Consider the following 249,161-nt stretch of genomic DNA (forward strand, 5'->3'; position numbering starts at 1 on the left):
ACATTTATCTGTTGTTAATACAAACTGAGTTAAATATCCACAAACGACTATGTCATATTAGACACTCGAAAAACAAATAAAATTCTCATTGTTGTCAAATAGAATACGTGCCTTTACATAACAAAAGACAAAAAGTATGTTAATCTAAATATGGTCAAGTACTATAGTGCTTAAATATTAATAAGAATTTCTCTATTAACAACGTTATCTTCTTCCCGGGTTTGTCAAGATTGAAAAGAAACGAGAATAGTTTAACGTCCGGAAGGTTGCGATTTTATGGTAGAAATATCGTCAAAGTTTCTATTTGATCGTCAATAAGATGGAACAATAATTCTGATGAGCTTGTAGCCCAGGAATTGCTACTTTTATGACTGGAAAAAAGTTGGAATATCTTCCCCCTCTATTTACGCTGGAGAAGTTTTAAGCACGGGCTATAGGAAGTTTTGAAAGACTCTGGCAGCCACTTTAACTTTTTCCACTTCCGCTCTGAGCAACGATAAACATTTATCTTCTTCGAAAATTCGCGAACACGAGCGTTTTAACTTGGCTAACAGTCATGGAAGAACAGTTATTCGCCAAATTCCTAGAATATTGTCGACGAAACACACGAACGAGTTAAAATAGGACTTTGGTCTTCATTTATTACGTAAACTCTATTCCATTTTTATTTCGCTCCGCTTTATATTCGAGCATTCGGTCCCTCCATTATCTTTGATTGGTTGTATGAATGTAAATTGATTGAAATAATTAGAAAATTGAGTGTTATGGTTGTATATATTTGTTTAATGATTGTGTCAATTTACAGATACACGATTGTTTGCAAGTGCGTGATAAACTTTGATAATATCAGTTAATTTGCCAAGATATACACGATATTCTTCTTTGGCTTTTACGATCATCTGCCTCATAAATCATTGAGCAAAACGGAGCTGTTTACTAAATAGTATTCAGAATTATAGTATTAAGAATTATGAGGTTTAATTTAAATCTATCAACGTTTTAAAAGTACTTTTGCTTTGGATTTAGTGAATTTTGTAAAACCACGTAACCCAAAAGGTAACAGTATAAAATCAATTTATAATAACTACGAAAAGTATTTTCATCTATACTTATTTTCAAATAGAACGTCTCTTATTTATCAAGTAATATCTATTATTACTTATGTACTTCATTTTTACAGTACCAAACTTTTATAGGCACGTATACGAAATTTAATAAACTTGTAGTTAATCACTTGCTGTAATAAATGTTATAATATATACAGTGCAAATATTTTTTCTAGCCACTGTGCAATTATAGGAAAGTAGTTTAAAAAGACTTGTAAGACTAATTATTTATCGAGATTTCATAACAGAACGATAAAACCCTATTTCTTTCGTAGACGATATTTCCAGTGTCGTTTCCCGACGCCTTCGTAGCACAGTCTTAAACTTTCGAGCAGCAATTAACAAGTTTAATTAGCGCTAATTGCGCTATCGAGAGTGAAAAACCTCGATAAACCGCCTAACGGCTAGCAATTAAGCTTTGAACTATACCGACTCTTGATGGAGGATCTCTGCACGTTGGAGCGTATTCTTATCTTTAATACCGACAGCAAAAACATCGATCGAATCGGCCGACCTAGCAGGAAATTAAACGTTCAGATTTAATTGAAGCCTCGCTGAAACAACTACCAATTATCCAACTTCTACGTTCACTTGAGTATAAGATATATTAACATGGAAACTGTCAAGTAACTATTAATTAAATTTCAGAGTTTGACTCAGAGTAAATAGCGGATCGGAGAGCGAAGCTCTGCATTGAATGGCGTCGTCGAGATTTCATCGAACTCACCTCGATTATATCGGCGTCCTGCGCTGCTGCTGCTGCTGCTGCTGCTCTGTCTCGTCTTTCCTCTCGTGGATTCAGTTAGGGAACGGGTTAAGGTCGTTTCTCACGGTGATACTTGCTGCAATTTATCGTGGAAATCGGAGACGGTTGGATGGAACGCCGCGAAAGCGGATTCGGAGCACAGCACGGTCCAAGAGTAACTGAAGAAGGCCAACAAACGGCGACCATCAGCTGGTTTCCCGATTACTTTGCCCCCTCCGTAGCCCATGGGGAACCCACATGTGCCGACCATATGGGGGGAAAAAGTTAGTGGAGGGCTCGAGAGACAAACGTGGAGTCCACCTCTTTCGTTCGCACCCTCGGTTTCGAGCCCCCGCTTCCGGTCTCTACGCGCGTGCCAACAATTTTTTAAACTTGCAAAGATTTCCTCGGTGCCTCGTGTTACAATGAAATTTATCACTTACCTGTCCATGGAGATGCAAACAATCGATGTATCGTGTTTCGTAACCAGATTGCGAATGCCTATGCTAATTCATATTTTTATCAATGCGATTAAATGATATTTAAGTAGAAATTTGTTTTACGTATTAAATATTATACCGCGTTGCATTAAATCTTTAATGTGTATTAGCATTACATGTTTAATACTGTTTGAAATTTCGCTTTAGATATTTTATGCATTTTTTCTTTAATAATTATAAAATTTCACTTGAATTTTCAATTCTTACACGGGGTATAAGATAATAGAAAAAGTATATGATACGATACAATAATGTTTGATTAAAGGTATGCAAAATCAATTAGTTACGCTTAGAATATAAAGGAACCACGTTTAAGTTATTTTTTTACATTTATAGTCTAGTGACTTCGTAAAAGCCTAGTAAGTGTTCTAATTACTGATTCGTCATTGATTCGTATATTTTATTACATTTACTGAAAAAATTGGTCAAAGTCACTTCGGACGAGCAATACCATGATAGAGGTCACAAAAGTGGATTTAATCATTGCATTAATTAAAATTTAAGGAACAAGCAGGGAAACAACGAATAAAAGTTACATAAACATTACTGAAAGGCATAAATGAATTGCATGTTACTTCACCAAGTTACAGAGAATTTATTAGAACGATAAATAACAGATATAAAATCTCATTTGACAAATCAGAAAAGATATCATACATTAATCGTGCTCGAAGATTCCAACTATTGCGTGTCTTGTCACTGAGTTAAGCCAAATGGCAATTAACGTCGATTTGCCGATAACTCGCTTGCATAAGTATATCTATGCGCATCTACGATGCAAACACAGGAACGACGAGGTTTACAGACAGTTTAATTAAAGGCTCCGATATCCAGTATAACAAAGCAGCTCCAAATGGCAGTTTAAACAAACAGAAGTTATCTGCACACAAGGTTATTCTGAATCGGACATCGACCCAGGCTCATCTCTAAATGTTATTACGTAACAAGCAAGCTAATCTTTTAATCAAGAATTACCATCAATCAAAACTCTGAAAGAGAATTACGTTTACCGACGAACGTGACAAACGTTTGGACAAATTTTTTGTTCTCTATATACGGTGGTTACAAAAAAGTATTTTTATTTAAACAAGTATTTTATACTTTGTTGTATCTATTATAACATTTATATATTAATTAATTAGATTCAAATATATTAAATTTCGTGTCGTTTAGTACCTCCGTATGACTAGAGAAAATTGAAATGCTGTCAAAAATGGGATGTAATACCTGTTTTAAAATGTCACTTTCTTGGAGAACAAACGTATATGCTAATATTTTATATAGCCACTATAATATAATACAATTTGGACGATGGGATATGTTGCTTAATTCTATGGTTCCAGGGCAACCAGCGTCTATTCGAGACACGTACCGTGCATTAATTCCACGTGACAAGCATCCGCAAATGCAAAGCAGAATCAATGCATAATGAAAATTTGGATCATTAGATCAAAGTCATAGTCACGGTAGACAGTCGTTTTCAAATCATAATAACTTCTTTAGTGGTTATTTAGTGGTTATAACCAGAAATATATTTAAAAGTATTCTGATGGATATTTTACAAACATTTCTTTAATTTACAACTTGTCGTAAAATCACTGTCTCATCTCCAAGATCTGGATCATCAAACATTCAAATATTAATTATCTCGTCTATGAAAAATTAGAAAAATATTCGAGGAATTCTATCGATATCTCATAAATATTTGCTACATTTATAATACTACGTACTTTGTGCAGCCATAATTTTTCTATTACTGTCCAAGCGGACCGCAAAGTGATATATTGCGACAAAAGGCAGTGAATTCGCATGGAGAACGTGTCGGTTCAGCTCGATCTGTCTGCATTCCACGATGTCCACGATATTGTCATGGGGACTTCTGGCAAGCCATTGTGGAACGTCGGGGGAATCGAGTAAATTGGCTGAATTGCCACGTCCGAGAATCGTAACACGTCGATGCAGACACGAGATAAAATCACTCGAATTACAGCGTAGAATAGTTTGGACAGAGATGCTGCTGTTTCCATGCACAATATGCCCGGATCTTCCGGGATCTTTCAGCCATTTCTCTGTGAGAGAAACCGTCCAAATTAATTGTCTGGATTTTTTGAAAGCGAATCAAATTGCTTCTGAAGCCTATTCCAACAGAGTTAAAATTTATATGTCCCTATATCTACAGGAATTTAATAACGATCTTAACTCGCACCTCCATATTCATCTATATGAATTTATATTAGTCGTCTCAACCGATTTTATACAAGCAGAATTTAACACTAAGACTACTGATTTACAACACGTGCATCTAAATGTATATATTAACATATCATAATTATCTATCATAAAAGTAAGTAATATGTTAAGAATAAATAATTACACTTTCGTAATTTTTTCTTACAAAATTTCTTTCTCTTTCTTGTTTTAATTTCTAATCTTTCGTAGAAACGTTGTAGAGTTACGAGATTTTTCTTTGCAAAACGTTTAAACAGATATACATGTTCTTTCGTGTATTTCCGTTTTAATTCCTCTGGTGCAAGTTTTAATACTTTGCTTGTAATCTCAAATAATTGAATGTTCTAGTATCGACGAATCGACATTTCGACGAAGGATGACATTAATCACCTGTCAGTAATCATCAATTAACATTAAACAACTGCGTATTTGTAGCAATTACAAGAACAACAAATGTCAGAATCACAATTGTACCGAGTTTGATAATTCCTACCAAGAAAGCAACTAAAAGTTTCTATATCCAGTAAAAATTCTCTGATTCGCTACTACAATCATTTTCCAGCTTAATATGCAGTTCAGGCATATTTCTGCAGGTCTTGAATATAACGCGAAAGCTATTTCCCTCGCAGCTCGAGAAAAGAGGCAAAGCATGAAGATGTTAAAACACAAAATGCGATGCGTACGCCGACAATAAAAGTCTCGCGACCGTAACTACGAAAGTGAAAAGTTTTGTTCAACGACAGATGGTTCCAGCATGTGCAGCGAGTTGCAAGATATTAAAAAAAAAAGTTGGACGTTCCCATTGGCACGATAAAAACCCGGTATAAATTATCACGTGTGTCTCTGTACAAACTTCCATCCGTATATTGTATTATCTCTCTCTCTCTCTCTCTCTCTCTCTCTCTCTCGCTCTCTTCCCCTGTAGCATCCTCACGCTAAATTATTTCGTCTGAAATTTAATTATGGAAACTTGAGAAGTTAATTTATACCGACATACTTCTCATCGCGAGCGTGTATAATTTCGGGACGAATGTTTGTAATAATTTAAACAAAATTACAGACGAAGGACGATACATCGATCAGTTGGGTCAGAAAATTGATTCCATTCGAAATCATCAAATCCCCCAGCTGCGCCTATTCTTTAATGGCCAATCGGCGCGTGCAACATAAAGGCACACGACACCACTCTTACAGCTGCCGGAAGTATACATCTGCTGCCAGTTTCTACTAACCGTGCCGTGAAGCTTGGCCCACCTTTCCACCGCAACGCGGCATTTTTCAACATTGTTTCCTGGTTGCTACGTTTATTTCTCGATATTATTATTCGAAATATTCATTGCCATAGTAGTCTATAGACTGTGGATTCTTATGCACTTGTGGGAGATACACATAACACGTGAAAATACAGGAAGCATCCAAAGTACAGTACTCATTATGGTATTTAGCAGGTGAGCAAACTTCTGCTTAGATTCTATGTTTCAAATTGTGTTTGTAGAAATATAAAATTGCATAGGTATCTGCGGTCTATGGACAGCATTTTTCGGTGATCGATATATTTTGAAATTCATATTACACAAAAATAGGCGGTCAGATTTTATTGAAAGTGTATCTTTATACAGTATGAAAGGTCGTAGGCTATCAGACTATTATAAATAAAAGGAAATCATCGCTGAAAAGAGAAAACGCTATATATATATATATAAGCCATCAAAAGAGACGGTGTATATATTATTCAACAGCGTCTTTAAATATTTTCAAAATTCCACTGCTAATTTATGCCCAATATTTCCAGGAAAAGCGATAAGATGATCACCATTGAAAATATCAAGAAAGAAGAAAGGTGATTCCCCCCTCACATTTTGAAAAATCAGAAACATCTGCCAGGAAACAGTGATCTCTGATTAGGGCCTGGCTCGTGCCACACACCTAGGCTTCTCGATCCTTGGCCGACGAAGCTCGAAACGTTCGGTGAAAGGCAACAAAAATTCCACACAAAGGATCTGTCAAGTTCCGTAACATTAAACGAAATAACTTGGAATTTAAAAAATTGGAAAAATTCGAGAAGCGAGATAACGCATTCAATTACTCTGGCTATCAGCGTGTCCGCTATCAAATATTGAACTAATTAACTTTATGTAGCCGAAGACACGCACGCTTCGTCAAATGCGATACGAACAAGGAAACCAACTCGGTATCGACAGTCCTGATACTGCAATTGGTCTTGGAAAGAATGTTGGTAACCGGTTCCCAAGTTTAATTAGCACATTACAAGGGTAAATGCATCAGCAGATCTGCCTTCGATCTTTTAAACAAACTTCCTTACCAAGCTTCTGATGGAATTTACCTTTAGTTAACGACGAGGAGTTTATCGTTTGCTTCTTCGTGTTTCATAGCGATAGTATTTACCTTCTTTTTCCAGAAGCCAGCAACATCTTCGTCCCTCCATGGAAGATAAATGAACGCAATTGTCGAGACAACTGCTCAAGATGGGAGAAAAAATGTTCAAGTATGTGCTGCACCTGTAAAACAGTGTATACAATTCTTCAACATCTTAGGTTCATCAGCAGAAACAATTTATCTCTCGTTACATTGGTCGGTTTGCACTCCCGAAAATCTTTTCTTGGTTATTTGAATGTAAATTGATTGAAATAATTACGGGATTGTACATCGTAACTGTTGTTCATATATTCCTGTTCGATGGCCTTTGAATCTATTTTTCTTCTTGTCTGTTCGAATATTTTTGTAAAAAGTGTTAATTTGATATAAATGAATTGATACAAATTTATCAAATATACATAGTTGATCCAATAGAATCCTTTTATAATTTCAATCTTCTAATCGTTTCGACCAATGTAGTATGCAAAATTATTCAATGAATCAAAGTTTGTAGTATTTCGCTTATTAACTCATGGACCCTGGTATTTCCATAATGTCTTTATCGTCGTTCAAATAATCGATCTAACAGAATCAATCCCCCAACTATTTCAACCAACAAATAGTATCCAAGAATATTTAAAGAATTTAAACGTTCACACTCCGTTTCATTCATCAGCCCATGGAACTCTATATTTTCAGGTCCCAAGCATCTGCCACCAGCTACTTTACACCGCTGTCGATATAAAAAAAGATATTTAAAAAAAACAAACGAAGGAATCCTGATCCCACGAATATTCGTGTCTCAAGTTTTCCAATCGACCTATTCCGGGGAATTCGGTGACCGATCGGCAGAAACAAGTCTGCTCGCAACCCTTTCTCGTATTTTCACCCCCGCAGCTGACGAACACGGGGATACCACCTGACGGTTCAACCAGGAACAGCTGTTCACTCCCCTCTCGGCCACCCTCTGCCTTCTCGTCCACGGCCACACTGTAGCCAGTGGAAAAAATCGAAATGATTTCGTGTGGAAAAAAAGGCATCAGCCAGCTCGAACACCCGGCAGGATGTTCCCGGGGATGATTAGAGATCGTCGGAATTAAGAGGGGGCGAATTAAATTCGCGAGAAGCGTAGACCGACGATCAGCACCCTTTTGGATAATTCGATTTTGGATTTTCGACTATAGCGAGGTACGCTATAGAATGAATTATGCAATTGGTTCGTAAATCCTCGTTCAAGGTATTATAGCGTTAGCTACAGCGTTTTACAGTACATGGGGACACGTAGATTTATATTTATTTATAGATAATCGAATCAAATTAGTTAGTAAATGATCGTGCAGAAGGTCTCGGAGTAAAATTTATGAAACAGACTATTTGAACATTGAATGTCAGATGAGTGGAAAAAGTGATGTTATCGGACTTCGTAAGTTTCGATAGAGATTGCCACGTTCGAACGATAGCAGAAAGTTTTAGAAGCAGTTGTTCGTAACTTTCAATGAAGATTGCAAAGTGGAATGGCAATTCCGAGAACTTGGACGTTGGATTTATTGTCCCCTCTGGGAATTTAAATCCTCTAGATACGTAAGTTTGCGTCTTCTCCAGGAAAATGAAGAAACATGTCCAATTATATTCCAAGGAAGAACTTAAAACTCTCGCAAAGCGTACCCGTAAGATTTATAAATTTTTGAAACGGAAATCGCCAGACGAAGATTTTCCAACGATAATAAAAAGTTTCGGAATAGCGATATCAAAAAATCGAACGTCCTCTGAGAATTTCAATCTTCGAGATAGGAGATACGATGTCCTTCGAGAGAATCAAGAAACGTGTCCAATTAGGAGAGCTTAAACTCTTATCTTCGTATATATCCCCAAGATCTTCCAATTTTCAACGAGAAATTACTAGATATGATCTTTCCTTGCCGCCCTACAAAATTAGTCTCGTTTATCTGGTAACCGTTGCTGCTCGAAAATGCTACGAAGGTGGTCATCGATTAGAAATGGCGGGAGATTCGAATCGAGGCTGACGGTTTCTTTAATCGATCGCTAATTAAAACCTCGAATAAAGATAAATCAGCATCGGTAAATCTTTGATGGAAGAACGATTCGGTGTGAGAAAGAGCATAGATTCCCTTGGTAACAGCAGCTTGGACTTATTTTCGCCGAACGAACGTCGAAGACAACAAAAGTACCTCGACGGAGCAGATGCATGGCATGTGCTACGAACCGACACCAGATGCCCCATTGGCGTAGAGAGATCCCCGAGGCAAGCTGCCACGATAAACCTGCCCATGGGATCCTTTTCAACCTGGTCGCGTGCCAGATAGAGCCTTCCTATGGATTCTTCTAGTGTCCACAGCCCACAGCCACCGTGATGCTTCCTGGATTTCTCTGTTCTCTTGGATCCCTTCGAAATCTCGATAATGTACAGTATACATGTTCCTCGACTTCTTCGAGCTGGACAGGCTGAAAGGACCTTCTCTTCGTCTGTTCCTTTGTGACAGATGAAAAGACAAATTATCTGGAAAATTGTTTTTCGATGACGGGCGATCGTTGCTTACAATGTCATTTCTGGAGGTACTGTGCTTGAGAAAAGTATGATATTTCAATACTTACCGTGGAAACCTTTTGTATACACTGACGGCCATAAGAATTAGGTCAGTTGATGATATTTGATACAAATACATATATGCCTTTCACTTTTATTTTCTACTTATTTTATTATGGATCTGTAGTTTTATTCGTGCCACGCGTATTGCAACGTAGAACACTACATGAAATAAAATTCATTTAATTTTTCCAATAAATATAACGAATAAATGTTCTAATACTTATGGTCAGCAGTGTATGTATTAGACGTTCTATATAAAATAGTTTGAGGTTTCATTAGCACTGTAGAAAACAAACCGCGGATTTTTGTGCGTTTATAGAAAATTTGAGTATACAAAGATGCATAGAGTACACGTAATATGAAAAAATGTAGAAAACATTGAAACTCTTTTCGATATTCGATACAGCACACTTTGCGATATCTAGTAAATTAGACAACCTTCTACGTAAGTTCCATTTTGTAAATTATGTGTATAAAAATGCAAATTTTCATAAATATCTAATAGTCTAATAATGATGCATGATTAATCATCGTGGAATGGAGTTATGAAAAAAGAGTTTAATTAACTTAGCGTTCGTTTATTTACTGGTCAATGTTATCTACAATGATTTATTGTAAAAGTAACAATAGTCGTATATAAGTTAAAACGATATATTACACATATGTACAAGTAGTGAGTCGATCCTGACTCGATCTCGTAGAAACGCGTTCATGGCAAATATTTGGAGGAAGTTGTCGTTCAGAGGAGGCACGCGATTTTATCTTCACGCTGCGTGATTCATTTTTCCAGCCATTTTTGAATAATCTCGATTATTAAAGAAAAAAACAGATTCCTTAATATTCGCACAATGTTCCAAATTATCAAAGATAGGGAAAAATGTTCGATGAAAGTGAAAGTTGTTTGATTTCATAAAGGTAATTTAATTAAAGATCTGAATTTCTCTCTTAATTGCCATCTTTAATGGTTTCAATGCTGCATTACACATATTGTTAAACTCGTATTGGAATGTGCAACTAGCTATTAATAATTTTATTCTAAAAAATGGTAATTAAGAACTTGGAAAGCATTCAAGTATTTCATTAAATTCCCCATTATGGAATCAAACTACTTGTACATGAAATATTCGTTCGAAATTTTATTAGTTACAAAAATAATAGTGCGTCCAGTCGTCCTTGATCTTTACGTTAAAAAATATAAATTATAGGTAGACGTATATATAAAAGATTTAACTGTGCACGAGTCCATAGAATACACATAGTATTTAAAAATACATAAAATGTACGGTAAATACCTAAAAATACATAAAGAGTATAAATATTTGTTTCAATATTTAATAAGTAGAAAAGATCTCTTCTCTTCGATTTCATTTTTTATATCACGTGTGTGAAAGTATAAATCTGCACGAGTATTCTAGCAGTCTATTTATAACGGATTGTAATAGATTGAAATCGAATTTTTCAATGATATTGCGTGCACAGTAATTATTTAATTATAGTCAAACGTAAAGATTAAAGCTTAAAAATAAACGAAATGGAACGTCGTCTCCACGAGATCGATGGTCGTGGCAGAAAATTCTCTCTGATTCTTCGAGCGAGTGATTCGTGATCAAAGGTTCGATCGTCGATCGAAAATCACTCGCCACAATTTATACTCCGATTTACGACTTTTTCATCGATCCAATGTCGACGTTGAACAATTGTCCTCGTACACCAGGAACGATTCGTCGCTGACTTAATCACCTAGAAATATTCTATAAACCTATCTAATCGATGAACTGTCTTTTTAGAATTCGATATTAGCTAGCGTTAAATATTTTCGTCGCTCCATCGACGACACTGGATCCCCCAATCGTATACGAATTTTTTGTCGGAATCGATCGAACATTGCATTGCACTGTTTTTCCTTTCCTTTTTCTTTTATAAGTTCTTGAGCGTTTCTGTTTCGAAATTAGGGTTTACAGTAAGTTTTACGAGTATAGCTTACGCAGATTTTTATACGTTTATATGGAAACTGCACAGAGTGCATGTAATATGAAAAAATGTATAAAATGTTCAACGTATACTGCTTCCTATAATATTTGGCAGGCAAAACAATTTTCTACCGAGAGTTCTACTTGCTTCATGTTTATCTTCAAAAATAAGAATTTGCATAAAAATCCACCGTCTATTTATGGGGTCAAGATTTACGAGCCTGACTTAAACAGAGGCACTTGGTAAACTTTTGGTGAAAATGTTGAGAAAACGGGCACAAATGCGATGCAATATTCGAACGATTAAAAAACTTGATAATTTCGAATTATCACACGGTTACGGTAAAATAATCTACAAGTTTGTTCTAGGAGTATTTAGTTCTGATTTCAACGGACGTCTCTCCTCGCTTTTCAACCCTTCAAATGTGCAAAATCAGTCGATATCGATAAAACTGACGCACTAGACTGCAGATGTGTAGTTTATTGTATAGTTTATATGTTTTTGAACATTATGTACATACTTGAACACTAAGATTTCCCATATGCGTATAAATATTCGCGGTAATAAAAATAACGTAACACGATGACTATGTTGTTTAAAAAAATTGAAATGTGCAGGACACTGTGTGAATTGTATCTGTTCACTTTTCCGGAAAAAGGCAAATTCGATCGATCGAATTATTTTCGTATCCTCGAAAATAATTTAACTCTTTAATATCTTGTTTAACATGATATTTCATTCTTTGCAATTTTGAAGGGTTAAAAAGTCGAAAGCGATACACGATAAAAATCTACAGGTTTCTCTTTGTCGACATTAATTAAGAAATTCTGCCCCATGGGATGTTCAGCCCTTTTTTTCTCTCGTTCATATCGATCCAGCGTATGAACCCCTTCGTATTGACATCGTTTATTGACATTCGTTTTCCGTGGAGTGAATCTAACGTCCAATGGATCGAAAGCGTGCGAGAAGAGAGAACTTTATTTCCTTAGCCTAACACGATAAGGGTACAATAAATAATATAAAAAAATAATAAAAAAAAAATAATAGTAAAAAATGGAAAAGAAAAATAATCGATAATGCTAGTAAGAATGGCGATTATAATATTATTAACGACGATACATGAAAACCAGTACAAAATTGTGCTACTAAAGAAAAAAAAATGATAAAAAAAAGTGGCTCGCTTTATGGTTGGACGAATTAATAAAAAAGAAAAGTATGCTGATTTGGTAATTGAATGCAAACACGTGAATCTGTACGCGCCATTGGATGTTAAGTTCATCCTCCTTCTGCTGTATCATCGATGTAGGAACCTGAGGAGTCGCAGATCTATCGATCCACGATCGTCTTTTAGCCAAAAACGGAATATATCAGTGACTGTACAATGCCTAGTAAAAAACGGAATCGTTTTGTCGCTGGAAGCCTTCGTCAAACGTGAATCTCAACTCTTCGAAGAGTATAGTACTTAGTATTAATTAGCCTAGAGTTTTTAGAATTTTTGGCTGATTATTTATTAAATCGTGTAACAAGTTCATCTGTCTTCTGATGAATATTCTCAGGAATTTTATATAAACGTTATCTATATTAGCTGGTCGATATATGACAAGTGATATAATATACATATTGCTTATAATTCTATTATCTAACGATAGTAACGAAGGAAGAACAACGTTCTTGGATCTTCGTGAAATTATTCCTGTTTCCTTCTATTATTTCGATGCTCGAAAAATTTTGTTCACGGCTAATCGTTAAATAACATCAAGAATGTGAGTAGAATATCAATTATTAAATAACCACATGAATGTGATAAGTTGCTCGATTCAATTGCAAAGGATAGATCGGCGATTAAATAGCTCTTATATGAAAGTAATGTTACATAAAAGTTTGGTGCTCTGTCAAGGAAATGCGAACGAACTTATTACACGATCTAACACTTAATTTTTAATTTTCAGGTGAGGAGAAAGGTCGTAGAAAGGGATTGACGAGCGGGCGTTCACTTTCGACGTGCGACAAAGCTATGAAGAAATCAGTCGCGCGACATTCTCACGGTAATTGCTCGACGAGAAAACTTGTCTTGAAAAAAAGTTGCCCGGAACGAAGCCACAGCCACATCCTCCAGAAAAATCTATGGAGAAGTTCGAATCTACTTGACGAGCACAGTGTCTCTCTCACGGTGCGCCGTATGAAAGCGTCGTTCACTTTACAAACACACGGTGAATGCATTTTATTCTGAATGGAAAGAGATTCTCCTTCTTCGTTTCGTCATGTTTCCTTCTTTTTATTGTGACAGGAACTTCTCTGCTCGAGCAAAATCGCCAAGGTGCGGACGATCACGAAGCTTCCACTCGAGATGATTGAAAAGTGAATGTGGGACACGAGGCTTCCAGTGTATAACCATTGAAATTCGCTGCTGAAGTCCAAACTTTAAGATATCTCAGAAGTCGAATATCAACGTTTTAACCTTTTCTAGATTTTTCTTGAAAAGGTTTTCTTGAAAAGTAGGTAAATACAGTCCTGTTCATAAACCAGCCTCTTGAAAGCCAAACTGATCAACTCCGGCTTTTATTTAAATTATTTAAATCGAGTAATTTAAATTTCTCAATTTTGTCACACAGATACGCGACTAGTATTTGATTTTCGAAAAATAAACTACATATTTCCATTAGTTATTTATTACAAGGTGATATAATAATAATATGACTTAAAAGACATTAACGATTGTAACGTCATTATTTTTTTGTAGTTCTCATTTTATGGAGTTGATCAATGTATTAGGACACTTTATGGTTCGATATAAGATGCGATAGCTGGTTCAAATTATCAAGGAAATTACTAATTGATCATGATTTCGTACTTGAGAATTTATAAGAAATATTCGTACAAAGTACAGAAAGACTCGTAATATTTTAAGGACATGTTTAATACGTTATTAAGAAAAAAGTTATATATAAAACGAACTTGAGATAATTCTGCACCTTAGAAAAATATCTCATATGTCTACGTAGGTTCGAAACCAAGTAACAATCTTCGAGGCTAATCGCTTTACTAATCACTTGTTAACAATCTCATCGTTTAATAATCTTTCAATTAATTTTCAAATACGCTCAGTAAGTGGCCTAATACTTCCCAACCGATAATGTACGTAGTTATTAATCCTCTTATAAATTCCTCCACCCCGGACCCATAACTACACCTATTACCAAAGACTCCCTTAATTCCACAAGAATCTGGCCACCTCCGATCATCCATCCCCACATTCATCTTTCAACCTCCTCTTCCGAACAGGAAATACCCCCTCGTTTCCATTCTGTTCGGCTCGCGATTGCTCTCCATCACTGAGATCGTTCCTATCGGTAAAAGCCAGACGGGCTTCCCTTTAAGAATAAACAAAAAAGAAAAAAAAGAAGTACCTCGTCCGATAAAAATCAGAGCGACCCGTTTACGTGGTGTATCGAGCAAAGGCGCGTTCCCTTTGGAGTTCCAGATGATCCTTCATCGCCAAGACCGTAGGATGATGAGGCGGCAGTCCCTCGTCCTCCACGAGATATCTGAGGGCTTCCGTGGCACAGGCATCCCAGCCGGCATTCCATGACGCTGGAACTTGCTCAACGTCGCTGTTGCCTTCATCTCTCTCCTGGACCATCCTCAAACGGCCCTCCAAACATTGATAAGGCTCGAAGATCGCGTGTTGTTTGCCAAACGAACGAGACGAATCTTGTCTGTGACACTTATCGGCCACGCTGTCTCGATAACAGCTGCTTCCTTTCGGGTCTTCGACCTCATCAAGGCAACTGTGTTCCAGGTAACTCGTCCCAATCAGCTCCATTCGATCCCTATCGAAGGGATCACCTCTGGCCAGGAGCCTGTTCGAAGTCTGTTTCTGATGAGATTGCTTCAATTCCTCAGCCAAAGAAGCGGCCAGCTGATGCAACAGCCTGGCGTTCTCGCGCTGGTCTTCCTCCTCGTCCTCGTCGAGATCGTCCAGTTCGACACCTTCGTCCTCGGAGGACGACACCAGGTCCTCGAGATCCTCGTCCACGCCCAGTAACGTCAGCAACCTCTCCGCGGCATCTGCGCAGAGACCCAGCAATGCATTTGCGTGTGTATGTATGTATAAAGGTTCGTACGGGGCCGAGTAGTGACGAAGTATGGGATTTTGAAAGTTTAGCAATCCAGTTTGCAGTTTGTCTTTCGAGAGTGGTTCGTGAAACTATTACACTAGTAGAACTTTCTTAGATTTTGAAGTTTCAGGATAGTTATTAGATGACGGGTTTGTGGTTCTTCGTTGTACTGCAATGTTTACGAAATGTTTGTTCTCAAGGAATCGCAACCAGTCATTAAAAATGCGATCTTGAAGAATCACAAACAATGTCGTTTGCAGGAAAGTTCTATGTAGTTCTGTATGAGATTCGCAGGGGAAACTGACTTTGGTCTTACGTTATGATTAAACAGAAAGATTTTAATTTGTAGATGTTTATGTGAAGAGGACGTTGGTCGGTGAAGTTTAATGACGAAATTACTCGTTGTTGAAACTGTCGAATATATTTAACATAATAAATTAATGTACAACCTGTATACTTGAGTCGTTAGTACAAAGTATAAATCGCAAAATAAAATCGCGGATAAATACTCGTAAATGCTCGTCGCGTAACTTGGTAGATACTCGAAGATATTGTAGATACTGTTAGATACTCGTGATACTCGGAAATACTGTCCGCTCGCAATCACTCATCGATCATTCAATGGTTGCATGTAGCGGCGACATTGTTTTGCCCGGAGTTTATTTGTCGTTATGTTTCATGCGTCAAGGCTGTGTCAATGCCCCGAGGTAAAACAACAACATGAATCGCTCTCGATTCGCGTCGTCCTTTGACTCCTGCGCCGCTACAAATTGATATGGTAATCGAGAACGAAAACAATCTGTTGAATTAAAAGATGAGTCCGTTGAAAACGAAACTGATAAGTTTGAAGGATACCAAAGGTGTAATTATTATGACTAGCAATAACTTGAAAATTTTGAAACGCGTGAAATAAAAAAAGATAATTTGGAAATCCCCTTAAGAAGGGATTGATTGACTGCTTCCTCGTAGAAGATATGAAATTTGACTTATCGTGTCTTTTACTGCAGTCTATTAGCTGCCGATTGCAGTGGAATTAGCTGTGACATCTATGGTGATCATATTGATAAAATTTGTAACCAATCTATAAATATATATGAAAACTACTGGTGAAGAAATTTCAATACGTCGAAATGAAACTTCAAAACGTTTTACGTAACACATACGATATACGGGTAAAAACTTTCTACGTTAAATGTTCGAATGCTTTCACGAGCGACTGTACGTCGTTCCTCTGGCAAATTCGCAAATTTCCACGAATTATCGTTCATACAGAGAAGAGAATTTTTCCCCAGTTCGCAAACGCTGATTTTGAAAAAGCAAGGAAAAAGAGGGGAAGGTAAAAAGAGAACGATCGCTTAAATGATTTATGCAAAACCAGAACAAACTTCCTGAGGGACAGTTAAACATTGGTGATGAGTATACTGCGAACGTTTATGCAAATTAAATGTTTTCTCAACGCAACTAAGGAAATAGAACTTAATCAGAGATTTGTTTCGCTCGATAAATGCTACAACGAGCAAGTATACTTAAGATATTTTATATGTCCTTTCACGTTATACGATTCTATTCATCTTCGCAGTTTTAAGTTTCCCATAAATGCATAAGAATCCTTAGTTTACCGACGAATTTTTGTCAGGGATCGAAAGAGAGAGAGAGAGAGAGAGAGAAAACACATTAATGAAGCCGAATACGTGAAAAGCCATAGAACTCGATTCTCGACTCGATTCTCGATAAAAGCGAGCCTCGCGAAAGAATCAAAGAGAATCTCCGACCGGAATTCGCCTCGAGTCTCGTGGCCCGGTTTCGCGTCTCGTTCCTGTGGGAATCCTCCGCCATGAACCTCCCATGGGAACTACCTGTCGCTACACACCCCGTCATCCGTTCCTGCGAATCATCGAATTTCGCACGAGCCTCCTTTACTCTCTCTCCCCTTCTCTCTTATTCGTTGTAATAGTGCCCAACCATACTCTGTACGTATATATACATATATATATACACACACACGCCCCTGTACGAGTACACCCTTCTGAGAACCCTCGACGAGACGTCAGGTAGGGCCAGTTCGTTGCTCACCTATTCCTGGGAACGTGGATACCATGGACATCCGGAATATGGTGTTCGATTAAACGATATTTCGGTATACGATACCTTTTGGGAAACTGATGGGAGAGTTGGTAGATGTTTCGAGGAGAATGGGATGGTGAAAAAAATGAAATTAGGTTTCGCAGTGGATATTTAATATGAGATTCTTGACTCTTAAGAAATCACGTTCAAGCGAATTCTAAAACAGATGCGTTTACATAGGTGAATAGTCGGATCACAAAATTGTTGGGTCTAAGTTGAAAATTGAATAATTTGTCAATCTAAATCGATATTTTAAAACACTCTTAGGGATAAGTATCGTTCGTGATTAAACGATCTTGGTGATAGTCCCTGGGAATTTGTGGGAGAATTGGTGTTTGGAGGAGGACGAGGTGGTAGAAAGGAGATCAAATCTGATAGTGAACATCGGGTAAGGAGTATCGAATGTTTGAAAAGTCACGTTTAGGAGTGTGTAACGATAGAGTATAAGTAAAATTTTATTTAAATTAGATATAAATATTTACGCAGAGTTCGTAGAATTAAAAAGATAGTCTACAAAGTGTATTATATCTGAATAAGGGAGATTAAATAAGTTGAGAATTATTACTTTCCAAGGGATGAGAAGCGAGAGGATTGAACAAGAAAGTCTGTTCTTGTTATGAATTATGTAACAACGTGTTGGGGTTGGGAGGATAGTTGGAAAGCAGAATTTGCGTTCGTTTAGGGAAATGGTGTTTGTATGGATATATCGTATTTTCCTGCACGGTAAAGGATGTTGCTTTTGATAAACGAGAGGGTGGAGGGAATATCCTTGGCGAATGTTGGAAATTGCACTTGTATCATTTCCAGCAAAACATAGTCAAATCTGATAAACAAAATTGATCAAATCACAGAAGCCAAGGGTTTTAATAATCTACTTGAACTAGAATTTGCTGTCCTTTAATTTAAAAATTGAAGGAAAGTTTTATTATTATTTAATGAAATACACACTGAAAGGTAATTAGTTAAATTCAGATTCGGTAAACATGATGAAATTAAATTATGGGACTGTAACAACGTACAACTACAATAAATACAAAATGTAGACAATAACTACAAAAGGTTATATCACTTTACTACTAAAAAATGTAATGATAAAAATTTAAAATTAAAATTATATTTTTATATATGTAAATAATACTCTTAATTATAATTTAGACGAACATTAATTAGGCAAGCCGATACAACGGTCAAACGAGTCCCGATTAAAATCTCGATTCGCGTACGTAGATTAACAAGAAAATTGTTCGAGAGGAACCAGTTGAGATCATGTCTCACGAACCAAACGATTTTTTCTCGATACGTAAATCGTTCCCTTTTTTTCCTTTTGGTTTTTTAAAAAGCCTCGAACGTTAGTCGCTCTCTTCTTTTTTCCTTTCATACGATCGACACCAGAGCGGAGTCTGGACCAGTCAGAAACGAGTTCATTGTTTTTTTCCCACCGGACGACAAACCCCCGGAACGTGGACGCCGGACGTTCCCACAGGGATAGCCAGATTTAAATGTCTCCTTTCTATGGTCTCTGAGACGAGGAAAAGTTGTATGGATTGAGTTAGGTTAGTCAGAGATTTAAAGGGCTCCGAAGGGTAAACAACGTGTCCATGTCCCACGGATATGATCTATGCTGTTTAAAACAATTACAGAATCACCTCCTTGAACGGTTCTATTACCAACTGAGTCTATCAAACGTTCTATTGTTGAACAGGCGAACAAGAACGAAACTATTCTATAGATTCGGTAAATCGATACGTTTCAGGCAAATCAAATTACATCATCATTGAAACAATTCAACTTTCGCGTGATATATTTTTCACTGAAATCGTTATTAGACTGCGAATATTTGGAATTTATACTTTTGTTTCATCTATTAGATATTATCATAAGGGTTATGTGCATTCTTGCACCTTTAAATTTCTCGTAAACAATACATCAAAATTCCTTTGACGCTTCCATACATACATAAACAATCAAATTCAAAATTTCCCTGAGTACTATCGAACGTTTAAAAAATGACTGTAATTGACTTTGAAACTGACGAGTTGTTCCCTTTTGAACTCTATTGATTCGAGTCAAGGGACATTAAAATAGAAAGATCAATTAGATTTTCATGAATAAACACTTCCCAAATCACCGCACATAATAAAAATATAAAAGTTACCTCGAGTTATATGTATAGCAAACTTGAATAATAAGAGGAACGATCTCCCTTTTCGCGAAGAAGGAAGGTATACCATGGATAAAAGTTTCATAAGGTCCATGTAAAATGTTCTTCCACTCATCGTTAGGAAGTCAAGAAGACGGATGATGATAGCCTGATGGAAAAAAGAATAAGCCCGGACGTCTTCTGTCAACTTATGACACCCCTTAAAGATTCTTCGACTATCGAAGATTACGTAAAGACCGTTGGAACAAATTCTCCTAGGGTGAGAGAAAACGTTCTTCTGGAAATATTAGCGGTTCCATTGGGAAAAGCAAGAAGTACAGATGGGTTGAAACTTGATTTTTCGATTAATAAAACTTCAATCTCCCTGCTCGTTCGTAAAATGAAATTAAGATCAGGGAATGAACGAAAATGTGCTTTTAAAGTCTTAAGATCGTAGCAATTAAAACGATCAACCTAGCAAATGTAAAAGCAAACTCAATCGTATAGTCGCTGTTATTAAAATAAAGACAAATTCATATCGTGGCAGTACTCTGGAAAATCAATCGCACGAATCGTTATTTACCAGAGTTTCGAGGGATTCGGATGACAAAAATGGAACGGGGGTTTGACTTTCCCGCGCTCTTTTCGGTTTCACGGGCTTTTCATCTTTCCAACGTCTCGCCTCTATCAAAAAAACTTTCATCGCAAACAAATTTCGACGCGGATTACAAATAAGCGAGAGAGAAAGAGAGAAACGAAATTTATTGATCGTAAATCGCGGCGAATTCGATCCGTACGGCTCTTTCTATTATTCAGCCACCCCTTGGAACAGAAATTGCTCGGCTGCCGGAATTTTCGTCGGAAGATTGAAACGCCTACGGTTGTAAGCGGCCGAAGTAACTCGCCGAAGCGAGCCGCCATTAGCATATAAAATTCATATTTCAAAAAGGGGTCAGTAGATTCGTACGCCCGTAAGCGGAAAGTTATTTTCCCCGTGTATAGCGCACGAACAGGCATCCCACCGCTTTGTGATTAATGGTAACGACCGGCAAAACTTTAATGAATCTTATAAATGGACTTTGAAACAGTCGAAAAGAGAGAGAAAGATGATGTCGTTATCTGGTGTCCTGATGTTGTCCCGGAAACTGGGAGCCGCTTTAACTCTCGATACCGAGATGGTAACGAGACCAAGAAGCCCGATCGAGCCAGTTGAAAATTTATTTCAGACGGTTAAGGGGCAACGATTAATGGCGGAGATGCGTTAGAATCAGGTCGATCGATTCTGTGTTGCAGGCTATCGAGATCTTGATAAATTAATATACGGTGGCCTTGGTGTATAATGATCTTGATTTAGATTAGTCAAGTTGTTTAGGTTCGACTAGCTGAATGAAAAATAGAATATTAATAATTCTAGTGAAGTATATGAATTAGACGATAGATTAAACTTCCAAATAAAATCAGAATATATTTCATTTTATTTTTACTAAATATAAATTTTATGAAATGACGTCCTAGATCCAGATTAATCAAATTGCGATTGTTTGATTAATTTCAGTAAAACAGATGAGCTTCGATAATTCTAACGAAGCGTAAGAAATCTGAATTTCAATTTATCAAACTCAACTCACCTAAACGAATCGAAAATTTTATTTTTGAGAGAAGCTCTACTAATCTTACTCTACTTATCGAAATTAGTTATAAAAAATTCATTTCTTTTTTTTTATATTACCTAATGTATATGGAAATAGTAAGCCGTCCACAGAACACACGGAGAAAGATCATCGAAATTCCCAGGCAGATTGATGATAGGGGAAAAATTGTTGGCAGAAAAGGCACGACCCTTCCCCATGGCCCTTGGAATAAAAATTTTCTAGGATTTCTGCGCATCCTACGAAAGCAGGTACGGTTCGAAAAGGGATCGAGAAACATTTCTGTCTCGCGTGAGACTGCTGGAGAGTAACAAATTTCCCATATTCCTGGGGAAACTCGATTACCTTTGTTCTTTGACAAAAGAGCCGAGACGACGAACCGTGAGCTCACGAACAGCAAACCTACAGACGCATCGATAAGTTATTTACGCGACAAGGCGAAGCCCAGAGGAACGAAATTCACGAGGACGTTCGTAAATTGGCAGAGAATCGAGAATCGTATAAATAAATTTGATTTGATAGAGTTGATATGGAAGATGATTGCTAATAATCATTTCATGCTGAAGGAAGCGACGCAAAAATAATTTTAAACTGGTTATATCACGTGAAAAGTAAAAGTTGCAGTTCTCCCGAGACCGAGCTTTCGAACATTTTCGGACAAAGCTTTCTTTTTATCAATTTCTTTTATTAACGGTAGAAACATATCGCGCTTGATCATTTTAGAGATCAGTTTTAACTAAAACTAAAATTAATCCGTAGAATATAGTAATCTTTAATTAGATCATACCTTGTTAAGGTGCAATTTTTTTTGTATATGCAAAACAGGGCATAAAAGCAGCTTGTCGCGGTAGGTTGAAATGAGAAGCTCGAAATGATTACCGTTTGAGCCAATTAAAGACGATTGGAAGAAACCAAGGAAGAAATTTCGATCGCAATCCCTGTCGACCCTACAAATTATCGATCGAAGACGATGGACCGGAGAGACCGGTAGAAGCAATTAAAAGCAACCAGAAAGAATCTAAAAAAAACAGAAGTTTTTGGTAGCTCGTCGTGAAATCGAACGAAGTTGGAACTAGTGATGGGAGTGATACGATACATGTTGATACTCAACCAATTTATCAGTATTAAAACACTTGCAAAAAATTAAATAAGTTTGTAAAATCATTGGGGTCTTCTTAAAATCTTTACGACGAATATCGTACTATATAATGGCCCATCAAAAATTCACATATTCTTTGTTACAATAACAATTTTGACATCTCTATTAAATATTCTACTAAATTCTTCATCGTGTTTTGTATTCGTTTAAAATTGTCTCAATGAAGTTTAATTCTTACGTAATACCTTTTTGTGAACTCAAATGATCCTACCATAGGGTTATTCAAGTCATTCGCTCAATTTTGATTATTTTCTCTTGCCGGACGTATGATAAACGACCCTTTCTCATTCTTTCGTTATTACATCTAAGACTAACGGCGTGTCTCGGAATACCCAACGAATGCAATGTTGAAGATCGAATTTTAAGACGTTGAAGCCTAGCACGTTCTGTTGCGAAAGGATTTCCACGATTCCTATCTTCAGGACAAACATTGGGAATAATTCTTTTCACTTGGTTTTACTTGAAAAATTTCCAGAACATTCGTTACGTCGTTGAGAAATACTTTTTAAAAGCTGATGTCGATACATGTACCGAATCGAATATGTTTAGCGATATTCAATCAGCACTATTTTGCTATGTCAATGCGGTATCAGTTCCGACGTTATGTAGTCGCGATCGATACGATCGTGGATCGTTTCGGGAAGATCGCGTGACCGAATGTTCCACGTTGCCTCGAGGAATCCACCAGCCACCATTCGAAAGTGAAAGACAGGCCGTGCAGGAGGACCGGGTAATTAGGAGCGATTACCGAACGCGTTTAAGTGGACAGCTCAAATCGCGGAAGGGGAACAGGCGAGGTTGCTTGATTATAAAGTGGTAAACCAAAGGTATACTTTGTCGTAAAGTCATCGCGCGAGAACCAAGGACGTAATTACACGAATCCTGGGATCCGGACAATTTTGCCTGCTCGAAATAATCGCGCGAGAAAATCTCTTCTTCGCCAAAAAGGGAATCGCCTCGTTCCTTTTTCCTTCGCCCCTTAACCGTTCGACTGGAGGACTTTGACTCTTTCTGACCGAGAACACGGAAGCTTGGCTCCACTTTTGACAATCTCGATGTTATTGCATCTTCTGCGTCCCTTCTGACCGGTCCAGAACGGATTCCTTTGAGTTTCTTTCTTTGTAGAATCGTGGAAGATTGCCATTCTCGTTCGAGGAGCCTCGTTTCTAGCGAGCTTTAGAATAGTTTCATCACCTTTTTTGGGATTTGTTTTATGGCTGAAATTGTTGGAGTTAATAGTAATTAACTGCTATTAAAAAACCGTGACTGACACATAGGTCGTGCTTTGTTGAATCCCCCAATGAAATGGGATTCTTATATGGGAAAGTTAAGACATTGAAATCACGTATGAAAGGGAAGATTCTCAATTTTGGAAAGATATATGTAAAATAGGATTTGTAAAAGGATAGAAATATTTGTAGACAATGAAAAATTTCGACCATTGATACACGAGATTGATGAACTATACGCAATATGTCGGAAGAAGAACAAGGGTTATATGTTTTTGAGTTGTTGCAATTATAGCCGCTGTTTTGAAGTAGTCGTTACAAAGATATTCAAAAAGATATTTCCAAAAATCATTTATCGTTCGATCCTAATGTTACATATATTTATGTTGAAGAGATATTACTGTGATGACTTTTAAATTTTGTAAATTGAAGAAGAATTTACTTACAAGCCGAGGGGTTGGAAAGATTCCTCGATCTTTCATTCCTCGACCGACACTAACGGAAGTAATTAACCATAACCGTCGCATTCTTTCTTGCATCACAGTCCTCCACGCAAGAACACTTGTCCTCTTCCTAACCATTTTCGTCTCTTGGAAGGAACCCATCCGATCAAGGGTCTGACACGAAACGTTTTAACGATACGCTTACAAGGCGCTATCTGGAAGTGGTTTTCTCTATGACTAAGCCAGCACAAAGTGAAAGACCGTGACAAACAGTTTTCTCTTGCGGCTGTAAATAATTATTCTGTCTCGGGAATATTAGGGTGAAAATATTCCCCTTTTGTGCAGGATAGCACAGTAATTGCGTTTCTACCAATTTTCCCCGCAGCTGAACGTTTATTTAGCTTAACAATTTTCGAGAGCCACCCCTTACGCCCGCGAGCACCCATCCACCCTCTTCCCCCAGCCTATCCACCGCACAGGTCTCGGCGTTATTCCGCCTCGTTACACGCGAACCTACTCTCTTAATGCCGTTTTCTCTACCCCGCTATTCTACGACAATCTAATTAACGAGCAAATAAACTGCACGAATGCACTGGTTTCACCGGGACGGAAAGGGGGTGTAAAACAAGAGGGTAGTTAGGAATAGAAATGGAAACGAGGATATTCGAAGGAGCATTTGAATTGCAAGGAACTTGTTTGCAAGCTTTATGAATGCCTCGAGGGATAATAACGTTAGCTAAAGTGAAGAGAACTCTCGAACGAAACATACACAGGCTCGTACAGGTATTTGAACAATAGAAGACACCTTTTATGAATATATTATGCGCGTTGTATGAAACATTTTGAAACTTCAATCGTTGAGTGATATAAAGGAGATAAAACAATGGAATGTATTGTAGCTTTATACAATGGTACAAGATAAGGTTCGTAAAATAAGAAGACAATAGAGAGACACGATAATTTTACAAAATGGATTTATATTTGATAAAAGCAATGTATATATATATGTATGATACATAGAATGGATCACTGTTATCAATATGGCAAAGAATTTTCACTACAGAAGCTACCAAAATTCATAATGTTTTTATTATTTTAAACTTTCTTTTATCCGTCACTGTATTTACTCGAAGGAGTTTTTAAGGGAACTTGAGGATTTCACCTCGAGGGAACAAAGATGCAATTTGGGACTTCAGGTATGAAATGAAAAGTTTATTCACAACTTAGCTAGAGTTGTGAATATTCCAAAATCAACCGTTTACTTGAAGAAAATGGAAGCTCTTAAAGAACCAGAGCAATAGACGTCGTGAACTTCATGAACAATTTACTATACAATTTACTATACTTGAACAATTTATTATAAGTTTATTTCATGAAAGATCATTATTATCAGAGTGGCTTTTCAGTCGTTGTTAATTAATTGGATCGTTAGTGCCACGATTGTTGGAGGAAAATTCAGATTCGTGTACATTTTACTCAATTGCATCCCTAATTGCGACCCTTTGGAAAGCTTCCCTATTTAAACGAAAACATCCTGTTCATTGAACCGCGGTCTCTTCTTTATCTATAGGGAAGAGAGAGGGGCAGAGGGAAACGTGGGGTGAAGAATGAAAGTTTAATTACCTCGAATTGTCGGGGATGAATCCGCTACGTCGGTTGCCAGATCAACGAGCTCTTCCAACTCCCCTCCGTCACCCTCGTAGTCCATCATCGTCTCCTGAAATCAAAAGTTTCTTTTTACCGTTCGTCGATTCCATTCTATTTAACATCTAAATTTTCAATGCTAGACCTCAAAATCCTTTTAGGATTAACTTTAACGTTCGATGATATACTTTTACGAATACAATTTAAAAAATGAAACCACCAAGCAAGTATTATAACGTGTACTATACTTTGGGTGTTTTATATGTAGACTTTTATAGGGACCACAAGATGTACTTGCACGTTATTGTATTTCTAATTACATCTATATACTAATTAAGTCCAAGCACATTAAGTTTCATGCGACTTGATAGTACACTTTCACGTGACAACAAAAATTTAATGTATTTAAATATTTCAGGAATCACTATATATACTATGCATTCTGTGCATTTTTACAATTTCAAATTTCATATAAATCCATGAACATTCTAATTTACCAATGTTCACGTACGTTATTTACGTACGTACGTTACCTAATAGAAAAGAAGAAAAAATAAATAAATAAATAGGAAAAAGTCATTTCCCTTTGAGTCCTTAATAAAAATTCGCTTCTGAATAGCTTAAAATAATCAACTATAACATCCACTTCGTAATATAAATATTTCACGTTCAAAACGCGATAATATAGGAAGAATTTAACGTTATACGCAAAAGTGTTAAACTCGGACGAGACTGCTGTTTAATACGGGCATAAAATAAATGATGCGATGAACCGTCCCCGAGGGAATGCAACAGAGACGTGAAACGCACGAAAATTGACCACGTTTGTACCAAACCAAGAAAAAAAGGACATCCTCGTTATGAAAGGGAAGAAGACAGTTGCAAAAAAAAAAGTAATATCCGTCAGGGGGTTTAACGAGATTGCGCGCGGTTGTCGGCGCTTCCTGTCTTCCAGAACGTTGATAATTTTTAAAAATTGAAACGTGCAATAGCGCAGAGAAACCGGTCGACCGGTGTGGCGGTCTCGTTAATGTAGTACTTCGTAATCGACGACCGTACCTTGTCACTATCGCTGCGGAAATAACGCTTATTTAGAAGAAAATTCCACGATGCCGATTGACTCGGCGGTAAACGCTTAATTATCCACTCCATTTACCATAAAATCCTTCGCTCTGCATGAAGAGCCGCCGATACGTGGGAGCGTCCGTTCGTTAGGCGGCACAAGTTAAACGTAGCTCGTGAAATCTCTTAAGCTGACCAAAAACGCAAAAAGAGAGGGTACGAAGAGAGAGAAAGCCGAATAAAACCAAACAGACCGCCTGCAAGAACAAGACTAACCGAGTGGCGACATTCTGAGGGAAATTGTCGTGTTACTTTTATAAAATTACGAGCACATCTGTGGATGGATTAACCGGAACGGGTCTAGTCACGACATTTGAAACGCTTTCAACAACTTCGAGTATGTTCACAATCGTATGTACCATAAACGTTTGAACACACGATGCATATTTGCCACGAGTTCTCAGAGCTAGATACTAGGTGAGAAGTTAGATTAGAGAAACGATTAATGGATCGGAATTTTCGGAGTGGTGTAAAATAATGATCGAAATAAACGTTTGCAAGAGTTATACAAAAATAATGAATTGACAATTATGCGTTGACCCCATAGTATTCTATTAGGACCTCTAATGTATATGTCGATTTCTTTGGGTATTCGTCTGAATAACATTGATGGATACAAGTAACTATGAATATAGATAGAAAATAGACAGATAAATAGGTATATATAGATTATACCAGACTCAATCTATTTGTTGCATAAGTAGAAGAGAAGTTTTATTCAATTACACAAAATTGATGAACCTATTATACCACTGAATACGTAAATTCTATATAATATAGAATTTCAAACGAGGCAGTAGTTCTTAAAAATATCGATAATTTTTTAACAATTGTTCAATTCTATATAATGTTTTATTTTATATACAAGTAATAAAAATAGCTGTTAGTGTGTACGTTCGAAACGTGTTGACCCAGTCCAATATATTTTCAGGAAGGTACTTTGCCTTGATGACTAAGGATAGCCATATTGTGCTAACAAAATTGGCGAAGGTTATCAGTAGAAAGGAAAAGTCATTTGGTGCCAACGATGCAACATAGTAACCCACTACTGTCGACTATTTTCTCCTTTATTGTCCGGTTTCTCTGGGTCACTGGGTATGAACGCGTTTTCCCAGATACGCGCACCCTCGTTGTGTTCGCAATAAATTTCCCAAATTTAGGGTCCAAGGTCAGCCATAAAGTGGTCACTCGGTAACTGAAAAATAGCTTCCTGAAAATTTTCAAGGACAAAAACGGAAAGAAATAAAACTTGAACCGTTCGACCATAGCCCTATTTAGAAATTGTCGAATATTCATTTTCAAGCAATTCCAAGCTTTCCGACATTTTTTTTTTTTTTTTTTGGTGGACATTCGAATCACAGTCTCTGGTCATTGAATTAAACCCACGAGGAAAGTTTTCAATTTTCTGCTAGGTTGTCTGTATATAAAACGATCGATGTTTAATTATTTCAACTTCACTGAATCTTAAACACAATGAAAGGAAATTCGTATATGTAGGCATTGAATCAATATCACATATGAAAGAGAAAATTCTCGGCTGTAAAATAATGTCTGATGATATACGTGCAAAGATAAAAAACATTTATTGAAAAAAGGAAAGGAAGATTGGAAAATTCACATAATATACTCGAATATTTTATTATATGCAAAATTATATAGACATTAATGGACCAACCCCAATGCTCGACGAACTGGATAATTTGCTGTCTAAGGTATACAGTAAAACATACGATATTGTAATGTTGGAATGTTTCATATTTCGCGTGCGGGAGCGTTATCTCGTTATTGCAGAAAACGAATTACGATAATTTAAGACACTCGCGGAAATGCTCGATATACGTCGTTAGATCGTTACGATCGAAGAAGTATAAACATGACTGTGATTGCGTAATACATGCACGAACTGACTACCGATGTAATAAAGAGAAATCAGAATTAATCATTACAGTATATAAGTACAACTGATTTTATCACGTTGTTTGGATTACATTTGGAAGAAACGAATTCTTCCATTTTTGTATAATTAATGTAATTTATTAGAATGAATTAATACATTCGGGAGAAGATGTGACTGGGTTCAATTTTAATTAGCGTTCGTTCAATTTCAAGCAAATTAATTTCAACGAGCAAGGCATTCGTATGTAAAATAATATTACAACAGCAAAGTATTAAAGTTTTTGTAAATTGATAATAAAAATTCTTAACCTTTGCGGTTATAAGGCGGATTTTACTCGACAAGACGCAGTTAAATTTATGAAATAACGAACGAAAAGGGTTAAAGCTTAGAAGCGTATCTTCTACATTGAAGACGCGAAGAATTTGCAAGATAATTATCCAAGAGGCAGATAAAGGGGTGGTTCCACGCGAAGCATCGTGAAGGGGATCGTTTACGAGGTTCAAAGGCAGCGCAAAAAATTTGATGATGCTCGTCATCGTCTTTTACCAACGAGGTAAAAGATCGTGCACGAAGACCGTGGAATCTCGAGGTGCATGCATTTTAATCGATCCGAGCACGTGATTTTAGGACGTCGAATTACCTGCGCCGTATATAAATCTCCATATGCAAATGTCTCGGTTTTTAATCACACAGATGAACCCTATCGGACTACAAGCGATACAAAGATATTTCTCGAACACGAAAATGAAACTAAAGAAAATGATTCTTCGCGTACGAAAGAAAAGAGGTAAAGAGGGAAAAAGGAGAAACCCATCAAGAAATACAAAAGGAATACAAAGATATTTTTTGAAAAAGGGAACAAATCATTCTTCACGTAGAAAAATGAAAAGAACGGAAAAAGAAAGCATCCCGTCGAATTACCAAAATTACCAGGGATACGCAAATGTTTTTGGAAAACGAGAATGAAAATAATTCCTCGCGTAGAAGAAGAGGAAATAAAACGATAAAAAGAAGGATCCCATCAAACTGCGAGGAGCGCAAGACTCTTTCTCGAAAACGACAATAAAAATAAGCGATTCGTCGCGTAGAGAAAAGGAGATAAAAAGGGGTAAAATCTGATTTGCGTGAAAAGCGTATGCAGCGCGTTGCCCGACCAGGAAATGCGATTTCGTCTCCTATAAAGTAGCTTCGAATATGTAAATCCTGGCGATGCGGGAACAACTTCCACGGTCCGTTCAGGCTGCAATTAAAGAGGATTGCTCAATTTATGCGCGATTAAACGCGGACGAGAATCGGATCGATCGTACGCTCTGATACACGTACACACACATACACACCTACTAAAGCCTCTGGTTCATTGTAATTTCAAAAAAGACGAGTCCCTTTGAGAATGCTCGGGACCGAAGGGAAATAAGATATAAAAAAATGTGGAAAAAGGACGACGGAAGAATATTTTCATCCACCAGCTTCGAACGAAGGGGAGATTATTCGCGGAACGAGGGTAATAAACGCCGATCAAGCAGACCGTGGATGAAATAGAAAATGGACGAAAGTAACGCCCATGGAGGCGTTTAAAAAGCAAAACTAGCGAACTTTTGTTTGCGGTGGAAACTGGAAGAAATTTATTTTCTTCGCTCTGAACACGTTTCGTCTCTCTTTATTACACGAGGGTAACAGAACAGTTCTTTGCAATCTCGCAAAGCTCCTTCGCTTTAGTCGCGGCTCTTTGTTAAGAACACAGTTTCTTCGTTTAATTTCAACTGAGTTTAGAGGCAGCTTTGCGGCAAGACCGTGTTAGCAGCTCGGAAGATTAATAGCACATCCGCAATATTGATTCGCAGAGTAAATAAAGCTCCTCTGCAAACTCTGACCCGGTTTTCACTTCAGAGCCCGTAGTTAATTGTGGCCTTGACACGGACAGAGATGCAGCTACATCAGAAATGCGATTTTAAGGAACAAAGAATACGATTGGAGAGGATACGCTCCAGATTCTTCAACTTATTACCACGAATCGACCAAACTATTCCGATTCTTGCGAACGATAATACAACCAGTGGCTTGTGATCTATTTTTAGAAAGGCAGGCAATTTGCATTACTCTGAACTATATTCCATCTCGAGACAAAATGTAGAACGAACCACTTAACTCGATAGAATCTGGAAATCTTGGAAAGTATCTGATTCGATAAAAACACGAATCACGTGAAAGTTAGGTTTAAATATCATGTTGCCGGTTACGTAATTTACTAAATATAGTATTTGCGAGCGAATCTCGTAGGAAACTTTCGCCCGATTATTGCTGCGATTATTACTACGATCGCGCGCGAGAATAAATTGAAATCACGCACCGCGAAATATGTAAGATCGTCGATAAGCACGCGAAAGAAGGCACGTCGCGGTGGTCGAATGTTTTCAAGAGCAACGTTGAAAACTCTCTGCCATATTTCACGCGATAAACCGGCACGTTTTCGCGATGAAACAACGAGACAACAAAAGGGTGAAGAGTAACAAACCGCGGCTCGTTAAATAAAAATCTGAAACGAGGTAGAAAACGAACGTACGGAAAGATAGATTAGCATAGTGGAAAAAGAAAAAGGCTAATAAGCTAACAAGCCGTTGCAGTCGCTCGCTTTTTGCGATACACCATTAGTCACGAGCGTCGATTGATCTTTTCTACATGAGCGAACAGCAATCTCGCGTGTGCCTGTAGTTTTTCTCAATTTCTTAATTGTAGACTCAGGTAATTCCTTAATTAAAGATTCCATTTGAATAACGTCGATAAGTCACAGTCTTCATCTTTTTATGAAGAAGCAGTTTTAATCTTCGGCGTGTTAATATCATGTTATTAAAATTATCCTCTTACAAAAATATCGTTTAAAACTCTTCGTTAAAACTTCGTCAAATTTGCATGTAACAGGTTCTTTTAAGCCGGTTCTTTTTCTACGTATTTTATATTACAATATCCCTTTTTTTTTCTTTTTTTTTTTTTTGGTTATAAAGCGAAAAGAAGCAACAAAACTATGCTTGTTACGTTTCTTCGCATAATTTCCAATTTTTTATCAATATCAAGATTGTTGACAATTCAAAATTATCTTTTATGTATTGTAGTCATGTTGAACGTTTAAAAAGTTAATTAATGGACTGATATTAAATTATCTTTTAGGAAACATTTTGAATTTATCGTCTAATTCTGAAAGATTTTACATCTTCGAACTTATCCTATCATTTCCCTGTTTTGTACTGAAATACTTCTCTTTAGTCATCTAGTGATATTAGAGTTAAAAAATCGACAAAAATATATATCGTAAACGTAAATGCGTAAATGTCCTTATCGTAAATTATCCCCTATTATCTTCGATAGTAATTTCGTTGGTGTTGCAAAAGCAAATATCCAGGACCATTTTCATGGAACACGCCAAAACATTCAATCTCCGTTTCCACTCTGCTCGTTACGCAGCATGGTTAATTTATCCGTGAAACGTTAATCACAAATTAGCCTCGTTATGGCCAACAACCCCTCGACAGACTTATCAATTTTAAACGCGCATAAATGCCCGATAAACGCGACTAATTTGTCCATAAAATGCTGGCGCAAATTACTTCCGGCCACCTCTCCGCCCGTCATCGATCTAAATTACAAATACAAAAGGAATTTTAATAACGCTCCGGTCGTTCACCCGACGAGCATTAATATAAATTAAACAAATTAACTCGCGTTAATACAACGTGAAATTGGATTGATACTTTCTTCGTTGACGCGAATAAATTGAAAAATTCCTGATAAATATCGCTGGAAAGCTCCAGGTTCGCCAGTTAATAAATTAGCGAGACGGAAACCCTTAACTCTTTATCTTTATTACATTAACGTAACACAATGATTTTATAATTGCAGCGAACTCTTGTTTGCCTTCTTTTACTCTCCTATTTCAATTCTCCGTTCTATTAGGAGCTCAAATTATTGAGAAACTCAAATTATATGTTTGGACGCTGAATTTTATGAAATTTCCTATACATAATAATCTTTACGGTAAAGTACAAAGTCTATTAATTTTCAGCTTTGCAGCTGACATCTCGAGCATTCTTTTAAAATTCTCTATGATTCGTTATAGGAATTAAGTTTTCACTATAGTCAGGTCACTGTAGTGCTAATGATTTAATCGATTAATCGTAAAAGAGCAACGGTTAATTAGGTTCTTTTTATTCAAAATATTCTCTCCTCATTAAAAGTCGATAATAAGTATCAAGTTGTAGATTAATAACTATTCGCACATAGGTCTGTAAGTTTAAACTGTGTGATAAAAAACCAGATAATCTTCGTCTTCGTAATAGACATGTGGTCTAGAGTACAATAAATTACTATTATATTATATTATTATATGTCAAAATGGCGAAAATAAGAAAAATATATATTATAGTAATTCTATATATCTGTTTCGCAATTTTCAAATGGCGATTTAAGGCTTCGATCGTTGAAGGGTTGCGAGCACGCGGGTGTGTGATTTTGATTTTTTATTCACGCGTTTCCGTATCGTTTAATTCTTGTAACTACAATGCTGCCAGGTCGGTGCACTGTCTGCTATCGAAAACCGATATTTTTGCTGGCAAGGTAGCGGAACGATAAGCCGGAAGAGGGGGTGGAAAAATATTGACATGATACAATAAACGATCCTATCGGCGACCACTGTATTTCCTCTTGTTGAATTATCGAATTTTATTCCCTCTGTGTGCTCGTGCTTATATTTGTGCTTACATGCGTGTCTGTATATACAAAGTTCGTCAGGAAAGTAATGAGATCGGTCCTCTAAAAATATTTGTACGTAGAGTGGCTCGTCAGAGTATTTATACGCCCAACATAGAACATTTTTATGAATTTTACTATGTATGCTTTACGAGACACTGTGAAATTTCATTAACGCAATTATATAACGTTACTCGACTGCCACTGATCAAATTTGAAACCAATCTGGAAATATATATAGAAATCATAGAACATCTATCGCGAACGTGTATATATTATAGTAAAAGATTATTAGATCGGTGCATGTTAAACGTTGAATCTAATTAAGAAATGTTTAAACGAATTCGTTAGGAAATTCAACGGAGTTCGCACAGATTCGAAAATCTGATTCTCGTGGAATCATTTATAAAACGCATCGAATTGGAGATTAATAAGAAGCGCAGTGGGAAATCTAATAACATCAATGCGAATTTTTATCTTATCATTTATGAGATTTTTATTATAGAATATATGGATTTTTCATGAAGTACGTACTATATATAGAATCATGAAGATTTAATGTAATATTCAATAAGTTCTTAATGACGTTTCAAGCTTATCTCATCTTCTCAACTGTCCTAACGCTTACGAACACCGATATGCGGGAATCATAATTAAAAGGAATACAAGACGGAAGTAGGAAACGGTCTTCGGCGATGTAGAGAAAAAATACAAATTCATGCGGATTGCGGACTTTGTAAGGCTAATTAAAAAAAGACGTGGAAAATACGTGTACGCGATAATACGAAGACGTGCTGAATTAATCGTTAGATGACTGGATGAAAATATAAATTCATAGAACACTAGGGAAAAAAAGAAAAAGAGGAGATAAAAGCAGGAATTACTGGCTACCATCGGTGTTATTGTAAAGGATTTCCTGCAGAGATAGGGAATTACGAACACGGACGAAAATTCCCCTTAACACGTTGTCCGCCACCGGTGGTCATCGATAACCCACGTTAAATTATACAGACCGATGAAGATAAAATAAATGTCTTAGGCTTCAAAATTACTAGCAATATGAACGACACAGATTTCACGCAACGAGATAGTAGCGAAGCACGCGCTTCCAAGAACTTAGATTTTAGATAATGTCGAGAGGAAAAAGCAGCGAATGCAATACGACATCTTGAAAAAGCTAAACGTTACGACGTAGTATTTTATTTTATTTATTACTATTTATTAAATCTACTGTCTATCGGCTTTCAATGACCTCCGGATTCCACTTTACCGTCGTACATCATCTTTACGCCATACACCGGTACTATTTTTCTTTTGTACTTCCAGATGGCCGTTATGGCGCAGTATTTGTAATATATTTCAATCTATTGCGGTTGCCAGGGTGCGAAAATATATAATAATATATAACGATAAAATTGGCACGATAGCCAACGTGTTAAACGATGAAATACGAATGCGCGCGTAAAATGGAACAGAACATCGTAACGCAACGTAGAATCGCTATTTGGGACTGATAATCGACTAATTGATGGAAATAAAGGCTCGAAACGTGTTTCCCTTATAGTCGTATAATTCGCTTATAACGTTTTTATGCGCTGCCCGTTTTATTGAAACGCAGTTATCGGCAGGTAGCAATATCGAATATCGATACTCTTACGCGGCGCGGATGTGCAAGGTGGCCATAAAAAGGCGAACAAAACGCGGAGGTTCGGCTCGTAAACGATATATTCATACATCGTAAATATGATACCGATACGGGCCGTCCGCGTTTTGCATGTTATAAATCGATTTTACACCGAGAACCGATAAAACGGGACGCTTAACAGGATCGTTGTTGTATCTCGAATAATGTACTCTTCACGGTAAGAGAGAAAGTTCACAAAGAGAGAGAGAGAGTGAGAGAGAGGGAGAGCAAGAGAAAATGTTAGGGGTTGGTGAAAGAGGCAGAGAAATCCATTCGACAAATAGCCGGCTTTATACGGCAGCAATTTAAAAAAAAAAGAAAAAAAAAGAGAAAGAAGAAGAGAAGGGCATTTATCGTAAAAATTTGCAGGTTTGTTGTACATCGAGCAAACTGAAACTCTGGTCGAATGGAGGTTTTATTTGACCTCGATTAAATTTAAAGGATATCTCAAATTTAGGAATTTGGTTTGCTTAACTTTTTGCGGTTCGAGCAACATTTGACATTACAACGCAATTTGTTCTCGATAAAATAAGGTGTATTTTTATATTATTGTAAGTAATTACATATCTACTTAGAAGCCAGGTCTCACATATCAAAATTATGACATTAGGATGGTCAAGGTAACAAATTCATAATTTTTCGTAGAATTTCCTGAAAAAATTAGAAAAAATTCATAGAAGTGACTACGCGTACAATACTTTTCTTCTCGCGTTATGTATCTTTCCTATATATTTTTTTCTTAAATCATCTTTCGTCTACATCAGGATATTTTTAATACAAATTTTATGCCTTTCGCTTATTTTAAGAAGGTTCACTTATTTAACATTAAATAATTCTTACCGAACTGTACGAAAAACATTGCTTAAAAAATTACAATTAAATTAAAATTAAAATTAAATGCAATTTTTGAAATGGTCTCTTTGTATTTAAGAAAGAGCAAATGGAATTAAAAGCGGTGAAAGATAGCCGTAGTACTCGGATTGAATTCACGAGACAATTCCGTGATGGAACAGAGAGCAAAGTTCAAAGGGATACTCGCGCCGTGTAAAAAGGTGGAAAGTTTTCGATCGCGAAATAAGATTCCATTTGAAATTTAGATTCCACGTCGTATCCAGGGAACCGTTAACGATTCTCAGAAAGAGAAAAGACGAAGGGGAACGTCACTAGACTTCCTTGAAATTGTAAAATATTTTACAAATTGTAACGAACCTGGACGATTTACGCAATTGATTCTAACTTGACAATTTCGACGATCTTACTAATTAACGATAGAGGTTGGACAATACACCCTATTGTTTGCAAGTGTTTGATCGCTTTAGTGGATTTACAATAACAATAATATATACATTTTATCAAAATGTACGAATTAATAACAAATTAGTAATTAAAGACAGTTTAGTTTATTTTCTTATAGAGTCAGTGGATCATAAATTTCAGTTGTTCCTAATTTGTAATTCTAATTTGTAATTGTCTCAGTTTATTGATATTACTAGTTAGTAAATTATTATACAAGAGATCACGACTGAAGTGTCCTTTAAAGTATCGTAAAAGAATGAAACGGGATTGAAATTCCAAACGAAATCGATTTTCAAAGCCAATGGAAATCAATTCATCCAATAGCTACGTTTCCACCATGAGAGCGGATGAAACGCTGGTAAAGAAACATTATTGCCCAGAGCCAGGCGCATTTAGACAATTTCTATCCCGATATCGGAAAAGAACGGTCCCGTTGCAAAGGAGACACTGGGAAAATTCGAATCGATCCAACAGTCGGAGGCATTGTGACTTTAGTTAAACTTCCAACTACGTGGAAAACCGCAATCTAACCAAAGATCGACATCGTGTATATATAGGGTGGGCCAGGAATCGTGATACAATCGGCGAGAGGGCGATCCTACGTGAAAAAATGTCAAAAATATAAAATAAAATTTGCTCGTTCGAAACGGTTCATTCTCGAGAAGATGGAATTAAAAAATTTGCTTTTTTCCATACCTAGAACTCACAGCAGAAGAACATCGTGCGTGTAATTATATAAACTCGAAACATTATCACACGTTTCATGTTTTACAGAGGCACAACTTTAAAATGCAATATCTTATCGATCGATTTTATATTACCAATTTACCTCTTCTTATTCGATCTTGGTATTAAACGTCGTATATCCTGATATTTATGAACATCTCAAAAATATTTTTGTCATAACATTAGAACACCAATTTGTTACAAAATTTCATAAATGCAACAGCTGTTTCTAGAATTGTGTTTCTTTATCTTTGCATCTAGCCTTCTGTCCAGTTACGTAAATATAATTAAAGTACTTCTTTCTAGCTTAGAACAAATTCGATCGAACAACGTCGAAATTACAAAATCAACAAATACTTACAACACGGTATATTTTTACCAATAGTCTTCGTACACTGATCTTGATACGTGAATTCGATTTCGTCGAAAATGAAGCACCGTGTGAATTTTTATTTCACGTTTTCTGCGTATTTTTTTACATAGAGAAAGATTGTACTGCGATTACTGGGACACTCTGTATAACTATATCTAGCCGGAAGAGAGAAGTTCAAAGAGCAGAGTGCGCGGCGGAAAGTAATATCTGGCAGCGCGAACTTACGCCGCAGCGGGCGTGTAATCGCGCTTTATATCTTATCAGGATTCTGATGCGACGGTGAATTATGTAATTGCAACGCGCTTTTTCCCTTCCGCCGTCGCGGACAAGCTCTTTTTGAACGTTGAAAACGTCCACGACGAAGAAAATGTTTCCCCTCCCCCCCTTTGACGCTCGCTCAAGGCTTGATATAGAAAAATTGTGGATAAAAAGCTCCCCGCTGGAAATTGCAGAATGGTGGACCAACCGCGACGACGTCGACGAGGACGACGCCGACGACGACGAGGAAGAAAATACACGTCGACCTGACTATCTTTTTTTTTCTCCCTCCCCCTCTCTCTCTCTCTCCCTCTTCCACCCCTTGACGAAAGGGTGAGTTTGGAGAAGATTGGAAGCGCTGAATGTTTCCAGGCGAAATGAGGTTTTAATTAGCGCGACCCCGTATCACGATGTTGCTCGAGGTAATCCAAAGATCCAACGAAAAGAAGAAAAGAATATCATCGCTCGCTCTGGGATTTAAATTTCCTCGCGATTTTGTCCCGTGTAATTTAACCGGGCGCAATTGTTTCGTACGAAGCGAGATAGGATAATCCTGGCATTAATTCCGCGAAAAAGTCTTCCCGCGAGCGAACGACGAAGAGGGTGGAATTTATCTCGTACACGGAGAGGGCTTATTTTGGGTAAAATGGAACAAAAAGAAATGCATTAGTTGTACTTGTTTGGCTCTAAATGAAATTTGCGCAGAAATCTATAAAGACGTAGAGACGGCTCGTGTTTGTAGGTATCGAGACACCGACAGGTTTCATACGAGATGTGAGTCTAATTTGTTCATTACCGAAGGAACGATCAATCGAAAAGGATGTTGTATTTGTAAAGAGGAAAAGCTTGTTGAAGCTATTGGACTATTGGAAGAATTAATAATATAATCAGTTACTGTAATTAATCGAAAGACGCGGTGGATATAGACAGGAAAGATTTATTAGTTATTATATCTATTGAAAGATGACAACATTTTGGCTAGGAATTGCTGGAAATTGATAAAGAAACGTCGCCCGTTCCTTCCGCTAGATTGTTTGGATCGTAACGCGATTAAAACGTAGTTAGTTAGGTTAATTGAATTGCTAATTAGAACGATGAGGCGTTTTCGAACTTTGTCACTCGCGACAACACTTGCATAATTTCTTACGTCAAATTGCGTTTGTTTGGTAATAATTGCCAACAGCGAGGAATAAGGTCTAAGTAAAAATAACAGATTCATAAAGTCTCAACTTGTCCTTGTACATCTTCGAAGATGATAATGAAGCGGTCATGAACAACGTCTAGTTTCCCATACATTCTTTAAAGAGTCGATGGTAATTCGACGATGAAATTGAAGAATTCGGCCAAGTGAAGTTAATTTGGCTTCCGGAAAACTCAACCGAGACCTCGTCTCTATTCTTTTCTCTAATCAAAACCAGCGTAGCAACGTTAATCATCTCGTAGCATCCGCGTCTCGGAAATAACTGGCAGCGAATTATTTAGCAATCCGTAGCACTCTAACAGGCCCGCGTGATTCCCATCGACTTTAATTAAAATTTCGTCTGGAGTAACGAGCTTCGCCACACTGTGAATCGCAGCACGGGGCAAGTTTCGTACAGAAGTGGAACGTTTTGGAAGCGGACAGGACGCGTTTCGAGCGACGGTGAACAGGAGAGAATTTCGAGGGAAACAGTTCTCTTGGCGGAGAGGGAGAGGGAGAGAGAGAGAGAGAGAGCGAGTAGCTTCGGGCAGAGGACGATTATTAAACGCACGAAATTACTGTTAATACAGTCGACGCGAATGCATCGACTTTAATTGGTATGCGCCGAGTACCATTAACGTTTTAATTAGCGGCGGACAAGCCCGATACACGTCGACCGACATTTCCTTTCGGCGTTCGCGATCGATGCAGTCGCATTACTCGCTAAACGTTAACATTCTATTTATGGAACAAACGCGATTTTCTACCCTTAACATGCAACTATTACGTTATCGAGCAAACAGTCTTGAAAACCGTTCCCAATGCGTGAATCGTAAAATTTTGTTCGCGATATCGGACCATTCGCACGAAAGTACGCAGATAGTACAAATAACGAAGCTAAGAAAATAACTAAATTGGAACGAGGGTTGCTTGTAGGGAACGCTGTAAGAGCAGAAATGAAAGAATTTGAAAGCAATTTTCATTTGTAAATAATTACTAATAATGTTGAAAGATGATGTGCCATGCAATGTAAGTGCCATTGAGCGACAAACATGCCCGAACACATGGACATTAAATATCACCGATTTTGTAACAATTCTTACTTGAAGCAATATAAAATATTCTTTTGAAAAAGAAACGAAAAGAATCATCTTGGAAAAATATATTTTTCGCCCTTTGTACGAGTTATTTAGAAACAAACAGGACTGCTACTTATTACAGTGCTCGCAAATTTAAATGAATGACACATTCAATTTTCTCTACAATTAAGAGGTGGCACACGCAGGCTTTTCTACAGATATTATTTCTTTTATCGATGAACTTCGACTATACTAACGTAAAAATAGAAAATTTTATGACGCGCGTAAATTACTGTACGTATAAAGTTTTATAGTAATGGAAACAAATCAAATTTCGAAAATAATTTTAAGTCGAGGAAGCTTTTTTCCTCTCTCGTAAAACATTCGATGTTTGATATTTACAGTGTTACAGCCTACAAGTCCTCGACTATAAATTAAATTTAAACGAAGATCTTAAATGAAGAGTTTCCTTCAATATTTTCCCCAGTAAATTACTTTGAATATTTTATACATATATTTCCATACTATTTATTCGTATATTTATTCTGTACCCTTTTGTAGCTTTATTATTCTCTACACATACACGTACAGTGAGGGCCAGAAACGCGTATACACGCGCAGACAGCACCACATTTATTCAACAATCTTTTGTACATGTGACATAAATGGAAAATTGAAAAATCCGTAGTCTACGTAACAACTTCCAGAAGGACAAAGTTACAGTACACGAAAATAAAGAAACTCGGGTTCGTGTTTAAAGTGCACCTTATTTGGCGAAATATTTCCTGCCGTCGTCCAAAGTGGCCCCATTTTTTTTCTGTGTTTGCATACTGTTGCATTATTCGCAGGTTCGTTGAGTACTCATGAATAATGATTCGACCGAAACGTTAGAGGGAAGAAATTATTTTTTGTGCCGTGAAGGAGCAGCAACTCGAGCATTCACAAAATACCTTTAAGCGAACGTAGGCGTTCGAAATACGAAACTAAACTTCCTACTTTGCAACTTAACTTTTCCCAATTTTGAAGGAAATCTAACAACTGTCGGGGGAGCAGGTAATACGAAAAAGTATATAAAGCATCTCTGTAGTACAGTGCTTTCTACAATGCTTGTAACTGTAGGTAAAACAATTTTCCACCAAGCTTCTGCTTTTTTTCATTACATTCCGAGATATACGAATTTGCATAAGAATCTGTCCATTACACGTTGCTTAATCTCTGCTCCGGGACTAGATTGTTGTTCCCGACTCGTCTTATCTTTCCACATTCTTCGATTGTTACTCGTGCGAGAATTGTTACTCGGTTTTCAATGGAAGCGATTGTAAACGTTCTACAGGATATTCTATGAGAAGCAAGATTGTGTTACATCGTGATTTGCTACAGCAGAGAGGTTTTGTGGGAAAAAGGAAAGTTACTCGCGTCGTCGCGTTGAAACGTTTTTTCCTTGAACGACGAGTTTTCAGCTGGGTTTTCGTCGGGAAAAAGGGAAGCTGTTTACTGCAACGTTAGAAGTTTTTTAATTGATCCAGTGCTTTCTCGCGTGGCAAGCCACGCTGGAAAGAAGTCGCCGCGAGGTTGAACTTTTTAATTAGTCGCGAGCTTTAAAAATAACGTCGCTTCTCGAACCCACTTTCTTTTTTTTCTACAACGAAACAAGTTGAAAGGAATTAACGGTACACGGTTTTCGTGAAGCAAACGAGAACCGTTTTGCTCCCGTATTTTTCGTGCATTCGATCGCAAATAAACACCACGTACGAAGAATATGCCAAGTGCATTAATATTGATTTTCTGATTTTGATGTTAACGCTTAACGAGTACACAGAACAATTTTAATGTGACAAAATAGAAGATGAAGAGATTCAATTAGGTTGTACGTACGTCTTTTAAGAACGGCTAATAAGACGAAGAAATTTTGCCGAAGCCCAATGTTGTAATTATTAAGACACATTTAATAGAATATTTTAATGCGTTCGAAATATTTCATTACTACGACGAGAATGGCTTGGAAATTTTATTTAGCTTCAAAGCCAAATAAAGAGACAATTTTGCTAGTGTAGGAAAATATGACACGCAACTTATCGTACGTAATTTGTTTTACAGTCTTCATACACATTTTTATATTGCTTTTAAATTTCACCAATACGATCATGACAGTTGAAACTCGTTACTAGACCGGGGATTTTTATGCATTTATGCAAAATCCATTTGCAATCGAAGTTGCAAAAACGTACGAGATGCCTGCAGTAAACGAAGATATATAAAATGTCCAAAGTAGAGTAATAATAAAAGCATTGGTTTTTAACGTGTGAAACGAATCTTTAAGCTGTGTCCATAAAAATATAAATTTTCATAAAAATCCACGGTGTACTCGTTACGGTGCTAATGAAACTTCCAAATATTTCCTGCAACGCACGTAACATATTCCCAAACGCGTTGAAATACCTTCGTGAGCCACTGTATATCCGGCAATCTGGCCAAAGGAAAATTTGTTCCATCTTCGACGAAGTAGAGTCGAGAAAATTGAGAGCAAATTCTATTCCCCTGGGTGGAAGGACGGCGAGAAAGAGTCCAATAAAATGCGCATATAAGGGAAGCTATAGAAAACGGGGACGAGTGTCTGAACATAAAACGAATGCAAATTTACATACGTATGGTGAGGAAGACATGAGAGAACATAACCGATAATGGCACTGGATTCATGATCCCGCGGATACATAGCAAATTTCATGGCACGATGCAGCGAGAAATTAAATCAAATTTCGACTAACTATAGACAAGCTAACTATAGACGGACGAGCTATATACAAATGCCGTAATTTACTCTGACATTTATACGCCAGAACGGGAATTTTTATGCGTTCAAGGAAAATCAAAAGACGCAGAAATATACATAATACGCGGGAAAATATAAATAAAATATCCGGTATTCTTTATATTTTATAAGTTCTTTCAGCTGTATTCATAAAAATATGAATCTCCGATGATAATCCGCTATTCATCATGCATTATACAAAACGGTGTATGTATATTAATCTTCTAATAATCCTTCACAGATGAAGGATTTCTCTTTTGTTAGATTTCTGAGAAATCATAGGTCGAATGTACATAATTACTCGTAATTATTCGACACGATGCAGATTTTATATTTTATTTCATTTGTACTGAAATAATCAAGTAAACGTTTCCTACCATTCTTTACCGAAACAATGAACGTTGGTTTTATCGCAAAGTAATTTTTAAAATGCTTGATATCATTCAAGTGCACACGTCACATTTTATTTGACGTAGCAATACAAATTTAAAAAGCCATTGTTTGTTAATTTGTGTTTGCAACAGTGCACGAAAATGTGCTTAGAAACTGTTGATGTCTTAAGCTGGTGTTTTTCGGGCCATTTTTGAATCGCACTTTCTTATCACTAGATAATTTCTTAAATTTTAGGAAAATACAAAAGGACGCTTATTCGTTAAACGTTGAAACTGCTTTTCTCTCTTGGAACTAAAGAGAGATTGAGACATAAAAAATTCGAGAACCACCAGGTCAGAGTTAAATTTCAATCATTGAAGGAATATTCATCGACTATTCGTTCTTTTCTTTTCTTCTTCTATCCACAATGAATTATCCTCGAAGAGGAAAAAAAAAACAACCAAGGAAATGTTCGCAGAATTTCGTGGAAACCGTCACGAATAAAGAAAAAAGAAGCTACGAATTTTCGTGTAAAATGCAAATAAGCATTCTCGAGGTTTCCACGATGCGGCATTAAACTCCGGATAAAGTAGAAGCACCAGTACAAACGAAATTCTGAAGCGTACAGGCCGAGCTGGAACGCGTTTCCTTTCCGGGACCCCATAAACGGGCCACTACACGGTGCACAAGGTGTTTCTAAATCGTCGCGTTACGTCCACACATTCTCGCGCGAACGTCCCGCGATCTTGGATCATTTTACCTTCTATTTTATATCCAAGACCTCTCGATCGTTATACACAATTTATGTAAGGAACCTTATCTTCTTTTCAACCTTTTCACTCCGGACAAAATCATTTAGTGGCCCGCATACGGATCGAAAGACAGAAATTGATTGGATTAGCGATGTCAAAGAATGATATCGAGTCAAGCCCTCGTGATAATTTAAATAAAACGAGTGATAGCCGAAAAACGCTGTGATTCTACATTTTATTTAGAAAGTCGGTACAATTGAAATTAGAAATCCTATGTCTTGAAAAGTTGTCAAGTATACGTATATTTGACTAATTCCGAATAGGAATGGACCATTGATGGAAGATTATTCTACATGCGAAGACAAGTGGAAAATGTAGAATAAGATCTTTTTATGCCAGGCTTCGATCTCGAGGAAATGGAATTTGAAAATTTGTCAAATAACATGTACCCGGCTATTTCTCGTTCAAACCGACTAGTTCGAACCCGGTTAAACATGTTCAAACTTTGTCTTCTCCGTAACGAAGCTTTAAACGAAAAACTATGTTCGAAATTTCTTCCAGAATTCCATGTATAACTTTTTATCCGAAAATTTGTAAAATGCACGTGTGCCAGGCTAATTCTCGGTTAAACACGTTCGAACGTTGTTTTCTCGAAAACAGGGCCTCAAACGAAAAAGCTTCGTTCTACATACCCGACTTGTTGTCGTATGTAGAACAATCTCCTTGTTAATTTTCCATTCCTGTCCAGTGAGATTAGACAAATGCACGTCCGCTTGGTAACTTTTCAAACTCGATTTCCCCGGAATTGAAACCTCCGAGGCAATTTTGTTATTCCTGATTGTGCTCTTATTTCGTGCCATAGAATCCCTCTAATTTCAATCAGCACAGCACGAGTTCAGGACCATGGTATATACCGAGGGAACCGAAAACGAAACAAGACTGATTTATCAGCTATTACATACCTCGGACAAGGAGTCCTCCATCATATCGCTGGTATCTCTCATGACTCCCAATGGAAACTAGCACCGACAACAATCACTCAACGCCCACGTTTTATCCGTTTCCTCCTCCGGGCCTGTATCTTTCACTGTCTCTGTTATACGTTCCTCTCTTCCTCCTTCTTCTCCTCCACTCTTTCTAATATTCTCAAACTTCTCTAACCGACGAACAAGCAGCGAAAAGACCCGCTGTTTCTGACTTAATTTGTAGAAAAAAAAAGAAAAAAAAAGAAAAAAGGAACACGATCGGTCACAGGAGAGACTCCAAAAAACGCTCTTGTCACGAGCACATTGTGCCGATCGTGTTTTCGGAGCGTGTTCGTTTAAAACGCACGTATAACTTGGTCGTTGGATCGATCGTATCGCAACGTGTCACTTTCCTCCCTCTTTCTCCACTACCTCTCCCTCTCTGTATTGCCCTCTATATGCTCCTCCGTGTTCACCCACTCCGTTTCCCTCGAACGTGTTCTTCTCCCGCGGCAGACACGCACAGCTTCCGTTTTCCAAGTCGATTCGACCGGGCTCCACTTGGAATTAGACGACGAACGAACGGGTCCCGGCGTCGTTGATCTTTTCGAAAAAAAAAAAAAAGGGGGTCGACGATCCGAGCGTGGCGAGCTTGACGAGCTCACGAGTGGATCGCGAGTCGACCCATCGGTGAACGCGGCTTTCGAAACACTGGCGAGCGCTGTCAGGTAAAGCAAGGGAGCAGGTCGACGGACAGCCACCAGGCAGACCTGCCTCCATGACACTGGTCCCGTCTCCCTCTACCCTCGCGCGATCTCTCCCTTGCACCGACTGCTGCTTGCAGCTGCCTTTCCTCCCCTCCGACCGACCATCCCCTCCTTTTCGCTCTCTTCTCTCTCTCTCTTCTCTCTTCTCTCTCTCTCTCTCTCTCTTCTCTCTTTCTTCTCTCTCTTTTCTTCGATGAAACCCTCTTCGTCTTTTCTCTTTTCTCGGCCCCTCCTCCGCGTTATTCCTCAAATTCACCCTCTGCGTTCCCCTTCAACTAAAGATTCTCTCGCTCATTCTCATTCTTACACGAGAGTCTTAATACTATCTTTTTCTATAGTCCCCTCTACTCGGTCGTCCAGCTTACATTTTCCTACCACTTGCCAGATACTGGTTCCGTTTCTCTCTGGTTGATAAGTAGATACATAGCTACTGGCTCCACTCCTCCTTTCTTTGGATACTCGCGCGATCCCCTCTTTGCGCCAAGCTGAGCCTAGGAGGAACTCAGCCACCGATGAATCGCGACGCGATGCAAGCAAATGGCTCGATCTGACCGCGGATTTTAAACTGACAACGTGTTTTAGCTGAGCCGCGGGATGGGATTGGTTGGCGAGCAGAGTGGATGATGGTTAGCTGGAGGTAAATGATCGGAGGGTTGCTCGGGCTCGTGCAACTCGGGCAACATTTCCAAGTTGCGAGATTTAGTTTGTTGTATTGTTCTTGTTCGTGGAAGATTGGTTTACGTATTACGATAGGATAGGATATTCGCGTGTTAGAATGGGATATTGATCAGGTCCGTAAATTGGGAGAATGGAACAAAGCAACGAGACTACAAGTAATAGTTTCTTGACGTTTATCTCGTGAATTATTGTTACGCGAATCGTATATTGGAACAGTCTTGAAATTGACTTTTATGTAATGTACAAGTGAATTATTGATACGTGTATGAACTGGCGTGATGCTATGAATTAAATGTTGGAAGCTAATAATCTTTCTCAGATTTTCGGAAACCGTGTTTGAAAACGAGAAATACTGGACTCTGAAGAAACTGTGTCACAGTAAGAGGAGAACGTGGAACGCGAATTTCGAGCGAAAAAAGAGAGTTCTCGCGGCACTACAAAGCTGTTCACGCGTGCTGGCGGAGGGCGATGCAGACGAACAGCTGCTATTTCACCTGTTCGATATATTATTTAAATGCTTCACCTGCCGCGATGTCCAGATACCGCGAGATAAGCGAGCGGACGTTTCCTGCTTTCACGACGATACCACGATATCGCGACCTCTTCGTCGTCGCTTTTTCATTAAAAGCTTTTTAGCGAATGCCTCGTTGAAATCGAACGAAATTGATCGATCTGTCGTAATTCGATTTTCTCCCGCTTTGAAAGATAGAGGGTGAGCGGCAGGACACCGGGTACTGACTAATTTTACCTCTTAAATATTCTTTGAGCATTTAATAGTGATAATCGTTATTATTATTCTATTTTTATGTGTTTTTTATTAATATCATTATTATTATTTAAAGATTTATTACCCTTTAGCGATTATTGCTCGTAAATATTAAATATCGTTCGAGTTATAGATGATAATTTATATCAGATTGTTGAAATTTAAGGTAATTTAGTTTAATTAGTAATGAAATTCGATAAAATTAAAAATTCCGAAATTAAGTAATCTAATCTTAAATCGTTATTATTCCGAAAGTTGCTTCACTACCGTGATTGCCAAGAATGTTGGACATTTTGATTCGTTTTATCATTAATTCTCTTCCTTAATGTGCTTAACGTTTCTTTCGTAACATGAAAAAGAAGCAGATTAAAGTTATCTGTTATCGTTCTCGAGTAATTAAATTTCCTTATCAGTTAGTAACTTGCTAGCCATCCTGTTTATTATCGAAGAAATGAAGCGAACGAACAAGCGAGATTATGAAATAGCATTTTTATTAAATTTACATTTATATTGCACAAGTTCATTTTAGATTAAATACACTTTACAATACTGTGATATTAACATCAGTTTGCGAAATATGATTCTAGAAAGTCTTTGAATCTTTCTTACTTATTGTTTTGCTAGCAAAATGGATATTGACCGAGCTAACTAAGAACCATTTTCATCTAAAAAGATCACTCGACGGTCTCGTCCAGTTAATATAGGGCTGATCTTCTTCATGTATTTAGACAATACTACCCAGTCCAAGTAACCGACTTCGTGATTTCTACCACAGGTTTCGAATGGGACGAATCCATCCCCGCCTTGGACTAAGAAGGTTGGAAGTACAATTCTGTACCACTGATCTAACACCAGGTCTTCGTACCTTGGTACCTCGCAAGCTCTACATCTAGAAGAATACGCGAATTGTGAAGATTTGTCGAAGTTATCGGTGAAAATGTAAGTACTCACCTTATTTTGACATCCTCCACCTTCCTGGAATTTCCTTTTATTTTATAAACCACTTTTAGCCCTGACCATATTAAAATATCTTCTTCCATTTCTAGGATCTGAAATGGTGAAATTAAATATATAACGTCACGGTATATATTAATAAAATACTTATCAGTTATCTATATATAAGTTAGGTGGCTTTAAGGAGGGCACAGAGGAAAGCAAAAGAGAACGAGAGCCTAGCGCATGGCAGCACTTGTTACACGTCGGTAGAAACGGTGCTGGTTGATAGGAGCTGGAACGCACGAGTATGTAAACATAAAAACGTAAAAGTTGATTACGCTTTCTGTAAAAAGTAAATTCATTTGTTTCGTACAATCTTCTCTAAAATAAGCCACAGCTTTTTAATATTGAACACACACAGAGTGGAGCACGTAATTGGAAGAACCTTTTCGGTGAAATTATATATTTATATAATTACAATAGAATTCCATTTAGAAAATTTAGCGAAAGATTACATACGTACGTGTATTAACAATTTATTGTATTATAATTTCAGAAACGATTTGTGATTACGGCCTCGTAAATGGACACTTCAAGTGTCTACTTGCAAAACAAATTAATTAAGTGAAATTATACTTTCTCGAAACCATTCGATTTTTATTCGAAATATTTTTCACCGAATTAATTGCTGTGTAATTGAAGCAGTTCCAGTTACGATACATGCTCCGGCCGATATTAAGTTTCTTTAAATTAATGCGAATTAAGATAAAATGTTATACCTGCAGAATGCAGCTGCCTTTTAATTCGAGGATGTCCCAAGTGTTCTCGAAAGGTTGAGCCATTATCAGATCGGCAAAAGTGATATCTTGACCTACGGAGTCTATAGGAGCACGTATTCCTCCAGGATTATAAACACCGACTGCAGCGTATGTCCACACAGTTTTATTCTCTGCTCTCTCCACATACTACGATCATTTAGCAAACACATTTCATTAGGAAATCCGTGTATAGACATCACTTTAATTTGCCTCAAAATAATTCTTTAATCGTTAATTCCAGGGGACAGACGAAATATTTGTGACATACAGCATCGACCATGGCGTCTGTGATCAAATTTCCAAGGTTGCATTCCTTTCTGCGACATTTATTGTCGAGGAAAACTCTCGTTCGAGCAATCTTCGTTCCTGCCTTCTCATCCACCCTTGCTTTCCATGGTGCCAAAGCCTTCAGCATCTCAGGATCTGGAGAAAAATTTTGATAAGTGATCGTTTCACAATTACGTTTCACAAAAGAACATATTCTCAATTAATAAAAAATTAATTTTAATTAATACCTAACAAATTAAAGAAATATCGATTCTTTCAATCGGTACAAGTACTTTCAAATAAAATACAAGTTAAGAGGTAATTGTTTAAAATTTCAAACTGGAATTTTGTATAGATAATTTATATGAATAGTACGCGAATCCATCAAGGTTACAAGATTCCTTTATTTTCATTCGCTTGATTGATACAAAAAAGGCCGTTTACAGTAACCATCCCCTAAATGTTTGGTATAATGTGTACATATAATAAAAGCAGAGATTTATTCTTACCTTCCTCGATAGAGTAATCAAGGAGAATCGGATTTCCGTCCCAATCAACCACCTCACCATCCGCATCGAACCACACCGTCAAGTTCCCCAGGTACCTGGCACAAACAGGAAACCACTTCCTCATTTTCTAGAAGAGAAGAAGACGAAACAACAAGCAGTTTCTTTTTTTATCGAGAACAAATTACCAACTTTGTGAAAGCAGCTGCCTGAACGATCAACACCGTTCTGTTGGTCTTCTCTTGAACCACCACCACAGGATATTCGTCCTCTGGCTCGTCGATGAAAGGGGCTGGTCCTAAGTGATAAGTATTTTATCATCACAAGCGCTTAACAATTGATGGAAATAAGATTTCCCACCAAATGATCGCTATGGTCTGATAAAATATACATGTAATATGCTAATAATAATAATAATATACTATAATAATATAATAATATACTATAATTATATATACTATTTAAAATTTTTTTCACAGGATAATCGCAGTAGTCGATGGTAAAATAACGATAGTAATAGTAATAAAATAATATTTTATAAACCCTCTAACAAAAAAATAAAACTCCAAGCTTCAGTTTGATATTCTTATTTTCTTTTTTAGAGTAGAACGAAGATGATCGTAACATATGAAATCTCTGATTAAGTGTTTGATATTTTCCTTCCTGATCGATCGATACGAAGAAGTATATCATTTACCTACGATATGATTCGCATAAAATTCAAAATGATTCAACTTATAATATTTTGTTTCGCGTATCTTCTGTTTGAAATACCGTTGCAAGGTTTATTCTCTTTGCGGTAGTACAATGAGTCATCTTTCTTTACGAGTTTATATTCGATTATTTTAGAGCCAGAGCTGGCCATGGCCATCGTCGAAGGTTGCATGACTGCTAACTATATATAAACTTTCAGTACTGTTCTATTTAAACATTTGGGACGATGAATACTACAGGATAATAGACATTTTAATCAATACGTTTAACTAATATTCCAAATACGGGATAACACTATTACGTATTTTAAAAAATACTTGAAAAGTTCGAGAATATCTAGATTTTGTTTTTAGAAGAGTCTTAAAAGGAAATTGAAGAGAAACGAAGAAAAAAGAGGCAGGTCTAGAAAAACTATATAAAAATTAAGACAATAATGGCAAGAGTGTATCAGTTCCATTAATACAGTACTTCGATCGACAACTTGTTTTAACGAAAAGCAAAAGTATATTTATCTTAATCGAGATAAACAGGATACTTTCGAATACTTGCAAATGTTGTAATTACCTGAATAAAGAAACGTATGAGAATGTCCACCAACGATAAGGTCGATCAGAGGACACTTGGCTGCCATTATTCTGTCCACATCCAATCCACAATGGCTTAAAACGATAATAATGTCGATCCCTTGGGACTTCAATCTCCGTGCCTCGTCATTCACCGATTCCACCTCATCCAGAAACTTTAATTTCCCGGTAATGGAAATTGTCTGGTAATTTGTAAGTTTCAATTAAGGACCAGAGTAACGTCGAATCACTCTTCCGGTTAAACCTTCGTCAACGTAATCTTCTCCCGTTTTCTGTCTCGTGTAATTATCTCCGTGCTTCTTGGAATCCGTTTAAACGTATTGATGATTAAAATATAGCTTAATAGTGACTTTTATGACCATTTTTATCTCATTCATATATAATGCCATAAAAGAAGAAAGATAAATCGAGAATATAACTAATGGTTTGTCTCGTTGAATGTGAAATAAGTTTCAGCTATTCAATTATTCAACTATTCAAATACAATACATCATATTCGATTATGTTAGACTAATCGAATAAAATATTTAGAAAATAATCATTTAACCAATATATTATTTTAACAGATGTAGTTTTGAAGATGTCGTTTGTATTAGTTTATTTAAATAAGCAAACAATTTTTCTTGCAGTTACTTCGTTATTTAATTATCAAACTTTTGTTTATCCTATTTAGCATAAAATAAAAATCGAAATGACCTGCCAGTTAACACAAAACAATCTTTCTTTTTCGTTTCTGTTAAATCTCCTACCGGAACATTTTCAAAAACGAAATCTTCAAGATATTCTTGAATTTTTTAAATAACTTTCTAAAATACATAGCGTTATCCTCTGTTTGAATTTCGATTAAATGCATCGATTAAATTTTAGTGTTATTAGTTTAGTATCGTTAAACAATAAAATACTTGGAATTATTATTTTCTATATTGATCTTAAACAAAATATCTTCGGTTAATTAGTCAATATTGGAAGATGACGAGACCTTAATGTTGCAAGTGCATCCTATCCTTTAAAAAAACTCATGATTCGCTCGATTACGTCGACGAAGGATTAATCAAACGTGAAATTAAAATTCGATACAAACGTCCGTAGTCGATATAATAACGCCGATGACTCCGATCTTCGTGCCATTCCTTTCGATGATCGTGCTGTTCTTATAGAGTCCCTAAAAATATTTCAGCAATATTCATGCTTTAGGCTTGAAATGTCAATGGATACCTTAGTTATAATATAATGTACTAACCTCCATCGTTGGCTCTTCACTTGCATCAATATTGGTGACTACTACTGGTGCCTTGACCATTTTTAAAAACGGAACTACACCCTCGATATCATCGTCAAATTCATGGTTTCCTATTGTCTGAAAAATTAATCGTCTTATAATCTTTTCTTCTAATAATTGTAAGTACCAATTCTATCTACGATTTATTTTATTATTTTATTAAATGGTTTTATCTACGAAATCTAAATAAACTGAGATAACATTGATTATCGATTACGGTGCGATTTAGAATGTCACGCTTACATACCAGATTTTGTATTATCAAATAAAGAGATATAAGTTATCAACATTTATGTAGTTATTATCACTATTTTATTATTATTTTAGTATTTTATCATTATCTATAAGTTACCATTTGCCAATTCCGCAATTATTACAATCAATCGGCATTCTTTTACAACAAAATCATGATCTTCCATGATCGTCAGGAATTTACTGACTCGGTCGCGTAGATTCTCGTACTCAATATCTGGATCAATTTAATTAACAGACTGTTACGCGATCACGAGCGAAACCATGTTTTCCAGTGGCTTCATCGACCAAATTTGACACGATAAATTCAGCTCCATCGGTTTCAAACATTAAATTTCGTTTAACGACGAGAACGAGCCACGTTCGAATGATCGATTGTTAACTTTTTGACCCAATTAAACCAGTCGACCGATCAACAGCGGGAAGAAACCCTTTTTCCTATTCTTTTTTACCAGCTTATCGTCTCTCCAGTTTCGTTCCACTTTTACATCGCTCTTCGAAAGACTCTATCTCCGTCGTCCCTAACTCCATCTCTGTCATTTATTTCCTGGGATGATTATCATTTTATTACTTTAGCTGTCTTTAGTTATCACGATGCGCTTCGAGTTTAATTTCGAATCAATAGAAAAAACCAAAATGTTTTTTCCTTATCACGTATTTAAAATCTCTTCTCTCGTGCTGATAATTGATGATAGTTCAGCCTCAACATACTTGTTTTCGCGTGATTATTTCATGAGGCCGTCTTACCATAACATCGTGCGGTAACATGTTCATGAAGGTAGCAGTCACGTTCCAACGGTGAACGTTGTACCACAGTGTCCCTTGATAGTGATCGCCAGCGTTCAAGAAAATTGGATTCGGCCTTTCATTCATTAAACGATTCACTGCCGTGGAGACTCTTGAAATTCCACCGACGCAATCCTTCTCCTCGCCTTCGTGACACGCTTCGGATCGAGGACCTGTTTGCTCGAACCTAGAAAATATTTTCCTTCGTGAATAAGTTTGAGCAATACAGTGGTTCGCAAAAGATGATGTCGATAGATAAAAATTACTTCAATAGTATTCTAATAGTTACCACAGAAAGCTTTGACGCGTATATTGCGTTACGTAAAACATTTTGAAATTTCATTAGCATTGTAATAAGACTCGACTGTCATCGTTATATCGATAAAATATCATGGCAATTTTTGTATGTACGTAAAAGTTACAAAATATGTAATGTCATGATTTATTTATTATCTTTGACAGACAATTATTCATCGTATTAGTAAATCGCTATATTCAGGACCATCCTTGAAACTAATTATACGCTTAAAATGAATATTCAGCCTGTGTACTAATTTTTTACCGTATATACGTTTGCAACGACTATCTGGTTATTTTTGTACACGTTTTCAAACTGATGCAAATTTTATGAACGTAAACAATATCGTCTCGTTATAATGGCAATGAAATTTCGTAACGTTTCATACAATAATACATACAATATGGTGATAAAAGTTCTCCATGGCGAGTGTTCAGATACTTTCGCGATACTTTCATGATACTGCAATTGAATTCCGAAAAAACGAATACAGTACAAATTTACAAATCGAGTACAAATGTTACTCGAACAGAATGTAAATGTTTCTAAATTCGCGTCGAGGGTCGATATTGAGCAAGACAAAGCTGGTTGATAGAAAAACGAGCGCGATAAAAAAGAGTTGTCATGATTAATCCGAATCATCGCGTCCCTGACCTTGAGATTTCACTTGCTAAGACCTCGAAAATCAAGCAGCTCACGCTTTTAGAATTCCGTTTCCATTGTTGAACGACCAGTCGATTATGTAACGAATTTTCATTTCCTTTTCTGCGTAGTGTCTCTCTTTTAATGCGAATCGTCATTCGATCATAAAATTGTTAATTACGTCAGTTATGGTCGTTATTTATGCATCGTGTATTAACCATCGATGTGTTTACGATCGATCAATATGATCAACTCAACAAATCATTTTGTATTGGAAACATCACTCGATGCGAATGATCGTGAATCATCTGGAATTGTTTGTGGAAGTGTAATAAAATTTCATGTCGTGTTTGTAGATATGGATGTCTATGTTTTGATGTAAAAATGCAAAGTATGCATACAGTGTAGAAAAATAGAACGTGAAATACACGGAATATAATATTCGTTATAATATTAATTTCTCTCTTCAGGGCTAATCACTAATATCGATAGTATACTTTGCAAATACCATTAAGATATAAATGATATATCAGTAATATATTACATATCTTTAAGTATAAGTTGTAACTTATAAATTGTTTAATTAGTTAGTTACTAATAACTTAATCCTAGCAGATCTGAAAAGAATTCGGCTTCCCTGTCGATACTTAATACGCTATTTCCTCTGCATCCTAACAGTACAAACAATTATCGCGAATAATAAACTTAGTATGTATACAACAGCAACATTAACATTAATTAACATGAAACTTTTCCATTGACCTAGTTTTTTCGATTCTCGATTCGCAACGTCATTCGCCTTCTCATTGAATTACCATTCACTGAATATATAATATGCATTCTGCCGTTCGGTTTTTTTGTAGTAACTATATATATGGATTTTATAAAACAATTAGAAATCAAGGTTGAATCAGTACTTAGAAGAAACGCGCACTACCTTTTTACGGAATCATCAGATTATTAAATCGAAATTACTTTTTAAAAGACATAGGAATAACGCATCTTACCGTTTACTGCATATTCTATTGTATAAACTTGCTGTTTAAATATGACGATTTTAACAAACAAATTTAAAAACAGTTTGCCATCTTATTAACCATATTTAATTTCTTTCGATGGCTTTTCGGCAGATATCCTAGAGATAGCTTGACAAAAAACGTTTCTTTATCTTTTTACCCAAGTTCCTTCAAGCTCTCCTACAGTGTTCAATCTCTCGCGATTGAAAGAATTTTATAAAATAGTCAGAAAATGAAATCACCTAAGTTTAATTCGTTTTACAATTAAAACGCGTGTTATCAAAGACAAGCACGTGGCTTACCTCGCGTGGAAATCATTTATGTGTATCACCGACAACTCGAATAAATCCGATCGTCCCGGATAATACAGTCCCCTTCCGGTGAATCCGTAACATATCTGAAGTAGGAACGGTAACAGCAAAAACGGAAGCATCGTGAATTGAATTCGTGCATCAGGAACGTCGCGGCTCTCCTCCAGGAATTACGTCTCTGGAATCTTCTTCACCGCATCCAAGTCGCTTCCCTCGAGTTTCTCTACGAGAACGAAATAACGTGTCCTGCATTCATAGTTGGAAACTAGTTCGTACCACGGTTTAGACGATATTAGGCACTACGACGAAGGCTCTCGCGATCACTGCTCGAGCTTTCAAGTTTGCACGTTGAAACGTGAAACTTCGTCGAGTCTTATTCGACGACTTTTAAGAGAAAGGAGAATCTGAAAGGAATACGTTCGAACGTAACGTTAAACAAGATTAGTCTGAACCGTCGATCTATGCGACCTTTTTACGAACGAAGATCAAAGAATACATATTCAATCTTTCTAAACGGTATGAATAGTTGTTGTTGTTACATAGTGTTTGGATAAACTTACTACAATAGAAATTGTATATATCTTGTCTTAAGCTTGCCTTTAGGTTCCTTTACGCGGACTGGAGATGCCAATTCACGTATTACATACAAAAATGTTAACTACTGTTAAATAAGACAATAAAAAGAAGCAATGGATGCTATAACCAAAGCGTTATACATGTGTTCTTTACATTACGTGCTCGAATAATACGAAACCGTTATCAATATATCAGATGTAATATTGTTTGCTTTGGAAAGTTCGTTCGGATTTTTAAGGAATTTAATAAAATAATAAATTTTGCTTAGCTTTTCGAGCATATCACACAGAAAAACATTACTAGAATTGATTTTTAATAAGATTACACGTGTTAAATGTCGCTGGGAAAGTTCGTTTCGATTTTCAACTCCTTGGTCGACATAAAAAATCATATTAGAAAGTTTTTCGCCGAAAAACCTGAGACCTTCTGGAAAGATGGAATATTGAAGTTGCGTAAAAGATGGAGAAAGCTTGTGGAACGAAATAGCATCTATATAATTCGATAAAAATATATCGGATAGAAATGTAAATCGCAACGAACTTTCCGAGCGATCTTTTGAATCTTTTCGATCACTGTGCAAAAATACGCGGCAATTCAGGTTATATGCTTGTCAGAGCATACGGTTGTCAAAGCGTTAAGTTCCTTGCAGGTTCCTCTTGGCGTGTATTGCGTTGTCAAAGCTAATAGGAGAATGAATTCGTATCGTTGGTGTAGATAGCCTAAGTAGATAGCCTAAGTAAACTAGCAAGGAGGAACACTAAATGAGATTATCGGTCTACTAAGTGGTTTGTAGATGCATATAATGTCAAAACAAATGTTTCTTGAAACACATAAATAAAAGCTACAAGCTTGATTATTGGTCACACGTGTCGTTCGGAAGCTAAATTGGATGACAAATTGAAAAATAATGATAAGAGAAACAACGATATTAGCCTCAGTGTAAACCTCGAGCGATTAGATCGTTGTGTGTCGTTAATAACTCTTCAAAAGTAACCGTTAAAATAATTGAAAATGATACCTGTTTCATGAAATCGAAGGACGTAGAAAAAGCGGTGGCGATCAATTTGGCTTCTGAAAAGATTAAACGTCGATAAAGTGGACAAGCAGCCTATTCTTTCAATCCCTTCAGATCCTCGGAAACAACAACCGCCTTTCATGTGCAATTAGGTTAAAGCAATCGTGATATCATTATCGCGTTGTTTCGTAACAGTACAACGAATTTATCATTCGCCGCTGACAGAACTAATTTGGCATTAATTAATTCGCTGGGAGAGACGATTGACGGAATGATTAATGGTCTAATTCATCGTGACATTGTATGTAAAGTGTCTCAGAAAACTGAGCCAAGCCGTAGCGTTAAAACGACAGAAAATAGAACCTGATTAGGAAAAATTAAATAACTTCGAGCGGTACATCACGTGACGCGGTTAACTTCTTCAAAAGTGAAGATCTGTCGAAGATTTTAAGGTCACTCGCGTTTTTTTTTTAAATGGAACTACGCATACATTTTTTTACCCACAAAAAATCATTTCAAAAGATATTTATATTTAAAATGATAGTCTAAAAAATATTTCGATGTTGATTTCATCAAATTGAGCGTATGCAAGACAAGGGAAACATCAACGTAAAAGCATTGCATCGGTTCTCCTTGTCTTTTATACGATAAGTTTTACAACAAGTTAAGATTAAGATATCCTTTAAACTAATTTTCCGACTCGAACGTACCTCGATGCTTTTCTGTGGAGAATTAAAAAATGCGTAGAATAGCGTATAAAAAAAATGTGCAGTTCCATATAAAAAAGTAGAGGTGGCTTTGAAATTTTTAAAACGTCTCCACTTTCGGACGAAACAATTGCGCCATTCACTCGAACCATTTAACTTTTCCTAATATCTTTTTCTATCTTTTATCGTTTGAACGCCGTGGCTTGGCCCAATTGTGTGTGACACCCTACATATTTGTAGGCAGCGTATTATTCTTCTTTTTTTTCTACATTCCACGAATTTCAACAGTTAATTTCTACCTTGAAACTGCTCGGCCATGAAACGTTCAAATTACTGAACAGCAACGTGACTTGATGACTTATCTATGAGATGTAACGATAGCTTATAAAGATCGTTACGCTATCTGTACAAGGTACTAAATATTAGGTTGTTACACAAGTATATTTTACAAATTCAATTTACATTCATCATTTTACAAGAGTTTCCGGGTCCGTTATTAAAAAAAAGGATGTACATTATATTTTTTGCAGCTTCAAAGCTACTTAATCTTCTCCACTTCATACCGTTTTGCAATGCTTAAGAAAAGCTTAAAGTCGGTTACCAGATCTATGATTATAAAATTCAGCGTTTTGAATATCTGATCGATAAACCGTGGATCTAAACAAATGTAGAACTAGACTAAACAAGAGTAAAACTAAAGTAACCAAACAAACAAACAACACCTAAATAGAAATTTCTTATCTGCATTCCGCGTTTTTTTATGTTTGAAAATTTTCCATAAATGCATAAACATCTTCAGTGTAAGATATTTCACTGTTATCTTCTGTCAGAAGCTCTAGAGAATTAGATAACAATTCCATATTTAATACTGATAACTTGCTCATGCTAGGTATCCCAAATTGAACTTGTTATTCAATTACTTTGAAGCGAAATTAACATAAATATCATCGATCGAATAAAGCATCGGTTCATTGTTATTTCAGCCACTCAGAAGCCGTACTGATTAACTCCATAAATTACGAAGCGAAGGAAATTGTTTTTAAAGTTACAATTTTTTAATACCGACGGTTCACGCTAATTTATGTATATTTTCTTGCGATAAATAAGCTCGTGGAAGCAAACAGCTCGTTTCCTCGCCAAGTCTAATATCAATCACGTGTCCAAACATGTAATGAAATCGAGAAACTTACGAGAAACGGAGTTGATCAGTTTGCCTTCCGAGAGACTCGTTTCGTACTTTTTCTCTGATCTTTAATAAAGTACTCATGAACTTGTGTTTATACGACATCCGTTTCCTAGTCTTACTCGTAGAACACGCTATACAGCTTCGTTTTGCGAAAACCACCCAGGACACACTCTGTATATAAACGAAACGACGGGCGGACTGTATGCGACAACCCAATATTAAGCACGAGTATGAGTTTCATCGTACGCGAATGTTGTAATTTGTGGCTGAACCAGCGGTCAACGATAGAAGAAAAATTCTAGATGACAAAACAGTGGGAACAGAGTTACGGAAGGGAGCGCGAAATAATTGACACGATCCACGTCGCGGAGAATCTAATTTCTCGGCGGAAATGTCGCAATTTGCCGCGTAATCGGTCGATTTGGCGAAACGCGGCCATAATTAGCCGCAAAACGCGTCGCAATTAATCGAAAATTTAACAATCACGCAACACACCTGTCGGTCGTGAACGCTCGTCCTCAACTGTCTAGCTAACGGAAGGAACCACGTTTGCATTCCTTCCACGACCAGACAAATTCACTATCAGAATAATACAATGCTGGTTATACAACAAACACGATAAAAAATTCCGTCGGGAGAAGGCAGATTGTCTCTTTTGTTGCTCGGAACGTTCGTACCGGCGTAAACACGGAAATTTTTCGGAAACTTTTACTTAAGATCGCTAATATTGTTCTTGACGATTAAAACTCTGAAGTTGAGGTCTTTGCGTGATACGCCAACGTATATATAGACTGATGTGTCTCTTTATTTCAAGGTTCTTTTTCCTTATCAATCAATAGAATCAGTAGGAGGTAGGTTAATTAAATTGCAATTGGATTTTCTTGTTTAACAAGTCACGTGGAATGCTTTGAGACACACATTATTTGTCTCGGGATCCTGGATGACAGTCTTATTCGTAGATGCTTAGCATATTGTCGTATCGTTTCGTCGAGATAAATACGCTTAATGATATTGTTTAGTGACGATTGTTAACGTCTCTGTCGATTAAATATCATCGGAACGCCGAAAATACGTGTGTTTGATATATAAGTAAGAGTCGAATAATATTTTTTAATTAATGGCTATAAAAAGGATTTGCACGTACTATTCGATAATGGTTCAGTGAAAGATTCCTTTAACAAGTTCTACGTTTCATTTTCGTAGTATCAAGTTTTTATAATATACATGAAAGTACTACTAGTTGACACAAAATTTGATTATACTTGGTATTAATTATGTAAATTCCGTAATATGTACAGCGATAGGCAGATTCTTTTTATATCCACTGTGTATTAATCTTGAAATACACTCTACTTTCTCAGAATTCTCTTGCATGGTAAGCTATTACTTAATAACATTGGTAAATTTACAAGTTACAAGTTATAGCTTGTAGAATCCTATTGTATAAACAATTTTTACCATTTTATACGTTACAAATTAATCTCTGATATCATTAATACATTTCACAAGAGTTCATGGTAAGATGATTGACTTACAGCCGACTAATAACAAATTGTGTAATAAGATGAATGAAATATGTGTAATAAAACGTATCCCATAAACATCTCGCATCGCGCATCAACTGATGATAGAATATTATTGCAAAATGGTATATTAACACTGATAATTTTTAACCTGTAAAACAACTTGTAATAATATCGTATACTTGCAAAAAGGATGCAGGAAGTATAAGCAACAAAGAGCTTCTCTAGAAAATGGGTAAAACAAAAGCCAGTAAGAGATACAGTGTACCTACTGTAGCGTAGTATCGGGTAAATTTAGATATAAATTTTTTCCCGACTATTTACAATTTATTTATAATAAGTTGACTATACAGACAGTTGTTTAACTGGAACTAAATACAAAATTCACACTCTGTCTCAAGCAACTCTCGCAACTCAACAACGCTAACAACTCTCGCAACTCGACAACGCTAGCAACTCTATCTCTCAACAACGCTAACAAATCTCGCAACTCGACAACGCTAACAACTCTACTCCTTGACTTCTAAACTAACTCTGACTCTCGATTCACACTCACTTCTCGATTCGCACCTCTCTGACCAACTCTGACCTCTCGATCAACTCTCCTTAAACCCAAAATCGTCCTTCTCCTCTAGCGTTTGTTTCCTTTTTTTCCGATCTCGCTACGCCCATGCTCCGCAAGGACTAGATGACCTTAGTCACATAGGCTTTCTTCAACGTAAACTAACAACTAAAGAGCAGACGACACTGTTTTTATGTTTTGATCGATCTCTACTTAGGCCTTTTTTTCACGATACTATAGTAGCGTTCCGAGATTAACATTATCCTAAAACTAAGAAATACAAAACATGCTGAAACTTTATCCTACAATTAACAGCGAAGTATATCAAAGAAGAATTAAGAATATAAATTTTGAAGCGGCTGTTGCACGTGAAGATCAAGGTTACACGATTACATTCTTGCCTCGATTGAAGTCTGACCAACGATTCCACGAAGGCATCGTCGAAGGTAGATTAACTAGTTTAGGGCAAAAAGAGGCTGACTTATATGGATAAATGCGGATAAAAGGAGAAGGCAGGTAAAAGAATTTCGAACTAAGAGGTCCTCGAACAATTGTCGGGCTCTCTTACCTTAGGAATCCTTTTTATCTGGCTCAGTTTGCTCTTGTTCTTCGTACGAGCAGCATCCCAAGAATTGAAATCACTCGTGGCAGAAAGCGAAGTGTCTAACAAACCGATTCTTCGTCGATCATCTCGCCGAATGGAGGCAAATGATGCCTCTTTTAATCGTTAAACGACACGAAGTTAATTAACGTTAGAAAAAATCAAAATGAGAAATTTCAACCTTTCTCGTTCTCGCAGTTACACCTATCGCCAAAGTATTCGGACACTTGTAGGAATTTTCTACGGGTTATATGTGTCGTATGAAAGATTTGAGAGAGGAGATTACGACATGATATAATGTGATCATCATCGAAATTGATAAGGTTTAATCGACAAGATATTTGTTGAAAATATACGCTTCGTAAGGGATAAAAAACTATTCGATCGGTCAATTAGCCGTTATATTAACGATTACCGCGTAAACGTGTTTTAATTACGATGCTCTTGAAGTATAAGCCTGATTACGTCAATGCGATTTTACGTGGTTACTAGTGTACTCTTTATCGCGTGTTTCCTTACTCGTGTAGGAACTGATTGCTAAGTTATTCGTACGATGTTTTTTGCGAGTTCGATAGAAAAGATAACTCCGTGTATAAAATAGATGGCGAAACAACCTCGATAAATTATATCCATGGAAAATCTCCCGATACATCAGACAGTATATTTCAAAACTCGGCCCAATTAACCAAACTAACGAACTTTGTAACATTTCGCTAAAACTCTTGCAAAATCGCTCGCTATTGCGTTTTCTCTTATCGCGATTTAAATCGATTTCTTGCTTCAGTAATATATGTATACGTAATATCTCAACTGATTTAAACAAACTAACAATTTTTAATAAGTATGTTGAGAAAGAAATTAAATTATATTGAAACAGAATATATTAAGGAAGAAGAAATTCAATTATTTAAAAAGTCTTTGATCCATTAAAGATCTACAAATTCAAAAGTATTCCAACATTTGCTTGTTTTGCAAAAAAATGTACTTAGTTTAACATTCATTACTACGCGTATATTACGTCCGTTTAATAACATACTTAAGTAATGCTGCTGATACAAATGCCATTTCAGATATTCCGATAAGATGACTAAATACATAAAACAAAAAGCTGTTCCAGAGCAAACATCGTTATTTAGAACGAAGGCATTTTCGATAAAACAGAAATACAGATGGTATTTTAATAACGATGAATGTGTTGATCATACAGTTACAAATAAATCAATTTGCAATGATCTTATTCTTCGTAATCGCCTTAGCTACATAAAGCATAATATTATAACAATTATGTTGAATTTTGAAGAACAATATACAATAATGAAACCGATGTAATTATTGTGAAACCTTGTGTAACTGTTACGTCTATCATTTCAAATTTTGTAATTTCATAAATTTTTAATCGGATCAAGAAAATTCTTTCGTGTTAACAACTACCTTAATGCACGCATCGATATTTTAATGATAAATGTATGCTTAATATCAAACGTTAACAATTCAAATTTATATTCTGCTATTTCCATAAAAACGTAATAAACGTTGGTTCGATTATTAATTTACCATTAATTCCTCAGGTAAAATTCGCATAGCGCTATGGACGATAATGTACACTGGCAAATTCAGTCAACAGAAATTCGATTAAAAGTAATGTAAAATCCGTGTTTTCGCGTATTCTTCATGCAAATATGTATGTACGTATAATGTATATCAATACGAGAACGCAAAGCTTTTTACAGTCCCGCTTTACTATCGATAAGAACGCTATCAGCAGGCTTTACAATCGTCAAAGTTATCGTTGCTATTGTATATTTACTTGTTATTTCTTCTATTATTTCTTCGTTACGCCGAAGCAATCGACGAGGTCATTTCCTTTGAACGTCACACTTTCAATTCATCGATTTTCCTATCGTACTCAACTGTCATTTTCGCGATAGTCGCATTGATGAAATATATGCATATACCCTAATGGAAGTTAGCAAATGCAGATCATACAGGAAATATATGATGCCTCCATATCTGGTGACTTGTTTATCAGTTTTATGTGATTATGTTACGTGGTTAACCATTTTGACGACCGAGAAAAAGTATCTTAATACGATATACAATTGAAAAATAATCTGACAGATTCAAACGTACCAAATTGAGCAATCAATTTATTCTTGTATTACCTTCCATGATAAAATTTATAATTTATAATCTTTAAATAACTTTCATAACGTTATATGCAATACGATACGATGAATATTTCGTTTAAAGAAATTGGGATACGTTGAACAAAGATTATGCAAACATACACGGGGAACATTTACGAAGATCGGAATATTTATGGAAAAAAATTCTCCTGCCATATATAGCTACAAGATACTGACAAAAATTATTTAGTACGATGAATATTTCGTTTCGAAAAATTATAGTGGATCGAACAAAAGTGAAAGATGCTAGAGTATTGCTTTCTTGAGGGAAGACCAGCACGCGCAAAGATGTACTTATTCTTACGAATCTTTTAATTGCCTCTTCGCAAAAGACGAGAATTGCGACTCGTCGCATCTTCAGCCGTGATCTTTAACCATCCTCTGTTTGCCTCTAAGAGGCAAAGTGAGAAGAGACGAAGTCAAAGAAAAGAAACGTCGCTAGTCGATGCCGCGCATCCTGGCGCGATGACAAAATCGTTCTATATTCGAGTTCTGACCATGTCGCTTAATAAAGCCGCGACTGTGATCGAGTAACGATCCACAAGGCGAATCTTCTACCGGAAGATGAGTGCATTGTCATCCTCGTGTACCGTAATTCACGATAAGGTGTTATTGATGCGCTTGTTTGATCACAAAGTGGCATTACGTAAACACAGAGAAGTTCTCCTTGACTCTTCGATATAATTTCGAATTTCTATTAAAATGGTAAAATTTCGAAACAGACGAATGTAAGTTGTTCGAATTCCTGTTTAACGTTGTCGAAGTGACAAGAATGTAAGAAATGCGAGGAAATACGAAAGAAAGACAGAAAATGAACCACAGCGTGACGACTCTGTGTGAAATCTATTAACAAATCATTTGGATTTTCGTTGCCTCGAGATTTATTGAATTTGATAAACGATCTGATAACGAGCTATCGGGAGATAAAACGGCCGTTATTTCTCATTTAAGCCGTACGATGAAAGAAGATGGTGTCAGAAGCTATTATTCTTTTCAAAATTGTAGCAATGAAGAAATAGTATAGAACAGAGATATTATTCTGTATCTATAGAGACGATAACACGAACAATGGGAGAGATATATCTTTAATAGAATGGAAAATTTTTAATACTCGAAATAAAAATATGCAAATTAGTGATATTATCGCAGATTTACTCTGCAACCAGAAATATTTTCGCGATCGTATCGAACGACGTGACGCTTTATCATGGATAAGATCGTATGCATACGACAATTAAGTTGAGAATAATCGGAGCAATTTTTATAAAGACCATGTGCCAACAGAATAGATACGCTCGAACGCTGGTCAATTTATTTCATCTTCTATTTTTATTCCATATATATTTCCATTGCATTTATACGTTATGCATTATGCATAGTTTATGATCACGTCGTGTTCACGGGGTAAAGTCAAATGTGAACGTATATATTTAGCTCTGAATAAAATCAAGACGATCTCAGCTACCTCTAATCGATCAAACAAACTCGTTTGCGAGTCTGCCATTGAACTTTAAAAGCACCAACCAACCAGCTTGCCAAAAACTACAACGCTAAACTGACACAATCGATCGTTCGTTCGAAAGGAAGGTATTAAGAAATTATATAGTATATATATGTCGGAGATGAAAGGACATCGGGGCCTTTCTTTTAGAATTTTTGGGAAAATCCCCAATACTTTAGTCTAGACTATTTATTATAGCTGTACTTAAATCATGAAACTTAGAAATAGTTGTTATGATTCAATCCGATTATGTTTGCCCGAGATTTGTGACAGTGAACTTGGGCTCGAGGTGACACAACTGGTCGCTGAACGTAGCCACGGTCACGGGATAGACGTTTTTACCTAACAGATAAGTGCCAATATTATGGGACAGACGTTGTATTAACAATCAAACCCCGGGCAGAAACAATGTCACCGCTACGCGGAACTGTCTAGCAACGGCGGCTGGAATTTTGTTGGTATCCCCGGCCAATATACAACAAAACGAACGCGATCGTAAGGAGAGGAAAGTTTTCATCAGTCTTTTATTCTTGCGATCACCTTGGAGAGTTTTCACATCGTCTTTACGTGTAGTATTATACCGAGCGTCACAGCAAACGTTACTTTGTACTCAAAAATATATTCTACGTTTAACGAAGAGTTACCCCGTTGACCGTGGTTTCGTTATTGAACCTAAGAACATTGTCATTAACATCTCGAGTGTTTAATCACCATGGTTATTTGTCAAACTCTGTAAAAATCATATTTATACCAGTAATTATAATCTCTATCGTACAACAACGATGGCTAGTCCGAATGAAGATTCGTTACACGCCCCTAAACCTAACGATAATCCGACATATATGTTTGCATAATTTTCAAACTTTCACAAAATCAGCACGAAAACTATTATGCTAATGATTTGTATATTTTCCAGCTCTAGCAAAGAAATTTTAACAGATCGTTTTTAAATTAAATAATGTCATATGTAATATATGTAACTTCAAAACGTTAAAGCTTTATGATATCTATCGATGAATAATGTATCGGCAATTTGTGAATTCTCTTCGTAGAATAACAATTACGATAGACGAACTTCCATCGCTACTATTCTCAGCCTCTAAACTTCTAACTGCTCTAACTTCTAACTTCTAGCTGCCTACGAGAATTGGAAAGTTAGCCTGTTAATCGAGAAGATCAAGCTAATTAAATCGCCACTCTCTTGGCCATAATAATCCTCTTATCTAATTTCACATTTTTAAGAGTCAGGATTGATCCAATCGAAAATTAATTTCTCCCTATCAAATTTGAATTCCGTGATTCTAAAAATTCCTCGCCGAAAGACAACCGCGCGCAATTTACAGATAAAAATTAAAAACTGCCAAGATACAAGAAAAATTCAAATTTCACGCACGTCCGTCGTTTATCGTTCACCGTTCGCCGCACGTCAAACAGATTTTTCCAAAAGCTGCCTTCCCATCTTCTGCGCGTCGAGGAAGAACCACGTGTACTCGACAGAATTTACCACCGTCTCAACCGGTTTGCTCTGAAATCCACGAGCCGGAGGAGCAATTCGTGGATGGATCGGGGGACAAACGGAGGCGGCTCGAGGTTTTCGGTCGACGATCGTGTTCAGTCGACGTCGGTCGCTCGGCAAAATCGGTTCGTTAGCGGAAACGCAACTTCATCGCCGTCGTGCACTCGACGTCGTACTCGAGTCAGCCGTGTGATCGTTGTGTAACCAGCGGCCAACTTTCATCGCACAGAGGAGATCCATCGGTGAGTGATTGGCATCAGGATCTCTCCTCGTTATGAGGAATGAGATATTTTTAGTTCGACAGTCGGATACATTCGAATGAGCGCGCTCCGGATGCCTGATCGTTCCTCGATAGATCGTTCTTCTCTAAATGCCTTCTACTGAGTACAGTATACGACGAAATCGAATTACGTGTTCGAAAGGGGTGAAAATTTGGAAATTTGTTGAACAATGGCGAAAGTGACAGGTGGTACATGGACATCGAGTGATTTGTGAAGATTTATTGTTGTCACAGCCATGTCGTGAGACATAGTACGTCTTCGGATCCTTTTAAAATTTCGTTCAAGTGACTCGTGATTAATGCCAATCGATCATGTGATTCAACGCGGTACGATTGGCGCGATATTTTTATTATCTTTACTTAAAATATCTAACTAGCATATTTTCACTTTTCAAGGTACAAACGGCGGCTTAGAAAAATCTTTGTGTACTTACCGTAAGAAACTTTAATAAACAGATTAACATTTGTCAGGATTAGATTATCAATCAGATCTTTGCGTCCATCGATATGATTGGCTTCAGATTTTTATCTTTCGTGATTGCTGAAAACATTCGAGGTTTCCTAACAGAATAAACGTGGAATTTTATCTAGGCAGAAATACGTTTATGTACACATATTTATTTTTATATTCTTGTATATATAATACATTTAGATAGATCTAGTATTATATGAACAGCACACGAAAGGAACATTACAAGTACATTTTCATTAATTTCTTAATTTCGAACAATATATGTTTTTTATAATTCAGAAATATAAGTTTCCTGAAAATAACTAATAAATCTATGAAATTTTATAAACAATCGGGTGAAAAATCATTTTTTAAATGTTCCTGTATCGTATATTGTTAGGACGTAAAAATACACATTAAATTCTACAATCAATTGAGATGACAGTTTTGGGAACATAGAATTGATTTTTAGATTAAAAAATTGCTTATTTCTTGTTTGCGTGATCTTTGTATGTATAGTTAGAAACGAGCCCCTTCGATCGCCACATTCACTTTGTTGCGAATTCTCAACTAAATAGCGATCGGTCAGGTTCAACCGATCGATTGATATCGCAAACCTTGAACGAGATTAACGCTCGAGGTGGAGGTAAATGAAATATATCGAGCATTAGTATGGTTTGGTGATTTATTTGCACTTTTAGTATATAGGAACAGTACGCCGCTCTGATGAAGACTATCGTAGGATGTTGTTGCTCCTCCCACCGAAAGCTTCGTCTCGTCCTTATATCCTGACTTTCCGTCCCCGGGTTTTCCATGGTTTCATTGTATTCTCGTCTTTTAGCCGCTTAACACGTTGACTGCCACGCCTGTTTTCAAAAAAATCTCCGTCAGGCCACAGGTGCAGTACCAAGCATTCTGTGCTCGGTGCTCCCATCGATATTTTCATAATGCGAGTCGCTCAACTGGTGGTCTTACCTCTCGTTTCTTTTGTTCCATTCCTTCGCATTTGTTTCTCATTTCTCCATTTTCTACAAAATCAGTTTGAATCTTGGCCGAGCAACGAACGTTATAACTTAAGATCTCTGCCCTAATTCGTTACAATGTCGAAAAGAAAAATTGGAAACTTATTTCTTAGTTTTACATTATAAATAATTTGTCTAATAAACCATTTTCGTATTACTTTTATAACAATTCAACAGTTTTATTATTATGGAATATCTTTTCAAATACCTACGACGATCCTTCGCAAGTAGTCAAATAAGCGGCACCCGAATATGGGTTTCGCGGTCCGATCAGAAACTTCGCTGACACCCGAATACGGGTGTCGTGGCAGTCAACGTGTTAATGAGGTCCGCATCGTAAAGTTTACAGCTTGGGAAGGTAGGCAATTCGGATTTTCTCAAAAAGAGGAGATGTGTTGTCCGAGTCATAAACTGACAGCGACTCCAAATCCCGGACACGTCTAACAATGATAAAGAACACCCTTTATCACTTGTCATGAGGCATCACACACGTCTTTATTACGCTTGAATATTTTAAGATCTTTAATCTAATAGTATGCTTTTTGTCGTAGACGCTTGTCGAAATTCTTATCAACCGTTGTTTTAATGGCTCGTTGTTAGTTTAAGTTGTCTCGTGATTCAGCAAAGTATAACTTGAAAACAAAAGTCGTATTATACTTTGCTCTTGAAGCGAAAATTTCTTTCCGATTTGCGTGATATTCGCTGGCTCACGAAAGTATAATACTCGAAAACAACTTGCTGTAGAAAACTTGTTTCCATATCGTGTATGTGTTATATATAAAACATCTTCAAATTTTATTAATTACCGTAATGAAATACGATTGTCACGATTATGTTGGTAAAATTTGAGACCGATATGAGAACATATATAGAAATTACAAGATAATTATTGCGATTATTAAATATGGTATTTCAATATGTTATTACAAATGTCAAATATGGTATTTAAATGTGTTATTACAAATATTAGATATGGTATTTAAATATGTTATTACAAGTGTCAAATATGTTCGCACAGAATATTGAGATCTATTAGATAATCAATTGCTCACGTACTTTTATAACTTTTATATATACTTTCAGTTTTGTTTTAAACTTTCCCAGTATTAACTATGATATTCGAGTCTCACAACGATGCCAATGAGACTTCAAAATGTTTCGTACAAAACAGATGATATATTCATGAAAATCTTCTGTAAATATTCGAATCCTTTCGTGAAACTCCTATATTTGAAAATTTAATGATAGATTCTATTCGATGATCCGACGAGAAGATAAACATAGTCACATGTAGCTATGCTATCCAGCTTTTTAATCTATAGCAATTAAATGAAATAACGGAGCCTTCGTTTGTTCGAATGGAAATCAGTTCTCATTGAACGGAACTCGATGAGGAAATAGAAAACGCGAAGTAGATAGACATCTGCGCTATTTAAATCGTATCGAGTGATACGAAGGCCATTTCATTCAGAAGTTACATTCGTTAAATTAATACAAACCGGGTATAATTGATCCATTTTTTCCAATATGAAGAAGTACAGCGTATCAATTAAACGTGAAACAAAAGAAGGCCGTGTAGATGATCTGCCATTATCATTTTTCTGATGCAACGCTAAATAACTCGTTATGTAAACATATTTATCGCAAGTGCCACCTTTCTAAGTCCTAAATGTTAAACGCTCATAGCTAATTGAGGTCAATCGTTTCCTCGTATACATTTGTAGGAAATACATTTTACATGCGCGTTTAGAGGAATTTGAAAATGCAGAATTGCATGAAATGCACATGATAAGTACGCAGAACGTATGTAAAATATTCAACATGTGGTACTTTGTACAGTGCTTGGTAGATAGAGCAATTTTCTACACAGTCTGTACTTTTTTACCACCTATAAGTATTTTCAAACGTATAAATTTGCATAAAAATCTAGCAGTCTAGTAATAACAATCGTACCAAAGCGTGCAAATTGACGTTGAATTTATAATTAGAAGCAACACTCACTACCTTTTCATGAAACTTCGAATTTACGAATCAGGCTACAGTGCTAAATTGCGTTTTCCTCTTACCTTTCACTTCACTTTTGAAATTGTCAAATTCGTTGTTTCAGTATCACCGGTTGTATTATATTTGGTAAAAAATTAAAAAACTTATTTAGTGTTTAATTATATAGTGTATGTATGTATAATTATATAGTTATATATATAGTTATATGGTGTAATGTATGTAAAAATTATATAGTATATTAATTGTATAATAATTATATAGAATAAATACTCAATAATCGTTTTAGAAAGAGAGAGAGAGGGAGGGAGATAAATTTATTCTAATCCCAGCCTCCGTGAGGCCATAAAGTGAACTTGCTTTGCAATATTCCTTATCAGCACTTCACACCATATCAGTCATTTTAGTCTTAGACCTTCTTAATCTGATGTACAATTCAGAAATTGAAGAATTTGAAGATAAACAACTTGTTGGCGGAATTCTACAAGGTTTTACTATGGCAAACATCAATAATAGTATTACATATTGGCTTTCGGAAATCAATTTAATTCGACCGTCATAAGTAATATCGTTTCTTATTTTACCTTAGATAATGCTGATGTATTTTATAAGGCCTTCTTCCTTTGTTTCTTAGAAAGCAGCAATCAAATATTTTCATATTAGTAGAATTTATAAAATGTGTGTCAGTTACAAAATTGCATACTATGTGAATTTTAAAAATCCAGTACAGCTAAGGATATTTTTAAAAACGTTCCTGAAATACAGGTCATGTTCTAAGCATGAGAAAATATCGAAGACTCATTTTTAAAAGAAAATCGTCTAGTAAAAAATTCAATGGTAGTAGGCAAATAGAATGAGCGTTGAATGAGTTGTTTGACTCAAAACTTCGAGAGAAAAATAGGGAAAGATCATAGAACCCAATGGTTGAAATTGACGATTAGAAATAAACGTCAATAGGTTTTAACTTTTTTCGCTGTAAGTTATTAATCAAAAACCGACGTTACTTATAGGATGGCCTGATACTATTACACATAGCTGCGATAATTGTAGAGGAAAGAATCATTGCAGATTGATTTGCCCGTAGTTCTGTAATCAAAATGCATCATGTCAAAAATATATCGATACCCGAATACTTTTGAGCGGTGGGGTATATTACGCATAATGCGTGTGAGTGGAATTTTTGCTTACTCGCGACAAAAAATCTCGGCATGCGTGAAATAGAAGTATAAATAATAAATACATGCCGACGAGGTACCTCAAAAAATGTCAGGTATCGTTAAACAATTTCTCGATCCGATAAAGCAATCAATACCTGCTTCGTCAGCGGCGCAATTTGCAGCTTAAACGGCTAGAAAATTTCTATCGAGCTTCGTCTAAATTCTGTATAGCAAAATTAAAAGTAGGCAAATTAGCTCTTCTGCGATCTTCGAATCTTTTTGTCTCGATCTCGCTTTCGCTTTGGTGAGAAAAAGAAATTGCCAATGTTTTAAGAAATCATTATCGTACGATTATCGAAACGGTTCTTTCGTATTTCTCTCGAACTTGGAGATCTTCGAATATGCAAGAATTTAACGAAAATGCCACGCTTTTTCTAAGATAGAAAAATATGTATCGGTTGTAAACGATTCAGTCAGAAGACAAGTAACAGAATTGGATAGTAAAGCATTCACACGGACAACCGGAATACACGTAATTGATTATCGAAAGGATATTTAAGTCATTTACCGTTGTGCAAGGAATGTTATGCAAGGAAATTATATTCACCCGTGTCGTGGATGACAGTATGGAATTATTGTCTCATCGTTCACCTCGGTAAACTACTTTTTTAAGTCCTTTACCTTCTTTTTGCGACTTTCCTCCCAAGTACCCTCGATCCAACTGATTCATCATTAACATTTTCACGCTCGATAAAACACACGATATATAGTTCGACGAGTTATTAATTATTCGTTATTATTAATTAATAACTAATATTAATAATTTACTAAACCATAAATGAATCTGTCTTCTCGCTATCTAACGCTATGTCCTCGTTACAAAACCATCCTAAAAATTGTGTCTCCACTATCAACGATTAGGCTCTAGGATTTTTTGCGTTTATGACAAAAGTACAAGTGCGCAAAATAATATTTCCAAGGAACACACGATGGATAATTTGTAACAGTCCTCAGGAGATGTAAGTTCGTTAAGATAATGTTCGTTTCTCGTTATGTGAGAATTCTGCGCAATATTCAACGAGAAGTAATTTAATGACAAAACCTCGTTTACAATAAAAATTAACGAGCTAGACGATAGCGGATAGTCACGATGCATCTTCTTCTTTTCTTGGTTTAATAGAAAATCCAGACAAAGGACCCTGGCGACTTCCTCGAAAACGAGAAACCTAATGATCCAGAAAATGAATGGATTGTCTTAAAACGAAACGGCTGATCGTTAAAACGAAGAAGAAAAACGGGACAGATAATAGAAAAGAAAGGAATATTAGTCAGCGATGAAACTACGAATCGGACAAAGTCGCAATTGGTGAACCAATTTGTCCCCTTCCTCTCCATTCTTTCTGGCTGATAGCCACCACGATACCCAAGTCGCTTGCCTTACATTTAAAACAACCGGTTAACGGAACAGTGTGAAATTGGACGAGAATGCAGCCGAAGCGTGAACAGCCGTGTGACAAAATGCTCGTCGCTTGGATCATGATTACGACCGTTCTGGCGTTCTCCAGTAAAGTCCTCGGCAACCCTGTGCCTACGGAACCCCAGGAATCTGAGGGACTCACCCTTCGAATCGTTCACACCAATGATATGCATTCGAGGTAATTGGTTTTTATATCCTTCTTCCGCTTCTCTTCCTTTTTCATTTCTTTTTTTATTTTTTTACTTTTTACAAAAGGAGAATTCGAGAGGAAAGATATCTTTGATTTTCTAAAGAATATATGGATATCATAAAAGGATACGTTTCGTATCTTTACAGGAGGAAGAAATATAGAAAAAGAAATGCGTACGTATATGCTGAATTTGTTCAAATTAATAGTTAACGTGATTATTAATTTTTATCACAATTTCTTACTTTTACCTCTTTCTTTATTTTCGTTATTTAAAAAAAAAAAAAAATGAACGAGTAAAGATAAGAAACATCTACAGTCGCGAATTGTCTAATAGTAATAATCGTCGGAAATCATTCGCTTTCGCTACAACGTTTCCCTGTTATCAGACTTATCTTCGTAAAAATCGTTCTATAAAAAAGAAAAAGAATAAGATAAGAGATTGATTTTATCGCGATTAGTCGACTTTTATATATTGATTCGAACAGCGGAGACTCTGTAGTTTTCGCAATTAAAAAAAATAAGATAAAAAAATAGATGTTGCGAAAGGTTTTCAAGATTCACAGACATCGAGTAGCATTCTTATCGCCATATTTCTCTATTGTTTCACTTTGATCGTCCCATTTTATGTTCGTCCATCTTCTAAAAATTTCCAAACGTAAAAATACGAATAAGATGCGCATTTGCGTAAATATCTCCAGCCTAACAGTCAGTTTGTTTCTCGCGGATTGTCGCTATTTATTGCGTTTAGTAAGTTTCTCAATACGCCCCATCGCAAATTATTTCAGCTAAATATTCAAATAGTAAAAAAAAAATGGCGCTACACGATCGCAACGCATCGACGCTAATTACGAACAACGCAACGATAACTAATACTCCACGTGCGATTTAAACGTTAGTTTTCACGTTAATTATCCAGTGAAATACCTTCACGTGTGAAGGCCATACGAAAGAATATCAGTTTGTTTTCGCGATGATCTTCTAATTTCGATGATACTCAATGTCTAGAAAGTAGTGTGCTTTCAAATACTTGGTATTATATTCCACTGTTTATCACACCGCTAATAACGAGTCGAGTAGCCTGTTTTCAAACGCAGATTACTTATAAATTATTCATAACTGAATCTAGCCAATTGCAAGACAAATTAGACTATCAGCTTGACTCAGATACATCCTTTTAACTCGAACAATTGACCTGTTAATTACGCTATTAATCTGTCAATTAGCCTAAAAAATTGCCCGATTAATGTTCACAGATTCGAGCAAACATCAAGATTATCAAGCGTTTGCTCGAAGAAAGAAGCAGAGGAGAAGAAATGCTATGGTGGATTCGCGAGAATAGCTACTCTGGTTCGACAAGCCAGAAACTCGTCGGTCCCATGTCTCTTCCTCAACGCTGGCGATACTTATCAAGGATCTATGTGGTTCAGCGTGTACAAGTGGGAAATTGTAGCCAAATTCTTGAATCTTCTAGCTCCAAATGTCACGGTAGAGTATCTCGTGTGAAAATACTTCCGTACTATTCATCCATGCCGTCGATCTTTTATCCTTCTCTATTTTTTTCTATCACAAAATTACAGAGTTTAGGAAACCACGAGTTCGACGATAGCGTGGAAGGTTTAATACCTTTCATCCAGAACGCCTCGTTTCCTATAGTCACTTCCAACCTGGACTTAAGCAAACAACCAGATCTGGCAGCCACAAAGTTAAAAAACAGTACAGTTTTAACCGTAAATGGAGTAAAAATCGGAGTAATCGGTTATCTAACACCAGATACCAAGATAATTGCCAGAACGGAAAACGTGATTTTCTTAGACGAAGTGGAGAGCATTCGTAGAGAAGCAAAACAATTAAAAAGCCAGGGTGTGAACATATTGATCGCTGTGGGACATTCTGGATTTGAGATGGACAAAAAGATTGGTCGAGAAGTGGAAGATATCGATATAGTGATCGGTGGACACACGAACACTTTCCTTTATAATGGCATCCAACCGGATTTGGAGGTACCAGAAGGTTTATATCCAACAGAAGTAATACAGAAAAGTGGAAGGAAGGTTTATGTGGTTCAAGCTTACGCTTATACTAAGTATCTCGGCAATCTTACGGTGACCTTCGATGATAAGGGAGAAGTGACTGATATTAATGGCAATCCTGTTCTTGTAGATAGCAGTATTGAACAGGTGAGCGTTAAATTTGTATACATATAACAGAAATAATTGTCATGTACATTAATTGATATCAAAGTCGGATCTTCTTTTGATGTGCAATTATATAAATCCATATCTCGTAATGAAATTGACAACATTGTCGATGCAAATATATATACATGGTAACATAGGTATGTAAGATTTGTAACGATAAAAAGGCAGCTCTAATATTTTAATTATATTTATTGGAAAAAGAAGGCAGGTTTCATATTCAAAAGAACAAAAGTTTATTATTATCAATTTAACCGATGGTTGACTAATTAGTTGATATTTCAAAAAGTAATTTGATTTCGGTTGACATTGAATTGATTCTTGTTAGTTTCCTCAAATTATTGATAAGTAGATCTATAGCTCCTTAATGCAGCAGTACCTTTATACACACGTCCCGATGAACTGTACAAGGATAACGATAAGAAAGAATTAGAGATCAGTGCCATCTATTGAGTGTTCGAACTTAATCCGAAAATCGAGAAATGTTAACAGGAACATAGAATACTCGAGGAAGTCGTTGAATTTCTAGTGTAATGTCACAGACAAGATTCACAATATTATATGAGAAAGATAGAAAATAGAAGTTACCAATTCAATTTAGATATGCTCCTAATATATTAGCCCTGTCCATAACAGAATATTATAGACAAGAAAAGTTCATCGCTAAATTGTTCTAAATTCCATTGCATCATACATAGAATGCAATAGTTTTTTATAAAACTATTATTGTTTCCATATGCTAAAACTTCTTTGAGAGATATTGTAGAACAATTTTTTATTAACAATTATTAAAATAAAAGATTATTTTTTAAGTTATATTTGAATATTAAATAGATGTATCATCTCTTCAATGTGATTCTAAAAGTGTAGAAATTATACTTAAAAATCAGGCAATTGGTTCATTTTCAATACCGTTTTGATTTTAATCATCTCTACTACTCCCACTTTTCGACCTCAAAAATTTTATTTTTCCTTAATCAGGCTATAGGAAGTATGTATTAGGAGTATGTAACCAGAGGAGCTGGTTTATATTCTCTGTCTCTCCCAAAACATTTACTTTCCTTGTTCCCGACTTCATTTGAAGGATTTCTATGCTTCTATTAACATATCGTGACTTTCAAAATGTACTTTTATAATAATGATTAGACTATGGATTTTTATGCAAATTCATATTCTTCAGAATATGATTAAAAGAGTAGAATCTCCTTATAGATCTATAACAAATCCGCAGATTAATAATAATTATTGCTTGTTATTATTGAAAAGTCATGTTATGAAATACATTCAACAATGTGCACTTATCAATTAAATAAAACCAGTAACATCAAACAAACTAGAAATTACATTAATTATATAATCGTTTGTTTTATTTCATAATAGGCGAAAGATATTTTAAACGAATTAGAACAGATGAGAGATGCTATCGATAATATTAGCCTAAGAATACTCGGAAAGACACGAGTCCTTCTCGAAGGAGATAGTAAAGTTTGTAGACTAAGAGAGTGTAACCTGGGCAATTTAATCACAGATAGCATGATTGATTACAATGTTGGTGAATATGCAGACCAATCCAATTGGACGGATGCTGCAATAGCTATTCATAATAGTGGCAGTATCAGAAGTTCTATCACAAGAGGCAATGAAGATAAAGTCACCATGGGTGATGTTCTTAGCGTGCTACCCTTTCATAACACTATCCTAAAAGCTTCAATGACTGGAGAATTGTTATTGTCTGTATTAGAATGGAGCGTTTACAATCTAGACAAGGATAATACTGCTAATCTCTTTGGAGCATTTTTGCAAGTTTCAGGACTTCAAGTATGAAATTAAATATACATAGCTTTATAGCTATTACTACAAACCACTAATTCAATATTGTTAAACAGTAATTAATCATATTACTTTATTTAAATGACTACAGGTGGTCTATGATTTAACTCAACCAAAAAATTCAAGAGTAGTTTCAGTAGAAGTATTGTGTGCATCCTGCGATGTTCCAACATATAACAATCTTGAAAAAAATCGAACTTATAATGTACTTCTGACCGACTTCTTGCAAAGTGGTGGTGATGGATATTCTATGCTAAAGGATCTCAAAACCACATCTCTTGGTACATTTACATAAGTTTTGTTAAATATAATTTTTTAAATGAGTTATTTATCGTTTAACAGGCTGTTTAATAAACAATGTAATGACGTGCTTTCTTTTATAGGTGTCACTACATCAAATACATTAATGATGTATTTAGAAAAACATAGTCCTGTACATCCTGCTGTTGAATGGAGAATTACTTACCTCAATAATCATTCACAAGCAGTTTGTACCACTTGCAGTGGTACAAATAGTATATACCACTCAATGGGATTAACAATTTTATTACCAATATTCAGCTGGTTGCTAGCAAGATAGATCCTAATACGTAGGATACATTTTGAGGAATTGACATTCAGTATTTTGAAAGTTTATAATTTATACCAATTTTTTATGCACCTTTTACCTTTTTCACTACCTCAAATATATGTTATAAACTGTACCCTTTGAAGCACAGTAAGAACACCACTGTAGTATCTATATAATTTTTCAGTTCCAATGAACATGCTTTAATCATTATTTTAGTTACTATCCAACCTTATCGGCAATTGAACATTATAACATTTGTATGATTTTACAGGTATTTTATTTTCTCGATCTCTGTCTATTTGTACTTAATAAAAACAATACAATACATATTTTATATGTCAATATATAAAATGTTATTGACATCAAATACACATTGATGTCGTATTCATAGCACATATATTTTTAATATATACAAATATATAATATAAATATATATTATTATAAATAAATATTATTAAATATTAAAACATTTATAGAAATATTCGATGTAATGAAGAGACAAATAGTTTAAAACGCACATTTATTTTTCATACACATTATTACACATTATTTTACACATTATTTTTATACAAAACATATTAAAATTTTGTTTTGTTTAAATTTTATCATATAAGACGTTACTTACAGTTCAGGAATTTCAAACCGATTTCCATTTAAATCGTATACACGCTTCAAAGTTTCTACTACGTTATTCATTTCTTTATTCGGCATTGGCACCAATTCATATAGTACTTCAATCATTTTTAATAAATCATCAACGATATGTTTATCTGATATATTTCCTTCTGTTGCAATATCGACATATCTATTAAATTTTCTTAACACATGTCTAATCCTGTTCTTATCTTCCTCCTTCTTAACTAAATTCTATAAAATAATAAATCGCGAAGATAAATAATAGTACAAAGTAATACTTTAAAATATACCTAATTAACTAATAACTTACTCTGAAAGATTTTAGATTATAGTATAGTGGCCAATCCTCTTGACATGGTAGACAATTACACTTAAAATAATACTGTTTCAAAAGTTTCTTTTGTCTCACAGCTTTTGGTGTAATAGCATAATGTTGAGTATAAATATCATATAACTCAAAAAGAAAAATAAAAAATTTGTGAATAGCAAGACATGAGTATCATAATGTACTATTTATTGTCACTTAAATATATATACCTGTTCACCTTCTTCAATAGGATATATAGCATAGATAATAACATATTTAGATCTTGAATGCCTTAAGATATTTGGATTACAACTGTGATTAATTAAGCTGGAGAATGGCATAGCTGCAGCACCACGTTCAACTGCCTCTAATCCACATTCCTCAGAGAACTGCAAATAGTCATTTACATTAATTATCTATTATGTCCTAATGTCATCTACCGAAAGTCGGCATGAACTTTCCGAGCAACCCAATATTGATAATTTATAACAAAAAAAAAAGTAATTGCACTAAAGCAATATGAAAATCACATACACTATGAATATTACTAGGAATTAGTTGCTGATGTCTCAAAATAAGACCACCAACAAATGTAACATCAGCATTTTTTATTAACACAGATAAATCTTTGCTTAATGGATTTCCGAACATATTAGTACATGTTGCTACAAAATATAAAATAAAATTTGCATCTAAAGATCTTCTAAAGAGATCTTGTACTGAACGTTTTTCAGTATTAGTCACAAGACCTAATAAACTCCTATATTTATCAGTAGGAAAAGTTCCATCTTTAGAAAAACCTTTTGTTCGAGAAGCTGAAAAGAATGTAAGAAAATACAAAATTAACACTCATATTAATTTCATCATGGTAATGTGTATAGTTATTTACCAGCACAACTATCAACTTCTTTTAACTCCTCCTTTAGTTCTTGTATATTTGTAGCTTCTCTCACAGCTTGAATTGCAAGTCTTAAACTAAACAGATCTAATTTGACAAAATTCATCTTTAACATAGAGGGAAATACTGCGCATTCAACATCATGATACTTCTTCCATTCCATAATCCTACATTCCTCTGAACAATACATAGCATATGTACAGTGCTCACAAGGTATATTGGCCCAAGACACCTCCAAACAATTTGAGCAATGTGTATGTATATTATCAGGTGTTAATATTAATGAGTATGGTTTTTCTACTGCAATTACTTCACCAGGTCTTATTTTACGAGTAGCTACAATATGTCTACCATATTCTTCATTGTACTTTATAGTTACTGCATCAGAAGCGCAAGGAACTTCAATATTATGAGATTTTATCTTAGGAAGCGGTGGTTGTTTTATGGTATTCTGTTTCTTCAACTTTTGAGATACTACATTGTGTTTTGTATTATTTAGTTTTTCAATTAATTTTTTTCGGTTGATATCATCTGAAGACATCTTTTCCAACCAATATTGTGCTTCTTTTATGGCATCTTCCATATGAGGATGTTCCAGAGCATTTAAACACTCAACTTTTCTTACACAAAGCTTAGCGCGTAAACTATCTGGATATGTGAGTGCTAGTGCTCTATCTATGTCTTGAATACATAACTCATATTTATGTAACTTTATTAGAACAGCAGATCTGTTGGCATACGCCAAAGCAAGTTGTTCAGATGGATAAGGAGCATAAGCTATGCTTTTTGTATACAATTTTAATGCTTCCACACATGTATAATTTTTCAATGGTGTCGAAACAAATAGTTTATTACCTTGTTCTCTCAATTTCTCAGATTCCTTCGCATCTTTTACATCACCACAAGCTTGTGGAATTATATTATATTCTAGCATAACATTAAGAGTAAATACTATACGTTCTTCATCTGTACATAATTTTTTGTATTTATTAATCAAATCTTGATGTTTATCTGCAGCAATTAATTTTGTATTTAATGTATGTAATACTTTCTCCATCCTCTTTCTTTTTTATTGAATAACGTTATCATAAAAATACATATGTACGTATATGTAGATTAAAAAATAACAATGGTTAGTATTGAACAGCAAGCCGCAAATACCCGTTATTGTCACAAATTAATGTACCTGTTACATAAAAATATTTAGATACAATATTGTATACAGGATATTTTTACGGCAATATTCATGAACATCGCTGCTGCTCGACTATGTAACAATAAGCTATTTTTACCTCACGAAATCAGAGTCACCGTAATTTCACGTTAACTGACTGCAGCTCAGGACCATATCTAACCAGTTCTTAAGAAAAATAGAGTTCCAGGAAATCTTAAGTGTTCCTCATTAAGTGCAAGTGTAATACCTTAGAACCTAGTAATATATGGAATTGATATTTTATTAAAACAGACATATTCGGTTTTACTGAACGAAATTACTTCCAAAAACTAATGGGAATAGCAACGGTCAATGAACAAGGCAAAACTTCGGTCAAATAACGCGGCACTATTGTAGGTTCAGGGATAATTACGGAGACATTACAGTTAGTACCAAAAGGATTAATTAATTTTAACAAAATATTCGTAAAAATATATCCATCATTCTGTCTCTATAATCTACTGAGTATTATATTATTAGACTACGCTTAAACTACTAATTTGAAAGTACAAAATTACACAGAATACGCATGAAAATATATATAAAGTATTCAAAGTATAATGCTTTCTATAATATTTGGTACGTAAAAACCTATATATTATCAATAGTGAAATAACTACGGTTCTTTAAGTAATATATATCTTAGCAAGACAATTGGAATGATTTAGTAATGACATGATAAAGCATTATTTGCGAACTATATATGTATGTTTCCCATTCTACTTTTTGGCTAATGATATGAAACATAATCTCCTAACATAGCAGCTTTATCTTACGATCATGATACGTACAAGGTTTTCTTTAATTGAAGAATTATTTCTATTTTATCTCCATCATTTTACAACATAATATTTTAGGAAATAAACTCATTATAGTTATCGGTTGATTCTGACAAATTATGCACGTAAACCATTTGTTTAAAATATAATATTATGAATGTATAAGAAAAATAAGAGTATATCAAAACAACCTATAAAAAGTATTTATATTATTCGATTTTTCAATTATTTAGAAATAACAAATATACATAATAAATAAAAGAAATTGATAAAAGTATTATTTGTACCATGTTAGGTAATTCTACGTAATCACGATCAAATTGAATAAAAAGCATCAAGTATTCAAGCTTTTTTGTCTTTGTGCAATAAATTATTTGAAGATACTAAAATGTTGGTACTACTGGGATTACTTAATTTTCACTACTGTTAAGTTAGTCGATACAGTTGAAGCAAATTAACAAAAATTTATGGTTATATGTATTATTACTTATTTTTATATTATATTATATATTAGTTAATACTAATAACTTAAAATATTGAAGATAAAGTTTGAACAAATAAATATTATTTCAACCAGACCGTGTATTTATGTGCTGCCTTCATCCTGCTAGGAACTTTTTTTAAGAAGGTATCACTGATGATAATAATTCTTACCTTCGGTTAATATCTCATTCATAGCATTATGCTACGCCAGTTTCCGTTCTGCGATCATGGATTGCTGTAAAAGTACCGTTCCCGAGAAAAGATAGTTTCGTTGAGATATTAATTATTTTTCGTTTGAACGCCGACATTAAAATTTCCTTCCCGTTTCTCGAAGGTAAGAACTCACATTTCTAGAATCGTATGATTTATGAAAAAAAATAGTGACATCGATAATCAATAACAAGTTGAATAAAATGGAAACATACCGATTATAAAACAGCTTTATGACGCCTCTTTTCCGTATGACGTCTTTTTCTTCACTTTCTTTCTTGTTTTAATAGAAATACGTTCTTGAAGGTTAATACAAGCTTATCTTTCTTCAATAAATTTTAAGACGAAAAAGATTTTTATCTTGATATTTTTACATGTACGTATGACATTTACGTCGACGTAATAGAGTTTATATACAATCTTGTATTTTTGTTAATTATTCATTTTTGTCGTAAACTGAAATTATTTATGTAACATTTTAAATAACCTATCGTAGTCAGTGAATATTTATAAACTGTAATAATAATAACAATTACATATATGTAAAATATCTTGTATAGACTTCATAAATTAATGGATAATTATTAATATTACTAATGACATTATTTAACTTACAGTTTACTAATTTTACTTTATAGTGTATATACTTAATTCATATGTAATATCTTATGTTATAGATGAAATTATTTTTTATACAAGTATATTAATGTTAAACTTTGTTGAATTCATATATGATTTAATGTATTTCAGGGTAGTTCCTTTAATAAATGGACAAATATATTAATCTATAATGGAAGGCCCATTAGAAGTAAAAGATTCGACAGCAGGTGCAGAAGAACCTATTAAATCAGAAGCACCTGTACAGAATCCAGATAGCAGTGATCGGAGTGATGGGGCAGTGTCACCTCCACCAAATTGTAGCATTTGTTTGGGCAAATTAGTGAATACCTCATTCACTGATAGTTGCCTTCATCAATTTTGTTTTACTTGTTTACTTCAGTGGTCTAAAATAAAGACAGAATGTCCATTATGTAAGCAGACATTCAAATCCATCATACACAATGTTAGATCAGAAGAAGATTATGACCAATATCATGTACCTAGAGAATTTGCCACTTTTGATCTTAATTTTGAATTGGGTCATGCTATGGATGTTGGCACTCATCGTTTTCATTATAGGTATCATGTAAATCTTAATCTAAGATTAATATTTAATATTAAATATATAACAATGTAATAAACGAATAAATTAAATCATTGTAGAACAACTATGACAGGACATCACAGGCGCCCACATGAAATAGTGCTTAATCCAGAACAGGTTGCAAGAAGAGAACAATTACCGAGCATAGCACCACAAGTTCCAATAGGAGAGCGCTTACGTAGACGTGTAAATCCAGCCGATCATCGTCGCACCATTTATAGGCTCGGAATTTGGGCTACTGCATTACCAGATGTATTTGGCCGCTTTCGCGAATGTAGTGCCGATTTTTATCGGTAAGTATTAGTACTTAGTACTATTTATATATTATTTGCATGAAAAATCAATATAACGTTTTCTTATTCTGTCTAAGGAGAGAACCGAGAGAATTAAACCGACTTATACCATGGTTAAATAGAGAATTGCAAGTATTACTTAATAACAATTCATCACTTGTTGCATATGTATTAAGTATCATATTGGATGCTCTTAGTCACTATGATATCAGAAGCCCAGAATTTCGAGAGTTAGTACGCCCTCATTTCAACACGTATACAGATCACTTTGTACATGAATTACTTAATTATGCGCGAACTAATTTCGATTTAGTTGGCTATGATCAATCCGTAACTTATTTACCACAAGGTATGTGATATAGTTTCATTACTTATTTGTATATCATACGTGATACTTTACACCCGTTCTTTCTAAAATTAGTAATATTCATTATAGGATTGTCAAATGAATATGTATCACATACTTTTTCACCTGCATCTAGCAGTACTAGCAATAGTTCTGATGATTCAGATATCCGAGTTCTAGAAGAAGCAATCGACCTTAGAATGAACGCAGATATGCCTAGTGTAGGACCACATACAATTAATATGCCTGGTAAAACTCTCATTTGTTTTTCTTTGTTTGACATCATTATTTTACATTAAATTAAAATGTAAAATATTTTTTTAATTAGGTCCAAGTACCGTAGCACAAACGTTCCAATTGGAAATCCCATACAATGTACCAGATGTATTAACTATTTCCTCTGATTCCGCCACATCAGATAATGATTGCGAAGTGATTGGTTATGTGAAACCTCGTCATGAAAGAACTCCAGAAATCATAGAATTACTTTCATCTGATCCTGAAGAAATTAACATTTCTCACATATCAAATGATAATGCTCAGTAAGTGAAAATATTTTATTTCAGAACACTTAACATCAATCGAAATCATAGCTATGTTATTTTAATGTCATTATTAGAGTTTCAGCACCTGCTTCATATGAAGATATTGTCCAACCTAGTACATCTCACAGTATTAAGAACCGAGCATTGGCATCATCATCTAACGAAAGTAATTCTGATTCAGACAGCGATTACAATTTCCGAAGAAGCAGAAAATATCAAAGTCGCACTAGAAAACATACAAAAAGAAGTACAACTAGTAAAAGGCGCAAGCGATCTATAGAAACAAGAGTACGTAATCGAACGAGTAGGAATTTATCCAGTTCAGGCGAAAGTGACGGTAGGAAAAAGGCATCGAAGAGGAATACTCAACGGACGTCGAAAAGAAGATTAAGTAGTAGTAGTAGTGACAGCAGTTCTCACGAGGTCGAATCAAAACCTTTGGATGAAAAAAAATCGAGAACTTTACAATATTCTACGAAAGGCACTGTACGGGTTCGTAAAGATTTAATTAAGAAAGAAACTCGATATTCGGATGATGAATCATTCAGTAGTAATAGTACTGATTCAGATGAAGTTGTGAAGAATGTGAAATCTCGTACACTGCGAAAATCTAAAAGGAAATACGCCACTAGTTCAAGTGAATTTGATACGAGCAGAAGTGAGAAGATAATTAGAACAAGAGGTAAAACCAGGCAAGTATCAGATACAAAAGAAGCTCACCGAAAAGAGTCAAGATATAAGAGTGATCGACAATCTGAGTCTAGAAGTAGCAGTGTATCTTCTTACACATCCCAGAAAGAAAAAAGAGATAGTTCTAGAAGACGGGAATCTCAACGAGATATGAGTGATAATGACAGCTCTTGGACAGCCAGAGACGTGTTAAGAAAAGATCGTGAATTTAAATCCAAGACAAGAGAAGTAACTCTAAGTAGTTCAGATTCCGATGGAGATTTTAGGTCGCACAGTCAATGCAGTAATTATTCAAGTAAATCGTATACACGTAAAAAAAAATCGAAGCATAAAGATAGGCATAAAAGTAAAAAGAGGAAACGCTCTAGCAGTAGAACACATAGTTCATCAAATCGATCACGACTAACTCGACGACATCCAGCTTAAAATTGAAATACAATATTGAAACATTCCGATTCAAAAAATGATTTAATTAGAAAAAGAAATAAACGTGTGCAACTCCTACAAAATTTGCAAGGGGTTACAAAAGATCTCAGGGTAACGCCAAATCAAAATCGATGAAAATAACGATGCATTTGATTGTTAATTGGCTTGGATTCAGAACGATATCACTGAATTTAATTAAAACCATTTAACGATTACCTATTTAATTGAAAGTTACTAATGAATTTCTTTAAACTATCATGTGCACGTGAAATACAACAACGATAAAACATGATGAATTCACATTAATTTTGAATATATTCATTTGTTCATCATCATCAATATGGTTATAAGGGTGCAGAGACATTTAACATTTTTAAATGAAAACATGCTGCATTATATGAAATATTATTTTATTTCTCTATATTTTTATGAAAATGGCTTCCACATGTGTTGTAAAATATATGGAAATTGTGTATAAAGTACTGGCGTAAAATTACAGGCTTTATTTATAATTTTTTCTAATGTATAAATTGTTTACATAAAAGATGCGACCAAACTCAATGTGTTAAAATTTATGTTAAATTTTGGGCAATATATGGAAAAGAAAATATTCTGCATAAACACGTACGAACACACACACATATATATGTGTGTGTGCGTGCGTGTGTATATATATATATCTCACTATTACTTTCATAAAGGTACAACAGTCTTTATTATATTTCCCTACGACTTTAATTCCCAAAGAATGTTTGTAAATATATTTGTACGTTATAAGCTAATAATTTAATTAAAACTTTACACAGGTATAATTTTTTGTAAAGTATGTAGATTTAGAAATGCTATATGTAAAATTATATATGTTATGTATGAATCATAGAGTAATTAGTTTATAACAGATAATATTGTTTCCTCTTTTTTTTTTTTTTAAGTAATGTTCTGAGGTATAAAATGTGAGAGAATGAAAATAATACTTTTAAATTATTCAAAAAACTGTATTTTCCTTATATCATATATTTTTCTCAAAACATAACAGTCTTTTTACATTAATCAAATTTTAATTTATGTAAAATGCACTCCTTGCGCATTAAACGCATGTAAAAGGCTAAAAGTTTTAATATAAAATTAATCTCACAGTTATGATTATTAAAATAATTCATATAACATTTGTATACCTGATAAAATCATCTATATCCATAGTTCTTGCACGTTTATTTTCTGCATCTGCTTTTTGTAAAATATCATTTATCATTTCCTTGATATTAAATCCCTCTGGAATTTCCTACATATCATAAAACAAGAAGTTTTGTAACATTTAAACTAACATTCTCGTAATACTTATTACATCTATGATTACCTTGTTATTCAAACTACAATGAAGCTTGTAATTTTTCTCCAACATTGTTAAGACTGTAGTTTGCTTAAATGCTGCTGAGAGAGTTTTATTTTTTCTGACAAATGCAATTCGTGTTAAACCATCCCATTCTTGATAATTAATTGGAGGTGGTGGATTACGTGGTTCTATTCTAACTACATTTGACTCTACTTTTGGTGGTGGTCTAAAGTTGTTTTTCCCTACTTTCATAAGCAAGTCCACTCGTGCTAACAACTGAGTATTTATACTTAATCGACAATATAATTTATCTCCTGGTTTAGCTACTAAACGTTCAGCAAATTCTCTTTGAAACATAAGTACGGCACATCTGCAGAAAATAATGTGCTAAGTCCATTTCTGCTTGTATTCCCTATATGTTAAAAATTTATAATTTCTCAAATATAAAAAAATAAATTTTTAAACAAACTGAACATACCTGAACAGTGGTCTATGTAAAAGTAATTTGAATACTAAAGGCGATGATATTTGATATGGTATATTGGCAACACATAAATCAAAGAATGGTAAGTCTGTTTTCAAGACATCGCCTATCATAATTTGTAATTTTGACTGATAAATTGTACCTTGCACACGTTTCTGTAACTCAGCTACCATTCGAGCATCCAATTCACATGCTATTACTTTTTTAGCTTTGTCCAATAATTTTACTGTCATATTACCAGTACCTGGACCTATTTCTAATACAACATCTGTTGGTCTAACTGCCGCTTTTTCAACCATACTTTGAATAACAAGGGGATTTTTTAAAATATGTTGTCCAATATTCGTATTGAATAAAATTCCTGGAAAATTAATGTATCATTAAAAATGAATCACTTCACAAGAAAAATACATATTATAGATATATCATACCCTGTTTTGCGACTTCTTTATGGACACGAGTTGTTTTTTGCGTGCGTATTTTCGGCATTTTATTTATACTATATATTTCAAACAATATGCAAGATACTATAAAAAAGTTAATCGTATAAAATTCATCACATGTCAACAATAAACACTGAACGAGGAAAACCACATTCTTAATTAAAATAGATTGTGATATGAAAGGAATAACTCATTTCTCTATACGGACGTTTTCAACTCCCTCTTGTGTGATGTAGTAAAATTAGAATTACGTGTACGCTGAATGTTTCTTATCAAATTTCTTTGATTATTTAGTATCAAATATTATGAGTTGTATAAGTTGAGGATATGTAAAAGAAATGCATTTGTCTGTTAAAGGTGCATATCGATTAATTATTGATTAAAAAAGCCTTATTTTCTTACAAAGAGTGGCCAAACTGCTAATGAACGTAGAGAAAAGCGTTTACCTATCTTCTGCATTAACATGGACGTAAATCTGTCATTTTGATAATTATATAGTTAAGGTTATAAGCAACGAATTATTGCAATATTATTTAAGTTTTATGAAGCATGTTTATTTAATGAAGCTTGATAATAATTATCAGTGATCGCATGTAATCATTGACTTTCTTATTGCGTGAAATATTCACTCTAATGATACGACGTAAATTTAAGTTTGACGGGTGGTCTATCAATTTGCAGGAATAAAATTTTGCAATGCAAAGGCTTAATCTTGGGATTCTAAATTGGTGACGTTATGGAGCTAAAAGTATGGGTAGAAGGAATACAGCGTATTGTATGTGGTGTTACAGAAACCACTACATGTCAGGTTAGCAATGTTTATTTAAATATCACAATTGCGTTGGACGATGTAATATTTATAATTTTAAACACTGAATTCCATACTTTAATAATTTAATAGAAGCATAGTCTGTATAATAAAATGTAACTTTTAGGATGTAGTATATGCTCTTGCCCATGCAACGGGCCAAACAGGTAGATTTACTTTAATAGAAAGGTGGAGAACTAACGAACGTCTTTTAGCTCCATATGAGAATCCTTTAAAGGTATTAATGCATTAAATTTTTAAATAATTAATTTCTAACTTATATGGGTTTGTATAATAATATAATCTTTTTTAATAAGATTCTGATGAAATGGGGAGAATATTCTTCAGAAGTTCAATTGATATTAAGACGTTCTACCCCAGAAAATAATAAGGCTTCTAGTTCATTAGGAACTCGTTTAAACCATGGTACACGATCAAATGGTGTGATTAGTTCTGCCTCAGAACATAATAGTGCACAAGATGATGCTAAGAATACCACAACTCCAAATTCCGAATTTGATGACTTACAAGGATGTCTTGATAGAAATCGTGACATCAGAAAATCATTAACGTTTGGAGGATTACATGGACATGTTATGGAAAATAATACAGAAGTAAATAATATTTAAATTATATTGTACAATCTCATAACTAATTGTGTATAATATCTTTTCATATTTTATATTTATATTTTAGATTCAGATGGAAAATGTTGCCATAGTTCAACCTACGTTGCATTTAAAAAATAAGGAATTGAATATAAGAAAAAATATGCAAAAACCAGCTCAGTCTCCTACCCGTGCTAGTAGCAGTGAAAGTAACACACATTTATCACAAAAGAAAGTGCGTGAAGTTCCCCCATATAGGGATCCTCCAGGTCCAGCTTCACCACCTTTAAGAACTTTACCCCCATACAGAGATCCTCCACCACCTAATTTAAATAGTCCTGGAAGATCACAGTTTCAATCTAGTACAAATATTGGAAGTCCTCATGTTCATAAAGAAGATCAACCATCTTCCAGTAATTCTGTCAAACTAAAGAGAAATCTTATTCAGGTTCTACAGACAAGATATTTTTTAAATATATACACAAATATAGATAGCTAGATCAATACATTGGTATACACAGATATAGATAGCTAGATCAATATGTTGATGTAGACATAATATAATGATAACAATAATATAGTTACTGCAATTAATGCTGTTAATATTTCTTGTATGTTTAGGAATTTCAAGAAACAAAAGGGCAAGCTCAATCTGTAAACCAATTATCTGGTCAAGCTCAAAATATGGTTACAGTTGCTTACACTCAACGCTATGTTGAACTTATTAGACTAGTCAATAAACAACGCGATACTATTAATGCACAGCAAGCGGATCTTACTAAAGTACGAATTACGTAATTATATATTTAGTTATATTTTTAATAATTTAATCGTGACAAAATTTTTAAGCATATATTTCATAATTTATCTTCAGTTTGATGCTGAAATATTGTATTGGGAAACTAAAAATAGAGAACAAATGCATCAGATGGATTTCATTTCTCAGGAAGTAAATCGCATGGAAACTACAGGACGTCTTATTGAAGAACAGGTATGTATTTCATACAATATGAAAATACTTTGTATAATTATCATGATTGTAATAGCGTTTGTTTTTATAGTTAAAAGAACTAGCACATGTCGAAGAAGAAAGTGAAATAGTTAGACAACAAGAAAAGACATTAAAATCAGAAATTACTTTACTGAGGTCAAAACTTGCGAATTGTGAAACAGAATTACTTCAGTGCAAAAATAAAATTAGGTAAAAGATTATAAGCTTAACTTTTTTGATACAGCACAAAGTTAATTGTGTTCTTTTGCATTGCAGATTAGTTATGGAAGAACTTGCTATAGAACAACATAATATAAGTCGTGAAACAGATGAAAGACAAATAATGGAACGTAAAATCATTACTGAAGTCGAACATCTTCAAAATGAAGTAGAACAAGCTAAACGTTCTGCTGAACTAGCTTCCCAATGTGCGGAAACATTAAAATTGGAAGTAGTAAGTTTAGAGTCAGCAATTGTTGAGAAAAAATTACAAGTAGAACGATTAGTAGCGGATATGAAAGAAGCTAATTTACAAAGTCTTGCTGTCGCTTGTCAAGATGAACAAGTCAAATCATTATTTGAAGGTATTTGTGACTTAAATTAAAATATAACTGAAAATGTTAATTAATTTATCGATTTCTACATATAGGTACCCATAAACCTGGTAGTACGCGTAAAATGATAGGTTCACCAAGACAATTGGAGACTGCGGTACCTACGAGTAAAAATCCACATGGTGTTTGGGTATAAACATATATTATTCGATATACTTTGAGATATCGAACGTAATATTTTTTATTTTTAATACAGTAAGCAATTAAATATTTCATGTAGGGTTACATGTGCAGTTTGCACCTCTAGTAAAATCAATGTAAGTGAATAAGATATTTTACTTTCGTACTGTTTATGTATACACTAATTATTTTTATCTACTGGCCATATAATTTTGAACAAGCTTAAGTAATAAGTATGTCATATTAATAGTCTTAAACATTATTTGTATATATCCAAGACAAAAGAAAAAATATTGGACAATACATTTATCCAAAGTGTCACAATTATAAATCATGCGACCTGCTTGCATGATATAATTTAAGTAAATGTACTTATAAATTGTTGCAAATTTCATGGAATTATTACTTGAGATAAGATTCTATATTTTCTATAATCAAAATGATTCTGTGAATTAAGAGCATTTTCATATTGGTGCACTATACACTTAAAATATTAATGTAGTACACATATATTGTGTATCTTGTACATATCCTTGAAATCATGTGATAATGAAGTCTGAAATATTCTACTCTATCTTCTGTTGAAGTATGCTAATTTACTTCAACTTTATTTCTAAACATTTAAGAATCTACTATTCAAATCTCATTTCAAAATTGAGTTCATTCTATTTTATCAACCAAATTTAACCCTATGTAAAAAATCTGATTGTGTTTGATTGTAGTTTTAAATGAAAAACTTTCTTCATTTTACATGATAACAGTCTTCATTGATTTATATGTGCATATAAATTATATTATTAGTGCATATCATAACATCTTCACACTGCCATTATTAGTAATGATCTTTTAAGTATGATATTATGATTAAGTTTACTTCGTATGTAATTTCATTTTTACAAAATCTACATACTCTTGAAGTATGTAATTATTTCATTGTCGATAATACTGATCTGTTTTTTACAATGTGTCTACCAAAGTGTGTTAATTTTTTATTAGAAATAAACATATATTGTATAATAAAATATACAAATAAAAGATAAAATTTAATTAAAAGTTGAAATGGAATTGTTTATTGATCTATTTGGATCTATTGATCTATCTAATTTCACAAAAAGACATCTAATGTATATACCCTAATTATAGGGTTGTAAGAAGTGTAATACAATAGCTCACAGTTTCGCGCGCTTTTTAATTCGTTACTTCATAGCGTCATAGAAGCAATATATACCGGGATCATTTAATCCTTTGTTTAGAATTATACACATATATATAAGTGAAAGAAAAAATTACTGCTAAATAATCAAGTAAATGTTCGAAATGTGTTTATACTTTTAATATAATATTTAATAATCATTTATTACGTCTTCAATTAAGTAGAATTCAAATAACAACACTTGTTTTCTATATTCTTCAAGCAAATATGAGTCTCTGGGTAGATAAATATCGCCCAACAGCACTTGGAAAATTGGATTATCATAAAGAACAAGCGGAATATTTAAAAAACATGGTAATATTGCCTTAAAATATAGTTAAAGTATGTTCAGTAAATAGTAAGTTAGAAAATAGGTTATACTGGAAGTACGACGTTATTTATTTTATTTGTAATATCGTTAAATATAAATGAATTCAAATAACTTATACTATAATTTTAGATACAAAAAGGAGATTTTCCACATTTATTAGTTTATGGACCATCAGGGGCAGGAAAAAAGACCCGTATAATGTGTATCATAAGAGAATTATATGGAAGTGGTGTTGACAGATTAAGAATGGAAACTATGACATTTGAAGTAAGGTATATTTTTATATATTTAGTTTGATTCTGAAAAATGATAACTTTATGATTTCAGACACCTTCCAAGAAGAAGCTAGAGATAACAACAATAAGTAGCAACTATCACATTGAAGTAAACCCAAGCGATGTTGGTATACATGATAGGGTAGTAGTGATGGACTTGGTAAAAACAACAGCTCAAACTCATCAAATAGATCCCAGTGGACAAAAAGAATTTAAAGGTAAATTTTCAAGTTTCATTTAACAATTGATCATTATTTAATTTTGTGCGTTCTTTATTAATCATAATTTTTTATTAGTGGTATTACTGACTAATGTGGATCAACTTACAAAAGAGGCACAACATGCTCTTCGAAGAACAATGGAGAAATACGTTACTACATGTAGGCTAATACTTTGTGCAAATTCAACATCTCGTGTTCTGCCAGCTATCAGATCACGATGTTTAGGGATTAGAGTTCCAGCACCACCAATATCAGATATAAAAGATATTTTGCATTCAATTTGTAAACGCGAAGGTTTAACTTTACCAGATGAACTGGCTACAAGATTGGCTGAATGTAGTGGCAGAAATCTCAGACGAGCGATATTAATGCTTGAAGCTTGTAAAGTTGAGCAGTAAGTATATTTATCCATCAATAAATTTGTTTTGATATATTTAATTAAAACAGTATATCACTTTATTCACTTTTTATATTTAGATATCCATTTACTGCAGACCAAAGTATTACAGAACCAGATTGGCAAGTGTATATTCGTAATACAGCAAATATGATGGTCAGTGAACAGAATCCAAAAAAGCTTCTAACAATAAGAAACAGGCTCTATGAATTATTAACACATGCTATACCATGTGATTTAATATTTAAGGGTCTTTTACAGGAATGTATAAAAAATTGTGATCTTCAGCTAAAAATTGAAATTGCAACAGTTGCAGCAGAATATGAACATAGAATGCACAGAGGATCAAAACCGATCTTCCATTTAGAAGCATTTGTCGCACGATTTATGGCAATTTACAAAAAATTTATTGATTCATCTCTTGAAGGTTTTGTGTAATATATTTATTCACATATTTGCATATATTAAAATATAATTTTTAAATCAGTTCATACATTTGTATTTACTATTATAAATTAATTACTAATAATATCTACTTTTGGTTTTTGTCATAAATTAGATATAATTTCGAAAGTACAAGATGGAACACATTAATCTAACAGTACAATTAATTTTCAATAGAAATTACATCATAATGTGACAATATAATTATTTAAATTTACATTGCAGCAAGAGCAATAGCTGAAATTGTTGATAATGCAATTACCGCATAACCAGTGCTATACACTTCCTTAATTGAAAGAAACATTCCTAAATCCCAAGCCTATAAACAAGATTTTATTAGCAACAAAAAATATTAATTAGAAACATATATAAATCCAATAGTTTTTAAGAAACTTTAACTACCAAGTGACGAAATCCATTAAATACATGATACGTAGCAGGTAAAGCGAGCAAAGTTTTTCCCGTGAAAAGAACAGGTGCAGACAAACCTAAATTTGTAATGATTTCTATGAGGCAAGGAATACCACCTGGGATAAGTAATGTTCCTGCAATTACAACAAAAATTATTTGTTTACAGATTTTTATTTCTAGCTTTATTCTGCAGAGATAAATAATAATTTTACCTATACCAAGCAACATGGCATAACTTGATAATATCATGCCTGTTGTACGATGTGTAATTGAAAGAAAAGCTGTTAATTGAATTTGGTAAATGGTCAAATGTGGTGACATGGGTCTCTTAAGGCGCATATTTTTCTCATCATGAGTTTCGCAAATTGTACTTCCCGTGAACAGTGGTTTAGATATGGCAACATTTCGTTGGCTAGAAAATTACTTTCATAATTTCATTTATAAAAAGCATAAATGACATTTAAATAGAGCGAAGGTTACAAATTATGTAATAAGTTACCTGGAGGTATATAAATTCCGGAAAGTACAAGGATTGATGCTTCGCCGGCAAAGCAATCTAAACAAAAACAATTTTTAACATTAGTCTTATTAAATACAACAAAATTTGTTAAAAAAGTTCAGCGACAGTTCACTACCTCATATAACACAGCGCCATGTTCATGTGACTATATTCGTAATTCTAAATTCTAAACGTACATACATAGATGTTGAAGTATATGAACAGAGATATAAATTATGTATCTTTTTATAGTATTTATTCTGACTATTTTGTTCACACAAAATTGCGTAATATAAGTAATTCGATTAGATAAAAGTTAAAAAAATTATCTCATATTGGGACATATGATTTCTATAGTCCGTCTAACAAGACGAGATAGTAAACGTAAACAAAATTTGATTGCTGCGACTATAACTATTGCTGACTAGTATCAGTCAAATAACTGATTATATATGTCTTTCATACCGATATTATTTTTTACTTATTACTAAGTAAATTATTTTATTAATAAGACAGTGGAGAGGAGTGACTAGAAAATTAAGTGTTTCATCTATTACAATAAACGAAGATATTCTTCGTTATCGTCACTTGAAAATAAGGCTTCATAGGGGACAAATCATATGCATATAGTATAGCCACCTTATGGTTTGTAAGTATGTAAGCTTTCTGTGGTATCGTTCTTTACTGTGAATCCCGGCTCGTGCCTAGCATTTTTCATTCAAAGATCGTTATTGCATTTTTGATCTCGAAGTACAATATATTTGTTAGAAATTATTAATTTTTAGGTCGTCGTGAGAAAATATAGACATAATTGCAGTAAATAATATTATACAATAAAATGAACGAATTTAAGTTGCCTAAAGCCCCTAATGGTATAGGAGTTGCCGCTTCATGCCTTGCAGCGGTCGGCGTGACCGGTTATGGCTTTTGGAAATCTATGTATACAGGTTTGGTTTACGTAATTTACTAAAGAAAGAAGAAAAAATTAATGTTTATATATTATAAGTAATATATACAAATTATTATCGATATGTATATATATATATATAAAATTTGATAAAAAACTAATGAAAAAAATAAAATTCAAAGCAAAAAACATTTGCTTTTAAACATTTGTAGTTATATGATTATGTTTTATTTCAGTGGAAGCTGGTCATAGAGCAATTATATTCTCTCGTTTGGGAGGAATTCAACAAGATATATTAACTGAAGGTCTTCATTTTCGTATTCCATGGTTTCATTGGCCAATTATTTACGACATTAGAAGTAGGCCTAGGAAATTATCTTCCCCTACAGGATCCAAAGATTTACAAATGGTCAATATTTCTCTTCGTGTGTTGTCTCGTCCTGATGCAACTATGTTACCAGCAATGTATCGTCATTTAGGTCTTGATTATGATGAAAAGGTTGGTGTAAAATATGAAAATATTTTTATATTAAAATTTCAATAAAATTGTTATTGAAATATAATCGTTTGTGTTTTAGGTTTTGCCAAGTATTTGTAATGAAGTATTAAAATCAGTTGTAGCAAAGTTTAATGCATCTCAGCTAATTACGCAGAGACAACAGGTTTCAAATTTAGTAAGAAAAGAATTAACTGAACGTGCTAGAGATTTTAATATTGTCTTAGATGATGTGTCAATAACTGAATTAAGTTTTGGTAAAGAATATACAGCTGCTGTAGAATCTAAGCAAGTTGCTCAACAGGAGGCGCAAAGAGCTGCGTTCTTCGTAGAAAAAGCAAAACAGGAGAAACAACAAAAAATTGTTCAAGCAGAGGGTGAAGCAGAAGCTGCCAAAATGATATCCTTTAAAAAACAATATAAATAATTATAATGTTGCATATATTCTTTCTGAATGGAAATATCCTTAACTCCAGTGTACCTTGGCTTGGCTCTTAGTCAAAATCCAGGTTATTTAAAATTACGAAAAATCCGTGCAGCACAAAACATTTCTCGCACGGTAATTATAGAAAAATTCTGTTTTTTGTAATGAATTATCGAAAAATTATATGATAAACGTAATTTTTGTTTTAGATTGCTAATTCTCCCAATCGTTTGTATCTTAGTGGTAATGGCTTGATGCTAAATATTCAAGATCCATCATTTGATGATTCATCAGACAAACTGAAAAGTAAGAAATAAAGACGACAAAATATTTTTTCATACCTATCATATGTAATATGATTTTCAACGTTATATATGTAGATAACAAAAGAAATTATTAAAAAGATTCATTAGATGATTATAGATATAAAAATGCCACTGCACCTATTTCTTGTTATTTGTTTTAATATCCTGTGGTAAGGTGATGCTCGCTCGCAAATCTCGAGCTCCTGTTTTTTCAGGTGATAAAAGGCTGAGCTTGGGAAACTGGAATGATGCTATGCAAAGTGCTGTGAAAACTTTAAAATCTGAGCAACAAGCAACAGTGAAAACCAATGAAAGGCCATTAATTAGAGATTCTGTACCAATATCTTCAGAAGAACAAGTATCTATTTTATTGGATTCTGCAGACGGTGGAGCAAAAATGATTGTTTCTTGAACTCGAACTTTTAATTCTATATTTAAAAAGAGATTGCGATGCGAGCTCATCTTCTCTAACATATTCCTCACCTAAATCTTGTTAATGTTATAGACTAGATGAAAATCTTTTTATTTTACATTAACGAATTCATATTTTAATAATCTTTTAACAAGACGTCATTACAAATTATCGACATAAGAAAATAAAGCTAATTTACAGTTTGTCCCCTTATCCTTCTTTTATTCTTAGAAATACAAATCATTTGATACTCGATAATCATAATCTTCGTCTGGATATTTATAATAAAAATTTTATGATATAATATTCTAATTAATCATTTATTTAAAAGCATGAATGTTGAATGAACAACGTTTCGGAATTATATAATATCTTTGTATCCTTGTTACTTAAAACTTATCTTTAAAAAATGGTAAATTTCGGAACGCACTTGGGAGGTGCACCTCCGGAAAATTTTTGAATAAGTATATCTGTATTTAGTGTAGTCAATGTAGATAACCTCTACTCGTATATGATAAGAAAAGCACTGACAATTTGTCATTAATTACGTGCTATTTTCAAGTTTGAATAAAATAAAGGTGCGTATTTTCAATTTAGTAAATTTCAGATCGTAATTTTAGGCAAACGTTTATTTTTACTCTTTCTGTATCTATTCTATTGTTTCTTTATATAATATACTTAACTATATATTTTGTTAAACTAATATGGTATTGCATCACATTTGTAGATGAAAGAAGATAAACATGCTAATTTAACCACAGAGAGGTAAGATAAATTATTATTTTTAAAAGTTATTTCAAAATTATGTTTTTGAGTTTCTCTATTTTTTTCTTAAGCGATGAGCTTTCTAAGAAGGCTCTTAAGAAACAGCAAAGAGAGGCAGAAAAAGCAGCAAAGAAAGCTGAACGTAAAGCTCAGATTGTAAGTTAAATCATTACATATTTTAATAAAAAAAATTATTTTCTAAAATTTGATGTATAGGCTTTCAATAAAGCATTTCTGATTTATATATATAGCAAGCACAACAAGATGCAGTTCAAGAAGAGGATATATCAGTTGGGAAATATGGAGAAATAGGATTAATACAGAGTAAAGAAAAACACACAGAAAGGAAATTTACTGATGTTAAAAATTTGAATCCCAATTTAGAAAATCAGACTATATGGTTAAGGGGACGTTTACATACTAGTCGTGCTAAAGGTATATCATTTAAAAATAAAGCAAGAACATTTAATATTTATATGATCAAGTTAAATATTTCTCCTTTATAGGTAAACAGTGTTTTATCGTTCTAAGACAGCAATCTTATACAATACAAGGTTTAGCTGCAGTCAATGAAAAAGTCAGCAAACAAATGATTAAATTTATATCCAAGTAAGTGGTGTAAATGAGTTAGTAAAAATTAATGTTACTTTTTATTTTACAAAATTATTTTGTAGCATTACCAAAGAATCTATTGTGGATATAGAAGCAGTTGTAAAATGTGTTCCTTCCCAAATTGAGTCATGTACTCAAAAAGATGTTGAAGTTCACATTGAAAAAGTTTTTGTAATAAGTGTTGCAAAACCACAATTGCCTTTACAAATTGAAGATGCTTCAAGACCTGTAGGGGAAGTCGATGATAATGCTTTGAACATAAAAGTGAATCAAGATACTAGACTAGATAATAGAGTCCTGGATCTAAGGACTCCTGCTAATCAGGCTATATATAGAATAGAAGCAGGTGTCTGTAAATTATTTAGAGATATACTTACAAGTAAAGTAGGTTGTTAGTAAAGTAATAAATTCTACAAAATCATAAACAGCATATAGAATTTTATTCACATATTTTTGTTTATAGGGATTTGTTGAAATTCATACACCAAAAATTATATCTGCTGCAAGTGAAGGTGGTGCAAATGTGTTCACAGTATCATATTTTAAAGGAAATGCTTATTTAGCACAGTCTCCACAACTTTATAAACAAATGGCAATAGCTGCTGACTTTGATAAAGTTTTTACAACAGGAGCAGGTAATGTTTAATTTAAAAAATTAATTCTTTCATTTCGTTTTTTGGAAATATGTTATTATGTATGGGAATTTCTTAGTTTTTAGAGCTGAAGATTCAAATACTCATAGACATTTGACAGAATTCGTCGGTCTCGATCTAGAAATGGCATTTAAATACCATTATCACGAAGTAGTTGATACTATTGGACAGTTATTTGTAGAGATGTTTAAAGGTCTTCGTGACAAGTTAGTAAAATTAATTAAAAGATGTAAAAGACTTTTTCTGTAATTGTAAAATACTAATCTTATGTTTAATTCCAGTTACACTGTCGAAATCGAGGCTGTACGTCAGCAGTATAATGTCGAACCATTTAAATTTTTAGATCCGCCCTTGAAATTAGAATTTAAGGATGCTATTGAATTATTAGCGGAAGCTGGTGTAACTTTGGGCGAAGAAGATGATTTATCTACGCCGGATGAAAAATTGTTAGGCAAACTTGTTAAAGCAAAAGTGGGTTTTTCTTCAAAATATTATTTGTAGATATGAATCTACTTTTCTCAATATTGTCTTACTTCTAGTATGATACGGATTTTTACATCTTGGATAATTATCCATTGGCAGTAAGACCGTTTTATACCATGCCAGATCCAAATAATCCGGTAAGCTCTTAGAATATCCAGTTTTAGAATAATACGTTACAATAATACATTAAATATGTTACATTTATTATAGAAAACATCAAATTCTTACGACATGTTCATGCGCGGTGAAGAAATTATGTCTGGTGCGCAACGTATTCATGATCCTGAACTTCTTACAGAACGTGCAAAGCATCATGAAATTGGTAGGAATATTTTATATTTTTATATGTTTGCAGTAATAATGTAACATATTTTTTTTTAATTGTAGACATAGAAAAGATAAGATCATATATTGATGCATTTAAATATGGTTGCCCTCCTCATGCTGGTGGTGGTATTGGATTGGAGCGTGTTGTTATGTTATATCTTGGCTTAGACAACATTAGAAAAGTCTCGATGTTCCCTCGTGATCCTAAACGTATTACGCCATAAAATTTCAACTTTAAAATAATTCGTGCAGCATATATATTAATGTATAATGAATACATTTGTATCATTTGTAATTACTATATCATTGAAAAAAAACAATAAACAGACATTTTGAATATGTTTTCAATTAGATATAATGTCTATAGTGATTTATAATATATCGTATATGTAAATTATAATAATAATTAAAGGAAGTATTGCAGTTTTCGCGATATACACCAATGATGTGGTGTCTAAGACTGAAGACGACTCTGTGATCATTTTTTTAAAATTCGTCTTATCTTCCTTTGTATGCCATTTTTTAAATAAACTGTCTATGAACATTCACAAATGTCATACATATGTTATATGCAAATTACGACATATCTTGCATTCTAATCACAGTTCGGGGCCGAAACTGTTCCTAAGTCATAGTGCAAGCGTGCGTACTATGTTACTATTCATTCATGTACATATGTATATAGTATAGTATATGTATAATAATGTATGTCCCACGAAGGCAGTTCCAAGAAATGGAGGGGATAGCAGCGGTCATAATGCAAGGTAAAATCTCCGATCACACATAACTTGAAGTAATACTGTATGTTGATGAAGTGTTTTCAAATGCAAACAAGTTGAAGTTCGTATCAAAGAAGGTTAAAATAATAATTTATAGTCTTTAAGAAAATATTCCTTTTATTGTCGTACTCATTAAAAATAATAATAGCTGTGTTACCAAGATCTGAAATGGCAACAAACAAATCATTGTTTATGAATGGCTTCAAAGAAGATTGCGAACAATTAATTACTCGTTTTGAACGTGCAGATAATATTAGATTTGAAACTTTTTGCGATATCTGGAAAGCAATGAAGTTTTCACTGGTCTTTGCGTAAGTTGAGATTAAATCTCGCTAAATTTAATTGTTATGGTTATTTTTGCTACAATTTTATTTCTAATATGCATTTGGAATCATTGAAGTAAATAATAAATTGTTTAAAATTGTATAAATCTTTTTTTTATATTTCTAGGGGCCGTCCATCCTTTTTGGAGCTATTAGAATTTTGCGAAGAAGCATTACATATATGTAAACAATTCATTCTTCTACCTCCTCGTTTTAAAGAACGTATTGGAGGATTATATCTTTTATATGGAATATACTTCAAAATGCCAATAGATCAATTTAGAATTAAAATTAAACTAGATGATTGGAAAAGTATTCTGGAACTTCATGCAGAAATAAAAGAAGCAGAACATTTAGATGCTAATTATATATTGTGTAAACTAATTGCCAGTAATGCATTTCATTTCTGTCTTTTTGATTCAGAGGTAAATTTGATGAAAACTCTTAAATATATATAAATAGTGCTTGTGAATTATATGTATATATCATATATAATTTTGTATTTCTAGTATGGTATGGAAAAACCATATATTGTAAAGAATTCACAGTGTTTTAATCCATATTCTATATTGCCAACACTAAAAGATTTAAGTGACAAGAATCAAATATTGTCAAAAATTAATGAACTTAGTAAAGCTTATGAACAGAAGAAAGAAACATCAAAATTAATAAATCTATCAGATGCTAGTTTAAAATTATTCGATTCAAATATAGCACAGGAAATCATTAATGATATTCAAGAGTTTGAAGAACAGAGAAGGGATCAACAGAAAAATACAATTGATTTTGAAAAACCATCTTGTTCTACTTTAAAAGGACAATCTTCAAGCGAGCATACAAAATTTCAATTGTATGTACATTTGTACAAATAATACATTTATTGTATATTTATTAAATTGTATTATATCATGTTTCAATATTCTAGAAGAGGGCCTGCCAAACGCAAAATGCGACCATTAATTGATGGTATTGAACCTGAAAGTGAATCTGAAGAAGGTGAAGTATTAGAAAGTGACGATTCATATTCGGAGTTACCAATAGATTAAAGAAGAATACATCTTTCATACGTAAGTGTATTATTTTATAATAGTATGTAATACAGTATGCGCATGTTCATAATTTATGTAAAAGCCATAACAACTAAATGATATTTGATAAATTGTTTTTTATTGGGAAGTATACAAAATAAGTACAAGGAACAAGTCAGTGGAAATATCAATCATTCTAAATTTTAAGAAAACTTTTTGTAGAATATATTGTACTCTACCTTACTGTAACTGTGTTTTGCACAGACTTTAAGTAAAGACAATTCAATTAAATGGCTAAACATCTTTAAAATAGATTAAATTTCTAAACTTAAAAACTGAGTAAAATGTATTATAGATTTCGTGAAGAAGTTACTTTATCAGAGATTAATTTTCAAAGATGTAACTTTTCATTTTTATGTAGCTTTATGTATATTTACGGCATTAAAATTAAATCTATATACTGAATGTAAGTGTTATTATTGCCGCCAATAAACATTTCTAAAGCTTACGATAATAAGTTCATGTCAAATTTTCTTAATAAACTTTCAACTGATTGTTATCATCGAATCCAGCACTGTGACCCGCGTTTCGTACAATAAAACTAGTTCCATCATAATGCATACGTCGCTCACCACGACGCACAAAAAGATGGGAAGTTTGACCAAGAGATGCCGTACAATGTAAAAATGGTGTTGTTAATGAAGCTGTTCCATTACTAGGCGATGTTCGTAATTGGTATTTGTTACTATTTCGTGCAATCCTAATAAATAAAAATTTATGTGCTTATTGATTGATGCGCTATTGTATAAATTACTTTTTCTTTCAATTTTCATGAATAAAATTACCTGACAAGACCATCAGGTGTTTGTGAAACTCTAACATTATTAATGATCCAATTTTCTACACCCTCATTAGTTAACCAGTATTGAGCAGCACTTAGAGCTGCTGCAGCTTCTTGTAAACATGCTGCACCATGTCGAGAACGAGAGTAAAAAACACTAAGAGAAAAGTCCTAAAAGTTAAACATTTCCTTTTAGTAGAGTTATACAGTTTATACAATGATATTTGTTTTTCATACCTGACCCATATCTGAAAATGAATCTGTAGTTGTTCTTGTCCCTGCCGTATCAACTAAATAAACTAGAGCACACTGCTCTGAAGTGAAGCTCACCCCTTTATACCACATCTTCGCGTATCTGATGAAGGATAATAATACTTGTTAATGATACTTTAATAATGTTACAGATACCACTGACTTGTTATTGCCATGGGCGTCATGGGCCAGGATTTCAACTCTTGATCCATACTGATATATTCTTCCATTTGGATGGAGTAATGCCGCAGCCGCTCCAGAACCGCTCAACGATAGTACAATATTATTCTACGCTGACGATAAATGCAATTCAGATAATAATCATGTAGGTATTAGAGATTGCTTTCCGTTTGTGTTACTGCATTACTAATGAACTCGTATTATGTTGTTTTTATACAGATGGTTTAATTATGATATTCAGATTTGCTTGAAACAGGAATTTTGTTATAAAATAGAAAAAAGAAGATACCTTAAAATTAATTACTCTAACTGCACGATCGATCGTCATATCAACCCGAATTCTGTTGTGAAGTCTCAATGAAATTGTACCATGCGGTGTAGCTACAATAGCAGCATCGGTATCATGTTCTCTCCAGTTTTCTGCGTAGAGACACGTCTCTTCATAATACGGTGCAATGGTTTTAGAATTTCGTGGTTGTCGCCAAAGTGCTGTTGAATTAGAAAATGCCGTTGTACCGGCTAATCCACCCCATTGCTCCGACGGTGGTGCTTCAAAGTACTTGGGAAATTCACTGTATCGCTAAAGAAGAAAGATGAATTATTTTAAAGAGTGAAGATTACCTTTAATAATTAGTTACCACGTTAATTATTATGTAAAGTACCTGGAAATTAGTTTCATCTGTCTGTGCGTGATAACTATGCGCCGTATAGACAGATCTAGGTCGCATCGGTGCCGCCGAGGTAGTTTGATTTTGAATTGTTGGTATGGGACATGGTTGTTGATTCACCACTTGTGCTCCAGCTTGGACATTACACTTTTGGATCTCCTTTCGATATTCGCCGCAAGGAGTTGACATAGCTTTTGCCTTTAATTAACGTGATATAATAAAAATCATCTAAATATTAATTAATAAAAAATGAAAGAAAGATAGACGTTCTTCAACTCCACTAACGATTTCTATAAATGTTATATTGAGAAACAAATCTTTCTATCGTATTATAATATATCGTTCGTATTATATATATCGAAAGAAGTTAACGGGAATGAATTCGATCAACAAATAATTTAAGAATTGAAGATTGAAAAATAATAGATCAAAGAGTTTAAAAAAAAGACCTTGGAATTGGCTGTAGCGTTTTTTGGCTTCTTGCGACGGGATTTCCGGGGTTTCGACACCGCCGTTTGACTACCCTCGTTTATGCGATCCACGGCTGAAGCGGTTTTCGTATCTACAGGTCCAGGTCCTTTTAGTGAAATCACGTCTTCGACGTTTCTGATGATTCTTAACTTCACGAAGACGCTTGCATACGTAACTTTGATTTTAAAGGTTTCTACTTAGCGATTAAGAATTTTCGGATCGCGCTGAGGGAAATCAATCCTCGTAGATGCCTATAAAAACTTGTTCAGAGGATAACGCGGTTGGAAGATATTTCGGTAAAACGAATGAATATCCTGGTTGATTATGTCGTTGCCTTGACAATAAAAAATGACAAGAGACTGATGTAGTAGACAAATTCCGCTAAAATGAGAGTAGGCAAGGTTTCTCGGATTCAAATACAATGATTTCTTTAACATTTGTTATATCCTCGCATTAATGTATTTTTCGTTTTCCTACAATGTTGATATAATAATACTACAATGAACAAAATTTCAAAAGTATAATTTTTCGATCGGTACTCCTGTATTTTCGACCAGTCGCGGGGAGACACGATCGCGAGGAAGCGCGCCAACGGGAGTAGTAAATTCCCGGTACGATTATAAGAATCGACACCACGAACAGATCGATCCCCTTATTTCTTGTGGGATAATGGGGGTAATTAATTTGTAATAACACTGTGATTAACAGGTTATAAACTATATATTTTCAACAACTTAATACACTATATTTACTCCGTTGCTTATAATACAAATCTCATAGATGATTCGTTGATGTGTGCAAGACCGATAGAGTTGTATTGAATGTTCGTATGAGCAAGGCTCTGACAATTGAAGATATGAATGTCGTAGAAGCACTAGAACTCTTCTGATGTTCTTTACGGGGTGAATGAGTTTTAACTGTAGTGATTGCTCTCTCTCGTGTTGAGAGCAAGTCATGTGTTAACTGTACGAGTATCATAAAAACAGTGAAGTGCGTTCTCGTAGCATTACGGAAGAAAGCTCAGTGTGGGTGTTCTTTTTGAACTAAGGACGCCGATTCGTTGTTCACACTTTTTGTTAGGAAAGGGAGGGTAACGATCTGCGAATGGTTATAGCCAAAGTTAATAACTGAAGATAAGAGGAAGAAGCCTCCTACCAACGTGGCTCGTGGGTGACCTTGTTCACCGTAATTAGTACGAACGCCTAATAAACCTAAGGACTGTTCCAGAGACCATCCATAAACCGATAACACTTACAGGAACAACGATTCCTTCAAGGTTGATAGGAGTTAGTTATGAATACCAAGACAAAAGGCAAATTAAAAGCCTAAGTTTATGGTGAGTCTTTAGGTTTATTGGGGATCTGAATAGCGGTGCAGACCCTTGGCGGCCAGGCAACTAGAGACGTCGCGCGGACCGTTCACGCGACGTAACAGCTCCTTTCATAACGAGTACTCCTTTTATATCATTTTAATTTATCTTCTTCAGTCTTTGAACTTTCATTTTCTTTGAAAATGTATTTAAACTTTAAAGGAATATTCTGATTAATATTTCTCTTTTTTTGTTTCGTTTTCTCAAACATTAACATTTAGAAAAGTCATTTTTAACGTTCGTAAAATATTAACGCCAAGAAATAGTCATTAACTACGATCAAGGTGAAGATGACAATTGCTAATCAAGAATTACATAAGTATCTACTATCATTAATTATTATTAACTGTACAATACAATTGTCAATTATTAACATTATCCGCATACTTGTTGAGTATCGATTCTATTATGTATAAAATATTTTTTAAAATATTTTCTTATAGCCAGCAGTGTTTAACAGTTACCGTAATGACACTATTACATTTGCATTTCATTAAAAACAGGTTAGTACCGGTTTCGATTATTCGATTTGTTCTTTTTTACGCAATCACTTTTTAATTTATTATTTAGTAAGATCAAATCCACAGCACCTGAGAACTGCTTCTCCAACGCTTCGATGCAATTCATACAATAGAATAATATATTCTAATATCTTTAAACTGTTCTAATTTCATACTATCCACTTTTAAGGATATATTACAATATATTTTTATTAGTACATGTTCTTTATAAAACATGAAATTCAAGAATAAGATAGTATAACGTGACAATAGAAATTATTGCAAGTCAATGTGTGTATTTTCGCACGTTCGCGGGGAGACGCGATCTCGAAGAAGCGCGCCAACGGGAGTCGTAAATTCCCGTTACGATTGACCAATCGACGCCACGAATCGTACGATCCCTTATTTCTTATGGGATAATAAGGGTGATTAATTGAAATAACACTGCGGTTGACAGGTTACAATATATTTAATCGATCCAACAACTTCGGTGATACAATGGTGAATGCTTGTATGAACAACGACGTGTGAGTACGGCCTGAGACTCTTTTAGTATCGTTGCGTTGACTGAATGTATTCAACCGAACACTGGATGATGACTTGACCGAGAGAGACGTGGTGATGACTGCTTGACCACTTGCTCGATGAGTGCTGAACTGGAACTCCCGAGAATTGTACTGGACTCGGAATTGGAGAGAATGAGAAACTGAACTCGACTCAAACAGAGACTGGATTGAGACTTGGAGAGAGTGAGAAGGAGACTTGGAATCAGAATCAAACAGAGACTGAACTGAGACTGAGCTGGGATCAGAAGGAGACTTGAATGAGAGTTAGAATCCGACTAGAACGAGACTGCTGAGCTGCCCTTAAGGTGTCTCGAAGGAAAGCTTGGTGTGGGTATGTCCTTTGACTGAAGAACGCGGATTCGTTATTCACACTTTTCGTCCAGGAAGTGAGGGTAACGATCCGCGATGCCGATTGGTGATGACCCACTCTAATGAACAGAATATGCAGAAGATTCCCACCAACGTAGAGCGGCGGTGGACTTTGCTCCAGATGGGAAAAACAGCCTTTTATGATGGACATGTGTTGGGTTTTTCCCATCTGATAACTGTCCGCTTTCTCCGTGATTCATAAGAGCGCTTAATAAACTCAAGGACCTTTCCAAGACCCAGCCATAAACTGCAAATACTTCTCGAATTAGAGAATTCTCCAGACATGCAATTAGACTGGCAACATGTGTGGAGACAATGCAGCTAAAGGCTAATGTCTTTATGGTGGGTCATTGGGTCTATTGAGAATCGGGATGGCTGTAGGTTAACCGTTGGCTGCCAGGTAGCGAGGGATGGCGTGCAAATGTCCTACGCCACATAACAATGTGCTTATTGCATAACAACGCATAGTTTTCTTTGTACTTCCTTCAAATGTATATATTATTTGTAAAAAATTCAAGCGAGATTAAAAATTCGCTGACTAAACTTCATTAAAGTAAATTAGTGAAAACAGTACTTCGTATTCGTAATTTCACCAAAGATATCTAGTTTGTTAAAAAATAATTGTAGGATTTTCTTTTAACATATTACTATTATTATTTATTTTAGTCCGTGCCTTTCGGCTTTGGACGAACTTTTGATTTACATTTCTTACACTTGTTTTGTTTCTTATATATCTACCTCTCCTCTTATCTACTCTATTGTATTGCACTCCCTTATCTTTTAATATATTACTAATTTATGCCTTTGTTTTAGGTTTCACGAAATGATAACGATACGCGAAGTATCTGAAGTACGTGCGGGGAATATTCTACACTTATATAGTATAGTTAATATGAATGAAATAAATGTTGGACATTTAAGTATACAACATAGACTTATTGCAAGTAACATTATACTGTATGATACTGGTTTTCACATGGTGGGGACATAGGATTCATTTGCTGACTCTTGTTTAAGCACCAGTATGCTTTCGTTCTGTTTACAGAATAGCTCGTAGAAGTTCAGGTGTCAATAGAAATCTTGGGAAAAAAATTATAATTCAATAATGATTGTTTTTAAACTCTTTCTTTTCCTGAGTGTTATCTGCTTAACTTTAGGTAATCTCTTTTTTATACCTATGCGAATCATATTTCGTAAATTTCCAAATATCGCGTATCAAATTGTTCCTTTAAACGTGACAAAAAACATGAAAAATATTGCAATTTATCGATATTTTTGCAATTGTGACTATTTCTAATGTTTGAGTGTTTAGTTTCAAAATGTCTTTGAAATAATAATTTAAAGTATCATATGTTCTTATCTTCTAGAATTGCCTACACAAGTTGAAAACGTTGAGACAAGTAATGATGAAGATAATAAGGATATTGAAAGTGATACCCTTCGACTAGTAACAGTGGTAAATATAAAAGAATCAAATGAAAAAAAAAATTTCATTCTTCCATATTTGGGCCAAATTTGTTTGCAATTTGATTAATGTTATCACATAATCAATAAAAGAAATATAGAATTTCTAACTATGGCAATAAACTTTCAGGTAATGAGGCATGGAGACAGAGCACCACAAGACACTTATCCAAATGATCCTTATATCAATAATTCCATGGAGCCTTATGGTTGGGGTCAATTAACAAATGTAATGCTTTATACGATTACTATATGTAATGATTTATACTATTACTATATCAACATTATTATTATTATTAATATAAGTAATCCTGTATAGGAAGGAAGAAGAAATCAGTACAATCAAGGTGCCTTCTTAAGGAAACAGTACAATAATTTTTTGGGTCCAGCTTATAGCCCTAACATATTTTACTTGCAATCCACTGCTGTTGACCGTACAAAAATGTCTGCCATGTTAGAAGCAGCAGCTTTGTGGAAACCAACTGAGGAACAGTCTTTTAAACGTGATTTAGCTTGGCAACCTGTTACCTTATTTTACCAACCACGTTCGGAAGATAGGGTACACATTTTATTTAAATATTTAAATAATTATATATTTTATAGAATTTTATTTTTTTAGTTAATGTTAATATGGGATACATGTCCAAAATATACTAAATTACGACATGCAATTACGAACTTGACAGAAGTTCAACGAATTCAAGACGAAAATAAACAACTCTACGAAGAATTGACGAATTTAACGGGTATGGTGATTTCAACTCCCGGTGATGTGAGTTCACTTTACGGAACTTTAACAGCAGAGGTTTGTATTGATTTTCTAACAAAAATGGGAAATTATACATTATAAAAATTGTATTAATAACGCAAATTGATTGCTTTAGAAACATATGAACTTGACTCTTCCCGAGTGGACTAAAGATTATTATCCTGATAAACTAATACCGCTTACGTTATACGATTTTCAACTTAATGTGTATAATGATGATCTTAAGAAACTTAAAGGAGGACCTTTTCTAAAAAAGATTGTTAACGATATGTTAGCGAAAAAAGATAATATTTTGGAACCTGAAGAAAGAAAAATGTTTATGTATGTTGGTCATGACAGTACTATTGTAACTTTAATGGATCTTATGCATGTATGGAACAATCAAATGCCACATTATAATATTATGGTAATGATTGAGTTGCATGAAAAAAACGGTGGATGGAATGTTCAGGTAAATTGTAGCATAACAAATCTTAAATGTAAAAGTCATTTTTATTATTGGTTTACATTCTATCCTTTTTAGATGTTTTTAAAAAATAGCACTGAACATAAACCATATCTTCTGAATGTTCCTGGATGTACAACAGTATGTCCTCTTGAAAAGTTAGTACAGATTTTAAAACCAATGATTCCAGATAATTGGGATGAAGAGTGTAAAGTCGATGGAGACTATACTCCTCCATCTGCCCCGCTTCCTTGACTATAGTTATTTGGTAAATATAAATCATAAGGATAATGATAAAAGTATTATATAAGTCATTAATTTTGATGACAACAAATAATTTCATTTAAGAAAATGAATTAATTTAACAACTCTAAATAAATGAAAACATGTATATTTTTAAAATTATCTAAGAGTACAATACATGTAAAATAAATATAATCATTTTTTCGAAACGATAGTTGAAGACACTTATTCTTAAATTGTAGTCCTAAAATATACATGTTAGCAACTTTTTAATTTACATAAACTGATTTGTAATAATAACAAAAATTATTTTTCTAAAATGTATTTATTTGTATTTTTATCTATTTACTTTTCTGTTACATATATACTTTGTTCATATCCTACCTATTTTCTATGGAAAAATATGTACTTGCGTATAAGAAATAAACGTACATGACGGTTACAAACAAATACTTACAAATAAATTTGTTATCTTTTTAGGCAAATATTTTCTCTTCCCGACGTTTTTTTGTAACCACTGTTCCAGGTTTATGTTGAGCATCTGGATGATTTAGTAATTCAGGTGGACAAGTAGATATAGGACTTGCAAGAATAGTTTGCTTCAGATCATAGAACAGATGACTATCGTCTTTGGTACAGAATGAAATGGCAAGACCAGCTTTTCCAGCACGTCCAGTTCTACCAATACGATGCGTGTAGTCTACAAACACGTGAAAAGTAACATATATTCCTGTCCACACAATTCCATTTCTTTTAATAATATATATTTACCTTCTATAGTCTTAGCCATATCGTAATTAATGACCATAGACACATCTTTAATATCAATACCACGGCCTGCCACATCAGTGGCAACCAAAATATCTTTACTACCACTTTTCAGAGAAGCAAGTGCATACTCTCTTTGTTCTTGTCCTTTACCACCATGAAGAGTGCAAGCATTATACTGAAAAATGAAATAAAATATTACACCAAATGTCGAGTTTTACAATACAAATAGGATACGTTCTTGCTGAATTTAGGATATTATAAAATATTTAAAACTCAAACGTACGCCCAGTTTCTCTAAACCTCTTGCAAGAACATCAGCTCCCTTCTTTTGATTAACGAATATGATGACTGGTGGTTCAACTCCTCTGCTAAGTATTTCCATTAATTTCTTACGCTTATCAGCTTCACCCATTATATGTACAATTTGTTCTGTTCTTTCTGTCGGTTTTCCTACGCTGCCGATGTATACAACAGCAGGTCGCCTTAAATACGTTCTAGCTAATCGTTCCACTGCAGGTGGCATTGTTGCTGTAAACATAACAGTCTAGAAAGACAATATATTGTTCGTTATATATATTTGGATTTAGATAAAATGTAATATTAAATATTATTTCTTACTTGTCTATATTTTTTCTTTGTATTGTAATTAGCTAAAAGTTTTTCTTCATTTTCAGCGTCCTCGTTGTCTGGTTTTAGATTTGTAACTGGCATATATTCCAGAATTTTTTGGACATCTAAAAATTGGTGATTTTGATAATTAATATTTACTTACCTTATACACAAGATGAATTAGTAGTTTGAAGAACATACCTGGCTCAAAACCCATATCTATCATTCTATCAGCTTCATCCAATACAATATAAGTACACTGATTTAAAACTAAGTATCGGTTTTCTAATACATCAATTAATCGTCCTGGTGTGGCTATAACAATCTGTAATAGCAGAAGTTAATTTAAGATGTAGGAAATGGTTTTTTACATTATAAATATATATAAATAGTACCTCGCATCCCATTCTCAATCTGAATCCTTGTTCTTCTCTTGAGAGACCACCTACAACTACAACTGTTCTTATACCCAATGGTTGTCCAAATTTATTAGTCTCTTCTTCAATTTGTTGAGCCAGCTCACTGGAAAAATGTAATTTATAGAGTACTTACTGGTAAATTAAAAGGATTAAAAATGTAGATAATAAACATACCGAGTTGGTGCTAAAATTATACTGTAAGGACCTTGATCTGCTTCTTCTAATCTTTCAATTTTTGGTAAACTAGTAATCCATAACAGTAATGGAATTAAAAATGCTAGCGTTTTTCCAGATCCAGTTTCAGCAACCCCAATAATATCACGATTCTGAAGTCCTATGGGAATAGCTTGTCTCTGTATAGGTGTTAAATCTTTATATCCCACTTTATCAATGATATCAAGAATTTCTTTTGGAAATCCTGATTCTTTCCATGATCTAATTGGATCAGGTATACGTCCTCCTTTTATTGTAATATTATAATCCTCTCTGAATATACGCCAATCTCTTTCTGTCATTTCATGAAGAGCTTTCTCTGACCAATGTCTGTCATCCCACTTTTGCTTCTCTTCTTTTCTCTTCACTTTCTTTAATCGCATTCTAGAAAAGAAAAACATATAAATTCATGAAAAAATTGTATATTTTTACATGAATAAATTGTACTTTTCGGAGAGGATACATACTTTTCCTGTTCCTTTTCAGCTTCTGTTCTTCGTTTTTCTAGTAATTCTCCATAGAATTTACTTTGATCTCGTTTTTGTGCTTTAATATCTATTCCAGCAAGATTCCCTCTACCAAAAAATTGTACCTGATGCCTTTCCTTGTATATACTATTATAGTCAACAGATGTGTCTTCTGAGGTATCCCAGTCAAATACAAATTTTCTGTCATTTAATCTTCTAACACGTCGTTTTTTCTTCACTAATCCTAAATAACGTTCCTTAATAGCTTCTACTTCTTTCTCTTTATCCTTGTCTTTAATTTCATCCTCTCTTGTACGCTGACCATCTCTACGTCTGTTTGAAAAGTTGTAATGAAGTATAAATTATTATTTTATGAATTTAATTTATGTAAATAAATATTATATATATATATACCTGTCTCTCTCATCCCACTCCCTATCTTTCCCAACATTTTCGCTATGAAAAGATTTGCGTATATCCTCCTGTTGTTTTCTTATTGCTTCAACTTCTTCTTGTCGTTTTTGTAATGCTAGAGCAGCACGTTCTTCTTTAGTTAGAAACTTTGGTTTAGCACGTGCTTCTTCTTCTGCCTTTTTCTTAGCTAATAATTCTTCTAAACTTAATGGTTCTTTCTTTGGAGGAGACTTTGGTTTTTCATCAGTTTCCTCCTCCTCTTTCTTTGGTTCAGTTTTGTTCTCTTTCTTACTTTCGTCTTCTATGACAAATATAGGACTTGGTTTACGCTTTTTGTCATCCTTTGATTTGTCTTTAAATTCTCGCCTTTCCCTTGATCTATCCCTATCTTTTTCGCGTGATCTATCCCTTTCCCTTGATCTTTCACGCGATCTTGAACGTTTCCTATCTTTCTTTCGATCCTTTGATCTACTTCTTGAACGTCTTCTATCTCGACGTTCTCGCTCTCTTTCACGTTCGCGATCTCGTTCACGTGATCGACTTCGTCTTACAGTTTTTTTATCATGGGCCATTGAAAATTCTACAAATTAATTGTGTTTGAATTGATTAATGGGAATAATATCCACAAGTGATTAATGAACTACTTTGAGAGGTTATACAGCTAAGGCCATAAATATTAGTTATCTTTTTAATAATAAATAGATAACAAAATAAACATTATATATCGTTATATTAATAATTACTCTCTATAATGGCATTTTTTATAAATACTTATAATAAACATATAATACTTGGACTATTATCAAATCTACTATCAAACTATTGTCAAATGTCACAATAAAGTATACGTGATATAATCAGATTATATGAAGTTGTTAAATATACTTTTAAATTATAAAATATAAATAAAAGCAGAATAAATTTCTCTTACTAAATGAAAGATAACAACTTTTCTCTTTGAATCAAATAAATTTTCACACAAGAACTACACTTGTACAGCTGTATACATTTTACAAATTCACAATATAACGACTATGGTTAACTTTTCAATGCAAGCGACATAATTTCATAGTTTTCATTAGAGAGGAATTTTCTCCCCTGTTCTTGTCTAACAAAATATATTAATCTTAATATATTATATTATTATTAATCAAATAAATATTAATCTTTAATTTACGTAATTTTCTATCTAGTGTAAACAATTTTTGGTACAATAGATGTAAGCTATAGTATATTTAAACAAAGGAAATAATTATTTTATTAAATTAGAATTAGTGCCATTGTTCAAGATTTATGGAATTTGAAATGAAGGCAAATACGAATAAAAAAACTTGTTTTTCAAATTTCGAACATTTGAATAATAATAATTATTTTTAAATGACCGAATGCAATTTCAAATATTTCGTATTAAAAAATGATTGCGAAAGATATTCTAAAAGTTGTTATGAAATCTTTTTACTTAGATTTAGATATAACGGCTTATGTCCAAGTGATTTTTGTTTTAATATTAAATTACTGGAAAAATGATTATACAATAAAATGTATTGAATTTTTACCGCCCAATTATGAGCGGGTTATATTGTAATGATTGGACAGCGTGATGTAAGATTTAAGCCAATGGAAGCGAAGCATCGAGCGAGCCACGGGAAGGCTCAATAAAGGGCGCTAGTGTACGTCAAGTGTCACAGCCGTTGCTTGTCTCCTCAGTATTGTAATTTAAATCGGTGATTTAATTAAGAATAACGTATTTTTTTTCTAGAATTTGTGAAACATTAAGCAATAATGACCGACAAGAAAGGTAACTATATATCGTAATCGTGTAATACGACTAGCAATATGTGTTATACACGTTAAGAATATCTCGTGTTTTCAAGTCGAGAATACCACTTGTCACTCGTACGACGACGAGTTTTTTTTATGTTAGCAATGCTATCCGACACCTGTGAAGAATGGTGCACGTTTAAATTCGATCGAGACTCGTATCATTATTACACATATAAAGTCTCGTTTTAATGCGATGAGAGAAACTTGAATTTCTGCCCAGTGACAGATAAATCAATACCGCATTGTGTGTGGGAAATACAAAATGGCTTCCAAAGTTCGTCTTGAATAATTTTCACGATGACTCTTTATTAAAAATCGTATGCTATCTAAAACGATATAATTTCATTCGAATGTTATCAATATTATTAGTTTCGCATCATATGTAACTTTACCTCTATGTTACATTCCACAAACTACTGTATGTATTCAAGAATTTAGTATACATGTACGAATAATGTACGCTTTACGCATTCAAGAAAAATTTTATCGAGTTCAAAAATATCATTATTACTAAATTTTATCATGTATTATGGCGTTCTTACTGAAAATAAAAATTTAAAATTTTATCAAGCTCTGAATAGAAGAATACAAATATTTTTCATATTTCACAAAAGTTGTGTCAAGCTTTTTATTAGAAATTATATTCTTTGGTAATTGGAACTTAAAAGCATTAGTAACATTGTCATGGCAAAGAAAGAATAATATTTTTTTTATGGTACACATCTACATTAATATTGTAATTTATAATTCAATTTTCTCTGAATAATTCAGTTTTGATTGACGCTTTAAGAAAAGGAAGTAAAAAATAAAGTTAGATTGTGTAATATTATACAACAGACTTCTGGAAGCCATTTACATTTTTTATTTTGTAGTGCTTATAGATATACTAAGGTTAATAATGGATAATTTTATTCTGACACAATTATATTATTTTTCTAATTTATAGTTAAGATACATGAATGATATAATTTTGATGAATTAAGATTCGTTATATCTTAAAAAACATTTTATATATTTAAGAGAGTCATCAAGCATTAATTTCAAATTATAATTTTTTCACATCTATGAGATGTCTTAATTTTAATTGATATATCATAAAATAGATTCCATAGAGGAGCGTTTGAAGTTATCTTTTTCCATAACCTCCAAAAATGTATCAGTATATATAGATTGTCTATAATGCTCAGTAGAAGCTTTTATAAAGAAGCTGTTTAATAACTCGTACGAGTGAGGTATGTAATTTAATATTACTACTGGCTTTCCAAGTCTTTTACGTGCTGATGGAAATATTTAATTGACGTACAGCTTGGACCATGACTACATGATTTTATAGTAATCTACTATTGTACTTAATTAACAGCTCGGACACTTATGTGATTATTCCTAATTCAGTCCGCTCTGTTCCTAAGGCAAATGTATGATTACAGAGCAATAGCGTTTAAGGGATGTGTAAAAGTTTAGTCTGTAAGTAGATCAGTATTACACCGTTAATGATTACGACGAGAAATTGAGGATTATACTGGTGCAAATCTGCGAGCATATTACCGTGATGGTATAGCCGCTAAAAAACCGAAGGATAGCGCCTACAGTTGTGGCTGTCAATATGTTTGCAGCGGACCATTACAAAGACGATTTGATCCCAGTCAGTAGGTGGAGCTTCGGAGACCGGCGTTCGCGCAGCCTAAGCCACGTATCTAACCTCACCTTACTCTATATATTACCTAACTCACTACGTGTTTATATACCAACATATATTACGTATACACACACACATACACACACATATATATATATATTCTACCAAATATATATATGAAGATATAAACGCACCGTGCGCCTCCTGATTCAAAAAGTGAAAAGAAAGCGAACAAAAATATTCAACATCGAATCACCCTTATTTTCCCGCCTTCGATGTTTCAAGCGATCAAATTTTGTCTCCAACCCTTTCCAATATTCCTCTTATCATTAATTTTTTTATTAGCTAACCGTAATACCAAGAGATCGTGGAATGCCTGGTTTGTAAAACTATAAAAGGGAATAATGTAAAGAATATATATTTTATAAATATCGTGAGAAAATTGTGGGAATGCCGCGTGAATTAAAATCAATCCCTAATAGACTAATGCCAGTTTCCTCATTTTTCCAGGCCTACGTTGGTTATTAATCCACGATCATCAGGTATTAAAAGGATCGAAAAATCTGTTCCATGTGTTAAGAGATTGCTTGTTGAAAATCTGCCGATCTAAAGAAAGCAGAAGCGTAGTGTATGAGTACCGTACGCTTGTACATAGTTGAACAACGATACGTACTCTTTCGACCGCGTAAAAATTTTTATCGCAGGCGTTTTGAGCGAAACTGTCATCTCGCGATATTAGAAAACGAATACCCTCGTAAACAAAGATCGCTTAGGATCATCAATGGTATTTGTAAGTCTTTTCGTGAATGAGTTTAAACAAATGATCAGAGAGTTATACTTTTTGAATTGGAGACGTCGGCTGCTATATATCCAAATCAATATGAACGTAAGATATTGATATGGGTGTACAAATATTTCGTAATGAAATCGTGGTATTGGCTGATTGCTTATTTTTCTCTTTTTCTATTTTTTCTTTTTTTTTATTTTCTTTGTTTCAATACTCACTGTATCTCTTGTGGCTTTTATTAAAGAGAATTCAAGTTTCTTACAGTATATATACAATATTTGGTTTCGTTTCTTTTTTTTGGTAAATTAAAAATGCAAAAAGTAAATAAATTCTCTTATAAATGATGCAAGATTTCACAGTGAGTCAACGGGGTGGACACGAATGCTGTATTTAAGCTCAGCGTATTTATAATATTTTTACTCCATAGAAACTTGGTAGCTCACTTTTAACAATAGTGCATGTTGCTTTGATTCCGGCTACAAGTTTCTCAAGATGAAAAGAAACACTAAAAATAAGTACATATTTGTTAAAATATTTGATAATTGTCGTTTTCTATTCTTTTAATAATATGATGAAGTAAATTTGAACTTAATTAATGATATGAAAGATGAAACTTGTGGTCAGTTTTGCACGTACTTATTTGTAGTTGATATACAAGGGAAAAATATACTTTCTTCGACAATAGTAGCGCATTAGTTTATTTCCGTTTAATTGGAAAGAAACAAATAAAATAAAGAAAAATATATAGCGTGTATACATTCATATATATAACTTATAAATAAAGATTGTCTTTCTTGGTAATAACTTTAAAAGTAAAAAGAAAGAAACGTAATAAAATCATGATCAAATTATAAAGGGAAGAAAAGTTGATAAAAATGACATGAAAATAAAAACATGCTTCGTCGGCTAAAAATAACAGAAACAAAACGATGAAGCATGTTTCATAGATATCTTTTAGATGAATGTAATATGTAACGAAAAAAATTTCAAGAGTGAAATTATGTTTGTTTGCCTCCTTACCTACTTTGTGTGCAAATATATACATATATACATAGCTTTGATCATTTTTTACATATTTGTATTTTAGTTTGCATGCTTGGAATGCGTTGCTAGAAAGACGCGTGACGTGTGAGCTTCTTCGATGACTGACATTTTATTCCTTCATTCATATCCGATCAAAAAACGATCGAGAAAAGAAAATATAAATATATCTTATTTAATTTTTTTTCGTATAGAAGTTGCTCGCACGTTTTAACGTAATGCATGTTCATAACATGTTGTAGATCTTTTCATAAATCTATCTTTTATGTTTGCCTTCGCTCGTTGCCTTCTTAACTTTCTAATGGTCGATGTGTTTTCTTTTTTACAGATATAAGCTTTTCTTACAAATAAACTGTAACATTTTATTCTGAAGAAAGATAGAAAATGGTTAAGAAGGAATCGAACGAATTATTTTCGTCGGTTTTTAATCGTGTAGTTGAGGAATTTTATAAATGGTCTTTTAGACACGACACAGAGACGTTCCTATTCCTGTCGTGAACAAACCATCGAATTCATTAACATCTCTAAAAATTGCTTTTTTTCCTTCAACGAAAGTTCTGGGAAATTATTAAGAAATTAGTCCAGTCGGATTGTTGCTACAAGGTCATAGGAATCTCTCGAGCGTTTTTGAGTTGCATGTGCATGTTTGGCAGAATATATCATGTATACTGTTAATAGTGAGCTTAAATATGAGATAGTATTCAACGATATTCATCGAGAGTTGTGAATATAAGGATGTCTCTACTTTCTTAAACCCAGCGGTCTAGACATGTTCGATAAAAAGTCGATTAAATCTATATCGAGACTAGAAACCAAGGGAAGAATAGCAGATGAATAGATATCACCTGATGATAAAGCTTGTAACATTGTTCTTCTACAGGGATGTTCTTGAGATTACAACAAGTGGAACAAAATATCAGAATACTGAGAAAAATATAGAAATATTTTTAAATGATCTTAAATACACGTTGTTTTAACAGAAACATGGAAAATGAGATTAATAAAATTAGATCATGTTATATATTAAAAATAATCTTAGTTTAGTACATTATTATGTTCTTTTATGAAAATGACCAATTAATAGAGATTGAATAACAATAATTAAGCTATTACTATTAATATAATTTTCAATAATTTCAATATAATTATTATTTCTCAAAGAATATTTGCTTTTGAAGATTCTTCTATATATTATGTGAATACAGTGAAAGTGAAATCTTCGATCATTCCTCGGTCGCTGGGTTCTCTGAGGCACAAAAACTGTTCCACCGAAGCATTTCGATGAAGAAAATCGTCTAGTTTAAAAAAAGAATGAAATAGATGAATCGCGATTATAACGAAACAAAATGGGCAGGTTTCGCCCAGTTTCTCGCGTGAGCGGGTAAAACGCGATAGACCATTTGGTTCTGATGGCAAATTAGGTCGAATATGCTCATTGGGACAAATTAGGTTACGAAAGTAATAACAGAGAGCAGGAGATGAGAGGGAATGCGTGCGTGTACGAGAGAAAGGCGGGTCGAATAAAGAGCAGAAAGAAAGGGGATGAAAAAGTGGGAGAGGCAGAAAGAGGGAAAAGAGAAAGAAAGGAATTACGTGAATATAAAGCAAAAAAAGAAGAAAAGAAAGAAAAAAATGAAAGAACACTGTTCAAGTTACCCAGTAAACTCGTACTAGCATATTAATATTATAATCAATTGTTATTGGATTCGATGATTGTTTGCACCGTGGCACTGACACATAAATTTATTATTCGATTGAAGGCTGATCTAAGTAATGGATATAACGAGCCTCATCTTTTACAAATGGGAAAATGCACAAGCTGTATGAATGCTTCTAGTTACGCGGAGGATGAAGGAAACGATATCATCCTACACATAGGCTTGTATAAAGTGCAATATAACATAATTTGAGGAGAGTGCTCGTTTCCATGCGTTGGACCAGTGTTCAATTATCATGGACAATTTGGTGTGGGCTGACGTCTATGTTAGAGTACAACATGTCCATCCACTGCTACTGGGCTTGAGCTATTTATCATACGCGTTCTAGATCTATGTTAACGTTCAGAATTTGTTGCATTAACAAGAAATTTCGAATGACAAATGAACGATTGCTACGCCAAATGAAGCATATATGCGTTGCATTCGTCTTTTTAATATGGAGATAATTATTGCTTTAAAAGAAAGAAATAAGAGAATAACATATTTCTTGTGTGTGCTTTGCGTATGTTAAATGGCTATGGAACAGGGCATAATTTAGTCTCTACTTTAAAAAAGACATGAAAATTGGGCGTTCTCGTGTTTGCTTACGAGAATGAGAGTTGAACGTGGCCGATGACGAAAATCTGCTCGTGGCAATGTTTACGCGAACAGCGCCCAATTAATAATATATATTACGCAATTATAAAGAACTTTTAATCATGTTTGATCTTTATTTATGGATATTTGCAGAAATTTGTGGTTTGCTGAATCTTGTCACAACTTTTTGAATGTGTGGAACTTGATATACATATACATATATATATGTACATATTACGGACATATATATATATGTATACCTTTTTCATCGTACCACTGTACTCATTGTATAAATTACACATTCACCGCCCGAAAGCAATGACGATTTCTTAGTTAATTCGAATGAGAATTCAATTTAATTGGATTACTTATACCGTTACTTTAAAAAAAAACCGAGAAGAGAAAAAAAAATTCTGTCTCACTTAATCGATTTTTAATTACTGGGCTTGTTTTTTAACATCACTTTTTGGAACAATCCATTTACCCTATTTATTCCTGGCTTTATTTTAGCTCTGTTTTTTGTCATTTATTTCCTTTTTTGATCTAGTCGAACCAGAATGTTTCATAACTGTGTTCAAACATGTTTGCGAATTTATCGAGAACTTCATATCTTTATTTTTAAATTTTATGACACTTTTCAATATCAGGAGAACTAATCGAAGAAATTAGGGGTTTTCCCGTTCATATTTTCCTATGAGATACAAGACAGATGCTGAAAAGTAACATTTTTCTATCGGAATCATCTGATGCGTTTAACTCTTCAAACACTTAATATCAGTTCATGAATATTCAGAGGTTCGACTATTTAGACGAATGTATTTGGCTTTTACCTTGATTGCGTAACGCTATTTGCTTTGAGATCGGTTTCGTATATCTTAGTTTAGAAGTAAAGGTAGGTCGATTAACGCGAGTTTTCATTTGAGAATAGTTTCTCATTTTATTCTTGTTATTCTTCTTCTTTCTTTTTCTTAATTTTTTTTTAATTCTTGACTGACTGCCTGACGATTCTTTTGACTATCGAACATTACATATCACACCCGTAGTGGCTGTATTGTTAGACTTGTTTGTATAACTTTTCTGTGTATTATGTTTCAAGAAGGTGAAAAGAATTCGACGAAGAACCTTCCCGTTCTTCTCTTATTTTTCTTTTTTTTCAACGCGGTTTTTTGTTTCTTTAAAAAGAAAAAGAACAAACAGAAAATAAAAAACATTGTCCGAGACGTTTTTTCATTTTAATTATACTAGTGACAAGATGTACCACAGATTGCTCCATGTCAAATTCCAAACATATATATATATATATATATATGTATATATATATGTGTATATATATACGTGCTGTTGTTTATTTATTCACAGTTAAGGTACCAGAAGTATAGTTTGCTAAGCTATTCTCAAGTGTCTCGCTTTCAACTACGCTTCTTTCGAGAATCCCCGAAATTCAAATTTTCTACAACCCTCTGTGTTTTTGTGCGTCGCTGAGATTATTCAAGATATTACGTAAAAAGGGAAGCACTGATGGATGATGGATTTTCGAAAGAGCCGTAAATGTTTTTACTATGAAGCCTGTCTTGTACCACTGAAGTTTACGCGGACATGCATTATTAGTTTCTTCGTTGATTTCCTTTTTTTCTTGACACGTTTCGATTGCAACGTTTGCTCTCCACTTGTATGAATATATAAGACTGTGAAAACTGCTGTAAACTCTAAAGGTAACAAGAAGGCAACGATACCGTTTTTTCGGTTATTTCTTTTCACCATTATTTAGTGACTAACATTGTTTGAGCTTTGAATAGTACCTTGATAAAAACGGTGTATGTCATGTGTAAGATATACTTGGGTGTGGGAGTACCACTTTTGGAATCAAGACGTATTTGACGCATTCTATACATTAGAATTAAATTTTTAATCAAAGATGGAAAAAGAATAGTTTCTTAGTAATAATGTACAATAGAAAAAGATTAGCGTCAAAAACGTTTCGATGCTGAGGATATGAGTTATACGATCAATAGGAGACAGAGAAGGAACTTATAAAGTATATAGTGTGAAAGGATTGAAAGTGAATGAAGAGTTCCGATGTTTCCTATTGTTTGATAATTCATGTTCTCTCTTATCCTTTCTGGCAGTGGTACCACGTACCGTTGGCTTAGATCGAACCTACGGCCAACAAACTGAACGGACTTGCATTTTCCATTGCATGTGTTACAGCATACCCGGTGACACCTCATCCACCAACAGGTTTTGTCCCTGCGCCGGCACAGCCTGCTACCTACGGTAGTACACGTAAGAGAATCATCTCTGTGTTTCGATGTGTCGATTCCGTCAGGTTTTAGTGATCCGATTACATGCGAATTTTACAATATAGTTGCAGGTGCCGCACCGTATGGAGTATTTCCTAATCAACCACAACTTTATGCAGCGCAAGGACCACCACCGCCGACGTATGATCAAACTCTTACTCATCCGATGGTGAGGATTTTGTTGTATTCATCATCTAAGAAAAATGTGTTGATACATTAGAAATTTTCTTCAGAACTTTGTAATTAATTTGTATAGATGTATCAACCAATGTATGGTCAAGGATACCCAGGATACTTAGCCGGTTATCCTGCATATGGACCATTGCAATATTATCCTCCATTAGCTGCAGCTGCAGCATATTACCCTGCAGCAGCAATGCAGCCTCCAGTTAGGCCCCCTACACTTGTGATGCCTGTAAGTAATTAAAATTTATTGCATATTCTTTGTTATTATATATATATATGAGCATACTAATATATATATATGTATGTATAATATATATATATATGAGCATACTAATTTGTTAAATTCTTTTGAAGAATGGATTCGATGCTACTAATCGATTTGATAGTATCTCACAACCTGTCTTGCCACCACCCCCAACAGTTCCAAATGCCGCCCAACTAGCTGCAATGGCGAGTCACAGCGTGGCTATATCGCAAAAGAAAAATTTCCTAGGAGGGGGAACAGAAGGCGGTTACACCTTTTGGTAAACCATTAAACCTTTTGTGAAACACTAAGTCTAACAAAGGCATTGTTGTCGAGATGATCCATGTAGGCAAATCTGATTTATGTTAGAATTCTACTATTTTCACATTGGGAGCAGCTATTAATTAGTATATCTTGTGCGTGGACCGATCGCAAAAATAGCACTTTCTAATTCGCTAATATTCTAAAAGTGCTTAGTATATTTTCTGTTAGCTCGTTAGTTTTTTCTTGTCACAGATTTATATGTGACGTATAGTTATCGGTGCACAATGCGATTTTCAAATTTTAGCTATCGGTCGGCGCATACAACATACTATGAGATTTAAGAGAAACATTAAGAAGGGAAGACTCGTGCGGCACCAGTTATATGATTGAAAAAGAAACAGCTATTTGAAATAACTCGAAAAAAAAACCAAAAGCACATTTTGTAAACTAAAGATGCGTAAAAGTGAAGTTGTAGGTCTTCGATGATATTTCGTTATCTCTTGATGGTAACGACCAAATGATAAATAATCCCTCGACGTACTTAAACTAAAATTTAAGAAAATGATGGTTATTTAAAAATACAAGATATTATTTTAAATTACTCGATTGTCACGCGACGTTAAGTTGTATTAATATAACAGAATCCGTACGTTTAATATTGCGAATGCTATAAAATTCTTTTTGAAAATGGTAAATTTCAATTATGTGATCTAAAAAAAGTTTTATCTTTTCGTATTTAACGCAGTTAACGATACATTTCAAAACGCACGAGATGTTCCATTTTGTTTTATAAAAGTGATGTTAAACGCGAGCGAGAGTAGGGAACACGGTGTTGTTCTTCTTTTTAGAGTTAGCGGGTGAATACATGCACCAGTGGATGCAAGTTGTCTTATTCGCCTACAGGGATCGATATTCAAAGTGTGTTCTAAGCCTTTTTTAAGCGCGACTTGGTTTTCTGCAAGGCAAACCGAAGAGCAAAGGGGTTGCTCGCGTTATTTCTGTTACTTTCTAGACGACTATATTTTTTTTCGACATTTTTTTCCTTTGGAGCTTTTAATGCTCCAATGAAGTTTCTTTTCCAACGTGAAAAAAGGTCATCATAGCCCCAACGTTTAGGAAAAAAAGAACATGTTCGTGATAGGAGCCTGAGGAATGCGTGAGAGTCATTCGTAGTTGATGAGGTTATTTGTTGCGCATTATACTTGTAATTTAGCGAACAATTAGTAGTACATAGGAAACTTTTATTATTCTTTTTTTTTGATAAAAATTTTAGTGAGGGCAGTAGGGAGAGAAATGTTTGAAATGGTTCCTTTTTCACGTCATTAAAATCATTATCTAATTTTGACACATTTTATGATTATAAAATATGTATAAGCTATGTTCAAGGCTCGAGTGCCAAACGACAAAGTTCAAAATTATAAAATATACCGAAGATTCTCACGTATTCAATCGACTTCAAAGATACTTACCTACTCTACCTAAAAGTACGCACTCTCTTCTTTAAAATCAGTAGTCTTTCTTCCTAGTTGTTTGATGTTTCTTTTTTAAATGCAGATTAGCTAGGTCGGCTAACAAAGTTATTATTTAATTGAAATGAAAGGCTTGCCCGCGGCGTTCGAATTTCTATAAGCGGGTTAAAATTGTGCTTTGATTGAAACAGTTACCATGTAGTGACTGGAATTCCCCAATAAACGTTATTTTGCCTTTTCAATAAGCACCCGTGTAACTATTCAAACTGATCGATGTGTAATATCCAAAAAATAGTATATAAGTACGTCCTCTTCGTAAGCATTGTAAACATAGTAACATTTTCCAAATTTTCTTTGTTCGTGTCAAGTTACATAGTAACTATGTGGGAACTGAATTCGACCAAAGCTCACGAAGGAAACAAATAGTTGACTCAATTTCAAAGTACAAATTGAATATCCATGTAAGTAGAGGGAAAGTTCGTAACGACGGGGTCAAGCCTTATGTCAGCCATATTAGGCGATGTTGCGGTAATGATACGGTAAGCAACGCAGCGAGTTCGTAACGCCTATAATTTAATATACAGTGCAGAATGTTGTTAACAACTACATACTATTTTCTGAGAAACTTGAGATCTATTTCAAAGAACGAAGAGACACAGAAATCCTGGAGATTGTGAAAAAAGAATAACTAGTTGCACACAGCTACGAAAACGACTGTTTTGCTCCGCGATCATAGGCATATAGTACGGTGAACCTGCTGATAGGATACTTGAAATGTTCCATTCTGCAGGTGCACAATTAAACACGATATTAATTAAGCAATGAAGATCGAAGAAACTAATTTACAATCGGTGATAGCTTAGGATAGGACCAAGAAACGCAGTTCTATTTAGAATTTTTCGAATAGGTGTTCCGGCAAACTTGACCAGTACTCTAATATGTTTCGCATTGGGCTTTAATGAGGATGGGTATTTTCAAATACCTATCTGTGATGTAAACAAAAGTGACTTTTTGCTCCTTAATTGAGATTAAAATAAATTAAAATTTAATTAACGGTGAATCAAAGTGATTTCTATTCTGCTTTGAGAATTCTATTAGTTAAATTTTTATGAATCAAGTTTATTGTATGGAGTAAATTATTATCGGTTTCAAAAACAAAGTTCATCCAACGTTTTCAATTTTTGCACCGTTAAAAAACGCAGGAACTTCCTAAAAAAATTAACTACTGTTCTTTGTATTTTGTGATATCTGATTACCTCAAAATCTAAAGCAGAATATGTAGGTACTTGTCTTGTTTTGTACCATCGTCGAATTTAATTGAGTTTCTACGAAAAGGAAAGAAGAAAAAGAGGATAATGCGCGAACGATTGGAATTCAAATTTTCATAAGGGCGAAACGCACTGGCCAAATTTGTTGCCACAGCGCCATAACTTACATTCACCTTGTACCTTCAATTCTTTTTCTACCAGATGTACCTACAGTTATTCACATATGACCAGCGTTTGATAAAGAAGCGCGTAATCTCAATCTTATTAAAAGAAAAGAAAATCTAGTCCGAAGAGTCTGACTGATTGGGATACAAAATGTTACATAGACCTTTTTTCTCAATCCGTGCGACGCCAGGTGCGAAATAAATACCGCAGCATTCACTTATACCTCGAGACATCTGAGAAAATTGACATTTTCCAAAACAAAAAAAAACACTCATGCCATTCCATTTGACGACATTGAGTCATAATCGACACATGTACGAGTCGCATTTAGGAATTTGAGACGCGTATTAAAAAAAAAAAGAAAAAAATATAAAAAAAGACAAAAAAAGGTGATAAGCGAGAAGTTGTGTCGTTACTTGAAATGTAATCACTCTCGTCGAATTTTTGCGAGTTTGCATATCAGCAAAGGGCTGTTTATTGCAAAAAATGGGGCACTTCGCTCATACCTTACATTGCACAAGAAGTGCACTGAGCCACCTTAATCTTTGCAGCTATGATAAGAATTGAATGTTACAATGATCCTTTCAGAAAGAGAAAAACGAAAGAAAATGAATACTAAGCCCAATGGCTAATTTTATAGGAACTTGTACACGTGAAGAAACAATTGAATTATGTTGTGTTGATATTTATATTTAAATTATTATTATTTAAACAATTTATTCGCAGATTACCTACAGTTTAGAACAAAATTTACGCAACATATTTTGACCAATTATTTTGTATTTTGAGCGAGAGTGGTGGAAAGGTTTTATATCATGAAAAAAGTGTGCAATAAGCGTAATGTCTATTGTAACAATAAAGAAATGATATTAATTGCAACACAGAATTTGTTATTACGTTGAACAAAATAGAAAGGCTGAGAGGGAGAGGGAGAGAGAGTGAAAGCGAGTGAGAGAAAAGAATAAAAAGAGAAATGAAAATGTATCACTGCAATCATCAAGTGTATTAATTAATAAATACAATAATCATAAAATTCATTATGTTTACTATTTCCTTGTGTACAAAACATTGTTTACACATAGTTGCCTTTTATATCTAAGTGCAATTAAAATGCATATTATTGAAACAGATATTTTTATAAAGTAGCACTAAAAATTGTACTTATACATAATAAGAAAAAATTCTATGCAATATACACAAAATATTGGCAGTTTAGTATCTAATAACTTTATTATCTCTAGATTGCAATTCATTAGTTTTATTTATGTTATTGTTGATATTTCTTCTCAGATAAAACATTCTTCATTGTTTTTTGTAAGGTAGGTAATGTTTCACAATAATTATCTACACATTTTGTTACACACTTATCAAATATGTCACTATATTTTTCCAAATCACGCTGTGATGGATTTGGACCTGCCGCATCTTTTATTCTGTCATTACAATCCATAACACACCTTTGTAATCGATTCTAAAAAATAATATTCATTAAATATTCTATTGATTTATAGACTTTTCATTTAGAGAAAAAAGGCGACAAAACGTACTTGAACTCTTTCCAGTTCTTCTCTAGCATATTCTTGAGCTTGATCCAGTGAATTATTGCAATTTTTTACACAGTTCTGTACTCGTTGTATACTATAGGTCTCATTATCACAACAAATTGCAGCACATCTATATGCATCACCCTAAAATTGAATACCAAATTCTCTATATAGTCTACTAATTTATTCTTCCCATCATTCTTTATAAATTCTTCATATGTACTTCATATTAATATGTACATAATTTCTTTTAACAATAAAAGCTTCCAAATGCGCGTGTTTCACGATATAACCTAAAAATACTATAAATTCAAAGCACCTTCATTTTTCTCATTGATTTATCAATTTCTTCGACTATTTTGCTAGTATGTTCTTCGACTCGTTTCTGTTGTTCTTCAACCATTTTGTACTTATTTTCCTAAAAACTCATTAATATCAAAATAAATTAAACTTAATTTAACCGGCTTCCTACGAAACTACACGCCACATGATCCAGTGAATAGAATACAAGTCAGATTGCTAATAGCGCATGTGTAGTTACATAATGCAAATCGAGTGTTTATTAAACGAATAATTTCCCCCAATCATATTGTAACTTAAAGGAAAAAAGGAAACCTATATTTCTTTAACAACACGGCTTAAAGAAAGGATAGAACAATCTGATAGTGAAGCACGATCGAGCAACTCCTGTGATGAATGGAAATAAGACTCTGTAAGCTAGTGAACGACAAATGTTTCTCAATTTGTTCGGTAAGCAGTATGGCGGTTCAAGTCAAGAATTTGAATTACGTATATGTAATACAGTTGTATAAATGTACTTATGGGTAGGATACACACGATCGTGGCGTATAACTATATAAAGTGTTCCATAGTTTATTGTGCAAGCTTTGCAATTGTGTTCTATAAATAAAAATAAGACTAAAATGTCATGTAGCAAAAACTCCATAAATGTTTCATTAAAAAGTTGTAACAAAGGATTATCGATTATCATCGATTATATTAAATATTATATCAACATTATATATTTATTATAACTTTTTAATGAAGCATCTATGGACTTTTTGTTACATTTTGATTTTGAGTTATATCTTTTATTAATGTTACAGCGAAAGATGGTGTTTTCAAAAGGATTCTATTTTTATATTGTTACTTCGTTCACTTCCAATTCCACCGTCTTCGCCTCTCCATATTTCATTTTGGTCTCATTTTTACCTGTTTTTACTTATAGAACTAAATGGAACATACTGACAAAGTTTGTATGCTAACTGCGGGGCACTTTATATGTTATTCTCACTTTTAGATTGCAACGCTCTATGGCTATTAATTGATTTGTAAAATACATCTTATAACGTAAGAACCTCACTCCACCACGGGAGTTGTTAAACCTGTGTATGTGATCGTGTAATGAAAGTGCGCTAGAAACATGCGCAGAGGTAAAATTTTGTGCATGCGCATACGCCGTTAGTACGGGGCACGGTCCATACGAATCAGAGACCATTCCGGTCGCTCTTCTTCACTTGGCCGGTTAAAATGTTGAACGTCGTATCGAAAGCAGCTGCTGGCGCTTTAAGGGCCGTCAAACCCACTCTTCTTCAAAATGAAGTTGCTAGAATCTCCGGGGCATTATCAGTAAATAGTAAGTACAAAAAAAATTATCTCCTTAGTTTCATTAATATTCATTTTTATTCAGATCAGAACACTGTGCTTCATCGAATTGTATTTTACTTGTTATTGATGATACTCGTTATTCATTATTACTTCACGTAGTTTGTTATTCCTTCTTCATGCTTGTACGGAAAGTAATTCTTCTTTGCTCGATTGAAAAGAAACCTAAATATTGAAAAAGAAAGGTGTTGTATTGATTATATAATACATATTATTTGATCAAACTGTAGTGGTAACTCTACTGTGCAACATGGCGGCATTAAGGTCATCGATTAATTTTTGACGATATCAAAATAATTTGTTAGTTCGATTACGATTATTATTAATATTATCACTTAAACCTTATTCGAATCCTAATTGATGCATTTTATTATTTTGTATCATAAAAAATCCTTCTTGTCTTTTTGACTGCTTTCGGCAGTCATGTCTCGTGGATTAGAGGGAATCTTCGTGTCTTGATACGTTGTTTTAAATAGTTACATGTAAACAGTTAATAGTACTTACTATGAGATTTAGATTTGAAAGAAATAATGAAGAATATAAAATAGTTCGGTTTTCTATGAAGCACTCACATGTAGTTTGTATTATGTAACTTACCTTCATAAGGATTATCTAATGTTATTTAAACTTTTAGTAAAGATTACCGCATTTATGATTTTTTTTTATCATTGTCTAATTTATAAAATATTATTATATAATTTCAAAGGTTTCATATAAGCAATATTCAATTATATGCAATGCAAATATTGAAAGAAATAATTATTTATAATTAGGCAGAGATTATGCAAAAGCTGCGGGATCCAAGGCTGGTGCACAAGGAAAAGTTGTTGCTGTCATTGGTGCAGTTGTTGATGTACAATTTGATGATGATCTCCCTCCAATTCTTAATGCCTTGGAAGTTCAAAATCGTACCCCCAGGCTGGTACTTGAAGTAGCTCAGCATTTGGGAGAGAACACAGTGCGCACTATTGCTATGGATGGTAATTTCATGTTGTAATTCTATAATTTAGAAAAGAAGTAATTTATTAAAAGAATATTTCATATAAATAGTTCCTACTTTTACTGGAATACAATTATATGTATGTAGGTACTGAAGGTCTGGTTCGTGGACAAACTGTCCTGGATTCTGGATATCCAATTCGTATTCCAGTTGGTGCTGAGACACTGGGTCGCATTATTAATGTTATTGGTGAACCAATTGATGAACGTGGACCTATTCCTACTGACAAACTTGCTGCCATCCATGCAGATGCTCCTGAATTTGTAGAAATGTCTGTCGAACAGGAGATTTTAGTAACTGGAATAAAAGTCGTAGATCTTCTTGCTCCTTATGCTAAGGGAGGAAAAATTGGTAAAATTCATATTTTATCATTCAAAATTTGATTTACTTTTATAATATATAATTGTTACTGGTTTTTATCACTAATTGAATAGGTTTGTTTGGCGGTGCCGGAGTTGGGAAAACTGTATTGATTATGGAACTGATTAATAATGTAGCAAAGGCCCATGGCGGTTATTCCGTGTTTGCCGGTGTAGGTGAACGAACCCGTGAAGGCAATGATTTGTATCATGAAATGATTGAATCTGGTGTCATTTCATTGAAAGATAAAACCTCCAAAGTAGCTCTGGTATATGGTCAAATGAACGAACCGCCAGGCGCTCGTGCTCGTGTTGCTTTAACTGGTTTAACCGTTGCCGAATACTTCCGAGATCAAGAAGGACAAGATGTATTATTGTTCATTGATAACATCTTCCGGTTTACTCAAGCTGGTTCTGAAGTATGTATTATAATTTGAATATTATTATTATTATTATTATTATTATTATTATTATTATTATTATTATTATTATTATTATTATTATTATTAAAATCGTTCTCTTTTATAGGTGTCGGCCTTGTTAGGTCGTATTCCATCTGCTGTAGGTTATCAGCCAACATTGGCAACTGATATGGGTAGCATGCAGGAGCGTATTACGACAACAAGAAAAGGATCTATCACATCTGTACAGGCTATTTATGTACCTGCTGATGATTTGACAGATCCTGCTCCAGCAACAACTTTTGCTCACTTGGACGCTACGACTGTATTGTCTCGAGCTATTGCCGAATTGGGTAAGTATATGTATTTATAACCGCTTACTTTCATAACTGATAAAAATAAATTATATAAAAATTTATAATTTTTTCAATACTATAGGTATCTATCCCGCTGTCGATCCACTCGACTCCACTTCTCGTATCATGGACCCTAACATTATCGGCGCTGAACATTATAGTGTTGCTCGCGGTGTGCAAAAAATCTTACAAGATTATAAATCGCTTCAAGATATTATTGCCATCTTAGGTATGGATGAATTATCGGAAGAAGATAAACTGACAGTAGCGCGTGCTCGTAAGATCCAAAGGTTCTTGTCTCAACCATTCCAGGTATGTACATACATTATAATTTATAACAATAATCTTCCATAATGTATTGTTTCTGTTAACTGATCATTTGTGTGTAGGTTGCTGAAGTGTTCACTGGTCATCCCGGCAAATTAGTACCGCTAGAAGAAACTATTAAAGGATTCAAGAAAATCCTTGGTGGAGAGTATGATCATTTACCAGAAGTCGCGTTCTACATGGTTGGACCGATTGAAGAAGTAGTAGCGAAAGCAGAATCGTTGGCAAAATAATAAACTTGATTCACAGTCATCATAATCATGTCATTAAGAAGTAATTAAAACGATCTTCTAATAATAGAGGCTTGTTTTTTTTATCTACAAATATTGGCTTTCATCCAAAAGTATTGGGATCTTTGAACATTAAAGAAAGGGGATTAGAAGATTGTTTTTCGCCCAAAAATACATAAAAAGTATAGAAACTTGTCGAGAACATCATGAACATAATCGTAAATATTGTATAAATTTTATAATTTTGTTCCGGATGTTTTCATTACAGATGAAATCAATATTGTTATTTAACATTTACTTTAACATTATAGGATATGTTAGGAATTAATAAAAGTTTTACAAAAATATACAGATAAATGTACAGTTTAACAATTTTGCGTTTTTGTAAAGCATTTTTCTTTCAATTAGGGAGGGGAAATTAGTTTACTTCCAAACACAGAAAGAAGTATAATTTTTTTAGTTTAATTATGGAAATAGTTTACATTATATAAAAAATTATTGCTCTTTAAAGGTAATTATTATTATGTTTCAGTATCAGATTTAATCATTGGTTTTTTTAATCGATAAGTGTCCCTTAAAATCTGAAATATAAAATTATTTAGTATAGAGCAACATTTAATTACACGAGTATGTATACATAAATGAAGTTGTAATTACCTTCCATTGTTCCATGTTTAGATATATCACGTTTTGAATGTTAGACCTTTTTCCTGCCATTACTTCAGTTGTCATGTCTCTAGAGCAGGGTTGAACAACAAGTATTCCAGATTCATCTGTCGATAAAGTAGAATTTAATAAATAGAAATCATAGTTTGTAATTGTCAAAACTAATATTACCTTTTGTTACTATTACCCTTCCATCTCGGACAAGAAAGGACATTTGTAAAATATTTTGAATAGTTTTTCCAAAATCATTTGGATGTAAAATTAATTTAAAAAAATCAAGAGGTTTGGAGTAGGTTTTATAATATTTAGAGATGATTTTGTTCATTTTTACAGTTTGTTCTGCACTTTCTTCTTCTTTTTCAACTGCCACTACTTTATCTGGTTTTTTTATTTGTGCTTGAGTTTCTCTAACTATTGGTTTTCTTTTGTTAATTTCCTTCCTTTCTAATGGTACCAAAGTACCTAGAAATATGGAAGATAAAAATACAATATCTTCTTAATATTAGTCATACAAATTGTAACAATAGAATTTGATAAAAACCTAATAATGTGGTATAATGTGGTGTTCTTTTAAAACATTTTGTAACTTGTGATTCTAGAAATGACCAATCTGGTGTTTCTGATGTAATATCAGAACGTTTCTTCATATATTCCACCTAAATTAATAAATAACTTATTTAAGAACAATAGTTGTTAACAAGAAAAATACTTATTGATGCAACACGTACCAATTTTTCAGCAAATTCTGCTTGATTATATGAACATACAAATTTTGTCAAAGATCTTGTACATTGTTTTAAAATGTTAGAAGATATGCTCATCATTTCTGAATCCATTAATACCTCTTCTTGATTATGCACTAGAAAATAACATATAAAATAATAAGAACATATTTGAAGAAATCAAAATAAATCAAATGAAGAACAATACGTTTAAGAATTATATACCCTTTTCATCTAGAGTTGTTTCAGAGTTTATATTATCTGTCTCTTCCATACATAATTCCAAAGTGTGTATAGTATCAGCATTAACTGCATCTTCTAAAAAATTTACATTACGTATAATATTTAAATTTTCTATAATGCATATTATTAAAAATCATACGTAGAGATTGTGCTCTAGTTATAATCCTCCTTAGAATCTCTTTGCGTTGTTGTGGTGATCGTATAGACAACGCGCTATCGTTACAATTGTTACTATTTCTGGACATTTTGAGTTATTTTCTATTGAAAGACAATATATTTGTAGAACACAATGAGTAATTAAGAAGGAGATACAGTGTTTTCGTTATTTTTGTATACAATAACAATCTCCAAACCCAACACTAATTGACATTGATCTTTCATCATAGTGAAATAAACTATACTAATATTTGGTAATATAGAAACTAACCCCACTAGAAAAGAACCACTATATTTGTATTAGTATGTTGTATGATTATCGTTTTACAGAATTATTTATTGAAAATGTATTTTTGAACATTTTTAATTCCTCTAATGATTCTTTCATGATGTAAATTAATGTAAAGTGAAAATAACGGAACGAAACTAGAAAAAAGAAAATTTATGATATATAACTGTATACGAAGAAAAGATTTGACATTTCGTGGTTACGAACATTAGTAAGCTTCTTTATAATCAAAAAATTAAAAAAACGGGCATGGAAAATACCTCGAATAAGGTATTATTTATGATTATTTATTAATAAAATGCTGTGGAGATTATTAATTGTGTAAAATTATATTTTATAGGAAGAACAGAATAATCAGAATGATTCAGACTCTGAAATAGACGAGGTAGAACCTAGACTCAAATACGTCAGAGTACGAAACGATTTAGAACATATATTACAAAATGATGCAGCTAGTTGCATTGCAGTGCATCCTAAGGTGTGAAATATAATTAATACTACTTGTAAAAATTATATGATAAAAGTAATGTTATATTATGAAGGTTAAGCATAGTATAATGTATACATTATATAGTCGAAATTCTAAATCTTGGTTAATTTTTTGCATGATGACATACTACTATCGCTACATTAATGCTTATTACAGTGATTTAATCTTTGTTTAGTTCCTATGTCTGGGTTCACACTGGGGTATGATACATCTTTTAGATCATCAAGGAAATAATATACAGTCTAAAAGTTTACAAGCACATACAGTTGCTGTCAATCAGATTTCTATAGATCATAATGGAGATTTCATTGCATCCTGTAGTGATGATGGAAAAGTTTTTATATATGGTCTTTATAGCACAGAGAATAATCATAACATAAGCATGGGTCGATTAGTTAAAAGTATAGCTATAGATCCAAATTATTATAAAAGTTGTAGCGGAAGAAGATTTATTACAGGTGGTTATTTTGTTTTATATATTTAGTTCTTAAATACATTTAAAAATTAGCTTCTCAGAAATGAAAATTATTTCTAGGGGATGATAAATTGGTTTTGTATGAAAAAACATTTTTATCCAGAATGAAACTAACTGTATTGTGCGATGCGGAAGGAGGAGTAAGATCAATTGCATGGATTGGACATTTTGTGGCTTGGGCATCTGATACTGGTGTCAGAATCTATGATTTAAATGCCAAATGTTCATTAGGTCTCATTAAGTGGATCAGATCTACTGAGTAAGTAGGAAAATGGTATGCAAAATTTTTATATCTTATTGAGGCTAAATTAATTCTTAATCATATTCTATACAGTGCATTACCAGAACACTACAGATGTAATCTTCGATGGTCAGATGATAGAACATTATTAATTGGTTGGGTTGACATAGTGCGAATTTGTCAAATTAGAAAGAGGTCGATACAGGAAATGGTTAACAGAGACTTACCGGAATTTGTAGTAGATCCAGGTATACATTTTATATGCAATAAAAAAGATATTATTAAATATATAAGAAATGGTAGACAATAATGATAAAACTTCAATTTTAGTTTCAACTTTCCAAGTGGACTTTTACATTTCCGGTATTGCACCTTTAGAAAATCAGTTAGTATTACTAGGTTGCTTGAAAGAATTGGATGAAGATGGAAAGAGTCAGAGGCCCACATTACATGTTGTTGAACCAAAGCATCATGATTTTACTCTTGTGTGTGCAAATTCGCTTACACTTCGTGGTTATAAAGAATACAGTTGTAATGATTATCATTTAGACTGTTTGAAAGAGGAAAACAGGTATTTAGTTCATTTCTACTAAATTTATTATATCAAAACTAATCTTATTTTTATATGATTATTTTTAGGTTTTTTATTGTCAGTCCAAAAGATATTGTTGTAGCTAGTTTATATGATGCGGATGACAGAATTGAGTGGCTATTAAGTCATGGAAAATTCGAACAAGCATTAGAGGCAGTAACATTAGATAATGGCAAAGATTGTAAGAAATACACTTTTGTTTATGTTGGCCGTATATACTTAGATCATTTGTTATCTTGTGGAAAATATGATGAAGCAGGAAAACTCTGCTCTAAAATATTAGGAAAGGATAAAAAATTATGGGAGGAAGAAGTTAGTATCATTTTTTACATTACAATGTCCCAGTTACATTCATAGTTCCATTGAGTAATACTATTTCATTGCAGGTATATAAATTTGCAAGAGTTCACCAACTAAGGTCTATTTCTTCTTATCTCCCAAGAGGCGATGTCACATTAGATCCATTGATTTACGAAATGGTTCTTTACGAATATTTGAAAATGGATCCTGATGGATTCCTTCAACTAGTCAAAGAATGGTCTCCTAAATTATATAAAGTTGCAGCTGTTGTAAATGGTGTTTTGGAACATCTTATCGTTGATAATCAACGACAAAATGTACTGTTAGAAGCTTTAGCTATTCTATATATTCATGATGAAAAATACGACAAAGCATTAGCCATGTATTTAAAATTGAGACATAAGGATGTATTTCAGCTTATTAAAAAATATCATCTGTATAATACCGTTTACGACATGATAGAAGGTTTAATGGATTTAGATGCGGAACGTGCTATACAATTTTTTTTAGAAAAGGATGCAGTACCATCTGATATTGTTGTACAAAAATTGCAGCATAATCATCGATATTTATACTTGGTAAGATATAAAAAACAGATGTGAAATAAATATAATAATTTCCCTTTCATAATAACTACATTTCAAAGATGACTTATAACAGTATTTAGATGAATTAAATAAAAAAGATACAGAAGATAAATATCATGGATTGTTAGTCCAGCTTTATGCTAACTATTCAAGAGATAAATTGTTACCTCTTCTACGTCGTTCTAATAATTATCCAATACAACAAGCACTAGATATCTGTAGTCAGCGAAAATTTTATCCAGAAATGGTATATCTACTTGGTAGAATTGGAAACACTTCTGAAGCTTTAGCACTTATGACTCGAGAATTAAACGATATGCAGAGTGCGATCGCATTTTGCCAGGAACACGATGACGAGGAACTGTGGAATGATTTGATTATTTATTCTCTGGATAAGCCCAGTAAGTAATAATGAAGTGCTAATATTTTTAATATTTCATAAAATTATTATTAAATAATAAAATTATATTTCTTTAATAGGACTAAATTAATTTGTTTCTTTCAGAGGCTATTACATTTTTGTTGCAAAAAATAGGCACATATGTCGATCCTAGACTTATGGTACAAAGAATGGAACCGTCTTTAGAAATTCCTGGTTTAAAGAAAGCTTTAGTTAAGATGATGTGTGACTACAATCTCCAAGTGTCAGTACAAGAGGGATGTAGAAAAATGTTATCCAATGATTATTTCAATTTACATGAAAGGCTAGTTAAATGTTATCAAAAAGGGATATTTATAGATGGTTGGTATTAAATAATTATAATTATAAAACGATTGCAAAAATTTCATTTACGTTAATGATTATGATCACATTCTTTAGATGACCAAATGTGTGGAGCTTGCCATAGGAAAATAATTGTAAGAGGTAAATATATAAAAAATAATATAAATTATTCAAATTATTATTGGTATTACTTTAATTGCAATATATTATTCATTACAGAACCAAGGAATCTAGTTGTATTTTATTGTAAACATTCGTTTCATGAAGATTGTCTACCAAATTTCGAGGTAGTGGTAAGTATTTTACTTTTAGTAAATAATTTAAGTAATTTAAAAAGCTTCTCAATTTTTTTATGTTTCAATCTTATTTTTTAGGAAAATTGTGTTATATGTAACTCGCAAAAAGATATATCTCCTAGCAGAAAATGATACAGGTAAACTTTAATATTAATAGAAAATATTCTTCATAAATTCAAATATAATCTGTAACTATGTGTTTTATTATTTTAGTTTTTGTAATATTTGATCAATAGTAGCACATTTAGTACATATTTTGAATACTTTAAGACATCCAGGACATGTTGAATAAGACTGAAAATTAAAGAATTATATGATTGTTTTATAAATATAATACCGATATAAAATTGTATTATAAATACATATAAAATTTACTTTATGATCTCCACAAACTTGAATAATAGCTTGACATTGATCACAAGTTCTTTTTAATTGTGGTAAGATATCAGGCATAGAATTTGTTGGAATAGATACATCAAATTTTTCTTGATTATCAGGTACAGTATTATTTGAACCTTCCGAGCAGATAGATTTTGTAAAGCCGTCAGAACTCTGAAATTAATTGTTTATTTTAATAATGAGCTTGTCTTCGTTATATAATTCAAAGTATTTGCCTTCATCTCATGACATTCCTCTGTAAAAGATGTGGAAGAAAATTTCTTCAATGTGGTATAATCTATATAAAATCCACAGATACCGCAAAATGTATCCAACTTCTTTTCTGCTAGCTGTGATGTTACACTACTATCATAATCTTCTTTCGATGTACTGGTCTCCCAGGTCATTGGATTCTTTGCAAACGCTTTAAAATGTTGTATTGTAAAGTCTATCACGTTTTCAGGTTTTACTGTGGAGACCAGTAATTTATAAATAACATTAATACATTATCGTAAAATACTGTGCATTTGACCTGTTTGAGAAGTATTGGTACAATGTTTCCCCAGTTGAAAAGATGATTACCAACTAATAGTGTTTGAACGTAATCTGCAATCAATTGCTTTACTTCTGGATGGTCAGCTAAATATTCTGTTTGTTCAGCAATTTTGGAAAACTATTGATGGTGTAAAATATGCATTTTATTTTGATAAATTATTCCACAGGAAAAATACTTAATATTTTACTTTCTTACTTTCATATCTAAATATTTAGAAAACATTTCAATATCTTCTATCCAGCAATCTCTTAGAGGCGTTTCTATTCTTATCGTTTTACTTCGGACATCTGGATCAGCTAATGGATTAATTTTCAATACGTATGGCACATCCAACCAATTATGTCGGAGTATTCTAGCTTCCGGAGTTAAATAAGTTCTTATAGTATGAATAGTTCCATCTTCTTTGCATATTTTACGTTCGATCGTATAAACATCTAAATAATGTCCATCTAATTCCATACGTTCAGCAGGAATACATATCTAATAGAGAAAGTATCTCGTTATTTATTTTAAATTCATCGGTACTCGTTCATATTTTCTTACATAGTTGGATTCAGCAAGATCTCCATCTATGGAAATGCTTTCAAAAGTTAATGTTCCCTCATAATTTATAAGCGCCAAATATCGCATAAGTAATATATTTACTCCTTCACTTATTAGATTGCTGTTAGTGCAAAAGGATAAATCTTTAGTTTCAGTAGATTTATCGCACAGACAAGTGCGTGTCAATTTTACAGAGTAACAATTCTCTTCAATGCCTATAAAAATTGTTTTTTCATGCAGTCCATCTTCGTATACGAATCTGCAATATTATATAACATTAATATTATTATAGAAACACAGGTTTATTAAAATTAACCAACTCTGTCCTTTTTTCTTCCAGGCAGTGGAATTTCGACGTTGCTGAACTAATAATTTTTGACCCACCGAAATGACCATCAATAGACATCGAAGATTGCACATGCACTAAAAATTCCCGAGCCTTGGGCCCGATGGATTCTACCAGAATACAATAACCGCCTATTGGTTCCGTCTCCTTCATAGGTTCATTTTTTAAAGAAATGATTAAGGTCTCCCGGAAACATAAATCTGCTTGATTTACATCGTCTGAAGTACAAAAAGAAAGAAGCAGAGTATTTAGAACAGCATAATATTTTTTTCAAAAAACAATTTACTGTTCAGTAGTGAAAACGACATAGCTTATAAGTATCAAAAAAATTACATTCCAGGTACAATTCATTTCACCAGCAGCGAATAAATTTACCAACTTGTACATTAGATATTTTTCTATATTATATTTTATTACGTACCGTTTTTTATGGACGTTTATATGTTTTATTTATGGAATATCTTTATTCGTTGTTGGAGAAATTTAGTTAGAGTGAATTATTTTAATAGGATATGGGGTGCAAACATTTTATTATTGTGAAAAATTTTTAACAGATTCATCATTAATATTTACTTGTTTTGTTCAAAACTGACCGATCGCAAATTCATAATTTATTGTACATACTAACGTATAGATTACGATTTCAGAATGAAATTATTTTACAATAAAACGTAGGAATATTATGATTTATGCTTTAATATGTACAGTAAGAAGTTTGTCAAATTGTTACGATATATAATATATCTGTATTTTATACAACAAGGTGCCATCATTGTATAAAATAATTTTGGTGTGTGTTCTGTGGTATTAAGAGATTTTATGACTACACGATTTATCCATAATATCACAGTTATACCTAAGATATTTTATCTAGGTCTCCATGTAAATATTGTGTCTAAGTTGCAGTGTAGAACAATAATAATGTGTAAAGTATAATTAATATATAAATTTTTTACGTCGCTTAAGAAGTTGTACGTTTCTGCGATAATTTGTCTACTTCTCTATCGATTAAAAGGAGGAAAAAGAAAATGGATTTACCAATTGAAAATTCAGGGATCCAATCTCGAATATCAAATAGTTTACATAAAATTTCTTCTGTATTCGACATGTTAACTTTTTTTATATTTCAATTTCTTTTATTGAAAAAAAAAAGAGATAGAAGTAAGCTATTATCTTTTGTCTACATTTGGATTTGAAAGTAACTTCTCTATAAAGATACATTAAAGTTGCAGAAATCATATTATATCATTGCACTACGCGTTACTTTGTTAAAAGGATTATGAAATGAAGATTAAACGAGGAGTACCAAAGAGATTGTTAGACATCCATATCTGTGAACTACCAAAAACATCCGACAGTAATTTACCTAAATTACCGCCAAATGCAAGATTTTATACCCGCTGGAAACGAAGCTTTCAGAAAATTTTTCTTGTTTCTGTGGATCATCCGTTAACACGAAATTTCTTACGCAGTCTAGCTGCGATTGCTTTTGAAAAGAGAAGACATGGACGTTCTTTAACATGGTGGGTAATACATCCCTGTAGTGACTTAAGGTAATTTCAATTTTTCAAATAGTTTTATTAAAATTGCGATGAAATGCAATCGTAACGTGTATTTATATTTATGTAGATATTATTGGGACCTTCTAATGACATTTACATACCTGTACATGTTCATTATGGTACCATACATTTTGGCGTTTCAGAGAGTAGCTAAAAGTTCTAGTACAGAAAGTTGGGATCCAGTGCATCCTGCATACATCATCTGCATATTTGATATTGTACTTAATTTTATAACAGGTTTCAAATCACAAGATGGTCATGAAATTTTTCTAGATCCAGTTTTAATAATCCGGTAATCCATTAAGATTCTTTTTTTTATTATAATCAACGAAATACTAAAACTATTGTTTTTATATAGGCATTACGTGAAAGGATATTTTTTTATCGATTTTATATCGTCGGTTCCATACATTTGGTTTTATAAAGATCGTATTTTACCTCCTGGACCCAATTCAAATTCTATTTTACTAATTCCTGAAATTTTGCCGCTTATAAAAATTGCACGTATTTATACATTACGTTTTTACGTGCGACAAATTATTGCAGTAAGAAATAGTCATAAGAGTGAACAATACTTTGCACAAGAGAAAGAAAAAATATATATATGTGTGTGTGTGTATTATCTAATTATTATGTTGATACATAAAGAGAAATATCTTTCAGAATTTTGCAATTTCTCACGCTGAAGAGAAGTCCATCTGGTTAGCGTTTTTGGTACTGTTAATATTTCATTGGTGTAGCTGTATAACACACATCTTTCCATTTATTATTACACATATAACTGGCGTTACTAAAGAGGTATAAATTCATTTTTACTTTAAGCTTACTTTAACTCTTCAATGACTGATTTATTATAGAATTACAATCTATTACAGAATTCAGATATGTTTCTGATTACTACCGGATTGTACAAGAAATCCGACTTTGATATTTATCTGACATATTATCACATAGGTATGAGCAATTTCTTTGCATCAAGTTTCATAGAGTTCCATTCCTTGGGTAAATCGGATACAATAATACGTTGTATCTTATTGTTGTTTGGAAAAGGATGTACAATATATTTTATGGGTAATCCTTTTTTTAACATAATTAATTTTTAATTATGCATTGAGAACAAATGTCTAATCGTTTTTCATATTATAACAGTCATAGTTTTACAATTAGTTCAATCAGCTGCAGAACCAGAATTAAAATATCAACGAATTATGCACCAAGTGAAAGAATATATTCACGAAAAGAAGCTTCCAGAGAATCTTAAGAAAAAGCTTATTGCTTATTATGAGTATCGTTTTCAGGGCAGTTATTTTAAAGAGAATGCTATATCCCGAACTTTATCAAGTTAATATACATACATACATATAGCTTGTATTATAGTTTGTATATAGCTTGTATTTCATTTGCTATTTGCATTTACATATTTAGATCATTTGAATCAAGAAATCATGATCCACGGTAGCCGCGGATTAGTAGATATAGCGACCATTTTACATTCTTTACCACGCGGCATTATTGGAAATTTAATGGGTAAGATATAGAAAAAATATATACATATGTATGTTTTTTTATTTGTGTGTTTATTTTGAAAGTTGTTTGGTTTTCTTTTATGATTATAATAATCTTTATAGGAATTTTAAAACCGGTTATTTATCTCAACGAAGATATCATATATAAAAGTAAAACTGATGGTGACTGTATGTACTTTATAGTCAGTGGAACCGTTGCCCTTATTACATTCAATGGAAAAGAAGTATATAAAATTCAGTATTGACATAGATTATGAAAAGTCGTTTTTCTTCCATATGACAGATACATAAAGAAAAACTGTTAATTTTTTTTCGTAAGATATGTCACGAGAAGGATGGAGGTTATTTCGGTGAAGCAGCTTTAATATATCCCGATCGAAGAAGATTAGAAAGTGCAATTGCGTTAGAAGTATGTGAATTACTGCGCTTAGATCGCCGTGATTTCAAACGTATGTTTACTGTAACATCAACTTTTTATAAGAGATTGGAAAAGGTTGCTAAGGAAAGATATGAATTCATTACTAAATTAGGTATTAGTAGTAAAGATGTTAGTTTGGAACCAAGTACGCCAAAACAAAGCAATAAAACTAATCAGGAGAAAGAAGATATAAATATTTAGGTTGATAATTAGGATAATAATATTGAGAGAAAATGACAATAAAGAAAATTGAAATATTAAATTAATCGTTTAAATATTATACATTTTTGCTGTTTATTGTATTACATTTAATGTCATTTCAATATTAAAAAGAAATAAATGATGTAACATTATCGCGAATTTACAAGTTGCATTTGCCTATATATCATACACATATTAAAGAGTAGGGTACAACCTACTTCTTATACATATGTCGAGTGTCAGTGTCAGTCGCACTCGCATTCAGTTCCATGCGTTCGACTTATCAGCTCTTTCCAGTTTTGCAAGTCGCGAAATTTTGGTACTTTAGCAGAAGTTACGCGATGTAATTAATTTAATTGTAATATTAGAACATATAGGTTATAATAAGTAGATAAATTGTTTTTTAATTTTTATTTTTAATTAATTCATTCCGAATAGTTGTAAAATAAGTAATTAGAATTATCTATCAGTATCAGGTTATACTGTTGGTATTAGTTTGTTGTACTTTACTTAATACTTAATACTGATCTTGTAATGATTATGTCTGATTATGTAATGTCGAAATGAAATCAATATTATTGAAATTAAACTTGTAATAAAATATTACGAGGTTAAATCTAAGAATTTGACGTGTTGTACACGTGGCCAAACACGTGTGTTATTTTACTTAATTGTTATTATTGTTGTTGGCAGTGTTATCTTAAATTATGTTGATGTAATTTTAATATTTTAATTTCGTATTTTATTTAGAGCAACAAACATGGTCGAATTAAAATGGGAGGAGAAGTATGAATTCATTACCAGAAACTTAGCTGAGTGGCTTGGTGATGAGAAACTTAAAAGTATTCTCAAACAACGAGATTTGAAGCTTTATTGGGGTACTGCTACAACTGGTAAACCTCATATTGGCTACTTTACACCAATATCTAAAATAGCAGATTTCTTAAAATCTGGTGCAGAGGTTACTGTATTATTTGCTGATCTTCATGCGTATTTGGATAACATGAAAGCACCATGGGAACTTTTAGAACTTCGTACTCAATATTATGAAATAATAATCAAAGCTATGCTTAGGTCTATAGATGTACCTTTGGAAAAGTTGAAATTTGTTAAAGGAACAGATTATCAGTTATCTAAGTAAGTAATCATATATAATTTGCTATGATCATGCTATATTAATCATTTTTTATTAATCAAATATATTATAGGGAATATACATTAGATGTGTATCGTTTAAGTTCTGTTGTAACTGAGCATGATGCAAAAAAAGCAGGTGCTGAAGTAGTTAAACAAGTTGCAAACCCTTTGCTCTCTGGATTGTTGTATCCAGGTTTGCAAGCTTTAGATGAACATTATTTGGAAGTTGATGCTCAATTTGGTGGGTTAGATCAAAGAAAGATCTTCACCTTCTCAGAAAAATATTTGCCATTGCTTGGATATGAAAAACGTATCCATTTAATGAATCCAATGAGTATGTATGCAATATAAAACCATTAAATATAACAACTTTAAGATTACTGTATACAATATATAAAATTGTATTTTAGTCCCTGGCTTGGCAGGATCAAAAATGTCTTCTTCTGAAGAAGATTCAAAGATTGATTTATTGGATAATGCTGCAGCTATTAAAAAGAAATTAAAAAAAGCATTTTGTGAACCTGGTAATGTGAATGATAATGGAGTTCTTTCGTTTGCTAAACATGTAATATACCCTTTATTAAAAGAAGGAGAAACCTTTAATATACAAAGGACAGCTGAATTTGGTTTGTGTAACTTTTATTATTCTTGGAATTTTTAGTAAATTTATTGTAATATAAATTTTATTGTTTTTAGGTGGAGATATATCATTTGATACGTTTGAGGATCTAGAGAATGCCTTTGCTAAAGAAGAAATACATCCTGGAGATTTGAAAAGTGCGGTTGAGGTTTATATTAATAGACTTTTAGATCCAATTAGGAAAGAATTTGAAGCAGATCCAAAATTAAAAAGTTTGTTGAGTAAAGCATATCCTCCACAAAAATCAAGTAATACTTTTTATATGAAATATGAACATTAAGCAAATTATAAATTTATATGATATTATAATGTTTATATCAAACATCTAGAAGTGGTAGAGGAATTAACACCAGCTCGGTTAGACATCAGAATTGGAAAAATAGTTGAAGTATCAAAACATCCTGATGCTGATTCACTTTATATAGAAAAAATTGATATTGGAGAAGCTAGTGGACCTCGTACAATAATCAGTGGACTTGTAAATTATGTACCCATAGAAGAGATGCAAGACAGAATGGTAGTTATCCTTGCAAACTTGAAACCAGCAAATTTAAGAGGTGTCCAATCTCATGGAATGGTTTTATGTGCTTCTGTGTATGTTTCAGTTGAATCAATAAATTTCTTTTATTACATAAATAATTTCTCTAATCATAATTTAATATGTAGGGATGAACCAGTAAGGCGAGTTGAACCATTGAGACCTCCACTTGATAGTAAACCAGGTGAAAAAGTCATTGTTGATGGATACGAAGATGGATCGCCAGACGATGTACTTAATCCAAAGAAAAAAGTGTGGGAAAAATTACAGGTATGTTTATTATTTTTTATTTAATAAAGTAAAAAGGATTATATATTTTTAAATTACCAGAATTTAATTCTCTATACAGGTTGATCTTGTAGTAAATGGTAGTGGAGAGGCATCTTGGAGTGGGAACGTTTTACTTACTGCCAGTGGTGGAAAACTTACAGCTGACAGTCTTAAAAATGTAGCGATTAAATAATAATACTTCAGATGTCTAGGTATACATGCATTTTTATTTTCTACTTGTGCAAAAATAGATTGAATCTCGATTGGATCGAGAAGTGCTTCATATTTAAAACTGCCATTTTTACTTCGTTTAACTGTTTGCATTACTATTTTATATTTTTGAAATGTAAGTATGCAACACAAGAATAGATAAAAAGTGCATCCGTGTAAGGGATTTGATATATTAGATGCTGCTCATCATATCCTTGTTATATTTCTCAATAAAATATATAAGGCATATCGAAATTAAAGTAGATTGATTTCTAAATTTACTTATATAGTAGTTGATGAAATATTCGGTATTGTATCTCTGTCATTATAATTTGTTCGTACACAAGGAGATCGTGGTCTTAGATCATGGAAATTCTGTGCCTTTAATTGTGAAACATTGCACGATTTCGATTTTCGTTCTTTCTTCTTGTGGATTAACCAAGATGTAGCTGGGCACAATGCTAATTCCTTTCTTAGTGAACTACTACTACAACCATATAATAAAGGATTTATTGCTGCGTTAAGCAGTATTAAATATCTACTAATATACCTATAAAAATTTATACATATATTACACGCTACACTGAAGGAATATTTTATTAATGAAATGATTTTGAAATAATTACCATAATGGGTACATAGATTCTGCTTGTCCTGTTTTAGGCGTTTCTTCCAATAACTGTGCCCTTTGAATTATTAACACAGTAAATGGTACACGGCATACAATGAATGCTAGAACTATTAATGCCAATACTCGTGCTACTCTTCTTTTATATTTTACTACAATAGGATACTTACTTCTCAGAGCTTGTGATTCATAGCGATCTAACTAGAAATTGAAAATAAAATATGGAGTTTTATGTATATTTTTATATTACATGTAAGGAAGATTAAATATTTATTATTTAAACACTTTTATAAGAATGGCTGAGTAACATATTGCCATAATAGCCAATGGTGCCCAAACGCTTAAACTGGCAAAGATATGCCAATAAGGGTAGACAAGCACAGTGTCTTCAGTACAATACGTTTCTAAATAATTTTTCCATTGTCTTTCGTAGTAATGTCGAAAATAGATTAAAGGGATAGCAACAGATATTCCACAAATCCAAGTAGAGAAAAGTAAAATATGCATCATCCTTCAATAAAGAAATATAAAAATATATACAATTTCTCGTATAAATTTTTGATATTATTAGTACTTCGTTTTATCACCTTCTTGATAATTTTCCCGAGCAATTAAGAACAATAGCCGAAACGCGATCATAACTGATTGCACTCAAGTTAAAAACTGCAACTAATGTTAAAGCATGCACTAATGCCCCATCCGTTCGACAGCCAATATCTCCCAAAATATAATTTTGGAACAGATCAATGCAAAGAAACATCCACGGACAAATCAAACACGTACCAAAATCTGCGATACACATGTTCACAATCAAGAGATTTGTCGTAGTGCGTAATGATCTTTCTTTGAGCACCACATAGATTAATCCACCGTTAGCTAAGGACCCAATGATGATAATTGGTAAAACACTGATGATTTTTCCGATTAATTCCAATGTAGGTCGTATTTCCCAAATTTCTGAAGGAAACATATGCTTACTAGTGTCGACATTTTCCCACTAAGAATTTATATATTTATCAATTACACTGATAGTGAATATAATAACAGGATGATTTTTTAAACACAAAATCATACTTCCGACTTGGTAGTTATAAACTCATAGATATTCTTCATATGATAATTCCACTGTATGTCTAATATGCAAGTCTTATTCAAAAGATGTAAAAAATCCATGTCATTTAATATACTAAGGTATAAGAACTATATGAATTCTAATAAGGTACTGAGGGTTTAATCATAATTCCAAGAGTTTAATCTAAATGCAACAGATGGTACATTAACATTAAGAGCAAGCTTGTTTATTTAGCTCTTTAGTAAGATCCAAAATATGTCATGTTGGTTCAGACTAATTTCCGATAAATTCTAATGTTTAAAAGAATATTTTCTTTTTGTGAAAAATAATGACTATTTATCGCCTGATCCATATTTCGATTTATAATCGTATTTTATTTGCTTGTGAAGATGTACATATAAGTACACGCGAATTTTATATAAATATCTCTATAATGATGCGCGATAGATTTTTTATGTATATAAATTAATTCATCTTTTTGCTTATTTACAAGCATATAAATTTGGCACACTTAAATAAAGATATCTCGTATAACATTTTATGTAATTGCGTAACAATATATAATATAATGAAGAACATTGTATTATATATTTCTTATTATACTTTCTATATAGTTTGTACTTGATAGATTATTTTCTAGTCAGTCACATCTAGAATTATCTAGATAAACGTTACGATTCTTAACTTTTTTTATAGAAAAAATACATAAAAGTAGGCTAGTACGATTTAATTGTGCAAATAATTCTACTTAATTTTCGATAGTAAAAGAATAAAAGTAATTGAAATTATTAATCTTTACATAAGATATTTTTACAAATACATTTATATTTCTTGTTACAAATTTTAACATCATTAGAACTTAAATTAATTCTAAAATTAATCTTTGATCTTCTCTTTCCCTCTCTCTCATCAGATTTTTATTCTTTTATAGTTAAAATAAAGTAATATTTTTTAACCTTTTTATTATATGTTTTCTTATATAGCTAATAAATAACAATGAAAATAAAAATTAAGAAAGGTCTGAAGTATTGAACACAACTAATAATGGAACTGAATTGTTAAAATATATCATAAATTAAATAATATAGATTTTTTTTACTTTGATATATTAAACAGGCATAATAAAACTAGTCTCTCATACAATCGTTATTCGTATTTAACAAGTTCTATCCACACAATACCACCAAGGATATACAAATTCATAGCATGCTATTTACAAATGAATATTACCACATTTAGTCACAGCAGCAGTTCATATGAGAATGTCATTTGTTCATAAAAATTAAAATTTTATAATATTCAATGCATGAATACAAATTTTGCTGATATTCTTTGAACACTACAGAAAATACGTATTTATCCGTCACTATCCTTTTTTTTGCTATATTGAATAATGTTAAACTACAATTTTTGTAACAAACATCTGACTAGTTTTCGTAGTCTCATTCTGTGTCATCAGCTTCTGATGATTGCGCAACGGGTAACGGTGACGGAATAACTAGTTCATCATCCTCAACCTCTTCTTCTGCAAGTAAAAAATCTTCTCCTTCATGAATTTCTTCTTCTCTTACCGGCTCCGGTGGAGCTATCACATCTTGACCATGTTGTTTCAAATGATCTTTCAATGCAAATGCTCTACCATAGGATGCACCACAAATATAACAACTGAATTTTAGATTATTGTCTTTTTTGTGAGTTTGTATATGAGCACGCGCGGCGTATAAGGAAGCAAATGGACGGGAACACTCAGTACATCGAAATGGTTTAGTGTGGCTGTTTTTGTGTCCTGCTAATTGAACACGTGTTTTGAAAGTTTTTGGACAATAAGGGCACGTGTAAGCACGTTCTTCCCCGTGTGTAAGTAAATGATGATTGTACACAGAAGAAGCTTTAAATCTTTTACCACAATGTTGGCATCCATATGGTCTGACACCAGTGTGAGTTCTCATGTGTAAAGTCAGACAATAAGAAACACGAAAAGTTTTACCGCAAACCTAAGAAATAATAAAGTATTTGTATAGTACTATAATAGAAATTACAACATCTTAATTATATTACTTATACTATGCTTACTTCACACGCGTGTGGCTTTTCTCCGGTATGAATACGTTCATGTTTTACTTTCTCGTGAGGTCTTGTAAATCTTCGACCACAATGTTGACACTGATAAGGCTTTTGACTTTCTGCGGGTTCGGCAGTTGTAGCTGTTTCAGTAGTAGGTGGTGTTGGCGAGTGTGGTTGGCTTAGTTCTGTATGTACTGCGGCATGCATTGCTAAGCTATCAGCAGAATCGAATTTTCTATTGCATACAGTACATGTTACAGAGTCACCAGAATGTAATGCCATGTGTGCTTCTTTGTATGATTCCGCTAACGTTTTACCTATGAACAATTAACAGTTGACTAAATGCAAATGTGTTTTAAGATGAAAAAACCAATTATATTCTTAAACTAAATATTCAAAATATTACCACACTCGGGACACGTAAATGTTGCACTAGGTGTTCCTTCGGGTGCATCAACGTGCCTTGCTCTGACCGGTGCGTGCATTCGAGAATGCAAGCGCAAGCTTTTGTGCGAACAAAATTCTGTACCACAAGTTTCGCATATGAAAGTTTTTTGATTTGGATCAGGTTCACCTTCGTGTACCTTTGCATGTAGTTGTAATGCTTTCGGTGTTGCGAAAGTTTGGTCACAACTATCGCAACGATTATTGCCGTGAAGACATGCATGCACTCGGAAGTTTCCTAATTTGGAGAACTGCTGAAGGCACTGATTACATCTATACATTCTCATTGGTGCTGCAGCTAATCTTTTTTCTCGTACCTATAATCAATATATATATATATATATACATTTTTATATATATTACACATACATATACATTTATATATATAAATATATATATATTTTTTATAATATAAAAAGAAATAGATGTTTGTCATACTTTCACTCCTTCTACATTGGAAAAGAACTTTTCAATCATTGGTGCTTTAGTAGATTGAAGTGATGTTTGTGCTGGAGTTCTATCCCAGAATCTTTCTATTTGTACTACTTTTCTTGTATATAATCTTCCTTCACTATCTACGCATTCTTCTGTACGCAGAGTATTCATACTCTGTCTTTGTCTAGTATTGATTACATTTCCTGATTCTGAATGTAAGGTGTTAGTTGCAGGTACTGTAGGTATATCGTCTAACTGATCAGCTATTTCAAGTAATACTTCTTGTCCATCATGAAATTGTTTTATATGTTCCACAACAGAATTAAAGCTCATATCACAACTAGTACAACTATAAACTGCTTCTGGTTCTATCTATAATAATTAAATATTCTCTCTATTATACAATTTATTCAATTGTATATATGCTAATAAATAATGCCTTCCTTGTTTATACCTCACAAAGTTCTTGTTTAACATGTAGAAGTCCATCTTCATCTAATTCACCTACATCATTTATATGATCCATATTTATCAGAGTACCAGTTTCTCCATCTAAAAGTTCTGACCCATCAGGTAAAATAGTAATTACATTTTTATTTCTGTTTTTATCATCTGTCTCTGAAGTGGTTGAAATTGTTACTAGTTGATCCTGGGATAAAGATTTCTCTTCTGCTTTGTTTGTGATATTAGGAACTTTTTCTGTAATCTTAAATTCCAGAGAATTTTGCTCCATTTGTGTCTCTTCAGTTTCCATCTTCTCTACGACTTTAATATCTCCTGATATTTTTATTAGAAACAATAATCAAATAAATATAATTAACATAGTTTAAATTAAAATTTCTACACACCATTTTCATCAACTTGTATAGTTTGAGGTCCTCCAACTATCATAATTCCACTATCATTTACAGTTGCTAGAAAACTTTGATCTATCCCTTCGACATTTGTGTCCTAAAATTAAAATTATTAAGCAAACATTAAAACACATATAGTTATAAAAAAAAGTTTTACTTGGTGCCAACCATTAGCACTTCTGTGTCCGGTTGAGATTCTTGTTGAGTTTCTTCTTTAGGCTCATACTTTGATTCAGATGATGCCTCTGATTCAACGCTTTGTCCACATCGATCCAAATGTTGAATGAGTGCCATTACTGAGTCAGATCTCTGCGAACAACTAGGACAGTATAGGTTGTCCGTCATGCTTAATAAATGGTACTTTAATGACTGTGGATTGTTAAACGTTTCACCGCAGCACATCGGGCAAATGAGATTCAACGAGCCCATTATTTTTATCGTTTTACTGCCAACCTCGTAGAGGGTCTTTGTTGACCTTAACCTGACCCTCTACTCCTTTTACAAACTTAACTGGTTCTTTTTTCGTTCGCCTATCCCTATCCTTAATTAAAAAATAAAGCCGGCTTCTCGTTAAGAACCTAACCTGACGATGAATCACAAAAATCAGTAAAATCTCTTAATTGTGTCCGGATACAGAATAATGTCATGATGTTTCTTCAGGAGACTTGATTTTCCATAGGATGTTTACTCAAGTATGATGAATTATATTACATAAAAATAAACAGCATCTCTTTCTTATAATAACAGCGATAACAAAACTCATTAGAGACGAACTTCAGCGCAAACAAATGCCGCACACAACAATCATGAAGTTAGGGATGTGATAAGTGAATCGCGAAGTCGGCCATTACATGCGAGTTTCAGTATAGAACTATCGAAGTCAAATTCAAGCTTTATCATATACAACATAATAATTGTCTCACTGCAACACGAATTATCATAATATCGTTGTATTTCCTATTTTGAGAATGTCAGACCATTTGCAATTGTAGACATATGTTAAAACAATTGAAAACTGTTGGAAATAAATTAGATGCTCAATTGACAAAAGGCGCGCGGTGTGTTCAGGTTCCGTTTGAACTTCACAATTACGAAACTTCCCGTAGCTTATTTTATAATTTTTATTATCACTAAAAATTAAGTTTTGCAATATTTTTATTATAGTATATAAATTGATCGTAATGTATATTACTCATGTGCAAAATGCAAAATTTGTAACATAGATAATTTTATGAATATTGGAGGAAGATAAAAGAATTGTTAATTACGTGTTTTTTTTAAATAATATACATTTTACTTATTTATCGAAGTATATTTACATTCTTTTAACATTTTTACCGCATAGAATATCATGCGAATTAATAATAAGATCTTATGTTTGTATCTCATGACGTAATTTCTTGTATGGAATATAAGATAGTCCCTTTTTATATTCTAATCAGCATGCTCGTGTTGAGCATTACTTTCACGCCATGTATTTTGAATTAATTCTACAAACTGTTGCCACCACCTGCTTTGAGATGTGAAGTATAAAGCACATGCAGTAATGAAGATCCATGAAAGGACTAGACAATAATCCGTCCCAGCAGAAGGTGTACTAGAAACAGGACCAGCAAAATCCAAAGATGTAACATATAATGACCCATTTGGTTGTAAATTAGTTATTTGTGTTATAAATCTTGCAAAAGCTTCCAATGTATAAACAGTGTAATTAAATTTTGCTACAGGTTTTCCATTGTGAACAAGCATTAATGTTGGGACTCCAACAATTCCATATTGAGCATTAAAACTAAAAACATGGAAAACGCAAAATGTTTATGTACTTCTTTTAATCATATAAATAAATTGTTTTACTTTATTGTACTTATTACTTTTGGTATTTAATTGCATCTAATGCCACTGCCTTAATATGTGGAAATGAACGTGGTAATGCATTAAAGTGCGGTGCAGCTTGACTACTGAATATACTCCATCTAGCATAAAATAATACTATTACACATGTTCCTGGTAGAAGTCTGCCTTCTTTATCATTTCTACTTTTGTTTGATGGTCCAGGTTCTAAGATTAATAATTTCATTAATCTGGTTGCATTAACAATCTGAAATAGTTAATACTTGTAATTTATTCTCTTCCATTTTAAATTTAACATTCTCAAATATTTTATTATGTTACTTCTACTGGTCCATAGACTTTATCCGTTAGGCAATTGACTTTAGTCACATTAGCAGTTGAATTGTTTATTGTCACGTTCGCTTCAATAACTTTATTCTCTTCTTCATATTTGATGTTTCCCGTATCAGGTTCAGGTTCTTGATCAGAATTTTTGAACGAAATTACTTCTAGCATCTCACATTTGTCCATTCGTGCGAAAACACCTATTACATGAACTAAGCAGATAGGGAAGATTGAAATTGTATTATGATAGAAAGTGCAATAAAATATATGAATATCTCACCTAAAATTATAATAAGTAAACACAAATTCCTTTGAGAAAAAAACATTTTATGTACATAACCTAGAAAACTGTTCGTGTGTTTCTGTTAGGAATTTGAAGGTGATTCAATTCACAAGTGACTTGGACGTTTTCCTATAAACACATGATATCTAACGAATGTTCGTAATTGCAGCATAATTCGCACTATCACACACGTAATAAGCAAGTTGATGCATCATGTTTACTTCCATTCGCAATTAAGAAATAGAGGGATACCGTGATAGACTGTTTGAGGTCGCATCGATCGCGTATCCCTCAATTTCAATTTATCTATAATTCGCCCGATTAATTTCACTATAATCGCTTGAAGTGTGAAACATGAAATACAATCCGAAGTTATTTTTATGCTTTTGTATTAATGTAAGTTTGATATCTATAATCAGAATACGATATTATACAATATCAAACCGTAGATTTAAAAAATCGCAGGATCAATTTTTTAAAAATTTGAATAACATTTCAATTTAATTATATATATATATATATGTTAATATTTTTATTTATTATATTACATTGCATTAACATATGAATTTGTTTACATTATATTAAAGCGTGTAAACGCTTATTTATTTAAAGATCACCATGCCATAATTACTGATTCATTTGTGAATTATGAAATCGTTAATTTACAGAATAAATCTCACGCGATGCTGCGATCAAGCTCGTTGCTTTCGAATGTATTCCACGCACCACCGGAAGAAGAAAGAAAGAAAGACTTAAGAGTAGGAGTTGCCTCGCGTATCTAGCCACTTTCATTGTTATTCGATCTGCCTTACACCAAAGGTGCAAGCTGAGTACTCCCATCTCCTGAAGGAATAATCAGAAAATTTGTACGAAATTTTTCGTCATTTAATATCGAGTTTTCAGTAAGTACATACGTATATGTATAAATTTTAATTCATACTTCTCACTACTTTGACATGCACTATTTTAGCTGCTACTTTTCGCTGGTAACAATCAAAATATATACTTTCTTTCTTTTTTTACTTTATATTAGAGAGAAAATCTTTGCACTTTCCCTTACACTTTACTCTTACTCGATGTCATTTCATATTTATCGATATATAATTTTTTCAGAAATATTTAATAATTATCCCTATGTTAATTAATACAATAATATTATATATAATATTATATATTAATTACAGATAATAAAAATTACATTTGTCGTTGTATACTTTAACAATTTTATCTGATATAAAGAATATATCTGAGAACAAATCTGGATGAAAATAATTGTCTAAGTTTGTTCTATTTTTTTTTTTTGTACTGAATCTTTCTCTCTCTTTTTCTGGAACTGATCATTCATATAGATAATTAGAATTTACAATAATAGTATTCTCTAAAGTGTTCTAAAGTCTTCAAAGTTTTGTCAAAGACATATACAGCTTATGGCACAGGAACTAAGGTAGAAAAGATGATACTACGAAGATATGAATACTCCCTGGCAAAAAAATTGCAAAATCGACATTAGAGTGCCGGTTAACGGAGCGCGAAAGCACCAGCAGATGAAATCAACATCGAATCGCGCATTAGCATACAAAAATAGTAGTGCTGGCCTTATTCACCTTGCCAACCAAGATTCATACGTTCCGTCTAAACAATAAGATTTCGTACTTGAGATCCCGTAAAAAGGTTGCGTGTACCCGAATGAAACACTACGCCTACGTACACTACAGCGTTTCAATATCGGTCAATTAGGAAATTGAGAAACTCGTGTTGCATCTGTGCTGGGAAATCGTATTGTTTTTCGTGTTATAACATCGTCCACCATTTAACAACCTGTAAGACTGAAGCCAACGTGTTTTGTACGAAATGCTAAATAGCATTGATTTTGTATAAGATTTCCCAATTGGAACTTGGCAAAAGTGAAAATTGCATTTTTATGGATTAAGAATATTGCAGATATTGCTTTATTTCGTAGTATTTTTAAAAATTAGATATTACACAAAAGCGTTTGATAGCATTAAATTTGTGTAAGATTTTTTAGTCGCAAGTTTTGTGAAATATGTATTTTCACGAATTGATAACATTTTACAAAATTTCATAGATTTTTTTTATTTTATGGCATTTCTTTTTAACTAGATATTAAGAAAAAGATTGGAATACATTCTAGCGTTTTGGAATATCAGTGCGACTAATTCGATAGTTACTCGGAAGAATTAATAATAATCGGTGAATACAATAGAGGCAGTTCGCGTCCAAATTGTGTTTCCTGGTTTCACTCGATTGTCGCTGAAATAGACGGAAGGAAGACGCATTCATGCTCTGTTTCAGCGGCTCGAATTCACTGAGTTTCTACAGGATATACCTACTGAGATATTTTAATGATGCCACCACACGTAGATGCGCCTTGTTGCCTTTTTATGAGCCTTGAAAGTGTCATTGCAGTTGTCTTTATCACAGAAACGTAGAAAGGACAATGACCTGGCTACCCTTTCTCCTCGTTTAAATGCTAGATTTTTATCAGTTTTTGCCTTGAGTATTTTATGTTTTGGCAATCTGCAGATCTTTTTCTTCTTATTACGATTTACGGTTGCAGTCTTGTCATGTTGAAATTGAAATGTATGCAGTTATATTTATGTGACATTAAGATCGCATAGATGTTCGAAATTATTTTATAACCATGCTGCTTCACTTCTTCTGTCGTTTACAGAGATGGTGTCAGCCTTTAAGGTATCAGTGATTTTGCTACTGACATATTCATCGATCAGTTCTGCTCGTTCGAACATCGGCAATTGGGAAGCCTGCGGTGGAAGATTGGAACGTGCCCTAGATGCACTTCACAAAGACTCGAGCAGAAGGAAAGGACTTGAAGAGGAGGAAGCGGGAATGTTTTATCAACAAGAACTCCGTTCTGTACCACTTGAGATGTCAGTCTCCCGGATTGCTGTTAAAGTAATATTTATTACGTGAATTGCATTCAAATTTACATCAAAGATAGGAGTTTAAAACAAGTCTCGGATGGAAAATTGAATTTTTTCTTTAATAAATTATACACACAGAATAGTTGTCTGTTGAGATTTGTCAAAAGCTTTAAAGTTTATTATTAAAGAATAATTCTAAACATTAATTCCTTCTTAACATAGTTTTCTGCTGTTTAGTTGCCACAAGGTGCTAGAAACACCGGAAATCCATGGGCCAGGGTCGAAAAATGTATTTACGAGCCTAGCAACAATTCTCTGCAGACTCGGGTGATGTTTAATGATTTATCCGTCTCTGGGATAGTTTCGTTAATGCCACGGGATCATCAACCACCTATACCGGCTGAATCTTGTACGATGACTCTAAGATTGAGACGAGCAGGTGTTGATTTTTTAACAAGTCCAATCGCTCGTGGTAGAGGACAGATGCGCATTCGAACAGAGTCCAGCTTCTTAGAGCCCAGATTTGCTTCTATCTACGCTTACGGTTGTCGCCCTACGCGTTTAGACAAACAAATTAAAAGACAAGACAAGTGGCCTCCATTTTATCCACCTCGAGACGAGGTAATTCATTCATTTCGCTTCTAATAAGTAGACTGCGGATATTGAGGTATTTGTGGGAAACTTAAAAGTGCAAAAATATAGAGATTACATATAATACGTAACAACATATTGTTGCTTAGGTTCCATTTCTTTAATCTTTTTCATAAAACTATGACTTTGCGTAAATATCTGTACTCTATAGTAGCTTAAAAAGATACACGAACACTTATAGAAATCTTTTCTGAATATATTATTTGTGTTATAGGAAAAAATTTGAAATTTCATTAGCAACAAACTTTACCAACATAATCATAAAAGTGGTGCCTCATTTCACAGATAAAAAGAGAGAATGAAATTTTATAATATATTAAAAATACACATACAATATATCCATAAAAGTTTTCTATGATACAGTGGCTACAAAAATTATGGGTACATTCCCTTATTTTCCACTGGAGCGTTTTTTATCAAGTTCTACATTTCATCTTCATAATACCCAAGTCCTGTACTTATATGAAAGTACTACCAAATGATACAAAATTTAATATACTATGGACCTAATTAACCCTTTAGCATATAAATGCTATAATAAATACAATGATATGTAAATACTTTTTATAGCCATTGTAAGTGCTCAGGTATTGATAAGTTATCCTCTAACTAACTTTTAATTTCTGCTGTATTAAGAATAAAACATTTAACCTCTTGCAGTATGGGCTTCTGCCCCTAACATTGCACGATGATTATGAAGCAGCGGAACCACGTCAATTGGTGGGTGTTTCAAAAGAAGTAGATATCGTTATACCAAACGAAACTCGTCAGTCTCGTATCGTAAGCGCACCTCTTACGAAATTAGGAATATGGAGAAAAAACATTTGGCTTACTAAATCTCCACCAAGAGAAAAGCGAGCCCTGGTCGAATCTGACGTTGTCGTAAGTTCCTCGAGCGTTCGCCGCTTTCCAGGATCTTTCGAAAGTGGTGAGGAAGCCAGCAGTCATCCCATAAAGATATTACGATCTACGGAGACAATTACTCCCGAAGATTTCGCAACAGCATTGACCAGTAAACGGTCAAAAACCAACGAAACTGGCAATTGCACCGAACAACATCAAACGAGGCAAAGCAACTTGAACAATATAACGAAGATTCTTCCAAAAAATTTAGACGACAACAGCGAATCAAAGGCGAACGTTAAAAGAGAAAATAGCTATCACATAAGTGAAAACGATGCGCCGAAAGAAACCAGACATTTGTATATCGATGAAACGTTGGATAATATTTTCCCAATTGACTTAGAAAACGATAGTAGAAGTTGGCAATCGAAAGAACACGTCGCCAGAGAAATGGAAGATGTGTTTTTACGCGGTGCCAGTCAGGCTTTGACCAGATACATAGAGAAACAGCTACATCCTGCTATTAAAGAAACACTTATGATTTCCATGGGATATACTATCAGTTACGGATAACACGTTCTTTCCTTGATTGATTAGTACCAATTTGTTGTAATTCAATTTTTAGGAAATTTGTATAGTTATTGTAGGAATACGAGCAAAAAATCAGTGTCGTCGTTGTAATAACGTTAATTTCTAGTCTTTAATACTGATGTCTAGAAAAGTGAAATGATAAATATTTTATTAAAAAATTCTTTGTTTTTAAATAAATAAAGTTGGAAAGTTTGCTTTTTATGGTTAATACATGCATTTAGGATCAATTGTAAATGACAAATTATCGTAACTGTCCTTGATCCTTATTAGTCCTTCGTTTCTTTCTCTACAATTCTGAAAGTTAATTTAAATCTCAATTTCGTAATGAGATGTATTATTAACCAGAGCATAAAATAGCAAGGCAAGAATGGATAAAGCATTTGTTGCTTTGTAATTTAATTTCGTGATGTCCGATAAAACCTATTTTATCTAATAATAAATTAGTAGTTGCCTATACAAATATTGTATAAATTTATAGTTTAATTAATCTGATAAATATTGTGATTTATTTCAATTATTAATAATACAGAGAAAATGGACCTGAAAAATAAACTGAATTAAACAAATTAATTAATTGAAACTAGATTTAGGGATAGGTTGATTTATTACTTTACTACTGCATATCAGCTTTTCAAAGCAAACCTTAATATTTTCGAATACGATATATGTCATAGCATATTAGTTATATAATAAAAATAAGAAACACCATATTATATTTTATTTTACTATTGTACATTATTCTTAATGGTTTCCTTCTCGATGCGATATATGTTGTAAATAGTACATATTTTAGTATTTTTTATTTATTTTTTCTTTGTAGACCTTTGTTAATATTATATAAATATCCATATTGTAAAAAAGTTGACTAATTATCAATTATATTGGATATTACGATATACACGATAGATTTTCTCAACATTACTAGATAAAATAGATTTTTGAAAGGAATTCCACACTTTCATCATCAATCATAATTCTGCCCATTTCCTCCGTACAGTCCATTTTTGTCGCGCGCTGTGCTCTTTGTTTCTACTATTGTATCGTCTGTTTTGTCTCTATTGTGCGTCTTTGTTGCACACTGTAGCCCTCTCTTTCTATCGGCGCTCCTATTGTTTGTCCTTGTCGTACATTATCACCCTCCTTATCTGCGATCAAGGCATGTGCTGTAATCTATTATATAGCGAAGGAACTGAAACTTGGAGCGTTATATGGTAGATGGCACCCCATGGCTTGTCCAACCCATATTTTAGATCAAGTAGCTCAAGTTTTGTCTTCGGATATGCCATGTCCCGCCATCTATTACATATCAAAGGAACTATAAATTAGGGTTTATTTAGGTTTTTGGATAGATGGCATCACATGGCTTATCCAACACACGTTTCAGATCATGACTCCAGTTTTGTGTTCGGACATGCCACGTTTTGCCATCTATCCAGAAATGCTCCAAGTTTCAGTTCCTTCACTACCTAATAGATGGCAGTACATGACGACCGCAGACAGGAAGGGTGATAGCGTGCGACAAGAACAAACGATAGGAGTGGCGATAGAAAGACATCGTCACAGTATTCGACAAAGACAGAGGGTACGATTGATAATAGATGCAGAAGGGTTGATGTGTCACATGACAAATATAGACGATATGACTACTGACTAAGATGGAAGACGGAGGTTGTTTGATTAATTTATATAGATTTTTGTGAATGTTTCTGGAAATTTTTCGTATTTCTAAATATTTTGTATTAGTTATAAACATTTACTTGTTTATTCCCACTTTGGATGTTCATTTACATCCAACATGTAAACAAAAATATATTTCGAAATTTTTGTATGTTCCCTTATTCTAATTTGTGAACATGGCGAGGATGAGGGCTTAGAATGACGACAGTTAAGAGCGAATGATAAAACAGGAGGATTCTCTTTGTGATATTGATTTCTTCAATGAAATTGTGAGAATATACAGTAATTTACATCAAATTTAGTTTTATTGATATAGTGTAACATATTACCCATAAGCTATGCTATATTAGATGGTATAACACTTTTAAATGTATATAATATTGTAGATATATTGTTTATATGGTTTATAATGATGTATATATTATGCGTGTGACAAAATATTATATACACGTAGACAATGTAATAGAAATAATATAATATAAAATTTACATTTATTTTACTTGAAACTATGTCATACTAGAATGTAGTGTTTGCGGATTGAAAGAACTCATAGGATCTTCTCGTTTCTTGAATTTTTCAATGATTCTTATGATTTTCCAATATTTTACGGATGAAGGGGGAGGTTTGGTGCCTTAGTGTATGCATTTATAGACAGTGTAACCTCCAGACAGGTACTTGTTTCAAACTGAACAAGTGACATTCGAGCCTAATAGGATCTAGGATAACAGAATCGGTGAAACGATTAGTCATGCTCAATCCAATTAATCATTCACAATCAAATCGTAAATTTTAATCTGTATAAATTATAATTTGTATGCTATTTACAAAATATTTTTAATGTCCGGTGTAAAGAACGCGCGTTTACCGACGCGTTTTTGGACCGGTGTAGACGAGCGGTTTGCATTAATTTGTCAATAGTTTTTGCACGAAATTACCTTTCCGATCAGTTGTATCATAATACAGTTGGAGTACAATAGAGTACATATTGTTATTTTACTTTACGCGTAAAATGTCTTGTCCTATACACCCTATTCGTAATGTCATAGAAACCGTTACTATACTGAATCGATAACGTTGCATGCGATTCGAAAATATTATGGGGGTAGAGTGACCTCTAAAACGAAAATGCGTTGAATGTCACGTCTATTCTGTACCTCGTCTGTGGCACTGGTGTGGACAAGGACAGATAGAGAAATTAGTTCATCTTTTCACCGCTATGTCACGATAGTATTTCATAAATCTCATAATAATTTCATGAAAACGAGATTACCATAACGATGAAAAAAGATATCGTGATATCACTAAAAATATATTTTTCTCAAATGCATAATCATTATCGAACATCGTTCGTCAAACTGTATCTGAATAGTCGCAATCTGTCGTGATATATATAATGAGGATCGAATGATTCTCTTATTATTACTGTATATGAATCTTTCAGAAGTCAGATTAATCAACTCTGTTTTTTGTTGATTTCTTATTTCCATTACATAAATAATCAATGTTTAATTTTCAAAAAATAAATGTAAATAAATTCTAAGGTGAACTTAGAAGGCAGTATCTGTAATATCATCGGTAGACTGCGAATTTTGATCCACTTAAAGAAAATTTAAAACTATAAAAATGCACAAAATATATATAATATAAAAAAATATATACAATATTCAAAATATGATACTCGTTGTAATACTTAGCGAATGAAACAAATCTCTACTTAGATTACACTTTATTAGTTGTGTTAGTAGACTAATCGTTACTTTTCTGTACCTTTCCATTTATACAGTTGATCAATGTGGTTTCTGAAGGGCTCATATATCAATGTGTATGTAGGTCCCTACAGAAGTGCAGAAAACGAATGGTGGCGGTGCTGAGGGGTGAGAACGTCGAGGTGCTGCTTTCACTCATATAGATCTAGCCTACAAATGTATACAGTAGTTGACTCTGGTCATAGATTAAGATTTCATTTAACTAGTTACAGAAAATCTTAAATATCCTTTTCCTTGATAGAAGACAAACGAGATACAAATACCTACACATATCTTTTACATATTTGTTTATTTTACATATATGTCTAAAACCAAAGGCATGGAATCAGTTTAAAGAACTAGTGGGGATAGCGATGGCCAGTTAACAAAGCAAAATCCCAGCCAGTTAACGCAGCACTATTTTATTGCCATATGCAACCCTAGCTGTTACTTATGAGTGAAGATGAATATGGTACTCATCTTTGCTCATGGACAGAAGATATTACTCTGAAGTTCTGGAACACGCGAAAAATGCCGTTTATTACAAGTTTTGCCATTTACAACTTTTACAGTATCTTACATCACCGAACGATGCATTATCGATTGCTTTATCGTGTCTCACGATTGCCGTGTGTTTGAAAATGTTAGAATTTTTCAGATGATAACAAAACTTTTAATTATTTATTATTTAAATTATATCTATAATTATTTACTATTTTATTTAAAGTGATTATTACAGGTTGTAAATTTCGAGCGATTATTATGAATTATTATTCAGAGAGTTTAAATTCTCTGTTCTTATATACATATCTGTTTTAGTATCTATTACATGCAAAGAAAGTTTTTAAGAGTTTCCAATGTGGAAATAAGATTTTGAACTATACATAGACAATTTTTCCAAATTTTCAAATATATATCTTATAGAAACAATAAAATTATTTGAAAATTTGTAGAAAAAGGGGTCAAATACCCATTATCAGTGGGCGTACATACGTGCATCACTACTCACGTATCCATTATATGCAAAGATAGCTCTTAAAAATGTTCAATGCTTAAATAAGATTCTACATAAACGAATTTCTCAAATTTTCAAACATATTTCTTATAGAAACAATAAAATTATTTGAAAATTTGTAGGAGAAGGGGTCAAATATCCATTATGAGTGCATGCACGTATGTGCATCACTACCCCTGCACACTTACGTCATAGTTGCCTTGTGTGCAGGCCGGTGCACCCTTACCACGTATCAGCGCGTGCAGCAGCAGCAGCAGCAGCAGCAGCCCGTCCTCTTTTCTACGTGTACGTATCATCCTTAGTGGAGGGGGTGAGATTGGTGCCATTTCAGTGACGTCAGAGTCGATCGTCAGGCGCAAACTGGGGGTTTGCGCCCACCATACTACGTCAGAATGACGAGCCGATAAACTACCTATCAGGTTTTTCTGCGGCGGGCGGGCCAACGGTCTTAGGGTAAACATTCCTTCTTTTTATCGTTTCAAGTAGTTGCACGTTGCATTTCATTTGATTTTATTAAATAGTGATTTAATTTTGATAGTGAAGTAACCGTAAAGAAAGAAAAAAATGAAAGAGGGTACTGAGGTGGTGGTCGGTGAAGCACGTTCTGGATTCTGGTTTCCAGGTGGCCGCCGTTGGTTTGGCCGACGATGGCGAACTCGGCGGGGACGACGGTCGACGGCATCGACGTCGGCGAGAATGACGGTACGACAGGTGTAACCGGTGGCGGGCCTAGGAATCCTCTCATCTGCGGTGTCTGTCATGACTATTACAACGAGCCTTGTCTGCTGTCCTGCTTTCACACCTTTTGTGCCCGCTGCATCCGTGGCCCTCATCTTGAGGGAAAAGTCTCCTGTCCCATCTGCGGGTAGATAACAACGACTGTTATTGCATGGCGTCCTTAGGGTGGGTGACGATCCCAGGTCTGGGTTAGGTTCGGCTACTATGTGCATGTTATTACATTTCCTATTAGTTCTACTGTCTCTCTGTAAATTTTGTGTCTTAACATAATGACAAAATTTGTTATGTCTTTGTCAGTTCCTTCTCCACGATGATCTTTTGTTTCGTACACTTTTGTTTCAATAATCTTGGGTTTAAAGAATGAAATTTCCTAATTGTTTTGATGTTTGTGGCGTAGAATGTATAGGTGCGATAAGTTTTGCTTAACTTCATTGAGATATATATGAAATAAAACCCATATAGCTAAACTTATCTTTATTATTTGTATAAGTTGTAAATTATGTTTGTTTTTGCAAGTACTTGTTTAGACATATTTCTTTATTGTAAAGTGTACGTGTTTCTGATTTATCGTTCAGAATGGAATTCTATAGATTCATCTTATTGTAATTGTTTATTCTGTTGTAATGGTTCTTTGAGATCCTTTTCTCTTTATATATGATTTCTCTGAGAATTTTTCTATAAGTTTATGATAATATTCTTTTGCAAGAATTGAAGTATCTTTCATATCATTCTTAACACTTTCTATTGCCTGTTATCACAAATTTACAATACATTACTGCTCATAGGCAGCAGACACAGTTGAAAGATGGAGCACAACAACCACCGCCTGATCAGCTGATACGTCAGCTAGTTGAGTTGGCAAACTCTGAGAATCCACCTTGTGCCAACTGTGATAAACGGGACAAGTCTACTATGTTTTTTTGTACAACATGTGGTAAGTAGCAAACAATGATAAATGTAACAACAATCATCCTACTATTTTATCCTTGAAACTTAAAACTATTTTTGAATATAGGACAAGCTTTGTGTACACACTGCAGGGAGAATACCCATCGTGCAAAGATGTTCTCCACACACGAGGTGTTACATATGAGCAAATGTACCAAGGATACACAACGTCGTTGCCCGACCCACGGAGAACAATACATAATGTATAGTCAAAGTGCCAAGTGCATGCTCTGCGCTACTTGTTTTCGCGACACTCCTGCAGATGCGAGGCTCCACTGCGTTGATATTGAAAGTGCCTGGCAACAGGCTTCGAAGAAGATGGAACGAGCTGTTAATTCCATTTGTGAGCTGCAAGCTGGCGTGCGAGACGGAGTGTTGGCTTTAAAATCACAATTGGATGAACTACGACATAGTTTGGATTCCGAAAAAAGGACATTGAATTCTTTCTGTCAGGGAATGCAGGAGGCCATAACGAAGACGCACGGAAGTACTCTGACAGAATTGCAGCGACAGTTTGAAACGAAGGAAAGGATGGTTCGAAGCCAATTGCTTTCATTAGGTAGCGCACTTCCTGTGCTGCAGATGCATTTAATGTTATGCACTGCCTTTACTAGCGGTGCAACGAAATATCAATTTCTCGAGCTAGCCCATCCGATGTTGGAACGACTAAGTCGAGTCGCGCAATTAGGATATCCATCGAGGCCGCCTCTGCTGACTGCACATCTGAAGACTAACTATAAGAATGAATTTGCTCGCGCACTGCAACCGTACGTCGGTCAGTCCCAGAAGGAATCATTATATGACCAAACTCACACGACGGCTCAGCAGGATCCGCCAGTGATTCAGGTACTTAGATACATTTAGCCTGGCCACCTCTCGATTACGAATTCCATCTTTACGTTCATATTACAAGTTTCTTTTTCATTGCATTTCTCGCGCACACTTCTGTGTAAGTATTTTTGTTTACAGGATTTTACTCGATATATGATGTGGCTTGTACTTAATCGTATGGTGGTAGTTAGTAGCCAGATTAGAATACAGTCATTCTTGTAGCAAATTGACTGTTCTCGGCAGACGTGAAAACGTTTCGTTTCTTGTTAGTTTCTTAGCCGATGATGTGGTAGTCAGTATCAGACAGTTTATTCAGACCCGTATATATCTATATACACGTCTGACGTTCTGGGAAGAAATGGCTCAGAGTTTACGTGAGATATTTCTTTTCCAAGCAGAGCAGCAAGTCTGCTCAGAGGATTCCAACCAAGAGCGGGACCGACGGTGGACCGTTTTCCAGTCACTGTCGAACATTTGATAGTCAGCTGAAGGAATTGAATCAGCAGTTGCTCACTGTGAAGGAACGTTTAGAAGAATTACATCGTGATGTGGCAGTTCTGAGAAGAGCTAACACACCTCCGTTGGGCATACGTTATGAACAGGTGGCGAGGGATTGTCGGGTGCTAGAGCAACAATTAGAGCATTATCAGATGGAACTAGAACGTCTTAGAAACGTGTTCGATACACTTTGGGATGAACAGTTATGTAGAATTCACATAGAAAAAGAAATATTTCATTCTCAGGTATTATTTAGATTTTATTATTGGCAAAGCTTGAACGTCTTGAAGATACGTCGATTAATGAATTTCTTTGTTCATTCAGATGAACGATATCCTATCATTGAGAAGTCAGGTAAAACAATTGCAGAATCTTGCTCAACAATTAGAACCGTATATAAAATCTTTCGCAACCGGAGTTAGTGCTGGTGAAGTAAGCATGATAGCCTCTGATGCAGCCAGTAATCAGCATTTGCAGGCGTTACTGGATCACTTGGCACGTTTACAAATGCAGGAACCACCACAACCGCAAACCCAAGCTCCGACCAAGGATCATCGACATTCGCGTACTACTGCAACTAGTGCAGATAATGCGCTTTACATGAAAGGTATCTACTCTTAATTTCAATATACTCCAATTTCAAGATTATCACGTGATCCACATGAATTTTTCATTTAGAAACGAAGGAGGTACCAACACGTTGCCGTACTCCTTCCGCTGATGTCGAAGCTGTCTTGGATTCGAGTGGAAACATTATTGTCTATGGAACGGCCAAGTCAACGGACTCGAAAAGAGGAGTGCTTAGCCAATTGATCGAAAAAGCTAGAAGTAAAGAAGATCGTAAGAAATCGCCAGGAAGAGAGGAAAGTCGTGATCGTAGTCAGAGTCGACGACCGAGGAAGTCTCCTGATAGTACGAAGCCTAAAACGCCACCTGGTCACTGGTCTGCCAGCAAAGTACGATCTTTGTATCGATCTCTGAAAGGTGGCAGTGGAGATAATTCTGCCGAGGGACTCGATCAACCAGAAAGGTGCACGGATTCCCAGCAACCACAGTCGCATACGACTGGTAAGAATAGATCTGTGAGGATTGTATGCACGAGTAAATAATGTTGCTAGAAAGAATTTGATGCTATAAATTTGACGATAGTTCAGAGGATTATGTAGATAGCATTTATGATCGATGTAAATAAAACCCTGATGAATGTACACGAGAATTATTGTACTATCGCGCCCAATTCAGGAACGAGTGCGGTGAAGTATCGCTTTCATTCAAAGTCACGCAAGCTAATTAATTAAGGTATAAGTTGATGCACAGAGTGGCTCGTTTCAGAGCGAACGCACTGACAAGTGATGCAGTTATTACATACTGTTCCACTTAAAACAATGTAATAGGTATTAATGGTTGATGGATGATATTTCCACCTTCCTTCCAAGTTACACAGTTCGAGGATTCTTTTCATTCGGTGCACATCATGAAAATTTTAATTAAACCAATGTGTGTGTAAATGCACGGTTCAATTCAATTCATCATTTAATTACCTATCTCTCATGCCAATTTCTTCAAATTCTTCTACATAATAGAACAAACATTTCATATCGAACATCATTTAAAAACCATATATCTTAGCTACATTGTTTCTTTTAATTTTACAACATCGGTTCTCCGAAACATTAATATAACTAATTTCTCAAAGAAGGATGCATGAAGCGACATATTTGATTTTATCATCCTAGTTCATTCATTTAAATCATTCACATACTTCTAGCAGGGGAAGAAGGAGAATATCAACGAATTTCGGAGGCGTCCAGCACGGGAGAGGTGAAGAAGCGAGTTCAGGCTCAGGTACACGCGGTTCCCGACGAGCAATCGATTCCTGCAGGCAAGGGAACCAAGGTGTATCCGGCTAGTGACTCGGAGGATGTGTTCTACGCGGATGAGAAGGCCTCGACGGAGGTGAGGAGACGTCGACGTGCGAGCTGTGACAGCCTAAGTACCACCGGCTCGGGAAGCAGACGATCGAGTATTGTCGATGGGACGGTAGGTCAATCCGCGCAGGATCCCAGGAAAACAATGGTTCTTTTGATCGGGCCTACACCGAAGTCGTCGTCTCTGGTGCAGAAGCAGCGTTCCTGGGAAACATTTCCTCGGCCAAAAAGCAAACGCAGTGTAACGGCCAGCGAGGGGGGAGCCTCATCTCTTAGTCAGCTGAAGAAAACGGACAGTTTCGAGGGGCACGAGGAAACCGTGAGAACACTGGTGGCTGCCGTGCAGGAGACAAGGTCACACCTGCATCATCGTCACGTGCATCATCATCGTCATCATCGAAAGAGCAAGACAAATTAAAATGATTCAAGCCACGGTGAAGGTTTCAAAGAAGTTTTCTTTCAAGAGGTATCCAGCTCGGATGGCCAAAGTGCGGAAGTAGATGTTAAGTAGAAGGAAAATTATATCGAAATAAAAGTATTTACTAGGCTGTTCTGAGTAGTTAGGCTGCGTTTGGCTATCCGGGAAGGAACGATACCCTCCAAAATAATGCCTAGCATACATCGGGGAAAGTATTATAGAAGGACTGTACTTTTTCAATCGATAACATATTGTTATTGGTAGAAAAAAAATAATACATTGTTACGTAAAATGGTACTACGAGGATTTTTTTCCAAGTATTTTGAGCATTTTATTAGAGGTATTATAATAAACATAAAGGGCATTTCGTGTGATGTATATAATACCACAGACGAAGATGATCTTACGAATTAGGAATCGTTTATCGCTATAAACTGCCATTGATTAAAGCACCTTCGACAAGTGCATGTTTTTACTTTTACGAGATATTGTAAATTTTTCGAATGCTTTATTTCTCGGTTTGGACCAAGAAGTGTTTTTAACGTTTATATAATCATCTTGTATAATTAATCGAGTAATTTCTACTCCCATGTATGTCTAGTCAGAGTTGTTTCAGGGTCAACCAGCCTTCAACGTAGAGCAGTCTTCAATTTTTTATCGAACAGCGTTCTGATTGCACTTTGAAGCGCCGAAGGTCATAATATTGCTGCCAATAGTCAAATAATACGTAAAAAAAAGTATACATATTACATATACGTATATAAAAGAGAAAAAAAGAAATTAATAAATGATACTCTTACTGTTGATGCAATCCTTACATGGTGCATAAACATTCAGAGGCTCAAAATAGGATTATAGGGATACGTCGATAAACTATATGTGGGTATACATACAGTTACGATTTAATTAATACTATTACTATTACTACTACTACTACTACTACTACTACTACCACTACTACTACTACCACTACTACTACTACCACTACTACTACTACTACCACTACTACTACTATTACTACTACCACTACTACTACTACTACCACTACTACTACTACTACCACTACTACTACTACTACTACTACTACTACTACTACTACTACTACTACTACTACTTACTGCTATTACTACTACTACTACTGCTACTACTATTACTACTACCACCACTACTACTACTACTGCTACTCCTACTATGAAAAAGTATAAGAAGGAAATAAGTAAGAAAGAGAAGAAGAAGAAGGAGAGTGGAAATGAAGGAAATAATTTCCCATACTGCTCAAATCATGTGTTTTCTTTAATTTGAAATTAGAATTGGATTAAGAGGAATGGATTTTGTAAAGTGAACGATTGAAATTGAATCGTAAAGAAAAGGAAGAATTAGAATTTATATATAACAAATTCAAGGTACTTTATACAATGTACACTCAATCCCTATAATTGAACGACGAACGAATCATCGATTGTACATGGAAAATCGAAGTGACAGCATTTTGTCCTAATAAGAAAAGACAGCCTAATTACAAGTGTACTTGTAATTTGCCAGACACACGAGGATCCATCGTCTGCAATTGTACTTCAATTATATAGGAGTATAATTGCGATAAATGTTTTTACAATTACATACACGTGTCAAATATTGAGGTGATTGTTTCACTAGAAATACACAATACTCAGCTTTCACGAAAAACGAAGGTTTCTCGTGAAAGTTAAATACAATCGTTAAAAAATTAAGAAGATATCACGATCTTCGTACAGATCATGAGTTATAATTATAGTAAGTGTACACGATTAATTATGTATGAAAAATATCGAATTGCTGATAACATAGAGAAATATACAAGTTATGAAGTATAAAAGTCGTTTAATTATCGATAGATATTTCCATTATTCTATGCAGTGGATTTACTAACATGATTTTACGTATTCTTTTATTTTTTTCCTACTAGAGTTCAAGTCCTACAATTTTGTATGTACAGTTTATACTACTATAACTATACTATACTATATATATACTATATATATTATATATATAGCTATTTATACAATTATTTTTTGTAGAACTGGTGCAACACGTTTTTCCAACACAGTTTGCTTTATATTTCCAAATTTTAATAAGATTTAAGAAAAAGACATGGGGTATAATAAAAAATATTGAAATGAAGACGTTATACAAGTTTTTTTTGCTTGATTATAAAAATTTGCTGATTTTATATACTCTACTCTTCGATAAAATCTATCCGTTTTATACATATGGTATTATAACATTAGTATTTAGACTGTAATCTGAATTATGTCATTTTTATCTTAATAAAGTATATAACACACGATTTATTAGCTATGATAGTATATAGAAGTAAATTTACATTCTTCATTTCTTTTTTCACTTTCAAAGTTTTTCTTTCAAATACTTATTCTATTTTTCATATATCTACTTAAATTTAAGAATAAATACATGATGATGATTCTTGCATTATCCATCTCCTAATTTCAAAATTTTTAATATCAAAATTATATTTACAGGACAGGTGAAGTTTAGAAAAATCAGTTGTAAATAAATTAATTTGAAATGAAATGTCATATTTATTATTACTTTATTATATTCCCTTGTATTTTTTCCAAACTATTAGTATCAGTTACGGTTGGAAGAAGTTTTTCCTCAAGTCCTATTTGTGTTTCTTGATTGTTAAATTCATCATTAGTTTTTGTTGTATCTGGTCCTAAATTAATTAGTTTCAAAATAATGTCTCCTTCAGCTGAATCTAACATTATATTAAACGCTTTTTGAAAGTGATCTACCAAACGCATTAGTTCATTTGAGGTAACGTTTTTACTGACATTTAATGTTGCATCAAATGGATTATGAATATGAAGAGGCGAGAAATCATTTTTCAGTTTGAATCTTCCATCTCTTATACAAATTGCTTGCGTTTTAAAATCAAAAATACTATAATATTCAAAAAAATTAAATAAAAGACTGTGCAAACTTTCATCATTGGTACGCTGTATGGATTTTTTCCAACTTATAAACCAATTAAAATTAGGGTCTGCTGCATTGCTTTTACTCTTACTGAGTTCTGCAAACAGAGAAATAAAAAGTACAATACAATAAATGAATATAAAGAATTCTTTTAATGTTTACACTTACCTACAAAGCACTCTATGGTGTTCAGAGATGGTAATATATCTTTCGTTTGTAAATAAAATATAATTAACAAAGTAAGGGAAAAATTTGTTATCCATGAACCTGGATATTCCTTTGTCAAATTCATAGCTCTTGCCCACTTACGAATGGTGCAAACAAGTGGCTTAATGCGCCAATCCAATTGTGCATATGTGTATAACAACTCGGACATGTGTAATGCAATCCTGCACAAATAGTTTCAAAAACTATTGTAACACCCCAAAAAGATAAAAAATATATATTTATTACATACGTGTTTGTGCTACTAAGATCACATCTCATATTTGTATTTAAGTTACAAAATTTAATTATAGGAACCCGAGCTTCAAGAATCTTTTTTATATCACAGATTCCAGGAATACACATTTTCATTACTGTACCTACTACTTCTAAGAATTCTTTTTGTTCATTTCTTTCTGAAAGAGGGATATTTTGTGTCATAAAAAAGAACTTTTTCCAGCTCTGAAAACAAAGCAATTTTTTTATCAAAGATATACAAAACTGATAACATAATTATATATACATCAAAATACTTCTTTATATTTACAACTTTTTGTTTAGTATCCGTAATAGTTTTACATAGTAAATCAAGATCACATCCTATTTGACCAAACCCGTTAACAGAGGATCCAAATGGTACCACACGTATATTGGGAAATAATCTAGATACGTAATATGAAATCTGATCTGCAGTATAAAATCTCAGCCTTATGTCCAAATCTGTAATTCTTAAAACATTGTATAGGGATATCATTTGATCTGACACCTAAAACATTAAAACATTTTCTATTATTAAATGTACTTTATAATCATAAAATTAAATTTAGTTTAATATGTTAATACATTACAGAATCTACTTGTTCCAGTACTTTTCGGATTTCATTTGACTTTGGAGCTTTAAAGTTGGAATATATACTAATATCTTTTCTTAATTCACTTAAATATAATTTATTCCGTGATTTAAATGAAAATAATGGTGTCACACTTCGAGCACATTCTACATCTGTTTTAAAGGTAGCTATATTTTTGAGTTTTAGCACATCTTCAACTGATTGTAATTCCATTAATACAAAATTCTATAAATAATCATGCTACATTGAAATCATATATAAAATTCATTAAATTGTGTACTATAATGTTTAAATAAAGATCTATGAAATAAGAATTTCAGATGTCTACACTTACATTATCATTCACTGTATAATAAGGAAAAGTGTTTACAATAGTTGCATAACATTCACAAAAATGTTTAAGATCATCAATATATTTCATATCAGATAGCTTTACTAAAATACATTTTCTTGCTTCATTCTGTCTGAATTTAAACATTTGCTCAAATGATTCATAATTCGTAAGATTATTTGCACCTACAAAATATATTTCTTACTTGATACTGCTTTAAATACTGATATTTACTGAACAATATACATATAACAATGCTGATAACACTTGTTATGTTATTTAACTACTAAAGGAGATTAGTTATATTATATGTGTTAAGTTATTTATAATCTTTTATTAAATATTAGATATTTATCAATTATATTATATTATACAAATGAATGTTAAGGCTTCAATTTGTAAGATAATCTTTAATAAATGAAATAAGAAACGAATAAAACAATAACTAAATTGTAATGAAGGAAAAGAACCAATTAATATAGAGTTGAAGGCACATTTAAGAAAAAAAACAGGAGAGAAAATAATACGATCATTGAAAGTTATGATCTTGCGAGTAAGGTTATGACACTAGAAATATAATTCTGTATAAAATTATCTTTCTGAAAGCATACCAACTTGTTTGGAATATCTCATAACATTGTGTTCCGTTGCAAATTTCTTTGTATTTATTATACATTTACAATATAATGTATTTAATACAAAACCAAAATTACTATTAATACGATGAACTAGTGCCATTTTTGGGCCCTACAGTAGCGCCAAACACGTGGTGACTATTCCATTGTCTGATAAGAACAGGATAGATGTGATATTAAATGGGACTTTGTGTCTCAGTTCCTGAAATACCAACTTGGAGAAAAATCAGTGTTTTTTACGTCTTCTGCGATTTGCTACGGCGAACATAGGAATTAATACTCAACTCATCATTGAAAACGATACATATATACATACATGCATATATACATATATGTATATAGACAAGAGTTTAACAAGCTTAAAGCCCCGTGCACAACTGCATATGTGAGGCTCTAAGAAATGCCTATTATAACTCAATTAAAAATGAATATCATCAATATATTCGGTGTGAGTTGGGTTTAGCTTTTTCAATCCACACGCAACGAAGTGGTTGGCAACGGTCACGTAAAACAACAACAGATCTTCTATTTCGTAAAATAATATCAATTACTCATAGTCAATCAGTCAATGACTATGCTGTGTATGCAGCCGGTAACTTATCATGCGCATAGTAAATGAGAAAACAGTATAGACCGTCCAGATCACGCCATAAGAAGGAGATAGCTACAAAAAGTGACTCATTTTACGTTTCTAAATACATTTTCGAAAAACGTTTGTAAGCCAGGATTATTTCATTTGTGCGCATTTTTGAATTTCGAATTCGAAGGTACAATGTTTCCATGATAATCGAACGTAGGTAAGAATGAGAAAGTACAGATATGCGAGGATAAGGAAGATAGACTGGCAAACTAGAGATCTCATATGAAATTATGTATACACATACAATATACATGTCATGTACAATTTTAATTTTGATTATTATTAATGATTTATTATAATTGATCGTTTTAAAACTGCTCTTGAACGTATGCAAAAATATTAGTGTTGTTGATTCAACTTGACTATTTTGTTATATTATTACAAAAATTTTTTTAATTACTTCATACAATCACGCATACTAGATATACTGTTTCTTTAGCATGAGCCAAATCTGACATAAAGATTGCGATCTGATATCGAATAAAAGGAATTCGCAACGGACTTGGGAACGTCATGAAAAATTTATTGAACAGGATTATATGTACCGATGGAATACGTAATATGTAGCTTTGTCTTTTATTGAAATTGCATATAAAATACATAACCATAAATCTCTCTACTTTATAAAGCTTTTGAGTATATGTATATGTATAGTATACTAACATTTTTTTAGGATACATACTATGGTGTTACTTTTAAATTCCAAACTTTCAATAAATCTACAGATGCTGCAAACACACGTTCTAAAAATTTATGCAAATTTTACGAAGAAAAGACTAATGAATCTTAATTAAAAATTAAATATTGATTCCAAAAATGTTTGATATTAAGTGAATAATTTCCTCGCTAAGGTTTCAGAATAAGTATATAACACTAATAGAGAAGGCGGCAAGTTTAAAAGAACTTAAATTCAAGGAAATAAACTCAAGCAATCAGTTGTGATCAATTATGCAATTGCGATTCCCTGACTTGCTCATTCAGTTGTTTTTCTCACGCCAAGATAAACCGCCTTACAGACAATCGGCTTGACAGTTTGCCATTGGCGAGATCGATTGCCAAGATTTCTAAAAAAAAAATCACTTTCACCCCGCTTGCGTTTCTAGCTGAGTCTGTCTGTACTTTTTCTTGTTTTTATGTGAAATACTGCACCAACGTGCAATGATTCTTTCATTGGCCTCTCGAATCCTATTGAACTCCTCTTAACTCAATAAACAGCTTCTCTTGGCACGAGTGTAATGAGAAGCAAGGCCATTCGCAGAAACTGTAACCAGTTTCGATATTTTCGCATCTCTATCTAATATCTACGCGCGGTTAACAAGAATCATATATCCGTAGAAATAATATGACAATCACACGAAGAATATGACCAAGAAAAACATGATAAGTATAGTTTTGTTGATTTTCTGATTCCAATGTCATTTTATGATTAAACAGAAAACTCTTAAGATAATATGATCGAAAATGCAAATGTAAATCTTTCAAAGATAAGAGTCTCGAGCCTTTTAAAAATAGTTGATAGATTGGCCAAATTTTGAGAGAGTCAAAGGTGTAATTATCTAAGACAAATGATGTTTTAATATCTTCAATGTTGTAATATCGTGACGAGCAATATTTTGAAAATTTTTACGAAGGAACATACGTTTAATGTTAAATTTTAAAATTACTTTCCTGTAGAAATATAGGAAAATAAAGAAATAGGAAAAATAGGGAATAGGTAGCTTATCGTGTTCTTCCTCTGTAGTTTTTGTCATTTCTTCAGTTAAATTACCATAGATCCTTCCTTCGACGAAAGTAAACGTTTGTCATCATGGAAATATCGATGAGTATTCATGGAAGAAATTCGCACGAAAAATACCTATCGCTTGCATCCGCGAATCTCAATTAATTCCAAGAACTTTGTTATGTCACGAACGCTGCACATCGACGATTCCCAAATGGATAAATCGTTTTACATTCGTTCGCAGGCAGTTTTCGCCGTTTACGAGACAGACTTTCTCGTTACGATTTCTGAGCGACGAGTGGCGATTCAATTACAACAAGCATTTCATGGTACGTGTTTTTAGCCACCTAGCAGAAAGAGATCGGAGAAGAAATAGGTTAATTGTCTTCAAAATACGGGGCCAGTCATTACGCTCTTCTGGACAAGACTAAATAAATTGGGTGTTGCTAGAGCGATTCGTTTCTCCGCTCTTCTCCGTTATTATTCACACTTTTTCTACGTTTTCGCCGAAAACAGCACGCTCGCAATAACGTCCGTCCCGATACGATCGCCAACATCCTTAAACGAGAGAAATTCCAAGTGGTAATTTATACCCTCTTCCTTAATGAAAGTTCGGTCTATTCTCTTTTCATCTGGAATAAGAGATTGCGGAGCACAGTTATACGAATTTCTCTAAGCATTGGTTCATCTGCTGGAATCCTTTTTTGTTCCTCTTCCATTTGCCCGCTAAATTTCGGTGGTCACGCAACGGATCAATTCTAAGATCATTTCTCATCCTATGCTTTTTATTAAAATTAAGGGTTTCATCGAATCACCACATGGATCTCATAGACTGAAATAATCTGTGAATCCGATTCGAAATATCATCTCGGGGCATTAGTAGCAAGAGCAAACGATAATTACGCAATTCGCGTGTCGAGGAAAGTAAGTACATAGGTAGCTGGTATCGTGGATCGACTCGTAGGACGCAACGGCAATCAGTCTCCTTGCGGCTAACATCTTACTTTCAGTTGTTCGATGACAGAATGTAAGCCGTCCCGTGTAGCTCTTCGTTTGCACGCAACATTGAAAATTCCAATGGACGTTTACGACTTCGTTTCGATCGTTTTCATATCCGCTGCACTCGTACAATTTCTTCTGTCTTTCACGAAAGTTATTCGAAAGTGCACAACGCGACGCGTCCCAAGGGGCAGAAAACTTTAACCTAAAAATCGTGAAAGTTTTCTCGCGAAATCGACGCGATTCGTCAGGTTGGTAACGAGATCCACGTTGCCGAATAGATTCGCTTCTTCATCGAGTCACGATTCAAGCCAACTTTTCTTTTTTATCGCGGCACGTACAGGGACCCGTTTAACTCGATCGTTCCGCAGCTTTTTCACCCGCGATCACTGACGCGGAGGATTCATCGTGTGACGAATAGAAGCAGTACCGAGCACAGAGACAAGAAAGTAGCCGTCTTCTTTTTGCCTTCTCGTATCCATTACACATCCGAGAGGTGGGTGGATCACGATGGAAAGCGAATCGAACGCGATGAACGCGTTTTTTGCTCGGATAGATCGGTATCCACGTATTAGTGAAGTTTGCTCGCCGTGGGCTATCCTCGAGAACAAAAAAGTCATGGAGAACCAGTGTTGGTAATTACGATATTAATCGACTGTGACCAAATGGTCGAGAGTACCTCCTCTTCGGTAGAAGTAGATTAAACTTTCTTTCCACGCGATAATCCATTTCCAACTTTTCTGGATACTTTCCATCGGTCACGGAACTTGATCGATTTATAGTAATGAATGAATATTGTTAAGATGTATGAAATAATGGCGAAATAAGAAATTAATGTCCATACTTCAAATTTTTAGTATATACATAGGCAATAAGGTAATACAATTAAATTTATCAACCATTAATCGATAACGAATATTTTTATTATTATATGAAAGAACTAAATTCTTCTAAATCTTCTTCGGATAAAACTTCTACGAAATATAAATTGATCATCTAAAATCTTATCGATGGTATGTTAAAGTTAAGTATGCAACTAATTAATATTAAATATTATTGTTAGAGTCACGATAGCCTTTGGATTAATTTGGAAGAATCTCTGAAACGATCTGAGAATAACGAACTCCTTAAGTAATAATAAAACTGTTGAAGTACATTTTATCGTGCTATAAGGATAAATCATTTTGAAACAATATTGCATTCTGTTAAAAGAGCAAGCAAGTGTCCACGAGTCCACATGCTCCTGACTTACTAGATGTCTCTGATTTATTAGAAAATCTCAAAGTGGCCTTAGATCGACATTCCTATCTCCTTCGTCGAATTCGATTCGATTCGAGAAAGGATAGGTTCTTCTTACGGCATGTGTCGCGATTGATCAGCCACTGACTCACTTCCCGATCGTTCGAACGGCTTCTAACTTCTTTCGTTGTGGCAATCGGCGCGGTCGTGAGACCATAAACGATCATCTTAGATGCTTCATCCGTTTCAATGTTTCCTTGAAACATCAATCGACGTGTATGTGGGTCGATCGTGAGAGATTCGTAACTCTTAACGTTGACGATCTAATCGTCATTGGTTTAAGTATATATGGTCTGAGATCTTCAGATTCTTTTGTCTTCATATTTCTGTTAATCCTTTTGACCCAATACTCGAAGTATCGTATCTAAAACTATTCAACAGACGTATGTGATGCAGTCTCCTATTCACAACCAGGATATGCAGGTATTACAAACTAATTTTTATCCATCACGAATATTTCTCTATGTATATAATTCTATATAATTTTCTATATAATGTGCGATAAGATTCGATCGTCTACACACGAGCCATTCAGAATTCACATTGATCAATTTCATAAGCTGAAAAGTACAAAGAACGATGATGTTACAAATATTCTTTTACCATTGAATTCTTCTAAATGTACTAAACATTTTCATTATTAATTTCCTATCGTTTATATCGTTCTCATGCAATAAGTAAACTTATGAACATAAGTAATTTGTTCTTTGAGAAACAAAATCAAGAAAGAAATGAACAGAAAGTGGAGATGACCAATTTAGCTTCCGAGGGACTAAATAATATCGGACCTTAATCGTTTCCTTTCTGAAAAATTAGAGCCAATCGTTCTGAGCCGATCAGTTTGCCTTTGAAATGGCTCAAACACGCAGGCACCGTGCCTTTCGTGTTTCAGTCGACCGTCGAAACACGTCACGTTCGTCTATCGATCGCGATTTGCGTCTACGCGAGCAAGATACATGCCGTCGCGAATGGCTTAACGACGAACGCAAACAGAGCCCCGTACTTTCTCCTAATATCCCTAATTTCATGGTCGCGATTCTAAGCGTATAATAGCGAACAATTGAACGTATCAACTCCATCGTCATCGATCCCAATCGGAAAATAGTTGCGCAGAGTGAAAGCATCGCCGATCGGTAAACAACGATCGATCGAAATTAATCTTCATGGCACTTCATTAGCGTGACAACAGATCTACCTATGACGTATATATAGGAGTCGAAGAATTCAGAATTAAGAATCTGTCCGCACAGATAAATCGTCGTTTATAAAACCTGTTACTCCTGGACACGGTGGACGAAGAAACGATAGTTCCATCCTATGGTGGAATGAAGATGCACGCGGACGCGAGTGCAGCCACCGTTTACAGTTAACCGTGTAAGCGGACTAGCAAGTTGCCTCTTCCTTGCCAGCCTCTCGTGCACCCCGCAGATTACAAAGAGATTAAAAGCCTGGCGAACGTGACGTGTGTACGGAATGCTCTCGATTTTATCTGATTGCAAGCGTAACAGAGAAACGTTCGTTCCGTCGAGCACGGCTACGAGGAAAAGATCCAGGCTAGATTTTAAGAAAGATCTAGGATAGATTTTAGGAAAGATCTATTATCAATGAAAACGATCTGCGGAAACTAGGGTGAAATCTAGCACCATCTGCGAAAATCCATCTGATTCACAATGGGTCAGCGTGACATGTTCCATTATTCTCATAGTCTAATATTCCAATATACCCAATTGTCCTTTTTGATATTCAATATTATTTCGTTCAGAATACATTATTGCTACAAACTTAGAAGAGAATCGTTAACGATTATCAAGATATATTTCTCTTTTGAGTACTAATGTACAATGTTAACAGTTTTATTGAAAAATACGGCATAAAATTTATAATCTTCATACGACGATACAAGATTATTTTTTTTACCTATTAGAATTATTATTATGAATTATTATTATTATTCTTGTATTATTAAGTTATTAATTCAGCCTCCCAGAACTAATTAACTCCGCTTTCTTAATTTCATTTGAACTTTGTTCCATAAATACACGATTCATGTTCAATGCTCAAGAAACAAAGATCTACTTCTATAAATTCGTGTATCGTAGGAAGATTGCACAAATAATGAGAAATTCTAAGGTAATTTAAAAACCAGTGTTTGTAATATCATTTTTCTGTGCTTTTTAATTTCCGCAGTTGAGCATTTCTGAGCTGTTCGATTAATGAATTTTAAAATTAATCATTTAGGTCTACGTTCAACGTAAGAGAGTTTAACAATGAAGAAGAAATAATCATAGGAATATATAATATCCAAAATGGTGCAGAAAGGCAAAAGTTACGCCATAGTTGCACTTGGACTGTTGAAATTCTATGGAAAATAACTAGCTTAAGATTCTAAAGAATTTATATACAGTAATAAATCCTTATCTTTTTTTAAATCTTCGAGTTGGAAAATTTCAATGCCAAGACATCCTACGTTTCTCGTTTTTCTCGAGGATGAAAGATTTCGTATCGTTTCTGTTTGGCCATTTTTGCCTGTTGTTTGATCAAGTAATCGAAGAGAAACGTCCACGGTGCTTTCGCGAGAGAAGTAATGCGATCGTTTAAACGCAAATCGTTTGACGTGAACTGTTCATTTATAGAATAATTAGTAGTCGCCGGGGAGGCCCCATTACGTCTCCTTGGCTACGATCTACTCGCGGCGATTACACGAACCAGTTATGGCGTTATTCTGATTAGCGGGAGCGATGGTAAAGAAAAAATGGTAAAACGACGTGCTCGATTATAGAGAATTTAATACACCGCGTATATAGCACGCCTACGGAGTGTATCCCGCGCGTTTTCTTTCCACTTTCATAATACGCTGGTAATCTTTGCGCGTAAACGCAACACGCGGGTTAATTATCCTTTCTAACGGGGATAAACGTTCCATCGCGAGTTTCTAATCTATTTCGGTGATGCACTCGTGACTTTTACTTTTCTATGGCTTTCGAACTAATTGTGCTTTTCATTGCTAAACACGGCACGCAGCGAAAATAGTTCACCGGTGGATTCTGTCACAAGTTGAATGTTTGGAAAACGGAATCTTATTATCTCGTACAAAGTCGGCATAAATAATGGTTGAATAATTAGTTAGATTTGATATCTGCGTATTAAACATCTGAGATGATATGTGCGTGATGAGATAGAAAAGTTCGTGATTGAACAAGTGATACGTCAATCTTAATACAGATAATAATATTACGAACACAAGTCAAGGAGCTATGTTCCAGCCTTTAAATATTATTACATTAATTTGAGTATTTTATAGGTTTTTACATAGTATTACGTAGATTTCGTACATTTTTGCACGTTTATATATTTTCCCATAAATACCTAAACGTTCGTAATCTGTTAATGAGGCTTTTCTGTTCTACTGGCTCTATGAAGCTATGCTGGGTTGTTTAGAAAGTTTGTAGGATTCCTAGAAATCTATTCTATTACTTGGAGAATTATTTATTACAAACTGTGAATACTGTTTCTAATTGGACATTACCTACCTGTATCAAAGAGGATCATCTGGAATTGATCAATGGGGAAGACGTTGTTTTTTAACAGGACAACATTGAACCTAATGTATCGATAAAGACCAGGCAAAAAATGTTAGACCATAGTTGGAATGTTCAGCTCCCATTCACTACATATGTTATATATATAATCTCACTATCATCTATTCTGGTCATTATAAAACGCTTTTAATGGTGAGAAATTGAATACATTTAAAATGTGCAAAAATTACTTGAAGGAATTTATTCATGCAGAAAAACAGGAAGATTTCTCGAAAAATGATTTGTGAAGCTATTTGATGGATGATAAAAGTTGGAGTCGGAGGAAAATTTAATTTATTTGATAAAACATTAATTCTGTGGAAATTGCCTTTATATTTTTCTTAAGTTTCCCTATAGGTTGGATTCGACCCTGTTGCATTCAATTCTAATCTATTTCATTTATCATTTTCTAATCGTGGTTAGTCTAGTCTATTTCAATTCAATTCTCTTCAGTTACAATATACGTATAAAATACATTCTTTTGTTCATTACAAATTTAATAAAAATGCATCGATGTAAATGTAGTTACCGTAAAAATAACTTATTGGATATGAATCTGTTGGAACAAGATATCAACTATAACTTGAATTGTAAAGGGTTGAAATTCTAGTTGCTATTGAACTCGAACTCGAAGCGTGGAAACAAAAATGCCTCTTCCATCTCCCATAAATTCCTTTCTTCTTTTTCGTGGGTTCTTCGTTACCGTTAGCTCGGATGCACGAATCATGTTAACGTTCCGTTTTCGTTAATTGCTCGAAATTACCTAATTCCCAGGAGCCCTATTTAAAAGCAACACATTCTTGTATGGTCGTGTCCATTGTAAACGAAAAACGGTCCTACCTGAGCGATTTGACGTCCGCGTATTCATTCACGGTCTTAATTAATTTCCAAGCAACGGCGCGGAGAAGAAAGTAAACAACGATTTACATGACGTGGCTACCGTTTCCTTTTACGAAACGCGCATACGTATTTCTCACGAAAGCAAAATCGTCTCGAAGACATATTCAACCGGTTAATTAACGACTTATTAAGATGGAATCATTGCCTCTGAATAATTGCTTTTATATCGACTCTCTCACAGAACCACGTTTCTTGCAAGTCGTTATAGTTCGCATTATCGTTACGTAGTCACTTCATTTATCAAACTGCGATTAAAAATTGGAAACCAACTTCGAGTAAGCCTATTCGCTTGAGTATGGTAATTTTCTAGCAACTAGACGAGTTCTCTTGATCTCGGAAAGTTGACGTGGTAGAAGTTTCAGATTATTATAAGCACACCGAGAAACGATTGATCTACTACGGCCTCGTTGCACAATTTTCTAAATAAATAAATAAATTGTCAAATTATCAGATTGTTTGTGAAATTTTCATGATGCTTGGAAGACTAATAATGTTTGTGTCAACTCAAAAATATTGATTAGTGACTAATGAATTCCTATACGATCGGGTCAATATAAGCTATACTAATTACAATTGATCATATGCAATCAGCTTGTAGAACTTTGCTTACTTCACGATAGAACTCCATTTATCTGAATCCATTTATCTAAAAATAAATTGTTCCTATAGAACTGAAGTTCTATGCTCCCCATAAATGCTCCCCGCAAACTATGATCTTTGGTTCAGATAAGTGAATCCAATCATTTAATAAAAAAATAGCTGACATTTCATTTACTATATATCGAACAAACGATCCCTTACTGTGTATTTTCCAAACTATTAGAATCGCGTTCGTCTCTCCGACAGAACGATTTCCTCCAAGATGCATACATCAAGATAAAGTGGAATTCCATTGTATCGCTAAACTTGTTAATATTGATAACTTAGATCGATTGTGCGGGAGGTCTCAGGAAAGAAACAGGAAGAAAGAGAATGAAATGCGAGGACGTGCATTGAGACTGGCACAGGTGGCATATACTAGAGGATCTGGCTAGTGTAGCGTTCGACAGCAGCTACCTGTCGGTGAGAAAGAACGTGATTAACAAACGTGATCGATCCTCGTGATGCCCGCGATAATTCCGAGCGGGCAGTCCTCGCACGCACGATCAATATTTATAACGCGTGGTGGCCGGTGCTCCTGTTTCTTCGACGCGTGGAATCTACTGTGGGCAAGCGTGCACGAGCACGACGGACTCGCGTGCGAACGTGATCATTTCCCAAGCGTTACGGATAGAAATTGGCCGTGAACAGCGCTCGAGAGGGAAACAGCGATCCAAGCGTCGCGACGCGTTGTACGGAATGCTACAAGATCGCTGGATCGTAATCGACGGTTATTTCAACACATTGCCGCAGTGGCCATCAATAATCTATGTTATTAAATTTTACAGAGTGATTACAGTAAGATCTTCTTTGCTAATTATTTTGTTAATCTGCACACTTTATAAATTGTTCGTTTTTGAAAAAGAATTTTTATAGTACGATGTCTTATGAAATGTTGGATTACATAGCATGAAATGTCTGTGTTATCGAGGCAGGCTCGATTAGGGGTTCAAAAGATTAATACTTTCCCCACAGCACCTATGGAACCGACAATACGGTAGAGGTCTATTTATTGAAATTAAATACTTAGTTAGCGTCAGATTAAATGAACTGTTGACTATTAAATCCATTATCAAATCCAGTTATCTAAACGTGAAATACGTATGAAAAATTATAGGTAGTGGAGAGAATTAATGAACTCGAATTATATTGACTATCTATGATGACTTTAGATGAAGATGTCTGTATAAATGGAATAACATCTTGAATTTGGAAATTATCAGTCAAAATATTGTATTATATAGGCGTGTGTTCTGCTGTATTATCAATTGTCAATAGTCAATAAAGACATATGTCAGAGTAGAAGAATAAATTGAAATTTTAAAACTGATTCGCTTCGAGTCTTAGGAATTTTCCTAAAAGTGGAATCAGAATCGTGAGGAAAATGAATAGAAGCGGCTCTCCACTTTCCTCGATTCGCATAATTGCACAAACCTACACGCAGATTGACTCACAATAGAGACCTAAGTTATAGCTTCAGATATGTAGATCTGTTCATCGTGTAATCACGGTACTTGCGCGGTACCGAGTCACTCCGAAGATACCCTGATGCTGATACACATTCTTTTTCAGGAAGGTAGCAATTTTCCAACTTATATTTCCCCATTTATGTACGACACACGGAAGATAAGTACTCGTTTGTAACAAAACATCGCATATATTCTCTGAGTTTTCTCTTCGATATACTGCCTTTGAACTTTGAAATTTCCATCGTACAATCGTTCTTCTGAATAATATTTCTATTAAATCTCTAAACAAAGATGCAATTTTTATTTGAAATACAGTAGAAAGCAAGATCCTTAGTTTCTAAAGTTTCAATCTATTGCTCTCTCTTGCCCTATTCAAATTTATTAAAAACATTTTTATTTTCTTTTTTGTTCAAATTTTATCTCTGAAATTTAAGTTCACCGCGTTACTCTTACATATTAAAATTTATTAAAAACATTTTTTATATTATTTATAATTAATAATGGAATTGTTAATAATGCTCGTTCAAATCTTCCAACTCGCAACTTTCACAGAAAGACGAAAGACTTACTTTACATGCTGAATTAACATCTTGAATCTCAATTGTTTCTATGCGGAAGAAGAATGGTTTTGTCGTTTTAAGAATAATACATTCCCACAGCGTCTAAAGAGACTACTAACGAAGGAAGCAAAGCGTCACCACGACTGGTTTAATTAGTATCATATTTATACACCTAGTTGTTATTAAATTCCTGTTCGTGGTAAATTTTCTAATGTCCCCGTGGTCATGCTATCGTTATTATGGAGAATAGGCGACGCTTTCATCCGTAAACGGCAATTTCTTGATGCTATCACCGATGCTTTCGCTTAGCCTTTTAGCAGTTTAAGAAAAATACCAGTCCTATTTTCACCCTAAACGTTTCAATGTTTCCGCTCGATACTGTTATCATTTTATTCGTGTGATAGGTCTTTACGTTGTAGCAAACCCTTGATAAGCTTCGTTTGCATATAGCAAAGTAAGTCGTAAACGTAAAGAGGTCTTAGAAATAAGTTTTACAATTTAACTGGTTTTATCTCCAATCTGAGAATAGTTCGAAAAAGAATAAACAAAAAATAACTTCATAGAAAATTATGGTTATCGAACTGTTAATATACACGATATGTTTTATTAATAACGAAATCGTTCACATTAACTGTAGGGATGCCACTGACAACTAGTTATATTATCTGGTTTTAAACATATTACTCGAAAATTGCTTATAACTAAATTTGGGATTACAAGACGAAGTGCTTATACACTTCGACCTAAATACATGTATAACTAAAATCTAGCCGTGAATTATACATATCTACCTGTATCTGTATCATAAGTACTGTGTGGACTTTGAAAAGTTTCCGAAGCTTTGCATAATATTTGCTCTTCGAGCATGAAGATGATGAAAACACGATGACACATTTATGAAGAGAGATTTCACCGAAGACTAAGTTACTCGATTTCGCAAAATTAAATTACTTTTATACCAAATTTAGTTTATTAGCTAAATCAATTATTATAGAATGATCTCACTTCCTGCAATTCTTACAATTACGACACTCGTGCTCGAGGGCACAACGATTCATAAGAACGCAAACTACCGAAATCTTGATCGAACCATTGAAACACGTCCTGAACTTGACGAAGGATTCAAATCCACGGGGGAGAAGAATTAATGGTATATACCCGTTACATAACCTACACGCGATGTAATCAATTAGCTTTCAGAGCATTAAGGGAATGATCTGGCTGCCTGTGTAATTTTATCCAGCGACAGTGGAAACGGTCGTCCCGGCTATTAAGTGATTTGTTGTAAACCAAAATTAAATACACCACGCTCGTTCGCGGTTAATCACGCAGCTGACGAAAATCAATTACAACTGTTCCGCCGCTGATTACGCTGCTAACGTGTAATTAAAGACCCCGTTCTCGACTACTTGTTGCGGATTTCCAGACACGGGATGAAATATATGTGGAAAGTGTGGATAAACCTGAAGGAAAGCTGAAAACCAGTCATTCACCAGTCAAGTACTATCACGAGAGGTTTTGTTTTAGTTGTTAATTACTAATCTTGATGACACACTTGAATATTTAATCTATATTCTTTATCAACCATTTTCTACATCTAGGAGGTGCAAATAAAATTTAAATTAGGGTGTGAAAATATAGTAAAAGCTAAGTTGATCTAGAAAGAACGAGGAAGAAAAAGAACAGATCGAGGATACTTATGCAAATTTGTGTTTCTCTGAACATGATTAAAGAAATAAGAGCCAAGTATCAAAGCATCTGTATCACTTACTAAATATTATGATATCTAGTACGAAGATTATAGAGAAAATTGTATTATGTATAAATTCATATAATTAAATATTACGAATAATTGTAAATAATTTAAAATAATTGTATAATTTCGTTTAAATAATTTTCTGACTTTTATGTTATTTAGTAGTTAAAATGATATACTTAAATATAATATAGTTGAAAAGGGGATCAATTTATTCTGTTTAAAAATATAATTCTTTCAGCAACTGATAACAAAACCATGGAGTTTCGTGAATAAACTAACAGGACACCTAATATCTGAAGTATGATAATCGACACATCCAAAATCGTGAAATGCTTTTGATGCAAATATTCCTTAAGGAAACGTCGTAAACAAGTTTTTGGCAAGACTCGCAGACAAATTGACTGACAAGGTATCAGATCTCAAAAAATTCTTACATGAAAAAAGTGTGAGTTATCATTGTCTCTCCCTTATGTTATTTTCATATCTCTCGCATTCTATAAATTTTTGCACCTGTAAATTTTTCATGTGCACACGACGCCGTCTAACGAGTACACATTCAGGCTTGTAGCGTTAACGACTCATAAACGATACAATTTTTCAGAAGCCATCAAAGAGAAATATTATCTGGATTAATGAAAAATATTGAATCCCAGGAAGATCACGAATATGGAGCGGAATGTTGTCGTACCATTGCGATTGGCATTTGTCGTTGGCGGTTCTGCAAGATTGGATCGTTCTTGGAGTACTGGCGCATTCCGTTTTAAGTGGAGGGTCAAAGAAATAAAGATTAATCCCGTGATCTTGAGCGCACATAGAGGAAGGATAACACTTGGACAAGTCGTTGACTTTTCTTGAAATTCACGATTTAACCATGAATCTTTCCACGATCTCTATCTTTTCACGTGGAAAAAAAAGAAAGAAAACATAAATCGTAGAATTAACCATTTTGTACCGCATAATCAGCAATTATCAGAAAAAGGGGGAAACCGCGAATAATTTACAATTTTCTTACCTGATCGTAAGAATCTATAAAGTTTCTAAGAGTAGTTTCCCTCGTTGAGCGATAAAATGAAGGAGCGAGGAAATCGTGGCTAGAGACGCAACGAAACCGATTTAGAATCGATTCATCATCATCATCATCATTATCACTGTGCTACGTGGATCGACTGTACGACCTGCCTCCGGCTCACCACCCTCGTGAAGCATTAACGAACCGTGACATTCTCATTTTACAGAAATGTCAGACGAAATTCCCAGCGAAAATTGGAACCTCGAAAGTTACTCCTTGGGCGTTTCCCTGCGACTTCTTCTTCGATTGTGTTACTTATTAGATTTATGCTAAAAATATTAGAAAAATATTATTTTTGTTCATTTTACTTTGATATACACGTAATAGAATTATCTGTTACGAGGAATTGATACGAGTCAAACTGGTTGGAGAAATAATTGTTGAAGGGAAAAGTCAGATAGAAAGTTCTGAAATTTATTACACAATAAGATGACGAATAATGATAATAGTGACCACATTGCTGATTTTTATGCATTTATGAAAAATTTTAAAGTGTAATATTCTACAGAATGCGCATAATATGAAACAATATATAAAATAACCAAAGTAGAGTACCTTTTATAATATTTAACGGATAAAATGATTTCTTATCCAGTTCCAGTTTTTTAATTATATTCGCAAAATTATGAATTTGTATGAATATTCGCAGTCCAGTAATAACAATAAATATTTGTTCATCTTTCAAAAACTCAAAGAGAAATATATTTAATCCTGAAATAAAAATGCAAATAAAAATACAACTTGGTACAATAACATTTTTTTAATCACCTAATTGGTCTTCTGATAAAGAATGAAAACTGTGATTTGTTCTTCTTCAAACTTACTCCATTTGTCAAAACCATTTTGATATTACATGCACGATCCTTAAAAGCTAGATATTTTATTCAGAATTAAATAATTCAGTCGAAGCCAATCAAGCGGACAAAAAACAACAATCGAAAGGTGAAGTCACCCATCGGCATTCTTGAAAGGAAGAACAAATGCAGTTAGAAAGCGTTACGAGGCTTTATATTGTTCCATTTCGCTGAACCTAGCCTGATCGTTTCGCGGATTCGCGGCTGCTCCCCGCGAATAGCCATTTCACGCGAGCAGATATTCAATCTGACATGACACACATGTTTCTTACTGCGTTCGTGCCACCATCGGATTGCACGCTGCGTAACTGTGCTAGATTATCAACAGGTCTGCGGAGAAAGTACCGCGAATAATTCATCGGATCATGCGTGATTGATCGTTACAGGAGAAAAATCGTTCGCAGTCTTCAATGACGCGCGTGCACGCACAGGGATATTGAAAATGAAAACGAAACGATCGGACGGAAAGTGGATTTCATACAAGATTCCTTGATCGAAAATTTTCTGATGGAGGATTCGTTGATCGAAAATTCTCTGATTGAAAATAACTCGATCGAAGACTCGATTTAACGATGGATCGTAAAATAACGAAATGGAGGTACATCAAAGACTGAGGATCTATTTCTTTCGCAGCTTATCATGGACCTTCATCAACGGAGAATGGCAACCATTCGGCATTTTACGGATGTTGCACGCAGCACGTATTCGATGATCTGATTGTTAATCATAAGAATACTTGCAATGAACCATGAGCCACATGGGAGGAATAGTTTTACGATCCTCAGTTCGTAAAAAAAGGAGGTCTTCCCTGTGTTACATATGCTATATATAACTTAAGTTTTCTAAAAAAAAAAAGAAGGCGCATTGAATCGCGTCCGAATTGATTAAAGATCAGTCACCTGTTTTTGAGGAAGGTAGTAAAAGAATGTAGGGGTTAAGACAAAAGTTAAGAGCTAAAAGTTAAGTAACGTCGAGTGAACAAACGTTGCAATTTCCCCAAACGAAATTTCGTCGCCGAACAAAAGTACCTATCGTCGAGGAGCAAAGACGATAGCGGGATGTAGCCTCAGGAGGAGGAAGAGTGAACCGTCAAAAAAGCGATGGCGAACGAACGAAAGAACGAAAGAAAGTGTGTCGTCCATTCTGGCACGTATTTCCTTTTCTATGTTCAGAGGGGGGCATCGTTGTTCGGGGCCCCGACAAGCTGAAGAGCTTGAGGAGTGCTCGCGGCGCGTTGCCCCATAGTGGGGGCAGCGACATAAGTACGAGACGGCCTTAAGAAAAGCCTTCATTCTGATAGCAGATCGCGATTCACGGAGTCGGTGAACTTGTAAAACGCGGCCAAAAGTAGCCAGTGACCAAAAGTAGCGATCGAGTGTGAAGACAAGAAAGACGAAAATCCGGAAGAAAAATTAATAAAAAGAAAGGAGAAAAGGTTTGATAGCGTCGAGAGGAAGCTTTCGATCGGGATAAAAGTTCGTTCGATGCGCGAGACCGATGAGATCGCGACCGCGTTGGTGATCGTTCACGGGTGCACTTTCCAGTAATTCCTCCAAGAGACACGAGAGATCGAACGTCTATAGATCAAACACTATTCCGTGGATCCCGCTGTTCTTCCAAAGGCAAACGAGGTGGGTAGTGTGAACAAACTTTGCTCGACAGTAATTGCTCAACGCGATACGGCGCGAATACGTAGAAGGACTCGCTGGGCCAAACAGCGTTCGTTTACGTAAGTCGAAGGCCACGATTTCCTCCCGGAGGAGAGACGACTTTGAGTCTTCTTAAAGGAAGGATAGAATAATTATCGAAATCGTTAGTCATCGAGTATATGCCAACAGCTATTAACATCTACTAACCTTCCACAATTCTACCGAATTTAATTACAGTTAAATGAAATACCACGGTTAAAAATAGAAAGATCAATCTAGGAAACGGAAATACCATCTTATCCGTCTCGATAATCATAGTGAACTTACAGCAGTTCGTTGAGAACATTGAAAATTTACAACATTATAATTTAAAAGAATCGTTCCAGGTGGTATAAGAAAATTATAACAGTTTCCATCGACCGCGACGTTTAATTTTTCTCAACAAAATCGCGCAATCCCATCTGATCTTTCAATTATTATTAAAACATTCTTCCTCGATGCGTTTACAAAGCGCACTTTGTAATTTCAGATCGTAAACAATGAAAACACAAAAGAGAGTGTGGAATACGCGTAGCCGCGCCGTTTAATCGCCACCGGAGATCGTTAAATCGTTGCAGTTTTACCACGCTTGTTATCTGTTCCGTTAAAGTTTCCGCGATTATCGGAAGTTAACGCCGTGCGTTCGCACACCGGCTCGATTTACTGTTCACCGTGTATTTCTGCGTTTCGTTTGGGTGGATATGTTGCCACCACTCGAGATTCGAGGACGTTATCGCGAAACGGTAATTCTCAGAGACTGCAACAGCAACTTCCTTGTTGCCACAATGTTACACGAGGATCCCGTGAGCTGAGCATCCGCGAGACGCGCTTCGGGACAAGAAGAGGTTACAAGAAGCAGAAGATGACGGGGGGTTGGCGCATCTTTCGAGTACGTTGGCGCTCGGCCTCGAGCTTCCTTACACGAGCTCCTTCAGGAAACGTTTCCTCTCTGTTTATTTTCTAAAAATTCCCCAGAGACGCGGCCTGAGCATTAAGCACCGTGCGCACGATTACCATAATCGGAGTTCGATAATCGAGCGTGGACATCGCGATGCACACGGCGCATCGTTTATGATCCCATGTCGGATGGAAAAGAAGAACGATAGGCTTTTTCAATAGATTGACATTATTGACTCGATCTTTTGTCTACTGGTTTAGGGTTGTTGTTACGCGAATTCATGCTTTGACGAACTAAGGACTATATGTCTGAAGAAATGCTTGTACTCGTAAGAATCTATACGGACAGCGCGTATGGAAAACACAATAAATCAAATTTTGTTAGTTTTCTGAGTTTTATGTCACTTGGCGGTTCAGCAGAAGTATTTTGACAATTTTTGACGAAGCAGGGGATCATCCGACAGATGATATAGGCCTTTTGAAAATAATTGGTAACTCTGATAATGTTTTGTAGGAAACGAATGTTAGTTTGACTGTTATGTTAGTTTAATTTAACTAATGTTAATCTGCAAAACTGTAATGTTATTAATATCTTTTCAATTTTCAAGAAGCTAACAAAACCACGTATTTAATCCGAAAATAAGTGAAAAGATAGGTTTCATATGGAATTGATTGATGAGACATTGAATTTTAAAATTGCTCCTCTATAAAAGACAGAGTATGTGATTTATCATCTTTGCACCTGTATTTATTAGAACACGTACCCATTGTAGTCATAGCCTAAGGGCTAATGCTCGAGTCCAGATTATATTCGCTATCTCAACAATATACTAGATTACTAGGTGTATTTTATTTTATGATTTGGACTTTTATGATTTTATTTATGATTTAGACTGCATAACATTGTGTGTTCATCGTTACTAAGGGTTCCATATATCCGAGAACAGAATATGGTTCATCAAACTTTCCGAGGAAGTATGGTATATACCGTCAATCCATTTCACTTTTGTAGGCCAATCAGTTGAACTTGGTTGAAGATGTTCTGTTAGCTGAATCTTTTCACGTCAATATTGCACTCTATCTGTGAAAGATCTACAGTGGCTACAAAAGTACTTTCATGTGGTTAAAAAAATTGCATACTACGCGAATAAAATGTAGAACCTGATAAAAAATGTGAAAATACTTTTTGCATCCACTTTAAGCCTTTCTAACAAAATGTACTTCGTCATACAATCCAGTAGATTGATAAATCTATCCAATGGAGTTTAAAAATTAGTTTCATGCAGTCTTCGAATAAAATTTTTGTCCTGAAAACCCAGTAATCTCTTTTCCTGTAGATCGCATCAAGCACTGGTTTTGAAAGGTGGAATTTCGTCAACGATGTAAATGTGAAGATAAGGTCCGAATAACAGTTGTAAAATCGTGCACGATCCGGTAATGCAAGCCATTTCACGTGCTCGTCTAACTGTCGTTCGACAATTCTTGGAAAACGTTTCTTTCAAAAAACATCTTTGTGAAATTTGAATCACATTCTGTCACTGAAGTATTACTCGAACGCGTATGTATATGATCGACACGGTAGATAGTTTTGCGGACGATTTAGCTTTATCGAGTGGACTTTGATGGCAAGGACGTTCGTTCGCTCGCCAAGGCGACTCTCTTCTTCGTTTTGCGCTACTTGTGCGTCACGGAAAGTGCTTTCCAGTCTAACATTAATGACGTCGATGTCTAAAGTTATCCACGGGAGTTAGCGGAACCAGTTCGCGCACATTGAAACGTAACTCGATCGACGAATGCACCAACCGAACGGTAATGGGACGGGATTACAGCCGCGGGGATCGTTCGAGCTTTCCGTAATTAAGATCGTGATATTACCGAAGTCTAGAAATAGGTTGTTCGCGCACCGATCGATAAAATCGTCGATTAAATTACGATGTGACACGAAAAGTATCGACTCAACAACCACTTCTACACGTGTTACGCGGAAACGATATCGTCCAAACGAATTTATGAAACCGACGAGACTATCATTTTTGTGAACATTACGTGATAGGAAAATGACCGGTAGAATCGATGGTCTTGAATGGTCTCTCTAGTTTTTAAGCTTCGCGTGTATTTCTAATTAAACAGCCGCCGGGAACAGAATGAATGCAAATTGTGCGCACAAAACGCCTCCAGCATGAAAATAGTTAAGACCGTAATTTTTCAAAATGTTATACTTATGACATGTTACTATTATTACAGTGTACGGTTCTCCGACGAAATATAGGTTGTTACGTGATGTTATACAAGCTCCAGATCTATTACTTTCTCTCTCGAGTCCCGATGCAGTTAACGAAAGAATAGTTTTACGATTCAGTCAGGCTAGACTTAACTGTTTGACGTTTTCTTGAATTCCAAAGATCCAGGCAGCGAGTAAAATAGGGCGGTATAAACTTCTTGAAAACTTGATATACCGGTAGTTTGGTTACACGGCGTGTACTAATGAGTATTCCAATCACACTTCAAGCTGCTATGTTAGATAGTAACTGTTGACGTTTAACGCTATGTACACCTTCTTATCATTGGAATCCATTTTTTAGCCTTATTACATTCTAACGTTCTTTTCTTGATGTCTTTGAGTAATCTTTCCTGTCCTCGTGCCCTGTCATTTTTCTTCTTTCTATTCCTTTTCTATGTCATATTAGCGAGTCTATTTTTTTATTGTCCGAACTTTTTTGTGTCTTTGTGTTGTGTCTCTTTGTTCCTAGACTTTTTTGTGTTTATGCACTGTGTTTCTTCTCTTTATTGCCTCAGCTCGACTCTATTCCTTATTTGTTTGTCACCTTTCTGATTCCTTATGTTGCTATTTGTCCTTCTATTATAATTCTTATGTCCTTGCAATACTTCTTTTCTTTATATTCCTTTTAGTCCCTTTTTCCAAAGTTCTTTTTATCTTTGAGAACTTCTTCTTTATCATCCTTTTTTTCATCGTTGAAATTTCTCCTTTGGTACTCTTGCGTTGATTTTCACTATTGGTTCTTCGTTATTTGTTATTGTTCCATTTTGGAATGTTCTTTGAACTTCCTCCATTGCTAGGATCTTCTCCCTGGAAAATTTTTCCATGTCCACGAGGGGACAAATTATAGATACTAGTAATAAGGGTTGGATATTGTCTGTAAGATCAGGTTGGTCTACCAGAAAATTCGCTATCAAAAGGAACCTTTAGCAGGTTCACAGAGGTCAGGCAGTTGCCAGATACAAATTTGGAGAAACTGATCTTCAGTACCATTGACGGCATTTAACAATACTATCCATATGGAATTCGGCCAATGAATTGAAATTTCATTCATTTTGGAAAAATCAGTGACCCATCCGTTTTATGAATCTTGGAAACTGTTTTGCAGTGCTTTTATACTTTAATTTATAACGCCTAAAGGTACCTAGTCATTACAATTTATTTATTCATCTAATATAATCCTTATGAATGGTCATAAATTAGTAGAAATCTTTAATATTAAAAAGATAAACACTGAATAATAAATAAATAAATTCCGATAGATAATAAATCGTATATATAATTGTCTTAACGATTAACCATCACCATATATCATTTACTCGATCTTTTAATATAAGATCTCGCTTGATCATGAAGTATGAAGACCGCTACACTCAAACGCGATGCCGCGGTAAATGTACGTAACGCGGTGGTCTGTTCATCGAGACGTGCCGATTATCTTGCACGCCAGTGGCGCTTATGAAATAGCTGACCGCTAATTGAAATGTATGAGACGACCAATGGGTTACCGCTTCCTTGGCCAAGGTCCAATCTATTCGTTTCAACCTTTACGAATTCAGAAAAATCAAAGGTGTCATGATGTAAAATTTATGAAATTCTCGCGGAATCTTTCAGACCTCATCAATCATCAAAAAAAGAACGAAAAAATGTAGCAGGTTGCTTCTGCACCAACTTCCCGCTCTGTATCGTTTATCCATTCTACCAACAGTATAAATTAGTCTGCACTCGAGAAGATGGTATAACGGTCCCATTTACATTCAACCGCGTAAGGATTAATGACTAATTGAAAAGCCGTGTAGAGAAGCGCCGGACACAGGTTTCGTTGCTCGAGTTAAGAGGGAATGTTCGTGATTTTTGGAACTTCCACGAGTACCACGACCATTTCAGAGAATCCGTACGGAAATTCTACGATATGAGAAGACCTCATTTATCTTCCTCTTCTTCACGCGAAAAGTTATTTCTTTGATTCGTTCAGGACTGAACAATACGAAATAACGTGTAACGTGTAAAAGTAGCATTATGAAAAAAACACAACTAAAGTAAATTAATATTATTTCGTCAAGATAAGAAAAAAATAAGAGGAAGAAAAACTAAGAAAAAATACAGAATAATAGCAGTAGCAATGCAGAAGCTGTAGAATCTCTGATCTAAGAATCACAGGTACAAAAGGAAATTCTATAATGTGAAGAGAGATATTGCTTTTCATTGCGCTATAAAATACTTCAATTTTTTCGAATTTCATAAAGGTAGAGGATCTAGAATCTAGGCGGAAGTAGAAGTAATAAAAAAATATCGAGCAAATTCTTGGACTTCCTTCTTATAATTACAATATAAGTTCGATAGAGTTCAACAGAGTTCAATAGAGTTCAGTAATGTGAATTGGCTAAAAAGAAATTGCAAATAAAATGTTGCAACCAATGCAATCTTGGTCCTTAGTGGATTAATACGAACGATCGTTAAGCGACAATCGCAGGAGCTCGCCTCTAAATATTCAATGGCGATTAAACCAGACGCCGTCTACTTCCTCGAGAGATAATATATTCTGTGCCGACGGAGAAGTACGCAATCTGTTCGATGGTAATATCCGTATAAAAGGCAAATCGCTGATTCATTTAACCCGAGTCCTTTGTCGATCAACGTACAAGATGAGACTTGAATGAAACTCATGTCATACGATGTCTCAATTTTCTCTGAAGAAGATCAACCCGAGAGTAAAGAAACAGATCATGAAAAAAAGAAAAAGTAAAACAAATAAAAGAAAAGTATGATCGGTGATTACGTAACGTTTTTCAAAGCGACTCGAGCAGCTTGCGCGTGACGATCACGATCACTTTATCACCGCTACTAATTGGTATTCCGATACGAGCAGCCACCGTGAACGTTATTCGAGCAGCGAGTATGGCATGGGAAAAACGCGAAGAATTTCGTTGACTAGACCATCGACACCTTACGAGCATACCATATTTCTAAGCAGCCAGCCAAACGTTATTTTCCTTCTATAAAACGGGAGCCATTGAATTATAGCCGCTCGTTACAATCTCTAACATCCGCTAACGCTGTTGAAAATAATTGGAGGATCGTAATTAGAGAATGGCGAGGCAACGAGCACCGTGAAGTCGTAAACGCATTGTACTTACGGGCTTTTGTAAAAAAAATGGTACTTAACACGACATTGTTTCTATTCTTAAGTACAATTGCTTTCTTTTAAAAATCGAAGTAATTGCTGCGATAAGAAGATGGCTGCATTTTTCTCATTTGAGCAAGTCAACGAAAACCAATCTTAAAATCTATCAGAATCGAGTCACTTTTTGAAACGTGCGACATATTCACGATCAACTAATACTCGCGATAATAAACTTTTGCGCCTTTATATATTGATACGAAAGCAGAAGGTATATGAAATTACAGTTTTCTCTCTTTTCTAATAAATACGATTTATCTCTAAATTGATATTGATTGAAAATGATAAAAATTATTACCAATCACTTTCATCGCGTCAGATACAAAGCAGTAAACAGGATAAAATACCTTAAAGATAAGAATTCTAATGCAACGTTAAATATTAGAGCTGACTTCTTATTGCTACAAACTGTTCAATTGGAAAGGACAAAACATTCGGAAAGTCGTACGAACCAATGACCGTCATTTTGGATCCTATGTTCACCCTCGAAAAAAAAAGATTCCAAGATAACAAAGGCACTGTCTGCATGACAAGAGAAGGAAAATCGGAACAAAAGACCTAACCCAGTTCCCTGCAAAAATATCGCTCCGCTTTCGCCATGTAAATCGAAAACCATCAAAAAATTCGAAAGCGGCTTCCGTTGTCGTTTATTCGTCGAAAAATCTGGTAGGAGGAGAAGATCGGTTGTTCCTAGTTTGCCGATGGTCCGTGAGGTGATTGACAATGGGCGGACAATTTTCGCACGCCCGTAGCTTAACAACGCATCCGACCGGTTTAAGATTTCACTTCCTTGTGATTCCGAATACAAATGGCAGCACACACCCAAGAGCCGGTCGCTTGTGCTTCACAGGAAGGAAGGAGGAAAGAAGGAGGCAATCGGCGAGGAAACACTCTGCGATTCCAGAATTATCCTGTGCAACCTCTGGAAAAGAAAAGAAGCCGCAAGTGAATCACCGGTCGAACGATTCTCGAGATTGTTAGAGATAGGAAAAAATCGGCGTGGACATTAGAATGACGATGATGAAATACACGCACTGACGATCTAATGGATTAAAAATGACGTTTAATCGAGGATCAGACTACTAGGAAATTCGCAACGAACAAATAAAACGTGATCGTTCGTCGAGATGTTTAAACGTGGCTGGATATCACAGGCTATGAGAAAGAAGACGATGTAAATTTCCTTCAAAAGATATTAAAACCTCGTTTAAACATGCACATTGCGAAAAATATGCTTCCGAGAGTCATTTAATTATTGTGATAAATGAATTTTTAATATTATAATATATTTTTAATATCTCTATGCTTGCTTCGAATGTTTTCTTTTTATTTAATGTAAATGATTAAAAAAAGCATGAAGAGCCACAACGTTAGCTTAAATGACGACCGTATGAGAGTTAAGATGTGTAGGATGGTAAATACACCAAATGTTATTCGGATTAATCGTTCCATGTGCGATGCAATTTGCAAGCATACCGTTGCCTTCTTACAGTGATGCAACATTTTGAAGAATCGCATTCATTTTTATGCCAACTCTAACGGGACGTGCGTTTACGTGGCTTGCCGATGAAAGGATCAATCGACTGTGTTCGTCCAAAGACTCTTTGTTCGGTGGTAATTTAGAGGATACTCCCTTCAACTGGATAAACGGGCGACCGGCTATTCCGAAAACAATATTCAATGTGATGAAACGTGCATTAGTTACATGGAAGTTCATCGATATTCTTTCATTAATTCGCATATCGTCGCATTTATTCGATTGGTTTATCTAATTGTAAGTAACGCTGCTAATGCAACAGTTACGTTTTCCATGCGTACTTGGACGAAATAAATAAATAAATCAATAAACAGTGTGTTAAAACAAACAATATCATTTAATTTCTTCGATTTATTTCTAAACAAATAATATGCATTTCTTGAAGAGCAGTACTTCGATAGTAAATGTGTTAGAGTGAAGTTTTTTCTACAATAAATGCTATGAACGGCGGATAAATACGACATGTGATTCATTGTCTTCCTCTGAATGAAAACGTGACCGGATAAGGGGAGTCTATATATAGCCACATGAAAACCCGTTTGATTTTACATTCAATTGATAGATACGACCGTTTCTTGCTAAAATCATTTATTTTCAAGAAATCGATTCATTGAGTTCGTTAGTGATTTTGTTTTAGTCACGTTGGTTTTCTAATTTATCTCGACGATGCTTCGTTTCTGTATAATTTCCCCATAATTCCTGATGTCATTAGAAATTCACGGTGATTGGTAATCTGTCAGACGTTAATTTCTCTGAGTATATACTACACTCGTTTTAATCATATCGTTTGAATTTTGTGACACGCTTTCGCCGTAAATACTAATTGAAGCGAGTGCGCAGTGAGAATGTGTTAGTCCAGTCGTTTTTAATTGCGTCTCGCTCTACCGAGGTTATCAATACGCTGTATCAAAACTGGACTTTCTAACGTCGAATCTTTTAATTACGTATGCAAATTATTTCTAAACTTCTACTGTTCTAGCTTCCGATTAATCGTGGTGGTCGATATTAGTACTCTAGTTTATTGATTTGATCATGTGTCTACGATTGAGGAAAATTTAATCGTTCGTTACCATGATTTCGTTTTTCCAAATAAGACCTTAATTACATGTGACTTAATGAAAACATAATGTAATCGAAATAACATTCATATAATTCTGTACATATTCCGAATAATTAACTAATTCCATTCTTCTAGATTCATCAAAATCATCGGTTCTAAAGTACAACAATTTTTCCAACGCAACTCTTACAACATTTTCATTCTGAAACAATCTATTCGTCGAAAAATTTGGAAAATATTGTACGGACTTTAAAGACGAATAAAAATTCTATTTCTAGAAACACAAAGTATTCTATCGTATAAAATATTTTCCAATTATTTATAGCGACTGCTGACAAAGTTTTAGTATTTCTATCATTCTTCTTCAATGTGGTTGAAAACAATTAATAATAATAGGATAAGATTTTGCTATAGACCAGAGAAATCTTTTACATGCACCGATCAGCCAAATAATTGACACCTGCATCGGATCGATATTTCCCGCTCTTTAAATCTTCAACTTTTTGGACACCGTAAATGTCCACGTTAATAATAGGAGAGCCATCATCGATGAAAACAGGCTTTTTGTTGGACACAAATCGGCGAAAGAACCGGAATCTGCTAAGGTCTCGAAAGAGGTTAATTCGGTTTTCGTAACGCGTGATCGGCTCTCATTGTGTATTGAGACTACTGTATTATTACATCGTCGAAATGTTCGACGATCTCGTTACAGTTAGAGGATAGCCAATTTTTCGAGCAGGGATTCCTTACGGTACTTATCCACAACGGACAGAAAAAAAGGACAATACCTTGAATTTATTTAATAATATCCTATTCAAAGTATAATTAGAGGATCATCTACCGAAACGAACTTATCGCGCGTTTAGATATCCAATGATTTTTAGATAGTTGGATTCTATCATGCTTGCATATTCGGCAAGCATCATTTGACAATTTGAAGAGATACCTAAAAACCTACCTTAGATCTTCTATAGAAATTTATATTTTCTAACGAAACCCTTGATCTTTATCGAGAAGACATCAACCCTTTACAGTGTAATAGAACGAAGAATCAAAAACCGAGAAGAAAATAATTATTTCCTTGTACTCGAGATTCCTTGCATTTTTGGAGCATCAGGCGCAAAAAATATATACTATATGTACTATTATATAGGTAATAAATATTAAGTATTGCGTTATTAAGATATTAACCCTCCTACGGTGTAACAATAAAGCGAAGAGATTAAGACGAAGGAGAAAATAATTATTTCTTTATCCTCAAGATTCCTTGTATTTCTGGCATCAGAATGTTAATGATTGCTTTGTATGGTAACGTCTAACAGATTCGCTACGTACAATACAGATCCGAATATACAAGCTTTTAGGGCAAGTGCGTGGTACCGGCTTGAATGTGAGACGCGAAGTGAGAATCACGACAATGTGAAAAAGTCTTTCACAATATATATCCAACACATACGTAAAACTTTACAATTTACCTATATACAGTTGAAAAGAAAATTGTTTGTTAACATTTAGCAATATAGAATACATTGAAAAGCAAATTATTTGTTAACGTTCAGTTAATGGAAACCTATGTCAAGAAATGGAAGGAAATCCACAGCAATCTGTCAAAATGTGAAATCAACAGCGTTATATTTTGCTCGAGTCTTTCTTTACTCTGTCACATTGTGCAAAGATTAAATCGGCGTCAGAATCTCTACACACATGCTCTCGTAAGAAGAAGTTGATCCGATCGTTCTAACGGATATTTTGCGGGAATAGATTGATGGCAGGATGATGAAGGATTGCATTCCGAAAAGAACAATCGTGTACAGTTAGGAAATTAGACCGAGTCTCAGAAATCCGGAATCGTAGTTTACGTGTATCTAAGACAACGTGAAGGAGAGGGGAGCATTGTGTAAAGTTAGAATACCTTGACTCACATGATTGGGATCTCGCGAGAACCACCTGCAGCCTTCGTGACTGCCGGTGCAATTATGAGAAAGTCTAGCAATCTCGTTCGTTAGAAGAGCCACGTGCGACCTTCGATGACGCTCAAATTGGCGATACTTAAATTATCACCTCTCGTGCCTCGCAAACACTTCGAATTCCGCTAACGCGATACTTTTAATCCTACGACTTTCTATTACCTTCCATGATTCTAACTTTCATTATCAGTCTTCCCTGTAAGACTTTGCTTAACGCTAAGAGCTATTATCTTTAAAGTATAAAATTTCTACCAAAGAAATCAAAATGCAATATGAAAAAGTACGTAGTATGAGGGGAAAAGAAGCTTTCATTTTCATTTACTTGTTATATTTGTTAAAGAAATTTAAGACACTTTATCTTGTGTATCATTTTATATTATAAGTAGACTGTGAATATTTATGATAGATATACATATGTAAAAAGTATATATATACATTATATTTTTATCAAAAATGATTCAAACATTCCTCAAAATATACCACTATAAATCTATCAAGTTTCTATAAAGTTCTAATATTAAAAACGAAATACGGATATAAAATTCCTGCATTCCGGTAACGCGATCTAGTAACGAAATATCGATACGATTTTTAACGGTGTAGTTTATAACAGGATAGCATAGTTACCCGAGTACCCTTGAATTAACTTCCAGAAGTAGCGATTAGGATCAAGCGTTAATAAATAATTCGAAGATCTCATGTTAAGAAACGGAACCATTACCAAGAACAAACAGAATACCGTAACATTCAACGGAGTAGAATTTTTGCCCAACATTTTTATCGCGGGTAAATTATTTCGTCGGCAGGTCTTTTAAATGAAGAAATAAATTCTTTATGTCGAACAAAACATGTTAGCAGGGTCGTTTGCGATATAGTCGCAATAAAGGACTTTGTTGCAACATGTGTTCACATTTGCTCGAGCATCAAACGAATCAGAGTATGAAAATTTCTATCCTGTCAGAGTTTGATGTGTGCACCACGAGAATATTTACCGTACTAGGAGTCAGTAGCGTAAAATTGGCTAATTAGAAACGCATGAGCGAACAGAGACGAGAATGATGGACCACAATGCGGGTCGTTCTTTCGCGTGAAACTCCTGACGAAGGTTCGAATAAACTCGATTAATTTTCAACGAATTTATCGCGAGCCACAGAGCGGAGCAACGACTTCTACCATTCTCATTAGGTAATTACAGTGAATTATTTTTAATACTTTTAACATGTCAAACATTTAAAACCTTCGACGTGTGCCTAAATAGTTTATAGACAGTTAATTAAAATTAAAGTGATACGAGCAAAATAAATAAGAGTATGGAATTACGTTTTTGTCTGGATAAAAGTAGGTTTGGTTTGGTAATTTTAGAATTAACAAACGTAGTTTTTCAATGATGTCGTGCTTTTAAGCTTCATAAAATTTCTTAATTCGATAATAATGTTTTTACTAGTAGTATAAAATATAAGTGACAAGTGAAGTTAAGATATTTTCAATTATTTTTTGACACCCGAAATGTACGTATTTTAAACAGTGTTTGCGTAGCGAGTTTCATTAACTTTTACTAATTCCAGAACCCTCTTACGTAATAATTTATTAATAACATTATTAAATTGAGGCAAACGACTAGTTGTAGATTTCTCTTTTATAACTTCAAAATTATTGAACAAAGTAGAGTATCAAGTGATTTACAATTTATATGATGTACTCTTAGAATGTCAGTTGTTTTGTATCAAACTTGTTTTGATTATGTAAGAGGATCTATCCATCTGGTGCTGTTAATTTCTGATTCGTGACTGGTTTGTGAAATTTCACTAATCAAATTATACGTATAAGAGAACTTAGCAAGTGTGTGATGAAGATCTTAGACATTTATTTTTTGAAGTCAATTCACTTCAATTCAAGCCTGATTCAGTCCTACTTGTATGAATATATTTTATACATAATTTAAATTACTTGACCAATCTAAACGAGCTTTAGCTACGATTAAAAAAGAGAAGAATTGCGTCGAGATACACGCCGCTGTCGTTTATTAAAAATTATTTACTGCAATTACCTACCGTTATCCGTCGAAGTCTAATTAAGAGCTTCGCAAATTGCGCGAAAATTCATACCGGATGAAAATCAAACCGAAACAGGAGCGCGTAATCGCCGCGAGGAGAGAAATGCAAGAGGCGTACTCGCGATCCAACTTTATGGATTCCCTCGAAAACCCGTTAAAGCTTAAGTATCTCCTTTTTAAGCTGCCTTTCGCGCTCGATCGCGGAACCAACTTCCAGTTGCATACATGCCACTTTTCCATGTCCATTTCCATTCGACGAGCCCCCTAACTCGCGTAGCCAGAAATAACCCGCAACCCGTAAAACAAAAGTTCAGCGCACCACCGAGACGTACGGTCTTTGTCTAACCGTAAAAAAGTCATAATTTTATTCATTTTTTTAATTTCCAAATTCTTAAGGACCCTTTGTTATTAGAATTTTAAGTTTCGAAATTTATAAGAGTCTTTGATGGGTGTAGTACATTTTTAAATTCTTAAGGATCCTTATTTAGGGAGAATGTCGCTTATCTATAAAAAATATTTAAATAAGGTAGAGTACACAAATGTCAATGGAGCTTCTTTTTTTCTAATTTGATGGAACTTCCAAGTACATGTACTCAAAAATGAGTAATACGTCTTATTAAGGAGAATTACATAAATTGGTAGGGATTGGTTAGAATTTCACCGTCATCCTGCAGTTCGGACTTAGTTCTTTAAATTTCATAAAAAAGCAAGTACATTTTGACACAATTCTTTCTGTAATTTAATTATAGATCTTCTGCCATTTAGCTACTTCGATTACTATATTATACTACATCTGAAAACTATACAAGCTGATCTGCAAAAATGAACAATATTAACTCGAATAATTAAGGGTCATCTAGCAGTATTTTTGATTTAATGACTTAGACAGTGATTAGACAGTTATCTTCAACCGCGACGCGAGCCTTACACCGGATGCATGTACACGTTCGCTTGTCGAAATCCACGGAAAAAATGGCCTGATTTCCGCTTCAAAGAGTGCATTTGCGATTAACATGCAATTATTCGGGTCAACAATGCGATGGGATTGCCATTACTCCGACATTGCTCTCTCTCTCTTCATCCGCGTAAATTGAGGGTTAGGGAGAAAGTAGCAAAAGAAAAAAGAAGCGAATGTCCGGCGAGGAGAGGATCGACGATCTTGCTAAAGAAAGTACGACGGCATATCGAGGAATGCCAAATCATCTTTCACGCGATAAATTAATTGCTCGACTGCGCGTAATGGCACGGCAAAGTCGATAAAATCAGCCTCCTTCCATATAATCTGCGCCCATTTACCACTGATAACGCATCGTTTATCCCCACTTTACCCGGTGACTTTACATACCGCACCACTTTCTAACTTTTTGCAACTCCGCGGTTCTCTCCGATTAACGAGGAGAATCAATCTGGCTAGGTCAAAATCCTGAGCACGTGCAGATGTCTCCAAGTTTCATTAAAATTGCGGAAATGGCATATCCTCGGGTGTACATCATCCAAGCAGTATCATAGGTATAACTCAGAGAAAAAACGAAGCATCGCTAATCATTATCAAAGTGACCAGTTTATGCTTTACCTGTTCTATAAGTCCCATCGAAGCGGTACAATATCACTCTATAAATTGCAAAGTGAAGCGTGAACGAGCTATTTCGAGACTCTAAAGAGAAGTCCAAGAAAATTTATCCAGCATCTACAGCTATACTATTTAGATCGTTACTATCACACAAATCTGTACGATGATGGTCAAGTGTACAAAATGAAAAACTGGTTGATTTAACACGAAGAAAAAACGAAGCATCGCTAATTATTATAAAAGTAGCCATTTTATAGTTACCTGTTCCATAAATCCTGTTTAAGCGGTACAATATCAATTTATAAATTTCCTAACTTGATAAAGTGAAGCGCGGAAGTGCTATTTCGCAGCTCCAAAAAGAGTTCGAATTTATCCAACATCTTTAGCTATATTATCTGTATCTTCGCTACGATACAAATGTGTACGATAATGGCCATCGTACAATCCTATATCATTACCACTATACAAGCTTAAAAACTCCTTAATGTGTCTCGGAGAAAAAACGAAGCATCGCTAATCATTATAAAAGTGGCCAATTGATAATTGACTGTTCCATAAATTCCATCCGAGCTATAGAAGCTATCCAAGCAACGTTGTTTTACAAATTCCTAACATATAAAATGAAGCGTAACATATAAAGTGAACGTGCTATTTCGAAAAATTACAAGAGAATTTATCCAATACCAGAAGTTAAAGGCCGAAGAGTAGTCCTAATGACACGTGACGAAGGTACGAGCCGTACACCACGTCGAAGAACCTTCCATCCCGCGGACGTTCTCACCGAGTACATGCGCAGGCGAAGACTTTGGTTTCGCCTTTCCTGTCACGGGCACATTGTATCGTTCCTGACAAAGATGTCCGTAAAAAGATACGCGCATCTGTGTATTCGGGCAGTTCATTTCGGCAAAATAACGGTGTGCTCGAAATGGCCGCGATGAAAAACGACCTGTGCGGACGTTGAAGTCTCCAAAAGAGTCCTCGACTTTAGACAGGTTTGAATCTCGTATGTAATTCGGCTTAGTAGTATTTTCGTCGTCATAATCTTCGATGATCGACGAGAATCCTTAATACTCTTCGGAATAAGTAACCAGGGCCTCCTTAAATCACCTGGAACATTTTTGAAGGGTAGGAAGAATGGTATAAGAGGACAGGAGGTAAGGATGATACGAAAGGATAAGACGCAAGAGCTCGAAGATCCTTCCGTCCTGTATCTGACGCTTCGAAAACCACTGATGTCATAGGACTTTCCGTATAAAAGAACATACGTAAAAAGGAAAAATTCTATCGGACGGGATGTTCCCGCGGAAATGATGAATTGAAATTTTATGCAAAACCTGGGCGGGATGAGCGAAGTTAGATGGAGCGTGTTGCCACCGTGTACAGAGGGAAGACATGTATAAAACAAGACCACTGGCGGATAACACAGGTCTCTGTAGGCTGACTGCATCATCCGCCAGGGAAAAGGTAGTTGGTTTACCTTACTAACAGCGGTTCGAGAAAAAGGAACCCGACGCCGGTAATAACGAGGTATCGCGTAACAATCAACCGGTACTTAATCGTAAATGCTGACGGGCCGCCATTATCCTTTAAATCGATCAGTCACACCGTTAATTATACTCGTTGGAATCTGAATATCTCCCGAGAAAATTACATCGCGCTGCCGCTCTACCATCTATACGCTCATAAATCCGCGTTGCACGAGGACCGACGAGCTTGACTTTAATTGCTCGATTTTAATATCCATCTGGCGCGGCGTGAAAGATGAGAATCAATCGACTCGACACCCGTTTAAGATGGAAACGCGAGAGCAGAACCGAGGATAAAACGTTCTAATTCGAGACTATTAACCAACCCCTGCCACTTCGATTACACGCTCTCGTACAAAACCTGTATAGTTTAATAAACAGAAAGAAGAAAGAAAAGAAAAAAGGAAAGAAGATAGCGACTGATTCAACGTGGCGAAATAATAAACAACCGGTACACGCGATATTTCGCGAGTCATCGCGGTAAGAAATAGCGGACCCTACACTTGGTAGAAGCTACTACGAGGTTACTCTCGCAATTAGGAGCGATTCAATCAGCAAGTCGCATGATGCTAAATCAAAATCACCGCTGTAACAAATCTCTAGTAATTAAGAATTAGCAAATAGCCAAATTTACATGCTAAATAACATTTGACGCGTACGAGAAAAACTATTACGAAATCCGTACTCAATGGATTGTTTCGGTCCATCTCCCTCTCTGTCTCTGTCTCTTTCTCTCTCTCCGTGCATCCGACCTTCTGCAAGGTCTTCGAGAAGGAGTTCACTCTGGTCAGGAATGCGTGACTCGACGATTTTATAACCCGCTTTCAATTATCATTCCTGATGCTCTTGTTCTTCTCCCTTCGGTTCGCGCTACGGTTGCGCCGCGAGAAGAAAGCCTGACGCGGGGAATGCACGCGCGCGGAATTTGTCCCCGTCGCGGCGGCGTTTCCTTTCCCCGCGTGCGCATCCAGTGTCTCGTTTTTTTCTACGTTTTCGCTTATATGCGCTTCCCTACTGCCGCCACGGGGCTACGTGATTTATTCGATGTCGATTACGGGGAACAGCCGGTGCCGCGCAATGAAGGAGGAAGAGACTTCCATACTGCGGCACACCGTTCCCAAGAAAACGAGTTGTCCTCGAGCACGTTCAGCCGGACGAGCCGACGATTTGTTTCGGCTCGTTCGCCGATGATTCGCTCGCATCCACCCTATCTTTCAGCGGGATCGCATTTTGCATGCTTAATGTCATCCGCTTGTCGCGTCAACCCGCCAAATAAACGATTAGTCGATTTAATTCGGAGGTAACGCGTGCTCTTAGGATGCGAGTTTGTGACGACTGTATCTACTGTTGGAAAGGTTGCCCGCGTGAAAGGCTCAGCGCGATATTTTAAGAGCGAAAAAGTATTCAGGGATAATAACTTAATCAGATTCTCTGCTCGGGAATGAGGCAACTCGTAAGTACTCATAAGCCGGATTATACGTGCCTTTGCTCGATGCTTGGTGAATGGTTGATGTAGTTCCAATGCCTCTTCTTCCAATAGCTGTATCGAACGATCGTTTGGCAATGAGAATCGAACAGACGTTCTCTGACGTATATTTTGAGCGTAGATTTTCCAATAACAGATGCGAAAATGATTTTTCAGTTATTTTGCGTGAATATCATTTTTCAATGTTATTGTAACATATACTTTGAGCGTGGACTCTTTCATAACACACGTGATGATGATTTTTTAAACATTTTCCATGAATATCTCTTATTAAATTTGCTCTGTAAGCATATTTTTTCAACAAATCGTGCTAGTTGTTCAAGGTAAAAATAATGAAATCGTTTGGTTTTTTCCAGTCATCATGAAGATCTCGGCGACTTTATTGGTTTGCGCGGTGGCATCGGCGGCGGCGGTACCGCTCCAAGACACCCTGAATGACGCTCGATTGTTCCCTCGGAACAAGGACGCGGTTCCAGTTTCCACGGAACCCGGGATTGTCACCGGCAAGGACGCGACGAATCAGTCGACAAAAAAGCAATCAGAGAAGACCGACAGTGGAACGAAAGAGTCGAAATCATCATTGCTAGCCTCGATTCAAGATAATAATCAAGGCAAGCTTGAGGTTGGCCGTTTCTCAAAGCAATCCAACGAAGTCAAAGCAACTAAGAAGAATCGGAAGCATAAAGCCATCTTCGTCAATTATCCTCTCGTTTCACAGCTTCCATTCTCTAACGTCCCCTACGACATCGATTATCCCAGCAGCTTCGATACCGAAGAACGTACCATGTCGGATCCGAATAGATACGAGGAAAGCAACATCTTTTACATCAGGCTACCACCCACGCCGTACATGTTCGTGCCAGGTTTAGGCTATATCTCGCAACCGCCCACTTACTCCACAGCCAGCCTTCGGCCGCATGTCCCGTACACGAGACCCGGAAGGCCGAAACCAAACTACCAGCAACCCGTTAACCCGTTCATCAAGCTGCCCATCGATTTTGTGAGCAACGGGAAACCGACGTCGGTCTACCAATGGCAAAAGAAGACGAACAAGAAACCAACGGACAGCCCAATCACCAATCTGGACAGCGTTTCGGCGGACTTTGTGAGCAATGGGAAACCAACATCGATTTATCAATGGCAGGGCAATTTAAAACCGACCAAGAAACCAGCGGACGATTTGGTCAACAACCTGGACAAGGGCCCGTACACGTTTAATGGCAAGCCTACCAGTTTCTTTCTGTTGAAGTCTGATGGAACCGCAGGGGCACGTCAGGCTTTCCGGTACCCTGACTACCGGCAAGATAATTCCTACTATTGAAGACACGGGGCAGCTAGTTGCTACCGAAACGTGGAACGAACCACGGCTATCTCGAATCCTATAAATCGTCGGTTTGATTGCCGGATGATGATGGATTCGAGCGAAAGAGATGAGAAGCGACGAGCGTATGCACGAGAAATGTGAAACGAGAGAGGAATCGATTCGCCATTCTCGTTCGAATCGTATAACTGCGAGTGCCAGAGAATCGTGATGCTCGATCGCTTAGAAATTACACTCGCGCTTACGCTTCGTTCAGATTAGTGCATTTATCTGAATTCAGGCAACTTGAAGTTGTTTTCCTCGTCTGAACTTGTAGCATGCTAGATTTCAGGGGGTATACTATTGGACTTTCAGAAATCAAAGCCTCGTTTTTAATTTTCTTACGGTGTTAGGTGCGCGAAATATCGCGTTAACACGTCATATTACTGACTTATGTTACTAGAACGAATGTATCATCTTGAAACCTGTGTTAACGTTTTTCTCGAAATTATATTTTCGACTCGATCGTTATGAAATCTCCCCGCCGCCAAAAATTAGAAAATAGAGCTATGTCAATATTATTCTACAAGATCTAAATTCCTCATTTTGTAGTTATTTATGGAAAGATTCCCAAATTGTATCCGTAGCTTCTTCAAGATAGTATACCTCCTTGAAATGTTCTTTCAAGTTTCTAAGCTTGTTCTTTATTCATTGAATCGCCTGAATTCAAGAAACTTGACCGGTCTGAACGGGATTTGAAACATGTATATTCGTACAAGGACAAGCTTTCGTATTTATGGCCTTGATACAGAAGTTACACAAGCTGACTAGTGATTTATACCGTGTTACATTTACATCTAAGAGTATAGGTTATTACGCGTATGATTATGCGGGAACCGTGGAGCCAGTTCCCTAAGACGGACTGTTAAAAAATTTCATCACGTCGATGATGGACGTCGTTGGTGTAGCTAATGCGATCTCTTTGGTAGAGATTTGTATCTTTTTTCTCCTTATACGTTGCTTTCAAGTTCGATGCCTTGACTATGCAAGGTACAGTGGTGGAAGTTGCGTTTTAAAGTAGAGGGGAAAAGATCGAGGAGAAATATCTCTGTACGGTAAACGAGAAATGAACGATAAAGACCAATGTGGAAGATAAAACGACGTAATGAGAAACGTAAACATAACGGCCGTGAAGTTTTTCGTTTTTGCAGTTAAATATCTTCTGATTTTCATGATGCGTTAATTCAGTATGCTGGTATTGATTCCGCTCTGCATAATTAAGACGTATCGCTGTGGTTGCTCGAGATACAGACTCTATTCCGAGTAGATGTATAATTTTAATTGTTACTCTTAAGTGTATAGTTTCTATTTATAGAGTATCAATACTTATATGCGTCTATCTATACGTTAATCAGTTAAAAAATGCGTATATATAATTTATATATAGCTGGCTGATTATGCAGAAGAAATCATGATGACTATTTGCTCAAGCACCATTTAGGGTAATTTAATATATAGCTATCCATTGTTTTATATCTTGAGTGAAACCATGATATTACGAAGCATTTAGTATTATAACATAATGTACTTAATCGCATATATTTATTTGTAAAGTCGTAATTTATATGCCGTTATCTCTAAACTTTTTTTACAGAAATTTCCTCCTTTTTTTACTTTGTAAATACGTGAAAAATATACGAAAGTTCCAATCGATAATTTCCATTTTCTCTATCTTTTTACTAAAGAAAGCGGAACGTTGGTGTTCTTCGAGAATTCTTACCAGTCGGCTGCGTCGACCAGAAAACGCGTTTCATATGTTTCCCCTTCTCACGTAGCACAAATATTGACTTGGGACGCGAGTCTACTCGGGATTATATCCTGTCTGGTTACGGGGATGCCTCGCGATCTATGCTACTTGCTCAAAGAGATTGAATTCAAAGATCGCGATAACACCACCGCCAGACATCCCGGAAAAGCCGGCTTCAAATGGAATTTCAATACAATCTGGCGATTTCCCTCAATGATATTTCCAGGAATTCGCGTATCTTTTCTCAAATAAATTTCCTATTTGCAGAGAACATGTCGTTTAAAAAATACGGACGTAACACGTTAAAGCTTTTACATTGAAATAAACCATCTGTCGTTTTTAAACCTTTCTATTTGTTCGAAATGATATTACCTATGGATAAACTAATTTTTTACGACCCGTCGCTAAATGATTCTCAGATCAGAATACGAGCGGCTAATTCTCGTCACGGATGACAAACAAGACGTTGGTTAAAGGGCTTGAGAGAAAAAAAAAGAGATGTTGGACGAAGGAAGATAGGCACTCTGGTCATTTCAAAGTTAGATGGTCAATTATCAAAAAATGTGGCCCTCGGGGCAAAGGGTTCGTTGTTGGCTCGATACTATCGCAAATGTGCTGTAACGGGTTAAGAGCGGTTCTCATTCTAAGCAGGAATCTAAATGGCTGACACTCGCGGCATAAACAGTACTATTCTTCGCCGATTTTCTTTCTTTGCTTTTTTCTCAACGGGCACACACAACAGCCAACGCATTCTTGTACAAAGTACTATAAATACTTTTATTACACTACACTGAATGCCATGGTTCGATACAATTGAGCTTCCTCCTATAACATACGATATAAGAATATAAAAAATGTCTGCTGCTCTCGCGCCTCTGCAATTCATTATTAAAGAAAAAGAAAAAAAAAGAACCAGTAAAAATCCTTGCGCGATTATACGTAGAAAAAGGCATGTGCATCCCATCGAGAGGGGTATATATAGGTATATTGTCCAGTCTTTCGTAAAAATTCGCTCGTGACCGATTGCTTTACGAGACTGCAAATTCATTATTCTATTGTTTCCATTGTTAACATAATTTTTACGTATCTCATAAGACAACCAGTCATGATGGCTTATTCCTTTGTTGTAAAAAACGGCACACATTGACGATACGATAGAAAAAGTATCTGTTAAAACTTATAAAAATATATTATACAAGTTAAACGTAGCAACAGGAATCGATCGTTGGCGCTTGGCTCGTGAAAGAGGAAAAAGCGCCAGCGATCACTTCCCTGGACTTAATCTAGATCTCTGAGCGTACCACCGAACTCAGTCGCAGGCGTTTGCAAAACTTTCCTTAAACTATCCTAAATTTAAGTCCACCTTTCCAAAGAAAGTCTCGGGAAACCTAATCTAATACTACTAACAACTGTAACAAAAGTGGAACGGTTTTTGCAGGATACGCGTGGCTTCGAGCAAGGACGACTCCATCCGAACATCCCTCGTTCTTTTTCTCCCACACACGCATTCTTGATCATTCTTTATCTCTCAGTCCTTTGAAAATTTCGTCATCGTCCTACGAAACGACGGCCCTTGCTCTTGTTTCATCGCGATGTCGCGACTAACTTAAATTAACAAGCTCACGGGCCGTTAACACGTGATTACACAGATTCTTAGCGCCGCGACGCGAGATTAAGGTAACAAGGGATGATAGTAGACGGGCTTGCGACTCTTCTCCATCACGTAGAACGCCTTCGGTTTCCCATTTCCGGGGAAGTTCTTGTGGATGCTAGTGGAGCCGGACTTGCCGGTGATTGGCGCGTAGTACGACATGGCTGCCTTCTTCCGGTGTTTCTTCACCTTTGCCGTGTTCCTCGAGCCGTGAAGTTCGTTCGTCAGGTGAATCCTGTGCACGCCTGAATCATCCAGCCTGTAGGTCTTGTTACTTAAGTTGGTGCTGCTTTTCTTCGTTGATTCGTTTTTCTTCGTCGATTCGTTTTTCTTCTCTTCGTGATCCGGATAGTTGAGCCTCTTATCATTGTTTCTTACGTGTTTCGATGGACTGTCACTACTTTGACGACCGTTAATCTTGTCGTTGTTGTTCTCAAGATATTTCTTATTCTCTTGACGAGGAAGATCCTGACTGATCTTTGAACTGCCTACAAAATTCTTCGAGTTCTGATACTTTTTGGTGACGTCCATCTTCTTCTTAGCTTGCTCCAGCTTCATCTGAGAATACAGCCTCTTCTTCTCGCCGATCTTCTTCACGACAGGAAGATTCCAGTGATAGATCTTTGCTGGTTTCCCGTTTCCTTGAAATCCTACGGGGAAATTCGGCCCAGTTTTCGTTATCTTGTCGTCTTTCGCCGTTTTGTGCGGTTTCGTGATTGTGTAGTATGGCGGACTGGCAGGAAGCTTCACGATGTAGACGTGGCTGTCTCTATGTCCGTGTCGACGGCTGTAAGGTTGGTGGATCCGTGTCTGGGAGCCGAGTCCAGGCGGCTCGGGACCAGCCAGACGTTTCTTATGGTGTCCATCGGGGATCTGAAGCGGCGCGAGACCGAGCCGATTCAAGATCGCCGCGTTGCTCGTGTGAACCGTCTCAAAGTTGGACACCGCTTGCTCGGATGCGATTACGACGATGGCGCCCGAAAGGAGCAGCAGCGCGCAGCTCAGCAATCTGAAACGAAAGGAATGGTCAATCACAATTTCAAATGAACCGCTGTAAATATTCATATTGTTGCGTAAAAACCTGGCTTCGAGAGGATTTGAAAGATTATAGCGTAATTGGAAAAGTACACGGTGGACCATCTTGTGGTTGTCGACAAAAACGCAATAAAATGAATGAGAAGAGTCTTGTGATTTATGCTGTCCTTACGCTGTAATTATGCGTTTATTACATCTCGAATCTGCTGACCAGAACGGCAGACACCGCTATGAGTCTTCCTTTTACGAGACTTTCGAACTAACTTCTTTGCATTTCTGGGCGATATATTTGCGATATTTTTCATATTTCACGTGTTCGTTTTCTAATGTTTGTAATTGAATGTTTTATGTATAAGGGTGATGAAAGCCAAATTGATTTTAGAAGTATGACATGCTGTTACGAGCATTTGATAACCACATGCTGGAACTTCAAAGTCGGCAGTATACTGTAGCAAAAATTAAGACGAGAGCCAACTGTTTCCAGAACTTTGCATAGATGAATTATCTCAATAGATAATTAGCCAAAATACTTTATTTTATACAGTAACGTTATAAATAAAAGTACATGACTGAGGAAGAACTCTTCAATATTAACTGCTCGTTTGTTAACCCCTGTTATCCTATTACTACAAAATCGACTATACATAATTCAATAAAATAATATAAAACAACGAATGTGGTGCATCTATTATTTCCTTATGAAACAAAAGAAACTTTTGGGACAATCTGATATATTACAAAATCTTATATCTATTTCTTCCCTATGATATAAAATCTACAATTATATTTCTTGTAGTTTGAAGTGCTATAAATATAAAACTTCCAAATGTACATTTCGAGTAAAAAGTACAAACTAAGTTAAGTTGAATTAGATACAAGAACTTTTCCCATTTACATACTCGCCATTGTGCATCTTAATGTAAGTACACGCGAGATATCTCATCCACGCTTGGCGAGATACGCTTTCCATAAATGTAAAGGGGCTAAAAGCCTGGCGGACGGAAGACAGAGCAGAGCGGTGGCTGAAGTTCCGGTACGCGGTACGGTCGCATAGAAGACGCCTGGAGAATATCAAAGACTAGCGGATCTCGCGATGTATCTCCGACCCGTGTCAGCTTAAAAGACAATCCATCACTGGCCAGCAAGTCGCGCGATCTAAAAAGAGGAAAAAGCGGCTCGGCAGTCATGACCTCGTCTATCAGTTGAAACGTTTTCTCTCTCGAGAAAAAGCTAGAAAGAACGAAACTAGTCCCCTAAGCTAGCCACCTGGCAGATCATAAATTAAACTCGCTGTGTAACGTCCGAGGAAAAAAGAAGCAAAAGAAGAATTTCATTGACCGTAAAAGTGACGACTCTGGCAACGAGACGACTTGAAATTTTACGAGCAGAGAGGCGTCCGGATAAAAACGACGACGTGCGTGGATGTTCCGCGGCAGAGCTCGCGTACCAACACACGATGCTTCTTAAACCATCGAGACACCGTGGCCTAGCTGCCTGTCGCGTACGGCGGCTACGCCAACGATAAATCACCTTTTCCTCTTAATTACTCGCTTCACGCGGGGGAAGACCTCGCTAATTATTCACCAGCCGTTCCTCTTCTTTTTCTAAACCGATGCCTCGCGCGTAACATCGAAAAACGTGCCTTCCATTCCACTAATAGTATCGCCGTGTTTTGTGTTCACCTCTGCCTGTTAATTTCTATCTAGCTTCGACGAAAAAGGTAGCCACTCAAACGCTTGTAAGTATATTTCTACGTCGAGATATATCGGTCGAGATATTTTTACCGATTTTAAGTTGCGCGTTTGACGCCAGTGCAATTTTCCTGTTATTATTTCAAGCGTATCCAGCGACACCGCTCATGCATTATTCAGTAAATGCTGACGTTTCCCTAACGAATCACCGACCGATTCTTCAACAAACTATCTGAAATGATGGATAAGGGAGCAAAAACAAAGGTAGTTTTCGCTCGACCAAGTTGACAGAAGCCAAAACGAGTTAATAAATATTCCTTTCTTTGACTTTTCATGGATTCGAAAGAAGGAAAGCACGAGGAACGTCTGTCACGAGAAATTAATATGCTGGCCAGGCATTTCCCTCGTTGTAAAATTATTCTCTCGACTGTGCACGTTCTTTTTAAGACGCTCGTGCACGTGAGCCAAGTGTCACGCGCGCGAATCAGAGAGGTAAGAGAGGAAATCGTGAGATCTGAGACAAGCAGGCGAAATAGGCGTCGACAGTAAGAAATATGTATCGCTTGACGAGCGTCCTACGCTTATCGAACTATAACACAGATTCCTAAAATGAGGGTCGCGTTAAGTAATAAAATATGAGAGTCGCTTGCATGTTCGTTAGGAGATTTCTACTCACCAAGAATTGTCAGATGAACAATTTCAAGTCGATAGAGATAAAAATCAGAGAATTACTATTTACATCTACCACAAATTTTTAACTTTCACGATGACTAGACAACACGTTGTGTAGACAACTCAACATATTAATGACACGATTGAAACACGAAGGATTACAAATACGTTATATCTTTGGCCAGTTTCTCCCGGCTCACGGATCTATGCCAAATTAAATTTAAATTCCATATTAATCAACTCTCGACAGAAATTACAGTTCATACAATCTCCGACTGGATGGCGGAAAATTACCGCTTTCAGAAGTGGATCTTAACTCATAGAAGTTTGAGAAATCCTGATCTAGAGACAAGCCCGAAGACGTTCCGAGTCGACAGACTCGTTAACTGATTTTCATTAGGACGAATATATCTGTCCCGGGTGATCTACAAGTTTGCGTTCGTAACAAAGCTCCATTCACACGATTCCCTCGAATCTCGAGCCTCTCGTCACATTTATTAGCTCTATCTGCGTCGATCTTCAGTATAATAAAAACACGCAGGACGTACTCTGGCTGGAGCGGACGGGCTGTTTCCTCAATGAAACTCATTGTTCGAGAAAAATAAGTGAGGTCGCCTGCGAGAGTGATAAGGGGCCATCGTCCCGACAGTGAGCAGAAGATTTAGCAAATGCAATAGGGGAATTGGAGCGAGCTTACGCGTCCTTCAAGTTGATGCGATTTTACAATGGCGATTCTGTGAGATTTGATGAATTTATATTCCCTAAGGAGCATCGATACAGCTATAATCCCTGTTGATTGAATTCTGCCACTTGTAGAAATTTAATTCTTCTTACTATAATATTATAATTGCTAACTATAATCATACATATATATTCTAACTATAATTTCTAATCACAATCGTACAGACGCATAAAAATGAGTGATCCTACTTTAGGATCTTCTTACATCAATGACATGAATCGCGTCCAATTCGCATCATTTATAATTATTGTTATGGTTATTAAAACCATAAACCATCGGGTATTATACATATCCCTAATAACACAACTGCTGTGCATTGAATTATCGCAAATATTAATTTATCAAGTCATACGTACAACATTACCATTGTAAAATCGATCTGCGCTCAGCTTAACTATTAATAGCGACATATATAAATCACCTTGCCACAAAAGGACGGCCTAAAAGACAACATCCTCTTATCGATAAGTAAGTAACAATAACGAAAGGTCTGATGATGCCCAACAGGGCGATCATCATTACTCTTCTCGAATCATACTCGCAGCATAGTCTGGCAAAAAGTTTTCAGTCGCGATTACGATTCCGCTTGGCAGCAGGAAGATGACCGAGCGAGTGTGTGCCGATCGGTAGTCCATTACCTCTGGACGTATTCGTCGAAAGCGCACGATTGGCAGGTTAGAAGAACGCGGAAGAGCAAGCGTCGAGGATCGACGGCGGTGAAGAGAGCACGACCCGAACGGGCGAGGCGAGGCAAAGATGAAAAAGAACTGGCAAGAGGATAGAAAAGAAGAAGAAGAAGAGGACGAGGAGGAGAAGAAGGGGAAGGAGGAGAACCGGAGGTGGAAGAAGACAGGTCGAGGGAGAAGGTGGAGAGGCGGCGTTCAATCGGCGGTGTAGCACGTGCGTGTGCATACGAGTGTATATTGTACATGCGTGAGAAAGACCGACGATTCAATACGCATCAACAGCAACGACTGGGGGAAACGGAAAAAGAGACACGGGGCAACGTCGTCGTACCGATGGAATGAAAAATGAAAAGGAGCAACAACACTGGCGTGTTGCGGTGAACCGAGATTAATCTTCATGATCATCAACCGGATCGGCTTTTGCGGGTTATTCACTTTGGCTTCTCAACCTGACCCGATCAGCCGAGATGGGATATCGAACAGCGCTTTGTATCACCGAGATTCCCATCTGTAACATGTTACACAATTGTTCCATGGTTTTCGAGATTACGAAGATTCATGTTTACTCAGATTTCAAGAAGGATAGAGATTTATTAAGGACTAGATAAGATAATCTATGAGTTTACGCTTTATTTAAGTTCTCTAATTTGGGTCATGTTACAAAGTCATCCGATGTCTTTCGAGTTTACAAAGATTCCGAAAATTCTAAAATGTAGATGTTCGGATTTCCAAGGATGCTCGTATCGTCAAGATTCTCATTCGTAACGTGTTATGCAGGCATTTGGTACGTTTCAAATCCACAAAGAATTCAATAACTCTAAAACGTAGATAAAATAATCTACAAAGTTTCATATCGCCAATATCCCCATCTGTAACATGTTACAAAAGCGTTCGAAACGATTCGAGATCAAACAAACAGCCCAAAAACGTTAAAACGTATTCAGATTTACTAATAAACTGACTAAATTATTTATGACGCTTCCTAATACCATGAAACCCATTTGTATCACGTTACACAATCATTAAACCCGTTTTGGACAGCAAAAATTCCAAAGATTGTGGATATAGATATTCAGATTTGGAGAACCATATCGGTCTATTAATAAACCGATGAAGCAATCTACGACGCTTTCGTTCTAGCGAACCGTAACGTTTCCATCAGAGAAGATGAAAGCTCGAGTCATTAGCCGACACCCGACCAAGTGCACCATACTAACGTCGACTCTCTCTTTCGGTGTACTTGTTAGGCGCTCTTGTAATTTACCACATAATTACCGGCCTATCGACCCGTTTCATCGACTACCTAACTTTCCTGTGTCTTCTTTCTCACAGACACCAATTATTCGCTTTTGTACATCGAACGTAAAATTTAACACGAGATCCTTCCACATAAGTGTTAGACTTGGTTGATTGATTCAATAACGCGACCGTGGTCTACACCAAGTAACTTTCTCGCGATATAAGCCTGACTGGATCACCTCTTTTTCTAAGAGCTACTTTTCAAGAACAAATTGCTTACGATCACGTGAAAGCTCAAACGAGAGAATAACACGGCAGTTGGCCGATTCGTTTGACCGCGAGGCGGAATGCGTTTGTGCTCGGGCGCGAGAGGGTAAGAAGAGGAAGAGGAACGAGTAGGCAGGTACGACGAGACGTCGGTGGTTGCCGCGGGATTGTAATGGCCCGGCAAGCCTGTAATTTCTGTCTTGGTCGAGTTAACATTCGACTGCGAGAAAAGCCAACTCGCCACCCGTACACGTCCCGCGTTTCCTTCATCTCGCCTTGAATGACTCGCTCGAGTTGATGCAACGCATCCACGCGAGCCATTCTTGATACGCGTCGCGAGTCCTAACTTATCAAGATATGAAAGCTACGCTGATCAAGTATGGAGAAAGATAGTAGCTCTTAGAAAATTTATTATAGCACATTTTCGTCTTGTTTTTGTAGCTACTTAAGCAGTCTCAAATAACTGTGAATACATGCTTTGTATTTTGATTTAGTGCAAATACTATTTCCAAGAGTTACAAAACGATAATGAATTAATAATTATGTATTTACTTTCACTTAATGTTCTGACGAATAAACTGAACCTACTGGTAAAATCGCCGATAATTATACAGGAAAGTGAGAAGAATCGAATACATGTAGCAATAATTATAGAAGTACTAAAACTGATGAAGACAGTAATTGCGGCGGATGTGAACGAGTAAACAGAATTTAATTTTATTACACATAATTGATCAAAATGGCCGAAGCAGATCATATCGGATATACATCTTCTAAATGGGAGGTTAGATCGAAATGAATAAATTTAAAGTAATAATTTTCTAATGATCTTTCAGCTTTACTTCATTATCGTAAGATTTAGGATGAAGAGTGTAACTTCCTGCTGTATCCATCGAGACGTTTCGTCCAACCGACTATAAAACGGTAACGAGTTATCCCTGAACAAGCAACGAGGTCCCTTGTCATTCATTCACTGTCAACCTCACTGTGAACCGAGTTTAATCTCGTGATTTCAGGCTACACGGATGGACTAATTGCTCAGCCACAGTCTACAGGGAGAAACGCTCCGGGGTACGATTTCGAGAACTTCGATTTTACGGTAGCAAACTATGTGAAACGAGAACGATTCGTCCCAGGAAACGGCTTTTTGCTCCATTGGATATTTCAGATTCCTGGAGAGTTTAGCAAGAGAAATTCCCAGCCGCATCTCCGTTCCAGAAATACCGAGTTCGTGAAAAGGACGTTCCTTTTCTCGGACTCTGGTGGTTTCCTTCCGATTATACTGATGGAGCTTAACTCAGGAGGAAGTGTAAAGCCGGAGATTCACTGGGAAGCTAAGCTGAACCTATGACTAAGTTTACAAATATCCCCTTCAATACGTACAGTCGAGGACAAAAGTGAGTGGGCAGGTAATGGAAGTAGTATAAATGGAGTTCAATCAAACTAATACAAGTATCATCTATGTAAGTTTTATCCATTATACGTATATGCGATAAACAAAATTTCATTGATATCCACTATCTGTCTACTTATTTTTTTCCCCAACTGTATGTATGGAACTATTGAACCAAATACTTTTAACGCATAGCGTAGCTTAATTTTTGCAGTAAATAAGACGTATTTAATGAAACTTCGTTGATATCTATTTTATCTACTTGCCCACTTATTTTCGCTCTCAACTGTATGCGTAGGACCGTTTCCACCAGAAACTAAGCTAATATACGTATATGTATCGAAGAAATATTTTTGAACTTAGCATAGCATAGATTATCCGCTCAGCTTTCTGGTGGATCTCCGGCTTAACTCGTAAATTTCTCGAAACCTTACCGCGTGTAATTATCAAGCTGTGAAATTAATGCGTTCGACCAGCTGTACACTTGCAGGTCGAGTAAAAACTTCGAGTATAATTCGCAAGATTCCATGGCGATGCGTGAAACAGACTATAAACCACGACGATGTTCGTCATCGACACGAGAACGCGGTTTCACGCTCGTCGGCGGCGCGTACCGTGGCCGTGTTAATCCCGTGGTTGAGAGAGAATCATTCGGTGGTCCCGACAGAGTATTAATCCGTGGCACGACGGAGAAACAAAAGCGTGTAAGAGTGATAAAGATAGAGAGAGAGGACAAAGGAGTTTGTTCACCTTGGTGATCTTCGGTGCAGAGAGGCTGACCATAGTCGACTACAAAGACTCCGACTCGTGTCCACGAGGCTCGTATCGAGTGTGCACCCTCGTCGTGGAGTTCGTGCGAACGGCACACGTGCTCGCGCGTGAGGCTCAAGCGCACATGATCAATCAGACACAGCCACACGCGTGTCGTAGAAAGCGATGCTTCTACACTGCTGTTCATAAATATGTGATACTTTGTTCGATTAACAATGCAGTGGAACTCCGTTTGCATAAATTCCATTTATTTAAACCAAATTTTAGCGAATATCCGTTCTCTCGCTAGTTGAATCCACTTATTTGAACGTGGACTCCTACTACGTAGGAGAAAAATGCAGGAGGCATGGAATCATATGCAGGAGAAAAAATCAATAGACTCCTACTATACGACCCCCAAATAATCAATTCTTGTGGAAGCAACAGATGTATATCGCATGAAATTTTAATTATTTACTTTAAATTTTATCAACGATATATGAAAATTAAATATATTCCACTTGTTGAAGTGTCCAAATATTTGAAACATTATTCTTGGAACCACCCACGATAGCTTTAACTTCTATATTTATAAAAGACAAAAATGTATCATAATGTTTAATATTTACACATGCCGATTCTTCTACCGCATATCGACATAATATCCTATATGTCGAATTACGTTGGAAACAAAATGAAGCAAGTGTCTCTATACTTTTCAGCGGTCGTAGTACGCATGCACAATCGAAGAAAAGGAGAAAAGCGATGGAACGAAGAACAGGGTGCGATAAAATCCTCGAAAACGGAGATTAGGATGATTCGAAGCGTACTGCATGGGGCAAGATCCAAGATATATATCGCGGTAATGCGAGTTACGTGTTATCGCGCGGAATTCCGCATGCTGGCTGCAATTTCGATAGGAGATACGCAGGATTTCCAAACAAATACTAAATCATCCGTACGCACGTGACGAGATTAAGCAAGAAACACAGGTTATAAAGGTAATAGGATCGAATAGCTTCGCGTGGATCGTTCGATCGTGGCAAATTACCCTGATCCGCGGCTTGGTCAGCTGCCTAGTTCTTATCGAAACCGCGACGCATGCCATCGAAAGCTAGTTAAGGATTTCGTGCGATGGATAAGCGATTTTACGCTGCTTCATCTTGATACAATTTACTATCTAACCAGATCAAGCAAAAGAACCGAATGAATACAAGAAACGATGAAGGCAATCGCGAGTCAATGAAGATGAATCGCCATTATTCACCACGGAATAACCATGGCCGGAAAAGTGCTTGATTGTTACAAAGTATCGGGAGACCAAGTACGTCGTCGTTGTGTGTGAGTACCAATGGCTCTCGTGTGTCTATTAGAAACCGTCTTCTTCCTGTGACTCGTGCAATCACAGACAACCTATTATCACCGGCGACTCGTAATCACACGGGGCAACGTGTAAAAAATTAATTGCGATCGCGGTTTGATAGATGTCCAAGTGGAAGCGGCTCGCCACAGGCAAATGACAGTGATCGGTAAATGCGTGCTACGGTGGAATTCAGCTTCGATTCAACGTGACTGAAATAATTTATTGGTTTCCGTTCGAGCATGGTTTCGAACGTGCACGTACTCATATGCGAACACCGCGCTGCGCGTTCGTGCATCGGCTAGGGAAACAGGCGGACGTGCTGTCCATAAATCTCAATGCACCGAATTTGTTTGGACCGCGCCGGGCTAACATTTTATAGCGATTAACTTCTTCCTTCCGACCGTGGAATAGATCCTTTAACCTTAACCTCTTCGTGATGCACTTCGTATGGGTAACGAACCATGATGATTTTTCGCCAACCATCTTGTAGAAGCACGGATTTACATCCCTGTTTGTACGTATTAGGATATTTACAGAAGGCGAGGTTATACTTAGGAATGATTAGAAAACTATTCGTTATCCGGGTGCTTTTGCGCAATAATTCACCAATTAATCCTCCTTTGGAATTTTGCAATTTTAGAACAAATACAAAAATCAAATAACTTTTACAATTGCTATTAAGACTTAAATTACATAATGAGAATTCTAACAACCATCCGTCTACCCCAAAATTGTTCTACACGAAATTTTTAATCTCTTATAATTTATCATTAATCAATAAATCGCAAACTTTCATTCGGATTTTTCTCTTCCCTAAAGTCGAAATACCTCCGTGAAGCTGACAATGAACACAGAAAAGAATTCTTCCAAAGTCGCAACTGGGTTTCGCAAGGCATCGAAGTCACCGGCTAGAATCTACCCTAGGCGACGTTACTTCTCCGGTATGCAAAACTCACGCGAGCATTCTCCACCTAAACGGCTGACATAAATTACAAACAGCAAAAGGGATGGAATTATCATGCAAATTCTTGGACCGTCGTTTCACCAGTTTTCAATTATGTCGGTGTCGCGGGGTCGAGCGGAGCTACGTCGTGAAATAATTCTCGCGATAGTTTCTACCCACGCGAGAGATCGCGATTCCGCCGAGAACTGCATCGCATCGAGCCGCCGCGACGTCTGTAAATCACCCAGCTGCCTCTTTCATCGTTTCTCTATGCAACGTCCTTGAAAATACCTCGACTATCTTTATGTGCTTTCGGTAAAATAACAATCGAGGTAACCGTGACCGTGGCCAAAGTATGTCACGAGTTCACTGTACGTTCTCGTCACTTGCCAAACACAAGCAAAACGAGAATTCTTCCCCTTTGCTCGTAGACAGGATCTATATATTTTAAACGGCAAACCGGTCGACAACCGGTTCGATCGTTCTAGAGAGAATTCAAGATTTCCACGTATTTCGTTGGACATCGGTGGCGAATCGAGAGACTCGGTTTAATGTCCATGAGCAGAATCGCATCCCCTTTTCGAGAAAATGCATTAACGAACGTTGTGGTCCGTAAGGGTATCGACTCAGCTGTGACAATTGACGAGAAGACTGGCGGTCGGCAACTCTCCATATAATTGGAATTGTTCGAAGGCATGGTCGGGATAGTTCTCTCAACGACGGCCGAAGATACGTACATAAATTTCGATTCAAACAACCGCTCTTGCCACGAGACCTACGGTCAAGAACGTAACAACGTTACAAATCCAAAAGAAACGATGTTCGCTGGTAACTGGTTAGAGTTCTGGTGGCTTTCCGTGTATCGCGAAAGGATAGTAACCGGGAAAGGTATCTAGCGGTGATTAGCGTCGGGAAAAGGCATCCTCGTGCTCGGGAAACCTATTAAGGGCTCTCTTCGATGCGGCTTGTTACGATGGATCTACCCTAATCAGGTGACGATCTGCGCTGATCGATCGTGCTTCGCTGCTATTAACAAGGTCGCTATCAGAAATGAAGAGTAATTTTACGCCAGCATTGATTAATGAGTCGAGAGACGAGGGAGAATGAAAGTGGGAGGAATGAGAGGGAAGAAAAAAGAGTGAGAAGAAGTAAGAATACGCACCGTGGGAGAGCATCATCGATTCTACGTAGCGCAGACGTCGCCTTATATAGCGTGAACCCTCCCTTACGGCCCATTAAATCCGCACGCATTGCCAAGAAGTCGTAGAAAGATGGAGACAAAAAGAGGAGAGGCAATAGGAAGAGATGGAAAAGTCGATCGTGTCCTCTGCATGCAGACGTTTTTGTAAGTCGATCTCTTCCCGGTTCTCCAAGTCGTAATTCAGGAATCAGGAAGAAATGACCATCTTCTTATAGTACTTCTTACGGTTAACTTTATCAGAACACAAAAGCTGTTTCACAGCGTATATTATAGATTAATGAAAGCTTTTACTAGACGCCACACTAGGCGTAATATACAGAAACACAAGTGATATAAAAATAAGGAAACAGATATGTTAAATGTATGATACAGGGACAAAGAACCGTGAGTATTGTGAAACTCGTACTTCGAAAGCTTTCCTTGACATTACATTAGAGATGATGCATAAAAACGCAAGCGGTATAAAAATAACTAACTAGATATGTCAAATGCAAGTTAAATGCAGCATGTCAGATGCAGGTTAAATACAATACGTCAAATGCAGAGACATGGATCCTCTAGGCACTACTGCGAAACCCGTACTCAAAGAAAACACATTAAAAGAAAGAAGTAAAGAATTTTATGCGAGATATAGAAAGGAGAAAATTATTGCAACATGTAATTGAAATACCTATATTATTCCAGAACACGCGAATACTGCGAATCTGATTTTTCAAACGAAATGAGCAATCTTATTTGCCTACGTATCCTACGTTTCCACAAACCTCACTGAAGAGAGGAAAATTCTAACAAGCCAGCAGTCGTTCGAAAAGTTGCTTCAAGACATATTGTCCCATTAGTCTCGCAAAGGATTAAAGCCAGTTCGATACACGAGGCTTCGTTGCAACTTCAGAAGATTGGAAAGGGCACGAAGGAATGAACACAGGCACAGTTAGCGATAAATCATACGTTTAATTGAATTTCGCGCGTATTCGACGGACTATGAAATTCGATGTAGAATCGTAAGGAGGAAGGGAGAGAAGTTCATTAGCTCGGCCATTTGGTTGGTGGCAGAAATAAATTTCCTATAGTGTAATGTACGAGAAATGCAAGCTCTCCAAACTTTTCCTTCGTCGGATGCGACAAAGATTTACTATCGAGACTAGGCATGCAATTCACCAACCGCCGACTTATTCGTCATGTAAAATTGTTCGCTACGTGGAAAACCGTCTGAAAGCATCCGGCGGTCACGGATTGTGCTTTCCAACTACGTGCTACGAATCCCGGAATATGTATTTCGTTTCATGGGCGAATGCCGGGTAACGCGACCAAAACCACCTTTTCTGCGTGTTCAACCTCACTAACTGAGAAATTGCTTGGAAGAAAGAAAGATACACGGAAAATATGGATAATGAAATTGTTGGAACATAAACTTAACGTTATGTGATCGCGACATCTACGGTTACGAATTTCCGTAGAACTAATTGGTTATGCAGTTTTATGTTCGTTTGTTACAGCATAATGGCCAACACCTTTTTTCTTCTTTGGGATATCGAAGAAGAAGTAGAAGAAAAAGAAGAAGAAAGGTATCTTATCTCTATTGTACACCTAATGTGAATATTTGTGAATGATGCAAGTTACAGATTTACTAACAAATAAACATCAGTCTTATGCTTGTTCTTCAAAGTTCAAAATCTAAAGGAAGTCTAGTCGACCATCGTATTAGCTATTAAGGATCACAGCAGCTAAGCCAGCAAGATAGTAAAAGCTTATAAAACTTATAAAATTTATGTACTTCTAATTATTAGTTCGCTTGTGAAGAACAATTGTAGCCAGTGTTGTATATTCGAAATATCCGAAATTTATAAAATACAGTTGATCTTAATGTTTCTTAACCAGATTTCAACGATATGTCAAAAAATGAATAATTTCAAATTTTAAGACATTTGATTTTTGCAAAGCATCAGCTGCTTATAAAATATTGGAAAAGTGTTTAAAAAGATAGCTATCAGAAGAAAAAACTCATGTGCATAAAAATCGAAATTCTCAAGTAATTTGTTTACGAGGAGTGTATCGTGGTGATGATCGGCAAGATTCCATGATAATTTGATTAACAGAGTCGTGAAGATGTAGTATGATATCCTGGACGATAATATCGACGACGATATCTACGTCCAATCTCAAGCGATAAAGGAGCCTTTAGACCCTGTCTGCCGTGAAAGTGACGTGCGGCGAATTGCAAACAACGATCCTGCGGAAGAAGGAGCTCGAGAGGGACAGGGCCTCCCTCCGCATTTACATCGATCGTAAATTCACCAGCCATAAACGTATATCTCGCCATTAGATTCCGCACCACCCGCGTCGCACGCTTCTCGAGGACATCGCATGTGTACGTACGGAGGGGTTTCACTGACATCAATTACTGCCACTTGACATATGCAGACTTGCCTTTGAACGTTTCTCGAAGACGAGTATAATTTTATTATGGCGTATCCTCCAATTAAAAAAATCCTCTATCATCTCTATCCGTTACCTTAAAATGTGGTTATTCCTTAACTCGCTCATACTTTATTTTATTTCTCTACACTTTACACTTATTTCAGTACATATTTTTAAACAGTAGCTGATAAATTGATCAAGTTTTATGAAGGCCAAAGACAAACAATATTCTTCGATATTGTAATATCGTGCAACGTTTAAAAAATTATTAAGAAATTGAAAAATCACCTGTTTAGTTCCAGAACCAAATATAAATACAATTTTATGATAATATGAAATTGATTGACGATTGGTGAATCTTAAAACTGCTTTTCTATAAAAAGTAGGAAATGTGACTTATTCGTATATTTGTCCGATATATTTCTACTATAATTAAATTGATATGATGAAATAAATACATATTCAACTAAGTTTCTATTTATCTTATCAAAACAAAGTTTTAATAACTACTAAAGGAAAACATTCCCTAAACAGCCCAACAGACAGATACGCTTAAAACCTCCCCTAGGAATTCCTATTAAATTATCGATTAATATTCCGAGAACGGAAGCAGAGATTGATCGCGGCGAGTTCCCTTCGATACTTGAAATATAATATACAGCTCGATTTACCCTCTGATTCCGTGGAAAAAAGGCGCACCCCAAACGGCACGAAATTAAGCTATCATTAAGAAACACGAGTTCCTTGAAGAGAAACCCCTGAAGGTAATTTACCCGAAGCTGGCGCACCCTAAACAGGCACAATAGAGCTGGTTGGAGTAGCTCGAAACGTCGTATCGAGAACTTGGGCGCGAATCTACGGCTTCCAAGACTTCAAAGGGAGCAAGTGGTCGCTCGATGGAAAATATATCGATATTGCTTCTATCAAAAGCGATATACGATAGAGACCCTGTAGTTTCCTAAAGAAAAGAAAACGTGGAAACGACGAAACGAAACGAAATAAGGAAAGGGGAAAAGAGGAAAATAAAGAAGAAACTTGAAACACGATCGAAAAGAAAAAGATCTGAAAGAAAAGAAAGACGAGACTATATAGAGAGTTTGACAGAAACGAGGATAGGATGGAAAATAAGGGGATACACTGAATGTCAAACAATACACGACTGTGTTTCACGAAGAGACCCAGTCTATGGGGGCCATTGTTTTGGTCACGTAGCCTTTCTCTCCCTTCTCTGCTCCATAAGAGCCCGCAGTATCTATCGCCGTTGTATCTGACGCATTCATCCAGCGTGTGTAACATCCTGAACGTTTCGAGGAACCTGTTACTTAACCAGGTATAAGATACCGGAGCATTTTTTTCATCCGGCATTATTCATCCTCTCCTACTGCACCGGTGAGCACGTTAATTGGCGTAGTTAAGCACTTATAGGGCCTACGATTCGCTAATTAGCTAATTGCAAGCAATTAATACGACCGGATGATAAACCAAAGCTCCCAACACGGCGTTCAACGATACGGATAACGACACGGTAGAGAGACGTTATTAATCGACGATCGACTATTAATTACGGAACAATCGCGAAACGATCGTCGATTCTATTGTACTTGTTCAGTGAACAAGATAATTCCGTGCCGAGAGAATTTGTCAAAGCGTTGGCGCGAGCAATTGGCGAAGCAAGTTTGTTCGCCAGACGATCGGCTCCGAGGCAACGAGACTCTTGGCGCAACTCTTGTAATTGGCTCCACTTCGGCTCCGAGACTACTAAGGAAGTGTCTTCTTGTACGAGTAACGGAGTAACAGTGGTTCTCAAAATTCTCTCCTAGCACCTGCGCCACAGGATTCCTTCACGTACATCTAGCGCAAACACGTTCCTCGTCGTTTCATCTTTCTAAATTTCAAACCACTGCTTCTTTTCATTCGATCGCGTTAACGATTATCATGTATTATAATATCTCGCAACGGTATTTCTCGCGTCAATCCTTTCATAACGTTTCGTTTCGATGGTAGATTCTGTCACGAAAAAAAGGACGAATCATTACCAGCTGGCAATTATTTTATCTTTGATAGCGTAGGATATTTAGTATCTAATCTTTAGTTCCTTTCATAGCGATAATCCCAGAAAAATTCGAATACGCTGAATATTTATCTCTTATAAACAGTACAAAGTGTCTATAGAAAGCTTACGCAAAAAATTAAAAACCACTACACGCCTATGAAGTTTTGATCATAAAAAACAATTATTTCCTGAATTACGCTGTCAAACAGCGAAGCATCGTGAAGAGGAGGTTCACGCTTGCTAACTTCGCTATGAGCAAAGTCTAGGGGGTGCATAGAAGGAAAGGTAGAAAAAAGATCGTTCGCGCGTGAAGCGAATATTGCGTGTAGTGGAAGGCAAAAGCCTTTCCATATCAATAATCGCTAGAGGTGCATCGAGAACCGGCGACACCGTTAACGGAATCTGATGTGGTCGGGCTGGGTCGATAAAACGAGGAAGCAGCAACGATCCCAGGAATCTCGTTCTCGTGTCAGTTCTATTTTTTCTTTCTCGGCGAGGAGAGCTTCCGTTTTCTCGCTCGACTGCCGGCCAGGATCGAGTTCCTCGAACGACCATTCGACGCTATTCAGACACCGATGATTCCCTCCGACGAGTGACAGAACAGCGATCCGATAGGAATGCTGAAAGCGAAGAAAGAACCAGGGGAATGCACTTTCGTTCCACAAAGCCAGGAATTTCAATGTACGACAGCTCGTTCCAAACACTTTCTCGACACGGCCAATGAAATACCAGGAATTTTTACCAGCTACGTGTAATTAATAGAAGTATCCCAGCAATGGATCGTACGAGGGATGATAAGAAAGTCAAGTTACCTCGGTAGTATGTAGTTCATTGTATACTAGGGAAATTTAGTTTTTCCATGTGTATTCGTGTATCATTCTGTTGCATTGATCGCACAATGCTGCATAGTCTTACTCGTGGATTACACAACTTGTGTGCGATTCAACTTTTACGAATAAAACACGTGTCTCCGGCAGAAATTCATAGAAATCCAGGCAATTTATCCCTCGTGGGAGTACAAGATTTTTGGTTGCTACAGCTGTACGATTTCCGGTTCGAGAAGATAAAATCTTTAAACTTGTGCGGTTTCTTGGCGACCATATATTTTACTGGTCTCCTTATTTAACATGTCTTATTCAACATCTTTCTTCTTTTTTTAAGATAGGTAGAAATACTTAAAACTTCCCAAGCCTTTTTCCCTTGAAGCAAGGTAAGGAGGGCAATATAAAGAAATCTCATTTTCTCATGAGACCTCGAACTGCACAATTAGAAACTAAATCATTTACGTATCTTCCACGAATATCTTCTTATGTAAAGCGCCCGAGACTAACTCAATTTGCTCCGTGGTGTCGAGTTCCGTACAGTTTGAGTTTGACGATTTAATCGAAGAAAACCGAGCAACGTCGACGAGCCTTTTCAAGAAATCGTGGAACAACAATCTAGAATCTAGAGAATGGAAGGACAGGAAGCAGAACGGGTTGTACCTGGAATATCTCCCGTGGAAGGCGTACAAACTCTATAAAAGTCTCGAGCAACGTTCGATGTCCTGGAGCAACGAAAGAAACCATGGAATGAACGAGAAGCAAGAAGATACAAGGAAACAGCGAAAATAGAACTAATGAAGTTCAAAAATATCTTCGAGAGTTATTTGGTAGATAGTATAACGTCGTTTTTATTTCCTTAGAGGCGGTTGCTCTTTTTTTACGGCATTATAAGAAAATTTAACGCACGTTTTATGTGTCTCCTGGCGTGATTCGAATGTTCGCGTTTCCTTAATCGATTAAAGCACGAGAGATACCATGAAAAATATTACCAGTGTATACGAGATAACTAGCCGTTTGATAAGACTGAATCCTGAAACTATGCTAAACAGATGATAGTTTAATTTGTTTCAGTTTACTCATCGCTTTATCGGGCAACTCTTTATAGTCTGAATTTGCATCTTCTGTATCTCCAATTAGCCTCTAAGAACTAAATTAACCGTGTTCTTTAAAAGCTTTTACTACAGTTACACACAAATGCATCATATTCAATCTATCTTAAATACATATATAACATTTTGCATAAAATTATACGCCAGTGAAAGAAAGAATAATTCGTGATCTATGTTCAACGAATACTTTGCACTTTACTCCACAGTTGTGAACTCATCGTTTGAAGATAAAACAGAATCTATAGCGAACGATTATACATATCTTAAAAACTGAATACGAAATATTTGGTTAATTTAAAATAATTTATTGGATGCATACTTTTCAAACCGATCGTACATGTATCTTTCCTAAAATTCTTTTCAGAGCTAAACTCTCTCATAAATCTCTGCTATAGTAAATTACGTTGACACGAAACATCGTATTATCATAATGTATGTATAGTCGGTGCTTTTCTTTTATCCAGATTCCGGCAATTCCCATTCCACAAAGGAGCATCCATTTATCGCTGCAGCTATCGCTAAGTATCTCAAGACAAGTGAGACATCAACTGGTGGGCCGTTCTAAATTTATCATCAAACTCCTAAAATTACACCTTTCGGCCTTCCTATATATTACGCCTCCGAAATAGCACGTGCCGCTACCTGACCCTCATAATAGCGGAAGATTTAACTGGAAATTATTGTCCCCGGGAGCGGATAGGCGAAAACGGGATTGGAAACGCTCCATAATGGAGCACCTGTTAACCGATCCGTAGATGCCGCTAGATTAAACCTGAAAATCCAATTCCCCGCCGGTACGGATCCACCCTATTCTATCATCTAACCATTCCCATAGCCATAGTGATACTTCCTTATTGAACGTAAGACACGTGCGACGCATTCTTCGGCTCGAGTTCCTTTCAAAACGTATCCTCCGGCATGGGATCACGATTAGAACCGCGAAGAATCGTTTCTTCGAGATGTATACCTGCGAGAGAGAGTCTCTGACACTTAACACCTACACGCGCGGTTGGTTGCAGGAAAGAATGCGGCGAATCGCGACGCGGTGGCTCGACCGACCACCGATTCGATCTCACGGCCAGGGAGAAGACCGCGCGCGATGAATCGATTCGCGGGCCAGTAAGACGTGGAAACAATGGACAGAAGCGAGAAACAAAGAGGCGAAGAGAAAGAGACTGTGTGGTCGGTTCGAAGTAAAAGGAATCGAAAGGAATACCATCGTTCGGGAGAAAGAGGAAGAGAATATGTATAGGGGCTGAACTTAAAGCAACCAGCCGCGTCCGAAACATCCGCTGCCTGTTTTTTTTTCCTCTTATTTCCATCCCCGCCCCCTCCATTTGTCTCAAGCATCTTCCCTTTTGCTTTCTTTTCTTCTCTCTTACCCTCGTCGGTAAGAGAGGCCTTCCTGCCGCAGGACCTAATGCGAGCCCCATTCAGCCATCACGTGAAGAAAAACGAGGCACAGGACTTTCGAGAGTCTAGCCTCACCTTAGCCACCAGTTGAAACCAACTCTATTCCGACCAATCACGATCAACAAAAGCCATTTATACTTCTCTTTGAATCGTCGGATTATACCGAATCGCGGATGCTGTGACGATCTTAGCCTCCAATCGAGTATAATATAACTGGTAGAAAAAAGAAACTCCGAGCAAACGTACGTTGTCTCATCGTTGGATTGCGTAACAACCGGGATGTTAATCGAGTCGCTCATGACAAAGTAAGATCGGCAAGAGGCAGCGTAATCGACTCGATTAGCCCGGTTCTCTACCGGCTCAGCGAGATGCCGACGAAAATAAAGATCGATGGCGGCGATTACGGAATAAAAGATGAGAGTAAAAGCTCGCGAATTACGTCAGTCGGTTCGCCTTTATGGCGGAAGGGCACGTGAAACGTAATTGCAAGGCCACGAAATTTGTGCGTTGCCCCAAACCTCCATTCCCAGATCGTTAATTCCGCGCTAGCACTAACCCTGTCATTACGTATCTTCGGCAGTAAACTTTGATTACATGTTTCGTGCAAACGGAGGGAGAAGAAATTCGGAGGGAAAAAAAGCTTGACAGAGGGGTGAGGCAGTGGGGCAAAGCCGAAAACGGCGTTACCACCGATAATTGGACGCGTATGGCGGTGTACGCTCCGCGTAAACGACCCTTTCTTCCCCCGCCAAATTTTCGAAGCATTAGGCCCGGCTTCAATACTCTGCGGAGCATGTACGCGACGCGCCACGTACCGAGCATTATATAATGATCCCTCGTAATAATCGAAGAGGGAAAAAATCGATGAACGTTGTACATGCTCTGAAATTTTTGACAACGATTACGAAACGAGAGCCGCGTGTAATGTTTCCATTTACAATTAACTTTATTTAATTTTATCACGCAACGTGGTAAACCGTTCCCAAATTTGCTAAGAGTGAAACTATAGCGAGATCGTTGACTAAATTCTCAAGAATAAGGTAGTCGATATGATGTGATACAACATGTGATTCGTATGATACAACAAAATTCGCCTTACGTTCAACGGTATTGCATTTGTAAATTCTAATTATTATTTCAAATATTTGAGATCTGTTCGTGTCTAAAGAGACATTAATGTTTAATTCATTGAATAATTGAATTATTGAATTCACTTATGCGAGAAACCTAGATTTGTCAGCGTGTTTTTGGAGAACGACCAACTAAAGGATAAACGAATTCATTTTTCTTAAAATTATTCTTTTTAGTGGATTATGTCCCATTTACAAAAACATGATAATATATTTGTTTCGATAATTAATAATTGATTATGATATCGTTTAAAGTTCATTAACTGCGAACTAACTAGCTATTTGTTTAAATCCCCGCGTTTCTTCGGGTGTCGATTCTGTGACGCTCAAATATGATTGTTTTAATTCCAAACACATTTTACTTCGAAAAACTTCCACCTTATGTAAATTACACATTGATAACCTTCCACCTGGTTGCAGTTCCGTTTAGTAGTTTACACGGTACGGTGCCTTCCGTTGAATTTTAACGAGCTGCGTAATTCCAGTTATACAAATATTATTCTCTCGAGACGGACGGCGTAATGACTGACGGAATCATTAAACATCGTTCGAGTAAACAGCCGTCGACGTGGAAGAGCGCGAACGTGGCACGCATCGAGCGCGTTAACCCGAGCCAAGGAAATGATCGTGGCTCTTTTTATTGCGTAATCGCGGTACTGGACAGGAAGGGCGTAAAACAGGACTGGTTAATTTTCGCGTTGAGTAATGCAACGATGCCTGGCTTCTTTTTTCACGCGTCAAACGGTTACCGTTAAACTTACGCTCGTCAATCTCACTTAATAGGCCCTGATCATTAATCTGGCTACGTTCATGTGTATAGCATACAGCGTACAGGTAACCGGTCGCAAATGCGCGAACCGCGATTTTTAAGAAAATCAGTGCCTATCAACTAATCACTTTCGTCGATTAATTAACAGTGGCACAGCTGATACCTCGTCGAGCCTGACGATCCAACAACCGTTAACATAACTTCGTCTAATAAATTAACTATTACCGACCATGGGAACGTATCGTAACCGACCATGGCACCTCGATCGTAAAATTTCACCCTCATTTCATGGATGGATTCCCTTTCTCTATGTGCGGTCGCCGTTTCTCGTTCGTGTAATCGAATTAGTTCCTTCGCGATTTTTCTAGCAGTTACCTCAATGATCGTTCACTGATCTGATACTCAAAATCACGTCGCTCCGTGCTCTCACGATAATCTAATAACACGAAAAAGTCATTTAAAGGCGTTCTTCGTGTTCTGGTGAAATGTAATGAGAGTAAGTACTTGCTTTTTTCTATTGGATGATATGTTCGCGAAAATGTAAAGATAAAGGAATAGAAATTTTTCGTACTCTTCATATTGTGTATATTTCATGCGGTTTCCAGTCTCGTCTATTCGAACTTCGAGCAGTCAGGATGTAATCAAGTTGTAAAAAAATGAAGTTGAAACCAAATTCTGTAATTACAATTCGTAGTATGAATGTACTACAATACGATACTACAAAGCAGAGAGTTAACTCTTCTAAATCATTCTGCACAATTCACTCAAGTGCTATGATCGCTATGCACCAGAACGAATGCAAGTGAATCAACACACAACGCATATCGTTCACAGCAGGCGCAACATTCATTCTACTAACCTCAAATATCCGCAGAGATTGCCTCTAGGACAATCAATTATTTTGAGGAGTACTTCTGGCGTGGCTCCCTTTATTCGTCTCTTCGTTCTCCCCTAAAAGAGAGAGTGTGCCGCCCTCCCGCATGAAACGTCCCAATTGCAAGTGGCTCTCGCGGAAACAAAACGAAAGAAACGTGATTTACCGATGTCGGGAGCGGGATTGACGGATAGAGAGACAGGCGAATGCTGGTCACGTGCGAAACCGTCGTAAATCGCTGAAAAAATTTTCTCCAACGATGCACCAGGGACCTGACGTTTAATAAAAGGCAGATATATACGGGACGTTAGGAAAATTGAATGGAAACCTTGAATAAGGGTATACAGCACATTTTGAACAAATTTGAATTATAGTGACGAACAAAGAAATCTTTCAAATCGGGACTCTATCGTGCGAATAATTTTTCTTTTAATTATTTTCTGCCATATTATTAAGAGTAACCTATTTTACGTTATATACATGTGTATTACATTTAGTAATTAATCTTGTCAAATATAATTTGTGAAATTACGATGTGATTTCGTACGACTTATCTCTTCAATTTTGTTCTGTCTGGTAGTCTGTAACAGTAAAGTATCGTTTTACCATACTAACGATACAGTCCCTGATGATTGTTTTAGTACACGCAGATTGCAGATATTTCATCCGGTAGGCGTGTAATGTTGAACACAAGAAGCTGTGTCTGCAATTTACAGAACAGTGTACCGAGAAGGTGTCCGAAATTTACGAAACAGGGTAATTTAAAAACCGTTTCCTCCCGAAATACACCAAATTAGACCCTCTTATTCGTAGTTTCCATTCAATTCCTGGATAAATTTTAACCTCCAACGATACGTTAGATTTTACGATAGCCCGACTTCCTCGCGAGATGTTATTTCAGCGGGCTGGGCGTGTTAAGTGCGGCGAGCGCGGATCGCGTTTATTCCTTTTTAGGTATTTACGATGTTCCACAGCGGAATAATGAAAAGGATACCGGGCACAGTCGATTATGCGCAAAAGTAACTGCATAGCGGTAAGTGAAAAGGAAGAAGCCGATTGGCGACTACCGACGCCGCTTGAATGTATAATTTCCATTCCCAATGGAAACGTGCATATTCTCTCTGTACTGTGGAAATATTACCACGCAAGCTTTATAGGTATGTAATTTACTCGTTTGAAGCATTTTGAGTCAAACATCGTGAAATAACTTGATCTTTTCTAATCATTAGCTGCATCGTTGTGAAAAACTCGTTCAAAGAATAAAATGCCATAAAATACGATCGGTTAAAGAGATATCAACGAATGTGGAGCGTAGAACGATACCTGGTTTCCATATTGGAGCGTGTGTGTCGATGACAGAAATTTATCGATCAATCGTTAACAGTCGTGAAAGATATCCTCTGGGGGATTCATTACACGCCCCCCAACGATGATAACGGCAACGTGCACTGCGATTTAAATGCGTGCATACATGGCAAACACCCCAATGGAGACGCGTGCTGCGTTCAATGGACATTCAGGAACAATCCATTTAACCCTTATTAGGTCAGTGTCAATGGCCAAGATTGAAACGCCAGCGAAACGGGTTTCGCCGTTGGTATAACACGAGCAGCGCGTTTTCAACGCTATTTCGAAGCCGCGGTTGCATAATGCATAACATGTGAAAATACGTCTGTAAGGGAATTGTCGTAGCGTCTCGTAACATAGCATCAAATTATCGATGTTTTATACCGTAACGAGAGTGAAATTTTAATCGGTTCGGTGCAAACTCGATACGTGTATTAAGAAGAAGACAGTCCTTCAGTGACAACGTTATTCAATTTTTAATATCGTGCAACGATCTAACGTGTGTTGTAGTCATTTTCTAGGGAAAAGTAAGTAAAACAAATACTTTTTCAATTCTTTTCATCACGGAAGATAAGAATCTTAGAAGTCCCTCCGTACTAAACGTGTTACGAATAGCGGGAAATGTATCGTTCCTTTGAGATGTTATTTAGTTAGCTTTCTACAGAGTTAACTTTCCATTTTATTTTCATTCTGGTAAAAACAAATCGCAATTATCTCAAATACTATGGTATAATTGCAAGTGGGATTAAACGGGCATAAGTGGCCCGCCTCTTCATCCTCTACAATTCTCTGTACTTCTCCTTTTTGCTACGTTTTATTACAGAGATTGTTTGCTGTTGTCAAAATGAACTCCGGACTCATATACGCTATACATATACGTAAGGAGCTTCATGATCCGGTGGAGAGATCTCACGATCGAGAAGCTTTGTTTTGCGGCGCGAAATTTTGCTCAGACACACTTCAGAGTATCCCATGATCTCTCGGCTCTTCAAATATTCATGAGTGAACCAGCCGAACGAGCATATCCGATGCACTCCGAACGCATCCCAGACTCCAGTTCTTCCCTCCCATCCGTGCCGGCTCTTTGACCTCAGCACCATTCTGCATAACGGTGCATCGGCCTGGACGTTTGCCTATTATGTCACTATATTCGCTAAAGGATGCTGTGTACCGTAACTATAGCCTGGATAGAAGTTTCTTGAATTTTCCGAATCCGCGCACGATCGCCACCTTTACGGCATAAAATGGAATTCTATACAAAACGAAGAAAGAAATAAACCGTTCCTGGTTTCAGAAACTTTGACTTATCGTATAGGATAAAATTATACAATACGTGCCACCATGGTTTTATGCGCACAGATAGGGATGCACCGTTGTAAACGGTATGTTCAAATATCTTAATCATCGGTGCAATTATTTGTTTAAAAAAGATACGGTATTGTATTGATTAGAGTAAGTATAGGTATTAAGTACTTCTGCTGCAAAAAGATGATGTATATTTTTATAATACATTTATATTTTTGAAAAATATTTTATGCTTATTATCGTTTGTTCATAAATACATAAAATTACGAGAAGTAATAACAATTATTAATATTATCTGATAGAAACGATAAAAAATTACTATAAAATCATTTTATTGATGTTCCTTTAACAGCACATGTATTATATAGTTCTAGCCTATGCAATAACGGACAGATTCATCATAAGGATGTACCCATAGCATTTACGGCCTATCAAACTTCATACTGAATTCCTACCGCTTCTCATGTTTCCTTTTAATGCACTTGCAAGTATACACACAGCTATTTCGTGATTTATATTCGAAATAAAATTTAATGCTGAACCAAGCATATACGACTATATTATTGACAGATTCATCGATACCAACCCCTATTCGAGGGGTGAACCCGATTACCATAAAAAAATCACTGTCAAGTTCACGGGCAACCCATATTGTTTCGCTTTTCTGGGGTTGCTTGCTTACTATCCTAATAGCTTCATTTAAATTTCCATGTTAATATTCAATCTGCTTTCTTTTTGCTTTTTTTTTAGTTTGAAGCTGTGAGTTTGCTCTCTACTATCTACCCCCTGTTTACTAAAAATATTCTACAAGTATCTAATAATAAAAAGGCTATAAATAAATAAATAACAATTAATTATGAACAATAAATAGAATTTTACAAAATCGGGGACATATCTAACTAAATTCTTGGACAATGCAGCTAAAGAATAGCAACATCTAAATTATATTCAACTTCGAAAGCAGAGATAATCCTTGCTAGTATGTAATTTTTTTATCGCTCAAAGGTAGCAGGAATCGCAGCCCCAACCTGTTATTTGCGATTCGTTTCGTACCGAAAGACTCCTCTACTTGCAACTTCATGCTGTTTCGGAGCGTACACTCCCCGGTTTACTTTACACTAATTGGTAGTAATCACTGCTTGACTCCGGTTCATGGGAAAGAGGGAAGTACTGCCACGAGACGTCTAAGGTGTCCAATTTCTCTCAAAGACATGACTTCGTAACCTTCACTCTTCTCAAACCTCGAGTGTATGTACTTAACGTCTGTCAAGAAATTCCTGGCGCAATCGCTCACACGATACGCAAGACGTTGAATCGCAGACGTCTAACGTCCTACTTGAATATGTATCTGTTGATTAATCCTTACTAATCCAACAAGCGTACAATTAAATTCTAATCTTTATATTTTAAACTTTTATACAATTTTCAATGTAAAAATATTCAAAGAATGGGATACGAAGAGAACGGTTCTACTCTCCAGTAGTAGTTTCCAATAAACATTTACACTTCTGAATATGGAACTCCTACCTCTTCCCTTATCCAATAAATGTGATTTAAATATTGGAGCTGTCTCCTTGCAACTGCAAATCTTTCAATTATCAATCGATAAAGAATAAGCCAGAAATCCATCGGCAAGGAAAACTAGAAAATTCATTGACAATGGAAACAAAGACATCACAGGGTAAAACAATTAAGAATGAATCGTGGATATCCAGTCAGACGATCGCAAACACCTGTTCACTTCAAATAATTTCGCTTTCTAGTCGAAAGATCTGCTGCAATAAGATAGTATTTTCACTTTCCGGTAATTTGAGTAAGTCGACGAGAAGCAAAGTCAAACCATTTTTTTCAAGCATGCTACAGATTTGTAGTCAACTAACATTCGAGGTAATAAATTTTTATATTTTTATGTGAAGCCATCTTCTGATAAATGCTATTTAGATGCTATCTCTTTACTGGTGCAAATCTTTTAGCAGGTAAAAGAAATGCACGAATGGATACCAGTATATCCAGTTGCCTGCGCAGTGGTTAAATTGACAATACTAATCACCGGTCTTATCAAGTTTCGAACGAAGGAAACACGTTTCCCATCATGCTAATAGCCAGAGAAAAGAAACTAAGCGTGTTCGTCGGTTGACTCTGTCCGAGAAAAAGAATTGACGGCGGGGAGAACGATTCCGAGAATCAAAAGGTAGGATCACTCGCCACTAAAGGCCGTTTACAGCCTCGAAAGGGACTCCTCTCGCTCTTTCGACTCCCTTGAACCAGGAAGGCAAGTGAAAAGAAATAGAAGAATTAGAACCATAGAAATCGTTAAAACGTGCATGCTCGCGTTACTCGCATGTCTCGTCGTCTCTCTCCTTCACCGAGGTATTACCTTCCCCGATACTTTCTCGTTTCGACGGCGTGTACACAGATCGTTTGCACACGCATCGTATGCTGCTATTTATGCCTATGTCTACTTATGTACGAAGCAGTCAGCACGTACGTGCCGAGCACGTAATATATCGCGTGTCCCAATCGAACACTGCCACCCTAAAACTTCTCTCTCTTTCTATTCTCGATTCTCCTTTCCTATACGAATGGAAGCGAGGGTCTCTCAACAAATAGACCTGCCGCGTCGCCTGGAAATGGTTGTAGCCTGTGCGAGCAAACACGTACGACCGTTTCGAAGATCGTGTTATTTTTACGCCCATCGCTGTTCCTTTTCTCTGTCGTTCTTTTGGTAAATATACGAGAAACCTGTGGTTAAATGAGTCTTCAAATGGCTAATGTCGAATGTTTGCTCGTTGTATCGGCACATGCCAATTATTGGACCTATTCTAATGAATTCTAGTGGACATAAGAGGTTTTACGATATATCGAAAATCGTAGTGCAAGAGGAAAGTGGTTAGTTTCTCGGGTAATATAAAAAACACGCCCGAAATATGGAATGATAATTTATAGAATTTATACGTAGCTTCGTTTTCGATACCTACAGAAATCTTTAATTTGAAAATTAATTGAACGCGCGTACTTGACTAATTCCTGATTGAATACGAATACATGATCGACAGAAGCTTATGCTAATTCTATATTCTATTATACGTGAAAATAAATCGGAAGTATGCAATAAAATCTTTTCATTTGAAACTCGCTTCTCAAGAAAATCAAATTTTAAAATTTAAGTATGTTCACATAAAAAAGAAGAAACCCTACACATTATGATCATCTAACGTTAACCACAAATGACTTGGATACACAATTATGATTTCCATATTCTAAGAATCTAAATAGTCTTACAGATATCGTCGTGGGTTTTTCGTATTGGAAGGTTATAAAGTTTGAAAGGCAAACGGGAGAATAAGTCGATTTTACTTTTTAGTTATTCTACCTCAGACGCAAAGGTAACAATCTCATTTTATAGCGTGGAACAGCCGACCAACGCTATCTTCTGATAATTGCACGTTCGATTCAAGTGTATCCTGCTCGTGATCGGCGATCGACCAGATCGATCCAAGTAGAACAAGTAATTACAAACAGAGTGGACAAACGCCGCCTCGTTTGTTGCCAACGTTAACGGCTCGCCGATTCCCACCTTCAACCGCAATCATCCATTCCCGCTTCTTTCTCCAATCAATTACCAAAGCGGCAACTATTCTTCTCGGAATGGTAGCCTTCGAATCGATTCAGTTGACTAAGCAGGCTGGTTAAGCGCAATTAAGAAAATCATTGCGGGAACAAAAGAATCCGCGAAAGAGCAAGAGGAACGAAGAGGAAACGAGAATGGAGCCGAACAACCTATTCTCGATGTAATGATCTATGATGAAAATAGCCGTACATCTTAACACTATGAAGATACACTAGGGGAGTGCTAATTGTTAGTGTATAATCTGTTATATACGACTTTCTCAGAAGCCAATTAATTCTCTTAATTTCGTCGCGCGTACACGATTAATATTCATTTCTCAAGGAACAGCTTACAAGAGTGAAGAAACAGGTTATTTCCATAAGCGAATTCATTGGAAGAAGATTACCTAAATGGCAAATCTGAAACACAGTGTTTGTATCACCGTCGTTCGTACTTTTCGATTTGTGGAGTTGATCAATGTGTCTTCTGAAAGGTACATATATTATCATTCATAAACATTCAGATATTTTTTTAGACTTGTAGCAATAGTATCTATATGCATGTTATCAAAATGTACAACATAGTGTATTTAATAACTAGAAGCAGTATTTACTAGCTTCTTATGGAGATAAAAGACTATAAATTTAAAGCCTATTACCTAGTAAATCTAATAAGAAATTAGACATATAATGTTAACAGTCTTGGTATCAATTTAGAAGAATCTTTTTTTTTTTATTTAGCGCACTAGTTTAACGATTAACTTGACTATCCTGAAAATAATAAAGAGATCTTCAAATTGCAAAACAGCTTCATGATATTTACTACGCCGATATTGCTATTGAATAACACCGTTATGGATGCAAATCAGTGATACAATTAGCACTGTGTTGCAATTTTGCAAGGCTAACGCTATGCTATTTGACATACTTATTGGATATCTAATAACGTATGCATGCAGGTATAAAGATTGCGAGATTTCCATTTTACAGTTCCCATCATTGAAACGTAATCAGCACTAGATCTTACATTTCTAACGATACAACGTGTAACACATATCAGCGAGTGATTCTATTATTGGAAACATGAATCCATCAAATCTTATAGAGTTAATAATTCATATTCATATTGAAAGAGCGCACGTAAAATACACAAAAAGCTTCGCTACAATAATTACTCTGTAAGAGCATTGCAAGTACTGAACATCCAGCAATGAAAATCCAATTCACAGCATACGTGTTAAACATGTTCGATCGTATACGAGTGTGCCACCTTTTCTTTCTTTTGCTTCGTCTCTTTTTCTTTCCCCTCTACTAGAACAGAGTCCTGCCAGTCTCTTTCACCCCCTACGGTTGGTGACTAACACACAAAGCAGACGGTGCCCTTACCGTAAATCGCCGGCACACAGAAGAGAAACGAGGAGCACATGGTGTGTGGTGGGCTCGTGTTCGTATACGTGTGTATACGTGTTTTACTGCGTGGGCGACCCCTCCGAATCGCGTATCGAGTGCCGACGAACTAACAGAAAAAGTGCACAGTGCACTTACACCTTCAAGACGAGCCTTAAATTACGATACACTTATGAAAATTTAACTACCCCATTTTCAACGCGTAACGAGTTTCGATCGAACGCCTGGAATTTCCACCAGCAAGTCAATTACACCATACTATAGATGCTCATTGGAGCGCGAGTTATACAGTTTGCAAATGGATATTCAGAAACGTTCAGTACCTGATTAAATACGTTCTCTGCTACCGAAGTATAACGTTACGTTGATTTAATCAACTACAACTTAATTCATGCAAAATCATATTTTTATAAGCATAACTAGAAGAACTAAACCTACGTTTGTCTCATCCTTCAAATGTCATAATGGATACTTTCAGTATCCTGTATATTTTTGCATATCATACATTTTATGCGTTTAAATATCCTATAAATACATAAACAGCATCGTGTCTCGTAATGATCATAGACCAAACTGTTGAATACTTACTTTTACATATTTTGATGAAAAGCTCTGGAAAGATGAATGAAACAGTAAGCAACGAGGTTAAAGTGAACATTATTACTTAACGGATATCTCTGATGAAAAAGATATGCAAAGGTCCTAGTGAAGTGAAATCATATTATACCAACAACGGGCGTATTTCAGCGAATCTCTGATTTAGCCTGGTAAAATCATCCTGCGAATTTTTTCAGAAATATGGTACATCAAACTGGGACATAACGCACTCAACGCACCCACTTTTTCCAGTCCAATCAATCCCTATGTCGCTATCAATATTCGTGACTGCCTCGTCCTGCGCGATGACGATAATCCCGTCGTAAAAATGATTTACGCGTCCCGTGTAATTTCCCTAACATTCTAGCAAATATATCGCCATAAAGGAAGGATACTTAACGATTAATGCAGATCACTGCAGGACCTTCGTGCTTCTACTCCGCTTCCATGAAGTCAATAATTTATTACGATGGGCTTTGGCTCGAGCCAGAGTCAATATTGACCGAGCTGGGATAGAGGCTACGGCGCCGTTCGTCGTGGCCTACAACAAATTCAATCGAAAAGAGACTATCCCTAAACATTTGCCACTGCTTTCTCCAGTTTGCTTCTCTCGGTTGCTGGATGAAGTCGAAAAAGAAAGGGTAAGAGAAAAAAATGAAGAAGAAGGGTGGAAAGAGCCTTTCGAAACGCGACCGGACGAGCCAATCAATATATATTTCGATGATCAAACAGGAGCAAAGACAGACCATTATTACAGCGTTAAAACTGATCGGGGAAATCCAAGAGAAGACCCCAAGATTTATTACGCTACCCGGCCATTATGGATTTTCGATATTTCCTGCTCGACAGGAGAAAACTACTCCTCCCTCGACCGTCCGCCACTGAATGAACTTCGAGTTAATTCTTTGACAACGCGTCACGAAACACGCTCGCGGTTTAAATCCCGAAAATTCCACGCGATATCCTGTCCAATCGAAATACGTGGAAAGAAGAGTTGAAACGCGTATCTTATCGAGACATGAACGTGGTTGAAGGAAATTTGGAAGATCGAGACAGGAAGTGGCTCGATTCGTCGTTTCCTCGAACAACGGGAATCACTTGCTACGTCTAGCGAACCTGAAAACGTTCCACGTTGTTCTGGAACATCTTTGCCCACAATACGTAAAGAAAACTTAAGACTTGAATTACCAAATATTCATAATCGAAAAAAAATGTGTACAAGTGATGTTTCATAGGAATAAACCGAAGAACTAGCAGATATTTATATTTGAAAGAGAAAGTTTATCAAATGAATCTTACCTTGCGATCGAGCACATGCTGCGATGGTATTTCTTTTTGAATGAAATGCAGGTCAAGCACAAGCTCCTTTATATTGGGCCTGGATCGTCAAGTTCTCTTGTGAATGTTGAAGCACCATTAATACCCGAACCAAACCAAACGAGCGCGCGACAACGACTGAGTGGAGGCAGCGGGAGCACGAGTTAAGAGTAGTACGAAGAGTGTCGATAACCACCGAAGACGCCCGAAGTTGCATTCGAAAAGCCGATTCTTGTCAACTCGCGACCCTACTGTTTTCAACCCTTTCGTTTTATCCCTAATTAAGATTGGTAAACACAGGTCTCCGGTGACTTTTGACTTTTGTAGATGCATCGTCGCGTACATACCGCTACCTTGCTCGCAAACACGACGAGAGTGTCAGATCCCTCCAGTAAAATTCTATCGTTTGCGATTTCTCGAGAAACGCATCGAAGCGTTTTACAAAAATATTATCTGAAGAATTTAAAGATATTCGTGCATAGGCACGAATTATGGTAGAATTATGTACTTTGATGACAATTAAATAAAAGCTAAGGTGATGTTGAGATGATCGACTATCAGAAATTTTGGGAATGTAGAATTGTCTATGTGCCATGTTTCAAATAAAAGTTGCCTAATCGAAAATTTTGACTATCAGAAGTTGTAAAACTACTGCCAGCTGAATGTAGAATGAAAGTAGAAATTAGAATATTATTCAAAGATAAACCTGATATCCTTAAAGCAAACAAGCTTTTGGACCGCGCTAATGAGAAACATAATTATTAAAATACAAAACGTGGAACTTGAAAAAAGAAATTTATAACATTCTTATCTTTAATTGGAAAATCTTACAGATTTCATAAAATTACGGATCTCGAAGATATTACGATCATGAATTAAGATATTGTTCCAATTAAATCTTCCAAGTAAATGAGTTTAAGAATCTTTCCTCCAACTCGCTAGAAACTAATACCAATGATTGTTGAAATAAGAGAAAGTAAAATTGAAGATTTGTTATTGCCCTTAACGCATAAAGAAGAAAAGAATATAGATACTTATGCATCTCTAAACTTGTTGCGACTGGGGTACACCATCGAGGAAGCTAAGAATGTCCGTCTGTATTAACCGATGCAGCGGTACGCGATATAGTTTGTAACATATGAAAGGAGGGCCGATCGTTTCCCACAGAGCGTGTTCGCATCAGGCAGCACACTGGTTCTGCATACTCGTGTGCATTCGCGACGAAGTCGAGGATGCCGTTGCACTCGTAAAACATGAATTATACGTACGACACAGCATTCAATGATGTCTTTATTGCGACCGATGCCGTCTATGCAACGAGTATATATCCCTTCTAACAACGGTGTGTTTAAATCGACGAGATATCTCAAATTCCACTGCACGTGTTAACATACAGACCGATATTTCTAGCGCGTTTCCTTTCAAAAATATCTCTCAACGTGCGTTACCAGAAACCACGATAACATGTCTATGCTAACACGCTTCTCTTTGAGTATACAGTGAAACGAATCACTCTTCCCCGAAACGGTATCTGTTGACGCAAGTCATTTTCATAAACGTAGAACGACGTGCTTCCTTCGGTTCTTCGTGCATGGCTTACGATAAAAAACTACTTGAACAGATGTCGATGACGAAGAACGCTCACCCCATGCATACTGATAGGACCTGCAACGCTTTGAATCGCCCCGAAATCTGTATTGTATATGTGGCGATCAATTCCAATCACTTCGGACACGATTCGAAGCTTAAAGCTCTTGGAAGTCTTGATAAGTCTTGAGAAGTCTTGAGTTCTTGAAATATTGAAAGCTTGCGAAGTATCGAAAGTCTTCAAAGTCTTGAACATCTTGAAACTCTCAAGAGTTTCGATAGGTTTCGAAAGCTTGATGAGTACTGAATATATTACAAGCTTCTTGCCCACTTTTGTTCGAACAGTACTTCGACGTAAAATATTAAAGAAAATCCGGAAGCTTTGAGCTATTACCATACATACATCTATTTCAGGGCGATCAACATTTTTAAGACTATCAAGATTTTAAAGAATCGAGATCTTATCAGAATTTCCAAAAGTTTTAAGCTTCGAGTCACGTTCGAAATGATTCGAACTTTTGGCCAT

General features: G+C 35.3%; 31 protein-coding genes across 81 annotated transcripts; 15 read left to right on the forward strand and 16 right to left on the reverse strand.

The window, feature by feature from the left end:
• Nucleotides 1–9,003: 9,003 nt before the first annotated feature.
• Nucleotides 9,004–46,093, reverse strand: LOC122574592. 3 transcript variants are annotated; one of them, XM_043742317.1, is made up of 3 exons: nt 45,019–45,231; nt 26,021–26,114; nt 9,004–9,446 (listed from the first exon to the last, which is right to left on the reverse strand). In XM_043742317.1, exons 1-3 carry the CDS (start codon nt 45,184–45,186, stop codon nt 9,004–9,006), a joined length of 705 nt encoding a protein of 234 aa, XP_043598252.1. In that variant the 5' UTR covers nt 45,187–45,231. The 3 variants fall into 3 exon arrangements, with proteins under 3 accessions (XP_043598252.1, XP_043598251.1, XP_043598250.1); XM_043742316.1 differs by lacking the exons at nt 9,004–9,446; nt 45,019–45,231 and adding exons at nt 10,127–15,603; nt 45,289–46,093; XM_043742315.1 differs by lacking the exon at nt 9,004–9,446 and adding an exon at nt 10,127–15,603 and having other exon boundaries at nt 45,019–45,219.
• A 1,883-nt stretch (nt 46,094–47,976) lies between these two features.
• Nucleotides 47,977–62,198, reverse strand: LOC122574613 (apyrase-like). 6 transcript variants are annotated; one of them, XM_043742368.1, is made up of 13 exons: nt 59,891–60,147; nt 57,506–57,558; nt 55,903–56,134; nt 53,606–53,831; nt 52,568–52,684; nt 52,409–52,489; nt 51,308–51,509; nt 50,222–50,327; nt 50,033–50,127; nt 49,525–49,679; nt 49,218–49,403; nt 48,454–48,551; nt 47,977–48,391 (listed from the first exon to the last, which is right to left on the reverse strand). In XM_043742368.1, the coding sequence occupies exons 3-13, from the start codon at nt 56,031–56,033 to the stop codon at nt 48,151–48,153; spliced, it is 1,638 nt and encodes a 545-aa protein (XP_043598303.1). In that variant the 5' UTR covers nt 56,034–56,134; nt 57,506–57,558; nt 59,891–60,147; the 3' UTR covers nt 47,977–48,150. The 6 variants fall into 6 exon arrangements, with proteins under 6 accessions (XP_043598303.1, XP_043598304.1, XP_043598307.1 ...); XM_043742369.1 differs by lacking the exon at nt 59,891–60,147 and adding an exon at nt 58,811–58,884; XM_043742372.1 differs by lacking the exons at nt 57,506–57,558; nt 59,891–60,147 and adding an exon at nt 62,049–62,198.
• Nucleotides 60,343–78,787, forward strand: LOC122574608 (protein 5NUC-like). Of its 5 annotated transcripts, XM_043742355.1 has the most exons (8): nt 64,783–64,995; nt 72,639–72,850; nt 73,376–73,850; nt 75,116–75,347; nt 75,440–76,039; nt 77,438–77,875; nt 77,979–78,168; nt 78,271–78,787. In XM_043742355.1, the coding sequence occupies exons 3-8, from the start codon at nt 73,681–73,683 to the stop codon at nt 78,465–78,467; spliced, it is 1,827 nt and encodes a 608-aa protein (XP_043598290.1). In that variant the 5' UTR covers nt 64,783–64,995; nt 72,639–72,850; nt 73,376–73,680; the 3' UTR covers nt 78,468–78,787. The 5 variants fall into 5 exon arrangements, with proteins under 5 accessions (XP_043598291.1, XP_043598290.1, XP_043598289.1 ...); XM_043742356.1 differs by lacking the exons at nt 64,783–64,995; nt 72,639–72,850 and adding an exon at nt 60,343–60,484; XM_043742354.1 differs by lacking the exons at nt 64,783–64,995; nt 72,639–72,850 and adding an exon at nt 67,284–67,526.
• Nucleotides 78,788–78,961: 174 nt separating this feature from the next.
• LOC122574607 (SET and MYND domain-containing protein 4-like) lies at nt 78,962–81,728 on the reverse strand. 3 transcript variants are annotated; one of them, XM_043742352.1, is made up of 6 exons: nt 81,592–81,728; nt 80,291–81,310; nt 79,936–80,216; nt 79,632–79,790; nt 79,405–79,548; nt 78,962–79,325 (listed from the first exon to the last, which is right to left on the reverse strand). In XM_043742352.1, the coding sequence occupies exons 2-6, from the start codon at nt 81,231–81,233 to the stop codon at nt 79,080–79,082; spliced, it is 1,773 nt and encodes a 590-aa protein (XP_043598287.1). In that variant the 5' UTR covers nt 81,234–81,310; nt 81,592–81,728; the 3' UTR covers nt 78,962–79,079. The 3 variants fall into 3 exon arrangements, with proteins under 3 accessions (XP_043598287.1, XP_043598286.1, XP_043598288.1); XM_043742351.1 differs by having other exon boundaries at nt 80,291–81,485; XM_043742353.1 differs by having other exon boundaries at nt 81,486–81,619.
• On the forward strand, nt 81,635–87,624 carry LOC122574605 (E3 ubiquitin-protein ligase Topors). Of its 2 annotated transcripts, none has more exons than XM_043742348.1 (7): nt 81,635–81,897; nt 83,735–84,163; nt 84,248–84,481; nt 84,559–84,830; nt 84,918–85,076; nt 85,156–85,369; nt 85,447–87,624. In XM_043742348.1, exons 2-7 carry the CDS (start codon nt 83,775–83,777, stop codon nt 86,486–86,488), a joined length of 2,310 nt encoding a protein of 769 aa, XP_043598283.1. In that variant the 5' UTR covers nt 81,635–81,897; nt 83,735–83,774; the 3' UTR covers nt 86,489–87,624. The 2 variants fall into 2 exon arrangements, with proteins under 2 accessions (XP_043598283.1, XP_043598282.1); XM_043742347.1 differs by lacking the exon at nt 81,635–81,897 and adding an exon at nt 82,971–83,108.
• LOC122574622 (probable dimethyladenosine transferase) lies at nt 87,463–88,937 on the reverse strand. Its single transcript, XM_043742390.1, has 5 exons — nt 88,737–88,937; nt 88,300–88,666; nt 87,846–88,191; nt 87,664–87,770; nt 87,463–87,593 (listed from the first exon to the last, which is right to left on the reverse strand). The coding sequence occupies exons 1-5, from the start codon at nt 88,792–88,794 to the stop codon at nt 87,551–87,553; spliced, it is 921 nt and encodes a 306-aa protein (XP_043598325.1). The 5' UTR covers nt 88,795–88,937; the 3' UTR covers nt 87,463–87,550.
• A 46-nt stretch (nt 88,938–88,983) lies between these two features.
• LOC122574610 (ras association domain-containing protein 8) lies at nt 88,984–92,062 on the forward strand. 6 transcript variants are annotated; one of them, XM_043742363.1, is made up of 10 exons: nt 88,984–89,105; nt 89,430–89,556; nt 89,684–89,794; nt 89,874–90,170; nt 90,253–90,612; nt 90,786–90,947; nt 91,039–91,155; nt 91,226–91,365; nt 91,432–91,739; nt 91,805–92,062. In XM_043742363.1, the coding sequence occupies exons 2-10, from the start codon at nt 89,485–89,487 to the stop codon at nt 91,903–91,905; spliced, it is 1,668 nt and encodes a 555-aa protein (XP_043598298.1). In that variant the 5' UTR covers nt 88,984–89,105; nt 89,430–89,484; the 3' UTR covers nt 91,906–92,062. The 6 variants fall into 6 exon arrangements, with proteins under 6 accessions (XP_043598298.1, XP_043598299.1, XP_043598297.1 ...); XM_043742364.1 differs by having other exon boundaries at nt 89,061–89,213; XM_043742362.1 differs by having other exon boundaries at nt 89,065–89,217.
• Nucleotides 92,063–93,073: 1,011 nt separating this feature from the next.
• On the forward strand, nt 93,074–94,796 carry LOC122574620 (replication factor C subunit 3). Of its 3 annotated transcripts, none has more exons than XM_043742386.1 (6): nt 93,074–93,396; nt 93,542–93,679; nt 93,740–93,905; nt 93,984–94,302; nt 94,386–94,461; nt 94,567–94,796. In XM_043742386.1, exons 1-6 carry the CDS (start codon nt 93,310–93,312, stop codon nt 94,741–94,743), a joined length of 963 nt encoding a protein of 320 aa, XP_043598321.1. In that variant the 5' UTR covers nt 93,074–93,309; the 3' UTR covers nt 94,744–94,796. The 3 variants fall into 3 exon arrangements, with proteins under 3 accessions (XP_043598321.1, XP_043598319.1, XP_043598318.1); XM_043742384.1 differs by having other exon boundaries at nt 93,074–93,193; nt 93,305–93,396; nt 94,386–94,796; XM_043742383.1 differs by having other exon boundaries at nt 94,386–94,796.
• On the reverse strand, nt 94,727–95,965 carry LOC122574627 (succinate dehydrogenase cytochrome b560 subunit, mitochondrial-like). The gene is made up of 5 exons (XM_043742397.1): nt 95,796–95,965; nt 95,660–95,716; nt 95,373–95,572; nt 95,152–95,294; nt 94,727–95,068 (listed from the first exon to the last, which is right to left on the reverse strand). Exons 1-5 carry the CDS (start codon nt 95,819–95,821, stop codon nt 94,964–94,966), a joined length of 531 nt encoding a protein of 176 aa, XP_043598332.1. The 5' UTR covers nt 95,822–95,965; the 3' UTR covers nt 94,727–94,963.
• A 159-nt stretch (nt 95,966–96,124) lies between these two features.
• Nucleotides 96,125–99,085, forward strand: LOC122574621 (prohibitin-2). 3 transcript variants are annotated; one of them, XM_043742388.1, is made up of 7 exons: nt 96,125–96,312; nt 96,445–96,606; nt 96,803–97,065; nt 97,145–97,462; nt 97,544–97,621; nt 97,696–97,792; nt 98,007–98,507. In XM_043742388.1, exons 2-7 carry the CDS (start codon nt 96,498–96,500, stop codon nt 98,201–98,203), a joined length of 1,062 nt encoding a protein of 353 aa, XP_043598323.1. In that variant the 5' UTR covers nt 96,125–96,312; nt 96,445–96,497; the 3' UTR covers nt 98,204–98,507. The 3 variants fall into 3 exon arrangements, with proteins under 3 accessions (XP_043598323.1, XP_043598322.1, XP_043598324.1); XM_043742387.1 differs by having other exon boundaries at nt 96,125–96,308; XM_043742389.1 differs by lacking the exons at nt 96,125–96,312; nt 98,007–98,507 and adding exons at nt 98,931–98,968; nt 99,040–99,085 and having other exon boundaries at nt 96,319–96,606.
• LOC122574615 (aspartate--tRNA ligase, cytoplasmic) lies at nt 98,641–101,396 on the forward strand. Its single transcript, XM_043742375.1, has 12 exons — nt 98,641–98,781; nt 98,931–98,968; nt 99,040–99,124; nt 99,220–99,403; nt 99,475–99,577; nt 99,643–99,964; nt 100,044–100,215; nt 100,292–100,439; nt 100,515–100,704; nt 100,773–100,853; nt 100,927–101,038; nt 101,104–101,396. The coding sequence occupies exons 2-12, from the start codon at nt 98,931–98,933 to the stop codon at nt 101,265–101,267; spliced, it is 1,599 nt and encodes a 532-aa protein (XP_043598310.1). The 5' UTR covers nt 98,641–98,781; the 3' UTR covers nt 101,268–101,396.
• A 391-nt stretch (nt 101,397–101,787) lies between these two features.
• On the forward strand, nt 101,788–103,638 carry LOC122574624 (snRNA-activating protein complex subunit 1). 2 transcript variants are annotated; one of them, XM_043742394.1, is made up of 5 exons: nt 101,788–102,133; nt 102,273–102,570; nt 102,655–102,995; nt 103,071–103,212; nt 103,323–103,638. In XM_043742394.1, exons 1-4 carry the CDS (start codon nt 101,991–101,993, stop codon nt 103,189–103,191), a joined length of 903 nt encoding a protein of 300 aa, XP_043598329.1. In that variant the 5' UTR covers nt 101,788–101,990; the 3' UTR covers nt 103,192–103,212; nt 103,323–103,638. The 2 variants fall into 2 exon arrangements, with proteins under 2 accessions (XP_043598329.1, XP_043598328.1); XM_043742393.1 differs by having other exon boundaries at nt 103,071–103,638.
• A 45-nt stretch (nt 103,639–103,683) lies between these two features.
• Nucleotides 103,684–107,581, reverse strand: LOC122574986. The gene is made up of 8 exons (XM_043743285.1): nt 107,506–107,581; nt 105,564–105,778; nt 105,109–105,312; nt 104,736–105,026; nt 104,430–104,554; nt 104,252–104,369; nt 104,019–104,185; nt 103,684–103,933 (listed from the first exon to the last, which is right to left on the reverse strand). Exons 1-8 carry the CDS (start codon nt 107,579–107,581, stop codon nt 103,708–103,710), a joined length of 1,422 nt encoding a protein of 473 aa, XP_043599220.1. The 3' UTR covers nt 103,684–103,707.
• On the forward strand, nt 104,422–112,286 carry LOC122574618 (prostatic acid phosphatase-like). 6 transcript variants are annotated; one of them, XR_006319109.1, is made up of 10 exons: nt 104,422–104,591; nt 109,203–109,546; nt 109,757–109,845; nt 109,984–110,082; nt 110,173–110,412; nt 110,473–110,658; nt 110,738–111,073; nt 111,146–111,335; nt 111,837–112,027; nt 112,194–112,286. XR_006319109.1 is itself a non-coding variant. In XM_043742382.1 (8 exons), exons 2-8 carry the CDS (start codon nt 109,495–109,497, stop codon nt 111,320–111,322), a joined length of 1,179 nt encoding a protein of 392 aa, XP_043598317.1. In that variant the 5' UTR covers nt 104,422–104,591; nt 109,203–109,494; the 3' UTR covers nt 111,323–111,780. The 6 variants fall into 6 exon arrangements, 1 of the variants encoding a protein (XP_043598317.1); XR_006319110.1 differs by lacking the exon at nt 104,422–104,591 and adding an exon at nt 105,315–108,351; XR_006319112.1 differs by lacking the exon at nt 104,422–104,591 and adding an exon at nt 105,315–108,351 and having other exon boundaries at nt 109,203–109,239.
• LOC122574604 (probable ATP-dependent RNA helicase DDX23) lies at nt 111,096–117,706 on the reverse strand. Of its 2 annotated transcripts, none has more exons than XM_043742346.1 (11): nt 117,573–117,706; nt 114,204–114,783; nt 113,790–114,122; nt 113,284–113,706; nt 113,086–113,212; nt 112,892–113,015; nt 112,700–112,815; nt 112,365–112,625; nt 112,082–112,256; nt 111,768–112,010; nt 111,096–111,322 (listed from the first exon to the last, which is right to left on the reverse strand). In XM_043742346.1, the coding sequence occupies exons 2-10, from the start codon at nt 114,773–114,775 to the stop codon at nt 111,787–111,789; spliced, it is 2,355 nt and encodes a 784-aa protein (XP_043598281.1). In that variant the 5' UTR covers nt 114,776–114,783; nt 117,573–117,706; the 3' UTR covers nt 111,096–111,322; nt 111,768–111,786. The 2 variants fall into 2 exon arrangements, with proteins under 2 accessions (XP_043598281.1, XP_043598279.1); XM_043742344.1 differs by lacking the exon at nt 117,573–117,706 and adding an exon at nt 115,135–115,294.
• Nucleotides 115,858–128,560, forward strand: LOC122574628 (DAZ-associated protein 2-like). 2 transcript variants are annotated; one of them, XM_043742399.1, is made up of 5 exons: nt 115,858–116,001; nt 123,994–124,068; nt 124,151–124,254; nt 124,342–124,500; nt 124,626–128,560. In XM_043742399.1, the coding sequence occupies exons 1-5, from the start codon at nt 115,986–115,988 to the stop codon at nt 124,797–124,799; spliced, it is 528 nt and encodes a 175-aa protein (XP_043598334.1). In that variant the 5' UTR covers nt 115,858–115,985; the 3' UTR covers nt 124,800–128,560. The 2 variants fall into 2 exon arrangements, with proteins under 2 accessions (XP_043598334.1, XP_043598335.1); XM_043742400.1 differs by lacking the exon at nt 123,994–124,068 and having other exon boundaries at nt 115,861–116,001.
• A 325-nt stretch (nt 128,561–128,885) lies between these two features.
• Nucleotides 128,886–129,974, reverse strand: LOC122574629 (protein FAM136A-like). The gene is made up of 3 exons (XM_043742401.1): nt 129,545–129,974; nt 129,229–129,369; nt 128,886–129,152 (listed from the first exon to the last, which is right to left on the reverse strand). Exons 1-3 carry the CDS (start codon nt 129,626–129,628, stop codon nt 128,949–128,951), a joined length of 429 nt encoding a protein of 142 aa, XP_043598336.1. The 5' UTR covers nt 129,629–129,974; the 3' UTR covers nt 128,886–128,948.
• Nucleotides 129,975–130,535: 561 nt separating this feature from the next.
• On the forward strand, nt 130,536–133,632 carry LOC122574616 (ATP synthase subunit beta, mitochondrial). Its single transcript, XM_043742376.1, has 7 exons — nt 130,536–130,861; nt 131,664–131,870; nt 131,978–132,241; nt 132,325–132,668; nt 132,778–133,003; nt 133,089–133,318; nt 133,396–133,632. The coding sequence occupies exons 1-7, from the start codon at nt 130,756–130,758 to the stop codon at nt 133,564–133,566; spliced, it is 1,548 nt and encodes a 515-aa protein (XP_043598311.1). The 5' UTR covers nt 130,536–130,755; the 3' UTR covers nt 133,567–133,632.
• Nucleotides 133,633–134,005: 373 nt separating this feature from the next.
• On the reverse strand, nt 134,006–135,762 carry LOC122574623 (non-structural maintenance of chromosomes element 4 homolog A). 2 transcript variants are annotated; one of them, XM_043742392.1, is made up of 7 exons: nt 135,622–135,762; nt 135,177–135,269; nt 134,958–135,088; nt 134,771–134,885; nt 134,401–134,691; nt 134,221–134,336; nt 134,006–134,144 (listed from the first exon to the last, which is right to left on the reverse strand). In XM_043742392.1, exons 2-7 carry the CDS (start codon nt 135,223–135,225, stop codon nt 134,085–134,087), a joined length of 762 nt encoding a protein of 253 aa, XP_043598327.1. In that variant the 5' UTR covers nt 135,226–135,269; nt 135,622–135,762; the 3' UTR covers nt 134,006–134,084. The 2 variants fall into 2 exon arrangements, with proteins under 2 accessions (XP_043598327.1, XP_043598326.1); XM_043742391.1 differs by lacking the exon at nt 135,622–135,762 and adding an exon at nt 135,334–135,575.
• A 5-nt stretch (nt 135,763–135,767) lies between these two features.
• On the forward strand, nt 135,768–142,132 carry LOC122574603 (vacuolar protein sorting-associated protein 41 homolog). Of its 2 annotated transcripts, XM_043742342.1 has the most exons (14): nt 135,768–135,909; nt 135,980–136,117; nt 136,305–136,587; nt 136,665–136,863; nt 136,939–137,093; nt 137,176–137,416; nt 137,485–137,749; nt 137,824–138,315; nt 138,398–138,725; nt 138,830–139,066; nt 139,145–139,189; nt 139,268–139,341; nt 139,423–139,481; nt 141,162–142,132. In XM_043742342.1, the coding sequence occupies exons 1-13, from the start codon at nt 135,889–135,891 to the stop codon at nt 139,474–139,476; spliced, it is 2,532 nt and encodes an 843-aa protein (XP_043598277.1). In that variant the 5' UTR covers nt 135,768–135,888; the 3' UTR covers nt 139,477–139,481; nt 141,162–142,132. The 2 variants fall into 2 exon arrangements, with proteins under 2 accessions (XP_043598277.1, XP_043598278.1); XM_043742343.1 differs by lacking the exons at nt 135,768–135,909; nt 135,980–136,117 and having other exon boundaries at nt 136,450–136,587; nt 136,708–136,863.
• LOC122574630 lies at nt 139,490–139,807 on the reverse strand. The gene is made up of 2 exons (XM_043742402.1): nt 139,720–139,807; nt 139,490–139,638 (listed from the first exon to the last, which is right to left on the reverse strand). The coding sequence occupies exons 1-2, from the start codon at nt 139,795–139,797 to the stop codon at nt 139,549–139,551; spliced, it is 168 nt and encodes a 55-aa protein (XP_043598337.1). The 5' UTR covers nt 139,798–139,807; the 3' UTR covers nt 139,490–139,548.
• LOC122574632 (ciliogenesis-associated TTC17-interacting protein-like) lies at nt 139,552–141,320 on the reverse strand. The gene is made up of 5 exons (XM_043742404.1): nt 141,142–141,320; nt 140,822–141,080; nt 140,474–140,758; nt 140,305–140,395; nt 139,552–140,191 (listed from the first exon to the last, which is right to left on the reverse strand). Exons 1-5 carry the CDS (start codon nt 141,318–141,320, stop codon nt 139,911–139,913), a joined length of 1,095 nt encoding a protein of 364 aa, XP_043598339.1. The 3' UTR covers nt 139,552–139,910.
• A 173-nt stretch (nt 142,133–142,305) lies between the features above and the next one.
• On the forward strand, nt 142,306–147,674 carry LOC122574612 (tyrosine--tRNA ligase, cytoplasmic). 2 transcript variants are annotated; one of them, XM_043742367.1, is made up of 15 exons: nt 142,306–142,720; nt 142,797–143,021; nt 143,088–143,274; nt 143,393–143,527; nt 143,605–143,800; nt 144,155–144,256; nt 144,358–144,479; nt 144,575–144,662; nt 145,606–146,011; nt 146,083–146,345; nt 146,422–146,637; nt 146,708–146,899; nt 146,981–147,245; nt 147,318–147,459; nt 147,539–147,674. In XM_043742367.1, the coding sequence occupies exons 1-15, from the start codon at nt 142,452–142,454 to the stop codon at nt 147,650–147,652; spliced, it is 2,922 nt and encodes a 973-aa protein (XP_043598302.1). In that variant the 5' UTR covers nt 142,306–142,451; the 3' UTR covers nt 147,653–147,674. The 2 variants fall into 2 exon arrangements, with proteins under 2 accessions (XP_043598302.1, XP_043598301.1); XM_043742366.1 differs by lacking the exons at nt 142,306–142,720; nt 142,797–143,021; nt 143,088–143,274; ... (3 more) ...; nt 144,358–144,479; nt 144,575–144,662 and adding an exon at nt 145,062–145,217 and having other exon boundaries at nt 145,625–146,011.
• LOC122574617 lies at nt 147,545–161,135 on the forward strand. Of its 5 annotated transcripts, none has more exons than XM_043742377.1 (5): nt 147,545–147,671; nt 156,293–156,526; nt 158,317–158,558; nt 158,765–159,148; nt 159,839–161,134. In XM_043742377.1, the coding sequence occupies exons 3-5, from the start codon at nt 158,319–158,321 to the stop codon at nt 160,592–160,594; spliced, it is 1,380 nt and encodes a 459-aa protein (XP_043598312.1). In that variant the 5' UTR covers nt 147,545–147,671; nt 156,293–156,526; nt 158,317–158,318; the 3' UTR covers nt 160,595–161,134. The 5 variants fall into 5 exon arrangements, with proteins under 5 accessions (XP_043598312.1, XP_043598315.1, XP_043598313.1 ...); XM_043742378.1 differs by lacking the exon at nt 147,545–147,671 and adding an exon at nt 155,964–156,020; XM_043742380.1 differs by lacking the exon at nt 156,293–156,526 and having other exon boundaries at nt 147,547–147,671; nt 159,839–161,135.
• On the reverse strand, nt 147,814–150,256 carry LOC122574631 (tachykinin-like peptides receptor 86C). Its single transcript, XM_043742403.1, has 5 exons — nt 149,372–150,256; nt 148,885–149,294; nt 148,583–148,808; nt 148,296–148,498; nt 147,814–148,219 (listed from the first exon to the last, which is right to left on the reverse strand). Exons 1-5 carry the CDS (start codon nt 149,468–149,470, stop codon nt 147,952–147,954), a joined length of 1,206 nt encoding a protein of 401 aa, XP_043598338.1. The 5' UTR covers nt 149,471–150,256; the 3' UTR covers nt 147,814–147,951.
• Nucleotides 150,725–154,307, reverse strand: LOC122574606 (zinc finger protein 135-like). 2 transcript variants are annotated; one of them, XM_043742350.1, is made up of 7 exons: nt 153,335–154,307; nt 153,161–153,263; nt 152,767–153,077; nt 152,316–152,684; nt 151,840–152,194; nt 151,443–151,750; nt 150,725–151,363 (listed from the first exon to the last, which is right to left on the reverse strand). In XM_043742350.1, the coding sequence occupies exons 1-7, from the start codon at nt 153,593–153,595 to the stop codon at nt 150,812–150,814; spliced, it is 2,259 nt and encodes a 752-aa protein (XP_043598285.1). In that variant the 5' UTR covers nt 153,596–154,307; the 3' UTR covers nt 150,725–150,811. The 2 variants fall into 2 exon arrangements, with proteins under 2 accessions (XP_043598285.1, XP_043598284.1); XM_043742349.1 differs by having other exon boundaries at nt 152,767–153,089; nt 153,335–154,298.
• LOC122574626 (thioredoxin domain-containing protein 15) lies at nt 154,431–155,883 on the reverse strand. 2 transcript variants are annotated; one of them, XM_043742396.1, is made up of 4 exons: nt 155,622–155,883; nt 155,339–155,541; nt 155,038–155,264; nt 154,431–154,955 (listed from the first exon to the last, which is right to left on the reverse strand). In XM_043742396.1, the coding sequence occupies exons 1-4, from the start codon at nt 155,665–155,667 to the stop codon at nt 154,601–154,603; spliced, it is 831 nt and encodes a 276-aa protein (XP_043598331.1). In that variant the 5' UTR covers nt 155,668–155,883; the 3' UTR covers nt 154,431–154,600. The 2 variants fall into 2 exon arrangements, with proteins under 2 accessions (XP_043598331.1, XP_043598330.1); XM_043742395.1 differs by having other exon boundaries at nt 155,339–155,553; nt 155,622–155,882.
• A 4,234-nt stretch (nt 161,136–165,369) lies between the features above and the next one.
• On the forward strand, nt 165,370–171,424 carry LOC122574652 (RING finger protein 207-like). Of its 6 annotated transcripts, XM_043742466.1 has the most exons (9): nt 165,370–165,502; nt 165,672–165,914; nt 166,573–166,721; nt 166,803–167,581; nt 167,962–168,309; nt 168,389–168,671; nt 168,743–169,132; nt 169,833–170,104; nt 170,186–171,424. In XM_043742466.1, the coding sequence occupies exons 2-9, from the start codon at nt 165,697–165,699 to the stop codon at nt 170,408–170,410; spliced, it is 2,664 nt and encodes an 887-aa protein (XP_043598401.1). In that variant the 5' UTR covers nt 165,370–165,502; nt 165,672–165,696; the 3' UTR covers nt 170,411–171,424. The 6 variants fall into 6 exon arrangements, with proteins under 6 accessions (XP_043598401.1, XP_043598398.1, XP_043598400.1 ...); XM_043742463.1 differs by having other exon boundaries at nt 169,833–171,424; XM_043742465.1 differs by having other exon boundaries at nt 169,836–171,424.
• Nucleotides 171,425–172,965: 1,541 nt separating this feature from the next.
• Nucleotides 172,966–175,674, reverse strand: LOC122574653 (poly(A) RNA polymerase, mitochondrial). 6 transcript variants are annotated; one of them, XM_043742470.1, is made up of 7 exons: nt 175,384–175,674; nt 174,776–174,957; nt 174,439–174,666; nt 174,141–174,356; nt 173,844–174,052; nt 173,555–173,775; nt 172,966–173,483 (listed from the first exon to the last, which is right to left on the reverse strand). In XM_043742470.1, exons 1-7 carry the CDS (start codon nt 175,508–175,510, stop codon nt 172,996–172,998), a joined length of 1,671 nt encoding a protein of 556 aa, XP_043598405.1. In that variant the 5' UTR covers nt 175,511–175,674; the 3' UTR covers nt 172,966–172,995. The 6 variants fall into 6 exon arrangements, with proteins under 6 accessions (XP_043598405.1, XP_043598408.1, XP_043598407.1 ...); XM_043742473.1 differs by having other exon boundaries at nt 174,138–174,356; nt 175,388–175,672; XM_043742472.1 differs by having other exon boundaries at nt 174,138–174,356; nt 174,460–174,666; nt 175,384–175,672.
• A 16,803-nt stretch (nt 175,675–192,477) lies between these two features.
• LOC122574714 lies at nt 192,478–212,881 on the forward strand. Its single transcript, XM_043742625.1, has 2 exons — nt 192,478–192,524; nt 210,493–212,881. Exon 2 carries the CDS (start codon nt 210,498–210,500, stop codon nt 211,455–211,457), a length of 960 nt encoding a protein of 319 aa, XP_043598560.1. The 5' UTR covers nt 192,478–192,524; nt 210,493–210,497; the 3' UTR covers nt 211,458–212,881.
• Nucleotides 212,882–213,019: 138 nt separating this feature from the next.
• LOC122574713 lies at nt 213,020–247,194 on the reverse strand. The gene is made up of 2 exons (XM_043742624.1): nt 247,031–247,194; nt 213,020–215,903 (listed from the first exon to the last, which is right to left on the reverse strand). Exons 1-2 carry the CDS (start codon nt 247,045–247,047, stop codon nt 214,916–214,918), a joined length of 1,005 nt encoding a protein of 334 aa, XP_043598559.1. The 5' UTR covers nt 247,048–247,194; the 3' UTR covers nt 213,020–214,915.
• Nucleotides 247,195–249,161: the final 1,967 nt, after the last annotated feature.

The sequence above is a fragment of the Bombus pyrosoma genome, linkage group LG14, assembly GCF_014825855.1.
Source record: "Bombus pyrosoma isolate SC7728 linkage group LG14, ASM1482585v1, whole genome shotgun sequence".
Lineage (NCBI taxonomy): Eukaryota > Metazoa > Arthropoda > Insecta > Hymenoptera > Apidae > Bombus > Bombus pyrosoma.

Excerpts from the sequence above, each read along its gene's own strand:
- LOC122574714 (XM_043742625.1), top strand. The coding sequence starts at position 210,498 with ATGAAGATCTCGGCGACTTTATTGGTTTGCGCGGTGGCATCGGCGGCG.
- LOC122574627 (XM_043742397.1), bottom strand. The coding sequence starts at position 95,821 with ATGAACATGGCGCTGTGTTATATGAG. Across the intron at positions 95,717-95,795 it reads ATGGCGCTGTGTTATATGAG|ATTGCTTTGCCGGCGAAGCA; the intron begins GTAGTGAACTGT and ends GTTTTTGTTTAG. Across the intron at positions 95,069-95,151 it reads TTAATGGATTTCGTCACTTG|GCTTGGGATTTAGGAATGTT; the intron begins GTAGTTAAAGTT and ends TCTTGTTTATAG.
- LOC122574653 (XM_043742469.1), bottom strand. The coding sequence starts at position 175,510 with ATGGCACTAGTTCATCGTATTAATAGTAATTTTGGTTTTGTATTAAAT. Across the intron at positions 174,958-175,383 it reads GAGATATTCCAAACAAGTTG|GTGCAAATAATCTTACGAAT; the intron begins GTATGCTTTCAG and ends TATATTTTGTAG. Across the intron at positions 173,484-173,554 it reads CACCATAGAGTGCTTTGTAG|AACTCAGTAAGAGTAAAAGC; the intron begins GTAAGTGTAAAC and ends CTCTGTTTGCAG.
- LOC122574616 (XM_043742376.1), top strand. The coding sequence starts at position 130,756 with ATGTTGAACGTCGTATCGAAAGCAGCTGCTGGCGCTTTAAGGGCCGTC. Across the intron at positions 130,862-131,663 it reads CGGGGCATTATCAGTAAATA|GCAGAGATTATGCAAAAGCT; the intron begins GTAAGTACAAAA and ends ATTTATAATTAG. Across the intron at positions 131,871-131,977 it reads GCGCACTATTGCTATGGATG|GTACTGAAGGTCTGGTTCGT; the intron begins GTAATTTCATGT and ends ATATGTATGTAG.
- LOC122574618 (XM_043742382.1), top strand. The coding sequence starts at position 109,495 with ATGATTGTTTTTAAACTCTTTCTTTTCCTGAGTGTTATCTGCTTAACT. Across the intron at positions 110,083-110,172 it reads GTTGGGGTCAATTAACAAAT|GAAGGAAGAAGAAATCAGTA; the intron begins GTAATGCTTTAT and ends AATCCTGTATAG. Across the intron at positions 110,413-110,472 it reads AACCACGTTCGGAAGATAGG|TTAATGTTAATATGGGATAC; the intron begins GTACACATTTTA and ends TTATTTTTTTAG.
- LOC122574617 (XM_043742377.1), top strand. The coding sequence starts at position 158,319 with ATGGTGTCAGCCTTTAAGGTATCAGTGATTTTGCTACTGACATATTCA. Across the intron at positions 158,559-158,764 it reads TCTCCCGGATTGCTGTTAAA|TTGCCACAAGGTGCTAGAAA; the intron begins GTAATATTTATT and ends TCTGCTGTTTAG. Across the intron at positions 159,149-159,838 it reads TTTATCCACCTCGAGACGAG|TATGGGCTTCTGCCCCTAAC; the intron begins GTAATTCATTCA and ends AACCTCTTGCAG.
- LOC122574631 (XM_043742403.1), bottom strand. The coding sequence starts at position 149,470 with ATGGATTTTTTACATCTTTTGAATAAGACTTGCATATTAGACATACAG. Across the intron at positions 148,809-148,884 it reads TCGGGAAAATTATCAAGAAG|GATGATGCATATTTTACTTT; the intron begins GTGATAAAACGA and ends TCTTTATTGAAG. Across the intron at positions 148,499-148,582 it reads ACTCAGCCATTCTTATAAAA|TTAGATCGCTATGAATCACA; the intron begins GTGTTTAAATAA and ends TTCAATTTCTAG.
- LOC122574604 (XM_043742346.1), bottom strand. The coding sequence starts at position 114,775 with ATGGCCCATGATAAAAAAACTGTAAGACGAAGTCGATCACGTGAACGA. Across the intron at positions 114,123-114,203 it reads GAGTGGGATGAGAGAGACAG|ACGTAGAGATGGTCAGCGTA; the intron begins GTATATATATAT and ends CTTTTCAAACAG. Across the intron at positions 112,816-112,891 it reads AGATATGGGTTTTGAGCCAG|ATGTCCAAAAAATTCTGGAA; the intron begins GTATGTTCTTCA and ends ACCAATTTTTAG.
- LOC122574652 (XM_043742463.1), top strand. The coding sequence starts at position 165,697 with ATGGCGAACTCGGCGGGGACGACGGTCGACGGCATCGACGTCGGCGAG. Across the intron at positions 166,722-166,802 it reads GTTTTTTTGTACAACATGTG|GACAAGCTTTGTGTACACAC; the intron begins GTAAGTAGCAAA and ends TTTTGAATATAG. Across the intron at positions 168,310-168,388 it reads AAGAAATATTTCATTCTCAG|ATGAACGATATCCTATCATT; the intron begins GTATTATTTAGA and ends TTGTTCATTCAG.
- LOC122574986 (XM_043743285.1), bottom strand. The coding sequence starts at position 107,581 with ATGAATTGCATCGAAGCGTTGGAGAAGCAGTTCTCAGGTGCTGTGGAT. Across the intron at positions 105,779-107,505 it reads ACTAAATAATAAATTAAAAA|AAACCTTTAAAATCAAAGTT; the intron begins GTGATTGCGTAA and ends ATCGCTAAGTAG. Across the intron at positions 104,370-104,429 it reads GACGCCCATGGCAATAACAA|ATACGCGAAGATGTGGTATA; the intron begins GTCAGTGGTATC and ends ATCCTTCATCAG.
- LOC122574607 (XM_043742351.1), bottom strand. The coding sequence starts at position 81,356 with ATGGAGAAAGTATTACATACATTAAATACAAAATTAATTGCTGCAGAT. Across the intron at positions 80,217-80,290 it reads AGAAGTTGATAGTTGTGCTG|CTTCTCGAACAAAAGGTTTT; the intron begins GTAAATAACTAT and ends CATTCTTTTCAG. Across the intron at positions 79,791-79,935 it reads TTCCTAGTAATATTCATAGT|TTCTCTGAGGAATGTGGATT; the intron begins GTATGTGATTTT and ends GACTATTTGCAG.
- LOC122574592 (XM_043742315.1), bottom strand. The coding sequence starts at position 45,186 with ATGGCACGAAATAAGAGCACAATCAGGAATAACAAAATTGCCTCGGAG. Across the intron at positions 26,115-45,018 it reads TACATACGACAACAAGTCGG|GAGACGATGATGGACTACGA; the intron begins GTATGTAGAACG and ends TTTTGATTTCAG. Across the intron at positions 15,604-26,020 it reads TTCATCCCCGACAATTCGAG|ATGCCGCGGAGAGGTTGCTG; the intron begins GTAATTAAACTT and ends GTCTCTGCGCAG.
- LOC122574623 (XM_043742391.1), bottom strand. The coding sequence starts at position 135,439 with ATGTCCAGAAATAGTAACAATTGTAACGATAGCGCGTTGTCTATACGA. Across the intron at positions 135,270-135,333 it reads AACTAGAGCACAATCTCTAC|AAGATGCAGTTAATGCTGAT; the intron begins GTATGATTTTTA and ends TAAATTTTTTAG. Across the intron at positions 134,337-134,400 it reads AAGGGTAATAGTAACAAAAG|ATGAATCTGGAATACTTGTT; the intron begins GTAATATTAGTT and ends CTTTATCGACAG.
- LOC122574606 (XM_043742349.1), bottom strand. The coding sequence starts at position 153,595 with ATGGGCTCGTTGAATCTCATTTGCCCGATGTGCTGCGGTGAAACGTTT. Across the intron at positions 152,685-152,766 it reads TTAAACAAGAACTTTGTGAG|ATAGAACCAGAAGCAGTTTA; the intron begins GTATAAACAAGG and ends TAATTATTATAG. Across the intron at positions 151,364-151,442 it reads AAAAGCCACACGCGTGTGAA|GTTTGCGGTAAAACTTTTCG; the intron begins GTAAGCATAGTA and ends ATTATTTCTTAG.
- LOC122574622 (XM_043742390.1), bottom strand. The coding sequence starts at position 88,794 with ATGCCGAAAATACGCACGCAAAAAACAACTCGTGTCCATAAAGAAGTC. Across the intron at positions 88,192-88,299 it reads TTACATAGACCACTGTTCAG|ATGTGCCGTACTTATGTTTC; the intron begins GTATGTTCAGTT and ends TATTTTCTGCAG. Across the intron at positions 87,594-87,663 it reads GATATAGATGATTTTATCAG|CCTTTTACATGCGTTTAATG; the intron begins GTATACAAATGT and ends TAAAACTTTTAG.
- LOC122574615 (XM_043742375.1), top strand. The coding sequence starts at position 98,931 with ATGAAAGAAGATAAACATGCTAATTTAACCACAGAGAG. Across the intron at positions 98,969-99,039 it reads GCTAATTTAACCACAGAGAG|CGATGAGCTTTCTAAGAAGG; the intron begins GTAAGATAAATT and ends TTTTTTCTTAAG. Across the intron at positions 100,854-100,926 it reads TGCCAGATCCAAATAATCCG|AAAACATCAAATTCTTACGA; the intron begins GTAAGCTCTTAG and ends CATTTATTATAG.
- LOC122574605 (XM_043742348.1), top strand. The coding sequence starts at position 83,775 with ATGGAAGGCCCATTAGAAGTAAAAGATTCGACAGCAGGTGCAGAAGAA. Across the intron at positions 84,482-84,558 it reads TGTAGTGCCGATTTTTATCG|GAGAGAACCGAGAGAATTAA; the intron begins GTAAGTATTAGT and ends ATTCTGTCTAAG. Across the intron at positions 85,077-85,155 it reads ACATACAATTAATATGCCTG|GTCCAAGTACCGTAGCACAA; the intron begins GTAAAACTCTCA and ends TTTTTTAATTAG.
- LOC122574603 (XM_043742342.1), top strand. The coding sequence starts at position 135,889 with ATGGAAAATACCTCGAATAAG. Across the intron at positions 137,750-137,823 it reads AAAAATTATGGGAGGAAGAA|GTATATAAATTTGCAAGAGT; the intron begins GTTAGTATCATT and ends ATTTCATTGCAG. Across the intron at positions 139,342-139,422 it reads TACCAAATTTCGAGGTAGTG|GAAAATTGTGTTATATGTAA; the intron begins GTAAGTATTTTA and ends CTTATTTTTTAG.
- LOC122574610 (XM_043742363.1), top strand. The coding sequence starts at position 89,485 with ATGGAGCTAAAAGTATGGGTAGAAGGAATACAGCGTATTGTATGTGGT. Across the intron at positions 90,613-90,785 it reads TAAAGAGAAATCTTATTCAG|GAATTTCAAGAAACAAAAGG; the intron begins GTTCTACAGACA and ends TTGTATGTTTAG. Across the intron at positions 90,948-91,038 it reads AGCAAGCGGATCTTACTAAA|TTTGATGCTGAAATATTGTA; the intron begins GTACGAATTACG and ends ATTTATCTTCAG.
- LOC122574612 (XM_043742367.1), top strand. The coding sequence starts at position 142,452 with ATGAAGATTAAACGAGGAGTACCAAAGAGATTGTTAGACATCCATATC. Across the intron at positions 144,480-144,574 it reads TTACATTCAATGGAAAAGAA|ATATGTCACGAGAAGGATGG; the intron begins GTATATAAAATT and ends TTTTTTCGTAAG. Across the intron at positions 146,346-146,421 it reads CCATTTAATGAATCCAATGA|TCCCTGGCTTGGCAGGATCA; the intron begins GTATGTATGCAA and ends ATTGTATTTTAG.
- LOC122574620 (XM_043742383.1), top strand. The coding sequence starts at position 93,310 with ATGAGTCTCTGGGTAGATAAATATCGCCCAACAGCACTTGGAAAATTG. Across the intron at positions 93,680-93,739 it reads TGGAAACTATGACATTTGAA|ACACCTTCCAAGAAGAAGCT; the intron begins GTAAGGTATATT and ends TTATGATTTCAG. Across the intron at positions 94,303-94,385 it reads GAAGCTTGTAAAGTTGAGCA|ATATCCATTTACTGCAGACC; the intron begins GTAAGTATATTT and ends TTTTATATTTAG.
- LOC122574630 (XM_043742402.1), bottom strand. The coding sequence starts at position 139,797 with ATGCCTGATATCTTACCACAATTAAAAAGAACTTGTGATCAATGTCAA. Across the intron at positions 139,639-139,719 it reads AAGTTTGTGGAGATCATAAA|TCTTATTCAACATGTCCTGG; the intron begins GTAAATTTTATA and ends TTTAATTTTCAG.
- LOC122574626 (XM_043742395.1), bottom strand. The coding sequence starts at position 155,667 with ATGTTTTTTTCTCAAAGGAATTTGTGTTTACTTATTATAATTTTAG. Across the intron at positions 155,554-155,621 it reads TTTACTTATTATAATTTTAG|TTCATGTAATAGGTGTTTTC; the intron begins GTGAGATATTCA and ends CTATCTGCTTAG. Across the intron at positions 155,265-155,338 it reads AAGTCTATGGACCAGTAGAA|ATTGTTAATGCAACCAGATT; the intron begins GTAACATAATAA and ends TAACTATTTCAG.
- LOC122574632 (XM_043742404.1), bottom strand. The coding sequence starts at position 141,320 with ATGAAGGAGACGGAACCAATAGGCGGTTATTGTATTCTGGTAGAATCC. Across the intron at positions 141,081-141,141 it reads CTGGAAGAAAAAAGGACAGA|ATTCGTATACGAAGATGGAC; the intron begins GTTGGTTAATTT and ends ATAATATTGCAG. Across the intron at positions 140,192-140,304 it reads CGTTCAAACACTATTAGTTG|TAAAACCTGAAAACGTGATA; the intron begins GTAATCATCTTT and ends TGGTCTCCACAG.
- LOC122574629 (XM_043742401.1), bottom strand. The coding sequence starts at position 129,628 with ATGGTTGAAGAACAACAGAAACGAGTCGAAGAACATACTAGCAAAATA. Across the intron at positions 129,370-129,544 it reads AATCAATGAGAAAAATGAAG|GGTGATGCATATAGATGTGC; the intron begins GTGCTTTGAATT and ends ATTCAATTTTAG. Across the intron at positions 129,153-129,228 it reads AAGAACTGGAAAGAGTTCAA|AATCGATTACAAAGGTGTGT; the intron begins GTACGTTTTGTC and ends ATTATTTTTTAG.
- LOC122574613 (XM_043742372.1), bottom strand. The coding sequence starts at position 56,033 with ATGCTTCCGTTTTTGCTGTTACCGTTCCTACTTCAGATATGTTACGGA. Across the intron at positions 52,490-52,567 it reads GTGAAGAGCCAACGATGGAG|GGACTCTATAAGAACAGCAC; the intron begins GTTAGTACATTA and ends AAATATTTTTAG. Across the intron at positions 50,328-51,307 it reads TCATACGTTTCTTTATTCAG|GACCAGCCCCTTTCATCGAC; the intron begins GTAATTACAACA and ends CTTATCACTTAG.
- LOC122574628 (XM_043742399.1), top strand. Across the intron at positions 124,255-124,341 it reads AAACTCTTACTCATCCGATG|ATGTATCAACCAATGTATGG; the intron begins GTGAGGATTTTG and ends TAATTTGTATAG. Across the intron at positions 124,501-124,625 it reads CCCCTACACTTGTGATGCCT|AATGGATTCGATGCTACTAA; the intron begins GTAAGTAATTAA and ends ATTCTTTTGAAG.
- LOC122574608 (XM_043742356.1), top strand. The coding sequence starts at position 73,681 with ATGCAGCCGAAGCGTGAACAGCCGTGTGACAAAATGCTCGTCGCTTGG. Across the intron at positions 75,348-75,439 it reads TTCTAGCTCCAAATGTCACG|AGTTTAGGAAACCACGAGTT; the intron begins GTAGAGTATCTC and ends ACAAAATTACAG. Across the intron at positions 77,876-77,978 it reads TGCAAGTTTCAGGACTTCAA|GTGGTCTATGATTTAACTCA; the intron begins GTATGAAATTAA and ends AAATGACTACAG.
- LOC122574624 (XM_043742393.1), top strand. The coding sequence starts at position 101,991 with ATGGCAACAAACAAATCATTGTTTATGAATGGCTTCAAAGAAGATTGC. Across the intron at positions 102,134-102,272 it reads AAGTTTTCACTGGTCTTTGC|GGGCCGTCCATCCTTTTTGG; the intron begins GTAAGTTGAGAT and ends TTATATTTCTAG. Across the intron at positions 102,571-102,654 it reads TCTGTCTTTTTGATTCAGAG|TATGGTATGGAAAAACCATA; the intron begins GTAAATTTGATG and ends TTGTATTTCTAG.
- LOC122574621 (XM_043742388.1), top strand. The coding sequence starts at position 96,498 with ATGAACGAATTTAAGTTGCCTAAAGCCCCTAATGGTATAGGAGTTGCC. Across the intron at positions 97,066-97,144 it reads GTCTTGATTATGATGAAAAG|GTTTTGCCAAGTATTTGTAA; the intron begins GTTGGTGTAAAA and ends TTTGTGTTTTAG. Across the intron at positions 97,622-97,695 it reads CACAAAACATTTCTCGCACG|ATTGCTAATTCTCCCAATCG; the intron begins GTAATTATAGAA and ends TTTTTGTTTTAG.